Source organism: Panthera leo, chromosome D2 (genome assembly GCF_018350215.1).
Source record: "Panthera leo isolate Ple1 chromosome D2, P.leo_Ple1_pat1.1, whole genome shotgun sequence".
NCBI lineage: Eukaryota > Metazoa > Chordata > Mammalia > Carnivora > Felidae > Panthera > Panthera leo.
In genome coordinates, this window is record NC_056689.1 from 58,554,910 (window position 1) to 58,834,806 (window position 279,897).

At 47.1% G+C, this 279,897-nt stretch overlaps 4 protein-coding genes across 24 annotated transcripts; 2 read left to right on the forward strand and 2 right to left on the reverse strand.

Moving 5' to 3' along the window:
- The first annotated feature begins 25,123 nt into the window (after positions 1-25,123).
- Positions 25,124-48,440, forward strand: WNT8B (Wnt family member 8B). Its single transcript, XM_042907801.1, has 6 exons — positions 25,124-25,191; positions 44,581-44,614; positions 45,639-45,777; positions 46,630-46,755; positions 47,508-47,650; positions 47,895-48,440. The coding sequence occupies exons 1-6, from the start codon at positions 25,124-25,126 to the stop codon at positions 48,438-48,440; spliced, it is 1,056 nt and encodes a 351-aa protein (XP_042763735.1).
- Positions 48,441-52,354: 3,914 nt separating this feature from the next.
- SEC31B (SEC31 homolog B, COPII coat complex component) lies at positions 52,355-89,281 on the reverse strand. 18 transcript variants are annotated; one of them, XM_042908387.1, is made up of 27 exons: positions 89,211-89,281; positions 86,736-86,822; positions 86,255-86,378; positions 79,284-79,479; positions 78,974-79,069; positions 77,915-78,055; positions 77,455-77,597; positions 76,294-76,393; positions 76,028-76,189; positions 75,378-75,512; positions 67,207-67,437; positions 65,378-65,479; positions 65,201-65,275; positions 64,843-64,938; positions 64,384-64,483; positions 63,675-63,853; positions 63,285-63,411; positions 62,750-62,895; positions 61,872-62,045; positions 61,208-61,369; positions 56,216-56,384; positions 55,431-55,745; positions 55,115-55,173; positions 54,670-54,816; positions 54,261-54,380; positions 53,729-53,800; positions 52,355-53,505 (listed from the first exon to the last, which is right to left on the reverse strand). In XM_042908387.1, exons 2-27 carry the CDS (start codon positions 86,812-86,814, stop codon positions 53,326-53,328), a joined length of 3,630 nt encoding a protein of 1,209 aa, XP_042764321.1. In that variant the 5' UTR covers positions 86,815-86,822; positions 89,211-89,281; the 3' UTR covers positions 52,355-53,325. The 18 variants fall into 18 exon arrangements, with proteins under 18 accessions (XP_042764321.1, XP_042764322.1, XP_042764320.1 ...); XM_042908388.1 differs by having other exon boundaries at positions 75,378-75,467; positions 77,915-78,058; XM_042908386.1 differs by having other exon boundaries at positions 54,261-54,377; positions 77,915-78,058.
- A 3,103-nt stretch (positions 89,282-92,384) lies between these two features.
- On the reverse strand, positions 92,385-102,209 carry NDUFB8 (NADH:ubiquinone oxidoreductase subunit B8). Of its 2 annotated transcripts, XM_042909025.1 has the most exons (6): positions 102,068-102,155; positions 97,449-97,617; positions 97,065-97,191; positions 95,438-95,537; positions 94,848-95,003; positions 92,385-92,565 (listed from the first exon to the last, which is right to left on the reverse strand). In XM_042909025.1, exons 2-6 carry the CDS (start codon positions 97,531-97,533, stop codon positions 92,473-92,475), a joined length of 561 nt encoding a protein of 186 aa, XP_042764959.1. In that variant the 5' UTR covers positions 97,534-97,617; positions 102,068-102,155; the 3' UTR covers positions 92,385-92,472. The 2 variants fall into 2 exon arrangements, with proteins under 2 accessions (XP_042764959.1, XP_042764958.1); XM_042909024.1 differs by lacking the exon at positions 97,449-97,617 and having other exon boundaries at positions 102,068-102,209.
- A 45-nt stretch (positions 102,210-102,254) lies between these two features.
- HIF1AN (hypoxia inducible factor 1 subunit alpha inhibitor) lies at positions 102,255-178,504 on the forward strand. 3 transcript variants are annotated; one of them, XM_042909022.1, is made up of 8 exons: positions 102,255-102,447; positions 102,729-102,979; positions 106,444-106,592; positions 108,983-109,128; positions 109,960-110,066; positions 110,487-110,550; positions 110,784-110,894; positions 111,701-117,269. In XM_042909022.1, exons 1-8 carry the CDS (start codon positions 102,271-102,273, stop codon positions 111,743-111,745), a joined length of 1,050 nt encoding a protein of 349 aa, XP_042764956.1. In that variant the 5' UTR covers positions 102,255-102,270; the 3' UTR covers positions 111,746-117,269. The 3 variants fall into 3 exon arrangements, 2 of the variants coding, with proteins under 2 accessions (XP_042764956.1, XP_042764957.1); XR_006194756.1 differs by lacking the exons at positions 110,784-110,894; positions 111,701-117,269 and adding an exon at positions 110,180-110,357; XM_042909023.1 differs by lacking the exons at positions 110,487-110,550; positions 110,784-110,894; positions 111,701-117,269 and adding an exon at positions 178,141-178,504.
- Positions 178,505-279,897: the final 101,393 nt, after the last annotated feature.

A 279,897-nucleotide genomic window follows, 5' to 3' on the forward strand; every position in this document is an offset into this window, starting at 1 on the left:
CCCATGCCTTCTAGGGAGGGGATGTTTACTTCAGGTCAACCGACAGGTAAGGAAAAGAAACTTCATCACCTAAAAATATAAGAAAGTGGTGCCCTCTGCAGGACAAAGTGGAAACTGCAGCCCTGGTGATTTTTTTTTTTTTAGGAGGGTGATCTGCACTAGATTACCTCTCTCCACAATGTGGCGCTGCTGTTCTCAGTGTCATTTTTCAGCCAGCTTCCGAGGCAGGTACGAGGAGGGGACAAGGAGGAGAGAGAGGAGACAGTACAGGGTGGGGTTACAAGGGATTAGGAGGAAGGAGAGGTTAAGGAAGAAGGTAAGGAAGAAAGCCAGTTTTTCTGCCTGATAGAGCTTCCTTAGCACTTCAAGTCAGATCCACTGCAATAAGTAAAGTAATCCCCTAACCCAAGTAATTCATTTTGGATCATTTAATCCAATAGTTCTCAACCCGGCTGGCCAACAGAATCACCGGGGGGAGGACGTTTTTAAAGATACCAGTTCCTAACTGGAGGGTGTTATGCTAAGTGAGATAAGTCACACAGAGAAAGACAGATACCATATGTTTTCACTCTTATGTGGATCTTGAGAAACTTAACAGAAGACCATGGGGGAGGGGAAGGGGAAAAAAAGTTAGAGAGGGAGGCATGCAAACCATAAGAGACTCTTAAAAACTGAGAATAAACTGAGGGTTGATGGGGGGTGGGAGGGAGGGGAAAGTGGGTGATGGGTATTGAGGAGGGCACCTGTTGGGATGAGCACTGGGTGTTGTATGGAAACCAATTTGACAATAAATTTCATCTTAAAAAAAAAGTTACCAGTTCCTAGATTCTATTCAACCCCAAGAAAGTCTGATTTGTAAATTTGAGGAGGGGCCCAGTCATCTGTCTTCAAAAAGTTCTCCTGAAGATCATTGGTGGTTCGTTTACATAAGATTTGGAAGGGAAAAAATAGTTTAAGAGGAATCAGTTCTTGCAGGACTCTGCAAATAGAGCTTCCATTTCTCAAGTCAATAACAGCGAATGTAGTGAGAATCTTTTCTGTACCGGCGAGTTCTCTATGAAATAAGAGCACAATTTGTTGAGTAAATTCATTGATGTCTTTTAGGAGCTTACTAAGGAGACCTCTGTTCAGTGTTTTCTCCTGCCCATTTTTGGCAAAAACTCTGTGAAGTTTCCCTGGGGCCCCAAGTGCCGAGATCTGTCAAACTGCAGACAAATACCATCAATTATTTTGTGACGGATCTTCACACTATTTAAATATTTCTTTTTTTTTTTTTTTTTTTTTTTGACATTTATTTACTATTGAGACAGAGAGACACAGAGCGTGAGCAGGGGAGGGATAGAGAGAGGGGGGGACACAGAATCCAAAGCAGGCTCCGGGCTCTGAGCTGTCAGCACAGACCTGACGCGGGGCTCAAACTCACAAACTGAGAGATCATGACCGGAGCTGAAGTCTGTCGCTCAACCGACCAAGCCACCCACGTGCCCCTAAAAGTTTATTTTTCAAAGCAACCAAAGCAGTTTTATCCTTCTTGAGAGAGCTATCCACCTGGTAATGGTGATCAATAACAAAAACTATTAGATTATATTAGTCCTTACAGATGTCCCAAACGTATCATTAAGTGGAAAACCCAAATTGCAATAAAAATATAGATTGTAAAGCAGTGGGAATACACACACACACACACACACACACACACACACACACACACATATATTTCTTCTTATATATATATTTCTTCTTATATATATATATTTCTTCATATATATATATATGAGGAAAGTATTCCCTTTTTATTTTATATATCTCTAAATTTTTAAAAAAACAACTAGAATGTCTCATTTTTGTACATCTTTTCAAAAATCAAATACAAATACTAGATAAACAGCAGTGATGACAGCATAGTTATTTAATCTCTCTAAATCCCCACATAATAACCAAGAGCAACCCCCCCCCAAAAAAAACAACCCAGAAACCAAGAGAGCAACAGAGAGTAAGACCAAAATCTATGCCAAGCAGGAGAGAGCAATTCAACAACAGCCACAACATTTGCATAATTTCAGCATCTGTGCAAGAAAGCAGAGGAAGCAACAAGACATCTGACAGACCCCCAAACTGGAAAACCCTAAAATAACCAAGAGGAAAGGGAGGTGAGTCAATTTGAAAACATGAGATTAAACGGAGAGTTTGGCCTAATCCTATTAGTGGCTGAGAGCATGGGGCCCATGGTAAAACCTGAAGGGGTTAGAGCAATCTAACCCCTTAGAAACTCTTGAAACTGACCAACCAGGGCTCCATTCTGGGACATGGCCACACACTGAGAGAAACTTCTGGGTGTAGAATCAAAATTGAGTAGGATTGGGATAATAGAGTCAAGGAAAGACAAGGTCCAGATCAAGTGGGGGAAGGAACAATGTCAGGAAGCTGCAGTAATCAAGGCACCATACTTTTAAACTATACTCATATCTCCTAAAATTTTAGGAAAACCAACAGCACATTAAAGAACAACAACAACAGGGGGCGCCTGGGTGGCTCAGTTGGTTAAGCATCCGACTTCGGCTCAGGTCGTGATGTCATAGTCCATGAGTTCGAGCCCCGCGTCGGGCTCTGTGCTGACAGCTCAGAGCCTGGAGCCTGCTTTGGATTCTGTGTCTCCCTCTCTCTCTCTCTGCTCCTTCCCCTCTTGTGCTTGCTCTCTCTCTCTCAAAAATAAACATTAAAAAATTTAAAAAACAACAACAGAAAAGTATGAAGTTTAAATCTGATAAAACAAGATATTATACAGAAAAGGAAAAAAAGAAGCAGAACATTTGTACAGATAATGCCAGAAAGACTAAAACTATTATACTCTGCTTCCAAACAAACAGAAAACCAATTAAAAATAATACAAGACATAAAAGAAGAGTTGACATAAAAAATAGAAAAACTCATGAATTAAGTGATAAAACTCATGGAAGAATTAGAAATAAAAGAAAAAATTTCAGAAATAAAGATTAAATGACCAGCAACATCACAGTGAAAAATATAACAGATAATGCCTTTGGATAAGTAAACGGTAAAAAAGGAGGGAAGTTTAAAAACCAGAAAGAAGTAAAACATTAAAGAGAAAGCAACAAATACTGAAGATAAAAATAAGAACATCCAATGGAGAGATAATGATCTATACAATTATTGTTGTGAGAGACTCCAACTATATTGGGAACATAAATGTTTAGGAATTTTTAACTTTTTAGTTAAAATTTAAACTAAAAAAAAAAAAGATTAAAAGTTCACTTGATGCAATTGAAGCTGTTTCACTAATTAGAATCCCAATCTCTTTTCCTAGGGAAGCTATCCTCTAGCTAGTTACAAAAAAGATCACTCAGGTGAAGACAATAATATAGGTCAGGATCCCTTACATCTTGGACTGATCCAGATTTTATGGTTCCTGGAAGTTATACAATGTGGGGAGACTTCTTTAAGAAAAAGGACAAAAAAAAATGCCTTATTTTTGTAAATTTTACAAAAACATGGCAGTTCAAGGGGCCCTAATTTAGTCTTGGAGGTCCATCTCTGCCCATGCTTACTTCTAATACCAGAATAGGCTCTCCTCTAGCTTTTTTTACATGATTTTTTTCAAAAAGACTTTACTTTTCTAGAGGAGTTTGAGGTTCACAGCAAAATTATGAGCAAAGTGCAGAGATTTTCCATATACCCCTATCCCCACACATGCACAGTCTCCCCCATTATCCACATCACCCACCAGAGTGGTACCTTTCTAACTGAGAACATACACTGATACATCATAATTATCTAAAGTCCATAGTTGACATTAGGTTCTACTCTGGGGGCTGCACATTCTATGGATTTGTACAAATGTGCAATGGCATCTATCTGTTATTATGATATCATGCAGAGTAGTTTCACTGATGTAAAAATCCTTGGTCCTCCACCTATTCATCCCTCCCCACCAATACTTGGCAACCACTGATCTTCATCTCCATAGTTTTGCCTTTTACAGAATGTCCTTTGGCAGAGTGCCGTTGCAGACATGGATTAGCTTGCTTTTATTTTTTCCTTTATCTTATTTTCTATTTTTTCTATTGTGGTAAAAAATACATAACAGTATTCACCACCTTAAATACTTTTGAGGATACAGTTCAGTAGTGTTAGGTATATCCACACTTTCGTGAAATAGATCTATTCTCTTTCCTCTTGCCCCAAACGATCTCCTTTTTTGTACTCTACTTTCTCTCGACAGCATCCACGTCACTCAGATTCAAAATCTCAGAAACAACCAACAACCTCTGAGTACTTCTGTTCCACTTATTAACTCCATTCAGCTCCACCTGTAAGTTCTGGTGGTTGAGTCAGCCTCCAAGAAAGATGTTTCTCATGTCATCAGTCCCCCCTTTCCAAGGTAAGAATTGTAAGAGTTTTATAAGTGATTCTCTTATTTCCAGGATCTCTCCCCTGGAGCCATTTTTTAAAACCCAAATTAACATTTTTTATAAAAGTTTTTCATCATGTTATTCCTCTGTTCAGAAAACACTTCAGTGACTCCCCCTACAAAATAAAATATGGTGTCCTTAGCCTATCATACGAGGTTCTGCATAATGTGCCATAACTTATCTTTTTAGCCTCATATCCAACAAGCATGGTGTGATTTCAGGGTTATTAACAAGAAGAAAAGAGCCATTTTCAATGTACAAAGTAGAGAATGCATCTCCAATACCATCGCATAACAGTACTATGAGCCTGGTTTCATTAGTTTTTGCATCTCAAAGAATGCCTTTCCAACCCCAAACAACGTAAGAGTACACACCATTGTGAAATCACGGGCAATAGAAGTAAAATGTTCTTGCTTCTTGAATGTCTGCATTATTTTCTTTTGGAAGTAACAGAAGTATAACTCCTCTGGAAAATCGTGGAACCAAAGTACTGAAAAAATCTTCTGATCTGTCCACTTCTCTTTACATCCGTTGCTACCACCCTTGGCCAAAATCCACCATCTCTCACCTGGACTATCACAGTAGCCTCCTAAATTGTTCTCCCTGCTTCTATTCTACACCCCTTAATCCATTCTTCACACAGCAAACAGAATACATTCTCCTACAATATAAGCCATACATGATGCTTCCCTGCTTAAGCCCTCCTATGGCTTCCCATTGCCCTTAAAATAAAACCCAAGCACTTTGAAGGCTCTTTCTGATCTAGTTTGTTCTACCTCTTTGACTTTATCTCCCCTCTTTGCTTGCTATGCTTCAACCATACAGCTCTTCCTTTTACTCTGGACACCTGCCCAGCTTGTTCCTACCTTTAGGCCCATTGCATTTACTTTTTTCACTAGAATGCTCTTTTCTGGATTTATGCCAGATGGCTCCTTTTTATCTTTCAGATTTCACCTCATAAATTGCCTCCTCAGAAATGCTTTCTATGAGCATACAATTTAAATAGACCTTTAGTCATTTCCTATTAATTACCTTGTTTCATAATACGTATCATCTGAAATTATTTTGCCATTGGTTCATTTTATATCTCCCTCCCACCTCTGTAATAAAAGCCCCATGACAAGAGTTGGTCTGTTTTCTTCACAGCTGTATCCCTGTCCATGGAACAGTTTCTAGCACAATACAGGCACTCATTAAATGTGTTGAATGAATGAACTACCTTCAAGCAATCTGAAAGGAGAGAAGCCTGTTCTCTCCTTAAATATCTCCAGAGAAGATTCCGCCACTTTCTGAAAAATGAATTCCAGCATCCAATAACTTTTAGTTGTCAGAAAGGTCCTCCTAATATCCAACTTAAATCCTTCCTAAGGCAATTGCTGTCTCTTCTCATTTGATTCTCAATGGAATCATTAAATTGCCTTTTTATGTCAGTAATAAGTTTGTTATTGGCCCTCCTAACACTAGTGCTACTTCTCATGCTTTCTAACACTGTTCTCTTCTGTTCTTCTCAAAGTTCTCTGTCTCAAGCTTCGTTTGTGATCCCAACACTGAACACAAATATTACTGCTTGAAATAATGCCTATGTAAGAAAATCTCAACTTGAAAAGAGTAGTCCTGGGGCGCGTGGGTAGCTCAGTCAGTTAAGTACTTGACTCTTGATTTCAGCTCAGGGCATGATCTCACAGTTTGTGGATTTGAGCCCTACATCAGGCTCTACACTGACAGCACAGAGCCTGCATGGGATTCTCTCCCTCTCTCTCTGCCCCTCCCCTGCTCATGCACTCTTTCTCTGTCTCTGGGTCTCTCTCTCTCCCTCTCTAAATAAATAAATAAATAAATAAATAAATAAATAAATAAACACACACACACACACACACACACTAAAAAAAAAAAAAGAGTAGTCCTTACATCATCCCACCTCTTCCTTGACCTCCTTTTCTACAGGTTCTGCATATGAATTCATAAGTGTCTGTTGTGAAAGTGGTTGGACCTTCTCAAGAATCTGTAGGTGTAAATAAGAAGATGCAAAATAACTAGAGGACATAAATCATAGAAAACCTTCTCAACATGACTGGCCCACTTGTATTTTGGCCACTCCACACAAAGCAAGTCATAGGCACAAGGTCTGAAATTCCAACAATCCAGAAGAGAGTTGAATGAATAACTGTGAAGACATACTTTAGTGAGAAGATTAAAAATGGGCTTTGGGGGTAAATCTCAAAGTTGAGATGAGGAGAAAGTAAAAGTAAGGACCTCATCTTGGCTGAACTAAAGAGAGAAAGGATTTTTTCATACTTGAATCAGAATAGTTAGGGGGATTGGAGCACACTGATGTGCCCATGTGATATGATGGTGGCATCAGCCATCCATGCTGTATAGCCCTCTGGGACCATCTAAACTTGTGTATGGGGAAAAAGGAAACCAAAAGTATTCAGCACAATGAATACTGATAAGTCTCTGTGTGAATGTAGACAAATTATATATAGAAATATCAGTTAGAGAATATCATCTGAGATGAACAAAAGTCATAATGAGAAAAAATAAATAAATCATCACCTCTTGGAATGTGCTCACCAATTTTCTCACAGCCTATAGGAGAATGACAATCCTACTGGGAAATAAGAAGACAAAAAAGGTAAAGCCTAGCATATAAGACCAAGACAAAAGGTTGGGCATGTAGTCTACTGAGAAGTAATGGTACTTACCTAAAGATAGATCTTGAGTCTCAACGTATTTGCTTCTTGTAAGAAGCAAAGCTGACACTTGTAAAATCTCATAAAGTGATGGGGAGTGGGAAGAGAGAATAAATCCATAGCAGCATCAAGAAACAAGAAAGAGCATTGCTCTTCCGTGAGAAGTGTTAAGGTGATTTGCAAAGATAAAAAGCAGCCAAGATAGTCACACGGAGATGGATAAGGTGGCAAGGGAAATAAAAACACTCAAAGGTTATTATCTTGTTTGTGAGACACTGATTAACCTGAGATGTCAGTAAAAAAATATAAATTAAATATGTATTCTAAAATTTAAGGTCAATCGCTAAAGAATAGGATAAAGATATACAATTTCTAAATGGCTAGAGAAGAAATAGGGAACCAACTTATGAAAGGAGTAGTTATGATGGTGATGGTGATGGTGATGATGATGATGATGATGAGGAAGATGATGATGACAGTAGTCATGACACAAAAAGAATCCATTAAGTGGATAACATAAAATAAGAGGTGGATACAACCAAACATATCAGTAATCACAAAAAATACTGATTGAATTAAATTTCCACCTGAAAGGACAGGCTCTCTTTTTATTTGAAAATAAAAACTCTAAGGGGCGACTCGGTGGCTCAGTTGGTTAAGCGTTCAACTCTTGATCTCAGCTCAAGGCTTGTTGTCAGGATTGTGAGTTCAAGCCCCGTGGTGGGCTCCATACTGGGTGTAGAGCCTACTTTAAAAAAAAAACAACCACACTAATTCAGAGCCATGTGCTGTTTCCAAGGTACATGCCTAAAGCAAAATGAAACCAAAAAGGAGAACAGGGAAAAAGGAAAAAATACAGCAGGCATTATAGAGAGAAGCTTAAAATGTAATTTTATAGACAGAAAGGGATATTTATAGACAGAAAGGGATATTTCACATTAATGAAAGTTCAAAGCATTAAGAAGATATGACCATCTTAAAATTTTATGCACCTAACTCACAGCTTTAGAATTTATAAACAAAAATGAGAAACATAAAGGAGAAATTAAAAATTACAATATCAGTATGAGAAACTTAAATATACTTCTTCAAGAAATGTATAGACTATGTAAGTTGAAAACACACAGGAGCAGTATGAATTCATGTTTAGCTTAAGATAAAATACAGATGGATACATTTACAAATATTTATAGATATATATACACACACAGGTTAGGATACATGCATGTATTTCCTTGCTTTATAAGCTGAGAAGGCCTTGAGGTAATGATACCTTACTAGGAATGAGCACACCTAGTGCCAAGATCTTGGTTCTAATACCAGTCTCCAATAAAAACAACCAGGGTCCTTGGGAAAATGGCTGTTCTAAAACTGGGCCAGGAAATATACAAGATAAGCCTGAGATTCTTATAGTGCCAGAAAGTAGGAAAGGGCTCAAAAACAAAAGACAAACAACAACAACAAACTCACAATGACAGAGGTATGTCAAAGGGACACAAGAGCCAACTGAAAGAGCTCCCAATGGCCAAATGTGAAATAACTAGAGCAGGAAAATAAATAAAGCAATAATTAATTATAATTCAAGGTATAAAATAAATATTTAGGAGTCCTTACTAATATAAGTAAAAGATTGAATAAATGAATGAATGGATGAGTGAATAATAAATTAGATGCATCCCCCAGGTAGAAGAATTCCATGTAGGGCCTCAGTCAGTTAAGTGTCTGAATCTTGATTTTGGCTCAGGTCATGATGTCACAGTCATGAGATCGAGCACCGTGTTGGGCTCTGCACTGACAGTGTGGATGGAGCCTGCTTGGGATTCTCTCCCCACCCCACCCGCTCCATTCCCCCCCCCTTTTCAAAAATAAATAAATAAACATTAAAAAAATTAGAAGAATTCCATGTAACTTATGTATGTATTCCACTCTCAAGGAGGTGGATGAAAACTCCCTACTCCTTAAGTGTGGGCTGCACACAGTGACTTCTTTCCAAAGATTACAGTATGGAAATGGGGGAAAAAACCACTGAACACAAATACTACTAACAAACAGTATCTCAGCCACGTGATCAAGGTCAACATCAATAGTGATTGTCATGTTGATAGTATGTATTCTAGATACGTGATGAAAATGGCACTTTACCCTCTCTGGTCTTCCTCCCTCAAACCATAACTGTATCTAATCATCAGAAAAATATCAGACAAATTGCAGCAGAGGGGCATCTTACAAAATACTTGACCAGTTTTCTCAAAACTGTAAGGTCATCAAAAACCAGGAAAGCCTGAGCAACTATTACATGAAAAATTATAATATTCAGGGAAAACTGGGTGTTGTAATATTAAGGGAAAACTGTATTATCTTTGGACTTTTTCTGTAAACCTAAAACTGCTCTAAAATATAAAATCTGGGAGTGCCTGGGTGGGTCAGTCAGTTGAGCATCTGACTCTTGGTTTCGGCTCAGGTCATGATCTCACGGTTTGTGGGTTTGAGCCCGGCATGAGGCTCCATGCTATCAGCCTCATCAGCTATTGGCATGGAACCTACTTGGGATTCTCTCTCTCTCCCTCTCTCTCTGGCCCTCCCTGCTCAAGCTCTCTGTCAAAAATAAATAAATAAACTTAAAAAAATAAAAAATAAAATAAAAAAATATTTTTTTAGGGGCACCTAGGTGGCTCACTTGGTTGGGCATCTGACTTGGTTTCGGCTCAGGTCATGATCTCAGGGTTGGTGTGTTCAAGTCCCACATCAGGCTCTGCACTGTAAGTGCAAAGCCTGCTTGGGATTCTCTCTCTCCCTGTCTCTCTACCCCTTCCCTGCATGTGTGTTCTCCCTCTCTTTCCCTCCCTCTCTCTTAAAATAAATAAACTTGAAAATTTTTTTAATAAAAAATAAAATCTATTTTAAAATTAAAGGAATGATAGACACAAACAGATAGAAGGACAAAAAACTTGAATAATACAATTAAGAAGCTTGACCCAGAACTTCCAGTTCTGTTAGTATGGCAGACTGAACAACTCCACTGAAAGCATCTAAATATGCTAGATAAAATATTTTTAGAAATCTCCTTAATAAATGAATTCCATGAGCCAACAGATAGTAAGGACTTCTTCGGGACCAGTTGCTTGGATTGCTCTCACCTGAGCAAGGGACCAGGCATGAGTTCTAGGAGAGGCCCAGACTGCACAAAGAAGTTCCCATGTGCAACTTGCACCAGCAAGACCCAGTACTGCCAACTGACAGGTAAAGCCTGGTACAGTGGGGAGTAAGCCACAAGAACCAGGCTATGCCCCAGCCTAGGCTGCAGGGTCCTGTTCTATCTTACCTTGGCTGTCTCAATAACCCAGCCTGCACTGAGGTTGTGACCCCACAGCCCAAAGTTGGGATGCCAGCACATCTTTGACCTGGGACTTGGACCCCCTAAGGAGCAGGCAGCTGAAAGTTGGTCTCCCCCAGGAAGAACCTGTAGAACCAAGTTTGGGGTGCCTTCGCAAATGTATACCCCATTAGGTCTTTGTTAAAGAAAGAAAAAGAAAAGAAAGAAAGAAAGAAAGAAAGAAAGAAAGAAAGAAAGAAAGAAAGAAAGAAAGAAAGAAAAGAAAAGAAAAAGAAGAAGAAAAAGAACAAGTTAGTGCTTATGTTCTCTTCTTGGATTTTTATGGTTTCTCTTCTTGGATTTTTATGGTTTCAGTTCTCACATTTAGGTCTTTAATCCATTTTGAATTTATTTTTGTGTATGGTGTGTGAAAATGGTCCAGTATCATTCTTTTGCACGTTGCTGTCCAGTTTACCAACACCATTTGTTGATTAGACATTATTTTTTCCCATTGGATATTCTTTCCTGCTTTGTCAAAGATTAATTGACCATATAATTGTGGGTTCATTTCTGAGTTTTCTATTCTGTTCTATTGATCCATGTTTCTATTTTCGTGCCAGTATCATAATGTTTTGATTACTACAGTTTTGTAACATAACTTGAAGTCTGGAATTGTGATGCATCCAGCTTTGTTTTTCTTTTTCAAGGTTGCTTTGGGCTTTTGTGGTCCTATAAAAATTTTAGGATTATTTGTTCTAGCTCTGTGAAAGGGGCTGTTGGTATTTTGATAGGGATTGCATTAAATGTATAGATTGCTTTGGGTAGTATACAAATTCTTTCTAGACATGTCTCCTGAGACAAGAGAAACAAAGTAAAAAATAAAGTACTGGGACTACATCAAAATAAAAAGCTTTTATACAGCGAAGGAAACAATCCATAAAACTAAAAGGCAACCTATGGAATGGGAGTAGATATTTGCAAATGAAATATCTAATAAAGGGTCAGTATCCAAAATATATAAAGAACTTATAAAACTCAACACTCAAAAAAACAAATAACCCAATTAAAAATGGGCAGAAGACACGAATAGATATTTTTCCAAAAAAGACATACCGATGGCCAACAGACACATAAAAAGATGCTCAACATCACTATCATCAGGAAATACAAATCAAAACCAGGATGAGATACCACCTCACACCTGTCAGAATGGCTAAAATCAATAATACAAGAAACAACAAGTGTGGACCAGGATGAGGAAAAAAGGGAATCCTCTTGCACTGCTGGTGGGCATGCAAACTGGTATAGCCACTTTGGAAAACAGTATGGAGTTTCCTCAAAAAGTTAAAAATAGAACTACCCTACAACCCAGCAATCACACTACTAGGTATTTACCCAAAGAATACAAAAATACTACTTCAAAGGGATACATGCACCCCAATGTTTATAGCAACATTATCTACAATAGCCAAATTGTGCAAACAGCCCAAGTGCCCAACGATTGATAAATGGATAAAGAAGAGGTGGTGTATATATATACAGTGGATATATATTACTCAGCCATAAAAAGAATTAAATCTTGCCATTTGCAATGACATGGATGGAGCTAGAGTATTATGCTAAGCAAAGTAACTTAGAGAAAGACAAATATCATATGATTTCACTCACATGTGGAATTTAAGAAACAAAACAAATGAACTTAGTGGGGGAAAGAGAGACAAACCAAGAAACAGACTCTCAACTATAGAGAACAAACTGATGGTTAGCAGAGGGGAGGTGGGTAGGGGGATCGGTGATGGGGATTAAGGAATACACTTGTCATGATGAGCACCAGGCATTATATGTAAGTGTTGAATCACTATGTTGTACACCTGAAACTAATATGACACTGTATGTTAACTAACTGGAATTTAAATAAAACATTAACAAAAATAAAAGAAAAAGGAAAGCAACCAATATAATTCATGTATTTTCATATTAAGGAAAGCGTGTTTATTCACTAGATGGCTAAAATGTATAGGAGAAAATGCATAATCAAAAAAAAATTATAAAACTAGGAATAAATGGGAACTTCCTTTATTTGATAAAGCTTCTACAAAAACTCCCTATATCATTTATCCATCACTGCCTGACAAATTACCCCAAAGCTTAATGACTTAACCCAATAATAAACACTTATGTTCTCACACACTTTCTGCAGGTCGGAAATTTGGAGGAGCTTAGCTGGGTGGTTCTAGTTTAGGGTTTCATAAGAAACACTAAGAATATTGGCCAGTACTGCAGTCATCTGAAAGCAGGACAGGAGCTGGAGAAGCCTCTTCCAAAGGGGCTTACTCACAGAGTTGGCAAATTGGTGCTAGATGCTCGCAGGAGACCACTCTGCCACATTGACCCTCCCATAGCACTGCCTAAGAATGCTCCCAACACAGCATCTGGCTTCCAAAAACGAGCAAAGGAAAACAGCACTATCTATTATAACCTAGTCTCAGAAGTCAAACTGTCATTTCCTCAGTACCCTACGACACAGGCCAGCCCTATTCAGGGTTGAAGTGTGAATATCATTAGACAAAGACCATTTGGGGGCGATCTTGGGGACTGGTTATCACAACACCGTGCTGAATATCTTATTTCATGGTGAAACATTCAAATTATCCCCTATAAGTTCATGAACAAGAAAAAGGTTGCCATTACCATTGCTTCTATTCAACAGTGGACTAGAGGGCTTAGCTGACACAGAAAAACAAGAAAAAGGAACCAATGGAAGAAAAAGTCACTATTTGCAGATCATATAGATGGGTCAACATAGGAAAGGCAAATATATACCACAAAGCATGAGAAGTAGGTGAATAATGTTTCTCAATACAAAGCCAATGCATAAAAGTTAGCTTAATTGTTATATATCAACAACATCAGTTAGAAAATGAAACTTTAAAAAATGATTTCACTTACAACAGCATAAAAATATGAAGTACTTAGGAATAAACCTAACAAAATACATCTATGACCTTGATGGAAAATATTGTAAGACTTCACTGAAAACATTATAGAAGACCTGAATAAATGGAGGGCTTTATCATAGTCGTGGACTAGAAGCCTCAGCGTTGGGAAGATGCCAGTTCTCCCCAAATTGATGTACAGATCTGATAAATTCCAATCAAAATCCTGAAAGTGTTTTGGGAGGAGGGAAGGATTGACAAGGTGATTCTGAAGAACAAGACCGGGGGACTTGCCATACAAAATATAAGGAATTATTATAAATCCCTAGTAATTAAAAATGTATCATACTGATTTAGAGACAATGAAACTAATGGAATAAAATAACCCATGCATCAATGGAAACTTGGTGTATGATAGAGCTGATAATAAAGAGCAGTGGGGAAAGGATGATAGCTTTTCTGATAAATGGCACTTGGCTATCCAGAGGAAAAATAACTACCTTACCCCATACACACAAGTCAATTTTAAGTGAATCTAGAACCTAAAGTAAAGAGTAAACTACAATATTTTTAGGACACAATATCAAAGACCATCTTTACAACTGACCAGCAGGAAAGGATTCTTTTTTTTTTTTTTAACATTTTTTAAAATTCATATTTGAGAGACAGAGAGATACAGAGCACAAGCAGGGGAAGTGCAGCGAGAGAGGGAGACACAGAATCCAAAGGAGGCTCCAGGCTCTGAGCTGTCAGCACAGAGCCCAGTGTGGGGCTCAAACCCACAAACGGTGAGATCATGACCTGAGCCGAAGTCGGATGCTTAACTGACTGAGCCACCCAGGCACCCCTGGTAGGAAAGGATTCTTAAACAAAACATATGAGGCACAAGTTAATAACAATGGTAACAATAATAATAATAAATTGGATTCAATCTTGGATGTCAACAATTCTACAATGCACCATTATTTTAAGAAAGAAAAATTAAATTATAGGAATTTTTAATCTTATACTATTATAAACTTACTTTTTAATTTTTTTAGATTTTATATGCATGCATAAGAAAGAATGTTTGAGGGAAATAAACTAGTTAAAATATTCCTAGTATGTTTTCATATTCAGAACCTGAATGTTAGAAATAGCTGCTCTTTGACTCCACTCTTGACATCTGTTTTCCACACAGTAGCACCCTCTGCCATCAGGAGCTCTTGATGAACTGCTGCTGTGCCTGCTTCTTCTTCTTCTTCTTTGTTTTAATTGAAGAGTATTTTGCTATGAGATTGAATATTTATTTAGTAAGATCTATTTTTGACGTGGCCTCTTCTCTGCGATTAGCTGTGGAGAGTCTGTTCTGCTAGTCTTCGGGTCATTTTCTGGGTTATTTTACACTGATGCGGGTGTTATCTAAGTGCATTGGTAGGACAAAGTGAACGTAGGATGCTCCTACCCTGCCCCCCGCCCCAGGAAGTCTGAAGTGCTTCTTAAAGAGTGCTCCAAACTGTCTTCAGGATTTTCTCCCAAGCCACTGGCACCTATTTTGCAAATTTGGATATAACACTTCCTTGGTTAATGAGAAATTGTCAACAGAATATTTCAGACAGTAACCAGGATTTGTAGTCGTTTTCCAATAGTTTTCAAATAGTCTGTTGTTTGAAATGTCGAAGAATTGCTGTTGGCCAGGATGAGATCAGGAGTCACAACCAAGTCCTTGTCCGGGCAGGTAAGAACAAGTACATCATGACTTGTTGCCTGACTGGCAGGCATGTAAGATCCATCAATTGTAAGAGATGCTGTATTCATTTTCTACAACTCCTGCAACAAAGTACCACAGCTGTGGTGCTTAAAACAATACACATTTAGGGGCACCTGGGTGGCTTAGTTGGTTGAGCATTTGACTCTTGATTTCATCTCAGGTCATGATCCCAGGGTTGTGGGATCAAACCCCACACTGGGCTCCAGGCTGGGTGTGGAGACTGCTTAAGATTCTTTTCTCTCTCTCTCTCTCTCTCTCTCTCTCTCTCTCTCTCTCTCTCTCTGTGTCTCTCTCTCTGTCTCTCTCTGTCTCTCTGTCTCTGTCTCTCTCTCTCTCTCTCTCTCTCTCTCTCTCTCTCTTTCGGGGCACCTGGGTGGCTCAGTTAAGCAACCAACTCTTGATTTCAGCTTAGGTCATGATCTCATGGTTACGTGAGCTTGAGCCCCACATCTATCTCTGCATGCTGACCACTTGTGGTGCCTGCTTGGGATTCTCTCTCTCTCCCTCTCTCTCTGCCCCTCCCTGCTCACACTCTCTCTGTCTCTCTTTAAATAAACTTAAAAAAAATTCTTTCTTTTTCCCTCTGTCCCTCTCCCCCACTCGTGTGTGCTCTCTCTCTCTCAAAACAATGCAACACACACACACACTTACTCTGTTTCATTTCTGGAGGCCAGAAGTCTGTGATCAGTTTCATTAGGCCAAAACCAAGTGTGAGCAGGGCCACATTCACTCCAGAGGCTCTAGGGGAGAATCTATATCCTTGCCTTTTCCATTTTTTAGAGCTTCATTCCTTAGCTCATGGCCTCTTCCTCTGTCTTCAAAGCCACTAGCAAAGCATCTTCTAATGTCTCTGTATTTCTATTGTCATAACACACCTTCTTCCTTCTGTCAATCCCTTGCCTCTCTCTTATAAGGACACTGGAGATTACATTTTAGGGCCGTCCCAGATAATCCAGGGTAACCTCTCCATTTCAGAATCCTTAATTCAACCACACCTGCAAGGTAACTTTAGCCATATAAGGTAGCAGTCACAAGTTCCAGGGTTTTGGACCTGGATATCTTTGGAGGACACTATTCAGCCTACTACAGATGATAAATGTGAAAAATATGCATCTACAAATTGGTGATATATGATAATATCAATAATAACATATGGGCTTCACATAAAATTACTTATTTGTTAAGTTCAACACAATATAAGAGACTATCTTTACAACCTAGGGGTAAGGAAGGATTTCTTTTTTTTAATTATTATATTTTTGTGAGGGGTGGAGGGACAGAGGGAGACAGAGAGAGAGAATTCTAAGCAGGCTCCACACCTAGCGCAGAGCCCGACGCAGGGCTCAATCCCACCATTGCAAGACCACGAGCTGAGCTGAAATCAAAAACCTGAGGCCTAAGCCACTGAACCACCCAAGGGCCCAGGAAGGATTTCCTAAATGAGATACATAGGCATGAATCATAAATTATAATGATAATAATAGTAATATGAATAATTACTATCAGTAATAATACAAAATTATTACATTTTATTAATTATAACATTAAAATTAAGTTCTATTAATCAAAAGACACCATACAGAAAGTGAGAAAACATACCACAAACTGGGAGAAGACATTTGCTATGCACGCAGTTGACAAAAATTTAATGTCCAAGGTATATAAAGAATTTATATACATCATTAAAAGAGGAAAGACAAATAATCCAAGAGAAAAGGTAGGTAAAATCTTGCTCAGTAGTGGCCAGGCCTCAACACCCACCCAGTTCCCACCTAGGGCCACTTGGCCCCACATACTCTTCCAGGGATCCTCCCCCACCTCCCCACTATCAATAAAGTGTCACAAACAGAAAAAAAAAAAAAAGGGTAGGTAAAAGACTTGAATCTACACATCTTAAAGTGTTTAATGGGATATAAAATGCTATTTGGAGCGTATATTGTTGCAATTCCTCTGGAAAATAATTTAACATCATCTTTTAAAATAGAAGATGGGCTCACCCTATGAACACAAATTCCACTTGAGGTATATACACTAAAGAAGCTGTTGGGACATGTGTACCAAAACACATGTATAAGAACATTCATGGCACCAGGGGTGCCTGGGTGGCTCAGTTGGTCTTAAGTGTCCAATTCTTGGTTTCAGCTCAGATCATGATCTCGCGGTTCATGAAATCAAGCCCCGAGTCAGGCTCTGTGCTGACAGCATGAAGTCTGCTTGGGATTCTCTCTCTCTCTCTTTCTTTCTCTGCCTCTCTGTCTCTCTCTCTGTCTCTCAAAATAAACATTATAAAAAATAACTTCCCCTTTCCTTAAAAAAAAAAAGAATATTCATAGCACCACTGTTAAATACTGGTAAAAGGACTGACACAACCCTAATACTATCAACAGTAAAATAGATAATTCGTAAACTATACAATCGAATACTCCATATCACCCTGAAAATAAATCATCTATTTTAGAAAGCATTTTGCTACCCTATACTTCTTTTTCATACTGTCAGTATTTTCCTTTTGAAAAAACAATAAGTGAAATATTCAGGAGACACTGAGAAGCTCAACTTGGCAGAGATATTATTTCCTCTCTGTCCTTCTCCCTCTCATCCAAATTCTCAGGGAAGGAAACATGACTGGCTCAGCTGGGTGATACCAACTTGTAACTATTTGTGGTGGGGATGGTAGAAGGCTGCCATGTGGCACAAAATTATTCCCGAAGGTCCCCTGTTGGAGGTAGACAGCCCATAAAAGTAGTCATTATGAGCTGGGTAGACACTCCAAAACTGTTCTACTAAATTATAGCAGAATACTTATAATAATTTTATGTACCTTTATTTATAATAATTAGTTATAATTCAATAATTGTATTATTTATAATAATTGTATAATATTCAGTGAATATGCTTGTGTATATGTCCCCATAAACACTGTCTGATTGCCTTCTCAAGTAAAATCGTAAAGGTGCAATTATTGGATCAAATGTATTAATATGATTGAAAATTTAAATTCGTGTTATCAAATTGATCTCCTAAGCATTGGATTAATTCACACTCTTACCATCAGTGTACAAAATGACCACTTGAAAGAACACAATACTCTTGTCAATATTGCGTCTCATTTTTAAAAAACCTTTGCCAGTTTGATAAATTAAGGTGGTATCTCATTGTTTTTTTCTTTTTTCTTTTTTTTAACGTTTATTTATTTTTGAGACAGAGACAGAGCATGAACGGGGGAGGGGCAGAGAGAGAGGGAGACACAGAATCCGAAGCAGGCTCCAGGCTCTGAGCCATCAGCCCAGAGCCCCACGCGGGGCTCGACCTCACGGACCGTGAGATCGTGACCTGAGTTGAAGACGGACGCTTAACCGACTGAGCCACCCAGGCGCCCCTCTCATTGTTTTTTTTAATTAATTAATATTTTAATTTACATCCAAATTAGTTAGCATATAGTGCAACAATGGTTTCAGGAATAGATTCCTTAATGCCCCTTACCTATTTAGCCCATTCCCCCCTCCCACAATCCCTCCAGCAACCCTGTGTTTGTTTTCTATATTTAAGAGTGTCTTATGTTTTGTCCCCCCCCCCCGTTTTTGTATTATTTTTGCCCTTATGTTCATCTGTTTTATATATTAAATTCCTCAGATGAGTAAAGTCATATGATATTTGTCTTTCTCTGACTAATTTCACTTAGCATAATACCCTCTAGTTCCATCCACATAGTTGCAAATGGCAAGATTTCATTCTTTTTGATTTCCGAGTAATATTCCATTGTATATATATGCCACATCTTCCTTATCCAGTCATCCATCGATGGACATTTGGGGTCTATCCATACTTTGGCTATTGTCAATAGGGCTGCTATAAACATTGGGGTGCATGTGCCCCTTCGAAACAGCACACCTGTATCCCTTGGATAAATGCCTAGTAGTGCAATTGCTGGGTGATAGGTAGCTCTAGTTTTAACTTTTTGAGGAACCTCCATACTGTTTTCCAGAGTGGCTGCACCAGTTTGTATTCCCACCAGCAGTGAGAAAGAGATCCTCTTTCTCCGCATCCTCGCCAACATCTGTTGTTGCCTGAGTTGTTAATGTTAGCCATTCTGACAGGGGTGAGGTGGTATCTCGTTGTGGTTTTGATTTGTGTTTCCCTGATGATAAGTAATGTTGAGCAGTTTTTCATGTGTCTGTTAGCCATCTGGATGTCTTCCTTGGAGAAGTGTCTATTCATGTCTTTTGCCCATTTCTTCACTGGATTATTTGGTTTTTTTTTGGGTGTTGAGTTTGATAAGTTCTTTATAGATTTTGGATACTGCCCCTTTATCTGATATGTCCTTTGCAAATATCTTCTCCCATTCCATTGGTTGCCTTTTAGTTTTGCTGATTGTTTCCTTCGCTGTGCAGATTTTTATTTTGATGAGGTCCCAATAATTCATTTTTGCTTTTGTTTCCGTTGTCTCCAGAGACGTGTTGGGTAAGGAGTTGCTGTGGCTGAGGTCAAAGAGGTTTTTTACCTGCTTTCTCCTCTAGGATTTTCGTGGCTTCCTGTGTTACATTTAGGTCTTTCATCCATTTTGAGTTTATTTTTGTGTCTGGTGTAAGAAAGTGGTCCAGGTTCATTTTTCTGCTTGTTGCTGTCCAGTTTTCCCAGCACCATTTGCTAAAGAGACTGTCTGTATTCCATTGGATATTCTTTCCTGCTTTGTCAAAGATTAGATGGCCATACATTTGTGGGTCCATTTCTAGGTTCTCTATTCTGTTCCATTGACCTGAGTGTCTGTTGTTGTGCAGTATCATACTATCTTGATGATTACAGCTTTGTAATAGATCTTGAAGTCCTGGATTGTGATGCCTCCAGCTTTGGTTTTCTTTTTCAAGATTGCTTTGGCTATTCGGGGTCTTTTCTGGTTCCATACAAATTTTAGGGTTGTTTGTTCCAGCTCTGTGAAGAATGCTGGTGTTATTTTGATAGGGATTGCATTGAATATGTAGATTGCTTTGGGTAGTATTGACCTTTTAACAATATTTGTTCTTCCAATCTAGGAGCATGGAATATTTTTCCATATTTTTTTTGTGCCTTCTTCAATTTCTTTCAAAAACTTTCTATAGATTTAAGTGTATAGATTTTTCACCTCTTTGGTAAGGTTTATTCCTAGGTATTTAATGGGTTTTGGTGAATCATCTGCTTTTTTGATATTTTTATTTCTGAACTTTTGAAGAGCTTCCCCATATAAATGAATTATTTTTAAATAGAACTGTCATCCTAATGGTGGTAAAAGCAACATATATGTTCAAAATATTTCTATTACTCTTTTCATTTATTTAAATGTTTTATTTTTGAGAGTGAGAGTGTGAGCATGAGTGGGGGAGGGGCAGATGGGGGGCAAAGAGGATCCGAACGGGGCTCTGTGCTGACAGCAGAGAGCCTGACATGGGGCTTGAACTCACAAACAGTGAGATCATGACCTGAGCCAAAGTTGGACACTTAACTGACTGAGACACCCAGGTGCACCAGTGTTTTTATTTTGTTTATAGAAAGGTTATTTGTTTTTTTGTTTTTGTTTTTGTTTGATGCCTGCTTCAATCTAAAAGGATATTTTTGCCTACATGTTGCTTGTCCTCAGATAAACTTTAAGAATAGATTTTTTTAAAATGCTCTGGAGAAAAATAGATTAAAATATTAACAAATAAATATTGAATACCTAATGAATAAGAAGTGCCAAGCATGTATTTGATCATAGTAGCCTCTGTTATACTAAATAGCTAATTCCATCCTCTTTCATTTACTAACGTAGGTTGGTATTTTTCTCTTCTCACTTGGATTTCTGTAACTGGCCCTAAATTGTCTCTGCCTCTAGTCTCATCCAAGCCATCTTCCATCATCGCCAAAACATAATCCTTCTGGTGTCCACATTTTATGTCACACATCTGCTTATCACCCTTTGGTGGTTTCCACTTGCCTTCATGGTAAAATCCAAACTCCTTAGCACAAGGCCCTTCCCCACCTGCATCCTACCTAATTCTCTGGCCTGCCTTCTCTCTCTATGTCACACACACCACAGCCACAAAGAGCTAATTATAGTTCTCCAAATGTACCCTGTTGCTTCACAGATTTGTGTTTCCTTCTGTGTGGAACCCCCTTCCTCCTTGTCATTAATGACGAACTGTTACTTATTTTTTAGACACAGCCAAATCTTTGCATATGCTCAGACGCCTGTCTACCTCTCTTCTGTTTCTTTAGCTACACAGCTTCTATGCATGCATAACACCTCATGCATTTCTTTCCCTTAGCACTTCTGAGTGTCTACTGGTCTGTTTCTTCCAGACTATAAACTTGGTGACAGACTCTTCTGTCATTATAATTCAGGGTCTTAAACAGGGCTTGACACATCATTGACCATTAAGTTTTTGCCAATTAAATATATAGACGAATTAACATTTCTGTGTTTTCTCTGGAAAAAGTACAACAAAGCAAATGGGCCACTATCGAAGTTTTAAATAGGGATTAAACGATATAGGAGAGTGTAGGACATTAATAATCATTTGAAATACTCTTACCACTTAGAATATTTAGTATATTGCTTTTCTGCCCTGTGCCTTTATTTCCACATTTTTAGGTCTAAAAGGATATGAGCAAGTAAACATCTTATCTTCAGATAAACTAAGGTAGAAGAAGATTCAGAAATTTGACTATAAAATGCTTTGATATATCAGTTGTTGGTATAAAATTCCAGGAAACCTAAAAACATCTTATTTTCAAATATCTATAATATTAAAAGTTATTAAATAATGTGATATAGTTCATTTTTAGAGGAACTACGCAAATGTAATTTATTTTTACATAGAACCCTTGATTTAAGGACATCAAAAGGAAACTCCAAAGCTAGGATTTGGAGATGAGAGATTAAGAAAATTATATATACTTCAAAGTTGCTAAGAGACTAGATTTTAATTGTTTTCACCAAAAGAAGAAATGATAATTATGTGAAATGATAGAGGTGTTAGCTAACACTACAATGCTAATTATACTACAGTGTATCAGATCAACACATTATACACCTTAAACTCACGGGAGGTTATATGTCAATTATATCTCAATTTCAGAAAAGAAGGTTATTAAAAAAAACCATAACAAACAAATAAACCAGAAACAGACTCAAATACAGGGAACAAACTCGTGGTTGCCAGGGGGGAGGGGGCTGGGAGGATGGGGGAAATAGGTAAAGGGGATCAAGAGATATGAAAAGAAAAAAAGAAGGCTACAAAGTTGAACACAAACACAAAGTTTATGGAACTCATAACTTTATGTATAATCCATCGTATCTAAGACGCTGGGATAACTCTATTCTCCAGTATCAAGGTGATGAAAGTGGCAACACTTAAAGAAAAAGCAAATAAAATATAACCATGAAAAAAAACAAACACAGCAACACTTAAGTCCAAATTAGATTAAATTTAGAAGTTGGCAATTCTTTTGCTAAGCTGAAAACAACCCCCAAATATTCAGCAAAATAAGAATGCTGACAATTTATATATATGAAAATTTATATAATCCCGCTCCTTAAAAAGAAAGAGAGAGAGAGAGAGAGAGAGAGAGAGAGAGAGATATTTAGGCCCTAATATAGAAAGCAGCATAACATATTATTAAATGAGAAAAGCAACCTACAAAAAAATAATCTATATAATTTGGGTGAAAATTTTCACATACATATTTGTATTCAATTATGTGTATTTTAAAGCCTAAAAGACCATCTAAAACTTAACAGTGGTTACACTGAAGTGCAGAGTAGGAGGTGGGTCATCAGGATTTGCGCTCTTTAAACTTTTTTGTCATGTTTAAGTTTTTACAGTGAGAATGCATTAATTTCATACAAAAATAAGGATATTAAATTTTCCCTTTGTGGGAAAAAATTCTGAGGTAGTGGGGGAGTGCATCAAGAAACTCTTTATTCACATAAAAGTCGCCCAAGTCTGTTCTACCTCCTACAAGTTTTTCCATCCCCTGGGAATTAATTCCCTAGTCAAGTAAATGGAGAGAACCCCATCTCTATTGTCGTCAGCCAAGAAGTCAAGATTGAAATTCAGTAGTCATTACTCTTTACCTTCCTAGGACTTGACTCTAGGTCTTAAATAGGCTGCTACCTTTCTGAATGACAAAAGACAGAAAGACCTACGGAGAGTATGAACTTTCAGTCATAAGATGAATAAGCTCTGGGGATCTAATGTACACTATGGTGATGTTAATAATAATGCTGTATTGTGTGCTTGAAATTTACTAAGACAGGAGATCTTAATCATTCTCAACACACACACACACACACACACACACACACACACACACGATAACCATGTGAGGTGATGGATGTGTGAATTAACTTGATTGTGGCCATCATTTCACAATATATACATTTATCAAACCATCGCATTGTATACCTTAAACTTACACAATTTTTATCTGTCAATCATACCTCAATAAAGCTGAGGGGGAAAAGAAGAGGGAGTGAAGGACCTAAAATTTAGTGGGAATCAAAACCAACTAAGCTCATCTCACCGTTGGGAATCCCAAATAAAGGCCTGGTCCGGAAGATTCCAAGTGGACCATAAAATTACCCAGTCAAAATATTCAGATCGAGAGCCTTAAATCATCCAGCCTGAATAATCTGACAATGAATTAATCTGATAATTCTTTATTTTCCAGTTACATTTGCCAGTGTAGATCTGGCCAGAGAGAGTCCTGAAGTAAGAGCCACAGGGATAAAAAGGAAGAGAGCAAAGACAGACCATTGACTCTGGGAAGCTCTAGGGAAAGGTGATGTGAGTGTCAAAGCAGAAGATGTGGCGTGTGGAAGTAAGTTGGGGGCCTTCTGAGGACCCCTGAACAGTGACGGAGCTGATGCTTCCTCCCTAGTGAACAGAAGGGACAGCAACTCAGAGATGTGTGAGTAAGAAGCCTCGGTGTCCCACTGGCTTCACCACCAGAGCCTGAGTAGGTAGGGATTTGGCTGCCTATTGAAATCTCTACCCCTCTTTGAAGTTCAAATTCTATCTTCTTTAGAAAACCTTCCCAAATAAGCCTATGTGATTTATAGTCAGTCTGTAGCAACTTAATACCTTATGAAATTACATTCTTATATTACCACCTTACTGGACCGTAAATGTCTTTGGGGCAGAAATCGTGTTTTGGTTTTTTAAAATGTCCATGATGGCTAGCGTGGGGTTGAGAATGGAATAGGTTGTTCAACAAGTAAGTGTTCTATGGAAAAGTGGAAAGGAAGAAACCATCAGGTTCCCTAAAGTTCCCTAAGCTTCTTTCTAACTTACAGAGGTGGTTGGGTTGAATCCCCACATTCTCAGATCAGAGGGCTGAGGTTCACCCAGTAGTACATGGTATATTTTTCTCTGAGGAAAGCCACTCTGAATGCAGATTAAGTCTCAAAGCCCTACAAAGGACAACAGGGAAAGCACAGTCCCTTCTAAATCCCCTTGGGGACCAGGCCCTCCTCTCCGTGTGTCCGTGTCTGCGGGCGAGTGTGCATGGGTGGGGGAGGTTGTGGTGGGGCGGGAGGGCCTCGGCAAGAGGGAGGAGAGAAACTCCAAGCGCTGATTCTGTGGAGGGGATTTGCGATGTCTCTTTTCCTCCCCCCCCTCTTCTTTCTTTGTCCTCTTTCTCCGTGTTCCTCTCTTTGTCCCCTTTTCCTCGTCTCCTTCTTCTGCATTTGTCTGGGAGGATCCTGGAGTGTTCTTTTGATCGACTCAATCTTTCTCTGGCACTTGAGTTCTGATTGGCTGAAGGACTTAGAGGGGAAAAAAACACTTTAATTAAGTAGATAATCTCTTCTTTGGACGTTTGGCAGCTCCATTTCACGTCCCTTCAACTCTGTTTGGGATCGCTTACACACCACGGAAGTTGGGGCTTGAGGAGAATTCCATCCCACTACCACAAGGAGAATATTTCCCCATCTTCTCTGTCTCCCACGTTTTTAGAATTTTCTAATTCGGTTGCTCCAGAGGATTATGTTGCTTGTGAAGCCTCCTGTGTTCATCTTCCTTGTCACCTGTATCCTCCGAATCGGCCACACCTGGTAAGTAACCTGGACTCCCACCTGGGACTGGGACCAGGTAAATGTATGTCGTCTATGAGAGAGAGTTCTTCCTCATTTCCCGAAATGTAGGAATACTTGGGATCTCTCCTAGGAAAAACTGTTCTATGGAGTAGGGGCTCTTTCTAAATGTATGGCTGATTTCAGTAAATCTTTAGGACCCTGATCAATAAATGAATAGATTAAAAAATAGATTAATAAGTTGCTGTACCGCAAGTATTCTAAGTGGTTTTGGGGAAAATGGACAGTAGCTTTTTTTTTTTTTTTTTTTTTTTTTAAACCAAATCCTGATGTCAGCATTGTGGAAAAAGGAAGGTGGTTCAAAGCAAGTTCTACTGTGTTTGAATCTGATCTTTGAGGTGAAGGCTGGAGACAAAATGCGATGGGACCTTATTTTGCACTTTCTGACATAACTTTTTTTTTTTTTTCAGAATATTCTAAGTAACTGCTCATACCATCATGTCTTAGAGATAAAAATTCACTCGATCTGTTGAGTTGGTATTGGGTTAACAAACACGTTTGAAATGAAATATTTTAGAAAGCTAAACTTTCTACAGATTTATGTAACCTATACAATTTACAAATATTTCTAAATTGCTCAGAAAATGGGGCAGTGTTTATAAAAGTGTTTTGGAAACTATAAACAATTGCACAAATGATAGACGATTTTATTGTCAGTTTCATTTAGCTCTTGGAAACCACATAAAGTATCTATACATGGAAATGTTAACAAGTAACTACGCAATAACATATAGAAGAAAGACCTGGGAAGTGCATGTTGCTACATTGCTATGTGTTTGGAGTCTCTCCCCAATTGAGATACATAAGCTCAGTCTCTATCAGTTTGCATTTTGACCATCTGTTTAACCAAGGTATGAATCCAATCATTCCATAAACTGTTGAGGAAGCAAGGATAGGGATTTCTTTGTTGAAATCAGCTTCCTGTGCCAAGAATGTATTCTTATCATAAAGGAATATAGCCATCTTTATTAGAAAGTTACTAGGAAATATGTCAAATAAATATAATTATTTGCAAGTTAAGGCAATAATTTGTAACACTTCTGGTTACAAAATGAACTGCCAAATAATTGGTCAATTTTTAATTGGCATTTAAATTAAATATTTCATGTTCAAAAAAAAAAGTCTCTCTTTTTTCCCCCTCATGAGAACAAAAAGACAAAAGGGAGCAGAGACTATTTCAGAGCATTTCTACTGATGTTCATGGTATTCTTCAGCTGATTCAGTATCAGCAAAAGAGAAACACGAGATTCCTTTCCCCAGTCACCAGGGCAGTGTGAAGAATTGTTCTATAAAAAATACCTTTACTGTGTGTTCCTTCCCTGCTGGAGGGGGTCATGTTCATTTCATTCCGATACTGACACAGCCACACTGAAAGGTGGCTGGGTTGCTTGTCTGTCCAAATTCAAGTGTCCGGATTTAAAAAGAAAAAAAGAAAAAAGAGATGTGAAAGAAAGTTCTAATTTAAAAACAGGGTTTAAGAACCCCTTCTCGCCTTGCCTGACTTTGAGGAGAAAATGTACAAATCTCCTCTATAATGCAATTAGATTTTAATTGCTTTTTCTCCATAAGCCCCAATTTGAATTAAACATTTATACTTTGCCAAGAGTCTGGTTTTGGTAGCATTTGAAGAGTGATTTTTAAATTTAACGTTAAATCTTGATTCTTCTTATAATGGAACTATCAGGGTTCTGCATAAGGTCACCTTCCCCTTTGTGCCATGCAGAGAAATTTGACCAACCGCAGCCTTTCCGATGTTTCTCTTAATACTTCATTATCAGCCTTTTATGTAAGGACCTCAAAAGCATTTAACAAATAGAGAACCATAATTTCTGCTTGGCTGTTCAATTGTAGGCTTGCCTGAAATTACGGTCAAAAAAAGTCCATCAACAGAAACTCCTAGGCTTGAAAGGAGAAAATAAAGATGACATTCATTTACAACATGCAGTTTTGCTAGACTTTCAAAGTGAGATGATTGGAGGGGGGAAAAAAAGCATTCTCCACAGTTTCTTCTTGTTGGGACAATTCTGAGAATTATCCTTTGGTACCTTGAGAAAAAAAACCTTTTGTTTGAATTTGTTTTCCTGAATCCTAATGGCTCCCCGCAAAAGAGAGAATGGGAGTGCATGATACAGCCAAGCAGATGGTGATGGTTATAAGGGTGGCCAAAGATGAACCAATCTGACTTTTCATTTTCCAGTATACATACTCATCTGGAATGATCAGGCCTAGAACATGTTTGTTTGTTTTAACTGTGGTCTTCATTTTACTCCAAATGATGTCTCATAATGATCCTAGGTTTTGCCCTGTTCTGTCCATTTCTTCTCTCTCTCTCTCCCACCCCCTCAACTTGATGACCAAATCAGAAAGATAGACTCACTAGAACATGGAGGTTAACTATGGCTCTGCTCTCATTCTTTGCAAAAGTCACTGCCTCCACTTCTTTCCAAAGGATTTAAACAGGGTTCATTTCTTTTCTACAGTAGAGCAAGAATTCATCAAAAATCTTTGGGTTTTAAGGCACCTTTTGAAATACATCATCCCTTCGTTCTCTACATTTATGTATTTAGAGCAACCCTTCTATGGCTCTTGAAATTTCATCTGCTAATGACGTGCAGAGCCCCTGATCAGCAAGGGCTTCAGTTATTTTAGGGGGCTGTCTTGAATCCATATTCTCCCCCCAAGAATAGCTATCATCTATAGCTAAAATTATTGTTCCCCCCAAGAATAGCTATCATCTATAGCTAAAATTATTGTTCTCCACATACATGTGCTACTATTTTTCAAATGTATATTATGAACAATAAGATATACACTTAAAATTACTGAATGCATGATAACTGGTTGCCATGTTAAGTTTCTGTTAAGTTTTTCCCACCAACAGATACAAAAAGAATAAATGCAATCAAGTGAAGCTGCACTATAAACTTTGTTACATTAAAAAAGAATTCTCATCCTCACAGAGGCTGGGAATCTCTGAAGTTAGGGAAATAAAAGGTAAGTGAAAAATTGCTTTGGAATTTGGAAAATAATATGCCAATATCAAAGAATCACATCCTAATAGCTTTTCTGATCAGTAAAAAAAATTCATAATCCATGAAAAAGCTTGGGGTTTGTGGGGTAACCAGGGGGATGACGTTAGCAGCTGCACCGTTGAAAGTCCTTCTAAGGGCTTGAGACATGATCACAGAAGTTTAACTTCCAGTTCTGTCATTGATTTGTCAACAACTTTAGCCCTACAGTTTGGCTTTCAGAGTCTCTATATTTTCTCCATGAATAACAATTAGTTAGCTAAAAATAATTAGCTAATAATATTTATTAGTATCACCACCACCACCATCATCATCATCATCTACAAAGGCTAAGAAGTCCTGAGAAGAGACACTTCATTACAGCTTTTCCTATGAAACCAGTTTGTATAAGCAATAAGGCAGATGCTCCATAATGCATCTCTATTGTGCGCGCGCGTGTGTGTGTGTGTGCATGTGTGATAATATGACACAAAGAAGGATCTCTTTTTTGTGATATTATGTAAATGGGGATATTAAAAACGGATCAGAAGGAAAGGAGTTTTGATCCAAACCCTCTCTCTTCCGAGGAAAAAGTTTACTTCTTTGCTGGGACAATTGGTTTCATGCTATATATTGGGTAATGCTATTTTCTTTGGGGACTATTAATAAAAATCCCTTTTCCTGGGCTCCATTTACTCTTTGGTTTTTTTCTTTTTCAACTGATATGATCAAATTCTCTTAATCTGCTGGATGTTTATTATTATTATTATTATTATTATTATTTTAAAATCAGGACATTTAGAAACAATTTTATTTGCTCACATTTTGGGTGAAATGGTTTTTGGCTGAAAGATTCCAAAGATTCCACTAGAACCTTGCCATCTACCCATCTTTGAAGACTTAGTTTACGTATTCTCTCCTCCTGGAAGTCTTCCCAGGTTAAATTAGCTACCTCTCCTTCCCCCCGCCCCACCCCCATATATCCAGCATCAGGTTAAGCCATTAAGGCACTTAGTACATTTTATTGAAAATTTGCTTTTGAATCTGTCTTCTTCACTAGCCCAGAAACTCTTCTAGGATCAGACACCTTGCCTCATTTATCGTTGTGTCTCTTAGGTGGAAATTAACCACAGTTGTAACAATGAGTAACTTGCTCTGTAGGCAGGCACTGTTGTAAGTGCTTTACAAATCCTTACCCCGGTCCTCTGAAGTACATACTATGGTCATCTCCACTTTACAGATGAGGGAACTGAGGCCCAGAGATCTTAAAATAACTTGGCAAGATCACCTAACTAGTAATGAACCAGATGGAATTTGAACACAGAAAACATGGTTGTGGAGGCCCCATGCTGAACCACTACGCCCTATTAATGAGCGTGTTTTGAACTGACCAATGCATGCAAACTATTTTACATAAGGGAAGAACCATGACAGGAAACTTTAAACGTAATTTAAGCTTAAACTTTCCTAAGTAGGTATCAGTTCCCAGAAATAGAGCAATTTCATATTTGCTAATTTAAAGGTAGAAAGTTCCCTGGCTTACTGAAGTCCTTACTTTTGGATTGCTATAATCTTCTGAAAAAGGGTAACTCTGCCCCATATCCTGGAACAAAATCGATACTCAGGAATAATATAATGTGAACCAACATTTACTTCACACTCACTGCGTAACTCGCCAAAGACACAAAGTCTGTCAGTGATGAGACAGGAATTTGAATCTACACCACTCACTACCTTTCACCAGTAAGCCATCCTGCTTCAGATGGGACCTTGCTTTCTTTGACCTGCCCACATTTGTACCACAGTCCCCAGAGCACTGGATCGTGGTCCTTCATGTTGTGACCGCCCTTCCTTCTCTGTCTGGCACTCCAATTTTCTGTGAATTTTTAATGATGTTCACAGTAGTCTGATACACAGAAGTCTGGCGTTAAGAAACAAAAGCTTGTACCTGACTAGTATTTTTATTTTAAAAGATATTGGTTCTGAGAGCTTATTTAAATGATCTCTTACATTTGTTTATTGATAGAATTTATATTATTTCATTCCTCTCATCTCACTGAAAACTACCTGCAGGTTTGATTTGGATTAGACGCATCAAGTACTATCTTTTGCCAGAACCCCCAACTTACCTGTTCTTTTCAATACAGTGGGCTTGTGCTTCTTTGGAGATCATTCAAAAAGTATCTCCACCATCTGTAATATCAATACCATCTGTACTGCCTCTGATATTAAGATTTTATGTATAGTATAAGAGAGCTAGCTCTGGCTATATTTTCCTAAGGATAAAGACCCATTTTTGTAGCACGTCTTAGGATCTCCAGGAGTCCAAGAATTACTGTGGTGTCCGCCATTTTTCATCATTTTTCATTTCACAGCTTTTAAATAGATATTTAGAATCTTTAAAGTTCCTTTGCCTTTTGATCGCCCTTACATTCAAAGTAATGGCCAGTGGTAAAAACAAATTCCCTAAGATCCCCAATTCAAGCAAGTGATGGGGATATGTAGAAAATAAATGTGCAGTGTTGGTCTGGAAGGAAGGAAGGAAGGAAGGGAGGAAGGAAAGAAGGAAAGAAAGAAAGGCTCTTTTCTTTCTCTCCATCAGAAAGGCAGAGAATTCATAGGGCTTAGAGAGAGAAGTCAATATAATTTTTCTTAGGCTAAACCCTCACTTTTCAGAAAGCAGATTTTTTATCCTACGTAAAAGACTAGCCTGGGGGAAACTCTGAGCTTGGTTCACATAAATAACATTCCCCATTGCCTCCCATTGAAATATACCTACACTCCGAGGGCCTCTCAAAAGAAACTACCATCCACTTTGGACAGACTCTCTAGTCTCATTATAAGCCAAGCTTTTATGGGCTTGTTTTTCCCAGTCTTTATTGTAGGCCCTTGTTATTGATCATATCATTTCTCTGTACACTTCTTAGGTCAGAGTTTTCAGTGAGATGAAAGGAATGAGATAATAGAATGAAAAAATATAAATCCTATGGATAAATAAATGTAAGAGATAACTTAAATAAGCTACCAGAACCAATATCTTTTAAAATAAAAATGCTAGTCAGGTACAAGCTTTTGTTTCTTAATGCCAGACTTCTAAATGTATATCAGACCACTGTGAACATCATTAAAAATTCGCAGAGAATTGGAGTGCCAGACAGAGAAGGAAGGACGGTCACAACATGAGGGACCACGGTCCAGGCCAAGAGCAATCAGACTATAAGGGGATCACTTAAATTCACCATTATCTGACCAATCCAAATTCACTTTTCTTAATTGGTTGTTTTCCCAACTATACACCCTCTGGAACCAGCACAGTATGAGGCTATGTTCCAGTAGTCTCCATAAGGCCCTGTAAGTGGGCCAGTAGTTCAGTCTTTCTATACAAGTCCATAGATGAGATTCTTATGTTTCTCTAGGCCAAGCTTAAACCACTCTGCATAGTGAGAAATTTCTCCTTCATTCAAAATGAATTCTCTTTTGCTGCCATAAAGCTCAGTTCTTTTCTCTTACTCTGCCTCTTCAGGTTCACATATCTGACTTTAAAGATTCCATTCCATACTGATAGCCGAGATAATACATAATGAACCACACTATCCTGTCTGACATTTCTTCCCATTAATCCAAGGTGTCTGGAGGAGCCTAGCTTTCGGACATTATTGTTTCAGAAGGAGTTTATTGTTTAATTTTACATTATGGAAAATTTCCAGAGAGAACAGCATATACAATGGAATCCCCTATAACTCTGCTTCAACTGTCATCAACCACTAGCCAATCTTGCTTCATGTATACTTGAGTAACGTTTTCAACTGCGTATATTTCTTTGTGTCTAAATATTCCAAATACTAAATGGTTCAAACTTGGAAGAAGAGGAATAGGAAAAGAAATCTCCTATGTCATGTCTGAGAGATCTAGAGCCAGCGATTAGAGTGAATCTTGGAGAACATCATACAGATATGACTGGCCACCCTTAGGGAGAGAAATCGAGAATCATAACTTGTAAAAAGAGAAAATTCATTCAGATATATATTTAAATTTATTTCTGTTTGAGCTGTGGCTGATTAGCAAAGACAACAGAAATTGATAGTTGGCTTAGATTGAGGACAGAATATGTTTACCATCTATTAAGATTTAATTCCATTAAATAGTAAAATGGCACTAAAGTTCAAAAACCTGTCAATTTTCTCACCTTTAACTGTTCATCTAGTTTTTTGTAGGATAATTTGGAGAGTTATCATATATGCCTACCTTCTTCATCCTGAAATAAACTAGTATTATATACATCAGTGCAACTGAGAACACGAATATTCTCCAAAGTCTACACTACAGGGATCAAAGTAACAAGATCAACAAACAAAACAAAATTCTCTGCCTGCATAATGATCCTGGAAGAGGTTCCTGTGATCCCAGGCTTTCTGGGAGCAGTGGCTTGAGCTGTCCCTTAGCAGCTTTCACTTAGAGACCACAGAACAGAGAATGAGTACAGCGCATTCCCAGTTAGAGTCCTCATTTAAATGCTAAGTGTTGAAGCTCTTTTTTGTAGCTGAGTGTTTCTCAGCAGAGTTTGCCACAATACATAAAGAAGGAAGGAAATGAGGACAAGGAGAGACAGCCCGTCACTTTATAAAATATCCTGAAATACAAATGACATTTTAGTTTCAGAGGAAAAGATTATCCCTTGAAAACTGGTGATTTGCTCGGGAAAGACTGCCCGGGATTGTTTTGCAGAGACCTGTGATACACAGTTGTCCCGTCAGCTACTCTACGGTCTTTGCCAGCAATTATTTGGCAGGAGATGGATTTGAGATAATGTGGGATTTTACTGTAAATTTTAACATGACTACTACTAAAACTGATGCATCAGTTTAACTTTTTTTTTTTTTTTTTTTTTTAGCTAAGTGGGTTACAAGACTTTTTAAAAATATTTTTTAGGGCCCTGCATTATAATATGGAAAATTCATGTTTATAAAAAACAGTTTGAGCATTATTTACAGACCTGGATTCCCTTTGAAGAAAGAGATAGAGTTTGAATCAAGGACATAGATATGGGGATGTGACAAAAACTACACATTCCTTAATTTTTAAAAAATACTTATCCTGGAAAAAGCCTTCACTTGGCCCCAGTCTTCACTGCAGTCATGTCCTTCTTCCCTTTCAATGGCATACTCGCCTTCAGTGAGTCTACACTGGCTGCTTCTGTTTTCATTTCATAACCGTTCATTCGCTGTAATCTCGCTTCTGTTCCTTTGTTGTACCAAACAGATCTCAACACCATTGACACCTTTGCCCCCTCTTGCTAAATTTTTAAGGAAGAGGCAACTTGTCTTTGAAATTCTGGGTAATTCTCTTCCCCTCAAGACTTCAGGTATCTGTGCCTTCTACTTCCTAATCCCTTCCTCTAGCCAACTGGGAAAGAGCCTGATTTTGATTACCTGTACTTTACAGTGGATAAGAATTAGTCATGCTGTTCACTCTTTAAAAAAATTTTTTGCATCTCAAACTTCATTCTTTCTAATTGTACAGCGAATTGCTCCTGGCTTAAATATGCTTGTGTATTGTCAGAGGGGGCAGTGACCAACTTCGAACTGAGGGGATGTATTTCACAGTCATTAGTAAAGCCCGCCTTCTGTGTGACGGTGTGTGTGTGTAGATCTGTGTGTGTGTATGCTGCTGCATACGTGTTCTGTGGGTCAGATGCTGTAGAGGATGGAGAGAAGCACAAGGAAGCCTGCTGAGAAACGACTGTCTTTGGGCTCTCGCTGGCCCGAAGCATCTTGAGAGTTCTGTGAGGTGAAAAGCTGGCTGTCACGCACTTATTCTAGGAGAAGTTGCTTCACTGAAGCACCTTCTAGCTACAGCTCCAGGCAGCTCTCCTGCTCTGGATCCTCCTCTTGCCCTTTCTACCCTCTTCTCGTTCCCTCTCTGTGCCAGGCCACCAGATGGAGACCTGCATCTGCCCCTTTTCTCCTTGCCTGGGCTCTCAGCCCAAGCTGTAGTGATCAGATGGTCTCTCCTGAAGTAGGCCGGCTAGAGCTTCAGGACCCAGAGATTTTTTATGGACCTTGAAAGATGAGATTAAAGGGTAGGGAGAAGCCAACCCTATTATTCAAAGATCTATGGGGAAAGTGAAGGAGGCAGAACAAAGGAGGGGTCAGATGGCACTGAGATGAAAGTTTTGGACCCTGAGAAGAAAACACTAAATTCTGGAGGTTCATATTCGAAGCCTTTGCTTTTTAAACAATATGGTGGGGAAGGAAAAAAGGGAATCCTAACTTAAATCTAAGCTACTATGTTAACCACTGGGATTCAAATGCCTCGGGGCACACTTGGCAAACTAGTGAGGCTGGCCTGGAAGAAGCTTGCTGAGTGGGACTGAGTTCTTCACCGAGACAGGACTCTCATACTGAGGGGAGATGGAGTCCAGCACATGAACTTGACCTTGTAACAAGGTCCTGGTCATACAAAGGAAGAAGTAAGCCTGAAGATAGCATGGTGCTGGGTCCTGCTGGTCCTGTGCCCATCTGTGTCGCAGGCTCTACAGAATCAGGCATGTGCTCTCATCGCAGCTGCTAAATGGGAAACTATGGAATGTGATGTGCTACACGTGGCCTCGTGGGCTAGGCGGGTTCGGAAAATGCCCCCACATAGGGAGAAATTGTTGAAACTAATTGGATAGCGGTTTAAACTGCTCATCCACAATTAGGCATAACTACCAGAGAATGGGAACTTGCAATTTTCTGTGAACTTCCTAAGGTGGTAAAATAAATTTCTTCAAATGGTATCAAATGAAGGGGAGCTTGGAAAATTAGAGTGTATGGGTCTAAGGATCATAAATGTTAGGTAAGAAAACACAAACAAAACAAACTTGGAGACTTTCCAAGAGCTAAAAGAGAAGCTATGGCATTTGCCTTTGGGTTGATCGAAAGTCTCTCCCATTCTGTCTCAGCAACTTTGGAAAAAGTTTTGCTGGTGGTCAGGCTGACTGAGGGAGAGGCAATTCAGGAGGCAATATAGCCCCAAGGGAAACTGCATAATGCTGAATGCTGCGGCTGTTTGAGGAGCTCTAGTGCCTTACATCAAAGAATTTTAGTGATTAGATTGTGGCCGATTATGGCCACTGAATGGTTGCAAGGTTGGAAGGTCCATAGAGCAGAGGAGCAATGGGAAAATGATAATCCACAGGGTTCTGCTTTAGCGTTACCCATAGCTTCAAAACTACAAATGCATCTGTATCTGGATGGTTGTTTAACAAGAATTGAAAAAACATTTAGTAAATAAGAGACTAGCTAGGACTTAAACACACATTGAAACGAGGGGGAAAGAACTCATAAATGTTGACGTGAGGGGAGCTGGGCAGAAGGTAGTGAAAGCCTGACAGAAGGACATGACTCAGCTAACCAGCCTAGACTGGAACAAGTGACAGCAGAAGGGAGGTACTTACAGTGAAACATTATTATCAGAGCTGAGAAGGAATGATAGAGAGAGAGATGATTGCTCCCCCAAATTCCTACCTTTGGTACATTAACTTGGAAGAAGGATGAGATGGCATTAGACGTAGGAAAAAGCACAAACCAAAGACTGAATTATGGACTCGCTGATGACAATGGGTTGATGACAAGAACATGGAGGTGGTCTAAGAATATTAAATAATAGCTATGGTAGTGAAGACTTCCGTGAGTGGAGGCAGATAGCATGTTTCCTAGAGGACAGATGGCCCCTAGACAAACACTCAGAATCTTTTGGGCACTTTCCACTCCCAATATATTTTATTCCTGGTATGAAGAAGAGAAGCATAAACAGGTCGGTTATAATTGCTAGGGGGGGAAACTACAGTACCAAGAAAAACTACAGGGAAGGAAAGAGATCCCCATGATTTTAACACTCAGCACAGAGACCCAGCCCCTGAAGGCAGTGACCAGAGAGCTTTGAGAGCTGCCAGAACCGGAGGTACTCAATCCAGAAACAAAAGAAGAGAATGCCCCCCGATTTGTTACTGGTACAGTTATAGCAGCCATTTCCCAGAAAATTAAAACAATAATTTGAGCTTCCCAAGCCCTCAAATTATTACTCAGGTATTAGATGCTTTGGGGCACCTCCCTGTTCACCCTCTGGACCAGTGTTTCTCAAAGTGGACTCTGGGGACCATCTCAGGAATGTGTACATACAGATTCCTTCCATCCATTTCCCCCATCACCACTGCTCAACAAGAGTTTCTGGAGCTGGGGCTCAAGAATCTTCATGTTTAAGAAATTTCCCAGATGATTCTCATGGACTCTACCAGCTACCACATGTGGATTAATTTTCAAATGCTTATACTAAAGTCTATTCTCCAAATCTTTGGCACCTCAGGTCATGTAAGTATGTAACATTTTATTTGTGTGTGTATATATATATATATATAATATATATATATATATATATGTTTATATATATATTATATATTATATATATGTTATATATATATATTATATATATGTTATATATAATATATATGTTTATACTTTATATATTTAAATCATAAATGTATTTTTATATAAATAAAATTTTATAGATTTACAGAAATTTGCGAAGAAACGCACAGGGGAGTCCTATGTACCCTTTCCATAGCCTCCTCCAGTGTTAACATCTTATAACTCTACTACCACATCCATAAAGCTTATTCAGATTTCACAGTCTGACATATAACACAGTCTGACATATAACACCCCATCATCCTAGACTGATGGAACACTTAAAAAAAAGAAAAAAGCTAAAGCAAGACTGACACCAGGAGACAGGACGTAGGGAAAGAATCCAGTCCTATCTAGGCCAGGCACTATGGCCACCTGACTGTTATAGGGAATTGGTGGAGTATGGTTGTTGCTTCCACCCTTCACCACCGGGACTCACAGAAAGGCCAGGAGCAGATTTGGGTAGATGCTTTCACCACAGCCACCTTCTTCAGGCATCTGGGGACAAGGGCAGGGCTAGCTTCAGTCAGAATCTCATTGAAGAATGATCCCGCTTGTCTGGTCAGACTGCAGCCCCAGGTATTTGCTCTGGGGGCAATGGAAAATGCCAGCTCCCAAGGTAATAAAGAGCCTTTCCTAAAATCAGAAAGTGCACTGGTGCGTATTCTTCAGGGAGTCGTTATAGGGATGGAAGAGGTTCCATGCCTATGGAACAATAGTATGGGTGAAACAATAGTAGCCAGTGTGCTATAGGCCAAGGATATTGCTCCTGGGTGGATAAAGGTGTTTTTAGCATGAGGTCACAGAAAGCCGAGCCCAGGAAAGGTATCAACAAAACACTAGAGAAACTCTAGTTAATACTTTTTCTTAATTGCCCATTTCTTTGCAGGGATGGCACCCAACGAAAGGAGCACCCTTTGACGGGGCTCCAGGCTGGGCCCACCACTTGGATTCCCCATATATGGGCAGGTCAGGGGAACTGGTGAGGCTGCAGGCTCCAGATGTTTACCTAAAGGAGTGACTATGGAGTCTTCCCAGGATAGCATTCGCTCTAAGGGAAGGGAACAGAGAAGATCCAGCAATGACACTTCTCACTGGAGTTTGTTAGCAAGCTCCTCAGTTTTAGTCCAACTAAGAAGGCTGGAGGGGGTGATTAGGGGGGCATGTTACAGGCAAAACCTGAAAGTACTGCTTTGCTAAAACCCTATCAGAACTTGTACACAAATGGCATTTTGATACCTAAGTGGAAAGGCAAGACTCTAAAATGGGTTAAAAGACATTTGTCCCTGTATTTAAAAAAATAATAATAATAGTTGTTTTAAGAGAAGTTTTAGGTTCACAGAAAACCTGAACGGAAAGTAGAGTTCCCACACATATCCGCCGTCTGCACAGCTTCCCCCATTGTTAACATCCTGAATTAGTGTAGTATGCTCCCACTTTTTTTATGCATTGAACCCAGTCTAGGCAGCAACAGTTCTCCCCACCCCCAAAATGTGCCCAGGGGATGTGGCGATACCCAGATAAAGCAGAGCCTAGGCCTGGCAGATATGGGCAGATATCGTAGGCCTACAGGACATACAGAGGGAGGGCTAGAGCGATGGAAGACTGGAAAAGCAGCAGAGACAATGTGATAGCTAACTGAGTTTGTTCATGAGTGTGTGCAGAACATCACTAAGACCTCCAAGAAATACTTATCAAGAACTTTGCGGGGATCAGGAGTCCTGGATTAGCAAGTGGGAATAAGAGCGAGAGAAATACGGGGTGCAGGAGAGCGTAGCAGTGAAGGAATATATGCTTTAGAATCACACTGAGGGGGAGGGGAAGGAAAAAGAAAAAGAAAAAAAAGAAAAAGAAAAAGAAAAAAAAAGGAAAAAAAAAGAGGTTAGAGTGGGAGAGAGCCAAAGCATAAGAGACTCTTAAAAACTGAGAACAAACTGAGGGCTGATGGGGGTGGTGGGAGGGAGGGGAGGGTGGGTGATGGGTATTGAGGAGGGCACCTGTTGGGATGAGCACTGGGTGTTGTATGGAAACCAATCTGACAATCAATTTCGTATATTAAAAAAAAAAAAAAAAAAAAAGAATCACACTGACTAGGTTCCAGTCCTGGATTTGCCACTTACCTAGCTGTGTGACGTTAGCTTACCACTCTTTCAGTTTCTGTATCTGTAAAATGGAAGACATAACCCTTTCTAACTTATACAACTGTTGTGACAATTATATGAGCTTAAAACACATAAAGCATTTAAGGTAGTATTTTGTGTGCACAGAATAAACATTCAGTAAATAGCACAGTACCTCATGGGGTTGCCACGGAAATAGAAAATGATGGTACAGGTAAAGCACTCCTCTAGAAGAGACGTTCTCAATGAATGTCAGCTATTGCTGGGTGATGGAAATTAAATTTTACATGGTATCAGTATATATCCTGGAAGACTGTCAAAAGGAGAAGAAACAATTATAAAATTTTTATTTGGCAGTATAAAAACAAAACTGACTGCAATTATTTATGTAAATTGCTTCCCACTTATGTCTAATTACTATGAAGCACAATAACAATTATACATAACATTAAGTGAGTCGGATTGACTTTGCTAAAACTTTTGATTATAACACCAACCTCTGTGTACATATGCTGCGTGCTCACTGACTGTGGCTCTTCTGGTACATACATCTGCTAATGCGGCATGGTGGTCTGCTCACAATGTTGGAAAATTAGTGGGAGCACTGGCTCGCCAGACTGCTTTCCCCTACCCTCCCCCAGATCTTTTTCAGTCCTTATTATCCTACAATTTTCTGCTCATTCTGACGATGCATCCATCCTTTTTTTCAATCCATTTAATTCAATCAATGTTTAAAGAGTACTTACTGTGTTTGAGGCATTGGGTTAGGAGCTGGAGGGGATACAAGGATAATTAAGGCAACCCCTACTTGTAGTCGAGTATTAGGGAATAAAGGGAAACCTTAATGTGAGGTAGAAAGAAGTTGCCGTGAGTCTTCAGGAAATGCTGGTTGTGGCTTTTGTGCTAGATACTTAAGAGTAAGTATAAGAGTAAGAGTAAGTTTAAGAGTAAATATAAGATACTTAAGAGTAAGATTTTTATATACCAGGATAGCTTTACTGAGATATAATTCACATATTATAAAATTCACTCTTTGAAAGTGTACAAATCAATGGGTTTTGGTATATTCACAAATTTGTGCAACCATCACTACAGTCACTGTTAGAACATGTTCCTCACCCTAAAAAGAAACCCCACCCATATCCATTAGCTATCACTTCCCATTCTGCCTCCCTGCAGCCCCTGGCAACTGCTAATTTACTTTCAGTTTCTATGGAATTGCCTATTCTGGACATTTTGTATAAATAGAATTATACAATTTATGAAACAGAGAAAGAGGGTGGGGGAGTTGCAACTTGAAATTTTTTTTTAATGTTTATTTTTGACAGAGAAAGAAAGAGAGACAGAGAGACAGAGCATGAGTGGGGGAGGGGCAGAGAGAGAGGGAGACACAGAATCTGAAGCAGGTTCCAGGCTCCGAGCTGTCAGCACAGAGCCTGACACGGGGCTTGAACTCCAGACTGTGAGATCATGACCTGAGCCGAAGTCCGACACTCAACCGACTGAGCCACCCAGGCACCCTGGGGGAGTTGCAGTTTTAAATAGGATGATCAGGGAAAGCTTTAGGGTGAATAACACACTCGATTTTTTTTTCAAAATTTTATTTAAATTCTAGTTAGTTAACAGTGTATTGGTTTCAGGAGTAGAATTTAGTGATTCATCACTTAATGTACAACACCCAGTGCTCATCATAAGAAGTGCTCTCTGTAATACCCATCACCTATTTAGCCCATCCCCCACCCACCTCTCTCCATCAACCCTATTTGTTCTTTATCATTAAGAGTCTTATATGGGGGTGCCTGGGTGGCTCAGTCAGTTAAGTGTCCAACTCTCAGTTTCGGCTCAGGTCATGATCTCAGGTTTCATGAGTTCGAGTCCCACATTGGGCTCTGTGCTGACAGTGCAGAGCCTGCTTGGGATTCTCTCTCTTCTTCCTCTCTCTCTGCCCCTTCCTCGCTCACTCTGTCTCTGACTCTGTCTAAATAAATAAATAAACTTAAAAAAAAGTATCTCATATGGTTTATGTCTCTCTCTCTTCTCCCCCATACCATATGTTCATCTCATTTATTTCTTAAATTCCATATATGAGTGAAATCCTATGGTATTTGTCTTTCTCTGACTTATTTTGCTTAGCATAATACACTCTAGCTCCATCCATGTCATTGCAAAGGGCAAGATTTCATTCTTTTTGATGGCTAATATTCCATTGTGTATATATATGCCACATCTTCTTTATCCATTCATCAGCCAATGGACATCTGGGCTCGGACAGTCCCATAGTTTGACTATTGTTTTGATAGACACATTCGATTTAAAATCTGAATGCAGGTGAAGAAACAAACTCCGTGGCTATCTGAGTAAAAAGCATTCCAGGCAGAAAGAACAGCAAGTGCAATGGCCCAGAGGCTGGCAAGTGCTTGGTGTGTTGGAGCAACAACAAAGACATCAGTGTGGCTAGAGCAGAGCAAGTAAGGGGAAAGTAGTAAGAGATTAGGCATTAATGGGGGTCAGATTGCATAGGACCTTATAAACTATGACAAGAGTTTGGCTTCTGCTGTATGTGAAACAGGAAATCATTAGAGGATTTTGAGCAGAGAGTAGCAAAATTTGATTTATATTTTAAAGGAATTTATTTGTTTATTTACTTATTTATTTGGGGGGGGGGCAGAGACGAGGGAGAGGGAGAGAGAGAATCCCAAGCAGGCTCCACACCCAGCATGGAGCCTGATATGGGGCTTGATCTCACGACCATGAGATTATGACCTGAGCCAAAATCGAGAATCCGATGCTTAACCAACTGAGCCGCCGAGGTGCCCCTAAAGGGATTAATCTTTAAGTGGACCAATCATTTTGAGAATAAAATGTGGGAGAATAAGGGTGGAAGCAGGGAAATCAGTCAGTAGGCTTTTAACAATAGCCCAGGTGAGAGACAATGATAGCTTGGACCAGGTGATAGCAGTGAAGGTGTTGAGAACTGATTAGAGTCTGAATATATTTTGAGCTGGAGTCAGCAGGATTTGATGACAGAATGAATATGGGATGTGAGAGAAAGGAAGGAGTCAAAGATGACTCCAAGACTTTTCTCTGACAGCTAGAAGGAGGAACTTAAGTGGGGAAGACTACAGAAGGAGCCGGTTTGGGATGGTGGCGGCAAAGATCAGAAGTTAAGTTTTAGTATTAAGGTTGAGATGCCCAGTAAACACTGAAGTGGAGATGTCGAGAATATAGTTGGATATGCAAGTCTAGAGTTCAAGGTCTGAGATTGCTGAGAGGGTAAGGCACCAACCCTTTGAATGACACTCAATCTGGGTAGTATCTTAGCACTGTCCATATGGGGAATAGGAAGCTTGTACCTCTGTCTAGGAGCATGCTGATTGTACAATGTTCTGTAGAGCTGCCTCCACCCAGTGAACAAACGCTGTTATCTTCCACTGTTAGCATCTTTCCTCCAATCATATAACTGTCCCTAGGTAATAAATACCCATATAAACACTTAAATTCCGTCCTCTTTGGCTCTCTTTCCACTTTCTAACATGACATGGTCACCATACTTTCTGTAATACATGTTATATTTTACTCCCCAGTAGGAAATCTTGCGATTGTCTCATCAATTAAGAACAAGATCCTCGGAGAACCTGGGTGGCTTACTCGGTTAAGCATCCTACTCTTGCTCACATCATGATCTTGTGGTTCATGAGATCGAGCCCCGGATCTGGCTCTGCACTGACAGCAAGAAACCCACTTGGGATTCTCTTTCTCTCCATCTCTCTGCCCGTCCCCCACACCAGTTCACTCTCTCTCCCTCAAAATAAATTAAATTTAAATTTAATTAAATTAATTTAAAAAAAGAACAAGATCCTCTTCCTTTGGTGTTCTCCACAAGGACACAGTATTTTTATTGAGATATAGTCAGCATATATTAGTTTCAAGTATATACAACAAAATGATTCAATATATGTACATATTGTAAAATGATCATCACAATAAATCTAGTTAACATCTATTCCAAATCTTTTCTTCATACTGGATAGTTTGGATACGAGGAAGTAAGTCAGCCATAATGGTTCAAATATGTCTGCAAATAACCCAGGAGTTAACAGCATGTTAATTTATGGAAACGCTGTCCACATAATGCCTACAGTCTTGTCCCATGGCAGGTGTTCAGTTAAATCTGATTGATCATTTGGGCTCAACCATGTATCATATGAATCTTTACAAACTGTAGGATCTTGAGGAGAGAAGAATCCTCTACTATCTCCGCCCATCACTCCCTGTGATTCCAACTTAGTATCCTCTCACAGGGTGTCTCTTCACCCGGGCTCATGGCAAAGCTTTCTCTTTCACCTGCTGCTTGATTTTTGTTTTGTTGCTTTGTTTTCTTTCCTGACACTGTCTGCCCTCTGGCATGGGAACTAGCCTCTGACTGGCCTGGTAATGTCCAAAACTCTTTGCAAATTATGCCTAACATAGAGATTGCCCTCGTGAGCCAAGCAAGACTCTGGTGTTACCCCATCATAGCCACACTCATCCCCTAACCCCTTGCAACTACTAATCTATTCTCCAGCACTATGATCACATATTTCACGGTTGTTACATAAATAAAATCATGAAGTGTGTATCCTTTTGTGATTGGCTTTGACCACTCTGTATAATTTCCTTGAATTTCACCCAAGTTATTGAATGTATCAGTAGTCCATTCCTTTTTTTTTTTTTTTTTTTTTTTACCACTGAGTAATACTCCATGGCATGAGTGTACCACAGTTATTTTTATCCACTTACCCTTCGAAGGATATTTGAGCTGTTTCCAGTTTTGGGGTATCATAAATAAGTCATTATAAGCATCCATGCACAAGTTCCTGAATAAAGGTAAGTCTTCGTTTCTCTGAGATAAATGCCCAGAGTAGAACTGCTAAGTTGAATGGCAAGTCCGTTTTTCAGTTTTGAAAGGAACAAACGATTCCAGAGTCAAATTATTTATTTTTGGAATTTTAATTATGACTCAGCCCCTAGAAAGACATTCCCGTTTACCTCTTTTTGATTAGAGAACTATCTTTCTCAGAGTCTTGTCGAGTCAGATGAACCTGTATTCAATTCCGCTTCAATCACTTATTAGCTGGGTGAGCTTCAACAACTTATTTACCTTTTTTGAGTCTCAGATTCCCTATTTTAAAAATAGGGATAATGATGGTGGAGAAAGGAAGAATTTAACAAGATCAACATATAAAGTACTCAGAGCAGAGCCTGCTACACTGCAGCGAGTTATGCTCTCTTTTCACTCCATGGCAACATAATGATCAAATATTACTTCCAACTTTTTTGGTATATTTGAAATTTTAAAAACCAAAAGAAAGCATAATGTCAGCTCCTTTTGTACATATTTTTTAAATTCTTTTTTATTTATTTTGAGAGAGACAGAGAGAGCGCACACATGCAAGCAGGGGAGGGGCACAGAGGTGGAGAGAGAGAACCCCGAGCAGGCTCTGGGCACTGTCAGCACAGAGCCCGATGTGGGGCTTGAGCTCATGAACTGTGAGATCATGACCTGAGTTGAAATCAAGAGTTGGGTGCTTCACTGACTGAGCCACCCGGGCAACCCCATATTCTTTTTTATTAGATGAATTATCTTTAATAGATTCCTTATGCATAATTTTTCCTTGGCAAAACCATTTTCCCTTTCTTCCTATCAATTGTTTGCTGAAGTAATCCTTACAATGCTTGGCAACAGAAATGAGTTGGTGCATCTCCATTATGCTCTGTGGTTTTTCTCTCTTCCAGGTCAGTGAACAATTTCCTGATGACTGGTCCAAAGGTAAGAAAAAAAGTCCTTCGATTTATTTGGATTCACTAAATCTTAGCCTCTTGACTGAAGACTATACACGTCCATTTCTTTTCATTATGTCCATATTTTTTATTAGCTGTATATATTACAGACAGAAAAACTGTGACATAGAGAGGATTAGGGATCCACCCAAAAGAATACAGCAAACTAGTGTCAGGGCCAAGGCAAGAACTCAGGAGTATTGATTCTGAATGTATGGCCAGAATTTCCAGAGCCAGAAAAGCCAACAGCCTTTCATGCTGTCAGGTTGCAGTCACACATCCCTCTCAGTGCAGCGGTTGGATGCAGCTTGCCATCTTTAAACTGCTGGCATTGTACTACATGATCTCCAAGGCCATTTTCAGCCCCCAAATGTTCTTTTCCAAGATAGTAATGGAGTGAGAATAGCTGAAAACCCATGAATTATATAATTTGGGCTCATTTTGGAGAAGCAGGATAGTATAGTGAATAAAGGCTGGTGAGGTCTAGAGTCTGGTAACACTGAATTTCGTTCCTACTTTTACCTTCTGCTACCTGTGGGACCTTGAGCAAATTGCTTTACTTCACCTCTCTAAGCCTCAGGTTCCTAATCTATAAAAATGGTACCTATTTCACAAGGTTATTTGTGATGTTAAATGGGACAGCATATTTAAAGTGCTTACTCTGTCATTATTTTTTTTTAATTTTTTTTAACGTTTATTTATTTTTGAGACAGAGAGAGACAGAGCATGAACAGGGAAGGAGCAGAGAGAGAGGGAGACACAGAATCTGAAACAGGCTCCAGGCTCTGAGCTGTCAGCCCAGAGCCCGACGCAGGGCTCGAACTCACGGACCGTGAGATCATGACCTGAGCCGAAGTCGGACGCTTAACCGACCAAGCCACCCAGGCGCCCCTCTGTCATTATTTTAGAAGGCTGGGAGAGTGGGCAGGAAAAGAGGTGCTTGGCCACTACAGGGCAAATGTCTCCCGAGTTCAGCTGAGAGGCTGAATTTTGACCCTTGTGTTTCTACGCAGGCTTACCTGATATATTCCAGCAGTGTGGCAGCTGGTGCCCAGAGTGGTATTGAAGAATGCAAGTATCAGTTTGCCTGGGACCGGTGGAACTGCCCTGAGAGAGCCCTGCAGCTGTCCAGCCATAGTGGCCTTCGCAGTGGTAAGGAAAGCCTCGGCCACAGCTCCCTGGACCCCCTGGCCACAGGTTAGAGCCCCACTCTTCAGGGATGACCCCTTGCTACTTCTACTTCCTCGTTCCTCAACCTGGCCTCTGTCCTGTCTCTGGGATCTTCTCTGTCCCTTCTCCATCTTATAAAGCTTTATTTTCTTTCTTCCCAACACCCTCACTGCTCAATGAATGGACCCTGCCTCACCCCCAATCCAATAGCATCGTTGGCCTCCCAGTTGGCTGAATATAAATAGTGTCAGGAGGTAGGTAGGTGTCATAATTCTTCATGCCTCTTAGCCCCTTCCTTCAGCAGCTCAGCAGAGAGGTACAGGCCAAGCAAGGACTGACTTGGACTTGACCTCTCATGGAGAAGCTAAAGAGTGGCCATGTCAGTAAATGAAATAGCTGCCAATCAGAAGTTCACGACCAGCTAGCATGTGCCTGTTAGACTTCAGTATTCCAGGTAGAAATAGGCCTGTGCGCTTTACAACCTGGCTTTCAGATTCATCTCCTTCCCCATTTCTTCCTCTGGCTCTTCACCACCTAAATCCTTTACAACCATGTATGTAAACAGTAATCTAGCCACCTAGTCATAATGTGTGACCTGAAAAGATGGGAGGGAAGAAGCATAGTGCTGAGACCAAGGCTGGAGCAGACCATGGAAGTAAGGTACATTATAAAGGTGGGGAAATAGGATGGAGCTGGGGAAGGAGGGCATAATGATGGAAGGAAGGATATATCTATTTACCCTATATTTATTATAATAATAAAGGAAGACAGCATGACTGATACCTTGAGTTACAACCCCTCCCTCTAACTCACCCATTTTTGGTTCCTGCCCAGCTAATCGGGAGACAGCGTTTGTACATGCCATCAGCTCTGCTGGGGTCATGTACACTCTGACTAGAAACTGCAGCCTCGGGGATTTTGACAACTGTGGCTGTGATGACTCCCGCAATGGGCAGCTGGGTGAGTAGTGATACTGCGGTGGGTAGGGCAGGCCATAAAGTTCACTGTGAATGAAAAGTCTGGTGGGTAGTTTGGCGGGGGTGAAGAAGCATTGTATTCTTCTAAATCTGAGGAAAATCAGGGCCAACTGGTTTAAGCCCAAACCCTAGAGTGACAAACCAGGCTAAATGTAGCTTGGGGCCCTCTGTCCAACTGAATGGTTTCCTTAATTTAAACACAATAAAGTAACAACACTCCCTGAGGATTCAATCCTTCTGCTCCCTGAAAATAGGGGGGTGTCATTCTCTGTTGCCTGTCCCTGTTTCCTCCCCACTCTTTACCTCTGCTGTCCTCTCCCATCCTCTCTGCCCTCCAGCTCAACTTCCAACTTTGTTGTTCCATATTATTTTCATTGTGCCGCCTCCCCGGCTCCATGCTGGCACTTTTGCTCGCCTTTTTCCTGGGCCATTTTGTGGATGTCAATGGCTGGCCAGGCACGTGAACACTCTGCCCGAAGGCCAGAAGCACTGTGTGTAGAGGGAGAACCCAGCATCCTGCAGAGAATCCACTCGGCAACTATTTACGTCATGGAGTCCAGAGCAAGGGACTGGATGAGGCTGGAAGTGGAAGCCCAAAAGTGGCCTAAACAAATCTGGGCTGAAACTAATCTGGAGACAGGGCACCCGCCCAACCCCAAATCCAGTTAGAAACAGCAGCTAGGAGGCTCCGAGCCCGCCTGCTCAACGACCTTTCCTCCCCTTGCACTTTTCCAGGGGGCCAAGGCTGGCTGTGGGGAGGCTGCAGTGACAACGTGGGCTTCGGAGAGGCAATATCCAAGCAGTTCGTCGATGCCCTAGAGACAGGACAGGATGCCCGGGCCGCCATGAACCTGCACAACAATGAGGCCGGCCGCAAGGTGAGTCCTGCAGCCCTGGGGGTTAGGCAACTGGCTCCATCCACCATGAGCCCCAGGTGCGGACAGCTCTTCAGTTCATTTAACAGATTGGAAAAACGAGGCACCGAGCTGGCCAGCCACGTGGATTAATCAGCTGGATGCCTAGCAACCCTCCCTCACCACCACCCCCCCCCCCGCCCCCCGCCCCCAGCAGACTTCCCCCCAGCCTCATCCCCGATCAGCTCACTTCTAGCTCTCTCCCCAGGCGGTGAAGGGCACCATGAAACGCACGTGTAAGTGCCACGGCGTGTCCGGCAGCTGCACCACGCAGACCTGCTGGCTGCAGCTGCCTGAGTTCCGCGAGGTGGGCGCGCACCTGAAGGAGAAGTACCACGCGGCTCTCAAGGTGGACCTGCTGCAGGGTGCCGGCAACAGTGCGGCCGGCCGCGGCGCCATCGCCGACACCTTCCGCTCCATCTCCACGCGGGAGCTGGTGCACCTGGAGGACTCCCCGGACTACTGCCTGGAGAACAAAACGCTAGGACTGCTGGGCACCGAAGGCCGAGAGTGCCTGCGGCGGGGGCGGGCCCTGGGCCGCTGGGAGCGCCGCAGCTGCCGCCGGCTCTGCGGGGACTGCGGACTGGCGGTGGAGGAGCGCCGTGCCGAGACCGTGTCCAGCTGCAACTGCAAGTTCCACTGGTGCTGCGCCGTCCGCTGCGAGCAGTGCCGCCGGCGGGTTACCAAGTACTTCTGCAGCCGCGCCGAGCGGCCGCGGGGGGGCGCGGCGCACAAACCCGGGAGAAAGCCCTGAGGGTCTCCTTTCTCCCCTCCTTTCCCCATTTGTCCTTGGCTTCTTTTAGAGACCCCAGTAATAGAGGAACCTAGGGAACGCCCCCCCCCCCCCCACATTCCCCTGCGCAGGGATCCCAAGAGGGAGAGACGCTACAGTCTCTCCAGAGCTTGCCACTTTCCACCCCTTTCCTAGCTCTTTGCTCTCCTCCAGTCCATCATCACCCTGCATCATCTTCACGGTCCACTCTTAGGTCTGAGGGCTCCCAGTTCTGAGATTCTGAGCTGCTGATTCTCCTTGGACTAGGATGAGAATAGGCGTTCCTCCTCCCCTTCCTAGCTGCCCTAACGCCTGACCTAGCCTATACAGCCGTAGGGAACCGGAAGAACACTTCTCTGATATACAGGGTCAGGCTAAAGCCCTGCTTCTCTCTTTTGCCCATTTTCTTGCCCTACCGCCATTTCCCCATTTTCCTACTGCCAGGTCTCTACCATAGCCACATCTTTTTCTTTTTTTTTTTTCCTGCAGAGCTCCTTCCATGCTTTTGATTCCTTCCTAACTGTTGACAGGCACCCCAGTGATCTCTAATGCTTCCTCTCTCCTTTTCCCTTTCCCTTAAGAAAAATTGTGACAAAACTGACGCAGGAGAAAGCATGTCTTTCGGGGTCGTTTCCTAGAGGCAGGGCCTGAAGATGGAAGCAGTGGGAACCCCAGAGTGCCGATTTGCTGGAAACCAGGGTGCTCCTCATCCTTGTGATACACGTCTCCAGTGGACTTTGCCAGTCAGACCTTCATAGACAATCACCCCAGGTGCTCCAGGCAGACCCCCCGTGTCTAGGAACTATGTAAGGGCAGATTACGAGTCACTTGCTATCTTTTAACGTCAGCTTCTCCCTACTGTTTCCTCCTAGCCGCCACCGTTACCTCTTCTCCTTCCCCAAACAATCCTTGTTCCTTTGAGCCAAGACTGAGCTAAGTAATGTCAATTTCCCATTCAGATCCCAGCTTGCACCTCTAAAAGCAGATCATAAAGCAGGAGAAGCTGGGACCCTTTCTTTTCACAAACCTGGATCTCAAACAGGCAGGATTCAGGGCATTGGATACTTTCCTTCGATAGGTAAACTTCCTGCAGGGAAACTTTCCAATAGGAAGTTCAGCACCTCGAACTTTAATTTATTACAGTCACTGTGATATGTGCCTTCTTTTCTAGGTATTGAACTTATTCCTGGGGACACAGGTAAGGGTGAGTGGAAGATAGAACGTCTAGGCCCTCTCTTCCCTTCCACCTTGCCAGAACACTATCCTCCCTTAAGCCTCACTTCCCTGATGGCCTAAGTAGTTACATTGGTCTGTATGAGAAAATCTGCCAACAATTAGTGAATAATCCACATAAATCTTCCACCAATACATTCACTCAGTAGCTAAGAGCTCACTGCTTGTGGTGCTTGAGACAGAAGCAGTCCAGCAGGGACCTGCTTCTGAAAGAGGGCTCTGGGAAGAGAAGAGCCAAATCCCTGACAGACTGCAGCCCAAGGAGCTTCCCAGCCATCTCCCTTCTCCGAGGCTGGCCCTGGGTCTGGGCATGGGGCAGCTGTTTAGGAGAACTGGTCAGATGCCAGACCACCTCATCCTACCTCCCAGAGTAGGAGACAGCACAGAAATGTGGCTCTCAATAGGTAGCAGGGGCTGAGGCTTTAGGGACCAACCCGGGACAGTGGAAAGACTCCTCTTATATTCCAGACTGGGGCAGTGGCCAGGTCAGACCCCAAACCCCTAGTCTCTTCCCTACATATCCTCTGGTCGATGAACACTTACTGAGGAGAGAGGTTGCCTGTCCTTCCTCACAGGGACACACTGACCTTCAGGGTCTCCTATTGCTTCATTTCCAGTACAATCAGCAAAAGGCCTTTTGCTCAGTCCCTCAGCTTTGATCTGAGCCTGTTGAATCTCTCAACTTGATCTTTCCTAATCAAGCAGCAACATATACTAACCTGGCTGTCCCACTTGGCAGAATTACTTGACAGTGTGCAGTAAGAAAATCTGGCAAGGCAGCTAGAAGATATAAAAGTACAATATCGTACAGGAAAGCTGCATTCTCCAGGAGGTCTCTCAGCACAAAAGTAGGACTATTGTGCTTCGTATTTGATAATTCCAGGTCAGTACTTGAAACCTGTCATGCTGCCAGAAAGTTCTTTCATAGGGGGTTGTTTTGTATTCCCAAATGGCTATAATTGATACAGCTTCATCTGAGTTCTATAAAGAAAACATTACTGAGCTACCTTAGATCTGCATTGCTTTTTTTTCCTTTTTTGCATTATCCATTCATTCATTTGGTCATTCAACAAACGCTGGAGTGCAAGTCCAGTGGCGAACAACACAGTGACCTCCCTGCATTCATGGAGTTTAGGTTCTCTCTTATACTCAACCACCAGGGCTGTGTTCCCCTTTGCAAACATGGACAACTCCAGAACAGCTGCTTGGGAAGACACCTTGGAGGTCAGCTAGTCAAAGCTTTTGTTTTACAGATTAAAACTGATGCTGAAAAAGATGTCTGGCTTGTTCAACCAACTAGTAAGTTGCCATGGGGTGCACACTGGAACCCTGGTCTCTTCCCTTCTCTTGTGTACTCTTTAAGGCCCATCTGTCTCCAGCAGAGGAGAGAAGCAGAGGGGGATCCTGAGAAGTGACAAGGATATGGGTTTGTGCAGGGGGTGGGGGGTGGGGAGAGTGGTGCAAAACACTGTCTCCTTCCTGTCCCTGGCCTCTGAGCCTACACTCAGGCAGGGGTTTCTTTTCTTGAAAAGAATCCCAGCCTCAACTGGCCTTAGCAGCAGGTTAGGGTCGTGCTCAGTGCTGGTGGTGCTGGCGGTGGTGGGAGGGGAGGGCAGGCCAGGGCACCCGCCTATTGTGGGTCTGGATTGGATGCTTCCACTCATTCATTTCCTTTTAATTAACCCGCATTCCTGGAGGAGAAATATTTATGTTGGCTCCCATAGAGGCAATCCGCAGACTGGAAAGAAGGGGGAAGAAAGCCTGCCTTAGCAAAACAATATCTCTAAAGAGCTCAAGAAGAGAAAATAAGAGAACAAAATGCCATTAAAATAGCCTTCTACCCCCACTGGAGTCAATGAAAACTTCATTTCACATGCTAATCCCCCACTCCGCCCCTTCTCTTCTCACAACACCTTTCCTGAAAGTGTTTGGGAAAAGTCTTCGCAGTCAGTACACAGCTCCCTGCAGCTCAGACTTCTCCTTGTGTTAGTTCAGGGCCCCAAGTGGGGCCCTCGCTCCAGCAGCGGCTTTTTTCTCCCCCCCTTTAATTTAAACAAAGACTTCAGAGTTCATCAACCTCCCACTGAAATTCACAGCTGCTGAACAAACTAATCCCCTCTCCCGGCCTTTCTTCCCTTCAATGGGCTCTTGGCTTCAAAGACACTTTGGGAAAGGACTTTGCTGGGGCTCACACTGCTTCATCAATAGAAGTTAGTGCAGTATTATCTGAAGAGCAAGTGGCTTTACAAACAAATACTGCCTAACAATCCCTTCCTCCCAAACATACACATCTAGCCCACAGACATGATGGGATCTACAACAGGATTAGAGATAGTACCCCTGGCTTCACACCCAGCCCCTTTGTGCAGCTGAGCTCAGCCCTGAAGTGGTGTGGGGAAAACCCCGAGAGCTGCATGTCAGGCACGGATGGAGATACACACACACACACACACACACACACACACGGCCACAAATGCTGCGAGGAGAAAGCCTTGCAGCCTAATTCAGTGCCACCCTCCTTTCTTCAACTCTCTTGACTCCCCATCTGTCCCCAAGGCCCTTTCCTGTCTTTCTGGGATGCGGGAAGCAAGAACAAAGAGGCTAGGAAGAGAGGTAAGGGCAAAACAGGACCCAGAGGAGACAATCATTGGGAGATGACTGAGGAAACCAAATCAAAGCGACTTTATTGCCCATTGAGTACAACAGTGCTTCAAATGCAAAGTCCAACCATGAAGAGTGCAGCCAGAGGAGGCAGCCCTGAGACGTGTGGGGGCTGAGGAGGAGAAGGGCCTCCAGCCCTTGAGGAACAGTGCCAGAAAAGTCTTGTTAATGTGGCTCCTATTCAAGAAGTGGGCTCATAATCACACAATGGAAGGACCTTGGGCCAGGGCTCAGACAGGTCAAGTCAGGACCATTCCCTGCAGGCAGAGGTCCCTCTGCTCCTATTTCATAGCCTAAGACAGCTCCCAGCAAAAGGCAGTACACCCCTTCTCCTTTCCACCTGACCTAGCCCACCCTTATGATGCTGGCAGAAGAGCAGGTCCTTGTAAAAAGCATCTAATAAGTTCCTTCTCTGGGTTCTGCTCAGCACCCATGCCTCACATTCATGATTTGTTCAGAAGATGAACAATAGTCAACTCTACCCCAGCCTCTGGGGCTCAGAGGAAAATGGACCCGGATATAGGAACTCAGAGGCAAGGAGAAGGTAAGGCCAGGCTCTTAACTCACAGAAGGGGAGAAAGAAAAGCCCCACAAGATGGGTACAGCAGAGGTAGACTTGGAGGTAATGATCCTGTTCACCCCCTCAGAAGCCACTTAAACAGAGTATCTCTGGGGTTCTTAAAGAGGCCCTGCCCCAGGTCCTGTCAGAGTACAGAGTCAGGGAAGGTGAAGAACCAGCTATATGCTCTGCCTCAGACGCTGCGAGAGCCTTGGGTGGGTTCTACAAGGCCAGGCATAAAAGGGTGAAAAGCACCCTGCTAACTTTAGAGGCAAGCCCACAGCATCATATACCTGGCAGCAAGGGAAGAGGGTAGGGAAAAACAAACAGAATCTCTTCCGAAATTCCCCCTTTTCCACAGGGAGGAGGTAAGTAACAGCAGAAGTAGCCTCCTGGCAAGAGAGGCTGCCTGGTTTACGTGTGCAGCTTATGAGCAATGATGAGGACGGCCTTCAGGACAGGCATGAAGCTGGAGACCTCGCTGAAGCTGCTGTAGCCCACCACCTGGGCATGCACTGCAAGGCCCTGCTCAAAGCTTCCTGCGTCCACACATCGGGCAACCTCACGGAGCCCAGCCAGGACATGAGGCGAGAGCTGTGGAGGGATCGACCCTTAGGTCAGGGAGCCCAACCCAGCCCCTACCCTGGCAGGACGGAAGGGTAAGAGAGGATTAAGTTCTGGAGCCCAGTCCGGGCAAGATGTATGTATTGTGTGGGGGAACCCAGGTCGGTGAGACCTATGGGAGAGGACACTGGGCTCCCTTTGGCCATGGGTGATGGAGGGCAGGGGGCAGAGGTGCACCACGAAGTGTACTTACTGTCCCCTGGCAGAGCTTCTCATATAGACATTCTAGACGTTGGGCTGCCTCATCCAGCTTCCGTTTTGTCTTCTGCAGGGAGGGAAATGGATTCTGACTCCAGCCCCTAAGACTAACACTACCAGGACTATAAAGAATCACAGTATATTAGAGCTGGAATGGCTTAATGCTACTGCTTTCATTTCACAGGAGAGGAAATGAAGGCCCAAAGACGGTAAGTGACTTGCTCAAGCAGACACGGTCGGTGAATGAATGGCAGGTCTCCTACTCCTAGCTTTCACCTACCCTCCAGTGCCCCGGGCTGCCTTTCCAAGAATTAAGCCTCAATGCCTCTGGGCCCTGCTACCAAGAAGCTGGACTCAGACCGGACGAGCCCCACGTCCCCGCATGGATATCAAATAAGTACAAGACACAGATAGCGGGGCCCAGGGTCCATGAGAAAAGAGTCACACAAGGAACTGATGAACAGCTCAGAAATCCTGGGACTAGCTAGTGGTGTGAGGAGAACATCGTGGGGAAGACTCAGACTTACTAAGTCAGCGGCAGACAGGGAGCAGCGTCGTAGAAGCTTGTCAAAGCTAATCTTCAAGGACCGATGCTCTGGGGGCAGCTCCTTCCTTTCCACCTTCTCAGGTGGCCGCTGCTGAAGCTGCTGAGGAAGGAGCAGGGAGACAGGATAGATGGGCAAGATCTCCTTCTCACAGCTGCCCTACAGACTAGTCCTCAGTGACTCAGTGTCACACTTCTCCCGCTGGAGAACAGAGTCGGGGAGAAGGACACCCCCTCTTCTCTGCGGTAAGGACATTTGGTACCTGCCTGCGCCAGTTCCCCAGCGCAGAATCTGCCTCCCTCTTGAGGAAAGAGGCCCATCTTCCACGTTCCCTGCTTTTCTATACCCAAGAAGAGTTGGAAAGCAGAGGGGAACATGCTGCTCCTGTCACCTGCAGGCTGAGTTCTCCTGGTGCTCCTGGGGGAGCATGGCCCACACCAGGGACAGAAGGCTGGGAGGAAAGGACCCCTCGTGGCTCAGAGGTGAGGCTCATAACTGGAGTGGTAATCGGTGCTGGGGGCATAAATGTCTCTGGCAACTAGAGACAGAGAAAGAAAGGCATATGAGTCTAAGCTGAGAGACTTCCTAGGCCCTGGTTTGAGAGACTGGCTGGAGTTGTGAGTGAGCAAGGGAATAGAATAGTGAGTAGGGAACCAGGAAATAGGGAGACTGGTATCTGTACGCAAGAAGGAAAGAGGAGACAGGTGAGGGGAGAATAATGAGTGGGGAAAGAGACAGGACAGAGTGTGTGACGAAGAAGGGGACTGGGCTGAATTCAACAAGAACGTAGGTCATTGGTGAATGTATGAGGGGTAAGTGGCAAGAGATGCATTGACCTTTTTCCTCTGAAGGTTTGTCCTGGGCACTGGGGCATTTTTCAAGGAATCTTGAGGTCCTGCATAGCACAAAGATAGAGGTATTTAGGGGCATGGTCAGGAACTGTGTTAATTTTTGGCCTAAAGGCCAGCAAAATTATTTCAGTTGGAGACTACCACACATCCCTCTGCAGACCAGCCGTACTCTCAGTTGACATTCTCCAACCCAATGGCCCCTAGTTTACTGGCCTGAGGAAAGACTCCTAAGGTGGTAGTGGCGAGGGGAGGAGAAGGAGGCAATGATCCAGAAAAGGGAAGCCGTGGAAGGAAGACTGACCTGGGGGAACAGTCGAGAGGCCAGTGGTTGGGAGGGCATTAGAGCATGGAGCACCGGGCCCTCCTGGAGGGTGTGTCACAGGGAAGCTGACAGGAGGGGCTGGGGACTGGAAGCTCATAGGGCTGAGACCTGGGAGTCTCACAGGAAGCAGAGGGATCTGTTGAGCAGTCTCAGCCAGGGAGGCAGAGCCAGGCTGTATGGTGTCTGGGGGTGCCATGGGTGGAGGTGGACCAGGAGGAGGCCATGTTCCAGGGAACCCTGTGGGGTTAGGAACTTGTGCTTTTTGCTCTCTTAACAGTGGTGGCTCAAATAAAGCTGAAAAGGAACAGAAACAGGTCATTTGTCACCAAACTTCAATTTGGGAGAGATTCAGATCATATCAGGGAAGAATAAGGCAGCAATAAAATGAACAACCCTAATAATGATAATAATAAAACATTAGTATGTGTGTATGGAGAACTGTCATTTACAAAGTACTTTTAACTATTCCTCAATTGATCCTAAAAATAATTCTGTAGGGTTGAAATGACCAACATGACTACTACTATCATTTTTCAGAAGAAATAGAGTGGCTAAGTTGGTTGCCCATAGATACAAAGCCAATAAGCAATAGTACTGGGGATTCAGACTTCAAATTCCAAGCTCCTCTCACTACATATTAGGCATTATGCCCCCCAAATCCATGCTGGCCATGCCAACTGTCTTCCTTTGTGCTCTGCCCAGACAAACTCACTCACTCACTCACTCACTCACTCACTCACTCACTCACTCATTCACTTACTCACCAGGTCTTACCCCAGGGCCCAAGGGCAAAGGCTGGGCTGCCTGGGGCCCAGGTGACCTGTAGTCACTTATATTCTGCATTCTGGAGCTTTGATAAGGGCTAGAATGAGAAGGTGCCAAGGGTGTCACTAGAGGTGTGAAAATCCTTGGCCTTAGAGATGGAGTTGGAACCTGTGAAGAGAAAAAGGGTCATCACTTGGAAAGGAAAAAAAAGGTAAATAATTGAAAATAGAAAAACAATAGAGAATGTGAAACAAAAAGCTGGCTTTTAAAATGAAAATCAACAGAACTGGTAAGTCTACATAAAAAGTGACAAAGATGGGGGGGCGCCTGGTGGCTCAGTCGGTTAAGTGTCCGACTTTGGCTCAAGTCATGATCTCACAGTCCGTGAGTTTTAGCCCCACATCGGGCTCTGTGCTGGCAGCTCAGAGCTTGGAGCCTGCTTCAGATCCCGTGTCTCCCTCTCTCTCTGCCCCTCCCCTGCTCATGTTCTGTCTCTCTCTGTCTAAAAACTAAATAAAAACATTAAAAAAAGGTGACAAAGATGAAGAAATAAGACACTATTTCATCAAGATCAGGGATGACACAGGGAATAATACAACAGTCCCTACAGCTGCTAAAAAGATAATAGAGGAATACAAATAACAAAGTTACAAGTAACTTTATGTTAATAAATTTGACAACTTAGAAGAAATTAACCAATTCCTCAAGAACCATACTCAGCTAAAATTAAATAGATAACTTGAATAGTCCTAAAACAATTAAAGGAATTTAATTTGTCATTGAAAAGCCCTCCCCCAAATAAATCCTTAGGCCTCGATAATTTTACTGGAAAATTTTACCAAACATTCAAAGAATTAACACAAAGTTTATACAGTCTCTTCCAGAAAATAGAAGAAGGAACATTTCCTAACTCATTTTATGAGGTATTACCCTGAAACCAATGCCAGACAAAGACAGCACAAAATAAAACTATAGGCCAATATTTCTCATGAACTTAGGCACAAAAATCCTCAGCAAAATTTGTACAAATTGAATCTAACAATGAACTATTTTACTTTATTTTATTTTATTTTATTTTATTTTATTTTATTTTATTTTATTTTATTTTAAAGAAAGTAACAGCGTGCAAGCAGGGGAGAAGGGCAGAGGGAGGGAGGGAGGGAGAGGAAGAGAAAGAGAGAGAGAGAGAAAGAGAGAGAGAGAGAGAGAGAGAGAGAGAGAGAGAGAGAGATTGAGAGAATCCCAAGTAGGCTCCACACTCAGCAAAGAGCCCAATGCAAGGCTCAATCCCACAACCCTGGGACTATGACCCAAGCAGAAATTAATAGTTGGATGCTCAACCGAGCCGTCCAGGGACCCCAAACAATGAATATAAAAAACAGTAACATACCACAACCAAATGGAATTTATTCCAGATGATATAAGGCTGGTTCAGTATATTTAAATCCACCATAATCCACCATAACAACAGGTTAACAAAGGAAAATTGTTTAAAATGATAACAGGAAAATATCTGACAAAATTCAACAATCATTCATGACTCAGCACACTAGGAATAGAAGGAAACTTGCACAGACTCATAAAAAACATCTACAAAAAAACCTACAGCTAACATCATACTTAATGGTGAAAGACTGAATATTTTCCCTTTAAGGTTGGAAAAAAGCAAGGATGTTCACTCTCGCTTTTCTAAGTTTAGTACTACAATAAGGCAAGAGAAAGAAATTAAAGGCATACAGACTAGAAAAAAATCTATCTCTATCTGCAGACAACATGACTGTCTACGTAGAAAATCTCAAGGGATACACAAAAAACTCCTCGAACTAAGAAATGAGCTCGGGAAACTCACTTCTGAACATTGAAACGTCACAAGATACAAGATTAACACAAAAATATCAACTATATTTCTCTATACCAACAATGAACAAAGGGCAATCAAAATTAAAAATACAATTACCATTTGATTTCAAATTGCTCAAGAGAAATGAAATACTTAGGTTTGAAATGAACAAAACATGTCAGGATCTGTATGATGAAAATGATAAAATGCTGATGGAGATAGCATTAGAGAGATATACCACGTTCACGGGTGAGAAGATTCAACACAGTAAAGATACCAATTCTCCCTACCTTAATCTAGAATTCCTGTCAACATTTCAGCAAGTTTCTCTGTAGACATAGACAAGCTTATTCTAAAACTTAGGTGGAAAGGGTAAGGTCCTAGAATACCCAAAGTAATTTTGAAAAAGAAAAACAAAGTGGGAGGAATTACTCTTCCTCATGCCAAGACTTATACAGAGATAGTATTCAAGACAGAGGGGCACTGTCAGAGGGAAAGACACACAGATCAATAGAACAGAATTGAGATCTGAGAAGGAAATCCATATAAATATGCCCAGTTAATTATTTTTAAGTCTATTTATTTTGAGAGAGACAGAGACAGTGTAAGCAAGGGAGGGACAGAGAGAGGGAGAGAGAGAAAATCCCAAGTAGGCTTCACACTGCCAGCATGGAGCCCGATGTGGGGCTCAAACTCACGAAACCATGAGATCATGACCTGAGCTGAAACCAAGAGTTGGACGCTTAACCAACTGAGCCCACCCAGGCACTCGCCAGTTAATTTTTGGCAAAGGAGCAAAGTCAATTCAATGGAGTAGAGACAGCCTTCTCAATAAATGATTATGGCTATCCATTGGCAAAAAAAAAAAAAAAAAAAAAAAAGAAGTTTGACTATACTTCATGCCACATGCAAAAATTAATTCCAAATGGAACATGGACTTAAATGTAAAACATAAAACTAAAACTTTTAGAAAGAACACAGGAAAACTTTAGAGGACCTTGGACTGGCAAAGAGTTCTCAGACTTGACACAAAGGGCATGATCCATAGAAGGAAAACTATAAACTGGACCTTATAAAATTAAAAATTTTTGCTCTGTGAAGGACCCTGTTTAAAAAATGAAAAGACAAATTCTTACATAGTTACACACACACACACACACACACACACACACACACACACACGAGTACATATAAAATCGGTGAAATCTGAATCTATGGATTGTATTAATATAAGTTTCTTAGTTTTGATATTGTGCTATAGTCATGTGTGACTAGCATGACGTGGGGTGGGGATGTGCTACATGAAACTTCCCAGTACATTTCTTTGCAACTTCCTGTGAATCTACAATTATTTCAAAATAGAAAGGAGAGTGGAAGAGGGGGAGAGACAGAGAAAGAGAGAGTAGAGAAGGAAGAGGACAGAGGGGAAAGAAGGGGGAAGGAAGAAAGAAAATTAGGGTGAGAATTGAAGGTGGGACAGGATGAATCATCAGAGCTTCTGCCTAATACCTCTATTTGCAATCTTGCTGGATTTTGTTCCCCAGCCCTTCCAGTAGGCTCCTGGTATAAGTTAACAGCACCCAAACCATCTGGGCACAGTGGCCAGGAACCTGGGAGTTAGTTCCCCAACTTCACAGACTCCTTTAAACCATCACTAATTTCTGCCAATTCTACCTATTAAATATTTTATTTTATTTTTTTTAATTTTTTTTAATGTTTATTTATTTTTGAGACAGAGAGAGACAGAGCATGAATGGGGGAGGGTCAGAGAGAGAGGGAGACACAGAATCTGAAACAGGCTCCAGGCTCTGAGCTGTCAGCACAGAGCCCGACGCGGGGCTCGAACTCATGGACCATGAGATCACGACCTGAGCCGAAGTTGGACGCTCAACCGACTGAGCCACCCAGGCGCCCCCCTATTAAATATTTTAAAGCTAACCTCACTCTCCAGCTTTAGATCATTTCATGTCCTCATCATTTCTTGCTATTGCCTTCTAGATGCCTCCTTTCTAAACTCATGGCTAGTCATTGCCCTGCATAAGACCATTCAATGGCTCCTGACTGCTATCAATTTCAGGGTCAGGTCTAAGATCTTTAGCACAGAATTCCATGCCCTTCCTGATTTATCACCTACCTGTTACTCAAACTTCACCTAACCTTACTCCTCTGCCACAAACAACTATTTTGCAGTTTCATTAAAATATTAGTAATTCCTCAAGTGGGCTTTGCTTACTCTCCCTTCAATGCTTTCATACATGCTGTTCCCACTGCTTGAAATAGCCTTCACCAGGGCACCTGGGTGGCTCAGTAGGTTAAGCGTCTGACTCTTGATTTCATGTCAGGTCACGATCTCACCATTTGTGACACCAACCCCCAGGTCAAACTCTGTCCTGACAGCACAGCGCCTTCTTGGGATTCTCTCTCTCCCTCTGTCTCTGTCTCTCTCCTGCTTGTATGCTCGCTCTCGCTCGCTCTCTCTCTCTCAAAATGAAGAAAAAAAAAAACTTAAAAAAAAAGAAATAGTTTTCACCGACCCCTTCCTTTGCCTAAATAACTTAAAAAAATTTTTTTTTAAATCTTTATTTATTTTTGAGAGAGAGACAGAGTGTGAATGGGGGAGGAACAGAGAGACGGAGACACAGAATCCAAAGTGGGCTCCAGGCTCTGAGCTGTCAGCACAGAGCCCAACACAGGGCTTGAACTCACAAACTGTGAGATCATGACCTGAGCTGAAGTCAGACGCTTAACTGGCTGAGCCACCCAGGCGCCCCCCCCCTTGCCTAAATAACTTTTAATCTTCAAGACTCAGATCAAACATCATACTCATTCTGAAACATTCCCTAAACTTCCCCTGCTCCCCCCAAAAGTTGCTTTCTTCTGTGGGATCCCATGGCACCTTATCATACCGCAATTATGACATTTATGATTAGGAGCTAATTAGGGGCATGAATCATAGTTTGGCCACCTTTCTGTTCTAAGAACCTAATAGTTGTTCAATAAGCAGTTATTAGAAAAATAACTCGATCTATGCTCTAATTGGGAATCTTCATCATTTTTGTTCCCTAATATATTCTAACTGCCTAGAACCATGCCTGGTACTTGGTAGACATTTGATAAATATTTTTGAATGAATGAACAAACCAGGTCTTACCTGGTGAGAAAACTGGAATCCCAATCTGTAAGATGATGTCTCTTTAGAGTGGGGGGTAGCCCCCACAACAACCCGGGGGAAGGGAAAAGGAGGACACTGTTGGCCCATGACACCAGACCCCTGGGCATGAAAAAGCCGATCTCTCAGCTGCTGAATTGGTGGCTATAAAAGTTATGACAATGAAGAACTGTGTTAATTAAAATTAAAACAAGCAAATGTCCTCTCTTACAAGCCTGGCCCCATATAGCATTCAAACTTCAGTTTATTTCTACACTTCAGCCACCTTAGATAACTCAAAGGTTCCCAATCCCTGCCAAGCCTCCTTCCTTTCTGCTCCTTCTGCCTAGAATGCTCTACATCTGCTGGTAAGCTACTTCTCTTTGAAGGTCCAGCTCAACTGTTTTAACCACTGGAAAGCCTTCCTTGATTACTCTGGGCAAAACCAGCCCCTTTCCTGGAGTTCCATAGCACTTAGTATAAGCTTCTGTTGTGACACTGTAAGTTACTGACAACTGATTTCCCCCAAGGAACTGTGAGCTTCCTGAGGGACTAGGTATTATCTATCCTAGAACGTCCATGTTTTGCATAGTGCCCGGAACGTGGAAGTGCTCAGCCAGTGGTAGATGACTGAAATGGCTTGCTCTCTCTACATGGCCCCACTCACCTGAGTACAGTCCCTGGGTAGGTAGCTCATGGCAGTGGCCAGGCTGCCCTGGGCTGCCAGGAGGTTGGCATACTGAGTGACCCTGTAGGTTGTGGCAGGGCCTGAGCTCACCCCATCAGGACCCCGCAGTAGCTCCAAGCTCCTATTCAGGACCATCACCTTCTCCATCAGGTCCTATCGGAACAAAGACAAGACAGTCAGGCCTCTTCAAAGCACATCCTGCTCTCTAAGCCTAGGGACTTCCCATTAGGGGTATGAGGGTACTTGGCCATAGCCAGCTACAGATAGTAGGTGACGATACATCTAGTTAGAGAAAGGCCATTGGCCTCACCTCCCAGGCTGTTAGCACTAACTTCAACTGGGCCTATCTGGGTCTTAGACTCTTGTACATCTCTGCCTCTTTGTTTGTTCTCTTTACTCTTTACTCTGCTAGTACATCATCAATTTCAGGCTCTGGTATACTATTGTTTCATCTGTGACTTTGTCTTCCTATGAATCCGTGACTCCCACCTTCTCTGGTTACCTGCAAGGTGTCTGGTATAATTTAAATCCACAGAACTTTTCAGAGCAGCTAAGAGAAGGCCCAGGCTCACAATTACTCAGATAGAGAATAAACTCGTATTAACCAAACCTGAAGTGGGAAAAAATTAGGAAGGTTAATACCTAAGCAGCTATTTATTGCTCAGTCTCCCCTGACTGAGAAGGGGGGAGGGAGGTGCTGGCTCATCCCTGGGAGAAGGGCCCTTTTCTCCTCCCTAATATCCCTGATTCCAGCCTGGGGTACGCAGAAGACTCGCCTCTGATGTCCCTACACATCCCTACCACTAGGCTCTCCCAAGATCCTGGTATGGAGTGACCAGTGCCCTGTAGAGAAGTACCTGTAGAGCCAGGGGGGATGAAGCCTGGTGGCATTTTGCCCAACACTCCACCAGCTGCTCCACATTCCCTGAGCACACATAACAGAGTCTGGCTTCAGAGGTCAGTGCTCCGCCACCCTCCTGTTCCATGCGCGTACCCAGCATGTCTGCGGAGAGATGGACGTTTCTTTAATGGCACAGCTTCCCTGTGCTTCTCCTCATTCTCCTGTTTGGAAACAGGTGGAGGACCATGAGCTGTGGGACAAGTGACCACAGTGGCTTTGGACAATACTGAGGCCAACCTTGCTCTACAATAAAGGGCAGAACTCTTGCATCACGATGTGATGAGAAAAAGTAAAACAGAACAACTAATGATCCCTACTGCAAGTAGGAAGACGCACTGTAGTCCTTGCCTCCTGGCTGAACCAGACCTTGGCCCTGACAACATGGCCTAGCCTCCCAGAGCTCAGGCTGCTCCTCTGCCTTCTCCCTCAGTGTGTCCATTAACTCCACGTTGGAGTGACACCACTCCATCCTGAAGCCTAGGGCTACCTACCACAGAGCTCAGGGAATTTCTCTGGCCCTGAGTATGTCAGTAGCAAGGCCAGTGCCTCTCTCCAGTTCTGCAGGCTACAGGTACACACCATATCCTTCCAATTCTTCCGGACAACACAGGCTAGAAGCTGTAGTGGGCAGAGAGTGAAGGAGGCCATCAGCCATCCATCTAGCACAGGCAGCAGGAGTCACACACAGGGACATGCTAAGAAAAGCCACTCGCAAGCAGGTTTCCTCTTAGACCACTGACTAGGGGTTGGGGGTGAGGTAGGGGTGGTTGCAGTTGGAAGAGAGGGATCCCGGCAGATCTTCTGAACGCCAAGGTGTGGGCATCCGCCTGACAAAGTCCAAGTAACCCCCTCCCCTCCCCTCCTTCACAGTGGGCAGTTACCGAGGAGATTCTGCTTTTCTTCTTGGCCCAGTAGCACTCCTGTGTTTGCTTTAGCAGATCTGCACCCCCAGCCTGGGCCAGGATGATGGCATCAGCAAAGCGCTCTTCCTTTAGACACAGCTCCACAGCAGGGCCCAGTTCTCCAAGCAGGAGAGCCTGGCTCAGGAGTCCATCAGTGTCTGCAGGCAGAGGCATCCCCTCCATGTGAGTCTGCCCTCAGACCCTAGCTTCCTGTCCCCTGCAGGGCCCACAGCGCACCCCTTCCATCTCTGTATCACTCAGCCTCCCTTGCCCCAAACAAAACTCCCAAGTTTCATTCCTCAACAATAAAATGTAGTGGGCTGTCCTAGAGTGCCAGGTCTGGTGGTAGGTACCTCTCTAAGGATAGGGCTCAAGAGGAAGGAGGGCTTCATGTGGCCGCATCAGAGGTATAGTGTGCGCTCACTCGGCAAGGACAGGGTACAGTCTTTTAAGCAAGGAAACAGAAGGATAGAAAGAAATATCTTGCTAAAAGGCCTTCCAGAGGAAAGGTGCAGCCATAAAAGGCCAGAGAGAGCTCTAACCAGTAACAGAACTGCCCAGCTTTTGTGTGGTGGGAAGGAGGCAGGAGATAGGAGGCAGGGGACAAGAAGAAAATATTCTCAAGTCCCAGAACTCTGAGCCCACCTACTCCCACACAGAGGGTTTCTCTCCCTCAGGATCGGGGTACCTTCTGTGATGGGGATCTCCCATGGAGTCATACTCTGAGGGACCAGCTCATCAAAGAAGGTTGAGGAGGCAGAAGCTTCCTCTGTGATGTGTTTTGAGGCCTGTACAAGGAAGGACAGAGGTGGGTACTTAGGAAATGAATCCCAAAACAGACAGAGAGACGCCTTAGTGACTCTCTCTGGAAGCTCTACTATTTGGCCCTTAATGGGTAAAGCTAAAAGAATAATCAGGTAAGGTTTGGGAAGGGCTCTAATCCATGGTTAAAACATAGCTTCTCTCCCAGCGCAAAAGCTTATGCACTCTGTATCTCACTGCGGTTCTAAAAAAATGAGGAGTCTGAAGACTACCACAGAAGCTGAGCATTTCATGAGAGCAAAGCAAAGGGCCAGGAAGAGGCAGATGCTCTCCAGGCAAGTCTCCCGTGCTACCCTAGGTCTGGCTGCCTGGGCTCCTACCACACCTGGCTGCAGAAGACCTGCTGTCTGTTACTGTGATCATCTCCCTCGGACTGAGGGCTCTCACCCAGCCCCAAGTCACTCTTCAGCCACGTGGCCACCTGCAGGGAGAGACCTATGAGCGCCCTCTTCCCGGCACAAGATCAGACATGCATTATGCTTTCTTCCCACCTCCACACCCTGCTGCCTGGACTCTCTAAGATCCTGGGGCTTTTCACCTGGGGAAAAGCCGACCTCCAGGAGGTAATATTTTTGTATATGCATTAACGAAGCCCACAAAGAGGTCACTCAAGACAGTTTCCATTGACAGCATTTTCTTCTTCTCTGCCTCAAGTACATGCTTCTGATGTGTGAGCAGCTTACCTTCTTCTGAAGTTCATCTTTACTGTATCCTAATAGTTTTAGAAATTTCACTCTGGAGTCTTGTTCTAAGGTCACCTAAGGAACCACAGAATACACAAGTCTCCATTAAACCAATGTGAATGACCCTCTCCTGCCTAAGCCAGCGTACCCTCTAATACAGTTCTTCGTCCTACCTACCAGAGGTGCCCTACTAAGGCCGGCACCATCTCTCCTCTTTTTCTCCCCAGATTTGATCCCGCTGGGCTGGTGGCATGGTGTTAACAAAACCCTCTTCCATTTCTGCATGAGAATGAGACCTTCAGTTGACTTACTAGATCTGTTGGCCTGGTTACCTGATAAGAGTAAAACGTCAGCTATGTTTCTAGGCAACATTGCTTGTGACTGATAAATTGGACTGGAACTATAAACTATAAATAATCTCTGTGGACACCATGCTCTAGTCTGCCCTGATTGCAAGGGCTCTTGTAACTGAAGAGATCTCTTGCAGGGACTCTAGAAACCACACTTTTGGTGTGGGTACAAGAGACATTGGCTCTTGTGGGTGTTAGGCTTCTAAGGCAGAGCCACCTACACAACTGCCTAATTTTTTATCTAATCTCCTTACACCTGAGCTGTCTTCTGGGGAGGTGAAGAGGAGAGCTCTGAACTGCTGCATGGCCTGCCACAAGGGCTCCCGCAGAAGACAGCCACAACCTGCTGCCCGGCTGACAAGCTGTGGGTCCTGTCCCACAGCTCTCTGAGACTGATGCCAAGAGAACCTAAAGAGCCTTGTGCATGTCTAAACATCCAGTTGAAGACACAGTTCCTAGTGGAAGCTGCATAGACACAGTAAAAGCCAGATACTGAGGGCCAAGCCTTCCTGAAGCCCTACCCTAACCTGGGTTAGATGGCTGGGCCCTTCATTTCCCCTACACAGAACTGTGAATTCTGACTAATGTCTTCCTCACAGTGTCTCAGGGCTCCCTCTTTCTCACACGCTTGTCCTTTAGAAATGTCCAGCCACATTCGGCTTCAGGGCCATCATCACAGACAGCTCTTGGATAGCTTTTCAAGCAGACTCCCCTCTGTCCTTGGGCACCGCTGCCTCCTTTGTTTGGAAGAGTAAAGGTTCAACTACTGATGGTGCCTTCTATTCTCTTTCTCACTCCACCATTCATTCCTGGAGCTGTTGCCTGCATTCTGCTTACAACAAAAGCAGCATTTCTTACTCTTTTCTCCCCACATCTTTTTCTAGCTTCACTCTCTAGATGATCTTTCTCAAATCCTGTCTCCTTCCCAGATACCTGGTGTCTACCATCACAAAGTTCTTCTGTGTCTGAAGCACAGACCCCAAGCCCTGCTCAGAACCCCGGGCTGGGGTCTGTCCTGTTTTTTGCAATCTTTGCTACGGCCCCAAAGCTTTGAATAATCCTCTCGCTGCCTGCCCAGTCGGTTACTTCTTTTTCTTGCTTTACCTCTCTCCTCTCATCTGCTCACTTCCTTTCACAGGCAGAGCACTCCTGGTGTCATAGGCAGCTTGAAATTTCATTAGCACTGGAACTCGATCCATGCTCCAGAGTAAATTGGGACTTGATCCCTGAGTCTCACCACAACAACTTGCCTTGGGTTAACGGAAATAAACTCAAAGCCTTCTCATGATGCATTCCCCACTTCCAGCCAATCCTCTTCCCTTCCTTTTCCTTCTCTTCTTCTCTCTTCCCATCACCTTATCTGCCCTTTGGCATGGCATGAAAGCCTTCACCTTGGCCCTGGTAAAGTCTCCAGGACATCAGCAATAGTAGCAAAAAAGGCAAATGTTTTTGTACCCTTTGGCTTCCTTGGCTGCAAAGGATCTCTGAGCCACTGGCAAAAGGTGAAGATTTCGTGTCCAGAGGGTGGGTGTGGCGTTAGGAAAAAGGCTGAGAGGTCAGAGCCTTTGTAATCTAGGTCCCAGTGTGATTGTGCATCTCCTGGAATTTCCCACTTTAGGGAAACACTTTGGAGCAGCCAGCCTTTGGGCTTCCTACCTTCAGGAACTGCCAGAGCATCTTTTCACTTTGTAGTGACGTTAGTTCGATCTTGTTCTGACAATAATTCAGGAGATTTCCTGACCCCAGGGACTCCTGCAGCTCAGCTGACCGCCTCAGGACTTCAGATTCTGTGGTGACTTGATTGATGAAGACTAGGCGGAGGCAAGGCTGTGGCACCTGATGGGCAGGGGTGCTGGGGAGGCCAAAGGTAACCAGCTTTCCCCCAAACTGGTGAGGAAAAACAAGAATGGTAAAAATTAACACCAAGTCTACATCACAGAGAAGGCTATCTATTGGTCAACCCTAGGACAGAAAATCAGTAATAATGCAGGGAGCACCATTCTCCCAGTCACCTGCACTAAACACCTTGGCTTTATCACGGTCTTTATACCCACCACAGCCAAGCAACAGCAGTCTTACCTCTTGCTCAATGTCTCCCATACAGGTCCCCTCCATCCCACTCCCAGTGCTAGCACATCTAGATGACTGGAATTGGTTGCTAGCCTCTGGGTTTTTCCTCCTCAACCCAAGCCTTAGACTACTGGCCTGTACCTACTGCTACTTAGGGGCTTGTTACGGTTTCACAAGGCCTCAGACGAGGGCTTAAGTACCTCTGCCCATAGCATACAAAATCCTCCAAGATCAGGGCCAGACACTCTAGCCTCTCTCTCCCTCCTCATTTATGTGATCGCTCCACATCCCCAAAGGGCCCAGTTTATTCCCGCTTCTGAGCCTTCACCCACCAAAACACCCCCAACTGAGAATCCTTCTCACCAAATTAGGTACCCTACAAAGCACCTGTCACAAAGCAGAGCTCAGTGAAGTTCCTTTACTCCAGCGGTTCTCCACCTTGGCTGCATATTAAAACCACTTGAGGAGCTATCCAGAGTCATCATCAGGTTGTACTCCCAACAATAAAATCTGAATCCCGGGGGGTGGGACCAGGCATCAGTATATTTTCAAGCTCTTCAGGTTGCAGCCATGGTTGACAACTACTGCTTACTCCCCAACCCTTCACTATTTTCCTAAGACCCCTGCCTTAATGGACTTTCCCGGCCAAAATTCTTCACTTGACTCTCCTACAGCACAAACCTACACTATAGATTAGTGCTACGCAGAACAATTTTAACTTTTGACTTGTTAATACTTGATAGTTTTACAAAGTGCTTGTATATATGCTTATTTGAGGTTCATGTCAATTCACTAACATATAGCTGAGCAGGTATTACTATCCCTATTGTACAAATGAGAATACTGAAGTCTTGAGTTAAGTGACTTGCCCAAGGTTACCCAGCTAATAAGTGACCGAGCTATGATAAGAATGCAGGCCTCTCCAGAATCATGAGAGCAGCAAGAGGAAAAAAATCCCTAACCTACGAGGGAAGACAGAGCAGGTTTGCAGCAGACCGATCCACAGAAACTTGGCAGGCCAGAAAGGAGTGGCAGGATATATTCAATGTGCTGAATCAGAAAAATATGCAGCCAAGAATTCTTTTTTTTTTTTTTTTTTTCTTTCTTTTTTTTTTTTTCTTTTTTTTTTTTATTTTTTAATATATGAAATTTACTGTCAAATTGGTTTCCATACAACACCCAGTGCTCATCCCAAAAGGTGCCCTCCTCAATACCCATCACCCACCCTGCCCTCCCTCCCACCCCCCATCAACCCTCAGTTTGTTCTCAGTTTTTAACAGTCTCTAATGCTTTGGCTCTCTCCCACTCTAACCTCTTTTTTTTTTTTTTTTCCTTCCCCTCCCCCATGGGTTTCTGTTATGTTTCTCAGGATCCACATAAGAGTGAAACCATATGGTATCTGTCTTTCTCTGTATGGCTTATTTCACTTAGCATCACACTCTCCAGTTCCATCCATGTTGCTACAAAAGGCCATATTTCATTTTTTCTCATTGCCACGTAGTATTCCATTGTGTATATAAACCACAATTTCTTTATCCATTCATCAGTTGATGGACATTTAGGCTCTTTCCATAATTTCAGCCAAGAATTCTTTATCCAGCAAGGGTGTCATTCAAAATAGAAGGAGAGATAAAAAGTTTCCCAGACAAACAAAAATTAAAGGAATTTGTGACCACTAAACCAGCCCTGCAAGAAATTTTAAGGGGGACTCTGTGTGTGTATGTGTGTGTGTGTGTGTGTGTATACATAAACAAATACCAAAAACAACAAAGATTAAAAAGGACCAGAGAACACCACCAGAAACTCCAACTCTACAAGCAACATAATGGCAATAAATTAATATCTTTCAGTACTCACTCTAAACGTCAATGGACTCAATGCTCCAATCAAAAGACATAGGGTAACAAAATGGATAAGAAAACAAGATCCAATCTATATGCTGTTTACAAGAGACCCACTTTAGACCTAAAGACACCTTCAGATTGAAAATAAGGGGATGGAGAACCACCTATCATGCTAATGGTCAACAAAAGAAAGCCGGAGTAGCCATACTTATATCAGACAATTTAGACTTTAAAATAAAGATTGTATCAAGAGATGCAGAAGGGCATTATATCATACTCAAGCGGTCTATCCACCGAGAAGAGCTAACAATTGTAAACATTTATGCGCCAAATGTGGCAGCACCCAAATATATAAATCAATTAATCACAAACATAAAGAAACTCATTGATAGTAATACCATAATAGTAGGAGACTTCAACACCCCACTGACAGCAATGGACAGATCATCTAATCAAAAAATCAACAAGGAAACAATGGCTTTGAATGACACACTGGACCAGATGGACTTAACAGATACATTCAGAACATTTCATCCTAAAGCAGCAGAATATACATTCTTCTCCAGTGCACATGGAACGTTCTCCAGAACAGACTATATACTGGGACACATATCAGCCCTAAGTAAGTACAAAAAGATCGAGATCATACCGTGTATATTTTCAGACCACAACGCTATGAAACTCGAAATCAACCACAAGAAAAAATTTGGAAAGGTAACAAATACTTGGAGACTGAAGAACGTCCTACTAAAGAATGAATGGGCTAATCAAGAAGTTAAAGAGGAAATTAAAAAGTATATGGAAGCCAATGAAAATGATAACACCAACAACCCCAAACCTCTGGGACGCAGCAAAGGTGGTCATAAGAGGAAAGTATATAGCAATCCAGGCCTTCTTAAAGAGGGAAGAAAGATCTCAGATATACAACCTAACCTAACCTTACGCCTTAAGAAGCTGGAAAAAGAACAGCAAACGAAACCCAAAACCAGCAGAAGACAGGAAATAATAAAGATTAGAGCAGAAATTAATGCTATTGAAACCAAAAAAAAGTAGAACAGATTAATGAAACCAGAAGCTGGTTCTTTGAAAGCATTAACAAAATTGATAAACCACTAGCCAGTTTGATCAAAAAGAAAAAGGAAAGGAGCCAAATAAATAAAACCAAGAATGAAAGAAAAGAGTTCACAACCAACACAGCAGAAATAAAAACGATAAGAGAATATTATGAGCAATTATATGCCAATAAAATGGGCAATCTGGAAGAAATGGACAAATTCCTAGAAACATATACACTACCAAAACTGAAACAAGATGAAATAGAAAATTTGAACAGACCCATAACCAGTAAGGAAATCGAATTAGTAATCAAAAATCTCCCAAAAAACAAGCGTCCAGGGCCAGATGGCTTTCCAGGGGAATTCTATCAAATATTTAAGGAAGAGTTAACACCTATTCTCTTGAAGGTGTTCCAAAAAATAGAAATGGAAGGAACACTTCCAAACTCTTCCTACGAAGCCAGAATTACCTTGATTCCAAAACCAGACAAAGACCCCACTAAAAAGAGCTATAGACCAATTTCCCTGATGAACATGGATGCAAAAATCCTCAAAAAGATATTAGCCAACCGGATCTAACAATACATTAAAAAAAATTATTCACCACAACCAAGTGGGATTTATACCTGGGATACAGGGCTGGTTCAATATCCACAAAACAATCAACGTGATTCATCACATCAATAAAAGAAAGGACAAGAACCATATGATCCTCTCAATAGATGCAGAGAAAGCATTTGACAAAATACAGCATCCTTTCTTGATAAAAACCCTCAAGAAAGTAGGGATAGAGAAGCATACCTCGAGATCATAAAAGCCATATATGAATGACCCAACACTAATATCATCCTCAATGGGGAAAAACTGAGAGCTTTCCCCCTAAGGTCAGGAACAAGACAGAGATGTCCACTTTTGCCACTGTTATTCAACATAGTATTGGAAGTCTTAGCCTCTGCAATCAGACAACACAAAGAAATAAAAGGCATCCAAATCGGCCAGGAGGGGTCAAACTTTCACTCTTCGCAGATGACATGATACTCTATATGGAACACCCAAAAGATTCCACCAAAAAAACTGCTAGAATTGATTCATGAATTCAGCAAAGTTGCAGGATATAAAATCAATGCATAGAAGTCGGTTGTATTCCTATACACCAAAAATGAAGCGACAGAAAGAGAAATCAAGGGATCGATCCTATTTACAGTTGCACAAAAAAACATAAAATACCTAGGAATGAATCTAACCAAAGAGGTGAAAAATCTATACACTGAAAACTATAGAAAGCTTATGAAAGAAATTGAAGATGACACAAAGAAATGGAAAAAGATTCCATGCTCCTGGATAGGAAGAACAAATATTGTTAAAATGTCAATACTACCCAAAGCAATCTACATATTCAATGCAATCCTTATCAAAGTAACACCAGCATTCTTCACAGAGCTAGAACAAACAACCCTAAAATTTGTATGGAACCAGAAAAGACCCTGAATGGCCAAAGTGATCGTGAAAAAGAAAACGAAAGCAGGAGGCATCACAATCCCAGACTTCAAGCTATACTACAAAGCTGTAATCATCAAGACAGTATGGTACTGGCACAAGAACAGACACTCAGATCAATGGAACAGAATAGAGAACCTAGAAATGGACCCACAAACGTATGGCCAACTAATCTTTGACAAAGCAGGAAAGAATATCCAATGGAATAAAGACAGTCTCTTCAGCAAGTGGTGCTGGGAAAACTGGACAACATGAAGAAAAATGAACCTGGACCATTTTCTTACACCATACACAAAAATAAACTCAAAATGGATGAAAGACCTAAATGTAAGACAGGAAGCCATCAAAATCCTCGAGGAGAAAGCAGGCAAAAACCTCTTTGACCTTGGCCACAGCAACTTCTTACTTAACACGTCTCCAGAGGGAAGGGAAACAAAAGCAAAAATGAACTACTGGGACCTCATCAAAATAAAAAGCTTCTGCACAGCAAAGGAAAATAATCAGCAAAACTAAAAGGCAACTGACAGAATGGGAGAAGATATTTGCAAGTGACATATCAGATAAAGGGTTAGTATCCAAAATCTACAAAGAACTTATCAAACTCAACACCCAAAAAACAATCCAGTGAAGAAATGGGCAAAAGACACGAATAGACACTTCTCCAAAGAAGATATCCAGATAGCCATCTGACACATGAAAAAATGCTCCACATCACTCATCATCAGGGAAATACAAATCAAAACCACAGTGAGATACCACCTCACACCTGTCAGAATGGCTAACATTAACAACTCAGGCAACGACAGATGTTGGTGAGGATGCGGAGAAAGAGGATCTCTTTTGCATTGTTGGTGGGAATGCAAGCTGGGGCAGCCACTCTGGAAAACAGTATGGAGGTTCCTCAAAAAACTAAAAACAGAACTACCCTACGACCCAGCAATTGCACTATCCAAGGGATTTATCCAAGGGATACAGGTGTGCTGTTTCAAAGGGACACATGCACCCTCATGTTTACAGCAGCACTATCAACAATAGCCAAAGTATGGAAAGAGCCCAAATGTCCATTGATGGATGAATGGATAAAGAAGATGTGGTGCGTATACACACACACACACACACACACACACACACACACACACACACACACAATGGAGTATTACTTGGCAATCAAAAAGAATGAAATCTTGCCATTTGCAACTACGTAGATGGACCTGGAGGGTATTATGCTAACTGAAATTAGTCAGAGAAAGACAAAAATCATATGACTTCACTCATATCAGGACTTTAAGAGACAAAACAGATGAACACAAGGGAAGGGAAGCAAAAATAATATAAAAACAGGGAGGGGGACAAAACAGAAGAGACTCATAAATATGGAGAACAAACTGAGGGTTACTGGAGGGGTTGTGGGAGGGGGGATGGGATAAATGGGTAAGGGGCACTAAGGAATCTACTCCTGAAATCATTGTTGCACTATATGCTAACTAATTTGGGTGTAAATTTAAAAAAATAAAAAATAAAACAAGTTAAAAAAAAAAGAATGCAGGCCTCTCCAGACAGACCCAGAAATACAGAGAACAAGCCAGTGGCCGCCAAAGGGGAGGGTTAGGTGAGAGTCCAGGCAAATGGTTGAAGGGGAGTGGGAGGTACCTGTTTCTAGTTATGCAATGAATAAGTCATGGTACAGCATAGGAAATATAACCAATGGTACTACAATAGCACTGTATGGTGACCCATGGTAGCTACACTTGTGAACGTAGCGGAACGTATAAATCTGCTGAATCGCTATGTTGTACTCCTGAAACTAATGTAACATTGTGTGTCAGCTATACTTCAATTAAAAAAGGCAGAGGGGTGCCTGGGTGGCTCAGGTGGTTAAGAGTCCGACTCTTGATCTCAGCTCAGGTCATGATCTCACAGTTCATGAGTTCAAGCCCCGCATTAGGTTCTGAACTGATGGCACAGAGCCTGCTTGGGATTCTCTCTCTCTCCCCCATCTCTGTCCCTCCCCTACTCTCTCTCTCTCTCTGTCTCTCTCAAAATAAATAAATAAAAACTTTAAAAAAAAGGTATTAAATAAGTATTGGGGCTAATTCAGAGAAAATGAAACTCCTAGGCATTGTTGGAAATATTAAATGGTGCAGCTGCTGTGGAAAATGGTATGGTGAGTCCTCAACAATTAAACACAGAATTATCTCCTGAAATCAATACACAAAACAAACGAAGAAATGTAGGTCTTTCAACATAAGAATTCTTCACCTCCCTGCCTCTTGAGTGTGTTGGCCTTGCCTCCACAATAAAACTGGTGGCTCTCCACAGAAGAATCACTTCTTCGATACATCTGTTTTTAAATGACACCTAATATTTAAAGCATTAGGTTAACCTAGTGCTTTAGGGCCCTGCCTCTCCTCAGGCCAGCAGCAAGGGAATCACCTGGGAACTTACTGGAAATCAGAATCTTGGGTCCTACCCTAGACTAAAGGAACCAGAATCTGAATTTTAGTAAGATCTCCAGGTGATCTGTATGTGTATTAAAGTTTGAGAAGCCCTTGCTTTAGGGATAAAAATGAACAAAATGTGGTCCCTGTCCTCCAGGAGTCCATTACTTAGTAGGGTCTCCACCGAGTAGGTAAATAACCTTAGTCCAAGTAAAGTGTATCATTATAGGAGGATAAATCCTCAAAGTGAAGTCTGACAAGGGTTTAAAGATGGACATCATGGAGGGGGTGGTATTTAAGCAAAAGAACATGAAAAGGTACAGTAGGATTCAATGGCTCAGGAGAGAAGTTGAAGGGCAGGGTACAGGCAAAAGCAGCAAAGCTGAGGAGTTATTTGTGGAACAGAAAGGAGTCATATATAACTGGAGCACATGAAACACATAAGAATAAGGGGGAATAAAAACTGGAAAGGTAAGTGCGGCCCTGTGTACATTTGGCCTTGAGTCCATAAGACAATGGGGGCCAAAGGTTTTGAGCAGAGGAGGGACAGGATGGAATCTACATTTTTTTCTTTCCTGCTTTGTATTCTAACCCTTACATGTCTGGACTCACTACCAGTCCAAACACGTAAGAGTTAGAGAAAGATCAGGTGGAATCTCAAGCAGTTCTCCACAACCAAGCAGTCTAAAGCGCTCAATTCCCTTTAGACAGGACCAGCACAGTACGCTAGGCAAAGGGGTAGAAAGGAAAGCTACAGTAACTCTGCCTGAGCATGAAGGTGGGACCTGATCTGAGACACAGGCAGTAGGAATGAATCTCCTACAGAACACAGCTCCGTGCTGGGCGCGCAACAGGCTTCACAAACACATACACACATACAACCATGCACTACCCACCCCCCCACACACACACACTACACTTACAGCAAATGAAACACCTGCTGGCCTTCTCATCCATTTGGGGGGTTTTTGTAGAGGAGGTATCAGTGATGCTTGGGCCACTTGCTCTGGCACCTGCAATGGTGGGAGAGGCTGGCCTTTGCTGAAGGAAGAAGAGATCTGAGGGCAAAAGGACATCAACTTGAAGTGGTGCTGCGTCTACATGTTTGGGGGAAATCCTTGAAACATCCAATCTGGCCCACAAAGGCTAGACTCCCATTTTCTAGGGAACTGGTAGTGAGAGTAAAACTCGCATGCAGTAGGCTCTTGGAAAGCCTACTGTATCCAAGGTCTACAGTGGAGTGTAGACACAGAACAGATCTATAGGAGAAAGGGAGATAAGGCACTTCCAAAATAACGATTCCACCATAGAGGTCCAGTGTCCCTGAAATACCACAGAGAACATCCAAGAGCAAGCGTCAAGGTGAAGGCCTCTTTTGTATTGTGGCAGAAATTGACATCCTCCCAGGAAGATGGGCACTAGAGCAAAGGTGCAGCCCTCCCAACCCAGGCCCCTGGCTTCCCAGTCTCCAATAGTCCCCACTTCTTCCCATCTTCCCAGGCCATTCGTCCTTCTCTCTCCCCCAACATAGAGACAGCATTCCCTCCAGCATTCTCCACCAAGCCCTTCAAACCTTGTCAGCCTGTCTGATCTGCTGGACTTCCCAGCTCCCACCCATCACGGAGTACAAACTGATCCAGCCATCGAAGGAGGCAGCAGAGAACACTGGAGGGTCCCGAGGGCACCACTGCACATCAAAGCACCAGCTACTCTGTGTGGGTAGCTTATATACTACCTGTGAAGGAACCCAACCATTAGGGAAACCTTGACTTAGGTAAAACAATGCAGAACACACAGCTCATCTCCTCTCCCAGCATGCCCACAGAAAGGCCGGCCTACCTCACCACTCCCCAGGTTCCAGCACAAGATCTGGTTGTCCTTGGCACTACTGAGCAGCAGCTCAGGGTCAGCCTGGCTCCACGACACTGACAAGATCCCCCTAAAAAGGAAAGGAAAGAGGAACTAACATTTGTTGAATGCCCACTAGGAGTAGAGTGTCATACATATCTTGGATATATCTCATCCCTATAAAATGAGTGGCCTGATTTCATTTTACAAATGAGGAAAAGGAGGCTTTGAAGAATTAAGGAAACTTCAGCAGCCATACAGCCAGGACACGTCAAACCCCAGAGCCTGGGCACTATGCACTGTATCATCCTGCCTCTCACAGTCCCTGCAGGATGGCCCGCTTCTCCTCCCTGACTGTAGAGTAGGGACTGTGAATCAGCATGAGTCACTCAAGCACCCATCCCTATGTGTGCTTTTTAGCCCATGTGAGGAGTGAGGATCTAACTCTTAAAAGTCCCCAAGAAGGCATAAAAGCAACATAGACCTTTAGTAAGAAAGAACAGTGTGGGGTTGTTTTCTCTGCTAGGGGCCTAAGAGTTACAGCTTCAGGGGCAGGCCTGTTCGGAGGATAAACAGGAGCCAAGGTTTTCTTACTGAAAAGTCTTAGGGGTGCCTGGGTGGCTTAGTCAGTTAAGCGTCTGACTCTCGGTTTTGGCTCAGGTCATAATCTTGTGGTTTGTGAGATCAAGCCCCATGTCAGGCTCTGTGCTGACAGTGTGGAGCTTTCTTGGGATTCTCTGTCTCCCTCTCTCTCTACCCTTCTCTCTCTCAAAATAAAGAAACTAAAAAAAAAAAAAAAAAAAAAAAAAAAAAAAGGAGAAGTCTTGGAGGAGATAACCTCACCACCTAAAGAGATTAACATTATCCTGGACTCTCCCAGGAGGACTAAACATTGGCTCCAAATATTTGTCATGACCCCATCCACACTCCAATTTCTGGAAGTTAAATGGAATCTCAGGTTCTTCTCCATAACCTTACCATCTCAAGAAACTCCTCTTTGTTGGGGCTAGAGCTAGGATTGGGAAACTGTTCACTGGGAATGGCTTTGAAGGCAGGGAGGATGTTTGGTAACTAAAGTGAGGCATTCACTGCCTCCTACCCAGGTCAGTTATGCCATACCGTCTGCCAAAAAAGTAGAGTTTGAGATATTACCTGCTGTGGCTCTCCAGCACCTTCAGGGGAGAGGAGGCAAAGCGCAAATCCCACAGCTGAATCACTGGAAGACGATCATCTTCTGAGCAGAGCACCAATTGGGTGGCTATCTCTGGGTGCCAGGCCAGGCCTGAGCTGTGCATCTGTGAACAAAGCAGACCCCAAAGGGTGACATAACCCGACTCTTCTGATTATGAATGTTTTCCGCCCAGTTGGAATAGGGCAGGTTTTGTGTCTCTTCTGTGTGATGACCATGAGTAAGTAATGAATATTAGAAGCCTCCAGATCAGCTCTGTTTAGCTTCCCTAAGCATTCACTCTCAACAGGAAATCTGATAAGAGGCTAAGTCTGCAAGTGTAGCAGCTGAAAGCAGAACCCTGGCCTGGGGAAGAACAGCTCCAAAGCTCAGGCATGAGGAAGAAGCCAGAGCCCAACCCTGCATTCTGCCTCCAGAACTCACCCTGTTGCTATGATCGCTGACTTTGATGATAGGTTCATTCTTTCTGAGATCCCACACAACTGCCTTGCCGCTGGGGTGAGCAGAAGCTAGAATGTGTTGAACCTGCCGGTTCCAAGCGAGTGCTTTGATGTCTTCTGGAGGCTGCTGTGGCAGGATGGGGGGAGGGGGTGGAGGACAACTTGTCATCCCCTGGACCAAGAGACATTTGCTGTTCCACTGCTCCCAACCACCCACAGAAAGCCCAAGAGCAGACATGAGCTTCCCAAACCCAGATAGTATCAGGGAACCGAGGGTTAAATTTTCTAGAGAGGATCCTTTGGGGGTACTGGTGTAGAAATTGAGAGAAGGGCAGGCACACTTGGATTTTACTCCTATCCCAAGTTGCTCCTGAGAGAATAGAGTCAAGATTTAAAACAGGCCTCTTATCTATGACAGAGAGAGAGGGAGAGGAGGAAGAAAGGGAAACACAGACACATAAGACCCTCAGAGAAAATGAGGCAGAAAGAAAAGCCATTGCTATTTTTAGGGCACAGGGTGCTATCAAATTTATAATTAACTTACCTCACGATACTGTAAGTATAAGACAGAGAAGAGCCAGGAAGCAAAAAGACAGACCCAGTTATAGACTGACAGGTAGGTACACTCAGAGACAGATATACACAGGACCCCAACTGCATGGAGAACTAGATACAGAGGCAAAGCTGACTCACTCCACAAAAAGGACAAGAGTATATCTGGGTGTCCTACTCTTAGCCCCACTTCCTGAGCTTAGGGTCCTACTCTACCCTGCCTGAGCTCTACTATGATAAATCGTACTCACACTTCTTTTCTCAGTGCCTCCTACTGCCCTTCTTCATCTTCCTTCCAGAAACCCTAGGACAGTTAATGACCACAAACCACCCTCCCCTCCATTGCTGCTAATGGCTGGCTGGTAAAATGTGTTCGTTTGCGGAGCTTTATTGCCCTCCAGTGGTAAAATCCAAAACCTCCTGTGCTCTGGCTGCCTCCAGGATTCAAGACTCTCCCTGGGAAAATCAGCTGCCCTAGGAGCCTCCTTACCTGTGACTTGGATCCTGGGGTCATTGGCACATTTAGGTTATTCAAATCCCAAATGAAGATTTCAGAATCACTGGCTCCTGTGGCCAGGAGGTGGCCCTGTATGAAGAACAGGTCTTTGGAGAAACACCACCCCAGGAAGAAGTGAGAGCAGGAAAGGGGGAAAGAGACCCACATGTGGGGTTTCCAAAGCCGCTCCCCTAACAGTCTGGGAAGGGCTCAGAGTTACAGACTGGAGGCCACAAGTCAATGTTTCCATACAGAATTGTTACTCCATGGCTTGGCCATGGTCTGGCCAACTGAAATGCAGTACCTGGAAAGGATTAAAGTCAAGGGCTCGGACAGCCCCCGTGTGCTTCTGCCTCTGGGCAATCACAGGCTCCTTCCCCGAAGACAGGATGTGGGTCACGTTGTATAGAGTAAGCATGCCATTGTTCCCTCCGCCTGCAATAACCCCGGAGGCTTCCAGAAGCCCATTGCCAAAGCTCCCCCAGATCAGCTTGTAAAACCTACAAAGAGGAGAAACTGGCATCAGCACCAACTCAGAACCATGTTAATAGGCAGAGAGCAGGCATCTCTGTCAGCCTCTGCCATTATGCAGGCATCCCCACCCCAAGACAGGCCTGCCTTTCTCCCTCACTTACCAGACACACAACAGAGGTGTCCTCACTTTGGTCCTGCCCTTTCTCTGAAAAATATTCCATCTTTGTTACACTAGAAGTGAGGAGGTCAGGCTTTTTTTTTCCCCCTAAATTAACATTATTAGGGTTATATAGGGCCAGTGATACACATCTCAAATAAATTACTTCACTTAATCCTCACAACTCAAATAACAGTAACAACTAACACTTATTAAACAGTTCCTACGTATGAAGCATTGTTTTAAGTGCTTCACATGTATTCACTGATTTAATATTCAATAACTCTATAAGGTATTATTACTAACTCCATTTTCAATTGAGGAAACTGAGACACAGAAAATATATGAATTTCTGTATACACAGTTAGTAGTTTTATCCCTATTTGACACCTAGGAAGTGGTGGAATCAAGGTATAAAGTCTGGCCCATTTATTTTAGAGTCTGATCCCTTAACCATCATAAAAGACTGTATTCTGTTTAGAGGAAGATCCAAACTCTTCTGTACCTGACTAGAAGCAGGTTCCCTACACCAACAACTGTTGTCCTCTCTTCCCTCTCAAGCTGTAAGTGAGAAGGGACCCAAGGATCACTCCACCTTGTGTCTCTCCCATGTGACTAGCCCACTGGATCTGCTCTATGGCTGTAGCCGGCCAGCCCTAGAAACACAGAAGCAAAAAGAATAAACACATCTCGTGGGAAACACTTCTGGCTTTCTGGCCTGCATCTTACACAAAAGGAAAAGACGGATCCTGGGCCCCTGCAGAGTTAGGTCCTCTACAAAGCCCCTAGGGAAGCCATGTGAAATCCCCAAAGCCTTAAAGGTAGTCTTGTCCTCCATTTCACAGCTGCTAGCCAAGGGTATTTCCACAGCCCTTCGGGGAAGCCAGATTTCACACTGAATGATGTCATAAGATCCCTAACTGGAATGAAATGTTCCCACACCCTGGGAAACATCAGCTAAGAAACTGAGTGGGGTGACCAGGCAGGAACCTGTTTGACCAGTCACTAGGCAGCACCAACCTGTTAGAAGTGAAGAGTTGAACACCATTTGAGACCAGGTCAGCAACTGAGGTAAAGCAGCAGAGCTGACACAAACGGTGGCTCTACAGGTACCGTCCAAAAGGCCATGTGTTCTAACATTGCACTGATCTCAACAGGGCAGAAGAACGCGTGCCACATTAGTTCAAGAGGCTGCCAGGTCACCTGGGGCTAGAGGTCAATGTGGGCAGAGGGCGAGTCAACAAAATAACTAGAGAAGCCCACAATAGGTCTCACAGGAACCAGAGGAGAATATGGCCAGTGAAAAACTCACATGGGGGTGGTAGAAGATGTCACAGTAACGTCAGTATGATCACAGCACCTGGCATACAGACCAAAGACAAAGGCACCTGAGACCTCAAGGGGGAGTCACCAAAGAGTTCGAGAACAAGCCTAGTTAGTTTAGAGTGACCAAGATGCAGAACACAGAGTGTGACAAAATGATTTTCTTTCTGTAAGCACGTAGAAAGTACAGTCCTATGGTTAACCATTTCACTAGTGAGAGTGAGCCTAGAGCCCAAATAGGACATGAAAGAGAACATCTAGGAGAGTGAGAACGGCTAGGACAAGTTAAGCAAGGACCAGGACATGATCATTCAACGGACTCAAGGAATGCCAATCATCTCTGCTCTTCAAATGGTCAGGGAACAGCGTGTGTGTGTGTACGCACACATGTGCACGCAGAAAAAGAGTGCACGGCATGCAGGCAAATGCAACAAAATATTAACTACTGATAAATCTAGGGAAAAGTATGTAATTGTTCATTGTACTATTCTACAACTTTCTATGTTTGAATAGTTTAAAAGTTAAAAAACAAGATGGCCTTTGGCTTGAAAATAGGATTTCCAGAGATTAGAAATTTAAAGAGATGGTATAGGAAGAGTTTGTATGGAATGATGGGAACTTTCAAAACATGAGAATACAGGTGCAATTCTCTGCTGAAGAGGTTCCCATGGAGATGGTGATAATGGGCAGTATACAGCATCAAAGAAATACAGATTCTTGGGGCACCTGGGTGGTTCAGGGGGTTGACTGTCCGACTCTTGATTTTGGCTCAGGTCATGATCTGAAGGTCATGGGATCGAGCCCTGCATCCGGCTCCGCACTGAACAGGAAGCATGCTTAAGACTGTCTCCCCCTCTGCCCCTCTCCCTCATTTGCACTCTCTCTTCCTCTCTAAAATAAAAAAAGAAAAAGAAAAAACCAGATTCTTTACTTTCCTACTTAGACCTTGCAAAGCAGAATTTCCAGAGACAGGCCCTCAGAATCTACATTTTTAAAAACTTTTTTTAACATTTACTTATTATTGAGAGACAGAGACAGAGCATGAGCATGGGAGGGGCAGAGAGAGGGGAGACACAGAATCTGAAGCAGGCTCCAGGCTCTGAGCTGTCTGCACAGAGCCCAACATGGGGCTCAAACCCACAAACCACGAGATCATGACCTGAGCCGAAGTCAGACGCTTAACCTACTGAGCCACCCAGGTGCCCCCAGAATCTACATTTTTAACAAGAGCCCCCAGGTGATTGTAACAAGCAAACAGGGTTGAGAACCCCTGTGTTGGATACATCAGATTGATACCAGCCTAGACCAGTAGGGGAAGACACTGAAATTCATAAAGACAGAACCAGCCCTATGACCAGCTCATGGCTATGCTCCTGGCGGAGAGAAAAAGACAAGGTTAAAGAGAAAAAATTGAGGCCTGAGAGATCAAAAGGCCATCCTAGCTAAGCTCAGCTGAGGCCAAGCTTTAGCTAATTTATAACTAGGAATATGTGTTGTGTAAATTCTTTCTTCCATAATTTATGTACTTGTTTGGGATTTTGCTTTTATTTGCTTAGTAAGGTTCCTTTTTAAAAATAACCACCTCAGAGGGGGTCTGGGTGGCTCAGTCAGTTAAGCATCTGACTCCTGATTTTGGCTCAGGTCATGATCTCACAGTTTGTGAGTTTAAGCCCCACATTGGGCTCTGCCCTGACAGTGCAGAGCCTGCTTGGGATTCTCTCTCTGCCCCTCCTCTGATCGCTTGCTCTCTCTCAAAATAAATAAAATAAACATTAAAAAAATTCCAACCTCATGTTACTGAAGTGAAAACAAGCCAAACTAGCTGAGGGAATCCAAGTTTCCTAAAAAGTCAGAGCAGTGAAGGGACACCTAGGTGGCTCAGTGGTTAAGTGTCTGACTTCGGCTCCAGTTATGATCTCACAGTTGGTGAGTTTGAGCCCCACATCAGGCTCTGTGCTGACAGCTCAGAGCCTGGATCCTGCTTCGGATTCTGTGTCTCCCTCTCTCTCTGACCCTCCCCTGCTCATGCTCTGTCTTTCTCAACACACACACACACACACACACACACACACACACACATTAAAAAAAAAAGAGCAGTGAAGGCAGGGCTCAAGTTGGAGAATGAAGACAGCGAAGTGAAGCAGTGGCTGTCTGAGAGAACTTCTTTTCTGAAGCCTAATATGCACCAGCTAATACGTGCCCATGTATCCCAAATTTACAGCAGAGAAAAACAGGGCCAGAGAAGTTAAACAATGTGTCCAAGAGGATATTAGATGGCAGCATTGGGATCTGAACCCAGGCCTATCCAACAACAAAGCCCACGTTCTCTCCACTCTGTGATCTTGATGTAATCTCTAAGGAAGGCAAACCTTGGAAATGGGAAAACTAAGAAAAGTACACAAGGTGATCTTTTTCTGCTTGGTGTTGTTCCTTACACAGGCACCCAAAGAGAGGCCATAGGGTTCCCCAAGTAGCCAGAACTACTATAAAGGTGCTGAGAGATAGATCACCTACTGTCTTCACGTTACTAGAGAATAGGTCATACAGAGGTTACAGAGACCACAAAAAGATCTAGACCCTCAGTGCAGACAGAGGGTGGAGTACTGCACATCGCACACTGGTCTCTGACCTCATTCAGCCACAGCAGCTAAGTCCTCATTTCATTAAGACAATTCATAAATAATGTATTATTCTCCCAAAAACCTTTATTCTTGAGTGAGATTCATCTAACAAACCAAACATCACTTGCTTCAATGCACGTGCTAATCCATATTGATTCTGATGCACCCGGTGGCTTTAATCCATTCCCTTTCTTCAGTCTATTTACAGCTTGAGGTGGTCCCTTATCCACCCCCACACCAGTGTTTCAGAGGACTTCTCTTTCAGTCAGATATTTCTAAATACATAATATTTTCTGATGCCTCATGAATTGATATAAGGGGATCTTCAGGATTCAAATGTGGTTGAGGCATGCGTCTGGTGAAAAGGGCAGGCAAAGGATGGGGGAAGATTTTGAAAAGTATGTGTTAGGTAATAACGATGAGACCCAAGGAAGGTTTCTTTAAAAAAAAAAAAAAAAAAAAAAAAGGAAAAAGAAAAGAGATTATGATACAAAAAAGGAAGAGAAGGAAACACTGAACATAATACCTGAATTTAGAGCTCAGTAGGTTCTTAGTCTTCTTGTACAACCTCTTCTTTATATGTAAGTGAGGAAACCTAAGACCTCCATTTGCACAAAGTCACCTATCTCTAGCCAAGGATGCAACCCAATACAACTGTGCTTTCCACTAAACCACGCAAAAGATGGCACAGAAAAGAAAGAGGAAAGTATAAAGCAAAGAACAGGCAGCCCTCTCTCTACCTCGATCATCTTGGTCAATAGTTTGAGATGTGGGTTTCTGAGTAAGTGACTGAACCCAGGCTGGAACAGAAAGAAGTGGGTGCCTTAGGCCCTTGGGTGTCTAAGATGATTTCTTCAACAACACCCTATAGATCTATGTCAAAGATAGTTCCTTAGGTCTTTGGAAATGCAACTCAATCCTTGCACACAATTACAGAGGTAGAAAAGAAAATAGAGATGACACACTATCAATAGTGTTAGCTGCACTATTTATTTTGGGTATAGCTCCCAATCCCTGCAGGATCAAACAGGGTATGAAGTGAAGTTTACAATTCCTGATTTGAGTACCAACATTTCAAAAAGGGTCCCTTCAGCCTAGTTGGCTGCAAAACAAACCGATCGTCACCTTTGAAAAGCTCTCAGGGCACTAAGATTAACTGAAGAATAACTTTAACTAACTGAAATGGTGGATATGAGTGCTCAGTTTGGTAATCCAGACATTTCTAGCATCGCTCATTCATTTAACAGATAATCCTTAAGCATCAAATGCCAGGTGATGTTTTAGGAGTTAGAGATACAGCAGTGAATAAAACAGACAAAAATCTCTGCCCACAGGGATCTTAGGATTCAATTTCAAGGTTTCTTAAGCAACTATATTGTTTCTTTCTTAGGAACTATTAGCCCTAAGGAGCCACTACTGTGCTAAAGCTGTTGCTTGGCTGGCTGAGGATAGGAGCTCTTACCCATTGCCCCTCTTCTTAAGTCCAGGAGCATAAATGTTATTGAATTAGCTCCCCTCTTTCAGGAGCCCTTTCTGAAATGCTTGCTTGGAGGCTAAGAATATCTCATCATTATTGGTAAACCCTCTAGTGGCTGCTCTTCAAAGGGAAAGATACTGGAAATACAAAGATATAAAAAAACTGTAAAATAAAGGATACTGTCAGAAAGTGATATAGGGGCTCAAGAAAGGGAGAACGATAACTAACCTTTCATTATTAGGCTAACCCATGTAAAGAAAAAAGAGGGTACTTCTATCTAAATATCTTAATTTATCTCTCAGATGGACCAAAACATTCATAAGAGAATGCAAAGTTGCATTTTGACCAGTAATCTCTAAAGAGGGATGGACAAGATAATTCTCTGTAGGAAAAAGACTTATATTTTTAATCTATAAAATTATGGAAATGGCACTTTTTAATAGTAGAGTAATGCATGTGTATTATTTATATTGCCTCTATAACTTGAGTATAGTGAATATTCACATTTTCCCCAGTGGTATGAAAATTTGGAGACCACTGCTTCAGACTGTAAGCCACATCTTTACAAAACCTATAAAAGAGAAGTTGAATAATCGAAAGAAGGTAGATTTTGGAATGAGACCTATGTGTAAATCCTAGCTTCCCAGAGTTTCGGTTCCCTCCTATGCAAAATGGGAATAATGGTATTTATTGCTCAGGCTCATTTTGAGGAATGAATAAGATATACAGAGTCCCTAGCATAGTGCCTGACCTGTATACATGTGCTCTGTGAATGCCTGTACTCAGGCCTGTAAGCCTGCCAGAGCCATGAAATCCAGGAGCACCCAATCAGTGCCTAACCACAATGAGGAGAGGCTCATTCATTCTCCTCCCATTAGCACGAAAGGAGATATTGTGTCAGGTTATCTTCACAAGAGCCAAGGGAGGAAGAAGCCAACATCTCTGGGCTCAGAGAGAGAGCAGGCACGTATGGGTCCAGGCTTGGTTGAGGAGTCTCTAACACACGACTCTGCCTGATGCCGCTGTTGACCAAAAAAGTGAGAGTGGGTGTTTTTAAAATCCTTTGGTAAAATAAACCCAGAGTTAACTTCTCCCCAACTTGGTGAAGGTCCTTCACCTAATAGATATCCTTATGAGCCTTGAGAAGCACACCTTGCTCCCAGAATTCCTCAGTCTACATCAGGAGCTGCCCTGCACACACATCAACAATTCAGACATGGTACCTGCTTGAGGCAGAAAGGACTCCCTTGTGTTTCAAGTCCAAGGAGGGGTCCCTGAAATCAACCTCAAAGATTTCCAAGGTGCCATTTGTGCTAAAGGAGGCATCTAACTGCTGGGCAGATGTTCCTAGGCACAAGAAAAGTTAGGAAGAGGCAGTATATAAGCAAAAATACATGCATGGATTTGGGGTATAAATGGTTAGGGAGTGGAGAGGCAGCGGAACAGGAGAGGACTGGGTATATCCTTTTTCAAGTGGTAACTCCAAAGAAAGCAAGAAAACAGGAGGTGCTCAAGCTTGAACCATAATTCAAGGCTGCCCCTAGGTACCCCAAACACCTAACGTCCCCTTGCTTATCCTGCAAGCGAACCCCACCTTTTCATGACTCTAAAGCTTTCTCTGAAGCTCAGTAAAGAATTCTGAATATTAAGTTTCCCCTTGACCTATGTACTTCCAGTGGATCCTAGTCCACAGTATCATCATACCTGTGGCGAGATACACAGGGCACTGGCTGGCTGGGCTCCACACTTGGACAGCAGGCCGTTCAAGCTCCTTTAGCTTCATGGTCCGTCCTGTAGGTGGCAGAAAACTGACATAACCCTCAGCTTACTAAAAAATAGAAATCAGCAAGCTTAAGGGCCAGATCTAGGAAGCACCTGTGGACACAAGTTCTTGTTTCTCTCTCCCCACCATGGAATGGGGGCATTTCAGGGCAATACAGGGTGACACACGCATGACCATCTGTAGATCTGCAAGGACAGTTCACTTACCCAATTACTAAAATCTAATGCTTTAACCCCAAAAAGATATTTAAACACACTGGTTGCCACAGGCCCAATGGTGATGATAACCATCAAATTGGATAACCTCTCAGTGACCTCATCCATTCCCTTGGCTTTTCATCCGTATGCTGATGACCCCTAAATTCATACCACCAACACAAATTTCTCAACTCTGAGCGCCAAGTCCTTATATGTAACTGCTCATCAAACATTTCTATTGGGATATAGCAAAGATACCTAAGTCAGTCTGTCTAAAATGGAATTCTCCATTCTACCACCTCCTTCCCCTGAATCTGTTCCTTCTCCAGTTTTCTTCATCTCCGTATACAGTATCACTATCCACCCAACTGCTCAACCTGGGAACCTGAAAGTCACCCTCAATTCCTTCTTGTCCCTTATTCCCTTCTAATTCATCATTAAGGCTTCCTGATTTCGCCCCCAAAATGTCTCTTAACCTGTTTACTCTTCTCTAGCTGCACTACCACCATTCTATCTGAAGACACCGTCATCTCTCACCTGCATTACTGCGATAATCTTCCAAATGGTTATCTTTATTCTACCATCACCCAATTAACTCTCTACATAGCAGCAGACGTGAACTTTTAAAATAAAAAAAAATATAGAATTTTGGCATTCCATGCTTCAAGTCTTCCAATGACTTCTATTGCACTCAAAACAAAATTGCACTCAAACCCCTTATGACCCTGCTTAAAGGCTCATCCTTCCACTTCAACCTCGTCTCTTGCTACTTTCCCCCTTTATTCATTACGCTGCAGCCACATTTTTTTTTTCCTTTCTTTCATTTCCTGGCTTTTTAATACCTCAGAGCTTTTGTAAACTCTGTTTCTGATACTTCAAATGTTCTCCCTTTCATTCTCTGCGTGACTGGCTCCTTTTCACATCTTTCTGGGCTAAGTGTCTCACCCCCTCAGGGAGGTGAGCCACCCAACCAAAATCAGTCTCAATTTTTTTTTCTCCTTGGTAACTTATTGTTATGTGTTTATTTACATTTACATTGTTGGTCTCAACCACCAATAAGTAAACTCCAGGAGAGCTTGTACTGTGTCTGCTTTGTTCACCATGTTATAACTAACTAGTGCCAGAACAATGTCTGGCATAGAGTAAAGTGCTTGATACTATGTTTAATGAACGTAGACATCCATGTTAATTCTGTGGTTTCCAATACAATTCTAACCCATATTCAAAGTGCCATCCCAACAGGCTAGCAAAGTGGCAGAAAAGTTTTTGGTTTTGTTTTGTATTGTTTTTAATGTAACACTGAACTTGAGGGAAGAAACTTGGGACCCATTGTAAACTGCTTAAGGAAACCACCGTCAGGTTAGTCGCAACCTACTAAAATAGTAGGTAGTACTCCTCAATCTCTAATGTACTTTCCAGCCTGAAGAGAGTTTAAAGCTGCCAATTCAGCCAAGATTCTCAGCCAAGACCCTCTTTAGAGGGGGCCTCTAAACGCTTGAGGCAACACCAGGTTAACTTCGGACTCGCTGCACATCGTATTATACAGTCACCACTGCCACCTGCTGGTCAAAGCCGTTTTCCCGTTTGTGGGGAAAGCCCTTGACAGAAGTAGGAGCTGCGTTTAGCCCTGCGCATTTGACGGGCAAATCTCACTTCTCATAACGGTTCTGTGCAACAGGTACCATTATTATATACATTTCACCGGGAAGAAAACTGGCTGGGGCCGAGATATGAACCCCACTGAGCCTCCATAGCTCAGCGCTTTTAACCATGATATTAGTTCAAACTCAACTCCAGATGAGGTGTTAAATCCCCGACGGCCTAGAAACTGGGAAGACGGGCTGTTAATCTACATTCAACCAAGAGCCGAACAGACTCCCGCGGTGATGGAGGGCGCCAGCGACCCTCCGCAGCCGAGGCCCTGCGGGGGCGGTGAGCACAGCTTCCCTCCAGGCTAGGCTAAGCCGGGGTCCGGGGAGCACGGGAGAAGGTGCGAGGGCAGCGCTGAAGGGAGACAGACCCTCGTGGGGCCGCAGCACCCCGGCGGGGCCGGGAGAGCGGAGCCGGGTCCAATCCGAGAGCGAGCGCGGTGGCGCCCGAGAGGCGCGGGCCGGGGTCTCCGCGGGGGACGAGGTCCCTCCGGCGCTCTCCCTACGGTGGAGCGGCGCCCCGGGCCCCAGAGAGGCGGGGAAAACCCACCTGCGCGGAGAGCCCGGGTCACGGCAGCGCGGCGCAGCCACGGCAGGTCTCCTCCGAGGGCCTGTGGGCTCAGCTGGGCGCTGCGGACGGCGGCTGCCGAGGGCCAAAAGTAGCCCTGGAGGCCGAGCACCGCCGCCCGCACGCGCCGCGAAACGCCGACTCGGGGAGCCGGCGGAGCAGCGGAGAGGGTGGAATAGGATTCTGGCTCTGCCGGCTCCCTCACCTGTGCCGAGATTGCGCGGTTCTGCCGCAGAGGGTCAGATCCTGCGACCGCTAAGTTCTGGCCTATTCAGTTAGAGCCAGGCTCGGGGAACAGCCCCTGAAAAGGGAAAATACTAATTCGTTATTTGTTATGATGGTGAAGACCTGGTACTAACTAGTTCCAGAAGCTCTCAGTGGAATCCTAATTGAAAAGGTAAATAGCAATCGAGGCCATAAACAGCGGTGACGCACTACAGCCCACCAACAACTGATGCCGAAAAGCTGTTGGCTGAACGAATTAAGGGCTATAGGCATGCAGAGGCCTAGGTACTGTAGACCAGGGGCTTCTGGAGTATTTCAGGGACGCAAGACGGGTGTCATACCTTGCAGCGGCAAGATAGGTGGTGTCTCAGAAAGGAGGAAGGGCCCAACTGGCTAGTAGGCACCCTGACATTTCCCACACCATGAATGAAAGAGGCGGGAAACAGATTGGGAATACCAATTCAACTTTGCAGGTAATTGGGGGTTAGTTAAAATTATGGGTAGGGATGCAATAAGATGAATATTGCTTTTTTTTTTTTTTTTTTTTTTAATGTTTATTATGTGAGAAAGAGACAGCAAGCAGGGGAGGGGCAGAGACAGAGGGAGACACAGAATCCGAAGCAGGCTCCAGGCTCTGAGCTGCCAGCCCAGAGCCGACGCGGGGCTCAAATCCACAGACCGCGAGATCATGACCTGAGCTGAAGTCCCCGCCTAACGGACTGAGCCACCCAGGTGCCCCTGAAAATTGTATTTTAAGACAAGCAATATGGATCCCTTTAGAGAGAGACCAGAGCTGAAGGCAGGGACTCAAATTAGAAGACTAATAGAACAGTCCAGGTACCAGGTGATGAAAGCCTGGATTAATATAGTAGCAATGATTGTAAAGGAAAACTGGACAGGCTCTTGTGAGTGATGAAGTTAAAGAGCTGAAGAGGGAGGTGAAAAAATCAGATGGATTTTTTATGTTGACTGAGGGAATTATGGCATTTCCAAATAAAAATATTCTACCAGCAGTTGAAGATGTTAGACCTAAGTTATTGGATTCAAAACTTTGGCCTAATGCAGAAACTCCACTGTATTTTTGCCTCCAAAGATGGTGAGTCAGTTCCATTATTTTACAATGGAGCCTCAAGTCACTGTGATACAAGTCTAGATTTCCTTTTTGTGGGGATTAGAGGGTTTTGAAGTCCAGATGTTAAGACAATTTAGGGTATTGTCTGTGCCTGCCCACTCTTTGTGCGTACTAAGTATTTCTTGAACATGTTAGGCACCTCAACAGTGGATGAAACCCGAGGGCAAGTAAACAGGGCGGAAAACTGAACCTTAGACAACACCTCGAACTAGGGAATGAGGCAAAAGCGTCACTGATGGGGGCACTCCGAAAAATTTTAACCAAAAGCAGGTCACAGCTGCAAGCAGGTCAGAATTTAAAAAAAAAAAAAAAAAAAAAAAAAAAAAAGGTGCACTCTTTTCTCTCAACTTAGCTGTTAATTCTTTTCACTTTGTTTTGTAACTCCCAGTCTTAGCTTCTATACTTGAAGGCAACTATTTTTGTCCTGTTCAATTTTATAGCCCCAGGGCCTATCAATGTCTCATACATATATTAGACACACAGACATTTGTTACATATATTACCAAAGGCAACAGAGGACAGAGAATGAAGACAGATAAAAAGCCAGAAGTAGTGGCATTTTATTAGAAGTACCCATCCTCTGGTCTCATAAAAGTCTCTTTAGGGGTGCCTGGGTGGCTCCGTCAGTTAAGCATCCAACTTCGGCTCAGGTCATGATCTTGAAGTTTGGGAGTTCAAACCCCGTGTTGGGCTCTGCATGGACAGCTCAGAGCCTGGCACCTGCTTTGAATGTAGTCTCCCTCTCTCTGCTCCTCCCCTGCTTCTGCTCTCTCTCAAAAATAAACATTTAAAAAAAATCATTAAAAACAAATCCCTCTTTTACTTCCTGGACAACCACTAAAGGTCTGGTAACTTGGGTGGACTTGCTTTTATAGGTCATATTGAAAGTGTGCTTTTTTTTTTTTTCCTATGGGACAGGTTTTCAGGCAGTGTAATTTTAAGAAAACGTCTCCAAAGGGACAAAAAGAAAATGAGTTGTTTCACTTAACAGATGCATCGAGATAGACCCTCAAAAACCATAGCAAAAGCCATGCATAGGTTCAGAATAACTCACTGAACTACCCTCTAATTCATAAATGTAGGATTCACAAGTTGCTTTGGAACAAGGAATACTTGTGTGTACTCTTACAACAGAAATGACATTAGAGACAGTCACAGCCTCAGGTGAGTTCAAAAACACCTATTTATCCTATAACATACTTGAAACATGTTAAAGTGTACTTTTTAGGGGAGCCTGGGTGGCTCAGTCAGTTATGCGTCCGACTCTTGGTTTTGACTCAGGTCATGATCTCATGGCTTCGTGGGTTTGAGCTGCTAGCACAGAGCCTGCTTGGGATTCTCTCTCTCCCTCTCTAGCTGCCCTTCCCCCACTCATGCTGTCTCTGTCTCTCTCAAAATAAATAAATAGGCTTAAAAAAAATTTTTTTTAAGTGCACTTTTTCAAAAAAAAAAAAACCCAAAAACAAAAACCCTAACCGTTATAAAAAGGTTTCTTATGGAAAATATATCTTGTTCCAACTTGGGAAGTCAGGAACATATCTTCCTTTTTCTTCAACCCTGTAAATGGGAAAAGAAGCTACCCTTACCACCTACTGCACAACTGAAACCCTCAAATACCTTCACAGCCCCAGCAAAATTAACAAAGTACCATTTTCTTGTGCTTAACTCCCCCTACCCTCCCATCTTTCTAATCTCAGAGTGGGTAGGGGGTGAGAACAGATAGCAGGCAGAAAAAAAGGAAAGGAAAAGGATGAGGTCCTCACGGCAGTGGCTATTCCTGGGGAAATGAGGCACAGATACCACAGCACTACGTTTTATTAGGGATTTCATTAAGGTTAAATCTCTAGAAATGAGGAAGTCAGGGGACACAAAGCCGATGAAGCCGTCTCAGATCTCATAATGAACCACCGGCTCAGGCTCTTTGGTGGGATCGCCGCCTCTTTCCAGGTACAGATTGTTATAAGGATACTGCTTTGGCCCCTGAGGAAAAAACACAGGTCAGCAAGATAGCATACATCCAGCCAATACCTGGCTACACCCCACTCTGAGTTAACAATCACACATGGTAAATGGGTATGAGGTGGCCTCTGGTCGGACCCAGCTGGGCTAGAACAGCAGGAACACTGCTCCTCTTCCCTACTCAGCCCAAGGCAGACAGAAAGCCTAGATTGTAAAAGAGGTGGTGCCTACACTGTGTGTGTGTGTGTGTGTGTGTGTGTGTGTGAGAGAGAGAGAGAGAGAGAGAGAGAAAGAGAGAGTGAGAGTGTGTCGGGGGAGAGAGGGGGAGAGAGAGGGAGACAGAGAAAGAAAAGGAAGGAGGGAGGAAGGGAGAGCGCTTTCTAAATGAGACGATGCATCCATCCATCCCACTCTCTCCTGGGGTCGAGACAGACTCAATCTCCTTTAAGTCACTCAGCCTCTAATGGTTCCACCACTAAAGTGGCCTAGCAAATGAGGCGTGCAGGAGCAGCGGTGGGGGAAAGCACAGAGGAGACACGGCTGGGACGTGCTTTAGGGGCTGCTGGCTTTACCAACAAACAGCTGTCAGGGAACACAGCTCAAGGGGAGGAGGAAAGGGTGATGTGCTTACAGAACTGAAAAATGGAAGAGCCACACTGTGTTTCTTGCTCTCCTGAAGAGAAGTTAGTGCTCACACCAGCCCTACGTGCACTCTCCAGCCTGGAGCCCCTGGGGCTTGGTAGGAAGGCTCGTGTCAGTGCACACAGACACGCCAGCTACCATCAGGACATCGATGATCTCTGCAGAGGTAGCACCGAGCAGCCAACTGCAAACACGACAGTCTTCCTGCTTTCAGTTCCTTCCCGGACAATCTACCCTGTAGACTACTCCCAGATCAATCATCCTAAAGTCCTAGCCTTCATTAGATTATGTCATTTTTCTGTTCAAAAACCCAACACAGTTCGGTGCTGACTAGAGGAAGTCCAGGTCATCACTGGGTCCCCAACCCCTAGCCCAATCTGTACGTGGAACATAGTAGGGTCTTCATAAATATTTGTTGAATTAATGTCTTACTATGCCACTAGTCTTACTATTAATGCCATTGATGTCTTACTATGCTACGAAGCCCAAATCCCTAGCCATGCAATAAAAGCATCCCAACCTAACTGATCAGCTCACCTCACGATATTTTTTTAACATGGCAATTTCCATACCTAATTTCTGAAATCATCAGAATAACCTGGGAACTTGTTAAATATTGATTTTAGAACCCCACCATGGAGCTACTGAATTAGGCTCTCCAGGAATCTGAATTTTTAGCAGCTCTCTAGGTAACCAATACAGCTGGTTATTCTAGGAATATTTTATATGCCTATTCCATTCCAACTAACTCACTCTCCTCTTCATTCTATTTTGTCCTGCCCCAAATGTTCTCTCCAACTTCTCCCCACCATCCAAAGACTATACATATTTTTAGTATTTAGCACCATCCTTCTTTTTAACAGCATCTCACATGTCTTAACACACACATTCACTATTTACATATATACACTAAAACTGCCAAATTCCTGTATCTCTGTTCAAATGTTGCTCACCATTTGCTTATCCAAATTAAACTCCCATAAAGCTAGACAGCATATTTTCTGTGTCCTTTACACTCTCCAAAATAAAATGGTCCATGCTTGTAGTAAATATTTAATTGCTTCCAGTACCCTAAGGGAACTGCCCTTCATGCCTCCAGCAGAGGATAGGTTTCAGCTCTAGATGCCTTGACTCTACCTTGAAAGATCACTTGCTAAAACATAATTAGTGAGTACAGCCCCCAAATGGCAACTCTAGAAGACGAGTTGAGAGGCACCTGGGTGGCTCAGTCAATTGAGTGTCTGACTCTTGGTTTTGGCTCAGGTCATGATCTCATGGTTTGTGAGATTGAGCCCTGCGTCGGTCGGGCAGCACAGAGCCTGCTTGGGATTCCCTCCTTCCTCTCTCTCTATCCCTCCCTCAATATAAATAAGTAAATTTATTTGTTGCTCTCTCAAAATTAGCATTTATAGAAGACGAGTTGACTTCCACATTCTCATTCCTCGCCTAGTCCTAAACCGTTTCTTCTCTCTTAGGCTGATCCAAGATGTGTGCATGGAGCAGTGCTCTGACTCTGGTGCCAGGCCAATGCGTCAGGCCCTCCACAGGCCTTACCAGGAAGACAGGCTTGGTCTTGGCTGGATCCCTACTCTACAGACTTCACTCCCTCAGGAAACAGGGCTAAGCAAATGTGCCTACGGGGACACTTCTCAGATACTCACCACAGGCTGGTAGGTGGGGTAAGTCTCCCCAACCCAAAACATGAACAGCATGAAGGCCACGAAGCCGAAGAGGTGCTTACACATGAGATTCCAGGAAACAGGTGTAGGGGATGTGTCCACACGGTTCCTGATATACATGTCAAGGTCCCAGTGCATCTGAGGCAGAAAAGCAGATAAATACCACATACTGCTCTTCCTGCAAATGGCAGGCGGTCTGCAAAAGGGTGATCAGAGCCTGATATAAAGTTCAATAAAAGCATTCTATTGCCTCAGGACAATACTCTGAGAATCAAGTGTGAGCTACTCTAGCATATAGGACTAGGTGCTGGCTTAGCTCTAGGTTCTGCTGACTAAAGACAGCTCAATCATGGAAGTTCACAATTTTCAAAGTACATAGTTCTGATTATTTCCAGAAGTCCCATTCCATGTACCACACATGGAACCTCAGATCTCAGATCACTGGACCTTGCTTCCTTGGGCAGAAAGCCTTAATGTTATTTAGACAGCAAAGTGCCATTTAGATAAAGAAAGAATCCTCAGGAAGATTTAGGGAGAAGGAAGGAAGGTCAAATGGGATATGGATTTCTCACCGGCTCACCCCAGTTCAACCTCAGGTCTTGGTGGTCCCAGTCATACCATGGATCCCTCTCCTGCTGTGAGCGGTCAGGGAGCTTTGGGTAGTCCCCATATCTGGAGAGACAGAAAAACTTCTGGAAGGGGCTCTGAGCAGCCTCACTCAGAAAACTCAAAGTCCCCTCATGTTAGAGATAAGAACCCAAGTGACAGAAAAAATTGCTTCACCTAAGGACAGAGGAAACCACTTTCAAATCAGTATCTCAATTTATAGTCACTAAGCACAGAACTAACCACAAAAGTCCAAAGTGTAAGTAAAACTTCATGTCAAACTCTGGTTTTTATTTTACCTTTTTAAAGTTTATTTATTTGAGAGTGCACAAGTGAAGGAGAGGCAGAGAGAGAGAGAGAGAGAGAGAGAGGGAGAGAGAGAGAGAGAGAGAGAATATCCCAAGCCAAATTCCCCCTCCTCCCCCATCCCAGTGTGGGCTCGAACCCACAAACCATGAGATCATGATCTGAGCAGAAACCAAGAGTCAGACTCAACGACTGAGCCACCCAGACGCCCCTAGGTCAAATTCTGCAACATTATAACATATATGCTTGTCCCCCTCTTTCAAAAACAACAAAAAGTCATGCAATGTTATAATGTCAGAGCTGGAAGGGAATTTAGCAATTAATCACTCTGATTTCCTCATTAGACAGAAAATAAAACTGTAGTTTAGTCTGAACCCAAGGTCACCCAGCTAATTGGAATACAAACAAAAGGGGTTCAGATTAGAAAAGCTTTCTCTTCATGGCAACTGTGCTCCCAACCACCAAGTTAGCATGCATCTCCATGTCTCAAACACCTCAGGGGATTTCCTGCTAAGCTGGGTTTCCCCCCAACAAATCCAGTTTCAGCTTATACAGACTGCTACCAATGCTACTCTTGTCCACAACAAAATAAGAGGCATAGGAAATGATGACAACTAGTCATGTGTCACAGAAAATGATTGGAAAACAAGAAGAAGAATAGGAGCTGCTAAAACCACTATTGAAAGAGCGATGCTAGGAAAGAAAATGAGGGTGATGGTAATCGCTCCAGATAATTAACCATGGGGATGTTATTTAAAGGGGGGGGGGGGGTGGATTGGCGTAGGGGAGTTGGCTGCTTAATCCGCTTGACAGTGACTACAATTTCCACAGCCCTAATAGCAAAGGTATTTTTTTTACAAGAAAGATATACACACGAATATAGAGTACTCCATCTACAAATACGGCTCTCAAGACAGGAGTCCAGCTCCAGCCTGATCACGTGTCTGCATGACAGCACCTGAGCCCAGCAGATGCTCAATCTAAATGAAACCTTGCGCTCTGGATGAAGCCAAGGAAAGTTCCTGCTATTCAGGGGTCCTCGAGGGAGCTATTAAAATCCCGGCTTCCTCATTTGAGGAAACAGCCTGAGCCAAGGAGAAAATTGAAGTCCTCTAGGCTGCAGCTGCTCACCCATCACCTCCCACCTCCCTCCACCGAGAAAAGCACCCACACCACTGACTCTGAGGGATCACGAGAAGGTTCAGGGAAAATGGTCAGAGTGGAGCCACGCAATGGAGCTGGCCATCTCCCATCACTACCCGGCTGCCAGCAGACTCTGCATCTCACCCCATGCCATCATCAGGGTACGGTTGGTAGTCTTCTACTCGCATATTATACTTCTTGGCGGCGGCGGCCCGTTCTTCTGGGGTCTTGGGATAGGGCCCCGGGAGCATGTCCTTGGTAATGTGCGAAGCTGGAGAGCAGAAAGGGGCGGGTCAGAAAAGACCTGGTCCCTCCTGCCGCCCCGAAGGCTTCAAGGTGCGGAGGCTGTGGCAGCCCGGGCTTCAAAGGACCAGGTGAGACTTGACTCCTTTCTCTGTGGATATACCTCCGTCCCCTCGCCGGACACGGCCACTGCAGTATCCGCGATACCCACCCCCCCCCCACCCTCGACACACCAAACCTCAGGCATCCCCTTCCCACATTGAGGCCTCGCCCGTTTTGGCGAACCTGTCCGTGCTCCCAGCGGCACCACGGTCCGGGCTGCCCTTTGCAGCCATCGGACTCCCAGGACCCGCGCCCTGGCCGCCGCCATCTTCACCTTCCTCCAGTTTCACTCTGCACATGCGCAAAGGCTTTGTCACGGCGGCTGAGCCGGGTCAAACGCGACGAGGGAAGCCTGCAGTGAAGGAAAGTCTTAAGGGTTCAACAAGGGCGGGGCTTAAACTGTGTTGGGAAGCCACAGGGAAGATGACCGAATGGATAGAGACAGAAAGCTAGAAGGAGAGAAAATGAATTAAGTCACTACTTTGATATTTCATATTATTGTGTCCCTTTCTCCGTCAGGGGACTCAGACGCTTACAAGGATAATGGGGACTCAACCCGAGCATCTCATGTGAACAGCTAACCTACCCGCCCCGCCCCTCCAGGAGTAGTACCCGGGAGATGAGTCCGCCTTAACTTGTTCTCTGCTTGCCCTTTTCCTCTCCTTCACTGACACGTCCTCCTTTCATCCCCAAAAGTGATTATTCCTCAAATTCAGCCCTTGGTCTTCCTTGTTCTTGTTCTGTTCTGCAAGTTGTTCGATCTTCACGTACAGGCATGGTGCAACACACAAATCGGCCCCAAATTCGCTCCTCAGTTTTACTTCGTGTTTACACTTGAATGTCCCAGTCACCTCAATCCAACAAATGTAAAACGAATCCTAGCACCAGAAACAGCTCTTCCCAGACTGGCTAAAACCTCAGATCGGCTAGGACTTGTATTAAATAGATTTCAAGCAGGACGGACCACAGTTACAAACACTCGCTTAACAGAAGAATGGGGGATATTATCATGTTTGCATGTGAATATGTTTTCACTTTCACATAAGTGGGATTTGCATAATTTACGCAATATAAATGTGCACATATCTCCAGCAACTTCTGGTATGATCACTGTTTTGGAGCAGAATCCATTATTATAGACATTCTCAAATATATATTACAGCAATAAAAATTATATGAACTATTTGACATATAAAATTGGGGGAGGACTACTTCATAGCAACTTGCCCTCTTGTAAATGAGCATCTCTAGTTGATGTTCAAAATAATTGTACAATTCCTGCATTCATTCAAAGCAAGCCCTGATCTAATTGGGTCCAGAAACAGAGCTGTTCTGATTTATTTAATTATTTTTATCATGATATAATTCATATAACATAAAAGTCATCCCTTTGAAGTGTACAATAGGGGCGCCTGGCTGGCTCAGTCGGTTAAGCGTCTGACTTTGGCTCAGGTCATGATCTCATGACACCCTGCGTCGGGCTCTGTGCTGACAGCTCAGAGCCTGGAGCCTGCTTCGGATTCTGTGTCTCCCTCTCTCTCTGCCCCTCCCCTGCTCACACTCTGTCTCCCAATAATAAATGAATGTTAAAAAAATTGTTTTAAAGTGTAACAATAAAGTGATTTTTGGTATATTTACAAAGTTGAGCAATCATCAGCACTAATTCTAAATCATTTTCATTACCCCCAAGAGAAACCCTGTCCCTGATAGTGTATTCCCCCACCCTCTGGCAACACTAATCTGCTGTCTGTCTGGATGGATTTGCCTATTCTGTACATTTCATATAAATGGAATCATGTAATATGTAACCTTTTGTGTCTGACTTACTTCACATAGCATAATGTTTTCAAGGTTTGTCCATGTTGTAGCATGTGTCAGTTCTCCATTCCTTTTTATGCCAAATAACATATGGATACACAACCTTTTGTTTATACAGTGGTCAGTTGATAAACATTGGGGTTATTTTCACTTTGAGATTATTGTGAATTATGCTGCTGTGAACATTCCTGTACAAGTTTTTGTGTGGATGTATGTTTTCAATTCTCTTTGCTATATACCTAGCAGTAGAATGGCTGGATTAAAAAAAAGAAAAAGAATTTCTGGATCATAGGATAACTCTATGTTTAGCTTTCTGCAGAACTGCAAAACTCTTTTTCAAAGAAGCTGTACCACTTTACATTCCCACTAGCAGCATGTAAGGGTTTCAATTTTTCCACATTCTCACCAACATTTGTTACTGTCTTTTTTATTATAGCCATTCTAGTGGCCAGGAATGGTATTTCATTGTGGTTTTGATTTGCATTCCCCTGATGACTACAGATATTGAGCACCTTTTCATGTGCTTATTGGCCATAGTATATCTTTGGAGAAGTGTCTATTCAAGTCTTTCATCCATTTCTTAATTGGGTTGACTTTTTATTGCTAAGTTGTAAGAATTCTCTACGAATTCTAGAGACAAGTCACTTATCAGCTATATGATTTGTAAATATTTTCTCCCATTCTATGCATTGTCTTTCTACTTTCTTGATGGTGTCCTTTCAGACCTTTTTTTTTTTTTTTTTTATCCTGGAAGGTGTTGGAATTTGTCAAAAGCTTTCTCTGTCAATTGAGATGATCATGTGATTTTTTTTTTCTTCTATTAATACGGTTAATTTTCAGATGTTGAACCAACATTGCATCCCTGGAATAAATCCTACTTGGTCATGGTATTTAATCCTTTTTGATATAATGCTGGATTTGGCTTCCTAGTGTTTTGTTGGGGATTTTTGCATCTATATTCATAAGGGATATTGGTCTATAGTTCTTTCTTCTTGTGATATCTTTGCCTCATTTAGGTATCAGGATAATACTTTCCTCATAGTTGGGGAGTGTTCCCCTATTTTTTGGAAGAGTTTGTGAAAGAGTAGTGTTAATACTTTTTAAAATGTTTGGTAGGATTTATCAGTGAATCCATTTAGTCCTGGGCTTTTCTTTGTGGAATGTTTTTTTATTCCTATTTTAATCTCTTTACTTGTTGTAAGTCTATTCAGATTTTCTATTTCTTCTTAAATCAGTTATGATAGTATGTGCCTTTCTATGAATTTGTCTATTTCACGTAGGTTATCTAATTTTTTGGCATACAATTGTATATAGTATTCCCTTGCACTCCTTTTAATTCTTGTGAAGTCAGTAGTAATGACCCTTCTTTCATTCTTGATTTTAGTAATTTGAATCTTCTTATTCTAATTTATTTTTAATTCCCAAGTTTACATATTTAATATACTCTTGTAAAAATACAAATATGCAGATAAAACTAGGGTCTTGGTTGGCACCCACAACCCCAAACCCTCCACAGAGGTAACCCCATTATCAGTTTGGTGTAGCATAGTTACATGCAGCATAATTACATAGTTAAGCTAGTGTATTAGTTTTTTATTGCTGCATAACAAATTACCATAAATTTAGTAGCAGCCCTAAACAACACCAATTAATTATGTCACATTTTCTATGAGTCAGAAGTCCAGACACAGTTTAGCTGGGTCTCAGCTCAGGGTCTCAACAAGTTGAACTTAAGGTATTTGTGGGGGCTGTTGTCCTCATCTGAAGCTCTGTGTTTTTTTCCAAGCTCAGTGGTTGTTGGCAGGATTCAGTTCCTTACAGTTGCAGGACTAAGGTCCCTGCCGTCTTGCTGGCTGTCAACCAGGAGACTTTTTCAGCTTCTAGAGCCTACCTGCCATTCTCTGCCACAAGGAGTTTACTCCTTCAAATCCAACAGGAGAGAACTTCTTTGGCTTCAAATCTTTCCAGCTTCTGTCACTGCCCTCTAGACCCAGATTGGAAGAGTTCGAGTTATTGGGTCAGGCCCACCCAGGGTCAATCTCCCTTTTGATGAACTCGCAGTGAACTGATTAGGAACCTTAATTACATTTTTTGCTATATAACATAACCTCACTGAAGGAATGATACCCTACCATATTCATAAGATCTGCTCTTATAAAACTTATAGGGCACGTACACGATGGGATAGAAATCTTTGGATCCATCTTAGAATTTGGCCTCCCAGAACTGGCCGTAAAAACTGTCTAAATAAGCAATAGAAGTCATTGAGAAGGCCTTTTATAACCAATACAAATTGTTGGAAAATGTGAGACACTCATGGTTGGCCATTATTAGTAATAATCTTGGTTCCGTGGCAGAAACATCTTTCAATGGGGCACCTGGGTGGCTCAGCTAGTTAAGCATTCAACTCGATTTTAGCTCAGGTCATGATATCACTGTTGTGAGATTGAGCCCCACATCAGGCTCCACATTGTAAGTGCAGAACCTGCTTGGGATTCTCTCTCTACCTCTCTCTCTGCCTCTCCCCTGTTCTCTCTTTTTCTCTCTTAAAAATAAATAAATGGGCGCCTGGGTGGCTCAGTCAGTTAAGTGTCCAACTCTTGGTTTTGGCTCAGGTCATGATCTCATGGTTCATGAGTTCGAGCCCTGCATGAGGCTCTTTGCTGTCAGCACAGAGCCTGCTTCAGATCCTCTGTCCCCCTTCCTCTCTGCCCCTCCCCTGCTTGGGCTGTCTTTCAACTTGCCATATATCTTTTGTTTAGGCCTTCAGAGCAAACTTTGCCCAACATCTATCAATCTGCCTTTCCCTTCTGACTTCCTTAGGTCAAGGGTTGGCTTCTCTCCCCATCCATGACTGTAAAGTTGAAAGCCCCATTAAATTGGCCTCCTTCTCTGCTTCTTGTGTAGACTTGAGCACACTGAAGCAGAAATAATATTTTGTGGATTGAGTAACCAGGTGATCACCCCTATTCAGTAGGTCTAACCTCTGGGCCCCAAGTCTTCAGGGGCGGAGCTTAGTATGTAGAGCTGTAGGTCACCATTAGGAGGAGCTCTCCCCAGGCCCCGGTTCCGCTTCCTTTGTGTCTCCGGACCGCTCTCTCTCGAAGTCATCTCTATGGTTTCCGTTGTAGTTTATCCGGAATAGGCGGAGCTTCCGGTTCCGGTGGGGCAGTCTGTAGCGAAGGAGATGGCGGCGACAGCAGCGGAGGCCGTGGCCTCGGGCTCTGGAGAACCCCGGGAAGAAGCTGAAGCCCCCGGCCCAGCCTGGGATGAGTCCCAACTGCGCAATTATAGCTTCCCGACCCGGCCCATCCCGCGTCTGAGTCAGAGCGACCCCCGGGCGGAGGAACTTATCGAGAATGAGGTAGGGGGCGGGGCCCCGCCCGAAGGGGGAGGGGGAAGGGACCAGGTTGAGAAGAGAGGTCAAAGGTGAATGGTGAAGGATGTGGGGGACTGGCTGGGCTGTCGCCTAGGACCTAAGGGAAGATGGAGAGGGAGGCGAGGAGACATGGGCCTTAAGGGGTTCGCGCTTGTTCACAGTAGAAATTATTTTGAAGTGGGAAAGTTTTTGGAGTCCTGAGACAACAATGCACCAAATCCTTGGGATGACTTCATTTGTTTTTTTCACTTGGTTTTTCCACTTAGGAGCCTGTGGTGCTGACAGACACAAATCTTGTGTACCCTGCTCTGAAATGGGACCTTGAATATCTGCAGGAGAACATTGGCAACGGAGACTTCTCTGTGTACAGTGCCAGCACCCACAAGTTTTTGTACTACGATGAGAAGAAGATGGCTAATTTCCAGAACTTTAAGCCCAAGTCCAACAGGGAGGAAATGAAATTTCATGAGTTTGTTGAGAAACTGCAGGATATACAGCAGCAAGGAGGGGAAGAAAGGTAAGTTCCCAGATCATGATTTCCCACTGAATCTGGGGCATCCATTTTCCTTTCTTGTAGCTGCTTGAGCATATAGAGGAGTTGGATGAGTTCTCTAGCTTGAGAGATGAGAGAATTTATTAGATTTGAATTGGAACTCTGAAGTTCTTCGTCGTCTTTACAAAGTGGGAGAGTTGCCTGGAAGGGTCAGATAGGTGAACAAAGCGAGTGAAATTGTTTAGATGAAAACTACAGTGAAGTTGAATGCATATGCCCTGTTCATTACTTGACTCTTGTTTCTATTTGGGAGTGCAGTTTCAGGGTTTGCCAGATACTCTCATTTTTCAAGAAAAGCCAGAAATCAAGATTTTTACTTAAATGTTTGTGTTTTTTTTGTTTTTTGTTACTTTTAAATGTGGGCAACTAATTCGCATTTTTGTTTTTTGTATATGTTTTTATGTTAAATTTTTTTTATTAAGTTTATTTTTGGAGAGAAAGAGCGTGTGTGCACACATGCTGGGGATGGGCAGAGAGAGAGTGAGAGAATCCCAAGCAGGCTCCGTGCTGTCAGTGCAGAGCCCAGCTCGGGGCTCAAATGCAGGAACCGTGAGATCATGACCTGAGCCAAAACCAAGAGTCTGGTGCTTATAACTGACTGAGCCACCTAGGTGCCCCTAATTCAAATTATTAAAAATGCTGCAGGTCGGTGGGGGGGGGGGGGGGGGGGGGGGGGGTTGGGACAAGCAAAAACAACTCAATTGGATTTAGCCCTGAGATTGCCAGTTTGTATTCTGTGTCCTAAAATATTGGGCTGGCTGGGGACTGTTGAAACTGGAAAGTTTTATAGATTTTCATGATTCTGGGGTGAAGGATACCAGGATCCACTAGATTAGGGAAGATCAGATTCAATGGGGGAGGGGTTGATACAGATTTTCATATTGTACTAGAGATAGCAAACACAAGACACACACAGAAGTGACTCTTTCTCCTCTTATTCTAATATACGAAACGAAGACAGTCTCTGAGGTAGGTCCCAGACAGAATTCAATTCCATGCTATAACATTGTTTCTAGGAATTGTCACTGAGTATGTCATGGTGAATGATCATCTCTGTCGCACACTTGGTATCCAGCTCTGGGTTTCTCTTTAGTCTCCTGCCTCAATTCTTTTCCTGACTCTTTGTTAGCAGCATATGGCTGAGTGAATGGATTCAAAATGTCTTTTTTTTTTTTTTTTTTTTTTTTTTTTTTTTTGGCTTCCTGATACTTTGCAGTTATCTTAATGATAGAACTTTAACCAAAAAGAGTTTCCAAGATCTCAACCATGATTGATCTGTTCTTTATGTCTTACAAAGGCTGCTGTAGCTGAATCATCTTGTACATTAGTTTCTTCAGATTTAACATAGCGTGTACGTGTGTGTGCATACATCCACACATACCCCAGCGTTTGGAGAGAGGGCGTTTAAGTGGTGCTGGAGTGTAATTCCACTAAATGAACATTTGTACTGGAAGGAGCTTGAAATTAGACACATGTGCACACATGCTGGGGAGGGACAGAGAGAGAGTGAGAATCCCAAGCAGGCTCCGTGTTCTCAGTGCAGAGCCCAGCGCGGGGCTCATACGCAGGAACCGTGAGATCGTGACCTGAGCCGAAACCAAGAGTCAGGTGCTTATAACCGACTGAGCCACCTAGGTGCCCCTAATTCAAATTTTTAAAATTAGACACTTTAAGTTTCTTACTTCCCTTAGGGGGAGCAGTTTGCCTAAGTATAAGCTATGAGTGTAGTCTGTACTTTATGGGTGATTCAAGGAAAATTTCTTTCTTTGTGCAAGTTCTGCCACACCAGCTGACTGACTTTATCACCAGTCAACTCCATTGTGTAATTGTACGGGTCGTTAAGGTTCTAGGAATTCTGAGATTCCTCTTTGAGCTCTTTTGACCAATTACTGTTCAGCTATAATAGGAATTGCTTGGATTCACATTTGGTGAGTGTTCTGCCTCTTTCAAAGTTACTTGGCAAAATTTTTATATGAATATATATTTTATAATCTCTGGAGAGAGTCTGAAGGTTACATTCGAGTCTTGAGGGTTCCTTGTCCCCCAAAAGATCGCTAGTGTTTACAACTTGTCAAGATTTCTAGTTAATATTGTCTTAAACATTCTGGTTCTAGGCACTGAGAAACCTTTGAGCTTTTTTTTTTTTTTAAGTTCATTTATTTATTTTGAGAGACAGAGACGGGGTGGGGGGGGGGGGCAGTGAGAGAGGAGGAGTGAGAATCCTAAGCAGCACAGAGCCCGACATGTAGCTCATGTCCTGAGCCAAAACCGAGTTGGACGCTTAATCCACTGAGCCACCCAGGCAACCAATATGCCTTTTGAAGTAATGGTCTCAGGACTAGGATGGGGCTTTTGCATTTTGTCTTCATGTTTGCCCCTTTATTAATATTTCTTGTGGGGCTTGATCAAGTGTGTCTGGGTTTTCGTATCCCTTAAGTAACTTCTGATCTTCTACGGTGTATTAGGAGCCCTGGGTCTGCAGAAAACCTGATGAGGCCTTCAGCTGTAGAAGGCTACTACAGAGAGGTGGCTCAGTTAGTTAAGATAAACTAGGGTTCAAGCCAGAGTCAATGACTTGAAACAGCAAAGGTTTATTTAGCTTTATAACAACAATAGTCATGCTGCATTTCTATCCACACTTCATGTCGAGGTTCTGCTCTTACGTCTTTTTTTTCATTTTGGGACCCAGATTGCCCCAGCAGCTACTATCTGAAACCTTGTAGTTGTTTAGCAGAGAGAAAGGGATGTGGTGGTAGTGTATGCTCGTTCTTCACATTACAGTTTGGAAGCAACACAAGTCATTTTTGCGGACATTTAGTTGGTCAGAGTAAGTTAAATAAGCAAGCTTGGCTTCAAGAGGGGTACAGAAGAATTTAACTCTCCCACAGGGAGGGAACTAGCTCTTGGTGAACAGTAATACAATTTACCATAATGGCCATCGAGGGCCAAAGAGGATGTCTCAGGCCCAGAGAGTCTGTGGAACAAGGCTGATTAATCATTCTAGACTCTATGAGTAGGCTTTGAGGAATCTATGCAATTCTGCGTGTATGTGCATTTTTATGGAAACCTTCCTTAGATTCTTAGATTTATGCTGTGACCCACCAAGGGTTAAGAATCACTTCTTAAGGGCTCCTGGCTGGCTCAGTTGGTAGAGTACGCAACTGTTGTGAATTCAAGCCTCACATTGGGCATAGAGCTTATTTTAAAAAAAAGAATCACTTCTTTGAAATGTAAGTTTGGTGTTGAACAGAGCTCAGAGAAGGATAGGCAAGGATTCAGTTTTCAGAGAATCTGTCTTGGTTAAGATTTGCATGACTGCAGCTGTTCTGTGGGAGGTGCAGGTGTGGATTTGGATTTCCAGGTGTGGAGAGGCCATGCCAAGGGACTGTGTACGTGCACTAATGGGATCTTCTTCTCGGGGAACATAGGTTGTATCTGCAGCAAACGCTCAATGACACCGTGGGCAGGAAGATTGTCATGGACTTCTTGGGTTTTAACTGGAACTGGATTAATAAACAACAGGGAAAGCGTGGCTGGGGACAGCTGACATCCAACCTGCTGCTCATTGGCATGGAAGGTAAGAAATCTTTCAGAAAGCAGCATAGCTTAGAGTCATACAAACCTGATTTCAAGGCCTGTCTTCACCAGTCATTTGCTTTATGACTTTGAACGAGTCACTTAACTTTCTTAAACTTCAGCCTTCTTATCTGTAAAAGGAGCATGATAATATTTTATGAATAACTCTAAAGATTCAATGAGATGATGTATGTTAAGCAAGTAAGCTTGTTTCATGCACTGGAAAAAGAAAATGAGTTCTTTTCCCTTCCTCAGTTGCTTCATGCGTGTGTACATTCAGATATTAGGGATCTTCCTGAAAAGGTTGCTGTTCTCTATTTGATCTGTCTATATTCAGAAGATTTTTATCCCAGTAGAAGAGGCAAGCTTATTTTTTCAATATAAATTGAACCTTATCTTTTGAATGTTAATATATTTATGGAATTAAATTCAAAAGGCATAAACAGGTGTGTAATGATAAATTTCTATTCCACTCCTGTTTCTCAGCCTCTTGTGTCGCTCCCTGGAGACATCTGCATGTTATTAGTTGCTTGTGTATCCTGCTAGCGGATTTTATGCATACACAAGCAAATATGTGAATACGTTCTTTTATTTTCTTACTCATTTGAATAAAAGGAGAAGCCTTTGAACTCTAGTCAGAAGATGGAGAGCTGCTTACTGGCTGGGGTCGTTGTCTCATTCTTATTTTTATTTCTGGCACTAGCTGAAGGCCACGCCCATAGTAGGTATTTAGTAAATGGTGAATAATTTGTATTGAACAAGGAAGTAATTATTTGTTGTCCTTCACCACTGGGCTCTGAAGTCTCTTCTCCTCCTTTGATTGTCATTTCTTCAGTTTTGGATTCTTTGCTGCCAGTATTAATAAAGATTTCTAGCATTGCAGCTTATGGATTGTATCCTTAACCTGCCCCTTTGAAAGCAACTCTTGACTGACCTGGCAGGAGCCAGTTGTAGTTTACTTAACTAGGAGTTTTGCTGCTGCCTTCTTGTCCTTTGGTAGAGTGCACAGAAGCGGATCCCTCAGGTAGAGATGAGAGAGCAAATCTTTGACGATGCACATGAACTCTCAGCATGTCAGAGGGCGACTGTCTTGGCCCACCCAGGCTGACCTGGGGAGTGTTTTCTAACCTTCATGCTCTGCAGAGGGCCCCTCAGCTCCCAAGGATTGTGCAAAGAATAAACAACAGATGAGGTCCCAGTTACAAAAGAGTAGATGGAGCGTATATACACTAAGGCAGAAGTAATTCAAGGTGGCATTTTATTTTATTTTATTATTTTTTATTTTTATTTTTTGAGAGAGAGAGCGCGCACACGCACAAGTGAGGGAGGAACAGAGAGAGAGGGAGACACAGAATCTGAAACAGGCTCCAGGCCCTGAGCTGTCAGTGCAGACCCCGATGTGGGGCTCAAACCCAAAAAATGTGAGATAGTGACCTGAGCTGAAGTTGGACACTCAACCAACTGAGCCACCCAGTGCCAAAAGTTGGCATTTAAAATTATTAGCCTTAGGGGTGCCTGGGTGGCTCAGTCGGTTGAGCGTCCGACTTTGGCTCAGGTCATGATCTCACAGTTTGTGGGTTTGAACCCCGCAGCAGGCTCTGTGCTGACTGCTTGCTCAGAGCCTGGAGCCTGTTTCAGATTCTGTGTCTCCTCTCTGTGTCCCTCCCCTGCTCACACTTTGTCTCACTCTGTTTCTCCAAAGTAAGTATAAAAAAATAAATAAATAAAATAAAATAAAGTTATTAGCCTTATAAAAATTATACCACACTCTTCAGGAATCCGATATACTCTCCCGATTCCTTCATGAGAATTAACAGCCCCACTGTTGCTCTAAGAAGTGTTGCGTCCCGTAGATGTGTTGAAGTGGGAGCAAAGGTTGAGAATCTTTGAGCTCCAGAAGAGCTACTCCAGGCAAATACATACTCATACAACTTGGAATGACCGGTTAATCCCATCAAAGAAGTTATGTGTGTGTTGTTGATGCCAGTCATTTCGGTTGTTTCTAACTCTTAATTTCCTACTCTTGAATTCTTACCATAGTCAAGAAAGGTACTAGTATGCACAGTATACTACTTTGCCAGACTTGTGAGTATTATCTTGATACGCTGCTGCTTCTAGTAAGGACAGAAGCATCATTTATGAAAGTTTGCTTTGCTCCAATTTATGGTGAACTCTTAGCCAGTGATGGTTTCTAAACAACTTACTACCCACTGAAAGCGCAACACCGAATTTGCTGAGAGTTGTAATTGCAGTCTCCCTGATTCTGCTTGAAATTTTGATTGGGAACCCTTAGCTGAGAGGGCAGACTGGGTTTCTCCAGCATTGGGCCTTGTGTTTCAGCCTATGCAGTAGAGCCAATGCTCTGAATAAGACCTGTCTTTCCTCCCACAGGAAATGTGACACCTGCTCACTATGATGAGCAGCAGAACTTCTTTGCCCAGATAAAAGGCTACAAGCGATGCATTTTATTCCCTCCGGATCAGTTTGAATGCCTGTACCCATATCCTGTTCATCACCCGTGTGACAGACAGAGCCAGGTGAGCTTGTGTGGTCTGAGGAGGGTATAGGACTCCTTTGGGATACAAGGTTGGCATGTTTTTCCCCTTCCCCACGGATAAACTCAGGATAATTTTACAGTATAGTTCACATCATCCAGGCCCCTGTGGTGATCCCAAACGTATATAAGGATAAACAGTCCTGTTGCAATTCCGGAGGGCAAACTCCATCACTGATGCTGTGGACTCTGGTTACCCTGTTTGAATGTGTATGTCTCCACTGGGTTTAATAATTGTTTTCTGTTGTCGTGGATGCTTGTTCTTTTTGATAAGGAGAAGGGTGAATAGAATTGAGATATATCATTTACTGTCTTTCCTGCATCTAAAAGAAGTATATGGTTGATTTTATGGCCAACCAGAGAGGTCCTCTCCTTTCTTGAGAAAACTGCCTAGCCACTTAATGTAGGAGTTTTTGCTGGCTAGAACATGTGTGTGGGAGAAAGTTTCAGAAGGTCTGGTTGAAGGCTGCATCCTTAATTTCTCATATTGGCAGGCCATGAGTAGGTTTTCTGACTTGCAAGCTGTGATGATTGGCTTCTAATCCCAGGAGCACTGAGGCCCAGGATTCTTTATCACTTAATCTTTGAGCATGGCCTGTCATAACATTGTTTTTTGAGAGAGAGAGAGAGAGAGAATGTGTTTAATGTTTGTATGATATCTTCCGTCAGGTATGAATTCTAAACACATCTTTTTTTCTTAAAGCCATCTTTTTTTTTTTTTTTTTTTTTTTGACTACCTAACTAGTACATCATAGTTAATAATAAAAATTTGGTGATTGACTGATTTTTTTTTTCTTTCTCTTGAACCTCTCAGGTGGACTTTGACAATCCTGACTACGAGAGGTTCCCCAATTTCCAGAACGTGGTTGGTTATGAAACAGTGGTTGGCCCTGGTGATGTTCTTTACATCCCAATGTACTGGTGAGGAGGGGGCTAGGACTGGGGGCTTCTTGGGAGCTTTCTTTCCCATTCCCTGGAAAACTGTATCTTGTCCCTTCTGAGTTGTGGCAGGATTGGTCTTCTTTGATCTACAGGAAGGTTGGCATATCCAGATGTGAGCGTACTGAACATGGAGGAAATGACAACCCTCCCTGTCTCTAGGACAAGATGACAATTCCTCAGGTCAAAAGAGATCCCAGAGGCTTGAGGCTGGAGAAACTGTTCTTGGCTCTTTTGTATTTGGAGACTGAACACCACTGCCTCTGGTCCCGGGTGTGTTTCACAGAATAAGTGTAATGATAACGTCCTTGTTATTTGCCCTAGCTGGAATTTACCACTTTTTTCCATTCCTCTCTCTAAAGAATATTGGTGGCAAACAGGAGCATGTTTATTTTCTTGCAGGTGGCATCACATAGAGTCATTACTAAATGGGGGGATTACCATCACTGTGAACTTCTGGTATAAGGTGAATATGGGTTTTTTCCCCCTAGATGGGATTGGGGTGAGGTAGGTGTAATAAATGATTTGGGGGCAGGGTGGGGAGGTTCGCTATCTCTGCAAGTGACTCCCAGGTCTTTGGGGAGATGAAGAGGGATGGGATTGAACTGGGCTTCTTAAAAGGGAAGAAGCTTCTAGAACGGTGGGTTACACTGAAGCCTGCTGCTAAAGGCATTTCCTGAGCTGCTGCTTCCTTTGCAGGGGGCCCCCACCCCTAAGAGAATTGAATATCCTCTCAAAGCCCATCAGAAAGTGGCCATAATGAGAAACATTGAGAAGATGCTTGGAGAGGCCTTGGGGAACCCACAAGAGGTATGTGGCTGCCCCAAGGTGGCACTCCTGTGGCCCAGTGGGCAGTGACCAAGAAAAGTCAGGATTGGTGTCACGTTCTCCATAGCTCCTCTGTTTCAGTGTCTGGTGTCCTTTCTCTCCATAGAGGTTATGGGTGTGTTCAGAAAATCTTTGTTTTCTGGTGAGAGCTGGGCTTGACTGGTGGATCAATTATAATCTGTTCCATGCTAGTGGTAATGTTCCCCGTGGGGCTTGTGTGCCAGCTGGGGACCCCTGAGGGGATTCTTCTGGAACGGAAAGCGAGCAGTAAAGCATCTCCTCACATTCTCCCAGCTGTGCCAAGGCTGCTCTAGGTAATGTTGAGACCTGCTTCCCACACAGGTGTGCCAGTGGCCCATTGGGTACCCAGGGGAGGTATTTGTAATGCTCTTGCCTTCTTCCTGTGGATAGCCTCAGCATGCAGAGGACCTGTGGGATTGGGAGGTGGCACCAGCCCCAATTGCAGGTGACCGTTTCAGGATACAGAGGCATTTAACCTTCTTAAATCACATTTAAGAAACATGCAGGCACTCTTGGGTGGCTCCTCTGACCTGTCAGTTTGGTGCTGCTTATAAGGTATTGTGAGAGGGAAAGTATTACAAGATGGACCCAGAGGAGGGGACCATGTCCTGGAATATTTTCCAGGAAGAGAGTAGGTTAGAGGGTTTTAAAGATTGAAAGCCTTGTCCCTGCCCTTGGCTGGACATCGAATGCCTCCAGACACACCACGTCTGGTTCCAGGGCCAGGGGACAGGCAGTTCTGACTGGCTCCTCATGTCTCTTCACAGGTGGGGCCCTTGTTGAACACAATGATCAAGGGTCGATACAACTAGCCTGCCAGGAGTCGAGGCCTCCTGCCAGGTGACTGCTAGCCCGTCCACACCGCTTCATTGATGAGGACAGGAGACTCCAGGCGCTAGTATTGCACGCTGCACTTAATGGACTGGACTCTTGCCATGGCCCTGGAGGCAGGTGTTTGGGGCAAGGCAGGGTGGTTGGCACTCCACTCCCATTTGGAGGGACTTCTTGCCCTTGCCTCTGTGCCCCAGCATCTTCCCTCTCTGCCCCCTAAGGTCCTGCATTCAGTGTGTGGAGTCCCAGCTTCTGGTTGTCATCACATCTGTGTGTGTCAGTCTGTCACCCTCAGGATGTGTGTGCGTGTGTGTGCATGCACACGCATGTATGTATCTGTTTCTTGCTTTCTCCTGGGTCAGGATGGCGCTGCTGGCTCTCAGCCCTGTCTCCTGCAACCTCAGTGCCTCAGCCTGAGAGAGAGGAGATGGTCTTGGACGCCCACCACACCTGGGCTGCAGGGCCAGAGCTCTCCTGACCATCAGGTCAGTCTGCCTCCTTCCAGTTTTCGCAGAGTCAGGCTCTAGGCTGGGTGGGAATGGCCACCGGGACTCTTCGTGGGGAAAGTGAGAGGGAGGCTTGCCTCTATGAGCCTAGGTAGGCTTCCTGTGAGAGAATTAGACAAGGTTCTGACTCGGACCTTTAAGCTCAAGCCATACATAGAAAACAGCCTTGGGATACGAGAACCAAGGATTATGTATAAGTTCCAAATTGCAGACACATACAGCTTCTCTCTTTCAGCACCAGCTCTTGGCTCCCTGTGCTGAGTACCAAGGGAGTCCTCCTGTAGTGGCTTCTCTAGGTTCTAGGGGTATAAGCCTCTGTGGATGTGTGTGTGGTGTGTGTGTGCATGCGTGTGTGTGTCCACACTGGCCTGCCTCTCTGCTTACCAGGTTTCTCCACTGCTTAACCTTGTCCAGTGGGACAGACAGTGTGAGCCCCAGGGAAGTACCGCCTGACCTAGCCTAAAGCTTTTATACTTAGTTTTAGCCATTGGACACTCTTCGGGTCTCACTGCAAACTGCCTGAGGCTGACTGGCTAGAGCGTCCAGGCCCTGTGACCCTCACTCCCCAGGCCACGTCCTCTTCTGCAGTCCTTCCTGGCTGAGTAGATGAAATGGGGTCAAGCTTAGGCAGCTAACTTGCCACTGTCATCCACCTCAGGGCAAGGACAAAAATGTAGCCTTGCCTCTTAAAGCCAGCGCCTCTGCCAGACCCCACTGTAATGTTCCACAAACACTCTTGAAAGTCAGGGCAACCGATGGAGCACAGAAGTGGAATTTTTTTTTTTTTCCTGTTCATTGTTACTTGTGGGAACCCGTGTCAGGGCCGCAGCTTATAGCTGGGCACTGCACCACTTGAAGGGCCATCAGTCACGTGACTCAGTGGAACTGGGGCCCCTGGAATTGGGCAGTGTGGTGGCCCTGTGTCTTCTCACCTCCAGTCCCATCTCCATGCCCCTTCTTCCTGGAAGGAAAGAGGAGCTGGAGTTGGAAAACTGATTTTATCCCCCCCCCTTTTTTTTTTTTTTTTTGCCAAAGGTTTACTTTCAGTGTCTGAGCTGTGGCTCTAAGTCCCGAAGCTCAGTTTACAGTTACAGCGCACTGATGGACTGAGAGGGTGTGTGTATGTGTGTGTGCATCTGTGTGTGTATTTTGGGGAGGGGCGTCTATTTGTAGTGCCCCATTCCGGGGTTCTCTGATGCAGCGTGGGTGTGCAAACACGGTACCTTCTCAAGTGTAGTTCTTTCAAATATAGCCAATGCTGGAAAATATGATTGCAGTGATCTCCATCCCTCTATCTCTTTTGGGAAAGAGGAGCGCAGCAAAGAAAATAAGGCAGACAGATGATAAACTTGACCACAGTCAAACTTTGAAAGATAGATTATTTTCATTTTCCTTAGCAGGTCTGCTGCATTCCTGGCTCAGCCCTCAAAGATGAGGGTGACGTACGGCAGGAGGCATGTGCCACTCAGCTGGTCCTTGCTGGGTGCTGTGCTGACACAGGTCTGATCTAAGGCTACCAAGGGGGAGGATCCTTTATAGGATTGGTCCTGATCCATGGATAATATAATAGTGACCCTGATAGTTAGACACCTGCCTAGTGCTCTTATCTTGTTCCTCACTATCCTGCAAGGTGGGTATTCTCACTTCACAGCTAAAGAGATGGGTTTAGAGCAGTTTCAGTGATTAATGGCAGTAAGGATTTAAACCTAGTGCTATTTGGCTGCAAACCCCCTGCTCCCTTTCCACCAAATTGTTGGTTCTCCTACCTTTCCTCCTCCTCTGCACTACAAGCCATCCTCGGATCTCACCCCGCTGGGCAGTGCCCAAGAAGATGCATGAGATACAGCTCAGGGTAAAAGCTCTTCTGGGCTCCAGCTAAAGACCTCTTGGGAAAACTACTGGGAAGCCCTGTTCTGAGTGCAGAGTGCTGGGAGGAGCTGTGGGGAAATGGAGTTCTAGATCCTAGTGCATTTTTTGTGTGTCCTTGAATGGGCCCCATAATTTCTCCCAGCACACGTCTGCACCTATGAGATTGAAGGTTCAGTTCTAGATAATAACTAAGAACATTGATTCATGTTCTGCTGCTTCCCTTTCCCCCAAGGAAGAGATCTAGGCTCCTTCCCTCACTTACCTAGATTAGGGCTGTTCGGGCTCAAATTCTCCTTGCAGCTGAGGAAACTTACCTGCTCTGTTGCTTACTCCTGTGCTGGCCAGCAGTGTAGAGGCAGACACACCAAGGGAAGGTGGGCCTTTGGGCCTGAATGGAGGTCAGCCATATTGCAGGCTCCCATTTTTATACCAGCAGGTACACAGGAAACTACTGTTTTGTGAAGTCAAATATTTGTTGGGGGGTTGGAGTTCGGGGGAGGGAGGGGGGCTGTTCTGGGCATCAGTTGAGCAGATGCCCAGGATGCCTGGGGGAGACCAGCTTCCCGTACAAATCAGAGCTCTAAATTACAAGGTTTTTACCAACGCGAACAGTTGGGGGAAGTCGTCTGCTCTCATTTGCGTAATGGTTTCTGTCACTGGTGATTAGACACAGGATGAAGGAAAAGAAATTTGACAATTAGGAATGAGCGATCATTAATCTGAATCTGTTAGGAGACAGAGAGGGGAAGGATCCTTATCAGTGGGCCAGCCCAGTGTGGGGAGGCCCTCCCTCTGCCCCCACCAGAGACTCTTGGGCCACGTACCCTTTCGTTGTTCCCACGAGCCGACTGAGCTGATATTTCTTGACAGGCTAGGTGGGCCCAGTCCCCAGCCTGAGGTGGATACAGGAATGGACACGTATAGGCATGAGCCATCAAAGAGAGAGAGATGGGTGTCCATTGCAAGTGATAGGGCAAAGGATAACAACAGAATAGTTGTGACATGCTGTTTGTGGAAAAATTTTTTAATTCAACACCCCAGATACCCTTCTTGTGACAAGTATTCGTTATGTTCTAACGCTACAGGGTGTGGAGAAAACCTAGTTTTTATCCTGTAGGAGCTTCTACTTAGTTGGAGAGGAAACCACATGAAACAGCCAGCGGTTTTGAAGCCATGAATCGTGCGCCCTGTGAGGACAAGATGAGAGATTGTTGAGAGATGAGGAAGATCAGTAGAGAGCAAACCTCTGGGCTCCCCAGGGAGTAATGTTGATTCTTCCCAGTCAGTTCAGCCGTAGTAGTTGCGTGGAGGGCACTGAGGCCCCACCCAGATATGTGAACAGGTAATGAGATCACCTCCAGTGGGCTGAGTTGTAAGGTGTGGACAGTCCCAACCTGGATCTTCCCAGGTCTCTGTGGTACCTGTGTTCATTCTTCCTCTGTCTTCAAACTTCAGGGACTGTATTAATTTGCACTAGTTGGTATTTGTTCCTCAGTTTTGTGACTTGTATGTGGTGGGTTCCTTAGATTAGAAGCTCCCTCAAAGATTGGGGAAAAGGGTGGTTCCTTGTCTCCTGTCAGAATGTGAACTTCGCAGACAGGACTGTTTCTCTTCCTTGATAAGTTCCCTACCTCTGTGGCTTCTACCCTTCCAGATCGGATGCAGAGTTTAGTAGGGCTGCAGGGAATGGCCCTCAGTGACTAGTTTTACCCAAATAGGATGGATGCCGGGGTGCACTGAGAAGTGGCTCATGGGGTTCCAGGGGCCCTGGCCTTTCAACCCTGTTCTTGTCCTTCCCTGGGACCTTCGGTGCTCGTTCTCCAGTCCCTGCTGACTTCTCTGGTGTCCTCTCAAGCTTCCTGCATTGAAGAGATGTTCCAGTTTCCCTTTTCAGGGCTCCTCCAGTTTCTCCTACTCAGCCTCCCTCTGTCCAGTCTCCACCAAGGGCCTTTTTCCTGAACGGGTGTTGCCCTCTCTTCAAAAGCTACGTCCATGGCTGCAAGTGTTGGGATAGAGTTTCTCTAGGATCCCTCTCCCTGGGATCAGCCCTGAGCATGTTTGAGTCATCTTCTCTTCTGACCTGCGGTTAGTCTGTTTGTTCTGTGCCTACTCTGCCCACGTAGCATTCCTTTGTTCGTTCTGTGTAGCCTGTTTAGCTTTTCTAACTCTGGTGGCTCTTCTGCTAGTCTTCAGCCATCTGTTTAATCCTCACAGGTCTTGGGGTCCTTAGTGGAGACTGAGCACTTCTGGTGCGTTTTTAGGGGACGAGGCCTTAGACACTAGCAACCATGAGGCCTGAGGATCTATGGCCAGTGGCGCCTCCAAAGATGGGTGAGGGGAGGGTACCCAGAGTCTTGGATAACGGAGAATCATGAGGAGGGATTGGGTAGGAGAATCCCCAGGAGTGGGGCCAGGCCTGGCAAGCCAGGGTGGAAGAAGCAGAGTTTTGTGTTTCCATCCGAATGCATCTGTGTGCCTTACGGTCCAGCAAGCAGTTCAGGGATTGTGGTCATCTTGTGGATGTCTCCTGGTCTGTGATATCTTTGGCTATGCTCTGAGTCACCAAGTTTGGCTGGTCTCCGCATTTCAGCGCTTGCTGGGACGGAAACAGCATGTTGAGTAGTTTTGTGTCTGGAGCGAAGGTCTTAGATGAGACAAGCCACGGAAGCTGGGATAGCAGGTGAGGGACCAGTGGTCAGCTTACCCAGATTGTCTTTCCACTCCTCCCAAGTGTTTAGGCACAAAAACTGATTAAAGAAGTGAAAAAAACTAGGCCTTGCCTTCTTCCCCACCCGAAGTCTGGGTTTTAGGTAGTATTTTGGGAAGGGGCATGTGTCCTTACCTTCCAATAGAAGCAACCTAGCATAGTGTTTTAAAGCATGGATTTTGGAGTCGGATGTGTTTGGTTCCGGTTCAGATTTCTAGCTTTGCCACTTATCAGCCAGGTTTGACCTTGTTGATTGACTTTACCTCTCTGAGCCTCAGTTTCCTCAATTACAATGATATGTGTGGGGGGCGAGGGGGAGTGTTGAAAACATCTACCTCAGGGTTGTTGGATTAACTGAAACGATGTTTGTAAAGCTTTAGCACGTACCTGGCAAGCACTTAATAAATGGCTGTGGTGGTGGTGGTTACGTTTATTATGTGACTTATTCAGAAATTTTATTTCAGTGATTTGTGAGCAGATTTCCAGTGATTTTTTTTTTTTTTCTCTCAAGAAAACCATAGGAAAGAACAAGGAACATGCCCTGGAGACACCCACATCGAGTCGCAGGCAGACAGAAGGGCTTTGGTACCCAAACCTGTCCTAGAAGGAGGGAAACAGGGAAATGCCTGATGCCTTCTGTCTAGACAGCCAGACTTTACCACTCTCAACACCAGCCCAAGGCCAGGGTGAGAAGTCATCAGGTATGAGCTCTCCTTACGCTATGTGAGGAGTGAGGGCATCTGAAAGAGTTTCCATCACCCCTGTAGAAGCTCTTGCCAGTTTCCTACTGTGAGACACCAAGGCAGTCAAGTCCGACCTCCTTGGTTCAGTTTTATTCCATGCTCTTCGCTGTATTTAAATTATATGTGTATTAAGATAGCTCTGGGGTAGAGGGGCTTTTAGAAGAGAATCCAGAAAAATATCAGACTAGAGTCTTAACAGCTACCATTTGTGGAGTGCCCTGGAGCATTTCTGTTCCAGACCCGGTGCTAGTTTGTGCCTGTGTGCTCTCAGTTCAGTGGGGGCACCAACCAGGCAGTTAACATTACAGATGTGCAAAGGAGAAGCTAGGTGTTCACAGCAGGCTTCTTGCAGGAAATAACATAGGCTAAGCTGATATCTAGAAGTTAACCAGAGGTTGGGGAGTAGCGAAAGGCATACCTTTCTTCTCTGGCTTCTCTCCCAGTTCCCAAACAAACCCTCTGCTCCTCCATGTTTAAGGGTTCTGTTAATAACACCTAGAAAGGAGCCAGATGATGGACCCTAAAAGAAGAAAACCCTTTGGTTAGCCACAGAAATCTTTGGAAATCATTTTGGTGGCTGGCCCAAGTTTGTCTTGGAGTACAGATGGATTGGACTTGCTCCCTTGTAACCTTTCCACTGTCCTCTTTCTCAGAAATCTGTCTGCATTCTGGCCTCTGGAGCCACTCTGCCACCCTACTTGGAAGAGATGCTGGATACTCAGAAGTCAGCCCGAGGTATATTCTGGCTGCCTGGAATTCTCAGCTTCTTCCACACTGACATCCTCCTGATTTCTTAGGTTTTGTCTCCCACTTTGAGCCACTCCCTTCCTCCCCACTATGAGCTGAGCCTCTCTGTAGTGCCCCCTCTGTAGCCACACACAACCTCTTGCCTCTAACCTTGGTCCCCAGCCCCATGGGTGAAGAAGACCCCTCTCTAGCTTGTGCCAAGTCATTCCTGGACTATAGGCCATTCTGTAGTCGCTTTGCATTCACCTCTTCACTTCTAGATTTCTTTGGCTCCGGGCCCTGAAAGCCTTCTCTTTGGTCCTTAAGGGCAGCTCTACTCCTTAACCCAAAATGTAAGCTATATCTGGGCTAGGTTTTTATTACCTCTCCAATATAAAGTGTATAGTGCAACATAGGGTAGTGATTGAGAATGAGGGCTCTGCATACCTGACTTTGAATCCTAGATCTGTCATTCTGTATGACCTTGGGCAAAATGACAGACTGCTTGTAACTCCTTCATATATATGGGGATAACTACTACGTTGTCAAGGCTGTATGAAATACGGTTTGTAAAGAAAGGCTTAGCAGAGTGACTATTTGATAGCAAGCGTCAGCCCTTCTGTCTTTCAAAGGCTTCACCTCTTCCTCACCTAGCTTTCCAGCAGCAGGTCCTGCTTCCAGTCTCAGGGTAAGTCTAGTTGTCAACTCATGAGCAGAGCAGAGGTATGAACTTTCCTGCTTATGTTACGAGTCCCTGCCCCTTCTCGGTGACCTGATTCACAGAACCCTGTCACACCACCATCACTGGGAAATGGTCTTCCAGAATCTCTCTTCTATAATATTAAAACAATGGCAGTGACAGTAGAAAATGTCAGAACTGCTGCCAAGGGGTAAGAGGCACTGAAGGTGTGTGCAAGCTGGCGGCATCACAGGCAGGGACTTTGAGGCAAGGAGATTGGTGCAGAGGCCACCATACTAGTTGAAAGGCAGCAGGACCATGGACTTAAGAAGGTTCCCTCTAAGTTTTCAAATAGTGAGCTTTTGACAGTGGTGTTTGAGCAACATCCTACCCACTTTATAGTCAGTTTGTGGTCCTTGATCTCACAAGGGTTTGTGTGATGTCTTAATAGGAATAGAGGCATTAGATGTGCCTCCCGGGTTTGAAATCCCTATTTGCTGCTTCCCGCTTCCATCCTTAGGTGAGTTGAGGGTTCTTGGTCTTGGCTGCTTCACCTGTGAGGGCTGGGAAATAGCACATGGCTTGCAATATTGTTACACGAGTACGTGGGAATGTTGTAAAAATACCCAGTTCAGTGTGGGCACTTAGGAAGTGGTTTATTATGAAGACCCGAGTGTCTTTGAACGGTGTTCAGTTAGTATTTGGAGAGAAGGAAACTGCTGGCAGCAGGGCCTTTTGGATCCTACTGACTCAGGTTACCACACCTGAAGCAGAATCTCACAGGAGATGGCTTGGTGGAAGAGCAAAATGGAAAAGATCATAAGGCTTTGGAAGAGCCTGAATGTCTGTGGGAGGAAGGGCTGGGGACAAAGGTGGTTTTGCCAGGACGGGGTCTTGGGGAACAGAAGCAGAGACCTAAGCTCTAGTTTACCACCTAATTCCCAGAAGGAGAGAGGAAATGGGACAGGAGAGTGTCTGTGGAGGACACTGGCTGAGTGAAAAGAAAACAAGGTTCAAGGGCAGTGAACCTACATGTAGATGTACTTTTCACAGGCTGGTTGACTTTGGGGATGTTTGTGTCTATGCTTCAGTCTTCATATTTAAAATTGGCTAATACTGCTACTACCTTGCTTACAGTATAGATGGGACAGTATACATGAAAATGCCGTCTAAACAGAGTACTGTGTGTTTGTTGTTGGGTGGTTGTTGGGGTGAGGGTCTAGGAGAGCGTTTCCAGAATGGATGAGTTACAGAATTGCAACAGTTCACAGATTAGAGCCTCCCACGTTTTCAGGAGGAAGTAGTAAAGCAGCGTTTCCCACCAGCACACTGTTCTTTCATCCTGCCAATGTTTGACTAGGAAGGATTTTGATTAAAGAAGAAAAAGCAGTGTGGTGAGAAAGGGCAGTTTTGGAGTTGGCATGGACTCGGTTTGAATCTTGGTTTTACCATTCCCAGCATTGAGATGGTCAGATAACTTACCATCTCTGAGTTTTGGTTTCTTAACAGGCCTCTTCATGTGGCTGTTGGGAATGAATGAGCTGCCTCACCGCCTAGTGCCTATCTAGTAAGTGCCCAGTAAATGTTTGTTCCCTTTCTTTCACTTCTTTTCCCCTTAGACAAGAAAGCTTCAGTTTACCCAGCATAAAAGGGTCTCAGTTATCCATACCTTAATAGGAACAAGTAATACCAGATTTCTAGGGTGAAATCAGTTGCCCTTTAAGGCAAGAAAAAGGCAAAGGAAGAATTGTGGAGAAGGGGGCACAATCCCACAGTGTTGAGGGTGCAGTACGGGGACTCTCATTATTGAGTTGGTACAGGGGTGGATGAACAAAGGGTGACGTTGAGAGGTGAGAATTTCAAGAAAGAAGGTGGGTGCTGGGGCACTTGGTTGGCTCAGTCGGTTAAGTGTCTGACTTCGGCTCAGGTCATGATCTTGCAGTTTGTGAGTTCAATCCCCGCATCAGGCTCTGTGCTGATAGCTGGGAGCCTGAAGCCTTCTTCGGATTCTGTGTCTCCCTCTCTTTCTGCCCCTCCCTGCTCACACTCTGTCTCTCTCTCCCTCAAAATAAATATTAAAACATATTAAAAAAAAAAAAAAGGTGGGTGCTGACTGCTAGAGGGAAAGCCATTCGAGCAGAGGCTGTATGGAGTGGAGGACAGAGTGAACTAAGGGTGAGAAGACCAGAGTTCTGCCAGAAGAACCTTAGGAATAGTGACTAAAAGTCAAAGTTATGAAGATGTCTTGCCTTCAGCCAGCTATCATTTCAATACCTGTAAGAGTTGTGGTCCTCTCAGAAAGGAAGAATATAAAAAGAAAGCAGTTGTCCTCAAGATGGAAAGACATGTTGTTGTTTTTTAAGTAATCTTTATGACCAACGTGGAGCTTGAACTCACAACCCTGAGATCAAGAGTCACATGCTCTACTGAGTGAACCAGCCAGCTGCCTCAAGATGGAAAGACTTCTAGATGTTTTTAGAGCCAAGGATATGCATTACCCCAACCAGGGTATATGGTAGCCCAGTTGGGGTTCTGGTCTTCTGTGAGAAAATGCAGTTAGGTACTGAAGAGCATAGAACTCAGGGATGATTTGAGTGGCCACCTCTTTAAATAATGGAGGTCCTTTGGTAGGGCTTTCCAGAGGCTACAAGTAGGACTTTCTGGGTCCCATCTTACAATTCAGTCACTGGTCCAACCAGAGTTTCTGGTTTACACCTTCAGCCATCTGAGAAGGTGACCTCAAAACTATATGGGGCAGCATCAGTTGCCTCTTTGATAGGTAGGCACGCATCTTTTAGCACTGGAGGACTTAGAATGAAGGCTAGTAGTGTTTAATTAAGAACATCAAAGCCACAGCATTACTACATTTGCTTTTAAGGAATCTATACTTTTTTTTTTCATTTTTAAGTTTATTTATTTTGAGAGAGAGCAGGCCAGCAGGGGAGGGGCAAAGAGAGTGGGAGAGAAAGAATCACAAGCAGGCTCCGAGCATTTGGCACAGAGCCTGTTGCAGGGCTCCATCTCACAATCGCAAGATTGTGACCTGAGCCGAAATCCATAGACGCTAAACGACTGAGGTACAGAGGTGCCCCTGTGCCATTTGTATTAAAGAGCGTTGAGTAATTTATTTAGGCTTGAATCTTATGTTGAAATCTTGCTAAGTTTCTATATAGTTTTGGAACATTTTAAATGATTTAAGATTTGCTATATTTATAAACTTAATTTATTGGAGACATAATAAGTGCTTGGGAAGGTTTATTTCAGTCAGATAAATGAAGCACTTGAGGAAATCAAATACATTAACCTTCCATTCAACCAAACTCCTTTGTTTCATAAGCAAAACTAAGGTTTATGTAACTCTGAAAGTTGAATATACCTTTTAAAACTAATATCTTAAAACTAATATTCTCTACACAAAAGTCACCCATATGGATATCAGAAAACTCAGGGAATGTAGTATTATCACAAAGCCAAGTCTTTAGCCTCTCCAAGTACCAGGTAACTGGCAGCAGTTAATTTGGCCAACATGGGTCAAATCAGAAATACAGACATGTTTTCTTAAAGTTTTTTTAATTAGCATTTAAAATCAATTTCCATCTAAAAAGCCAGATTTTGGCCTGTCTGGAAAATCAAAAGATCTGACAATAAAATTTATAGGACAATTGGCTGGAGCCGAGTAGCTGCCACCCTTTTGGGGGTGTTTCTTCCAGTTTGCTATAGTCACTGTGTCTCTGGTTTGTCTGGTTTATCCCTGGTTTGTCTCATTTCTGTGACCTGTCTGGCCCCATAGATTTTTAAGCATGTGACCCCTGAACTAGAGGTTCTGAGGTTTCCAACATCTGGTTCATAGCCTTGGGTAAGGGCTCAGGAAAAGTGCAGGCCCCAACCTCCTCTCTGTTCTTGTCTGCACTCCAGCTAGGCTGTCTTCCCACCTGGATTGGTCCCAGGACGGGATTCAGCCCCTCTAGGAAATATGTGAGAAATTTCCAGGCTCAGACTTCCCTGTTGTGCTGCTCTTTTCTATGACCAGACCAGTTCCAGGCCTTTTCTTGCCCAGACATTTTGCCTAGGCACTTAAATCATGTCTCAGTTCTTGTGAATTTCCTGATCACCTTTATAATTTGACCACAGCCTCACTTTGGTTTGGTGTGTGAGGGTTCCTCCTCCCCCCCCCGCCCCGCCCCCGCCCGGGTTCTCTGCTTTAGATTATACCTGCTCTCTCTAGCCTGAGGTATGGAAGATTACTGACAGTTCAGGAGACATGAGAGGTGAGTTTTGGATTTTCAAGAGAAAGAGGCAGAGGCCAACCATAGTTTAGGGAGGCAACTAGTAGCTTTTTAGAGGAGGGAGGCTACTGCATATATGTGAAGGCAGAAGAGAAGACAGGAGAGAACTTAGGTGTGAGGATAGGGTCTCAGGAGGCACAGGGTGATAAGATAGGAAATGGCAATAGTTGCTTAAACTCAGGGAGATCCTGAAGCTCAGAAATATCTGCAGAGACAAGAGATACAGGAGGGAGCACCACTGGGGGCCTGTAATCTCCTAATGTTACAATTAAATAAATAGCACTATATACTTTGGAAAGAGGGCATAGTCATGATATTGGGGTCACAGCCTGGGGCAAGAGAAATTTCCACCAGTGCAGCTGATAGCCTCTCACAGTATCTGTAGACATAGCAGAAACATCTGAACCAAGTGGTCATGTTGCTTGGTGAAGAACCAGACCCAGTGAGGGCTGATTAATGGATCCATGTCCTCCTAGGCCAGAGGGAAGTCTCCAGCAGCATGCTGTAGGGATCAGTCTGGGCCTGTGTCCTGTCTGACATTTTTATTGACAACTGACCAAGGCAGCAGGTTCATCAAGTTTGCAGGTGATAGAGCTGGGAGGGGGCAGCTAATACTTTGCATGAGAGAGTCAGGATTCAAAATGATTTCAACAGGCTGGAACACTGGGCTGGAACCAACAAGATTAAATTTAACAGGGATAAATGTAGAGTCCTGCACTTAGGTTAAAACAAAATCAATGACATAAGTACTGGGCGGGGGGCGGGCCCAGCTTGACAGCAGTTCATGAAGAAAGACCTGGTGGGGGGGGGGGGGGTTAGTTGACTGCAAACTCAATAGGAGGCAACCATGTGATGTGACTGCTAAAACCTCTAATACAGTCACGAATTGCATTAACCAAAAAGCAGCCAGATCAAGGGAGGCCATCACTCCACTGCTTTCTCAGATTGTCAGGCCACCTCTGGAATACTGGGTCCTCTTTTCTAAAGGAGGTCAGTGACAAATGAGAATATTTTGACAAGCAGCCAGCATGGCAGTGGGCCTGACTACCGCCAGAAACTTTCTAGAAACTCGGGTGCTGAGCTTCTGGGATGAAGAGCAGGGGTGTATAATCAGAACCCAAACAAAGATACAAAGTGTATCTCGAGCACTTCTCTGGAGGTTGGGAAAAAATCTGGGAGTCTGCTTTCCTCCCATCTTGTGGGTACCCACAGACATTGGCCTGTGAGTCTCATCCCAGGCCTTTCTTAGTCGGAGGACTAAGGGTTACTTCCGATGGGGTCTAGAATGGGGATCAGCATGGGAGTAAGTAGGAAATGGGGTAGTGAAGTGGGAAGGAAGCTGCACATTTGCATCTCCAGCACCACCTTTCATCGTTCTCCCCCGGGATGTGCAGTCCCCATTTTGGTCACAACGTGGCGCCCTCGCTCCACATGGATCCTGAGCCAATGGCGAGAGCGGAGTGGGTGTCCTGGCTGCAACTGCACCTGCACTTTCCTCACTCCCCACTATGGGGAGCCCACGGGGGGCACTCAGCTTAGTCGTGTTTGACTTGGGACTTCTGTGTGGCCAAGAAGACGACTGAGGTGAGGAAAAGCTTGCCCGGGCACAAACGTGTGGGATCCAGATGTGGCTCCTATTACGGCCACATACTCCAACCTGAGCTACTCCGCACATGACTTCTTGTCTGCCCTGGCACGGAGCACAAGCTGCAGAGGGCTGCTTCTATGGCAGGAGGGTTCCTGGGACACCAAGGACTCCATCACAGTGGGATCCGGGGTGAACCCAAATCCCCCATAGTGACTGGCTGTGTTACTGTCACCAACTTACCTAAGCTTTATATGTCTTGGGTTCCTTAACTGAAGTAGAATAACAATGCCAAGTTCATGGAGTTGTTAAGATTGAATGAGGCATCTAGGGCAATGATTCTGAACCGGTGTAGGAATCATGAGACAAGATTGTAAATGTGATTTCTGACCCCACCACCAGTCATTTAGTAGTTCTGGATGGAGCCCAGGAACCTGTTTTTCTAGCCAGTTCCCCAGGTGATTCTGATGTTCATGGTTCTCTGACCACATTTTGAGAAATTGACCTAGGACATGGAAGGTGACCTAGTTAATATGCATTAGTTCTTGGAGCCTGTAGGAGGGACAGTGGGGATCGTCGGGCTGGGCTCGCAAGAGTACACAGGCTTGCTCTCCAGATAACTGTAGCCTTGATGGAGAAGGAAGATGGGTCTGGAGATGGGGATATGATATTAAAGCTCAAAATGGATGTTTGAGAACTGAGAAGATTGGGTATACTGAGGGCTATAGAGGAATTGGAGTGTTGGCACTAGGGCTGGGGGCCACTTGATGGGGTGTTGGTGTATTGGAGCACTGGGTGTAATGTGTTGAAGGGAATGGGGTTAGAGCGTACTGGGAGGGGAAGAAGCTGAGAGGTTGAGGTGGAGTACATTGACGTTTTCTTGGAGGACTGGAGATTGAGGTTTGTTCTGTCATGATGGGGCCAAGAAGACATAATGATGGAGACTGCGATGCTCAGTGAAGCCCCGTGGGGGCAGCCATGCTTTGTGATTTGTGATGAGGCATTGAGCTCAGCCTTCTAACTTTTTTTTTTTTTTTTTTTTTGAGTAAGAGGGAGGAGGATGCTCCTTAAGAGCTTCTGGGGGAACTTTCTTGCCCCCAGAGGGCATAAGGGTGTGTGTGTGTGTGTGTGTGTGTGTGTGTGTGTGTGTGTGCGTGTGCGCGCGCGCGCGTGCGTGTAGGAGAAGGTTAGCTTATGCAATGAGATTTTCAAAAGTTCCTTTCTGGATTTCATGACTGACTTGAAAGGAGTCAGTCCCCAGGACACACTCATCTCCTCTGCCTACACACACAATAACATTTGACCTGTGTAATTTCTCTTGGGGCTCAACTCCCCAAAAGGGGGCACTCTTGTCAGCAGCTCGCAAGCATGTGGATGTCTGCCAACTGAAAACACCTTCCGGAAACTCTGAAGACCTTCCCAGAGGAACATTCTAGAAAGAATCCTCAAATTCAAATCCTTGAACACTGGAGCTGGAAGAGAACTTAAATACCATCTGATGCAGTCTCCCTCAGCTTGGTCCTGAGGGATAGACACCTGTTGCGGACACTCTGCTTTCTAAGTTTCTGGGGACCCCAGAAGCTGATGTGGGAGACGAGACTCACAGTGAAAAGGGAGACTCAGTAGAGTAGGGTTGTGGGTTCTGCCAGTAAACACCTAGGTCAGAGGGGGATGAACACCTACAAAAGAAGGTTCCCTAGAGCGGGGTGGCTAGGCTGCACTTTAAAATGGGTAGGATTTATTTTTATTTTTCTTCTATAATTTTATGAAAAAAAAAATACTGGATTAGAGGGTGGGACATGTTCTGCCACAGAGGAGCAAAGCTACAGAGGCCTGGATCCATCTAAGGTTTGGGGGACAATAAAGAGGCCACTTGGTTAGAGGTTACTGATCACTGCTGGGCAGAGTGAGAGAAGGGCAGGAAGGTCTGGGTGCAGCAGGAGGTATGAGGCTGGAGGCCAGAGGAAAGGAACTGGATTGGGCTCATTGTAGGGACACTGAGGATCGAGTCTAAAGAAGCAAATGAGAGTGCCCAAGGAGATGGAGAGAAGAGGGCTACGGGGACAGGTGTGAACATGCCAAAGAAGCACTTCCCAGGGCATCAAAAATTTAACCAAGAGAGTAGAGGCAGACATGGGGTGATCACAGGCTTGAACTCTGAAGAGTTTGGAATAGGAGGTGGGGGTAAGGAAGGTCATTAGAGTCGGTGATTAAGAAGTCAGCAGAATGGTAGGGGCTAAAGTGAGTTGGTGGAGAAGAGATACGGGCAGCAAGGTAGACTATATAGGCTATCCTTTGAAAAATACATGCAGGACTGGAGGCAGTCCATTATTTTGAAAAGCTACAGTGAAGCTTTGTTAGAGGTAGAGAAACAGATTTGTGGACAGAGGAGAAGAAGCCATTGGAGAGGAAGAGACTGATGTCACTAGAAAGACGACACCGGGAAGAACCAGTTTTAGAAGGGAAAGGAAGGACATGGAAACAGCCTAAAAGGTCAAAGCCTCAGATGTGAAGAAAGGGGTGAGGTGAGGAACTCCAGTTGGACCCAGGCTTTGATCTAAAAATAGTCATGATTGAGGTCAGCTTATTCAAGTAAAGGTGCCTGGGGTGGGGCTGGGCTGGAGGAACATAGAAGAAGGCAATGGTGGAATCAAAGTAGTCTAATGTCTAACATATTGCCCAGTGGTGCCAGGACACAGTGAAGCTGGGCTGGGGTTGGTCTTGGGCAGGGTCTGAAGCTGTGCCTTTGGGAGCAGGATGGAGCAAGCCAGTCACAGTGTAACCATATTACAACTGTGTCAGGAGCCTAGAGGCCAGGACACCATGAGGGCAGTGAGGGACCTTGCTAGGGGAACAGAGGGACAGCTGTCAGATCCTGACCTACGGGGGCTTGATGGAACAGCGGCAGCCATACAATGTGGGGGTCAAGGGCCTGGATTCAAATGTGAGGAGTTACTGTTATTCCTTTTAAGTATCTGAGATGGATTCTGAGTGGAGAGAAAAATGTAGGGAGATGCATAAAGGGAGCATTGCTTTGTACTAAACACTGTTCTATATAAATGAATTTAATTCTCACAGGCACCCCCCTGCCCATGAATTAGGTGCTATTATTATTACCATTTCACAAATGAAGTTCAGAGAGGGAAAGTAGCTTGGCCAAGGTCACATAGCCGGTTGGTAGCAGAATTAGTATTTGAAAGATTTTTTTCTGACTCGAGTGTCTATTTTCTGCTATGACTTTTTATTAGCTGCTTACCAGGTAGGTGACCTTGGATAAGTTAACTTGATTTCTCTCCTCACTTTCCTCATAGAGAGTGCTACTTAAGGGGATGCCATTAATTGGTATTATTTTATTGTTGTCTTTGTCCCTTACTGCTTCTCAACAGAAACTGAAGACTTTGAGGAAAGTGAAGGAAGGCCCTGGGGCACAGGTCATTTAGAGAGGGTCAGGTAGTGGGGGAAAGGTAAAAGAATAGGATCCAGCCAGTGGTTCTCAACCAGGGACATTTTTGTTACCAGAGTGGCCTGGAGGAGCTATTGGGTTTTGGCGTTTTGGTAGGCAGGACCCAGGAGTGTTAACAGTGGGCAGTCACACCCCACTTGAGAACATTCAGGAGAAACCCATCTGGGAAGGATGCTTTGAGGCTTAACTCCGAAGAGTAGCAGTGCCAGAGATTGGAGCAGCTTGAGCAAGTGCTGGACGTTTGGAATGAACTTAGAGATATGTAGGGGCCTGGGAAGGATCAGACCCTGGTGGAAGCAAGGCTCCCTAGAGGGGAAGGTGGAGAGTCTGCAAAGGTAGGCTGGGGCCAACCCCCTTAAGGCCAGGCTAAGAGGTCTGGACACCAAGCCGGAGAGGTAGAGAGCTGTGGGGTTCTGGGTGAGGGGCAGGTTATATTTAGGAAGATACTCGTGCAGCCAGGGAAGAGGTTAGGGAGAGTCTGGAGACTCGATAGGGGATTGAGGCCAAACACTGGCAAGAAACAGCCATGAGCTGGACAGAGTTTGGGGTTGGAGTAAGTGGAAACACTAAAGAAACTCCCAGCATGAAGATGCATGAATGGAGAGTGGCTGGGGCTGGATCTGGCAGGCACTGATCTGGGAGGGAATTCTGGGAGAGGTGGGCTGGTTTGGGACCCACGTCTGGTGTTTGGGACATGGTGATTATGGTGGATTTAAGGTGATGATAGGGAGGAGAGAGATGTGAGGAGCCAGAGACACTGTTCGAAGTCAGGACTGAAGTACAGATTTGGGAGTCAGTAATCCACATCTATTGAGGGCCGTTCCTGTGGGGTTGCTGGTTGAATTTGAAGTCCTATTTGCGGATACATTGGTCATGGGAGAGGATGTGAAGTGCTACAATCTTCAGATAGCCTGGGCTTCTCTGCACATAAGGGAGGAAGAACTGCTGGGAGAGAGGCCAGGATACTAGGAGGCCAAGAGCTTCCTGGAGGCCTCACTAGTGCCAGGCTCCACAGAGAAAAGGCCCAGGGTCTGACTGCTTTCAGAGCAAGTGACTTCAAGACAGCAGCAGGGTGGAGGGCAGAGTCAGGCAGTGGAGCCACTGAGGAAAGGGGGTGGTAGGTGAAGGTGGCTGGTGAGTTGGAGGTTTTGGAGTTCAAGATGAGAGGGGCAGAACTGGGGTTCTGAAGGCAGGTTAAGAGGGTGTATTTGAGAGAGGCAGTGGTGAGGCTGATGGAGGGGGGAAACCAGAAAGGAGGTTCCTCTATGATCTAAGGGGTTCCCAAGTAACTATCCTTAACTTAGGTACAAAGTAATGGATTTTTCCAGACTCAATCCTCTGGCCTTTCTCTGCACACTCCCCAACCCCCCAGTTTAGGCTATTTCCTCTGTTCTTCCTCAAGAAACACAGAAAAGAACAGGGAGCCCATGTCCCGTAACTATTCTGATTCATCTGGCTTTCCTACCCAGCCCTCCAGGCTCAGTGATTTCCTGCGCCTTCAGTCTTCCCTTCCCCAGGATACAGTTTGCTCCCATTAGGTGACCTGACCATAGAGTTTTTTCCTATTTGGAAAAACCCAACGTGTGTGGGCTTTTCAGGAAGCTTGTAGACCACCCTGCACTCTGCTCCCCCTTCCTCCATAATCTTCTGCTACTCCCATTCAGGCCAGACTTGCTCTTTATTGACTGGTCAAGTTGATCACCTGTCCTTCTGGGAAGTGGTGCCCTGATCCCTCCCTCATCAGCTCTCTGGTGTCTGAGTCTGTCACCAGAGTTAGAAATCAGCACAAAATGTTGAAAACTCTCTTCTCTAGGACTCCTCCTCCGATTGGGCTCATTCAATTCTTATTGGTCTTTTCCTCTGTTGATTCTGCAGGTGGGGTTCCACTTAGGTAACTTTGCAGCATGTGCTCTGGTATCTTACTGTTTTGGAACCATTTTGCTTCTGTTGCATTGTGATATTCTAGAATGGAGCTAGAGATCACCTAGTACAGAAATTTTAAAGAATGTATTTTTTAAAGCTTATTTATTTATATTGACAGAGCAAGTGGGGGAGAGGCAGAGAGAGAGGGAGAGAGAATTCCAATCAGGCTTCACACTGTCAGTGCAGAGCCCAACACAGGGCTCGAACTCACGGACTGTGAGATCATGACCTGAGTCGAAACCAAGTCAGACACTCAACCGACTGAGCCACCCAGGCGCCCCTCAAAGAATATTTTAAACTTTAGATTCTTCAATTCTGAAAAAACATACACACAGCTAAAAGTAGAAGTGGCTTTTATCAGCAAACTTGCTCACCCTTGCCCCAGCCTTTGCCCACAGCAGCTTTGGATGCTCCTGAGAACCCCTAGAGTCCCACAGAACACATTTTGAAAGTCTGATGCCTTAATTTATAGGTGAAAAAACGGCCCAAAGAGATGAAGGGACTTGCCCAAGGTCACACAACAAGAACAAAAACTCAGGATTTTCTCAGATCCCTCCCAGTTCTAGCATTCTAGGACTTGTTAACTTCTAGCTGAGCTGTCTCTCTGGTGTTCTTTTATGTCCTGTGTTGATCATTCATTTACTTAGCAGATGTTTATTGAGCACCAACTATGCACTGAGTACACAGGCCCTCTGGACTATTAGGTACCAGTCCTGGTAGTGAATGGAAGCAAAAGCAGTTACTGTCTGCCCTCATAGGGCTTTCGGTCTAGTGCCAGAGGTAGAAAAACTACATCTGTGGCAAGTACCACGAAGAAGATCAACGGTGTGAAAACGAGGACTTGTAAGTGGTTATCAGTCCATTTGAGCTGCTCGAACAAATATACCATAGACTGGGTGGCTTATAAGCAATAGAAATTTATTTCTCTCGGTTCCAGAGGCTGGGAAATCTAAGATCAAGGTACTAGCAGACTTGATGTGTAGTGAGGACGCAATTCCTGGATCATGGGATGACCATTCTCACTGTGTCCTCACTTGGTGAAAGGAGAGAGGAGCTCTCGAGTCCCTTTTATAGGGACACTAATCCCATTCATGAGGGCTCTACCTTCATGACCTAATCACTTCTCAAAGGCCCCACCTCCAAATACTATGACATTGGGGATTAGGTTTCAACATATGAATTTGGGGGGGACACAGACATTCAGTCTGTAGTAGCATGTGAGATTTAACCTAGTTAGAAAGTAACCTGGAGGCCAGAGCTAAAAGTAAACTGGGAGAATAGAGAACCGAAGTGTTCCAGGTGGAGGGAGCAGCATATGCAAAGCCCTGTGGCCGGAGGGAGCGATGTTGGTGGGGGAACAAGCGAGGCTAGAGTGTAGTGTGGGAGGCGGGAATGTGGGCAGACAGGCGGCTGGCTCCTATACCAGATGAGGCTACGAGGGCTGTTAAAGAGTGCTGGGGCTTTATTCGAGGATTAGATTGGTTCGAAAAGATGTCTCCAGTTGTAAAAGGTAACTGAATGCCCTGTCCCCAACCCTGTCTCAACTGACTTCCTTTCATTCCACCTCCTGTCTGCTTTTCTGACTTCAGTCACATGCTGCTTGGGGTGTTCTCAGCAGGTCTAGTTTCCACTTTTTGTGGCATATGCATTTCAGCTGTAAGGTGTACATGTGCATTTGGTGTGTGAGTGTGTTGCTACTGTATCATTTATTCATTCAATAAATATTAAGTTATTAAGTGCTGCTATGAGGCAGGTACTGTTCACTTGTCACTATGGGCAACCAACATGATGAGTGATAGTGTGTCTTTGTGTGTGATGTTGGTGCATTGTGTTATTACGCATGAGGGCTGTGTGTAAATGTGTTGGCCGTATGCTCAAAATGACGGCCACCGTGGGTAACCATGTAAGGCCCCTCTAGGTGTCATTATGTGTGCCTATCATTTTGGGTGTTTTGTCTAACTTGATGTAATAACAGCAGGTGTGGCTGACGTTGTGGGTGGTTCTGTGTGTTGCTGTATGATGTGAATGTAGGACTGTGATGTGTCTGTGTGTCTGGGAGTGCAGCTTGGGAGACCTTGTCTCCTGCAGTAAATCTAGCGGAGAACAAGCTTCCTGAGACTGTTGGAGGCGCTCTCCACAGCCTCTGGGATGATTGGCGCAGGGAGTGGAGCCTCCCCCGCTGGCTGGAGCTGGAGGCAGAGGGGAGAGGAGGGCGCCTGGGCAGGCCTGGCTGGCCAGACAGGGCCAGATTAATAAAGCAGGACCTGGGAGAGGGCAGGCCAGGGCGGGTGGTTTTGGCAGGAGGCGGCTGAGATGAAAGTGGTCCGACTGGCGGGCAGGCAGGTGGCCTCTCCCCTGCCCTGTCAGCACTTTTTAATGTCCCCTCAGTTAGAACGTGTGGGAGGAGTGGGGTGAGGGAAGCTGGAGCTCACCTTTCCCAGGCCCTGGAGGAGGGGCTGGGGCAGCCAGGAGGTGGGGTGGGAGGAATGCGGTTCTAGGTGTAGCTGAGAGCAAGAGTCCCATGCCTCCTCTGTCCCCTCAGTGTGCCTGACCTCCAACTATCCAGGGAGGCAGGACTAGGAAGCAAATAGAGAAGCAGAAAACAGAGGGGGAATGAAAGGGGTGACTGAGACTGCGCCCGCACGTAGGTGACTGTACTGTCAGAGTAAGCATGCAAACCTGCCTAAACAGATGAGAGGAAGGCTGAGGTCATGAGAGTATGTGAGCAGGACTCTGTGTGTGTGTGTGTGTGTGTGTGTGTGTGTGTGTGTGTGTGTTCAGCGCTCTGCTTATGGGAATTGAAATCTTAAAACAGGAGGCTTGCTTCCTGGTGTGGCCTGTTGCTGGTGTGTGGCTTTGGATAGGTCATTTATCCTCCCCGAGCTTCGTCCCTTCATCTCTGAAGTAGGGATGAGGGTACCTGTTCCACAGGATGATTGTTGGGCTTAAATGGACTGAAATAAATGGTCAACTGTAAATCTCTTTATAAACGTGTGGTATCATTGTTAATAATTGCATGTGGGGCGTGTTGGGTGACTGTGTGTGATGGTGTGGGTGTGTCTAGGGGCCTGGATGTCTGTGTGTATCAGATATAGTGGGTGTCTGGGTGAGAGTAGTAAGCATGAACTCTGTTTATGATGAGTTTGTTGCAAGAGTGAATACACAGGTGTTAGATGCATGTTTGGTCCTTATAAGCAAAATATATGAAAATATCTGTATGGATCCAAGAGTGGTCAGTGTCTTTGTGTGACCATGAATGCATGTGTTTGTCTGTGGGCATCTGTGTCGTTGTGTGTGTCTGTTCACAATAGATGATTTTGTGTCTCGAGGTGTATCTGAGTTGCCCTGGCACCTGAGATAGATGTTTGTGTCTTGGAGAGTGTGCTGGCTATGTGGGGGGGATATGTGGGGTGGGTTTAGTGGGTCTGTGCACCCTGTGTGCGTCTCTGAGTGTGTGTCCCAGTGTGAATGTGGTTGAATGTGCCTTTGTCTTGGTCGTGTGAGTGTGATGGCGGTATGTGGTGCCTTGGTGTGTGTGTGTGTGTGTGTGCGTGCATGCGAGTGTGTGTTTGGTGAGCGGCTCTGCTGCCTTAAGCACCTTTCGAATACATTGGCCACAGCTCATTGAATCCTTTAACAATCTGACTCTGCTCTTCCTTCCCCGTTTTTTCTAATTCAGTTCCTCTTATTACAAAAATAAAAAATAAAGCGCTGCCCCTTTCCAGTGGCTGGCCCCGCGGAGCCCCCGCCTCGGGACCAGCCTCGTTTCACTCCATTTCGGAGAAAACGGGAAGTCGGTAATTTTAAAAAATATTTTCTACTTTATTTGGGATTTAATGTTCTTACAGAATCCTGCTGCCTCCCTCTGTCCCCCCTCCCCATCCACCCCCAGCCCCACATGCAAGAGGCGTAATGGCCCGTTCAGCATATTAGGGGAGCCAAGTGCGCGCCTGTGTGTGTATGTATGTGAGTGTGTACACACATACACACTTGGATAAAAACACACAGAGACCCACAGCAGACACACATAGGAATACACAGCAGTTCAAATGTATACTCAGACATGAACTTGAACACCCTAGTACACAAACATCACACAAAGACAGAGACCCATCCCCAGACACTGTCGCACTCTAAAGGGAAACACAAAAGCAGGAGCACTGTCAGGGTGACCCTCTGGAGACAGCCAGACAGACTGAAAGAGGGGGAAGGACAGAGACGTATTTCCAGTGAGAGACTGGAAGCAACTTTTATGCCACAGAGGAACGTGAGTAGAGCAGTTCAGAGAACGAGAGGGGTTTGGTCGTCTCTGGGCCAGGCATCGCCCCTTTTGTGCACGGAGACACCATATGGTCAAGAAGTGATGACTCAAGGTCATGCCGGGAGTCCAGACTAGGTGAGGGATTGGAAATAAGAACCTGTGCCACTTTCCTGTGCCCTGCTATTGGGGTCCCAAGGCGGTAAACTCTGTAAGTGTGTGTACGTGTGTGCCTTTGAAAGAAAGATGTACTTTTCAACAGTACCAATTTAAGTGCCATACATGTATTAGGCTCAACAAATGTTTACAGAGGCTGACAGCCGGAATGTGGCTGTGTATGTCTGTAAATGTATATTTGAGAACTGTGTGTACGCACACATGGGAGCATCTATTGTGGTATATAAGCCTATGTAAGTGAGGCTGTGTGGACATGTCTGTGCATAGACTGTAAGCCCAGTAGGGGCAGGAACTATGTATCCCCCTTGTATGCCCATCACCTAAGAAAGGGCTCGGCACGTAGTAAGTACCCAGTATATATTCATTCAAGAATGATGAATGAACAGAATCACTCTGGGAGCTCAGATAGCTTAGGGAGGGCCTGACTACCAGTGGTAGACGTCGTGAACAATCCAGCCTCTGGGAAGGACCTGGGAAGAGGGGATATTGTGCACCATGGGGTGGTAGAGTGAAAAACTCTGGTCCTGAGGTGTGTGCTTTGTTCAGAATGATGATTTCAAGAGTTTCAGACCATTCCATGGTGGAAAAAGGAAACGAGCTATCCGTTTGTTAAATATGGGACAGGTGAGGGATAGAACGGCAATAGTGGGCAGAAACTCAAGATGGATGGATGAACAGAGACAGATAGACATACTGACTGAACACACAAACTGATTAATAGATTTATTTATAGACAGACCAAAAGACAAATAGAGACACGGATAAATAGATGTACAGGTAGGCACACAGACTGACGTGAATAGTCAGGCAGGCAGACGATCTCTAGGAGTGACTGACAGACCAACAGACAGGCAGACCAATCGATAGACAGATAGATGGACAGCTGATTGCACAGAGAAGATGGATGTATAGCTCAGAATACAGAATGGGCCTGTAGCCATGCCCCATATCCCATCTTCCTTCCTTGCTAATAGAACCCATGCTTTTGTTTGGTGTTTAGAGACCAAGTGCTTTGCAGGGGAGGGGTTGAACCCCTCCCTTGTCCCAGAGGTGAATCTTAGTCCAGGAAAATCATGGTAATTCCTTTCAACTTGCTGGGGATTGATTTAGGAATGACATGTTATAATTCTGAAACACTGAAATGTGGGAAGAGGTCTCTTAAGGAGACTTTGGAGAAATTTTATCTCACTTATAAAAGGGTCCAGGGAAGAGAAACGCCCTCTTTTCTCCTATTGGATCTTGGAATTCACTGTATTAAAATGCAACGTGCTGAGCAGCTGCAGCCTTTTTTAAAACCTTGAGGTTCCTCCAGAATCAAGAGCTGACATAACAAGCGTGACAGAGATGTGAAAAGAATCTGGGTGTTCAATGATACCACTGAGTTACATTAATTTAGGAACCTCCCTGCGCCCAAACTTCTTGTTATGCGAGGTAATATTTTTCTTATCATTTAAGCTGCTTTTGGTAGGGCCATCTGTTACTTGCAGCCAAATGCATCTTAATTGCTACACAAATCAACTGACAAATCAGACAAATACTGGAGAATTGAAGAGATACCTAAGTGGAGAGACTAACCAATAGAAAGACATACAGCTAGATGACCAAGAGACCAACAGTTAGACAATAAACAGATTCTTCAAACTGACACAGAGATAGGCAAGATGGTTTGTAGGTGGGTATGAAGTAAATATACAAATGGACAGAGGTGAATTAGACAAATGAAATATGGACTGGAGCATGGTGGGATAAATGGGAGGACTGGCAGAGACATATGTAGACAAACAGACCACAGACACCTCCAGAAAGTCTTCCCTGACCCACTCTGATTGGGTGTTCCCATGGCCATGTGTATAGAATACCATATCAGCCCTCACCCACTGTATGGTGAAATTGGTTTCCTTATCACTCTTCATGGTAAGTTCCAGGTCACAAGTTCCTTGAGGATAGGAATCACATCTTAGCCACCTTTAATATCCCCAGACTAGCACAGAGCTAAGCATTCAGTAAGTGCTCAATAGCAATTTATTTATCAAATGAATGACTGAATGAACAGCTGTGGATGGGGGGCGGGGGGTGGATGGAAGGAAGGGAGGAGAGGGAGGGAGGGAGAAAGGAAGAAAAAAAAGAAGGGATAACTAGTCTGTCAGGGGACCAGGGGAGTGGTAGAGATGACTTCACACAGATGCAGGCAGTTGGTGGCCCTTGGGGTATTCCTCCTGACTGTTAGAGCCTCCCTCCTCATTGTTGCCCTTCATCTCCTGCTGCCTAGTTATTCTTTCGGAAGCATTACTCTGAGCAAATGCCCATTGTTGAAGATGACTCAGCATGGCATTCAGAGCTCTCCACTACAGGCCCCAATTTACCCCTTCCAACTCCGCTCCCACCCCTACAGGTCTTTCAAGACTGGTCACCTTCCTTGACAGGGCTGCAGTTTCCTGCTTCTCTACAAACCACATTCCACTTCTTTTTTTTTTTTTTTTAAGTTCATTTATTTATTTATTTTGAGAGAGAGAAGAGGGGAGGGGCAGAGAGAGAGGGGCTCTGTCAGCACAGAGCCCGATGTAGTGACATTATGACCCGAGCCTAAGTCAGACGCTTAACCAATTGGGCTACCCAGGTGTCCCCACATTCCACTACTTCTAAAGCTGTACTTAGATGTTATCTGTTCCAGGACACCTTCCCTGGTTTCCCCTTCCCCACTCAGACCCACATGCACCAAATATGCCCTTGTTTATGTACACACTGACCTCCAACTACAAATGTTGACACAAACACCAAGAAGTTCCACTGTCATATCTTGTGCTTTCTACCTGGGCTCTGGTCAGAGCCCAGGCTCCTCCAGGCTTATGAACAGCTCATCCCCAAGACCTTTCATATTCTCAGTTCCATTCTGTCCAAGCAGGACCTGGTATATCCTTTGGGTTACCTGTTTCCTCACCCTTCCTCATTACTTTGCCCAGTGATTCTTTCTTCCTCCCCCTTGCTGTCCTCCCTCCCTCCCTACTTCTTCCTTAACATCAACAAGCTTCCTTGAGGACTTACTGTGTGCTGAGTATGCTCCTCCCACCCCCAGGGCACAGATCTGGAGCCAGGCTACCTGGGTTCTAATTCTGGCTCCACCTCTTCCTAGCTGTATGATCTCAGGCAAATTACTTAACTTCTCTGTCTCATTTCCTCATCTGCAAAATGAGGTTAATAACGGTACCCACCTCACAGAATTGTTGAAAGAATTGAGTTGGTATAGTAGGGTGCTTAGAATAGTGCCTAGCATATAGTCAGTACTATAGATGTAATAGTTATTATTCTGTTATGCTTTGGCTCTGAGGATTCTGGATTATCAAGTTTAGAGGAAGAGAACTGTCGGGTACTGAGTGGCCCCTGTGTGCAGAGGGTCTTATATGTGGCATCTCAATTAAAACAAAACAAAACAAATCCTTATTAGAAGGGGTCATCACCGCATCTGTTCCACGGACAGGAAAATGAAGCTTTAGGTAGCTGATGTGACTTGCCCAAGGTCTCACCACCAACACAGAGAAGATTCAGGAGTTGAATTCAGATTTACTTGACTCCAAAGCTGTGCCTTTTCCAAAACACCATGCTGTTTCTTTGCTTTGAGGATCAGACTAGGAATTGAAGTTTGTACTCAAGGATGTGAGGTCTGAGACTGCTGGTTCTGTGAGGGTCTACATTATCTTGGCTGGGAGCAATTTAAGTACAAGTAATCCATTTTCATAGTGGTCACAGTATATGACAGAGTACTATACCCTTGTTGCCATATATCCCCGCTTTGTGCCTTCTGAAATCAATGCTCGGGCTTCACAGTATGGTTTGGGGGTTTCTGGGGGGCAGTGGTCAGGGGAGTGCTGGAGGACAGCAGGAGTCACCAAATTAATGACCCACCTGGGGCCAGGAAGTCCAGGGCTACCTGGAAATGAATTATCTGGTTAAGAAGCCATGACCAGGTGGATCAATGGAGACAGAGGGTTTGTCACTTACTGCCCCGCATTCAACAAGCTACACCACTGGGGCTGAGGTTCATGGGGACTGCTGCCTTTCTCCTGTAGTGCCCCAGCCTCAGATCACTGAATCCTCAGGGAGCTCGGAGCCTAGTTGAGTCATAAGCACTAAAAGCTTCTCCAAGAAGCAGATTCTGAAATCAAGATTAATGTGCAAGGTGCTGTCAGGAAGCTCTAGTGATCAAAACCCGTGGGAGAAGAGGAAGGAATCAGGATTAGACAGAGCCGACCTTTTGTGGCACTCAAACTGGAATGGCCCTTCAACTTTTTCCAAACTTGAGGCCAGAGGGCTCAGCTCTTATGCCCCCACATTGATAGTCAGAGGGTGGGTAGCCCTAAGAAGCAGGCATGACCTTGGGCTAGGCAGCTGTCTTCAGCTGAGGCCATTCTCCAGCAGGAGCTGACGGGACTGTCTGATAGCACTCCCAGCAACTAGGGAAAGTTCCTCATTGAAGGGGATCTGGATGGTACATGACAGTGTCCATCATGGGTGCCTACCCAACTGGGAAGGGTGAAGCACTCAAGAAAGCCTTCCTGTATGAGACAATACATGAGCCTTTAGGAGAATAAGTAGGGGGAAAAAACTAGGAAGGGGGTGTGTAGGGAAAAGGGGAGTTTCTGGTATAAAGAATAGTATTGCTAAAACCCAAAGGCAATGCTGAATGTAGAAGTAGGTAGAGCTCATATCTGAAGGTCTGCATTGCTATGCTAAAGAATTTGAGTTTTTGTATTAAGAGGATGGGGAGCCCTTAAGGATTTTAGGGCAATGTGTGAAGATTTGTTTGCATTTTAGAATAATCTTGGCACTGTCCTTTACTAGCTGTGTTACTAACAAGTGACTTAACTTCTCTGTGCCTCAAGTCCCTTGTCTGTAAGATGGGGATAATAATTGTGCCTGCTGGTTAGAGTTGTAAGGATGATGTGAGACGGTGGGGGTGAGGCTGGCATGTGGCAAGCCTCAGGGAAGATGAACTACAGGCCAGCCTGGGCTGGGTGGAGACCAGTAGAAGCTGCATTGTGACAGCTTCTGCAGGTATTCAAGAAACCTATGGTGAGGGCATAGCTAAGACAGATGCAGCAGAGGTGGGGAAGAAGAGGCCAGTTTAAAAGTTTTTAAGAGGCGGGGCGCCTGGGTAGCTCAGTTGATTGAACATCAGACTCTTGATTTTGGCTCCGGTCATGATCCCAGGATCATGGGATCAAGCCCCGTATTGGGCTCTGCACTGAGTGTGGAGCCTGCTTGCGATCCATTCTCTCTCTCTCTCACTCTCTCACTCTCTCACTCTCTCACTCTCTCACTGTCTCTTGCTCTCTCTCCCTCTCACTCCCTGTCTGCTCCTCTCCCCTGCTTGCATTCTCTCTCTTGCTAAAAAACAAAATTAAATTTAAAAATATAAATATATAAAAGCTTTTAAGAGGCCAAATTCCCAGGATTTAGTGATGGTGTGGATGAAAGAGGTGATGAAAAAGATGGCATTCACAGTGACTCCCAGGCTTCTGGTTTGGGTGACTACTTCAGGGAGCACACAAATGGATTTGGTATGGGGGAGGTGTTGAAATTAAGATTCTTGAAGAATCCAGCTGGAGGGGCTAGTCAGTTATTCAGAACTGAGCTCTGAGAAAGGCTGGATGGGAAAAAATGTGTGGGGATCGTTTGTGTAAAGGTCAGTGGACCCATGGGCCTGGATTAAGCCACCTAGTGAGTAAATAAAGGGAAGAGTTGGCTGCAGGTGGAACTGACAAGTGTGAGATGGAAGATAAAAGAGATCCCAGAGAAACAGGGTGGGGCGAGGACAAGGAGATGCTGCTGTCATGAAAGCCCAGGAGGAAGGAGACCCAAAAGGGCCTCAGCCAACACAGCTCAGTGTCACAGAGACAGCAACAAAGCTAAAAGTGGCAGAGTCTATTGAAGAGGACAAGGGGTTTCTGGTTGTTGAACTTGAGGACAGCATTTCATCAAAGTGGTGGGTGGAAGGCAAGTTGTGATGGCTTGAAGCATAAAGATGAAGCTGAGGGTTGTACAACTCTGAATGGACAAACATGTAGATAGATTGCCAGGGGTCAGGGCCGAGCCAGTCCAAATGCAATCTTTCCAGACCTTTGCTTGTGCCCCTTCTCTCATGTTTCTCATCACAGGCTGTCTATAGATATCGTAGTTCTCCCTATCCCTGCCTGCCTCCCCTACCAGATTGTAAGCTCCTTCGTGGTGGGATCCTCATCCATGTTTGGGTCCTTCCCGGAACCAGAGGTGGTGCCAATTGGATCTGCAGGTGATCAGCAAGTGCTCATGAATAAATGATCTGAGATGAGACCATGCAAGTTTCCTGGTTTGCAGACTGGTCAGTTAGCAAGGAAGTAGCGAAACTATGTTCTGGAAGAAGATATGTGGTGGGAGAAGGGATGGCTGAGAATTATGGGGTGTGAATCAAGGCACTTAGGGAAAAATAAACACAACTGACTTTTTAAAATTTAAGTGAACTCTACTCCCAGTGTGGGGCTTGAACTCATCACTCCCAGATCAAGAGTCACATGCACTACTGACTGAGTCAGCCAGGTGTCCCTAAATACAACTGACCTTTGAGCAGAAGTTCTTAACCATTTTTGATCCTGGACCCCATAGAGATGCCAATGTAAATAATGAACACTTGCTCCAGGAAAAACACATGTCAGGAACTCCTATCCAGTCTGCACATGATTTCGGCAGTTTCACAGGCTCCTGAGGCCCATCTACACGCCTAGCCAGTGGTCCGTGGGTTACAAGTCAAGAATGTGCTTCCAGAATGGAATATTTACCAGCCCTGTGACCTGGAGTACATCATGTAGCCACTCTGGACCTCAGTTTCTTTATCTGTAAGGTGAGGAGTTATGAGGTGAAGGTGAAAAGTGTAAAGAAACGCACAACTTTGTAAGTCAAAATACCACAAATATTCTACCTTCTTAGTGGGTAGAATTATCCCATTTTGAAAATAGGAAAATGGAAATTCAGTTCAAGAAATTTGACCAAATGTACACACGAGTAGGCAAAGGAGCTAGATTCTATCCAGGTTTGTCCAGGTCCAAATCCTGGGCTCTCTCCCGTAGACAGTGCTGCCTACCAGGTATAACATCATCAATGTCTCTCTGCCCAGCCCTGGCACGGTTAACACACTAACATGCATGAAAAGGATTTGGAAACTGGACACCATTTACGGAAATGCCACATTAGTATCAGCATTGTTGATCACCTCATATCTTAAAATGTCTTCCTTGGCATCTGTTATGTTCCTCCCCCGAACCTCAGATCCCTTTTTCCTTGCTTCTGTCACCTGCTCCTCTTTTTCCTCTGTCTCCTGGGGGTAGGTATTCTCTAGTCTCACCTCTTGCTTTCTGTTTCTTTCCTCTCTAAACCCCCTCATGTTATAACTTCAGCTCTGACCTCTAAGCAGGTCACTCTGAAATCTGTACTCCAGTCCAAAGCCTTATTTCAACCACATGCCGGGAGTTTGTCACCTAAATCAGTGGTCTCAGATTTTGTTGTGCATCGGAATCACCTGGAGTATTTGCTTAAAAATGGGTTGCTGGGCCCCACTTGCATAGTTTCAGATTCAGTAGGCTTGGGGTGGAGCCAAAGAATATTTTTTACAGCATTATACAGGGTATAATTGACATATAATAAACTGCACATATTTAAAGTGAATAATTTGATAAGTTTTGACATGAATACAATCATGAAACCACCGCAGTCAAGATAATGAACATATCCTACCCCCCAAAGTCTCCTTGTTTCTTTTATAATCCCTCTTTCCCTCCCCTCAACCTCCTCTCCCACCCCCAGGTAAACTTTAACTTGTTTGTGTCACTACAGATTAGTTTGCATTTCCTAGAATTTTATGTAAATGGAATCACAAAAATGTACTCTATTGTTTCTGGCTTGTTTCACTTAGCATAATTATTTTGAGATTCACCCATGTTGTTGCATGTATCAATAGCTCATTCCTTTTTATTACTGAGTAGTAGTCCATCATATAAATATACAATAGTTTGTTTCTCCATTCACTAGTTGATGGACATTTGAGTTTCCAGTTTGGGGCTATTACAAATAAAGATACCAAGAACATTTGCATAAAAATCTTTGTGCTCTTATTTCTCTTGAAAGTAGAATGGCTAGGTCATATGGTAAATGTATATTTAACTTTTTAAGGAACTGCCAGATTGTTTTTCAGATTGGTTGTACTATTATACACAGCCACCAGCAGTGTATGAGAATTCCAACTGCTCTATATCTTTGCCAGTATCTGGTATGATCAGTCTCCCCCCAGCCTTTTTAATCTTAGCCATTCCAGGGGCATCTGGGTGGCTCAGTCCATTAAGCATCCAACTTCAGCTCAGGTCATGATCTCCCGGTTCGTGAGTTCAAGCCCCACATTGTGCTCGGTGCTGACAGCTCAGAGCCTGGAGCCTGCTTCAGATTCTGTCTCCCTCTCTCTCTGCCCCTCCCCCACTCACACTCTGTCTCTCTCTCTCTCTCTCTCTCTCTCTCTCTCAAAAATAAATAAACATTTAAAAAATCTTATTTAAAAAAATCTTAGCCATTCCAGTGGGTATGTGGGTATGTCGAGGGTATGTAATGTAGTGGTTTTAATTTGTATTTCCTTAATAACATGATGTTGAGCAGCTTTTCAGGGTGCTTATTTGCTATCCAAATATCTTCTCGGGTTTAGTGTTTGTTCAAATCTTTTGCTTATTTTGAAGATAAGATGGTTGTCTTTTTACTATTGAGCTGTAAGTGTTCTTTATTTATTCCAGGACAGATGTGCTTTGTTGGATATTTGCTTTGCAAATAGTTTCTCCCAGTATATGACTTACTTTTTCATTTGTTAAACAGTATCTTTTGAAGAGCAAACATTTTTAACTTGATGAAGTCAAATTTGTTATTTTACTTATTTATTTATTTATTTACTTACTTACTTAAAGTAATCTCTACACTCAACGTGGGACTTGAACTTATGACCCTGAGATCAAGAGTCGCATACTCTTCAGACTCAGCCAGCCAGGCACCCCTTGATTTTTTTTTTTTTTTAATACTTTGCACTTTTATGGTCATATTTAGAAATCTTTGCCAAACCCAAGGTCTCCAAGATTTTCTCTGTGTTTTCTTATAGAAGTTTTATGGTTTTAGCTCTCGTATTAGGTCTATGATCCTTTTCAAGTTAATTTTTGTATATGGTGTGAGGTAAGAATTGAGGTTCTTTTTTTTTCTTCTTGCATATGGCTATTCAATTATTCCAGCATCATTCGTTGAAAAGATTCTCCTTTCCCCATTGAATTGCCATGGTACTTTTTTCAAAAATCAATTGATCATTTATACATGGGTTTATTTCTGGACTCTGTATTCTGCTCCACTGAACTGTTGTCTGTATTTATACCAGCACCATGCTTTATTGCTGCATCTTTATAAGTCTTAAAATCAGGTAGTGTAAGCCTTTCAACTTTGTTCTTTTTCAAAATTGTTTTGGCTATTCTATTGTATTTCCATATGCATTTTAGAATTCATTTGTCAGTGTCTAAAAATAAACAGCCTGCTGGGATTTTGAGATTGCATTTAATCTATAGATCAATTTGGGGAGTATTGACATCTTAACAATATTGCATTTTCCAATGCATGGGCATAATATTTCTTTGTTTACTTGGGTTTTCTTTAATTTCTCTCAGCAGTGTTGCTTAGTTTTCAGCGTATGAGTCTTGCATATCTTTAGTCAAATTAATCTCAACAAGTGTTTAATATTTTTTGATGTTGTTGTAAATGGCATCTTTTAAAATGTTATTTCCTATAGTTTATTGCTAGTATATAAAAATACCGTATGTGTTACTGTGCTAACAGGTAGTTAGGCCCCAACCCTACGGTTTGTGATTCCGTAGGTCTGGCATGTGGTCCCAGAATTTGCATTTCTAATAAGTTCCCAGGTGATGCCTATGCTGTTTGGGGCACACATTTTGAGAACCACTGGCATAAGTGTTCTGCCTAAATCTCTTGTTTCAAACTAAAATCATCACCTGGACCCAAATAAACTCTTCCTCAGATTTTTCCTCTTTCCAGAAATGGCCCCATCATCCAATTCCATGTCTATTGGTCAAGTGACTGAGTTTCCCATTGCAAAATCAATCCACAGAATCACATCCAATCAGCCGCCACTCTAATAATATACTCCTGAAATATGTCTCCCCTCTGTCCCCTTCACTTTCCATCTCATATCTTCATCCCTTTCCTGCTTGACCAGTGAAATCACCTACTTACTAATCTCTCTGCCTCTAGTTTCTTTCTACTACAATATAGTCTTCACAGTTCCAGGCTAATCTTTCTAGTCAGCAGCTTGGATTGTGCCAGTCTCCTGTTAAACAATCCCCCACGGGGCTCTCACTGCCAGATTAATTACATCTAAACTCTTTACTCTGATGTAAGGGTTTAGTAAGAGACTTCCAGTTGTCTACTTTGTATACTTTCATCTTTAGTAATAGAACTTATATCTTATCCAGGGGAGCAATCTGCCCAGAGGTTTCAGTTTATTTTTCTCAGCAGATAAATGGTATGTTTTTCTCTCACAGATAAAAGGCCATGTGACTAAGTTCAGGCCAATAAGATATTAATACAGGTTGTTGGGTGCCACTTCCTGAAGGTTCCATAAAGGTTCCATAAAGAAGGCAGATAGCTGGGTAGATTGCCTCTCTTCCCTTCCTTTCTCTCCATGTCTGGAATGCTGGAGCTCCAGCAGCAATCTTGGACCATGGTCCAATCTTGGACCAACTTGAAAGATGGAAGCACTTGCTAAGGATATAAGGAGCCTGGGTCTCTGATGACAGTAGAGCTGCCAAACCAACCCCAGATCACCAAACTCTGAAGTTATTTTACTTAGAGAAAAATAAAACTTTATGTGTTTAAGCTAATGTAATTTGGGTGCTTGCAGTCAACCCTAACCCTGACTGATACACCCGATATTCAAAGCTCTCCAAATAATTAGCCACCTCTGACTCTATCCACCACCCCCCCACACACAAATACATTATGTTCTAGCCAAACCATACTATTTTCTGTTTTCTAAGGACAACTTGTACCTTCTTTTCTCTTTTCCTATGCTCATCTCATGCACTTCCTCCATGTTTACCTATTGAAGTCAAGTTCAGATGCACTCTTCTTATGAATTCCTCCCTGTTCTTCTATCCAAATATGATTTCTCTGTCTTCCGAGCTCTCAGAGTATTCCGATCATATCTTTCTTGGCACATAGTCTGCCCCAAATGATCATTACTTAGATGCCTCTCCTGCTGGATTGTAAGTTCCTTCATGTTGCCAACCACAGGGTTATTGTTCAACAAAGATTTGCTAAAGGAATTCATGAATAAATAAGGGAATGAATGAGTGAAAACAAATAGTAAACATCTGCTCCCCCCTCATCATGTGCAACATCCATCTCAACACTTTCAAAGAGACCACATGAAGTTAAAAAGATTCCCACAGTTGATAAGAAGAGAGAGGCAGTGGGCACAGAGTAAGCCAAAAGACCTGCTCTGTCTGGAGAGGACTAAGGCTAAGGACTAGGCTATAATAACAAATTATTATACCTAGCCTAGCCTGCCTTGTAACAACAACAAGAGCAGCAGCAACAACAGCAACAACTAATATTTACCAAGCATTTGCTATGTGATGACATCCTGCAAAATGATATACATGCGCTATTTTATTTAATTTAATCCATCAACAGCCTATGATATTGGTGCTAATATTTCCCCTGTTTTTGATTTCTTTTTTCTTTCTTTCTTTTTTTTTTTTTTAAGTAGGCTCTGTGCCCAGCACGGAGCCTAATGTGGGGCTTGAACTCATAACACTGAGACCAAGACCTGAGTTGATATCAAGAGTTGGACGCTCAACTGACTGAGCCCCTCAGGCACCCCTTTCCCCTGTTTTACAAGTGAAAAGACAGTATCAGAGAGGTTAACTTACTTACCCAGGGTCACAGAGTTTGGATGTAGCAGAGCTGGAATTGGGACTCAGTCCTGATTCTAAGCCATGCTGTTAACAATGAGCCAGACTATATGAGACGTGGCTGTCTGTCTCACCAAATGGTGAGGTCCTGGCATACAGGAGCTATAATCTATATATTATGCTCCCCCTGAAGTGCCTACACAGTACCTGGGTCCTGAAGACCCAGCAAGTGGGTTGGTTTCAAAATCATCAAAGAAGTTCTATCCTAGAAAGATAGCATAGAATAGGTGGAATAGACATACTTTCCTTTATTCTTTCCAATAAGCACAACTAAAATTCTTGGATGTTACACATAAAGCAAACATAAGAGTCTGAAAGGTGGAGAGAAGAAGGCAGATCAGCTAGGGACCTTGGAATCCAAGGAACAACATATTAAGTTCTCTGAGTTTTCTTTTTGTCCCACCTCATCTATCTTAGACGTGGAGCTGAGGAAGCTGGCCACCCAGAAACACCAATAAGCACACACATACCAAAAAAATTGTAATGAAAGCTGCTCTCTCTAGTCAAACAAGCAGGAAAAGGGCAACTAAGTGAGACAGCTTTTAGACGATAACTGATCTACTTCAGCCAAATTCCACAGAAAAAAATCTGTGGCCCCACTCTCACCCATGCCAGCAAAGATGAGTGCTGAGCCTAGACTTCTAAGTAGGCTGTAATGAGGCATTCCAACCACTGGCAGGATGGTGTCAGAGAAGGCCAAGTAGAGAGTGTGAACCCTTGTACTTGCCAGAGGTAACAAGCTCCCCACCCCACCCCACGTGTCAGTGGAGATCACATGAGGATCCTGGACTTCAACTGCCACCCAGCAGTTATGAGGTGACCCTCCTTTACTTTGGAGTGGTGTTGGAGGAGGCCTAGTACAGTTTAAGGACTTTCATTCCTTCCATGGTGTCAATGAAAGCTATGTGGATAGCAGTAACAAAGCACTCCTAACCCCTCTCAGCCAGGGAGGTATCAGAGAAGGCCTAGTGGAGAGGTGGAGATTTTACCTCCACCCAGCAGTAATAAGGAGAAAGGCCAAGTGGGGAACCCGGATTTCTACCCAACCTTGCACTAACAATGAAATGTTCTCCCTATGCCTCTGCTAGAGGAGTGCCAGTGGAAGCCAGCTAAAACAGAGGTTTAAATAAAATCAAGAGTCTTATAATACCCCAAATTCCCAGTTTCAATAAAAAACTCACTTATCATACCAAGAACAAGGAAGATCTCAAACTGAATGAAAAAAAAAAGAAAGAAATAGATGCCAACACTGAGTTGTCAAAAATGTTAGAATTATCAGAACAAGATTTTGAAACAACATCACAAAAAATGCTTTAATGAACAATTATGAACACACCTGAAACAAATGAAAAAACAAAAAGTCTTAGCAAAGATAGAAAGTCTTAGCAGAAATAGAAAGTCTTAGCAAAGAAATAGAAATATAAAGAACCAAAAGAAATTTTGGAATTCTAAAATATCATAACAGAACTAAAGACCTCAATGAATGGGCTTGAAAGCAGAATAGAGAAGAACAGAGGAAGATAAAACAGTAGAAGTTACCCAATCTGAACAACAAAGAGAAAAAAAAAATACCAAAAATAAACTGTAGGACTATAACAAAAGATCTAACATTTTTGTCATTGGAGTCTCAGAAGGAGAATAGAGAGTAGGACTGAACAAGCATTCAAAGATGGCAGAAACTCTCCAGAATTTGGCAAAAGATGTAAACATACAGATTCAAGTAGTTGAGTGAATTCCAAACAGGATAAACCTAAAGAAGCTCACACCAAGACACATTATAGTCAAAATTCTAAACACTGAAGACAAAACTCTTGAAAGTAATGAGAGAGAAGTGACACCTTACCTGGAGGAGAACCCAATTCAAATGCAGTGGGTTTTTCATCAGAAACCATGAAGACAAGAAAGAAGTGGCACAACTTTTTCAAGTGCTAAAAGAAAAGAACTCTGAATCCAGAGTATCCAGTGGAAATATCCTTCAGAAATGAAAGGAAAAACAAGACATCAGCAGATAAAGGAAAACTAAGAGAATGTGTTACTAGCAGACTTACCCTAAAAGAATGGCTAAAGAAAATTCTCTAAACACAAAGGAATTGATAAAAGAAGAAACCTTGAAACACCAGAAAGGAATAAAAAATATGGTAAGCAAAAATATGCATAAACACAGTAGATTTTCCTTCTCTTCTTGAGTTTTGTAACTTATGTTTGACTGTTGAAACAAAAATTACATATGCATAGAACGGAAATGTTTTACATGATTATATTATAAATGGGCGAAGATAAAGGGATGTAAAATGAGATAAGAGGTGTACACTTCACTGAAACTAGTAAAATGATGACACTTGTAGACTGTGATAGTTTTGCATATTTAATGTAATACCTAAAGATGCCATTTAAAAAAAGAGTTACACTCAAAAACACTATAGAGAAATAAAAACAGAATTCCTTTCTTTTTAAAGCTCTACATTTAGTGTGGGACTTGAACTCATGACCCCAAGATCAAAAGTCTAAAAGCAGAATCCAAAGGGTGCATGGGTGGCTCAGTCAGTTGGGCATCTGACTTCGGCTCAGGTCATGATCTCACAGTTTGTGGGTTCAAGACCCGTGTCAGTCTCTGAGCTCTCAGATCCTGCTTTGGATTCTGTGTTTCCCTCTATCTCTGCCCCTTCCCCCACTTGTGTTTCTCTATCTCTCAAAAATAAATAAATAAACATTAAAACAAATTTAAAGCGGAATTCTAAAAAGTGTTCCAGTAACCACAAAAAGGCAGGGAAAAGAAAATGGAAATGAAAAACAGAACAAATAGAAAACAAAAAATAAGAGATCAGACTCTAATAGATCAATAATTACATTAACTATAAATGGTATAAATACACAAATTAGAAGACACATTGGCAGAATGATTAAAAATCATGACCTAAATACATATGTGTGTATATGTATATACATATGTATATATGTATATGTGTATACACACACACACACACACACACACACAAATATATAGAGAGAAACAGCAAGTGAGAGTGTGTGGAGGGGTGGAGAAAGCAAAAGATGGAAAAAGATATATCATGAAAACATTAAAACAAAGAAGAATTCCATGTGTGTATCAGTCCATATGCCATATTAGTAGCAGATAAAGCAGACTTCAGAGTAAATAAAATTACTAGAGACAGAGAGGGATATGATATAATGATTAAAAGATCAACTCATCAAGAAGATAGATATACAGTTCTACCTGTGTAGCACTGTAGCACCAAGCAACAGAACTGCAAAATATGTAAATCAAAACCTGATAGAACTGAAAGGAGAAACAGACAAATACACAATTATAGTTGAAGATTTCAACACCCCTCTCAAAAACTGATAGGATAACTAGATAGAACTAAATACCACTATCAACCAACAGGATCTGATTGACATGTACATAACACTCCAACAACAGCAGAATGCATATTATTTTCAAGTGTACATGGGACATACACCAAGATAGACCATATCCTGAGCCATAAGACAAACCTCAACAAATTTAAAAGAACTGAAATAATACATGGGACATTCATTGACTACAATTTTTTAAAAGAATTTGTAACATAAAAATAACAATAAACTCTTCAGGCACTCGGAAGCAAAACAACACACGTGTAAATAATCCCTGAGTCAAAGGGAGTCTCAAGGGAAATTTTTAAAAATAAATTGAACTGAATGAAAATACAACATATCAAAATTTGTGGGCCACAGTTAAAGCAGTGCTGACAGGCAAATGTATACACTAAAATCTTGCATCAGAAAATAGGAAAAGTCTTGACATTATAAACTCCTACATCAGGTATTTAGAAAAAGAAAAGCAAAATAAACACAAAGCATGCAGAAGAAGAAAATAATAAAGAGAAAAGAAGAAATCAATAATTTTTAAACAGAAAAATAGAGAAAATCCATGAAACAAAGATTTGGTTCTTTGAAAGTATCAATACAATTGATAAGCCTTTAGCAAGACCAACAAAAGAAAAAGAGAGAAGATACAAATTACCAATTTCAGGAGTGAAACAAGCAATATCACTACAGGCCCTGCAAACATCAACTGGATAAGTGAATAGTATGAACAACCTTAAACACACTGAAAAACACAAACTACCACAACTCACACAATATGAAATTGGTCATTTTAATAATTTTCTAACAAGGAAGTGGAATTAATCATTTTTAAATTCCTATAAAGGATATATCCAGGCCCAGACAGTTTTACTAGAGAATTCTACCAAATATTTAAAGAAAAAAGAACAGAGCTACACATTCTCTTCCAGAAAATGGGAAAGGAAGTAACACTTCCCAATTAACTTTATGAAGCTAATATTACTTGGATATCACTAGACAAAGACAGTACCAAAAAGAGAAAACTACACACCAATATTCCTCATGAATATAGATGCAAAAATCCTTAAGAAAATACTAGCAAACTAAATCCAGCAATATGTGAAAAGAATTATACACTATGACCAACTGGTGTTTATTCTAGTCATGAAAGTCTGGTTCAATTAATTAAAAACTAACCAATGCATTCTACTCTATGCACAGGCTAAAGGACAATCACATGAACATATTGGTTGATGCAGAAAAAATATTTGACAAAATTCAACACCCATTCATGATAAAAACTCTGAAAAATAGGAGGAGAGAGGGAGAGGAACCAAAAAAAAAAACAAAAAAAAACAAAAAACAAAAAACCCAAAACTCTGAAAAATAGGAATAGAGGGGAACTTTCTCAATTTGATAAAGAGAATTCTTAAAAATCCTAGAGGTAAAATTACAATAAGTGATGAAAGACTGAATGTTTTACCCTAAGACCAGGAACAAGACAAAGATGTTCACTCTCGCCACCAATTCAGTGTAGTGCGTGAAGTTCTAGCTACGGCAATAAGGCAAGAAAAGGAAATAAGAGCTATACATATCAGAAAGGAAGACATTGCTGTCTACTTAGGAAATCCCAAGAAATGTTAAAAAACAAAAAAAGCAAACGACCTCACACAAAAAAAACAAAAACCTTTTAGAACTAATGCATGAGTTTACCAAAGTTGAAGAATGCAAGATAAATTCTACAAAAATCAATTGTATTTCTATACTCTAGCAATGCATATATGGACACTGAAATTAAAAATAAAAATTTATTCATTTACTTATTTATTTACTTAGAGTGGGGGAGAGGGGCAGAGGGAGAGAGAGAATCTTTTTTTATTTAAAATAAAAAATTTTTAATGTTTTTTTATTTATTTTTGAGAGAAAGATCACAAGCAGGGGAGGGCCACAGAGAGAGCCACACACAGAAACTGAAACAGGCTCCAGCTCTGAGCTGTCAACACAGAGCCTGATGTGGAGCTCAAACTGCGAGATCATGACCTGAGCCAAAGTTAGACATTTAACTGACTGAGCCACCTAGGTGCTGAGAGAGAGAGAGAGAGAGAGAGAGAGAGGGCGGGGGGGTGGAGAGGGAGAGTGAGAGAGAGAACCTTCAGCAGGTCCCACGCTCAGCATGGAGCCCGATGGGAGCTTGATCCCATGATCCTAGGATCATGACCTAAGCCAAAATCAAGAGTCAGATGCTCAACTGACTGAGCCACCCAGGTGCCCCTAAAATACCATTTATAATTGCTCAAAAATAAAATGAAATACTCAGGTGTAAATCTAACAAAATGTGGGCAGGAATGGTATCCTGAAACTACAAAGTGCTGATGAAAGAAATTTAAAAATATTTTTTAATGGAGAGACAAACCATATTCACAAGTTGGAAGACTAAAGATGTCAGTTCTCAAATTGATATATAGGTTTAACACAATTCTTATGAAAATCCCGGCAAGATGGTGGTTTTTTGTTTTTGTTTTTGTAAATATAGGCAAGATTATTCTAAAGTTGTATGAAAAGGCAGAGGAGCTAAAATAGCTAAAACATTTTGAAAAAGAAGAATAAAGTGGGAGGAGAGCATCTGTGGAATTTCAAGTTTTATTATGTAGCTACAATAATCAAAACTATTAAGTTTGTCAACTTCCACATATGAGTGAAAACATGTGATATCTATCTGTCTCTGACTGACTTATTTTACTTAGCATAATACCCTCCAGTTCCATCCATCTTGTTGCAAATGGCAATATTTCATTCTTTCTCATTGCCAAGTAGTAGTCCATTGTATATATAAACCACATCTTCTTTATCCACTCATCAGTAGATGGACATTTTGGCTCTTTCCATAATTTGGCTATTGTTGATAGTGTTGCTATAAACATTGGTGTACATGTGCCCCTATAAATCAGCATCCTGTATCCTTTGGATAAATTCCTAGTAGTGCTATTGCTGGGTTGTAGGGTAATTCTATTTTTAATTTTTTGAGGAACCTCCACACTTAACAGAAGACCATGGAGGAAGGGAAAGGGAAAAATAGTTTCAAACAGAGAGGGAGGCAAACCATAAGAGACTCTTAAATACAGAGAACAAACTGAGGGTTACTGGGGGGGTTGGGGTAGGGGGTAGGGGAAAATGTGTGGTGGGCATTGAGGAGAGCACTTGGGATGAGCACTAGGTGTTGTATGTAAGCGATGAATCATGGGAATCTACTCCTTAAGCCGAGAGCACACGGTGTGTTAGCTAACTTGACAATAAATTATATTAAAAGAATAACCAAAACTATATGGTATTGATAGAGGTATGGACACATAGATCAATGGAACAGAATAAAGAATCCAGAAGTAGACCACACAAATATGCCCAACTTATGGTGCAAAAACAATTCAATGGAGGAAAGATATTCTTTCTAAAAAATGTTTATTTTGAGAGAGAGAAAGGGGGGGGGGGGCGTGCAGAGAGAGAGGGAGAGAGAGAATCCTAAGCAGGCCCCAGGCTCAGTGCAGAGCCTGACATGGGACTAGATCTCATAACCATGAGATCATGACCTGAGCTGAAATCAAGAGTCAGATGTTTAACTGACTGAACCACCCAGGCACACTGGAAAGATAGTCTTTTCAACAAATGATGCTAGAGCAAGTGGGTATCCATACGTTAAAAAAGAAAAACAAAAACAAAAAAAGAACCTTGAACTAAGTCTCACACCTTATACAAAGATTAATTAAAAATGAATTATAGACTCAAGTGTAAAATATAAAATTATAAAACATTTAGAAAAGAACATAGGAAATTGTCAGGATATAGGACTAAGCAAAGAGTTCTTAGACTTGACACCCAAAGTATGATCCATACAAGGAAAAATTGATAAATTGGACTCTATAAAAATTTAACACTTTAGCTCTGTGAAAGACTCTGTTAAGAAGATGAAAAGACAAACTACAAACTGGGGTAAAATATTTGCAAACCACATACCCAACAAATGATTAGTTTATAGAACATGTAAGGAACTCTTAAAACTCAACAGTAAAAACAAACAAGCAATTCAATTAGGCAATGGGGCTAAAAACATGAAGAGAGACATTTCACTGAAGAAGATATACATATGGCAAATAATCACATGAAAAGATATTCAAAGTAATGCAAAACCAGGGGCACCTGGGTGGCTCAGTTGGTGAAGTGTCCAACTCTTGATCTCAGCTCAGGTCTTGATCTCACAATCATGAGTTCAAGCCCTGCATTAGGCTCTGTGTTGGGCTGAATGCTGGGCATGACGCCTACTTGAAAAAAAAAAGTAATGCAAAAACAAAACCAAAATGAGAGATCATTATGTATGTCTCAAAATGGCTTTTAAAAAAAGCAATACCAAATGCTGGCAAAGTGCAGAGAAATGATACATAGCTGGTGGAAATGTAAAATGGTATAGTCACTCTAGAAAATAGTTTGCAGTTACTTAAAAAAACTAAATATACACTTTTCATATGACCTGCCGCAATTGTACATGTAGGCATATATCCCAGAGAAATGATAACTTATATCCACACAATAACTTATATCCACACAGTACACCATTGTTCATAGCAGCTCTATTCACAATAACCCCAAACTGGAAACAAACCCAGATGCCCTTCAATGGGAGAATGCTCTTCAATGGGGAAATAATTGTGGTACATTCACACTATAGAATAATACTTAGCAATAAAAAGGAGTGAGCTACTGATATACACCACAACCTGGATAACTCTCCAGAGAATTATGTTGAGTTAAAAAAAAAAAAAAAGCCAATCCCCAAATCCCCATATATACTCTATGATTCCATTTATATATTCTTGAAGTAATGAAATCATTTAATTGGAGAAAAGATTGGTGGTTGCCAGGGGTTAAGGAAGGAGTGAGGGGCTGGAGGGAAATGGGTATGGCCATAAAAGGGCAACATGAAAGATCCCTGTGGTGATAGAAATGTCTTGTAGCTTCCCTATATCAATGTCAATATCCTGGTTGTGATACTGTGCTATAGTTTTGTAAGATATTATCATTGGTCAGAACTGGGTAAAGAGTATTCTATTATTTCCTACAATTGCATGTGAATTATCTTAAAATAAAAACGTTACTTTTTTAAAAGAGTTTTGTACAAGCTCTTTACAGACCTCACCCTGGGAGATGGAGCATAGCTGAAAATATATACAGAACACAGAAGGTCTTAATAAATGCACGTATGACAAATCCCTAAGATCCTTGGGGTTCTTATTGTCAGGGAGGGTAGCCATGTCCCCTCTAACATTCTTTGTGATTCTGTCGATACTGGGACCTGAATAAGGGAGCCATCAGGCAAAGCTGGAGGGCAAGTCCCAGCTTTTTATGTTGCAGAACGATTTGAAAGGAGTTGAGGGACAGATGTGAGGAAGGACAGAGCAAGCTCAAGAGCCACCTCCTCCAGGTAGCCTCTGCACTGTTGTCCAAGTTAGGTATCCCCTCCCTCTGCTCCATTAACCTTCATTATAGTCTACTGTGATCAACAACTTACTTTTCTGTCTTCCCTCTCTATACTGTATATTTCTTGAGGGCTGAGATCACCTCTCAACTTGCCTCTCCATACCCTAAATGTTTTGTTTTTAGATTAAAACAAATAAAAGACTATCTACTCTAATTTTTAGTTGTAGGGCCAAGACCTTCTTTTGTGTGGGGGTGTACTGATTGGCATTTCACCAGCATCTCTCTTGCATGAGCACCCAGAATGCACTGATTGCCTTTTTCAGTTTTGATTTCTTTAACATGGGTTGGAAACCGGAAAGTATTTGAGAAGCTATCTGAATGCAGAATGCTAGATTTTTTAATGATTTTCCCCTTCTTTTTCAGTTGTCTCACTAATACATAATTTGATAAAATTTTTAAGCAACTCGCTGTTACAGAATCTTTCTAAACAGCAACATTAGTTTAGTACTCATATTTTATTGGTTTATGTAACATTTAGTTAAATTATATAATAAGAATAATATGCACAGCTGGCATAAACAGGCAGAGTTAAAAACAAATGACTCTTGGTAAGCATGCAATTCAACCAAATGGGGGAGCGCAAGTGCACTGCATCCTAGCCATGAAGGTTTGATGAGCCATGAGTATAAGTCAGTATGTTTTACAAAAGAATTGATGGTGTCACTTAAGCCAGTGAGCCAGGTAAGTACAGGTTGTTTAAAGTTCTATTTTAATAGTATCAGTAATAATAACTAACACTTACTGAGTGCGTAATAAGTGCCAGGCATCGCACTAAATGCTTCTATACATATCTCAATTAATCATTACCTGAAGAAAGTATTATCATCCCCATTTTATAGATAAGGAAACTGAAGCTCAATGAAGTTCTTCCAAGTTCTCATAGCAATTAGGTAGTAGAGCTGAGTTTCTGTCCAATTCCAAAATCCATGCCTTTATACACTGTACTATGCTATTTCTAGTATTTGTCTTGTGGATGAACAAAGGAATGCAGGCAAGTATGCAGGGGACAGGGAAAGGCTGAGAGTTGGGAGACATTTTCCTACAGTTGAGAAAGTGTCCCTTGAAAAGGAAATGAGAGAGGTTCCTAAGGAGAGGGTTGGATGTTCTTAGAGGGGTTGGTAGTGGGGAGGAGGCCCACAGAGAGTGATGGAGGAAACCTAGACCTGGTACTGGAACATGTAGGTCCTGTTTCCTGTATCTGTTCCAGACTTCTGAACACCATTAACATTGACCTCCCTTTAATTCAATCCTGGCTCCTTTTCTTTCAGTTGAATCTGGCTGGAATCTTTAAACTTAATTATAAAATGAAAGGAAAACAACAAAGCTACACTCTCAGTGCCTGAACTCATGACCCCAAACATACTAGCAGCTGAACCACAGACCAGCTTGGCTGCCAAGGCTCACGGGCCAAACACCTCCCCATTTCAATTTCTCACCTCAGTCCTGAGTGGAGCATGATGGACTCAGGCAGCACCATGGCTGGAGCTGGGGGGCCTTAGGTCTTCCCCAAACCTCCTTCTTAGCCACCCTCTCTGATCATCTGTCCTCTGACCAGCTGTACACCTCTGTGCCTCAGAGCTGCCTAACTGCAGGGGTCCTGGTCTCCTACTAAGGAAAACAGTCAAGGTCTGGCTCCTCCTATGTTGGATTTCAGTCCCTCCTCCCTCCTTGCTCCTATCCATCCCCAATTCTCCTGCTTCCTGAGTGACTCTTATCCTTAGAAGAAGAGGCCCTGCTCCCATTCTCGGCCCCATTTGCCCCTGCCCTGTTAAATCCTGTTACCTGAATCATACCTACTGGCTGAGATTTACGCTACTTTTCTTCCTCACTCAGGTTCCCGGCTGATATCTGCGTCTGGTCTCTCCTTTACCTCGTACCTTAGAGAAGGCACTATGCTCCCTGGTGCTTCACTGTCTCCTGCTGGGTCCCTTCCATAACCTGGAGCAGATTCTTCACCTCCAGCAACTTGTTCTCTCTGCTTGGAATGCTCTTCTATCCTTTCTTATGTGGCTACTTTTAAAATTATCCTCTGGATCATAGCTTAGATGTCATCTCCTCCAAGAAGCTCCTCCAATCCCACATCTGCTTTGGGAGCCTTCTCTCTGTGTTGGGTGCCTTTTTAGCTCTTAAAACACCATACTGGAATTGACTGTTTACTTGTATGTCTTCCACCCTGGGCTCTGAGCCCTGAGAACCTATATCTTGTTCACTGGTGTGTACTAGCACCTAACAGTATTTGGCATGTGGTATGTGCCCAATGAATGTTGTTTATTTAGCTTATTAATCAATCAATGATTAAATGCCTTCTGGTTTGAAAGCCTGACCTACTACCAATCAACTTTCATCTGCTGTATGATGATAGTTTTGTCTCCCTGGTCATGTGTGGGGCAGAATGACTCTAGTAAATGAGGTCACCTGGTCACCCACCTCCTCAGTGGACTATCTAGGTTCCCAGAAACCTTCTAGCCTCCTATCTATAGATTTTCCAATATCAAAAATACTATATATGCACAATGTATTCTTAGTCAAGGTAGACTAAGTTTGTGGCTGTAACAACCCCCATCCAGTGGTTTAAGGCAAGGAAGGTTTATTTCTCCTTCATACCGTGTGTGGATCATGGTTGGGCTGGGGGCTCTGCTTTGCACTGGCATCTCTCAAGGACCCAAGCATGGATCTAAGAAGTCTTATAGTTAGGAAAAAAAAAGTTAAAATCCTTTTAACCTGTTTAACCTGTTTCTCAAATTATTTGACCCTAAAATCCTTTCTGTTGTATAACACCTATTTCTATCCTATGGACAACCCCATGTTCAGAAATGCCAGTCTAAAGGAGTTGAAGCATAACAGATTTCTGTGGACATCTAATCGGTGATAAAATGAGTAAAGCAGTCTCTGCTCGCATTTACTGATATTTAAAATGTGTTCAAATATCTGTGGAGGCTTTACTTTGTGCCAAGTGAAGTGCTCTGCCAGGTGCTGGGGATACAGGACTTGTGAAATGTATATGGTCTTTGCTCTCATCAAGCTTCCCTTCCAATGGGAAAGACACATATTCAATCACTAATGGCCACCCTCACTATGCACATAAAGTAAATGTGTTCCAAAGTGCTGTGGAAAAAAGGCACAGGGTATGCAATGAGAGTGTGTAATAGAATGACCTTGCCTAGTCATGTAAGGCTGCCCCAAGGAAATTTATCTGCCATTTAACAGGATGAACAGTTAGTTAGGCAAAGTGGGGGTGGGGAGTAGGGGTTGTGGGTAGAGGTGAGAAATATATCAGGCAGAGAAAACAGCATGTTCAAAGGCCCTGAGATAGGAACAGAGAAGTCAGTAAATTTGGAACACTTGAGAAAGGGGGAGGAAACAAAGGGCTATATTGTACAGGCCTCACTGGTCAAGTAGGCATTTTGGGTTTTATTCTAAGAGCAATGGGAGCCAATGAAAGGGCTCCCAATCCAACAGGGAAAATGCAGACACATTCAGCTAATTAATTGTATGGCTTTTTAGAGTATTTCGTTGGCATAGCATATTATGCTTTACAAAATGCTTTCATGTCATTATTTTATGTCTTCCTTGTAGCAGCCTCCTGACGGAGATAGTCCGCGTATTAGCGTGGATGGAATCTGAGGCTCAGAGATGTAAGCAACTTGTCCAGGGAGCTAGCCAGGGAGAAGGCATCTACATCCTGGTCATTTTACTTCTTAGGCCAGTCATGCAGAGAAAGCACTGGCTCTGCATGAGTTGGCCTTAGAATCTATGTCCTTGTTGGCAGAGAGGCCTTTTACTGAAGGGCTGTAGAGTGGGAATAGTGGTCAAGAGCCTGCCAAACTGAAGTTCAAATTCCACCGCAGCAACCATTTACTAGCTAGGTGACCTCTAGCAAGTTACTTAACCTCTCTGACCCTAAAGTTATTTGGGTAACCTCATAGAGTTACTATAAAGATTAAATGAGATCATTCAAAAGGTGTAAATGTCTGACACTTAGTAGGAGCTCAATGGATATCAGTTTGATTTTTTAGAGATGACTCTTTCTTTTATTTTGGAACCTTGGGATATACTGAATGTGGAAGCTAAATGAGGCTAAAATCCCTTCATACCAGGGTTCATTGTAAATGAAATGGGTTGAATCCTTGTGTGATTTTCAGACATTCAGGATGGTACAGCGGAGGAAGAAGTGCTGGGGCCTTTCTCAATAACAATGCTGATGCTCAAAGTAAAGACTTTACAGCTGGCACTTCTACTTTCTATACTGTGTAGGGGACTTCCGCAGATGATAATTTCCCTGGGAGCTAAGTGCAGGGGAGTAATTGCCTAGGTGTTCTCCCAGGTGGCTATTTTATGGTGGCCTTGAGAGCCACATTCAAGCAGCTGTCTAGGGGTCAAGACCCTGGAGAAACAGCACTTAAGAGTCTCAAAGTCCTGCTAAACATCAGCTGAAAGGCCTTCCCAGAGAGTTGATATTAGGCTGAAGTACAGAGTCCTGGGGCACAGGGAATATCTGTGATTCACTGGGTATCCTTGACCATTTGTGGGGCTTCTAATTCAGGGCAGTATAGAAACTTGTGAGATCTGCCCTCCTCCCTAGGGTATGATGTTGTACTCTAAGAACTTTATATGGAGAAGATAGGCCTTGAGTTTTCCTAAGGCTTATCTTCTTGCAATTAATCTTTGCTCTTGAAGGTGGGCCTGCCAAAAGTGGGTAGTAGGTTGAGTAGGGTCTCAGAGAAAGGTCCAAATCAGTGACCTTCAAACATGTCTACCCTGAATCACGGGCTGAAATATATTTTGCATGATGACCCAGCATATACACATAAACACACCCCTCTGAAACAAAATTTCAGTAAGCAGTACCTATACTTACATATGTGATGTACCTTGGTATTTTATTTTCTATTTTATTTCATTAAATTGATTTCCTGACCCACTAATGGATTGCAACCTGCATTTTGAGCAACATAGGTCTTATAGATGATGACTTATCCTTGAAGGTGATTGAAGAATATGTTATCCACGAATAACAAAATTCAGATGAACAATGGCAAAAGCTGAACAGACTGGCTGTATACTTTAAATGCTCATAGCAGGGGTGCCTTGGTGCTTCAGTCAGTTAAGCCTCCAACTCTTGGTTTTGGCTTTGGTCATGATTTCATGGTCATTAGATTGAGCCCCACATAGGGCTCCATGCTCACAGCACAGAGCCTGCTTTGGATTCTCTCTCCTCCCTCTCTCTCTGCTCCTCCCCTGCTTGCACTCTCTCTCTCTCTCTCTCTCAAAATAAATAAACATTAAAAAATAATTTCTAGAAATAAAATATTGAAATAAAAACAACTCAATGGAGTGGTTAAGCAGTTGATAACACTGCTGAAGAAGGAATTAGTAAATTGGAAAGCGAATTGGAAAGTACCCAAAATGCCTCTCACAGAGTTACGGTCATGGAAAATATGAAGAAGTTAAGACATGAGAAATAAAATGAGAAGGTACAATAGAGATATTAGAAATTCCAGAAGAAGAGAACAGAGAGAAAAGAGAGAGAAGAAATATGAAGATTCAATGGTGGCAAATTGACTGGTATTGAATGCAAAAAAAAAAAAAAAAAAAAGTTCTCAGTAAGAAGGAACACAACTGGATTCCCAAGCAGAATAAGTAAAAAGAGATTTACACCTAAAACTGTTAGTGACTCTGCAGAACATCTAAGAGAAAAATCTTACAAGCTAGCAGCATAATGACAATCAGGCAACAGGCTTCTCATTAGGAGCAATGGAAACCAGAAGATAAATAATTATAGCCTCAAAATTCTGAAGGAAAATAACTGTCAACTTAGAACCCAGGGGCGCCTGGGTGGCTTAGTCAGTTAAGCATCTGACTCTTAACTTTGGCTCAGGTCATGATCTCGCAGTTCATGGGTTCAGTCCCCTCGTAGGGCTCTGCATAGACAGTGTAGAGCCTGCTTGCGCTGTCTCTGTCTCTGTCTCTGTCTCTGTCTCTGTCTCTCTCTCTCTCTCTCAATAAATAAACTTTAAAACATTATTTAAAAAATGTTTTAAAAAGAAAATTCACCATCTTATAACTACTAAAGGTATAATTAATTGATTCGAGCAAGATAATCAATGGATGCTAAAATCCCTGGATCAAAAATATTTAGAGGACAGGATATTCACAGTCTCAAATCCTGCCCCTACCTACATCATAATGTATTACTCAGAGAGGGCAAAGGACACCTTTACAATAGAGAATCTTGAGTGATGCTACCTTAAAAATGATCAAACGTATCATCACAAATAATGAGAGAAACTGATATCATATGCCTGTTGATATGATGCACTGAGAAGGAAACATCACCTACATGGTATTCCTGCCCAAAATGTTTAGCCTGAATTTAACCATGAGGAAACCATTAGATAAATCCAAATTGAGGGACAATCTGCTGCATGGACTTTTCAAAACTCATAAAAGACAAAAAACAAAAACAAAACCTTGGAGAACTATTCCAGAATAAAGGAGATTAAAAAGACAAAATAAATACAATGAAAGATCTTACATTGGGATGAGGGAGGGACAGTTATAAAGAACATTACTGGGAGAATAGAAGGGTTTTGAATATGAACTCATCTATCAGGCAAATGTTAAATTTCCTGAAAGTGATCATTACACTGTGCAGTACAGACGAATGTCCTTGTTCTTAAAAGATATCTGAAGTATTTAGGGATGAAGTGTCATTTATGTCAGCAACTAACACACAAGTGTTTTAGAACAAGAAAGGGAGAGTTAAACCAAATGTGGAAATAGTTACAAATTGTTCATCTGTATCAGAGTATATGAGCATTCATTGCAACAGTGAACTTTGCTGTACAGTTTTAAATTTGTCAAAATAAAAAGCTGGAAGAATAGAAGCAGTTTCAAAACAAATACAACAACACCTAATGAAAGAATGGATCGAGTCAATGATAGTAAATGGCTGTTAAAACCATTAAGTGAAAAGCTGATGGGAGGGAAAAAAGCTGAACGTGAACTTTATAATGGATAGATCCAGCTGACAGCAACTGAGCCCACTGATTAATCTTGATATTTAAAAAGAAAAACGACGAGGAATTATGTGGTCCTGACGTGATGCAATAGGAAGTTCACACCAACTGTAAAATATTCTAGCCAAAAAATCAAATCTGAAGCCAAGCAACTCTGGAATCTACCATTTTAAAGGGACAGAGAAACACATTAAATGATACCACAGGGGTGCTATCAGCAAAATCCAGAATGAAGGAAATTCCATAGGACAAATGGCCCACAGTTTCTTCAATAAATAAATTGCAAGAAGAGGAAAGAAAGTATAGCCTAGGAGTGCCTTCGTGGCTCAGATGGTTGAGTATCAAGCTCTTGATCTCTGCTTAGGTCATGATCTCACCCGTGACAGGCTCTGTGCTGATAGTGCAGAGGCTGCTTGGGATTCTGTCTGTCCTCTCTCTCTGCCCCTCCCCCACCTCTTTCAAAAACAAAATAAACATTAATAAATTTTTTTAAAGAAATTTTCAACAATTTAAAAAAGAAAGTGTAGCCTATAGAACTGAATAGATATTTGATGAGAGTAAGGAATTATAGTTAATTTTTATTTAAGTGAGATAATGCTATTGAGGTAATGCTAAAAGTGTCCTTAACTTTTAGAAATGCATGTTAAATTATCGACAGGTGAGGTGATTTGATGTCTGTGTCCAAATAGTCCTGGCAGATAGAAGAAATAAGATTGGCCCTATGTTGATAATTATTGAAACCAGTTGATAGGTAGAAAGATCTTTTAAGGGACGTCTGGGTGGCTCAACTGGTTGAGCATCTCACTCTTGATTTTGCCTCAGGTCATGATCTCATGGTTCCTGAGTTTGAACTCCACATCAGGCTCTGCGCTGATAGCAGAGGGATTCTCTCTCTCCCTCTCTCTCTCTCTCTCTCTCTGCCCCTCCCCCGCCCGTGCACCATGCTTTCTCTCTAAATAAATGAATAAATAAACATTTAAATCTACCTATCTATGTATCTATGTATATTTATATTTGAAACCCTTCAGAATAACTTTTAACAAATAAGTAAACCCAAGTCACTCCAATATTTTCCCAGTATATTCTCCCAAAGAAGGCTCTTCAGTGTTAGAATTGTTGTTCCCTCACAAGTAGTACACAGGTTGAGACCAGAGAAAGAATTCCAAGTGGAGGGTAAAACCCCAGGCCATCATGGGGGGCCAAACCCTCTTTCAAATGGAGTGCTATTTACTTAGGGGGTGAGGGGCTCTGTCTTGTGTGTCTTAAACCAGACTGTTCCCTGTTGGGTGGAAGCAACATATTACACCTGGACAGCTCCCTGCCCCAACCTAGGTTAAGAAATGGGATTTGTAAAGACTAGTAGGTTGGATCCAAGGCAGAGGGAGGAGGTAAAATTAGATGTCTCTTTTTGTGAGGCTTGGATGAGGTTGAGGTCTGAGATCAAAGGTCAAGGATGGGGCTGGAGGGATGGGCGTGTCACTAAGGTGAGTGTGCTGTGCCAAGACCTAAGAGGCTTCGGGAGCTGACCTTCCTGGCCTTCATGCCTTTCTCCTTGGTGCCAGTTCTCTGGGATGGAGACAGAGCTCCTACCCATCTCCCCCTCAACCCCCCTGCCCATCTCCCTCCCACACCATTCTCCTCTCTTCTCTGTCCAGTTCTCTGATCCATTTCCATTCTCTCCTTCCTCAAGCCCCTTCCTCATCTCCATTTGCCATTCCCTGTCCTCCGCCCTGCCAGACACCCCAGTTCAGGGTCCAGGAGAAGGACAGCTTTTATGTGGCTTGTAAAATTCTATTATATCTGTATTCAAAACCTAGCAGCTGAGAAACACTGGTAATAAGCGTGTTATTAAGCGTGTAAATACACTTCCACTCCAAGGCCTCTAAGGGGCAAGGGCTGGATTCTCAGGCTGGGCATCTCCCCTGCTTGTAAGTCCCTCCCCACCTGGCCTCCACCCCAGACTTGGACCTTGTGCCAAGGCCCAGGTCTCCTCCAGTCTCCAACCACCACCGTCCTGCAAAACCCAGACTCTTGGAGAAAGGGGGCGGGGGAAGGGGCCGAAGAAAAAAAACATGAGGAAAAAAACTCCCACCCAGAGAGCATTCTTTCTGCAGCACTCAGGAAAAAGGATGTCTCACAGGGGACGGGAAGGCGAAATTTTTTCACATCCAAATGGATTGCAATTTCCCTCCATTTAGCACCTGAAGGTAATTAGCTCGAAGAGACTGCCGAGTGCGAAACACGTTCACGGAACATTAACTCTCACACATTCTCCAGTTGCAGGGAATTAATAGGAAAGATTAAAGTTTAAAGAGAGCAAAATGCCATTACCTCGCCAGCCACCTCTCTCCGCGGCAGTCTCCAGCCCCCGAAAACCTTCGGCCAGTGCTTGGGCCGGGGCTCGGGTCTCAGCCTCCAGCCTGGCTGGCTGGGGCATCTGGGTGTGCCTCACCAAGAAGGCTAGCATGTGCTGATGTGCACGCACGTGTGCAAAACAGGGCAGCTCTGCAAGGCCAGTGCAGCCCCCCTCCCATCCCCGAGAAGTTTGGGGTGGACAGGGCAGGTGTGTTCTCATAGGCTGACTCCTGGCATTGGTGTGTATGGTGGCCCTGGGCGGGGGCGGATGGGGGAGACACTAGGAAGGGTTATTAGCTTGGGCGTGCCCTGTGATTTCGGTACAGAGGGTGAGATCTGGCAGCTTGGCCGGCAATAGAGAAATGGAGGGTGTCAGTCCCACCTTGGGTGTATAGAGAGGCACTGGGTGAAGTGATGGAGAGAGTTGCTTCCACTCTTGTGTGGCAGGCAGGAGCCACAAACATACGCGTGCATGCATACGCAGGCTCCCACGACCACACACAGACGGCCTTTGTCACTCTGCTTTTTTCAAAGTTTATGTAGGCTTCAAATTGGAAAGGTTTCTGTGTTGCTTCAGTATTTTAGGAAAAGATGAAAGACAGAGAGAGGGAGACAGAGAGTGGGGGAGAGAGAGAGTGAGGGAGAGAGAGAGGGGCAGAGGCAGGCAGGAGAGAGAGAGCGCGAGATGAAATTGAGACATGGAAGAATTTATTGCCCAGAAAATTCCATTCTGCTATCTGATTCAAAAAGTCCAGTCCCCCCAGCTTCGGAAAATCTATTTTCCACATTTTAATACCCTGCAGAACAGTCCTCATAACTCATCCGAGTGTGTTAAGCACAGTTTTATTAGATCTGAAACAAATTTTGGTGGGGAGATACTATAGGTCATTAACCATGGAGTAATTTTATCCTTGTTTCCCTAATGATGCCATAATGGCGAGCGAATTTCTTAACTAAAGACCAAAGAACATTTTGAAGGTCAGTTTCATCTGTGAGCTCCTTCAAGCGCTTCTCAGAGAAGATTGGAAAACTCGCCGATTTTTTGAAGAGTCATTAATAATGTGAAAGCTGAAAGCACCCTCCATTTGCGTTCCTGCTTTTTACCTTTTAATTTTATATCGTCCCCGCTCAGAGCCCCGCTCCCACTCCCTCACCCTCCTCTGGACCTCCCGCCTGCCTACCCACCCCACGCAGGGAACAAGGCTGCCCCATACCAGGTACCAGGCTAGCTGTGAGGGGCAGACAGGGGCTGCAGGAGGGGAGGCAGAAGAGCTAGAGAGGCCAGGGCCCCAAAGAGATGGGGGCCTTTGCTAAATTCCCAGAATGTGGTGTACTGTGTGAGGGTATTGTTATAGGCATGGTACACGTGTGCGTGTGTGCATGTGTGCAAATGTGCAGTGCAGGGGACTGGGGTCTCTGGACTGCAGGCTGGCTGTGCACACACATGCTAGGGACCAATGGGGACTTAGTAGTCTCTATAGGTGGGTGCCCTCTGTTGGACGCAGGTGGGGAAAGAGAACTGGAAACCAGCACTGGGTCCAGTGGCTTGGGCAGTGGGTCAGCTGGGGGACTTGAGGTATCTCCCAACAGAGATGGACAACACGTGCAAGGCATGAAACAATTGATAGCGCATTGTGAGCCCTGATTACAATGTGTGCACATGAGCGTATATGTCCTGGGGGTGGTGAGGTCATCAAGGCAAGAGCCCCAAGGGCCCTCTCTACTGGCAAATATTTAGACACTTGAAACAGTGACCATTGTCTGCCCATCCCTCACTCCTTGGACCACTCACTCCTTGCTCCCCAGGCCTGGAGCCCTTCATTTGCCCAGTTTACTCCCTCCTAATCTCCAGTCTCTGGCTCCTTGGACCCCCCCCCCCCACCTCCCAGTTCCACCCCTTCCCCTGAACACTCCTCCCTCCAGCTCCTCACCTATCTGATGGCTATCATTGCAGGGTGCCCAGCCAGGAGCTGGGGTGGGACAGCATCTCTGTGTGTGTGCAGGTTTGGGGAGGAGGGGGCTGTGTGGTGACACTCCATGCTCCCAGATGTGGTGGCAGCGATAATTCCAATTTTATGCCTTTGTTATGGCTTTAATCACTTTCTTTATGCGTTTTGTTCCAGCGATCAGGGAGAGACACCTGATAGGCAAAGAGGATACCAGGGGAACCATTTTTATTTGGAATGTGGTGAGAAGTCTAATTAGAATCTGAATTCTGCTGAGCCTTGAAATGGCCAGCACTTTATCCTGATCGCCTTAGATATTGTTTCGAGTCAATCATCTGTCATGGTGCGGCAGGAGAGCCTCTCCCTTCACACCGCACCCCTCCCGCCACGGGGCCAGCCCAGGCACACTGGGGGAGGGGAGGCTCAGGCTTCCGCCCTCGTAGGGGTCTGTGCCTCCTTCTGGGGAGGGGGTGCTGTTTGGTATAGCCAACCCTCCATTGGTGAGGGCTGTCTTTGCTGGGTGCTGAGTTTCAGCTCATGGGGGTGGAGAGAGGGGCTGCAGGAAGAGGGGCCTGAGAGGCCTGTATTAGAATTAAGAAATATTGAGGTGAGGCCAAGCTAGTCTGGGGCACCTCCTAAATCCTCTCAGTACACTGACCACCCCACCTCCTATCAATGGCTCACAGCGACTCTCCTCTCTTTACTGTCCCCTGGACATATTGTATCTCTGCCACCTGCTCACTGTCCCTCAAACTCACTGCTCCCATTGCCAACCCCTCCCTGACCAACACTTGCCACAAGTTCAGCTCCTGGTCTCCGACTTTCCTTCCTCCAGTCCTGCCGCTGGACCACCAATCCGCCTTGTTCTGCCATCTGTCGAGTCCCTGAACTGGTTCCACCTCCTCCAGAAAGCCTTCCCTGACTACCTGAACCCACACAGGTGAGCTCCTTGAGAGGTGGACAATTACAACACAGGCCCCCATCTGGCGATGGCCGCGCTGACTGCTGACACTCCTCCCACAAGACCCCGCTCCATTTATCTTTCTCCTGCCTTCAGATGATTTCCAGTTGTCCTCTCTCTTTTTCTAAACTGTTTTGATGTGTGTGTGTGTGTGTGTGTGTGTGTGTGTGTGTGTGTGTGTGTCCTAAATCTGCTCAAACCCTTTTTGAGCATAGCAAAATGTAAAGTAGAAATAAATATTACTCTGAATGATAATTTCACCTCCCCAGTCATATCTTGTGCTCCCAAAGTCTGACCATTTCTTCCCTGTATCCTGCCTTTTCCACTAACTATAAGCACACAGGACCAGGCACAGAGTGGGGAGCTGTGCATTGCCTCCAGAAGTCAGAGATTCACGGAAGCTTTCTGCTTCCTGCTTCCCCTCATACATAACCCCCAATACATACCTACTATGTGACAGATGTAGGCATAGTTGGGGGACTATTAGTAGCCAAAGGAAGTGCCATTTCTGGCAGGAAAGAGGAGCATGTGCTCTATGAATAATGTTTCCATGGGAGATGGCCAATGTGGGTCCTTTTTAGATGGTTGGGGCACTCAGTGGCCCTCTAGCCACTTAGTGTGCCCCATAAAGCAGAATGTCCTCATTGATGTCAGTATCACTGGGCCTCCTGGATGGTCACTGCCCTCTCGAGATTATCTATGTAGCCAGGGTACCTTATGTATGGTCCAAGGGGCAATGTGACCAGATGCTGCCATAGAAAAATACAGACTCAGAGGGTCCCCAGAATACCCTTCTCAATCTGCTCACTTCCCCATTCCTATCTGGACCCAAGCTTGAATGCAATCCTGACTCATTTTATTTGAGGATGGTCTCTTTCCCTCCTTGCACCTCAGTTCTTCCTGGTCCCTGAGCTGTGGGCAAGGAGTGGGGATGGCACTAACCATAGTCCAGCAAATCATGGGGCTTGTTGGGAGACGGTTCTCTGGAATGCATTGCCAGGACTCTATTCCTTTCTCCCTCCCAGCAGCCCCTATCCGGAGGCATGGCTGTACTGACACCACACTGATGGATGGAGAGTGAAGAGATACAGGGAGATGGAGAAGGAATCCATAGCCAGGGGTCCTCATTTATAGGGGAAGGCAGGACAGTGGCCGGAGGGACTTAGGAGCAAGCTTCCTAGTGGGAAATTGCAAGCTGCCATTAGCGTTTAGGTACAAGTTAATATATCTGAGGGAGTGTGTGTGTGTGTGTGTGTGTGCGCGCGCGTGCACGCACGTGCACACACACACACACCCGCATATGATGGAGGGTCAGTAGGTGAGGGGTTAAGGTCCCTGTAGGGAGGAAGCAGAACGCTGGCACACTTGGTCTGCCCATAGAGAAGGGTGGGAGTTCAAGGGTGGCTCATGCTCCAACTACTGTTTCTCCATCTATACAAATAGTGGGGAGATGGAGCTCCTGGCCCAGGGAGCACATGTGTTGGGTGAGGGTGGCGGGCGGGAGGACAGAGATGCCAAAGCTACTAAAGGCCTAGTCTCTTCCCATCTCAGACACCCTCAAGGCACTGTCCTCTCTCTACATCCAGAGCTCGGCTGCAGCGGGGGGAGATGAAAAGGAGGAGAAACTGTTGGATAAAAAGAAATTCAAAAAAAAAAAGTAAGTGAAATATTCAAACTGGAAAGTGATATTATAGAAACTGCAGCCCACGGCTCAGTGCATTCAAATTTATTCAAACTCGGCGCCTGACAGTGATGGATGCAGCAGCTTTTCCCACAATATGGAGAAGGCGCGGGGGCATTTAGGACTGCGGGTCCCCTCCGGGAGGGTGGGGGCCCACACCACCTCCCATGCTTTGCTCCTCCTAAATGGGAAATGAGGTTCTGGGTCCTGTCCCCTCTACTTCCTAAACCCCACGGTTCCGGGGATGCTGGGGGACCTGGGCATCGCTGGCCCAGGTGCTGGGGTATGGCCCAAGATAGAGGTAGCCAGCTGTGGAACAGAGTGCGCTCTAGTGCCAAGGAAGAGGGTGGTCAACCCTGTCCAGGGGATGACCCGACGAGGGTGTCACCTACATCAAAAAGAAGAGCATGGCTGTGTGGTTTGTAGCCAAGTAAACAGCATGAACCTTAGAAACCCCTGAGTATGCTGAGATCTAAGGGTCTCAGGAATCCCAAGTCAGGGGGCATTCGGTCCCAGTGGCTCCCACTTTCCTGCCCATTGACTCCCACCTTTGCTCCATCCAGGAGAGGGACAAGAGGGCCTCTGGTGAAACCTCAAATCTGGGGGCTTGGTGTGAGCAGTGGGCAGGTGATAGACTACCCTGCATGCTGTGCCCCGGAGTAGCCCTTGCTCCCAGGAGCACCCTCCAGCCTCACTTCTCCCCCGACAAGGTTGCTCCCGGCCTCCCGTCCAACCTCTTGACCACCAGGCCCCACTTCTGATTCTCAGGCCCCATCCCCTGGGAAGCCTTGGAATACCAGTCACTCGAGGAGAACTACTCATCTCCTGGCTGCCTTGTCCACTGCACTCTCCTCCGGCGTCTCTAACCCTCCTTCTCTGTCTCTTTCTTCCCCTACAGTCTCTCCCAAATGTAGCCACAGTGCAAAGCTCTCCACTGTTCTCTCCAGTCTCTCAGGAGATCTTAGTCACTTGGGAACTTGCAGCTGTCACCCCCGAGCAGGTAATGGGAGCACTGATCTCTAACCCCCAAGCTTCTCTTGAGATCCAAAACCACAACCCAGGCAGCGCAAGGCTCATACTCAAAAAGCAGCCTGCATGCCTCTCCTAAAGCCAGCAACAGCATGTGACTCCCCACTTTGTTGGTAGCCCTGTTGCCCACCCACTTACCCTCACAGAAGCCTTGGAGCCCCTAGTCCCCTGCCGTCCTCATCTCTACTTTCAGTTAGGGTACAAATTCAGAGATGCTTCCTTATTTCTTTGGTACCCATCTTTGCCTCGCCATCACCACTGTCTCCAGGAAGGCCCTTGTCACAGCTCTCCCAAGCCTCTTCACTTCAACCAACAAACCCTGTTGAGTGCAAGCCATGCACCAAGTCTCCAAGTGTGGCTTCTTTCTCCCAGCGGGGCTCTCTGCCTCTGAGTTCCATGTCTCCGATTGTTCTAGACACTGCTGCCAGATTCATTTTCCTAAAGCACAGCTCTGATCGTGCCACTCTCCTGCTCAAAAACCTTCAATGGTTCCCCACTGCATACTAAATAAAGTACAAACTCCTGACTCCTATATTCATGGCCCTTTGTGACCTGGCCCCTTCCTCCCCCTCTCTCCAAGATTTCCCATTACTCTCCTTCATGCTCATACTTGCCAGCCAAATTGGACTCTGAGTGGTTCCCTTGCACACTCCCCACCCAGCAACTTCCCACCTCTGTGGGCTGGTCCATTCTCCTCTTCTGCCTGCGATGCTGTCCTTCTGGGATGGTATCACTGCCCAACACCCAGCTTATCTCTGCCCATCAATATCCTAATTTTCTGCAAGACCTGATTCAAGTAAAGCCATCTTCTGAATACTCCCTATAAATTGCTTAGCAAGGTGCCTGCTGGTTTTGTTGTTGTTGTTGTTGTTGTTGTTCACCACCACCACCAGCAGTGGTTTCTCTTCCCTGTGAAATTTCTAGTCCTCTACAGCTTTCTTGGCTCTTATTTTCCCAATAGTCATTACTGGAATGTTTGCCCTACAGCTGTCCTGGACTATAAACCTCTTGAGAGCCAGGCCTAAGTAACGTTCATTTGAATCGTCCTCAGCCCCTGGCCCAGGAGGCTCAGTAAACGCCTGTTGAATAAATAAATGAATGAGTGAATGAAGGAATGAATGAACCAATACAGAAAGACTGGCTTGGACATGACTGTGTGACACAGACTTGGCTCTTCTGAGCCTCCATTTCTGGGCAGTGACCACCTAAAATTTCCCAGTCATTACTCCTGGCCCTCCTGACATGTGTCCAGGTGAGCTGGGACATGCGTGTGCAGGTTATATGACAGGTGTGTCACCGCTCTAAAGAGAGAGAGGAGTGTGGCAGAGTTCAGCCTTCCCAACTCATCAATCAAAGGGCACTTACTGACAGCTCTTGAGAGCTGGCTCCAGGCTCTGCTGGGGTTGGGGGCGGGACGAGTGGGGGATGAGGCCTGCCCTCTGGAAGTTCACAGTCTAGTTGCTCCTTCATTCCTCCTGGGACTTTCAGGCCACAGGAAGTCAAAGGGCTCCACCAGGGACTGCGGACAGGGATGTCATGCTGATGGGTGGGGTGAGCCCTTTCCTCCAAGCTGCCCTGAAATGCTACTTAATCCAGAAGTGGCTCTTTTACCCTCTTGGTGTAGATCTTAGTGCCCCATCCCAACTGGAGCTCCCCTGGGAGGTCTGTTGCCTTCTGCAGAATTCTCCACCACAGAGGCCAGAACCACACAGCTTGAAGCTGCTGAATGGATGGGTGGATGGGTGCTGTGAATAGTTGACAAAATAAATGAGTAAATGAGCAACTAGCTAAACACACGGATGAACAAAGTGCTGGGCAGATTGGCACAAATCACACAGTCGGCATTCACTGAGCATCTACTATGTACCAGGCACGGTGCTAAATCCTTCAGCTGCATTGATTCATTTCATCTTCCCTTCAGCCCTTGGGGTAGGAGCTATCAGGACCCTGCAAGGGAGAGGCAACTGCTGCTCAGGGGAGTGAAATAAAGTGTGAGAGGCCCTAGCTCTGCAGGGAGGAACCTTGGTCTCCTGCCCCAAACTCTTCCTGGCAGGGGGCGGGGGTCATCTGCTCCCTCCCCAGACCACAGACCACAGGCCCTCGGAGAAGGGGCGGGGGAAGTGAAGCTCCTGGGGAGGAGGCTCACAGGTGGTGGGGGGTATTGTGGGGTCTCCGTCCCGCGCGCGCTGGGGTTGGGGCGGGGTGGGGGGAGCTCTGGGCCCCACGTTTTCTCTCCGTCCCCCTGTGAGATTAGGCGGAGTTCAGAAGAGGCACAGCCGAGGAGCCTCTGTTTCCCAAAAGGCGGCTTCCCAGCCCCCCTTCACCCACCTCCATTGCAAGAGGGAGCGCCCTCTCCCGAGGGGTCCCCGGCGCTGGGGGGCGCCCCCTCCCGCCGGCCCCCCGCCCCGGCGGCCGGTCCCTCCCCTCGCGGCCTGATACAAACAAGCGCGCTAAACTCCGGGAGATTTACAGCGGGCGGCTGGGCGGCGCGGGCCCCCGGCCGCCGGTGAGATATCTCCAAACAGCGCACTAACCACTTTCCATTTTATACCTCACCAGCTTTATAGCATCTTAAGGATTTCTGTGCACGGCTGGCTTCCCGCCCAGGGAAAAAACCCAGCCTTGTAAATAAATACTAAATATATATGAACAGAGACGACAGCGAGAGCCGCGGAGGAGGGGGAGGGGCGGGGGTGCCGCAGGGTGGGGGTGCGGGTGGCGGCTCAGGGCCTGGCGACCGACGGGGAGGAGGGGGGCAGGACATATTGGGGTGTCCGAGACAAAGGCGACAGGGAAAAAGCACTTGACAGGCAAAGTGAGGGAAACTGAGACAGCGCCAGAGAGGGAGGCAGAGAGAAATGGAAAGATGGAGGCTGGCTGGAAGTGCTCCGGGGTGTGTGTGTGTGTGTGTGTGTGTGTGTATACACGGAGGACTCCCTTAAAGCCTAGGGAGAAAGAGAAGGCTCTTCCAACCCTGCCTCTCTCCTTCCCACAATTTCTGAGGGGTTGGGGCTCAGGGATGGTATTACCATCCGTGTGTGTGTGTGTGTGTGTGTGTGTGTGTGTGTGTGAGAGAGAGAGAGAGAGAGAGAGAGAGAGAGAGAGAGAGAGAGAGAGAGAGAGGTGTGTGTGTGTGTGTGTGTGTGTGTGTGTGACAGGAGTATGTCACGATGTGCTCCAAGGAAAGAGTTTATGTTTGTGTGTGTGAACCCATGTATGTGCAGATGTGTGTTTGGGGTGTTTGGTGTGGGTAGGACTGTGCCCAGTGGGCACTGGGCTTTTGGGGGGGAAGAATGCCTGTGGTGTGGTCAGGGTGCGAAGCGGGTTTAGGACATATTGGGGGTGGCGATGAGGCAGGCGAGTTCGGAGAACGTGTGCAGCTTTGACGTTGAGTTGAGGGCTGAGCAAGCATATGTGATCAAATGTGTTTGGGTGTCTTGAGGTGTGTGGGGATCTGGGGGGAGATGAGTCGTGAGCTCAAGTAAGCCAGGGTGGACCTTCAAAGGAGCATGTGTTGGGTCTGGAAGCAAGTACCCACTTGTGTGTTGGGGTCTGTCAGGGGTGAGATATGACATGCTACCAGGTGGTTACATCACCTCTTCCTCATCCTCCCTCTCTGGGTCTTTCTAGGGGCTCTGGGACTCTCTGCCATGGCCACCAAAGAGAGGGTCCCCAGTGCTGACTGAAGCCCCGTACTACCCCAGCCCCCAGCTCTGAGGTCTCTGGACAGGAGCCAGATTTGAACCGGGGAGCAGGAGGGAACATCCTCTTCCCCTCTCAGGGGACCCAGCGATCCCTTTTTGTTCCCCCCCCTTGTCTTCGATATTAAGTATTCAAACCTCATTTACATCCTTATTTTTCAATTTGCTGCCACAGTAGTTTAATTTATTCGATATAATTTCTTTTTCTGAGGGGACATTAATCATTGCCCTGTGCTTTTGGGCGCCTGTGGGATCTCTGCGTGTGTATGTGTGTGTGCGCATACGCATCTGTGGGGGGGGGGGGCTCTGTGTGCGAGTGTGCATCTGCGTCCGTGTGTATCTGTGCCTGCTCACACTTGTGTCTGTGTGTGAGTGAGGTGCAAGTTTGTCGTGTGGGTGTGAGAGAGTGTGTGGGTCTTTGTGAGAGGGTTTTGAGTGTGAGAGGGTCGGGGTGGGGAGGAGGTGTGGGAGGGTGGTGTGAGTGTGCTACATTGATCAGGTCCTCTTCCTCCTGGTCCTTCGTAGGATGTCAGCAAGAAGGGGAAGTGGGGCACACTCGAGGTGGGGTCCTCCCAGTACCCCCGGTCAGCTTTCCTTTCTTGAGAGTGTGCCCTGGACAGTTGTAGCTGGAAATGTTCTAGAATCCCTGGTCTCTGAAGAAAGAGAACTGAGAGAGGTGGAAACACACAGAGATAGGGAGAGACAGACAGATGAGAGAAAGGCCGGCCACGGCAAGGGAGGAAAGAAAGAGGGGGAAAGAAACATGGAGAATGATGGAGAGAGACGCAGGAGAGAGGGAGAAGTGAGCAAGCCGGCAGCGTCTCAGCCCATAAAGTCCCTGGAATGGGAGGAAGGGGCGCGAGACTCCCGCCTCAGCTCAGGCCCAGTCATGGCTCAGTGCAGTGATAGGGGGCGGGGGGGGTGGGTGGGGGTGGGAGGACTAGTTGCTCCCAGGAGCTGAGATGAGTGGAGTGGCTTGGGGGAGGCTTGTTTGGAGAGAAGAGGCAAGAGGAAGGGGTAAGGGAGAGGGGGGAAGAGAGAAAGCCCCCCTTGGTGATATAACTCAGGGGAATGAAGCCAAGGAAAAATTCCAGTGTTGTTGAAGGGATAAAAGGGAGGAAGCTCCCAGATGCTAGCTCCCCTCTCTACCCTCAGTATATCTGGGCAAATCCATGGCTTCCTACGACCCTCTTTTGGTTCCTAGCCCCTGAACCCCTCAGTTTTCCTTCTCTGGCATGTTTTTGGAACTGCCAGGAGCTAATGGTAAGGTCACCATGACATCTCACTTAATCTTTGTAACAACTTGAGGTAAGAGTCGGTCTCCCCACTTCAGAGAGGGGGAGAGGAGAGGTCAGAGCTTATCCAAAGTCCAGAGGAGGTCCAGAGCCAGGATTTATGGCATATCTGCCTAAGGGCACATGCTGAGATTTTTTCCCCTCCCTCAGCTGCCTCCTAGGGTCGTGTCCACCCCAAACCTTCCTTTCTCACCACTATACAGGTATGACACACACACAAAACAATATCTGGGACCCAAGGGTAAAGGAGGTGGCCTTTTGGGGGCAGGAGTCAGGAGGCTGGGGGGGTGACCTACTATAGCCTTAGCCCAGCTACCCCCAGCTGTGAGGACATTGAAGCCCAGGACCTGAGTGCCCCCAGGGCTCATATGGACCCTGTCTTTCCTCTCATCCAAGGGTCAGAGTCCCCTTAAAGATCCCTTCCAGGGGACGCCTGGGTGGCTCAGTTGGCTGACTTCGGCTCAGGTCATGATCTCACAGTTCGTGAGTTCAAGCCCCGCATCGGGCTCTGTGCTGACAGCTTGGAACCTGGAGCCTGCTTTGGATTCTGTGTCTCCCTCTTTCTCTGCCCCTCCCCCCACTTCTCAAAAAATAAACATTTTAAAAAAATAGAAGAAAGAAAGAAAAGACACCTTCCAGAAGGTGGAGGCCAAAACCCACTTAGGCTTGGACTGGCTGACTGCTCGGGGCCTGGTTTCTCCACCCAGGACCAGTTTCAAACAGCTATGACCTGCCCATTTTAGCCTTACCCAGATAGTGGCCCAAGGCTCAGGGTTTAGGGAGAGAAGCTTCTTTCTCTGCAATTATAAAAGTGAAATTTTGAAAAATGGTCTGAAATTGGACTTCATGGGACCTCAGCATTTGAGCCTCCAGATACCTGACTATCTTGAGGTCTATAGATTTAAATAGTCTAATACCAAATCCCTGTGATCTGAATGTCCCCAACAACCAAGCATTTGAGTGCATAGGTGGGACCTAGGGCTGATGATGAGCGTCTAGGTGGGAAATCCGAGATGGAAGAGTCTGCATCATTCCAGCCTCAGATCTTCAGCCCCACCCCCACCTTCCTTGTGCTGTCTCCCAACCCAGAGAGGCCGTTCTTTGATCCTTACCCTCCAGGAGTTGGGCTCAGGCCTCACACCCAGGCCCCAAGCACAGACATGTCACACGGAAACCCTCACCCACTAGGGTCAGTGATAACTGGGTGGCGGCGAGAGAGGGGGTCCCTGGGCATGTGGGGAGGGGGCAAGGGGACAGGCCTGGGGCCGAGGAGAAGGTAGCGCGTTCATTTGAATAATGGGCAAAATCAAATTAATTCTACATTAAATAGTTGTGAATAAAGGGTTGAAGTCAGCAGTTTCAAACTTGTTTTCCTTAATTACTTTCCGTGTTTAATGTCATTAAGAAGATTAAAAATTCATTAACAAGAGTACTAAAGTGGCAAATCAGGAAAGCGATCACTCCAGGTTAGAAACTCCGCTGAGGCCGCACAGTGAGCCTTCTGCAGGGGGCATGGGTGGGGGTAGGGGCCGAGAGGGTTGGGGACAGACAGGCGCTCACACACTTACACACTGATACACAACAGCTCCATAAACACACGTCCATAATATCGGTGGGCATCCACACATGGATACATGCACACTCAGATATTTTCACTCATCCATACCCAGGACTTCTGTGATTGTGGGGAGACAGTGTTTTGGGGTCTGTAGCTAATCGGGTCACAACTCCAAAAATCCCTCTCCTAAGAAGGAGAATTAAAGATCAAACTTTCCTGACAGACAGTGCAAGGTCATAAGAATCAGTGTCAGCTCAGTGGTGTCCGAGTTCACTTTCCTGTCTCCTGGTCTTGTCTGTCTGTCCCTGTCTCCCCTCCCTTCGCCATCCCTCCCGCACTAAAGGGCTCTCTCAGGGCAAACCTGATCAGTTTCCTGGGAGGAGCTGCTGACTTTGAAGCTTAATTATCCTGGAAAAGGATCCCCTTTGTCTCCTTAGCTTGTTGGGGAGGGGGGAAGAGTCACGTTACCTCTGGGAGAAGGAACAAGGAGACAAAGGGTAACATGGGTGGGGAGAGGAGAAGGCAGAAACAGCTGGGGAAGTGGCACCCAAGTGTCCTGGTCTTCAGAGTGGATCCTCACTCAGTCACCCATCGCTAACCTCACCCTTTCACCCTGCCTTTTTGCCCACCATGTTGGCTAAACCCCTTCCTCCCCAGTGCCATACTTTTCCCCCTTCACCATGAAAGGACCCTCCTTGAGTCAGGACAATGTTCCCTGTGGCTATCACAATCTCTCTGACTGCATTTCTGTTTTTTTCTCTAGGCCCCAAACTCAGGACCAAGTCCCTGAAGGGGTCTAGGCTGCCTTGGGTGCACCTGTGCCTTTGTGGCTATGTTATGTGTCTGATGGCCGTGTTGGTAATTGTGTGTGTGAGTGTGTGTGGGTCTGGTTACATGAGGAGAACCATAGTCTCAGCTGGAGAACTCCGTATTAATCATAAACAAGTACACCTGGACAGCCTTGCGATTCTAATGGAATGAATTCCTTCTCGTTTTATAGGTGGGAGAGCCAAACTCTGGGAAGATGAAGTCCTCCTCAAGAGAAATGAAAACGTGGGCCTACACAAAAACTTGTACAACGATGGTTGGAGCAGTATTTTTCATAATGGCCCCAAAGTGGAAAGAACCCAAATGTCCATCAACTGGTGAATACGTAAATAAAATGTAGTATATCCATACAATGGGATATTATTTGGTCATGAAAAGTAATGAAGTACTGATTCATGTTACAACATGGGTGAATATTGAAGACTCTATGTTAAGTAAAAGAAGCCAATCACCAAAAAACCCCAAACACCATGCATTCTTTTGGTTCCTTTACACAACGTGTCCAGAGTCAGCAAATATACAGAAAAAGAAAATAGATTAAGAGTTGCTTAGGGGCGCCTGGGTGGCTGGGTCGGTTAGGCGTCCGACTTCGGCTCAGGTCACGATCTCGCGGTCTGTGAGTTCGAGCCCCGCGTCGGGCTCTGTGCTGACAGCTCAGAGCCTGGAGCCTGTTTCGGATTCTGTGTCTCCCTCTCTCTCTGCCCCTCCCCTGTTCATGCTCTGTCTCTCTCTGTCTCAAAAATAAATAAACGTTAAAAAAAAAAAAAAAAGAGTTGCTTAGATCTGGGGGTGGGGAGTATTGGGGGAAGAGGAGAGACTGCCAATGGGTATGGGGTTGGGGGGAGATGGTTCAAATGTCCTAAAATGTCTCACAGTGAGGGGTGCTGGTTTGATTAAGCGTCTCACTTCGGCTCGGGTCACAATCTCATGGTTTTGTGGGTTTCAGCCCCACGTTGGGCTCTGCTGCTTCAGAGCCTGTCTCCCTCTCTCTTTGCCCCTCCACTCTCTCTCTCTGTCTCTGTCTCAAAAATAAAGAAACATTTTCCAAAAAATCTTAAATGGCTTACGGTGATGGTTGCACGACCCTATAGATCTACTAAAAACCATTGACTTGAACACTTTAGATAGATGAATTGCATGATATGCGAATTATATCTTGATAAAGCTGTTATTTTTAAAAAGTAACATGACTTGCTTAGGGTCTCTCAGCAACTGGGAGGTGGCACTGGTACTAGAATGTGGTCTCTTGACCCTAAGCTCGGTGCTCTTTCCACGAGCCCTACAGTGCCTCAAAAATCCTGCCATGGAGACTCGAAGGCCAAATCCTATATGTGCAGGGGTGTCCACATCACATCTCGGCTTTTCTGTGGGGTTGTCAAATTTCTGTCTCTGAGAGTACGACTTGTTATGCGTGTGCACATAAAGATTTGTGGTCTCACAACTGTGTGGGCCTCACCAAGCATGGCTCTGCACATCTGCGTGTAGGCCCGTGGGTCTCTCGATTGTGAGCGTTGTCTGTGCCCATGAACTTCTGCTCGCTGGCGCACCGTGTCTTGGGGTGTTTGCATTTGCAGGTATATATCAGGTTGCGCCCAAGTCTCTGAATGTCAGCGCATGCGTCTGGGCCCACGAAGCCAGGGGACTTCATGGGAGTCTGTGTTCATGTGTTCTTGCATGGCAGTGTTTCTACCTGTGTAATGTGTCTCAGTGGGCGCCCGTGGATTTCTAAATGCGTCAGCCTACGAGTCTGGGCTCGTATGCCTTCACCTCTGGGGCTCTGCCTGTGATATGTGTTAATCTGTCAGTGCATCTGTACACGTGTCCATCCACATGTTGGTATGCTGGCGTCCACACAGGTCCATCTGTGGGCGTTTGCACCTATGTGGCAGGGGCCCATGGGCCTGTCCATCTGAGTCTGTGTGTCTGAACCCCTCCCGCAGGCACCAGCCCCAGAAGGCGCCTGCCTCCCCACCCCCGCCTCTGACAGCCGTGGAGAGAGCTACACAGTAAATTCATGGCCGCCCGGCTGGGAAACAGGCGGCTGCAATGGAAAGGAAGCATGGATTTGCATATTGAATTAAAATTAAGAGCTAATTATGCAAATAAATTATGACATTTGGCAGGAGAATTTGCTTCAAGATCATTTATTACGTTCTTTTTATAACAGTGTGAGCATTTAACGGTCAAAGACAATATTTTAAGGGAAAATTAACGCAAGATTATTAACCTAAAAACAATTCCACATTAATGAGATGGTGAGCTGGTCCCCCCCACACACCTGGGCAGGTCTAACGCCTAGACTGGGAAGGCCTTTTTCTCCTCCTCTCCTTCCTTCTCCCAGTCCGCAGGGGTGCAGGTGGCAGGGGGCTGGGAAAGGGTGAGTGTGCCTGGGTTTGTATTTCTCGATGGGGAGGTCTTGCTGAGCTGAAACTCCCACCTAAGATCGGAGCTCTGGGCTGCATTTAGGAGGCGACACAGAGGATGAGTTAAACCCCACCCCCAAACATGCCTAGTCGTGAAAAACATGATCTTGGTCTTGGGAAGCCCCCATTCTAAGGAGAAAGACAGAGCCCCACCGTAGAAATGGCTCTGTAAATACCAGTTGGATGGGACCTGGAAAGTAGGGGTTAAACAGTGTGGTTGTGCCCCACCTTATCCAGCCCCCTCTCCCTCCTCCCAGATTCCCTGGTGTCCTCCAGTCACTCAGTGCTCCAGAGCTCTGAGCTCTACATCCCTCCAGGTCCCATTGTCTCGATTTTCCCTACAACCTTAATCTGTCAGCCTCGCTTTCATTTTTGCGAAGTGGCAAGGAAAGCGGGGCTCTAATCTGGGTTTCCCTGGGATGCCCTAACACATCCTACACCAGTGGGGAGTAAGCCCCAAAGGAAGTGGTGGGTGATGTCATACGTGGGCTCCAATTTTCTCTTTGCCAGTGTGTGTGTGTGTGTGTACACGTGCGTGTATGGCATCTACTCTACTGACCCCTGTGCAAGCTCTGTGGTGCGCAGACTCTTAGGGCAGACCTTTGCAGTGTGGTTCCGTGGAAGGGAGCCCAAGATCTTCCCATGGGCTTCCCTGCTAGGCGAAAGCCTTTGGTTTCCGGAAGGCCCCTGTTCCGATGCAAACAAGCTCCACGGGAGACAAGATGGTATATCACCTGCCATCACATGATGCCAGTATTTGGTTCTTCCTAGAGTGGCCACAGGAAGGGACAGCCATTCCTCATGCTTGGCTATACCTCCAGGCCCAGCATTTCCTTTGGGTTGTGCCAAACAACTTTGAGACAGGGGCCGGGTATCGCTGGGGCAGAGCAGGGTGGCGGAAAAGACTGTGGCTTTGGACTAAGAAGACCTGAGGTCATCTCCTCTGCCATTTACTGGCAAGTCCCCTCTCCGGCCTCCATGCTGGGTGTCCACCCTTCTCCACCCTGTTGTGGACTTGGGAGGCTGGCCTGCAATCCGCATCTGCAGGCTCCCTTGGGTTTGACCAAAAGGGGGCGCCAGCGAGAGATGAGAGGGAGTTGGAGTTTACTCCTTGAATCCCTTCTGTGCTGGCTGCTGCTGCTGCCTCTCCCTGCGGCCCTCCCTCCTGGTTCTGGTCACCCGGGTTGGGCATGGCTTCCCGCTGTTACCGGCCCTGTGACACTGCATCACTACTTCCACTTTTTCTAATCCTCGCCCCTACTTTTGTAAATAGTTGTTTTATTAAACTCTCCTCAGATGAACCAACAGAGTATACTTCTTATGTTTCCCGTTGAAACTCTGGTTGGGACATTCCCAGAGCCCCTCAACCTCCTCATCTGTAAAATAGGGATGGTAAGGTACAGCTGACAAATTACTAGTACACATCCAGGGAGATCATGTGTATCAAGGGGCTTTGCGATTTTTAGATCCCAAATCCGAACGCATGTCTCCAGGTGGAAAACGAGACCAAGAATTAGGCTGATGTCAAAACCACCTCTGCTGTGAAGATCTTGTGTGCCTTTGGATGACTCATTTTGCCTCTCGGGGTCCGATTTCTCACTGACAACATGCGAGGCCTGAACTCCTAACTTTAAGGTGCAGTTGTAGAAAGTGGTGATTCTATGTTCATTTTGCTGTTGAGAAAAAAGAGGTCGGGTGACATGCCCAAGGTCACACAGCAGGTTCATGGACATCTGCCTGAGAATCTACCTGGGGCGTAGGAGCCTGGGTGGGGTCCATTTTTGGACCTTGGAGGCCTGATGGAGCAGACAGTCCTGGCCAGAGGAGCCCAGGGCTGGGGGCCTGTCCCCACGTCTGAGTGGCTCACTCTGCCTCCGCAGGCAGGGTGGACCATCCCCTGGAGAGAAAGGGTGGGATTATTAATAACGGCGCTAATAAGAGAGAGAAAACAAAGCCAGCAGGGCCTGAGCATTTTTTAAATAAAGAAATTTCCCTCATCTCGTGGTTAATTTAAAAGGTTTATTTCTTGAAATGAACCCTCTTCATCAAACCCCCGATCCTTGAAGATCGGAGGCGACTGCGAGTGCCGGTAATGAATTGATTTGTAACGTGAGCGACACGGCGCCCTCCCGCCCGTGCCCACTGCGGGCCTTTAATCTGCGGTGTTTAAGGGGAAATGAGCTTCTCCATCTTTTGGCCTGAAACCCAGCACCAGGCACCGGAGCCAGCAGGCAAGGCCCAGGCACAGTAGATGCCCCCAACCGGACGGGTCCGGGTAGCAGGCCACCAGCTCCCGGCTCCTAGCACCTCTTTCCCTTCCTCTTAGGAGGGAATCAGAAGAGCCCCTCAAACCGATACAAACCAAACCACACGGACCCACAATCAGCTGAGCAGAGGTACCGCCATACCCACACGCATGGTTTCACTGAGCCATCATCAGACCACGGCTGCGCTTAACTGCACAATCCTCAACGTCACATAAATGGTCTTCCTTCAGGTAGAAGAAGCAGAAATAGAGTTACACAGACCCCCTCTACTTATTATCATAAGCATCTGTAGAACTGCCTCCAGGCCCGGACATCCAGCCACACGGGAGCACATACTCTGGACAGAAGACCTGCATTTCTACAGGCACGACAATGCATTTGGGAATATTTGGCAATGCAGAGGTAGTGGCATGGCGTGGTAGGGACTCCATGGGCTTTGAGCCATAGAGCAGGATTTGAATCGAAGTCCCGTTATTTCCAATCCGCTAGGCCTTTCTCAATCTTGATCTCCTCATCTGCGGAACTAGAGCAACATCTCCCTCATGGGGTTCTTGTGAGGGTGACATTATGTATCGCATGTAAAGTTGTCGATATACAATTTTATTATTACGTAAATTGGTAGCTTCCTGGGGGCACCTGGCTGGCTCAGTTGGAAAAGCACGAGACTCTTGATCTTGGGGTTGTGAGTTTGAGCCCCATGTTGGGTGTCGTGATTCCTTTAATACATTTTTTTTTTAAAAACTTCAAAAACGTTTAAATTGTGGGGCGCTTGTGTGGCTCAGTCGGTTAAGCGTCCAACTCTTGATTTTGGCTCAGGTCATGACCTCACAATTTGGTCTGTGAGATCGAGCCTTGCATCAGGCTCTGTGCTGACTACACGGAGACTGCTTAGGATTCTCTCTCTCCGCCCCGCCCCTCTCTGCCCCTCCTCTGCTCACGTGTACATATGCATGCACACACACCCTCTCCCTCAAAATAAATAAATAAATAAATAAATAAAATCAAGACAATTTTTTGAATTGTTAGCTTCATGAAGACAATAACATTTGCGAGTGAAGTAATATATGTCGAGTATTTAGAACTTTGGCATAGGGTAGGTGCTTGGTAAATGCTAGCTAATAGTATACTCGTCACCCTCTACGTGATCCTCAACACCTACTACAGTGCTTGGTATACATCTTAAAGTAGAGTTATGTTAAATTATCCCTCACACATCGTTGATATTAATGGAAAGGTAAGTATGAGAGAGAGGTGCAGTAACATGATCACTTAGTGAGTGAATTGAACCCTCTCAGCCAGCCTTTGAGATTATTCTAATATGTACACAGTTGCAAATGACGAAGCTGGGCCCCGAGAAGTTAAGTGGCTTGCCCAAGGTCACATAGCTGGTAAATGGAGAAGAAGGGATTTGAACCCAGGTAGCCAGACTCCAGAGTCTGCTTGCGTTATGAGTGATGTTGAAAAAAAAAAAATTTCAGGAACAGCCTTGCTCTTTGGGGGGACCCATGTATGCTTGGGGCAGAACCGGGTACGCCTGGAGACTGCCTCCTTGGAAGTCACCTTGAAGCTCCCACTAATCCGCTCCAAGCTGTAGGCCAGAGGCTTGGAGTCATCTCTGGTGGCGGGTCTGTGGCAGGTAAATGAGTGATGCTGGCTCTGGGTGGCTCTCAGACCTGTCGCCCGGCTAGAGTTTTTCTGTGCTTTCAGCTTCGCCACCTCCTCTGGCTCTAACTGATCTCTGGTGCCAGTCTGGACGGCTCAATTTTGAAATATGTGTAAAGTGGGTGAACCCAAACCCAAAATGGCCCTGGGCACATGCACGTGGCCAAATACTGCCTTCTACCTTCCACCTTCCTGCTTTGGCCACTGCCACATTTGCCACCACCACTTGGAGGCCAGGAGAACCACCACAGCTCTTATCCTTGTCCTCATGGTCCCCTTCTTGCCCAGGGAGTGAGACAGCTGAGACAGTGGTTTGGTCCCAGGCTGGATTCAGGTTGGAGAAGCCACAAATCTTCCACATGGCCTCAAGGCCAGTCTTTATCTGGGTCTGACTCTCCTGGGCTTCTGAAGGGCTTCTCTCTTCCTCCACGTTCCACGGCCCCTTCCCAATCTCAGTTCTGGAGACAGTGAAGGCTCACGGACCTTCCTGAATGGCCCTCTAGGCGTCAGTTCGACCAGAGTCTCAAGGTAGCCCCAAGAAGTGAGACACCATGTGCCCAACCCAGGAAGACTCTGGGGGCCTCTGCCCGTGCCCATGCTCCTCTATACATCCACGTCTCTCCTCATTCCGCACTATGGCGCTGAGTGGGCACAGGGCGGGGGCGAGGGGTACGTGCTCCCCTCCTACGACTTCCTAGAAGAAAATCATTTTTTGTAACCGTTGGAATCCTGATTGAGCTGTCAAAAGTACATGAAACCAGCCACATGAATGGTAAACTATCCATCAGTCACAGGCCTATTTGTTCTGAGACAGTATAAACATCACACATTTTTCTTCAAAATAGAAAATAATACTTACCCCATCACATCCAGGTAATGTGGTCCCCACCCCACCAAGAAAACTTATTGGTCACACTGGTCTATACCCTTCTCGTCTCCCAAATCTTTCTATTCTTTTGTCCACCAATCCCACTTTCCTGGAAGCATTACCTCAGTTCTGCCTTTCAGCTTTCTCTCTGTTTAAAACCAGATTTAGCACCCCCTCCCCCAACTTAGTAAATGTTAAGGAGAAACATGAAGCAAATCACCCTTGAAGAGACAACCTAGTTTGGACCCAATGCACAGATTCTGGTCCCTTGAATGAGCACTGACACAGACAGATGTACGGTCAGTCCCTATTTGCCTTCAGAGAGTGTGATGAGGGCCCCTCTGTGCCCGCCTAATGCCTGCCCACTGGCCTGGGGTGATGGCGATGAGAAAAGGGGTGCACCCACCCTTTTAGGTAAGACCTCTCCCCCTGCAAGCCTCGGCAGGGCTTTGTCCCTTAGAGGGACTCTAGAGTCAAGGGTACGCATGACAGGAACCTGGGTATTTTTTGAGCCAGCTGAAAGAGACCACAGCTCTCTCTCTTACCTCTCCTCCAGGGCCCCATACATTGGTTTCCAGAAAATTCCATCCTGGGCAATGACCCCAGGTGACAATAACAGATAAGTAGGGATGGATGGATGGATGGATGGATGGATTGGCAGCAGAAGAGGCAGACAAATGATGGACAGAAAGACACGTACATGCAAACACACCCTGACATACACATCCGCACACCAATCATAGAGACACATTCAGTGCAGCATAGGAGTTAAGAGTAAAGGCTCTGAAGGCGTCCATTTAAATCTACCTGCCCCGCTCGTCTTGAGGCGTGTGACCTTGGATAAGTTAGTTGACCTCACTCAGCATGCCTCAACAGAAGATGGGAGTACTAGTAGGGTCTACCGTGTGGGGCGGTAGGAACTCGGTGATAGCTTTGGTCAGCACAGTGCCCAGCAGAGAGGAGTATATGCGCAATAACTCATCACTGTCACTCTTATCATCACGTTGCACACACTTGGCGCACACACGTAACCACTCATGGGAAGCAGAACCTCTCGCAAAGTCAGATAACACACACGCAGGCAAAGGCACACACACTGACAGAAATAGAGGCCAACACACAGAGGTGGCACAGGGTGGGGGTGAGCAGTACACTCAGGAGCCACAGTTCGAACCCAAGCTCGGCCGTTTGCTGGCTGCGTGATTTGGAGCAAGTTACTCAACCTCGGTTTTCACATCTATAAGCTGAGAATCATCATCCTAATAATAAGTTCCTCCTTGATAGGATTATGGTGACGGACAAATGAGTTAATATTTATAAAGCACTTAAAACACTGTGTGACACATAGTAAACACTGCGGGTCTGATAAACACAATAAATCTCACAACCTCGCAAGCTAATACCTGTCTAGCTCCTAGAGTTTACAAAGCGCTTTCACAGGCATAATAATCTTATTAGATCCACCCAATAAACTCGCAGTCAGGATTATTATCATCCTTATTTACAGAGGAGGAAACTGAGGCTACAAGAGGTTTGTACAAAGCCTGGCAGCCTGCGAAAGGGCAGGTGGTGGGTAATCCAAGTCTCTCGGCTTTAAGTTCCGTGATCTTTGTACTAAGCAACACGCCGTGAGTGTGTGTGTGAGTGTGTTTACCGAAGAGGCTTTCTCTGCCTTTGTATCGGGCTTCTCAACCCTCTTCACCCTTCCCATCTCCCCCTGTAAGAGTCACATGCCTAGGGAATGATTCAAGTCAGCTGTTCTCCTGTACCTACAGCATCAGCATCATCCGGGAGCTTGTTGGCCATGCAAATTCTCAGACCCCCTTCGACAGCTGAATCACATGGGGGGGGTGGGGAGGCGGGTAAGGAGGTGAGGAGGGCTGGGGGAAGCTTCTGGAAGAAAAGAACCTCAACCTGGGCCTCAAATGATGGATAGAGGAGAAAACTCTGAAGAGGTCTGGACGAACACCATCTGGGGAGAGAAGGGGTGGAGTGTGGCTTGTTGGAGTGAGGGTTGAGGGTTGAGGGTGCTGGGGGCTGAGGCTGAAGCCATTGGATGTGTGTCTTTTGGTCTCTCCTAGACGCTACACCCAGTTATGTGATCTGTCTTGAATACTTAGAAAGAGGCTTTGTGAGAATTTATCCGCTATAGACAAACCCCAGTGACCCTTCTCCCACAGAGTCAGAGAATTGCTGAAGTATTCCCTCCCCTTACCTCACTCCCTAGATTTGCCCCCAGTGTGACAGCTCCAGACCTGAATGGCTGCCGGGGCTCCCAGCCTCACTCCCATTGGGCCAGGAATCATAAAGTGAGGGGGTGTTTTGCAAGGGAGATGGGGGGGCAGCTGTGGCCTTCTCCCCGCTTCTCTTCCGGGCCGAGCCAGGGCCGCCAGCAGAGTCACCAGCACATTAGGAGGCCTGGCGGCCTGGCGCTCCTTCCACGACCCCCATGTGCACACTCGAGGCTGAGACTCTGCGCTGGGAAGAGTCCAGGGTGAGCTGGCCAGGGGCTCCAAGGCTGGAGAAGAACAAGCCAAACCCAGCCCCCCTGCCAGCCCCCTGTGTCCTGCCCGGGGCTGCCACTAGGAGGCTAATGAAAAGGGAAGAGGCAGGCCAGGGCTTGGGCCAGCAGGCGACAGCAAGGGGACAATGTGAGGCAGGAGGGGGGCGGCCCTCAGGCAGGGACAGACAAAGTCCCCATATGGGAAGCAGACGGAGCCGCCCCGCCCCCCTCGGTCCTGGGGCCTCGGCAGCGGCAGGCAGCCTCTCAGCTAAATGTCGGGGCCTGGGTAGTTTGTGCCCGAGGAAGATGAGCCCACGGGGCTGCGGCAGGAAAAGGAGAAGGAAGGAAACTCTCGGTTCAGCAAGAGCCCCACGGAGGACTCTGCAGGAGGACGGAGAGCCAGGAGCGCACAGCACTCACGTGCACACACGCACACGGCAACCACGTTCCCGCTTTCCTAAATACTTGTGAAGTAAACCGTTAATCTGGGCCCAAAGTGGAAGAGTAAACAATACAGAAGTGTGCGGAGTAAAAGGTGAAACTCCCCTGTAGCCTGCAACCCCGCTGACTTCCTTCTTCAGAAGCAATTATTTGGAATACGTGCCTTCAGGCAAAGGCCACTTTCTGGTGTAAATCCGGGTGAGTCTGTGGCCGGTCACATTCTCGTCAAGCGGGGGCCCCCCTTGGAGCAGAGCCCCGTGGAGGGCGGCAGGGACAAGATGATGCGCACACAGGCCTGCCTGCCCGAGATCCCCGGCTGTAAATCATCTGGAGTTGTTCTGCTGCTACCCAACTTTACCGTCTCTCGAGAATTTTAAAAATCTTCTGTCTTTATGAACGCCAAGCTCCCTTCTTAGTTTTGTGTCTCCCTGTCTTTAAGTTTTCATTCGGCTTGTTTGTTTTTTGCTCATGAATTATTTGTGCTCATAATCAGGAGGTAGGAATGAAATTTTTAGAATTCCACACTCAGCTGAGGGCTGAAGCGTTTTCAGCATGGGGCCGCAGCCAGGCTGCCCCTTCATCTCCCAGATGTGAAAATCTGAAAATTGAACGAAGGTTCTGTTCCTTTCTGGGACACCCTCTCTGGGACTCGGAAGTACACTCGTCTCTTCCCTGGAGGAGGGAACTAGCAATGATTGTGTTCTTACTCTGTGTCAGACCCTTCATGTGCTGTGCCAGTCAGGACCTGCTGGGCTGCAGGTGATAGAAACCCAGTTTGAACCAGTGTAGGCGAAGAGGGGAATGTACGGGAAGTGATGTGGACACCCCAGGTAATAAAAGCAAGGTTCAAATAATCAAAGAGCCGGAAGGGCGGAGTTGGTACAGAACCTCAGGAACCCTCAGAAGGGGACCTGGATGGACACCAGGATGCTCTGTGTCTGAACTCTCACCTGCAGCTCCCACCACAAGGGGAGGATCAACTCTCCTCTCTTCCAGGGCGAAGGATCCCAAAGAGGGACCTGATTGGTCCCCACAGGTCAAGTGTATAGTCTAGGACCAGGTGACGCTGGCCGGGGATAGGATAGGGTCAGAAGACCCTGAGACTACACGTTGGTTTCCAGAAGAAGAGAACCACCATGCTCAGCGGAGCTTGGCCATTAGTACTGGACGTCTACTACAGTAGGTGGGTTCTTCTCATCTTCACAAGTCTGTGAGGTAAGAATTGTTATCATCCCATTTTTCAGGTGAGTAAATTGAGACTTGGGACACAGACTGGTTAGCCTAGAACCCAGATCCAAAGCCAAGTCTGTTTGACTCCAAAAACCCATGCCCTTGACAGGTATAATGCTGATTTTCTTGAAGAAAGGAAACAGCACACAGCACATCAATGTGAAATATAATTCTGGCAGGCCAGCTGTATGCCAGGCAGTGTGCTAAGCTGTGTGGGGCGGTCAGAGATGGGCCAGATGGCGTTACGTCCCAATAAGATCACATTCACATGTACAAGGGGTTAGGATTTATTTGGACACATTTTTTTCTTGGAGGGGAGGGACAGCGATCAACCCATAACAGACACAGTCAGAGCTGTGCTTTGGATAGACTGCTTTTATAGAGGTGACCAGCCCAAACTACATCCTAGACAGGTGGCGAGGAGACTGCTCGGGAAACAGGAAATAAGGCGATCTGCTTTGGGCCAGTGACAATGGGGGATGAAGATTTTCTAGGACCTGACATTGCTGGGGTGGGAGGGATGAGGAAGTGGAGAGAAAAGGCTCTACCAGTGGAAGGATGAAGGCATGAGCCGGGGGCGGGGGGTGGGTGGTCCAGTAAACTCTAAACTCTTGGAGGGCAGGAACCGTGTCCTCCACTTCATGTCCTCAGTGCCTGGCACAGAGTCTGGGCATACTCAGTGCTTGCCGAATATTTGTGAAAGAAATGGATGTGTTCAGTTTTGCACGTGGTGAATTCGACATACCAGTTTGACGCAGGCAGGTGGAAATTCAAGCTGGTCATTCGGTAGGTAGAATTTGGGGGTTAGAAACCTCAATTGGGCATCTATTTCCAGACCGATTACGGTCAAGTTGCAATTGATAGAGCCTATGAAAATGCAGAGAGGGGAGAGAAGGGGTGGGAGGGCTGAATCCATGGGGCCCTGTCACACTTAGGGGATGGGAGAAGGCAGAGGAGCTGGTAGGAGGCCAGCAAAGGAAGTTCAGGGATGGAGGAGGGGCAGTGGGAAGGTGCAATGTCATGGAAATCAAGAAAGGAGACTGTTTCAAGGAGGAGGGGTGGAACTTCTGCCAAACGCAGAGGTCGCAGAGAAGAAATACTGAGAGGAGCCTGTGGATTTGCTAATTAAGAGACTAGCAGCAGTGTCCCCACCTGGTTAGGGCAGGAGGTGAGGGGAGCCTACTCAGGGGCAAAGAACCTAAGAAGGGAAGGAGTCGGTGCACGTGTGTACGTGTGTGCGTGTGTGCGTGTGCGCATATGCTCTTGCACTCCTCACAGCTGTGTGGACCTGGTCGGGCTCCAAGAGACAGAATAAAAACAAAAACGGGGCGCCTGGCTGGCTCAGTAGGCGGAGCAGGCAACTTTTTAGCTCAGAGTTGTGAGTTCGAGCCCCACGTTGGGTGTAGAGATTACTTAAAAATAAAATCTTTAAACAAACAAAGAACAGCAACAATAACAACAACAAAGCCAAAAAGCTGGGGGAGAGGTTGGCACGTCAGGGTTCACAAGTGGGGAGATGACTTGATACGGGGTAGAAGAGAGATGGCCCCGGAAAAGGGAGAGTAATCCTTCTTGCCAGGAGAATCTTCTGTGATGGTTGAGGACAAGGACGGCCCAGGCAGGTGAGAAAACAACGCCCAGCCCAGCCCAGCCCAGCCCTCAGATCCCTGAGGCGGCTTGTTGGTTGAGGTTTCTGTGGAACCTGCCCTTCGGTGGGGGGTGGGGACCGGGGCCTTGTCCTCAGTCCCTTAGTCCATATGGAGTCCTACTACTCTCGGTCTCATTTATCACAGTATCGCTAAGGCCTGAATTCATGTCTGGCACATACACAGGGGCTCAGTAAATACTTATGGTTGGGAATAACAAGGACCGTGAACAAAGATCAGCGAAGCACCTACTGTGTGCCAGGCACTCTGCATGGCATTTACCTCATTTGATACTCATAGTACCTCACAGGTAGGTACTGTTATTATCCATTTCCACTAGGAAATGGTAGGAGCAGGATTTGAACCCAAATCTGTGTGACCCCGGGACTCTCACTCTTGACCATGATGATTATCACACTGCAGGAACGTATGAGTCTGTGATGGAGGTAACCTGTGTCTGTGTTCTGTGCTATTCTGCGTGTACTTGTGGTGTCCACAGGTGCATGCATTGGTAGGTCCTTGTGCATGCGTGTGTCCCTGTGTGAAGGGGGTGCCTGTATTCAGTTGTGTGTTCTCGTGGTTTTGTGAGTACATCCCACCCCCAGGTTTGAGCTTCCAGTTTCTTTCTGCTTGAGGCAGTAATGGTTGGATTTAGCTCTCGGGTGTGTTCAGAGCTCAGTCCTGGGCCTGGTTCCCCCTTCAGAGGGCCCATGGGGGGTCTCTGCCCCCCACGGTTCTGCCCATAATTCTCCTTTCTTGTTTAAAGGGGCCAGTGGGTTTAATGATTAGTTACTGCCTTGTCGATATTCTCACCCAGGGAGAGGATGAATGTTGAGGCTGCCCCCACCCCTCACACACACACACACGCGCACACACACACACACACACACACACCCATTCTGTGGCAGATTAAGGATGAGGGAAGGGACCCTTCAGCAAGGAGATCTGGGGGAGGACAGCTCCAGAGAAGCTCTGCAGGGATCTTGGAAGGACCTTTCCTTATGATTCTCCTTCTCTTCCTTATGATTCTCTTTCTCATGACTGGAAAGTAGGTATGGTGTAGGTATGTTCCCATGTCTTTGGGAGTTTCCACCTTCCTGTGCTTTGGTGACTGGTCATCTATGTAGCCAAACGTGTAACAGTGCATAAGCATATGTGGTTCCTGGTGTCCCTCCATGTTCATATGTGGCTGTATATGCCCATGACTATGTGCATGCCCACACCGGTACCCACAGGCAATACATCTGTGTCGTGTGGGTGTGGGTGTGGATGTGCACACACAGATGTGTGTGTGTGGATGGGAGCACCTGCATCCTGCCATGTGTACTTCTGTCTCTGCCCTTCAGTTGTCAGAGGAGGCCTTCTTCCCATCCTGTTCTGGGTCCTCAACCCCAGTCCCACTCAGATCGGAAGCTACCCCATACCCATGTAGTGACTGGCCCTATGACATAAATGTCTCTGGAGGCAAATTCCACACTTTGTAGCTTCTGATCCCTAACCACCCTAACCATTAAGCCCGCAACTTTGACCCTCTCCCCTGTGACTTTCAGCTTCTGCCCCCCAATCTAACTTCACTGGATCCTGCCCTGGAAGAAAGAGGAAGGAGAGAGGGACTCAGAGGCCAGTTCCCCTGTCAGGACGCAGAACCTGGGGAGGGGAGCCTGGGGGCCTGGGGCAGCTGAGGGGAGGGATAGGGAGGAGGAGGCAGGGCGGGGCTGAGCCCGGCAGGAAAGAAACGTTAGGACTCAGGTCCATCCTGCAATCCCCCTGCCCCGCCACACACACACTCACACACACACTCACACACACTCACCCTGTTGGAAGGTGACATTTGCTATTAACCTTATATTGGGCCATTTTGTAAATCAATGTCACTTACATTTAATAACAAGTGTAATCAAAGGAATTATGCAAATTTAATTTGATGCTTCTTGAATTATGCAAATCCTCGGTGCACATAATGTTCTCTGACATGTGCCCGTTGGAGAGAGAGAGAGAGAAGAGAGAAGAGAGAGAGAGCATGCAAGGGAGAAAGTGGGGAGGAGCTAAGAGAGGGAGGAGGATGGGGGTGGGCTGAGACTTGGGACTGGGGGAGAGGAAGGCAGCTGTGGCCCAGGTGCTCTCCGTCATGGATGGAAAGGGGTGGACAGCTCGAAAACCTCCACCTTCCCCCTGAGATCCCCTCTCCAGCTCTAGTATTCCCTCTCCCCTATCCACGCACAGCACGACCTTGCTGACCATTTGTCCTCAATGTCTCCTTCTGTGAAATGGGAGTGACCAAAAAGTGCTGGCCACTCATCGGACCAAGGCTCCTGATACAGCTTGATCCTCTCAGAGGTCAGTGTCTCAACCCCCAGCCCCCATGGCAAGGTGACCTGTTGTGGCACTAGGCAATATGATTGCCTTTTTTGTTCTTCATGGTCTTGAGGTCCTGGCGGAAAGAACTGCACCATCTACCACGTGATGATAAAAACCCGCCGATCTACTCCCAGGCACGTATCATGACAACCCTAACATGGTGACAATACACTTGTGTTGACACATGCATTTATATCCAAGATAACACAGCCACAAACACCCCATGCAAACAGTATGTGTAAACATACAAGACAATCAAGCTTGGACCCAGTTGCTCCCAGAAACCCACGTAAAGGCTACGAAGATACACAAACAGTCAGGTGAGCCCTTTAATACCTGGGCATTTAAAATGTCACCGGACACACCTGGGCCCAAGAGACATTGATTCCTAGTGGTATACCTACCCCAACACATGCTGATGCTCGTGGCCAACACATACTGATCCTGACATGTGAACGTACGAGGCACATTCCCTGATGATGGCACACCTTCACCGACTCCTAAAGCAAACCAAGTGGCCCAGGAAGCTCCTAGCTGCAACAGTGTCCCTCTTTACTGTGAGGCTCTGTCTGATGTTTATGTGGCCCTGCCTTCAATGTTGTCTGGAACAGGGCAAAGATCATGACACTAGCAGAAGTGATTCTGCAGTGAGATGGGCCAAAGTGAGAGGGAAAGACCACCCAAGCCACGAAACTGTTCCCCAAACTCTGAATGCTGGTTCAAGCTGCAAAGGGACACCTCAGGAGGTTCCGTCAAGGTCCGAGGTGTGGACCAGCTCCCCCCAGACCCTCACCTATTCCACAGCCCCCACTCACCACTAAGGTCATCACAGACTGGCCCAGGGCCCTGTCTGTGTGAGGGGGACAGAGCAATGGTGGGTCCCTCTTCCCTGGGCAGTGGAAGAAGAGAAGAGATCTGTTCCCTGAGACGTCAACATGAATCCTCAAGGGCTCTAGTGAAGAGCACAGGACACACACTCTATAGTCAAGAGTCACCATAATCAGTGTTCATGCTATTTTCCTTTCCCGTGTAAGTTCTGTCTTGGGTTTACAGATGATGTCTTAATTCTCTCTATTCCTGGGGCACCTGGGTGGCTCAGTCGGTTAAGCGGCCGACTTCAGCTCAGGTCACGATCTCACGGTCCGTGAGTTCGAGCCCCGCGTCGGGCTCTGGGCTGATGGCTCAGAGCCTGGAGCCTGCTTCTGATTCTGTGTCTCCCTCTCTCTCTGCCCCTCCCCCGTTCATGCTCTGTCTCTGTCTCAAAAATAAATAAAACGTTAAAAAAAAAATTCTCTCTATTCCTTTTTCAGCCCTACCCTCATGCTTAGAGTCTAGAGGCCTATTCCTACCGAGGCATCCTGCGTACTATTAATTGAATGGAGTGACCAGGGGTTTAGTGGGGTCAGAAGGACCAGGGGTCAGCGCATATCTAACAATAAGGGTGTGATGGTGGCAGTATACTTGTGCTTAAGTGTTTCTACTTATCTGTCATGTGTCATTGTGTCTTAAAGTGTTTTTCCCTGTCACTCATGTGTCATTGGCTTATTTGCACGTCCATGAATTAGAGTAGGTTCATGTTTACTGTTTCAGTTTTTCATTTCTGTATCGACTCACCAGAATATTTTGTTCCAACACACTGTCTTCATGTGTGACATATACCATGGATGTGTCTCACCCTGTCTGTGAGTCAGCGTGTTCAAATTGTCACCGAGTGTGTGTTCCTATGCTCTATTTCACACAACATGTGAGTAAATGCATACTTGATATGTTGGGATTTTTACAATGTCGAGTTGCCAAAATATGGATGTCATCACACTGTATCCGGGTGGTATGAGGGTGTCTGAGTTGATATAATGTGTGCCTAAATCTATCTCGCTGTGTCTGAATGGCCCCAGTGTGTGTTTCCATGCCTGAATTGTCATCATGTGTTCTTGTGAGCAAGCATGTTTCAGCGAGCAGAGTGTGAGTCATTATGTTTAAATCGTCCACGAGTATATCACTGTATTTGCATTGTTGCAAGGTAAGGCTCTATGTGTTGCCAGGTTTGAGTTATCAGGTCCTCACTGTGGCCCCTGCGTCACGGTGCATAATTGGTTTTGAGTTGATACACTATGTATCACATGTTACACAATCCGTGTAATTATTTCACCTTTCTTTTAATTGTCCCCCAATTGTGAGCATATCTCCAGGTTTGAATGATCCTTGTGTGTCTCTTTGTATGACTCAAACTTTGAATTGTCATGGGTTATCTTTGTGTGGCAATGTATTTGCATTTTAACAACAGGGTGTGTATCTCTCTGAGTTGGCACAATGCAGATGCCGTGACATTGGAGCATCGTGTCATCAAATGTTGACATTGTTACAACGTGTGTCTGTGTGAATCGTTGTGTTTCAATTGTCACAATGTATGCTTATATATCACCATGTATGTGTAACGCATCTGTATTTATGGTGCAGTGTTATACTATGTGTCTGGGACTGTCGTGATTAAGTTGTCACAACGTGTATTGCCATGTGGGAGGTGTTACAAAGCCTGTTTGTCACAACTGTTGAGTGCATTAACATGTTTGGGTTGTCGGAACGTGTCCACGTGTTGCCGTGTTGAGGCATCGCAGTGTTTTATCCTGTGGCTTTGCACACTTGTGTATCTGAACATGTTTGAGGTGTCACAATACCTGTGTGTTGCCATGTTTGAGGTGTCTCTTAAAATGCGTCTGACAACCTGCCTCACGGCATGGGTTCGAAAGTGAGAGACTGAAAAGGAGAGGGAAAGAAGGAGAGCTGGAGAAGGAAGGAGGCTGGGTCATAATCAAGACGGGATGAGATGGGGGCTGGTGGAGGTTAGGGACAGAGTGAGCTCTAATTGGCCCGCGGTGAATTATTCACATGTATAATCCTCGCAGAATTTCAGCGCGGGCAGTGCCAGTAAATGCTGTGCATGTTTAAAAGTCATTTCCATAAGTAAGTGCAATTTCTCTACTGTTTGCCCCTGTTTAATGAAGTGAAATCTTGTTTGCATTCCTCCCAATTTCCCAACGAAAGGCGCCCAACCGTTCGCACCAAAATTACACCGCCCAAATTAAAAGTCGGGCTCCAAGGGAGGTGAGGGGACGGCAGCACTGGGCCCTTCTGGGAGGGCCTGTGGAGGGGTGGGGGGCAGGCAGGAGCCGGGCCTGGGTTTTCAGCTCATTGCCTCCCTGCAGTTCTCGCAATTTCAAGTGCTCCCCCCGCCATGTTCCCCACCCCTACTTGCCCCTATCAGGTTCTTGCTCTCCTTTGCCTCCCCCTTCTTTAAATGAACCCCTAGGGTACAGGGACTGGGGCAAGAGGTTTGCTCATGTATATGTAAATGCACTCCTATAAGCATTTATATACATGGTCATCTATATACTTGTGAAGCTGTGATATACAGTATACACTGTGACCACCGAAACACAATGATTCACACAAACACACCAGGTATCAACAAAACACAAATGAGTACGTGTGTTTATGGATACAGCCCTGCCCGTGTATGTATGTGGATCTGTGTATGCATCTAGCTTTGTGTGTTTGGCGTGTTGTATCTGAGATGGATGGGTATACGAATGATGTAGCTAAAGGGAGAGAGGAGATGGTGGGTGTTTGTGTAGTGTCTCTGGGTGCCCAGAGGGAGGCTCAGCTTTGTCGCCTAGGGCCCACCGCTTTCTGAGAGGCACATGGTCAACTCCTCACCCGCCCCATAGTTGGCTGCACTGGGGCCCCGCAGGATCAGAGGAATCATTGCTTCCACTCCATATGTGACAGCGCTGTGTGGCCCTGTGGGGACCAGTGAGACGACTGACCTTCCGGCGCTAGCTCCCGTATGACGCTTGAACAAAGGTGCTGCTGGATGGGCTGGCAGGGGACCCCTCAGGGCTCTCAGAGCTCCACCCCTTCCTAGTGCCACATGGCCCCTGCAAGAGGGTCGCTTTGGCCTGGAGACTAAAACAGCGTTGCAGATTGCCCTTATTTGGATCAGCTACAAGAGAGTTGGGAAGGGGGTGAGGTGGAGTTGAGGAGAGGAAAAGGTGGTCCCATCCACCAGAGCCTCCCAGCGACCCGTGGAATCCCCACCAAGGGCTCTTGAGGCTTTAGAATTCCGAGAGCTCAAGCTCTGGAGGCAAAAGAATGGTATTGTGTCCCTGTGTGAGGTTGTGTTCTGGTCTCTGTGGATATAACCACCCTCACCAGTTCAATCATCTTCTGCTGCCTACCTTCTTCCAGTTTACCTTGCCAGCCAGTCTGAACAGGGCAGACAAATAAGTGACATGACGACAACGATACTATCACCTTCACATCCACAGACGTGAAGACCACCACCTTCTCCTCGACACATCGCTGTGGGCAACTGATGGCTGGAAGAGGTTCAGTTGTCCGCTGAAGGTCTGGTGATCATTCAGAGGTGAGATCCTAAGGGAAAGGAATTCAGGGAGGGGAAGAAAGGGGTCAGTTGGTTAAGAGTCAGGGGGCCCCCTTGGAGAGGGCTTCTCTCACACCTGCCTGTTGTCCTTAGGAGGTGGGACTTCCAGGCACAGGGGCAAATTGTCGTCCTGGTCACGACTTCCCCACCTTCTCTTTTCCCCTTTTGCATTCTGCTATCGATGTAATCAGCCCCAAGCACAGCTCTGACTTCTTCCACAGTTTAGAAACCATCCGTGGCTCCCCATTGCCCAAAGGATAAAGTCTATAATCCTTCAGGCAAAACAAGCCCCTCTCAAGAGGACATTCCTTTCCCCTCAAACTTCCTTTTCTAGCCTTGCGTGGCTCCCAATGATGCTCCCCCACCCCTCGGTAGGCCCCCTAAGGGCCACCCAAGCAAGTAGGGAAACTACTTCCCCAACCTCCTCCATGTTTCCCCACTGCCCCACTTTTGTCCACACTCTTCCTTCTGCTCACACGCCACCGCTAGCCTCACCCCCACCCCAGTTCCTGCCTGGTAGAGTCCTACGGATCATCAAAGACAGATTTGATGCCATTTTCTCCAAAATGTTCATGCCGGTCCCCACCGTGACTCCTACTACAGTAGCACCACTGATTCCTGAAGCATGATTTCTGTCTCTGCAATATGAAATTTTTGCCCTTTCTCCTTGCCTCCTGGGGACCGGGCTCTCTGAGCCCTAGGCTTTGAACATCCCTGAGTGAGGATCGGGAGCCACTCATAAAGGCTTTGTGAATGAGCTGATGGTTGACCGCAGAACATGTGTGGGGAGTTGGGATGGGTTTGCGTGCATGTGTCAGGGGATAGAGCTCCTAGTTGGAGCACCTCTCCCCATCCTAAGCCAACACAGTCAAACACCAGCCCCGGTTGTCCATGGCCCCCATCTTTATCTTGTTTTTCCCTCTGTGGCAGCAGAAACTGTTCGCTCCGATGCCCTTGGCAGAAGAGGCCAGGTAGGGGCTTTCTGCTAGCTGAGAGGTCCTCCTCCCCATGAGGGAAACTCTGGATGGAACCGACCCCATCCTGCCCCCAGGAAACCCTGTCAGTATTATCCAGGCTGCTACTTTCATTAGTAAGGTGCTTCCCTCTGAATAGGGGAAGACTTCCCTTAATGGGATGACAACCCCACTTCTCCTCTCCCCAGCCTGCCTTCCATATTAGCTTACCATTCTTCCCATCAGGGATGTCCCAGGCCTATCAGGAGACCCTCCACTATATCCCCTTAGCGGCAGAGCCCTCTCACTGATTTCATCCATTAGCCACTCCTGGTCCTTCTGTTACCCACCCCATCCCCTATTTAACCCACTCTCATTGAAGAGCCGCCACCAAATCCCCATTAGCCCTTCTTGCCCCCTCTCTTCCGCCCTTCTAGTTATCTCACAGAACTCCCTTCCCTCTGACCTCTTCCCCCAACCCCGCAGACATCCCCTGGCCAGTCCGGAGGCCTTTGCAGTCAAAATCCTCAGGAAGAGGGCTCCAGCTCCATTTCTAGGCACACCATCAGGCCCCACCACCTTCCCAAGCAGAGCTGGACAGCCTCTGCTAGGTGCCTGGGGCAGGGGGTTGGGGGGTCGGGGTGGGTTCCAGACAGGAAGGAGGCGTGGACTTCAATCTGGAAGGTCTCTGTGGGCCCTTCCCCCTCCCCTTAGCAAGTCTGGGAACTCGGCCCGAGCCTGGTCCTCGCTCCCCCGCCCTCGCCTCTCCGCGCTTTCATCAGAATTCAATTTCCGCCGGTAAGTGACTCCGCGGGCCCCTGATCCTTCCCTTGATGAATGAGCCGCCCGGCCCGGCCCCGTCCGTCACCGTCACCCTCGCCTCGGCCCGGGCCGCTGCCGCCCCCAGCCTCGGCCCCTCCACTGAAGCCGGCCCGACCCCCCACAGCTCACACCCAGACCCCCGCCGCCCGCGTCTCTTCGGGTCCCTCCCCCGCTTCCAGCAGGCCGCCCCACCCCCATGCCCGCGTGGCTTTCTCGGTCCGGATCTCTGTCTCTCTCTGTGTGACTCTATCTCTCCCCGTCTCTGCTCTCTCACTCTCTCTCTCTCTCTCTCTCTCTCTCTTCCCCTCCCTCCCTCCTTCCTCCTTCTCTCCCTCTCTCTCTCTCTAACACCTCTATTCATCTCTGGGAGCAACATCATTTATTTTGCACTTCCCAGATAATTTACTTTTTTTCCCTTCTACAGGAATTCTCCATTTCCCTATAAAATGAAAATTCATCTAGAATTACATCTTATGTCATCATTATGTTTATTAAGCGTGGATGATGTATATGAACAGGACGGGCTTGCTGCTGAGTGCTTAATGGTGCATAAGATTAAGCCGAGGCTCTCAGCTGCGCAGCGACTCCCCTCCGGTTCCCATGTTGTCGAGGCATGCTGGGAGTACAAGTTCCGAGCGCACGGCCAGGTGAACGCGCCGCCGCCGTCGCCGCGCGCCCCCTCCCCCTCCCGGGCCCCGCCGGGCCCGCCCCGCCCGCCTGGGGGCGCCAGCGCGGCCCGCGCCTCCTCCGTACCCCAGCGCGCTCCCGGGCGGAGGGCGGCCTGGCCCCGGGTCACCCTTGTCGCCGCCCCCCAACCCCCGCCCCGAGCTCCTCGCCTGGACGGCGCTCCCCCGGGACCCCGTCCTCCCCCTGGGTCTTCTCCCCCCGCCGCCCCCCCACCCCCGACGGCCCCCGGCCCGTCCAGCCCGGGGAGCTGCGAGCGCCCCTCCCGCCACTCCTTGCTTCCCGTCTCGCTGGGTTTCTGCCCCTGCTTCTCTCTCTCCGACCCGCCTCCCTTTCCCTCGGTCGTATTTCTTGGGGCTCTTGTCTTTCTGTCTGTCACTCTGCGTCTCAGTCGCCCTCGAGTCCTCCCCTGTCTCTCTCTCGCTGTCCCCTGCCTCGCTGTGTCTCTGCGTGTGTCCCTCTCTAACTCTCTGGCTCTCCCGGGCTGCGTCCGTCCGTCCGTCCGTCCGTCCGCCTCGCGCGGTCTCCCTGGCTCCCCCTCTCCCCCCTCTCTCCCCTCTCCCCTCTCCCGGCGCTGGCGGCCACCGCACTGCAGCGCGGCACCAGCAGTCTATGACAAAAACATTATCCTTCTGCTGCTAAACAATCCAATAAACCTCTCCACAGGGAGAAAGTTAACCTCTTGTCTCTTCGGCTGATGCCTTCCCGCCCACGTGACTGCTGCCACAGTAAATTCAAATCATTAGTCTCCTCACCCCATCAAAAAACTTCTATTAGTAATGGAGACCTCGCCGGAGACCTTCCGCGGAGAGCGCTGCCTTCCCAATTCCCAGTGGAAAAATTCTGCGCGAAAAACTAATTCTACTTTTAATAATCTGTCATCAGGACCAGAGGCAGTCATAAATTATATGGGAGCGCGTGCGAGAGCGCGCCACAAGAGGGAAATCAGGGCGAAAAATCAAAGCCCAAGTTTGACAAACTTTCCTGAAGATAAATAATAACTTACAAACAGGATTAGTTGTAAAGTCACGCTCCGGCGCGCAGCCACGGCGGCAATCACGTCTGCCGAGGGCCGCCACCGCGAGGCACCTGTCACCGGCCGCCACCGCCTCCGAGCCTTCCTCCCCGTCCTCCTCCGAGCCTTCCTCCCCTTGCCCTCCTCCCTTCCCCTCTTCCTCACCCTCCAACCTTCCTTTTGCCTCCCCTCCTCTCCCTCCTGCCCTTCTTCGCCCTACTCATCCTCGTTGTCCTCCCCCTCCTCCCCTCCTTCCTCCTCCTCTTCTTCCTCCTCCTCCCTCCTTCCTAGCCTGCTCTCCCCTCCTCCCCCGGCCTGCGGCAGGGCCACGGATCCTGATTCCCACCCTCCCCCATCCCACCACCGAGGGTTCCCAGCTGCCAGGACCAAGGTCAGAGGAGGGTGAGAGGATTCACGGGAGCATCACCCTTCGGGGCTAAGACCTCGAGGAGGGGCTCCGTCTGTGAAGAGGAGTGTGGGTGCGGCCCTGCGCCCTGGTGTCCGCGGCCTCCCCTGCCTCAGGGCCTATCCCAAATCTCCCCGTTCCCCGCCCCCACCAACCCCTATGTAGGGAGACTGGCGCGGGCAGTGTGTGGGTGGGGGCAGAGTCCAACCCCTAAGTTTATTTGTCTGTGTTAGTGTAGGGTGGTGGCGGGTCGCTCCGCCAGCCAAGAGGCCGCCCCCCCTCCCCCCCGCCTTCGCCGGCGCGACCCTCCCCCACCCACCCCGCCCTCGCCCCGCACAATCTCGGCGCTGACAGCCGAGCGGGTGATAAATGCCGGCGACGCGGGGAAGGAATTGCGCAAAATAAAGAAGCATGTTCCAACAAGTCCTGTCAGGATTGTATTGATTTAATCATCTGCAGAAATACACATTCTGGATTACTGTAGCGTGCCGGGGCCGGGGGAAGGGGCGGGCCGGCCTGCGAGGCCCGTGAAGGGAGGGGCGGAGCTGTGGAAGGAGGGGTGGGCAGAGCCCGGAATGGCTCCGCCCCTCACCCCAAGCCCCGCCCTTCGGCCTCTAGGCCGGGCCAGAAACTTCCGGGGGCTGGTGGGTCAGGTCTTCCCAGAGAGGTTCTGCCGAGGGGTCGTTTTGCACTACCGGGGACACCTCCTCCTGCACCAGCCCCGCAAGGCGGGCCCACCGACCTTCGACCCTCGGAAAGGCTGCGTCGGGCGGTCAAGGACTCTCCGGAGTGGACGCGCCTCAGGGCGGGGTTCGGGGTGATATAGGAGGGTGAGGAGAGGAGATGAAGAGAAGAAAGGAGAGGGAAGGCCGAGGACGGGGCCTCTCCAGCCTTGCGAGTGTTTTGTGGTGGTTCTCTTCCCCATCATCTCTTACCCAGGCAAGACCTCTGCTGCCAGGTTTAGGGGTACGTGGAGGGACGCGGGGCGCTCCAGTAACACCTCTCACAGGACTAACCTGTACCCGCTACTTTGGAGGCAGGGGTAAATGAGAGCCCCTTCAGACAGCCCTCAGGGGTCTGGGTTCAACTTGAACTTTATGGGTGCTCAGTAAAAGTGAAACCAGCAGACATAACTTCTGACTTCTGCCCCACAATCCAGGCTCTGAGCCCCAGGTCCTTACCTGGATTGGATTTTCTTTTAGTTGAAAACCTGGCCCTTTAAAAGAAACATACCCCAAAAGGCGGGGTTGGGGGGGTGGCAAAGAAATGGAGAGATTGAGTAGTGTCTAAGAGTGGGGGGACCCAAAGGTAAATGGGGTACAAAAGGGAAAAGAGAAAACTATTTATTTATTTAATGATTGATTTAACATGTTTTAGGGGCACCTGGCTGGCTCAGTAGGTAAGAGCATGCAACTTGATCTCAGGGTGGTGAGTTCAGGCCCCACCTTGGGCTCTTGAGCGTAGAGCTTACTTTGGAAGGAAGGAAGGAAGACAGAGAGAGAGGGAAAGGAAGGAAGGAAGGGAGAGAGAGAGAGGGAGAGAGAAAGAAAGAAAGAAAGAAAGAAAGAAAGAAAAAGAAAGAAAGAAGAAAGAAAAAATGTTTTATCTCCCAGGATCCAACAACTTAAGGAGGTTATTACTATTAATATCCCCCATTTTACAAATGATAAAATGGAGGTTCCAGAGTTTGTGTGATTAACTCAAGGTCACAGTATTGGTAGATTGGAAAGCCTAGGTTGGAGACCAGGTCTGTCATATTCCAACCTCTCCCATAGGCCTTTGGAGAGACCACTGTGGGTTTAAGAACCGAATAGTGGTGGTCGTGAGACTGTGAGAAGCACAGGGATAGGGCACCTGGCTGGCTCAGTCAGTAGAGCATGCTCCTCTTGATCTCGGGGCTGTAAGTTCGAGCCCCACACTGGGTGCAGAGATTACAGTGAAAATAAAAAACTTAAAAAAAAAAAAAAAAAGCACAGGGAAACAGACCTGGTGAGCAATGAACCTATCCATCCCAAAGGGAGTTTTGGGGGAGGGGTTCAGAAAACTACAGAGAGGGTTTGTCCAGTTTTTGTGTGGTGGGGGTTGGGGGGGTCACTGGGGAATAACATTAGGCAATGATTTCTATAGGTGCCATCAGTGCATTAATACTGGTTTGGCGGGGGTGGGGGGGGACATGCAGGATGTGGGGAGAAAAATGGGGATGAAGAATATAGACCAGTGGGGGAGGGGGAGCTTTATCTCAAATCAGAGACTAAGCATTAAGTTACCAATGGAGTGGGAGCAAGGCCCCTCATGGTGGGACAGACTTCATTAGAGTGGCTTCATTAGTGAGAGGCATAGCTCCTCCCTAAGTGACCCTTCACCCAATGGAAGGCCAAAAGGAATGACATAACTGGGAGCACAAGTATGACAGAAGATCCTGCAAGACAGACAGACCCTTGGGTCCCGATGGACCACAGGTGCATTTGGAGAACTGAACAGAACTGAGAATGGGAAATGCAAATGCACTTCTTTTCCGTGTATGGTGGGAGGAAGATCAGGAAAATGCGGTGATAGAGGGGATGAAGGGACAGAAGGGAGCAGGGGACATCCCTCTGAGAGGCTGAGGCATCTGCCCCAACGCTGTTGTGAGGATGGTAACTCACCCATTTCCCCCCATCTGCACCCATTCTGCCTCCACAGGAGCTTTCCCTTTCGCGCCTGTCCCCTACCCCCCATCAGCCCAGGAGAGATAAAAACACAAATTTACTTAATCAACAAACGTTCTTATAGAGCTTACTCTCTGCAAGGGACTGTTGGAAGCACTTTATGCATACTAACTCATTCCTGCATTACAAGGCTATGAAATGGATAATAGCATATCTCCATTTTACGGAACAGGACACTGGAGGCACACAGAGCTTTATTAACTTGCTCAAGGTCTCGCAGTCAGCACTGGTGACAGACTGAACCCAAGCACACTCCCTCTGTCTACACTCTGAGCCCTCAGTGTCAGCACTGGGAGTCAGGGCACCGGGACCTAGCTCCAGTCCTACCAGCCTCGTGTTGTATGATCTTGGCCAAGGCCCTTCCCCGTTCTGGACCTCAGTTTCCACATCTGTGAAAAATGAGAGGCTTGAGCCGACGCTCTCCTAAATCCCTTCCAGACCCAACGCGCTACAATACGTGATTCCTCCTCCACGGAGCCCTGCTCCCTGCCCCCTCCCACACCCCACCCGCTTCCAACCCTCAGCCCCAGCCCCGCGAGGAGCCTCGCACTCGCCTGCCCCGCCCGCTCCCCGCGGGCCCGCGCGTGACTTTAGCGCGCGCGGCTCGGCCCAGAAGGTCACCTCCTTCATCACGGATTCTATTTGCATCCGGAATCGCATGTACATGAAAAATGTGTCCGCGTGCGGCCCCGACTGCAGACGCAGATGAAATTCTGTGCCGAGCCTGATGCGCGGTAACCTTTGCAGATGGCGCCGCTATTGCTGAGAAATGGATTGCTTAATAAAGCGTATCATCCGGCATATTTGCTGCTTGGCTAGCCAAATAGAAGTTGTTTTTTGCACAAATTTCCTTGTCAAATTTGTCAATGTTCATGTCATTTTTGCTTTAGGTCACAGAGCAAGGTGCAAATTCCTGGCATCTTTACTAGCTGCAGCCAATTTCGGCGATTTCGGCGGTGACGGGGATTCTCCGAGGAGTCGCGTGCCCGCGCGCGCCGGCCTGTCGGCCCCAGCAGAGCGCGGCCCCGACACCTCCTCCGGGAAGCCCGCGGGCTGACTCCGGTTTGGGGAGGACCGGCGCCGGGCCAGAGGGCGGAGGGTATCTTCCTTTCAAAGCTTCCCAGACACTCCACCCCCCGCCCCCCAACCACCAAGGAAGTTGCGGGGTAGCAGTGGGAATAAGGGTATCCCTCCCTGCACCACCTCCTCTCCAAAGCAGCGGCTCTTTTCCCTTCTTTGGCCTCCTCTGACCTTACAGCGGAAACTGAGACATAAGTGGGAAAGGGAACCCTGTCCTCCTCCTTTCATAAGAAATTGGGCCTCCCAGGGCCCCAAGACTCTACCCACACCCATTCCAAAGTCAGACCCATCTCTTGCCACCCTACAAGAGATGTACTGAAAGCAGGAGAGTGGTTGGAGAACAGTGCCCCATTCCCTCCCGTACCCACTTTGAGAGATGTCAGGGCGCTCCACCACCCCCCCCCCGGGGGGGGGGGACAATGGATAAACAGGTGTATGTGGAACAGGTGAGAGCACACTTTCCAGAGGAGGTATGAAAAGCTGGTCACTCTGCCTAGATTCCCACCATTTGAGCTTCAACCATTGGGGTTAGACCAGACCCTCTCCAGGCTGGTATAAAAATAGTTTATCCTCAGGGGTCACTCAGGAGTTTGGGCAGCCCAGAGCTCAGTGTGTGTGTGTGGGGGGGGGGGGTGGTGGTGGTGGTGGTATCAGATTATTTCCGCACAGGAAGTCAACACGCAGCACCAGGAATTGCTTCCAGGTGCCCTTGGCCTGGATTATCTCATGAAATCATCATTTTAACAACTGCATCAGGCATTTACCAACACTACCCCCATTTTACAGATGCAAAAAGAGCTCTAGGAGATGTACCAATCTAGGGAGTTTGGATAGGGCTTGTGGGCTTGTGAGGGTAGACAGGTGGACTGATGAAGGGGGGAACAAAGGGGAAAGGGGAGGAGGGATAAGTGGCTGGGAGAGGGTACCAGTGAGGCAGTCATGAGTGTTACTGAAAGCGGTTGGTGGTGTGAGAGGAGAGGAACAGACGTGGGGGACAGGGGGGTGTAGGCAGGGGTCTTCACGGGAAGTGTGTATGAGAACGGGCAGGAGATTTGGGACACGTATGGGGGAATGGATGCTGGGGACAGGACTATGGAAAGGGGCACACCGTGTCTAGGAGTCTGAATAAGAAAAGGGACAGGGATGGGAAAAGGACACCAGGACAGGTGTAGGGGGCAGGCAAGTGGGGAAGGTGTAAGAGGGCTGACGTGTGGTATGAAGCATGGGTGTGGGTACGTGGGGACAGCTATGAGAGTCAGGAACATGAAAAGGGTGTGAGGGGGACAGGTGAATGGTGACACTAAGCTCCAAGAGGCTGGCTATGTCCGTGTTGGCTACTGTATTCTCAGGTCAAAGCCCAGTGCCTGGCACATGGTAGGAGCTCAGGATATATTTGCATAATGACTAAATGGGGAGAGAGCCTGGTGGGGGACAGGTGTTGTCCAAGGTATGTTGTCACGCTGGAGGAGGGGTGGGTAGATTTATCATGAGATATTCTAGGAGAGCTTGGGTTCTCCCTTCAGCCTCTGCGGCACTGGGGCAGGCTAGAGAATGGTCAGACCTGCTTCCCCCCAACAGACCAGCCCGGGATGGGAGCCCAGTGAGCCCAGTGGGGGCTGCAGAGCACTGGATGATGGCGGGTGGGGGAGGGGTGGGGGTGGGGGAGGACTGCCGTCAGATTATTAATGGCCATGCGTTGACTCAATTAAATCCAGCCTGCTTTTGTTGGCAGGCCTCCGCAATTATGCATCTCATTACGGGCGGCCGCCCAAATGCATCCTGGGAGGAGACCAGAACTCCAAATTAACTTTTCTTGGCGCTGCGGGGGCTGGTTGGCCGGTACTGCCTGCATGCCAGCCAATCAGTGCTGGCTCCAAGGGGGGCGGGGTCAAAGGAAGGGCGAAGGTGGCGGGGAGGGTAGGCTGGTCTGGGGAGGGACTAGGCAAGATAGGCTGAGTACCCGCACGTCCGTCCAGAATTTAAGTCCCAGGCCCATCCCAACCCCCTCTCACCAAGCAAACTGCCTGGGTGTTTGGGCTGTCCTGGAGGGAGTCTTAGCCTTACCCTTCCGCCGTCTGTGGGTGAGGTCACCTCAACACTGAGCACAGAGAACTAGGGGTCCCAGGTCCCGCTGGTTTCCCCACCTCCTCATCCATGCATGGCCTGCAGGACTGCACCAAACCTCCAAGAGCCCTGTAAAGAGCAGAGGTGCCGGGAGAGCATCTTCTGGTTGTGGGGAGAGAGCATCCTTCTGGTTGTGGGGAGGCCACACTGGCGGTTGGCCAGCCTTGCTCCTGTCCGGCTGGGTGTTGCCTGTGTGTCAGGATGTGTGTGTGTGTGTGTGTGTGTGTGTGCACGCGTGCGCGTGCCTGCTCACAGCCTGCCTCAGCAGTTACACCACCAGCATAAAGCGCTTCATTAACCTGTCAATCAAAGCCCTCTTCTCTCCAGCTCTTATGCTCTGCCCTCCAACAGCCCATATGCATGTGAGCTCCTGCACATTGTGCCATCCTGGGGCCACTTGGCATTGGCTGGCCTCTCCCCCACACAAATGTAGCTCCTGTTGCCTCCACTGGAAACCCTAAACCTCCAGGCCTTACCCAGAAGAGGCCGGGGCCCAGTGATATGTGTGTATGCAGAACATTCTCTTATTGTGTGAAGGGCCTTGCTCCAAGCCATGCATTCACAAGATGGCTGTTCTAAGAGCTAGAGCACCCCGGACTAGTTTGAGGAGATGTAGTTCTGGGCTGTGTTACATTGGACTTGTCACTTTCCCTCGGTGTTAGGTAACCTGGTTTGGACTAGATGATTTCTGATGTCCTTCCTCCTTTCAGCCTTCTGAGCTCGGGTGAGTGTGGCTGATTCTCGACCTTCCAAATTGTACCTGTGTGTACCTGGATGCACGTGTCCTTTGTCAGCTGTCTTCCCTCCCTGGGAGACAAGAGGTGCAGGGGCAAGAGGCTGGCCACCAAAGCCCAGAGGCTGCTCCCAACTGGGAAGGGTGTGCCTTTCTGAGCTGCCACACGCAACCACCTGCCAGAGTCCACTCCTGGAAACACACACACTCGCTTACTTTGGCCAAACTCCTAGCGGAGGTGCAGATGAGCAGGACTACGGGGGGCATCCATGTATATACCCAAGCAGACATGGGCCCAGGCAATGTCCACCTTTGTAGACGCATTCCCTCTACATTTGGGGTCACCTGAAGATTCCAAGCTTCCCAGGCATGGGGTCTTGGCCTTGCTCCCACCTGCCAAGGCCCATCCACGGAGGAAAGAGGGGATGTTTTTCACACCAAGGGAGGGCTCTGTTCACCCTACTTGTGGTTTCTTTATTGTGTGTTAATGAAGCCCTGTTTCTTCTGGGCGTTTAATTCTTTCCATCTATTATGTTTAGACAACTCATTAACAATCATTCGTTATAATTAGACTTCAATTTTAGGCTCCTTTCTCAAGGGAGGCAATGCAGAGCTTTTATACATATTTGCCTCATAAACTGCTTCCAGATCTCATGGTGCCCCCCTTGCCCTGTCCTACCGTAGCTCTTGTCCCTCCTTGTCTCTTCTTCCTTCCCTCCCCTCAGCCTCCCTGCCCCCGTTCCAATGCAGGAGTGAGGTGGAGAAAGGGGAGCCAAAATGTGCATAAAGGGCCCTCAAATCCCGCTGTTGCCCAGATCTCTCTGGCTCAGGCCTGGTCCTCACTGAATGGCGCCGCTGGGCCAATAGCACCAGTGGGCTTCCCTAGAAACAGATTCTTATCCACTCTCTCTGAAGGGTGGCACCAGGCTATGGTGCCCTCCAGCTCTCCCTGTGCCCCGCCCCCGCTGCCGCATCTTTGAGGGATCCCAGGCGGATTCATATACACACAGAAATGCCGCTCACAGGGCGCCTGGTTGGCTCAGTTGGTTAAGCATCGACTTCAGCCCAGGTCATGATCTTGTGGTTCATGGGTTCGAGCCCTGCATCGGGGTCTGTGCTGAGAGCTCAGAGCCTGGAGCCTGCTTTGGATTCTGTGTCTCCCTGGCTCTCTGCCCCTCCCCAACTCACACTCTGTCTCTGTCTCTCTCTCAAAAACAAATATTAAAAAATTAAAAAAGAAAAAAGAAAAAAGACATGCCTGCCCACACAGACTTGCTCACACAGGTGTATACACCAGGCACAAACAACCTCTCAGGGGATGGTGGAAGGAGTCTCCGGTGAGGATTTTTCTGTCTGTTTCTAAACAGAGACACTGGCCCCCATGACCACAGCTCCCCTCAGTTCCTTTCAGTTAAGGACTACTGTTACTTTTAGTCTTTACTTGCAAGATCATAGGATCTCTGGTGAATGAATGCCTGTTGAGAGAATGAACGAATGAGTTTTCGTGGAAATCGTGTAGGTGTTAAAGTCAGATGGAATTGATTCAAATCCCAGCGCTGTAACTGACTAGCCGGGTGACCTTGGCACCTGGCTTAACCCCTTTGAGCCCCAGTTTACGCATCTGTAAAGTGAGGATAATGTCTACCTTCCAGGGGGTTTGTGAGGAGATAGCTAAAAATGTAAAGTACCTGGCATTTTATAGGCACTTGACCTATGGTAGCTATAATAATTAATACTGGTGAATAAATGTATTAATAATTCACGAGTAACTATGATACTCATCCCAGGAAGGGCCTCCTGGGTCATTCTGTGCAACTTCCCTTCCCGTGGGGCAGCCTTTTCTACCGCACCCTCAGTGGCCCTGTTGAGTGTGCTAGTGGTGGGAGCACAGCACTGGCCTTCCCGTTATTGGGCGGATCTTATGATGAGAAAGGTTTTCCTTAGATCCAGTTACAATCAGCCTCCTTGCAACCCTGGATCCAGCCTCCTGAGCCTCTGGGAATCTTCCTCCTGCTCAGCAGTGGATACTCTGGGAAGCCCCCATCAAGTAGTAGACAAGAGAGCAGGACAGAGGGCAAATGCCTTGATGGGATAGGACCTTTGGGAGGAGGCTGGTGGGAGAGCCAGGGGATGGGGTATGGCTGGACTCCTCAGAGACTGTGGGAACCAGAGGGAGCCACAGGAGGGGAGACAGAGACAGAGAGGGGACACCGGGGGAGAAGGATTTTTCTATCAACAAAACAGCAGGATAGATTCTGGCTGGTCTCTGGAAACATCTTCATCCGGTGCCTGAGGCCAGCTCTGAGCTCCTTTTAGCTCATTACTGGCAATTAGTCCTCTGGGTCCAGCCTGGGGGAGGGGGGCACTATTAGCTCTCACTCCCCCGGACACCCCCACCCCCCCCACACACACACACCATGAATCAAGTTGACAACTTTGCCCAAGCCTGCCCTCCTTGCCCTGCGGTGTGTGTGGAGTGGCTTGCACGTGTCTACGTGGGTGAGGTGTGTGAATGCACGCGCACCCACGTGAAGATGTCACAGGGAGGATGCAGGTGCACGCACGCATCCCGTGTAAATGCGAGATTGTACAAATGAGAGTGTGTGTGCGCTTGTAAGGGATGTGCATATTTGCACACCCTGTGGGAGAATGTGTGAACATATAAATGAGGCTGTGAGGGTAGAAAGGATATGTGTACACATACTGGGGACAGGCACTAGAGAAGATGGACTGGATAAGGGAAACCATGACCCCTCATGTGCCTTCCTTTTCTTAGGTATCCGGGTCCAGATGACTGAGTTGAGGGAGTGGGTTTCAGGAGATGAAAAGGAAAAGGCAGATCCTGTAGTTCCTGCTCTAATTCCGTGTCAGAAGGGCCGTTCCTTAGGGGGCCCCTTCTTCTGGGACAAACAGGGACCCTACTGAGGATGAGGTGATTCCGGGGAGGGACACCCAGAATTTTCTCCCCCTCCCCAAACCCTTTCTTTCCCAGGTGCTTTAGCCCAGCACTGTCCAATAGAAATATAATGTGAACCACAAATGTAATTTAAATTTTCTAGTGGCTACATGTTTTAAACGTAAAAAGAAACAGGTGAAATCAGTGGACTTCATTTTTAATTTCGTTAAATTTTAAATTGATATTTAAACATTTAACATTTAAATAAGTATTTAATAGTATTATAGTATTTAATAGTATTATACAGCCATATAGCCAAAATATTGTCTTAACATGTAGCCAGTATTTTTGGAGTGTTAATGAGACATTAGACATTATTTTTCAATACTAAATCTCCAAAAATCGGTGGACATTGTTTGTCGACAGCACATCGCCATTGGGATTGGCCACATTTCAAGTGCTTAATGGCCATATGTGGCTAGTGGCTACCATACCGGGCAGGACAGATCTAGAGTTTGGCTTAGCTGGTTCCCCCCAAGCCAGTGAAGGAGAGGTGGGAGGAGCAGGGAGAAGTCAGGGCTGGAATCAGTGGTGCTCTTCATTCTCAGACTGTCTCAGACCCTGGCCTTGTAGGGTCTTTAGGCTCCTTTCTTTCCCCACTGACTATACCCAACCCTTGGTCCCAACAGTGCTGGTGGAGACCCTTGGATTCAGACTGAGTCTTACTCAAGAAAGTTCTTCCCTTTGTCTCACTTGTGTGCTTCCTACTGCGGGGGACTATGGCTCATTCCTTTCAGTTTTGCTTTTTTTGTTTGTTTGTTTTAAGTAAGCTCTACTTCCAGCTTGGGGCTTGAATTCACAACCCTGAGATCAAGAGTCGCATGCTCTACCGAGCCAGCCAGGTGTCCCCTCCCTTGAGTTTTGAATCCCTTGTGCAACAACCCCATTCTCTTGAGCACCCCCAGCCCCTGTCCCCATCCCACTTCATCTAAGAGACTTTGGGGCAAGGAGGGAAGCATGCAGAAACTGAGGCAGGAGTGAGAGATGGGAGAACAGAAAGCCTAGAAAAGCCCCAAATCCATAGGAGGAGTGGGGAAGGGATGGCGGGGGTGGATGGACCAGGAAGTGATCACAGAATAAATGCGGAATGTCTAGATGGCTTTTCAGCACCTTGGTCCCCTTTTCCCTTCCGATTTTCAATCTCCTGAGCCTCTCAGATTTCTCAACCACCCCCTATTTTCACCCCATCCCTTTATTTCCCTCGCCCCTTAGCCTCTTATCACCTCCACCTCTTGGCCTCTGTGTCTCTCTCCTGGCAGCTTCTCAGCCCTTCACCTCCTCAGCTCACCTCCTGCTCCCACTCATCATCTTCCATTCACCCCAGCCCAGTGTGCTGGAACCAGGGGAAAATTCGAGGAGTGGAGACCTGGAATGGGGTGTGAGGGCCTGAGCCGGCAGCATCTCTAGGAAAGAGAAGGAAGCAAGACCCTCCCAGTCCCTCCCATCCTCTTACCCCTCCTCCCAGCCCCCTCCCCCACGGGGCGGCAGTGATTCCACAGTCTCAGGGCTTGAGGGTCTCGGGGCCCCTCGCTAATGTAAGGTTATTGTAATTGATATGAAGGTAATTGATAATGTGTTACGGTGAATAATGTCTTCAATTTTCTGCTAAATCCCATTTTTGTAGCCATCTGGGCTCCTCCAACTGCCCCCCTGGGACGCTGGGTAATAGAGAGTAATTATTCTCAAGTCATTTACTTTTTCAAAGTGTTTAGTGCTTATCTGTTTTACAATTAAAATGGAAACGACCCTGATTCACTTCCTTTCTTTTTTATTTAAATAGCACTCACCCCCCCCACACCCCCCACCACACACTTTCAGTCACACACAACCACGCGGGCACACAACCCTCCAACAGACACACACACACACACACACACACACGCGCGCGCGCAGAGTCTCCTTGTATGCGGCAACATGTCCACATTCAAAGACACAAAAATACATGCACAATTTCTTTGTCACTCACACACACAAGCACACATACGCAACTTTATATTTGGACAAGGGACACAGCCTCAGTGACCTAGCCAGACAAAACCCTTTGCCTTTCTCTGTTGGAGTAATAAGATTGGAGGTGGACTTTGTCAGGGTCGAGGACAGGGGAAAGAAGTCTCTTTGGATGTGCGTCTGAGTGTGCAAGGTTATGTTTGAATATGGAAGGCGAGCATGTGTGTGTCCACATGAGTGTGCCCTGAATGTATATTTCAGGGTGTGGGTTCATATGAGGCCAGAAAGGTACAAATGGAAGCAGCGGTGTGAGAGCAGATTCATAGCCTTGCTTCTGTGTCTGCACGAGTTACTGGCGCAGGCAGATGATTGCGGAGCTGGTGTTCACACCCAGTTACACGCTAACGAAGGGCCCTGGTGTGCCGCCCCAGTCTGGACATGCGTCCTCAGGAGAGTGGTGAAACCAGAATCCAGAGGTACCTGGCCATGCTGAGTCAGCCCAGAACCGGGAGCCTTCACCTCACACCATGAAATGTGACCCATTTATTTTCACTGAAAATGTCACAGGCACACGTTCTGTGGAAGGCCGGAGATGCAAGGCTGGGGGGAATCAGGAGGTGAAAAGGGCTCACACTAGCCCCTCCCCCATTCCCACCTCCCCCACCCCCCCACCCCCCAGTCCCACTGACTCCTCCAACAGTCCTCCTTCCGGTCCAAGGACCGCTCAACCCGCCTGGATAAGGTGTGACCCCTACCGCCCTCACTAGCCCTCCTGGAGCCCTGGCTCCGGTTGGAGGCGGAGAGGCAAGAGTGGTTCTCAACGACCAGACAGCTTCCTGCCCCTCCCTTGGGCTGTTCCCCACAGGAGGTGCCCTGTGGACACGGATGTCTCCGACAGTGAGGCACTGACCTCGGGGGAGCCAAAAGACAAGACCACGCACACCCCAAATCCTTCCACATGACCAGGCACGACATCTCTCAAATGTCACACAGGCCCACAGCAGACAACTGAGCCATTACACTCATTAGCACACTTCAGCCTGGCACTCAGGTGACCTATGGAGTGGAGGTCTAGAAATCTGCTTCCCATTGTACGGGCAGGGAAACGGAGTCACCACATGGGCCCAGAAGGCCATGGGTCTCTGCGGGGAGTCAAACCAGCAGCAGGCCCTGAGACTTGTCTGCTTTGCTCAATGCCTGCTCTCCCCAGGGTCTCCAGCTGCAGGCCCTCCAAGGCTTCCAGCCGTTCCTCTGCTGGACCAGTGATGGAGGAAATGGAGGCCAGAGCCCTGCTCCTGGAGGCCAGGCCCAGGCAAGCTGCCTGAAAGTCAGAGGACACCAGGCTGCAGGGTAGGGCCCAAGAGAGTAAGTGCTGTTCCCAGAGCACCCCCTCTGCTCACCCTTGCACCCGCCCGGGGTTCTGCTTTTTAATTTTGCTTTTAGAGATAGAAGAATGGCAGCACTGGGGGCTCGTGGTGGGGGGGATGCTTCTTTTCTGTTTTTTCTCATTTCTCATTTTATGGGCATCCGTCTTGGCCCTCCTTCCTTCTCTCTTGGAGTCTGTATTTTTTTGGTCTCCACGTCTGTGTCGTGTCCTGCTCGGCGTCTTTCTCCCCCTCCCTGCAGCCTCCCTTCGGCGGGTCCCCCTCTGCCTGCTCTGAGTCTGTCTGTCTGCACTTTCGGTCGGTCGGTCCCGGCGTCTCTGGGCCGGCCTCCTCCCGGTGCTCGGTTGCACCGCTCGGCTCCTCCTCGGTCTCGGCCTCCGCGTTTGTGTCCCTGTCGCTGCCTCTCCCTCGGCCGCTCCCTGACTCCGGCCCCTCACACCTTCGCGGAAAAGTAAACATTTAATTTTTTTTGCTGTTAATAGATTTAATGTTCATTTGTTGGTAGCCCAGGGGCAGAAACGCGTGACATTTCAAATAATTGTTGTTTCAGGGGTATCCTCTGGAGGGAAATGCGGCAAAAGTGTGGAGAAGATTTAAGCAAATGACTGTGTCAGCTTCTATTTACTCCTGACAGGATCGCCGGGGGCGCGGCTGCGAGATAACCATTAGCGCGGCCGCTGCTAAAGCGGGGAGGCTGCATTTCTAAAGGCTCCGTGGCCATTACGGAAAGTTAGTGTGAAACATGTTAAATTATCCCCAAAGTGGAGGGAGCGGGGGAGGCGGCGGGGGAGCGGGCGCCCGGGAGAGCCGCCGAGCCTCCGCCGGGCCTGGGAGCGAGGACGCGCCGCGGCCGGGCCGGGCCCTCGGACCGCGCCGCGCCCGCCGCCCGCCGTCCAGCAGGGGGCGGCCGCCCGCCGCCCGAGCCTCAGTCTTGCGGCCGGGAGAGTGGGTGCAAGCCTCCATCCCTCTCTCCCTGCCCTCAGCCGTCCGCCCCGCGGCTGGCCGGACCGGCCCAGGCTTACTAGCCCCGCCTGAGGTCAGCCCCACGGGGTAATAAGAAAGAGACGAACTGCAGGGCTTGAGGCAGTCGGGTCTCCCTCCTTGGAGGGCCAAGGTGCATTCCTGAACAGCTCCCTCGGGTGTGCGCAGGCAGCACGCCTAACCGCGGGGGTGCCCTTGTACCGCTGAGGTTGGCGCAGTGCCCCAGTGCACCTCTCAGATCTGCTACCAAGTCACTGGGCGGCCCTCTGCAAGTCCTCTTGGCCTCAGTTTCCCCATTTGTAAAATGGGAATGATATCTGTCCCACACATCTCATTCCCTAAAGATTAGTTGCAGCAACGAGGCCATGTAAACGTGATCTAAGAAACCATTAAATGCAGTACAAGAAAGAAGCCCTGCTACTCTTGTGCATTAGTTATCCTTTACACACAGTTACATCCTGCTGTGTGTAAAGGAAATACCTGTGCACAAGGCCACTAGTGGATGCCCCAGTGCACGGGAAATCAGACCCCAAACGCAGTGACTTGAGGCACCTCTCTCCCAACACTCCTAATTTCACCGCTGTTAAGCCACACTTGGGTAAATAAACATCTCTGGGCTGGGCTGGATGTGGAAGTAGGGCTTCAGGCCAGGCCCTGCAAAAGCGTACTTGACTTAGAGAAGGCCTGGGCCGGAGCACTAGCAGTACTGAGCGCTGTCCTATGGAGGTGGGACTGTGTGGGGGCAGGAGGGAGGAGAAGGCTGAGAGGACCTCCTTTCCCCATTGTGATAATGGTATCTCCAGACCGTGTCTTCCCTCCTTTCTTAAAACAAACAAAACTGTAAACATATTGAGATCGAAGCATCCAGTGCATCGTATTTTAGGCCTTGGAACCCCATCTGTGGTGCAGAGCCTTGAGTAATCAGTAAGGCCACGTATTCACTCATTGCCAACACATTTTCAGGTTTCCAGGAGCTCTCCCCCAAATTCACCCAACATTTTTGACCCCTCTCACGCACGTGTCAGGCCTGCCGGAGGCAAAGGAAACCAAGACTATCTTTGCCTCCCTGGAGCTCATGGTCAGGCAGGGGACTGATATTTACAAATGATGACAGTGCCCTAGGAGTCCTGAAATAGAAACATGTACAAAGTGCTGCGTGTTCAAGGGGGAGGCAGTGAATCTACTTCTTCAGGGTGTTTGGGAAAGGTTTCTTTCCTCTAAGTAAGCTTCACACCCAACATGGGGCTTGAACTCATGATGCTGAGATCAAGAGTTGAGATGGAGGGTTGCATGCTCCAATGATTGAGCCAGCCAGGCACCCTGGGGAAGGTGTCTTGAAGGAGGTGACATTTGATCTGGAGCCTTTAAGGCAGAGTTTTCCAGGTGGGAGAAATGAGCCACTACATAATAATGATAATTACCCCTGTGACCACTACAAACAGCAAAAATAACAACGATAGTAATAGCACTCAATCTATGGCAGGCACCGTATCAGGCACTTCACACTAACTGCTACCTTTGATTTATCTTAACAACTCTGGGGGGCCAATACTGATACATATCCCCACTTCACAAATAAGGAAGCCAAGGCTCAAAGGGATTCAGTAACTTGCCTGAGGCCACACAATCATCCTAGCATTGAGACTAGATGAAGTAGAATGCCTTCCCCCTCTATCCCATCATTCATTCTCTTTGAAAAGAGCCTGAATTTGCCTTTGACAAAGGTCGTATACCACCCCCACCCCCCCACTTTTTAAACATTTCTTCATTCATTCAACTGTTTTCTACATATCTGCTAGGTATCAGCATTGGGGTGCTTGGGGTACAAAAAATAAGATATAGGCCCAGCCCTCAGTAACTCACAGTTCTAGTGAAGGAGGAAGGTCTATGAGTTGATCAACACAAAGCCATGTGCAGGATGCAAGTCTGAAAAGCCTAAGATGGTCTGGGCCAACGGGAAGGAGTCAAACTCAGATACAGGCTTGCTTCAGAAAGAATTGAGTCTGGGCCACCTCACACCAGTTAGAATGGCTAAAATTAACAGTTCAGGCAACAATAGATGTTGGTGAGGATGTGGAGAAAGAGGAAGCCTTTTGCCCTGCTGGTGGGAATGCAAACTGGCGCAGCCACTCTGGAAAACAGGATGGAGGTTCCTCAAAAAGTTAAAAATAGAACTACCCTACAAACAAGCAATTGCACTACTAGGTGTTTATCCAAGGAGTACAGGTGTGCTGTTTCAAAGGAGCATATGAACCCCAATGTTTATAGCAGCGCTATCAACAATAGCCAAAGCATGGAAAGAGCCCAACTGTCCATCGGTGGATGAATGGATAAAGAAGATGTGGTATATATACACAATGGAGTATTACTCGGCAATCAAAAAGAATGAAATCTCGCCATTTACAACTACGTGGATGGAACTGGACGGTATTTCGCTAAGCGAAATTAGTCAGAGAAAGACAAATATCATATGACTTCACTCATATGAGGACTTTAAGATACAAAACAGATGAACATAAGGGAAGGGAAGAAAAATCATATAAAAACAGGGAGGGGTACAAAACATAAGAGATTCTTAAATATAGAAAAGAGAGGGTTGCTGGAGGGGTCGTGGGTGGGAGGGATCGGCTTAATGGGTACGGGGCATTAAGGAAGACACTTATTTGGATGAGCACTGGGTGTTGTACATAGGGGCTGAATCACTGGAACTCCTGAAATCATTATTGCACTACATGCTAACTTTGATGTAAATTTAAAAATTAAGTAATTAGTTAATTACAAAAAGAAAAAAGAAAACAAAAAGAATTGAGTCTGGGCAAAAGGACGAGTTTAGGGAGGTAGGACATAGAATTCCAAGCAAAGAAGGCAGCAAGTACAGAAGAGCAGAGATGAGGGAGAACATGACCTTCTGGTGTATGGCCTTTGAGGAAGATGGGGGAGGTGGAGAAGGGAGGCCCAAGAGGTTTGCCAGGACCCAGGTTACACCATGTCTACTGGACATGCCAAGGAAGGGGCTTGAACTCAGTCCATGGTTGTTATTATTTTTGTGGAGTAAAATCAGGTCAAATAAGGTATTTCTCCTTTTATACAGGATTTCACATTTAAAGGGCTCTTTCAATATCTTCTAGAAATTAGGAAGGCTTTTTGTTTATGTTTTGTTTTGTTTTGTTTTGTTTTGTTTTGTTTTGTTTTAGTATGGGCCTCCAGCCCCATGGGTGACCAGCCCAATGGGTGACCAACTCAATGTCATCTTTCTTCATAAATTATTTCACTGGGATTTGACACCATTAACTTTTGCTGTTACACTGTCTACAGTACTGCTGGGATTTGCTTAGTTTTTTTTTTTTTCCCACAATGGGAATTTCTGAGCCCACATATTGGCATGGTGACAGCTGGGGGCACGATCATAGTGGCTGGGTTGGTTTCAACTTGTTTCTTTGCACTATCCTAGCTCACATCTCACTTGGACCCGAGGGCGCTCAGTGGACATTACTTGGTCTTTCACCACAATTCGTGAAGAATATCTCCTTTGCAGGGGCAAAGGACAGATACCTTCCAGGAGGCAGATTTGAGCTCTTTCCTTAAGAGGGAACTTTCTAATCATTAAAGCTGCAGGAAATGGAAGAACCTATCTCAAGAGGGAGAGAATCTCTTGCTCTGGAGGTCTTTAAGCAGAAGCTCCCGGAAATGGGACCATTGTAGGAAGTGGTGAAATCCTTGGCCTCTAGAATTATTTGCAGCTCCAAGGCTCAAGAAGTTCATCCCCAGAGTTTCATGATTTCAGACACTTTCAGGATTATTTTGACAAAGAAAGTAAAAAAAAAAAAAAAATCCAGGCTGGACATAAGGATCCCTTATTAAGGGGAGAACACCGAGGACAGAGGCTGCCCCAGGCTCTCTTTTCCAAAAGGTGTCTCCACAGTTATTCCAGCGTTGTCCAGTGATCTCCCTTCTTCTACTGCCAAGCCCACAGGCTCTCCAGGGAATCCACATCTTCTCATTGTGCTCCCCCAAAATGAACACAGATCAAGCAAGGAGCAGACATATGGAGGAAGATGACAGGGTTCATAGATGTAAGGTATGTATGGAGGTTTAATCCTAGCCAGTCCCTTAAGAGATCGGTGCCTCATTCATTGCTGTGTCCTCTGTACTAAGTACAGAGGCCGTACAGAGAAGGCATACAGAAAGCATTTTTCTTTCTTTCTTTCCTTCCTTCACTCCTTCCTTCTTTCCTTCCTTCCTTTCTGTCTTAAAAGAAGATACATGTCCACTGTAAAAAATTGCGAACTATACAGAAAATACAAAGAAGCAAGCCAAAAATAAAGCCCCCACATAGGCGAAACAACCCCTGATGTTATTTTAGTGACCATCCTACCAGACAATTCTTTCTGCCTCTAAATAAACATAGACACAGGTGTGTAATTTGATATAAACAGGAATCAACCCCTATATCCTATGCTGTAATCTGCCATTTTCATTTTTAAAAATCTCATAGATACTATCCTGTTTCAATTAATGTAGAGCTATTGTTGTAATAGTTGCATTATATTCCACTGTGTTATGTACTAAGCCAGTCTTCTATTGATAGGCATTTATATTGTTTCCAGTTTTGCACTATTTTAGACACCTTGAGATGAACATATTTGTGGACACATCTATTCACACTTACACACTTATCTCCTTAGGGTAAATTCTTAGAAATAGAAGTATTGGGTTAAAAAAATACACATTTTACATTGGGGCACACATTGTCAAACTGCCTTCTTAATGGGTCGTACCACTCTGTATTCCCATCTAAAAAAGGTATTATCAGTCCTTTACCCTTCGCTTAAATAAATGAGCTCTTTTTTTCAAAGATAGAACAAGAACAAAAACCCTGATTCTTTAGACCAGTTTCTAAACTGTGTGTGCGTAGGGGGGTGAGCGTGGGATTATGAAGTCTTGTATGTAAGCCTTGCATACAAGTGTGACTGTTTGTCTATGTGCATTCTCTACGTGCTTTCTACTTCATAAGCTGAAGCGTGAAAATTCTCGAGAAAGGATTATCCTCCTACCAAGTTCTCTCCTGCCACCCCAGTACAAGGATGAAGCGTGCTTCAACCTTCCTGCCACCAAGGATATTCACCCACTGTCAGTCTTGCCACCATCTCTAAAATCTCCTGGCCGGGCTTGTTAGGGAGACGGTTTGCCCATAGTGGGACTTCAAGTGTTAATCCAGTCTCTCCTCAGAAGGTGCTCCTGACATCAGAGCTGAGGAGAAAAGACCGTGTGTCTGCATCTCTGTGTGGTAGAAATAGTGAACAGATCATCCCAAATCAATAAGTCTGAGTTGGCCATAGATCACTCCAGAGGGCTCTAGAAGGGTAAGAAAGTGGGGAGGGTGACGAGGCTCAGCTCCTTCCTGCATGTGGCGCCTATTTTATGGATCCCTCTGCCACTCCTCTCTGCTTATCAGCCCACGGTCAGTCTCTCTCTCTTTCACGTATATCACTTCTGCATTCACACATTCACATATAATCCACAACCCATATAATTCCCTTACAATCACACTTACATTCTCACATAATTTGACTATAATAATTTTCATACCATTACACCCACATCCTTGCATACAATACATTCATAGAATTTGATGCTTACATGCACCCACTTACATAAACACACCCAGTCACCCAATAATCACTCCTACACAATCTCACACTGTCATACTTTGTCCTAAGGAAGTGTAGTCACAAGTCCCTCCCAGTCATTGTCATTTATGTTGTTGCAGCCCCAACTCCATACCCTACACCCCCACCAACACTTTCCTTTCATACACTCTAAGAGCCCCCCAGAATTCACAGTCATACTTTCACATCTTACTCAAGTCTCTTGAACACATACAGTTACCGAGAGAATCTTATAATGTCATAGTGCATCCAATTTACTTTCGTTATTTTACTAGGATAATTGAGACCCTGAGAGGAAAAATGTGACCTGACCAAGTTCACACAATTAGTTAATGGCAAATCTAAGGTGTCAACTCCAATCTCATGACTCCCACACTAGTGCTCTCTCTTCTATGCCAAAGTCCTTCCCTCTTAGTCTCCCTTCCAGTCTCCTATGCCAATCCCCTTTATTGACTCTCAGAAACCCTCAAATAAAACAGACAGCTCTTAAAGAGGCAGACAGCCAGAAGAATGGAACAGGTATGAATTTGGAATATAAAAGAGTCTGAGTTGCAATGTCAAGTACTTTGTAGGGTAGTGACAAGCTTCAGAGAGAATGTATGTAAAGCACCTGGTGCAAACTAACTGGGTGCTTACTACGGCAAGTACTTTCTATATTATCTCATTTAAATTTTACAATCTCTTTAACTATGATCATCTCCCTACCACAGAAGAAGGAAGTGAGGCCCAGAGAGGTTAAGTTTCTTACCTAAGATCACTCAGGTAGTGGATTTTGGAACCAAGATTATACCCTCCTCTGACTCCAACTCTGGGCTCCATGCACTATATTGTGCTTCTTTCCTTTTTAACAAAGGTCATTCTGTATTAAATCCTTACTCTGCCCCAGACACTGCACTATATATACATAGTTTTAATATATAGAATCTTTACAGACAAAGAGACTGGGACTTGGTAGATGCTCAATGGGTGGTTTATCATAAAGAGGAAGATTCTAATTTCAAAATAAATTTAAATCTATTTTGTCACCAGGTAAATTCTTCACATCCTGTAAATCTTCAGCAGACCTGATCATTCCCATTGATTAGTTCATTTCAAAATGACCTCCCTTCCTCCCTGATCTGTAATTCCCTGCATCTCCCACCCCAGGAAAGGAGCCCTGCTGTGGCTATATACATACTCATCAGATGAAGTTGCGTTCAGGCACAAGTCTTACACACACTAAAAAGGCCACTCTGGTTTAAGCAGTTGCCAAGAACATTGGGGAGTAGTTTCAAAATACTTGGGTTCCGGTTCTATCCCTTACTAACTGTAAGACCACAGGAAAATTATTTTCTCTGCCTTAGTTCCTGCATCTGAAATACTGGAATAACAATTACTCCCTCCCAGGATATTGTGAGTTTTAAATGCTGCAAGGTATCATTATAGAAAATCTGGTATAAAGTGGGCACTCAAAATTTGCCATTCACAATCTCACACATAGAGTTACAATATCATCACTCATATCAACCCAAGCACAGATAGACACACAAACTTGCAGGCAGGCCATATCAATACACCAAACTATAGACACGCTCAGATCTGCTAGGGATGGGCTATCAGAGTGGTTGAGAGAAGGGGCTTTCAAGTAACTTTGGGCAAGTCACTTAACAGCTCTTTTTAAGAAAAACAAGTTAAAGGCTTTTTGTATATTTTTAAAAATTTATTTCTGAGAGAGAGAGAGAGAGAGAAAGATTGTGAGCAGGGGAGGGGCAGAGAGGGAGACACAGAATCTGAAGCAGGCTCCAGGCTCTGAGCTGTCAGCACAGAGCCCCACAAGGGCTCGAACTCACAAACCGTGAGATCACGACCTGAGCTGAAGTCAGACGCTCAACTGACTGAGCTACCCAGGTGCCCCTAAAGACTTTAGAAATGTAATCATGGGGCACCTGGGTGGCTCAGTCAGTTGGGCGACCAACTTCAGCTCAGGCCATGATCTCACGGTTCGTGGGTTCGAGCCCTGCATCGGGGTGTGTGCTGACAGCTCAGAGCCTGGAGCCTGCTTCAAAATCTGTGTGTCCCTCTCTCTCTGCTCTCCCCCACTCGAGCTCTGTCTCTCTCTCAAAAATGATAAATAAACATTAAAAAAATTTTAAGAGAAATTTAATCACAATGTTACTATCACACCTAACAAAATTGGCAATAATTCCCTAATATCATCAAATATCCAGTCAATATTAAAATTTTCCACCTTTTTTTTTAACATTGGCTAATTCAAATAAAGAAACAAACAAGGCCCGCCCAACAATGTATTTGTTATTTCCTTCTCTCTTGCTTTTTAAAATGTATGAATCTGCCTTCTCTTTGAAAAACCTTGATCATTTGTCCTGAAGAATGTCCCATATCAAGAAAAAAAAATCACATTATTAAAAACTTAGTAATGCACAAGTAATACATGAATGTATTCTTGTATTTTTACAAGAAGGAAAAGTTTAAAAAAGAAGGAAAGTGAAGAAAACAGACATGACAGATAAAACAAAGGTCTCCCTTGACCTTAAAAGTCTCCTGGTAATGATTTTTAGTCATTGATATTATCCTGGCAAACGCAGAAGAGCCGCCCAGCCCTGTGCGCATTCAGCACCTTGGACAGAGGTGGCGGCCGCGCGCCCTCCCAGCCAAGCCTCCGCCGGCGCTCGCGGGAGGATCTGTAAATAAAACCGCCCGGCTTCCGGCGGGCCCAGCGCAGCCGGTGAAGGGGAAAGAAATCTGGGATTTTCCGAGCCGCCTGCTTCGGCAACGCGTCTGGCGGAGACAATTACCCGGATACGCTCGGGCTGGCCTCCCCCAGGCCCTGGGTCATTTCAGACCTGCGCCCCCGTCCTTGAGCAGGAAGCCGGGCCGGGTGGGGGCTAGAGAGGGTGCCTCAGTCTCCTGGGTTGCAGAATAACGAGGGGGGAGGACCACAGAAATCGCCACGGGAGGCCCCTAGGGAACCTCTGCCCCTGACACAGCCCCCAGCAGGCACCTACCCCAGCCCCCGCCGTTTTTGGTAGTAGCCGGGGGGGGGGGGGGGGGGGGGGGGGGGGGGGGGGGGGGGGGGGGGGGTTGCGGGGGACGGGGAGAGCGGCCTCCGGAAGCCGGCCCAGGGCACAATTAGCAGGGAACGGAGACGCCCGCGAAGGCTGATTTAATTAGGTGACACGGTGCCAGGCAGGGATGCGGGGGGAGGGGAGAGCAGGGTCAAAACATTTTGTAAAAATCTGTTTCGCAAACGCTGCCGCTCCCCTCGGGGCAGAGAGAGATTACGGAATCTTTGGTGTCGATCAAGGCTGGCAAGAGGCGCCAGGAGCGTGGGGCATTTCCTTCTCCTCAGCCTCTTTTGTCCAGTCCCCCAAAACAGTCCCAGGAGCCATCAGCTCTGCTGGGTTGCAGGGCGAGGAACGGGGGAGTGGGGAGGAAAGGGGACCATGACTTGAGAAGGGGGCCCCTGTAAAGGGGAACAAAGTGTTCCCAGTCTAATACGCCTCCATATTTAAGGAATAATATTATCAGTAGTTGCAGGAAGCACCTGCTTTCCAAATAAAACTATCATTTGCGAGCAGAAACGGCACCTTTACCAGCTGTCTGATCTTGGTTATTCATACTCTGCTTCAGTTTACTCATCTCTGAAACACCAAGGACCCTTACAGAGTTAATGTGAAGAGTAAAGAAAGTAAGTACTGAATAGTAAGCACTGAGTGGTTTATTATTATTATTATTATGACGATTACTTCTACTATTTTATTAGTATCATGTGCCAGGCCAGTTGCTTATCTTTTGTCCCTAATCCATAAAACAACTGTGTGCCATAGATATGATTATGCCCATTTTACAGATGTGGAAACTGAGACTCAGAGTTTAAGTAGCTCATTCTGATCAGGGGAAGATCTAGGAATTGAACTCAGGACAGTTCAGTAGTAAAGCCTGTGCCTTTTTACTCTCCTGCTGCTGAGCCGCTTTAGATTCCCGCCTGTGACCTCAACTCAGGTGACCTCACTGGACCCACCAACAGAACTGCATACCTTGCCCCACCCTGTCTGGCACAACCACGCCCACCGCAGGCACTTACTGTGTTTGCATGGCACTAAGAAAAAGGAAGCGCCATGAGCACGCACACACACACACACACACACACACACACACACATCACCAGAGACAGCCATACATGTGCATACAGCCTGCACACAGGTGCCTACCAGCCATTGGTCACATCCAGAGCACCTCGTCACGAGGGAAAGGGGATAAGCACGTACGGTTACATATACATAATCAGAAACAGTTATGCCTAAATTCACAGGAGAGATATATTAATGTACAAATACACATAGTATGTGTATTTCACATACAAAGAAACCAAGGTAATAAGACATGAACAATTACACCACTGTCACATAGATAGGAGGATAGTTTTTTTGCAAGACACCATTTACACAAATATTCATAGAGATACATAGTTACAACACACCCTCTACCACACACGATCACACACCATCTCATAGAGAAGTACAGAAGTATAGCTACACATTCAAAGTAACATATAGAATACACCCACACTTGAGAGATATAGCCAGAAAAACAAATCTGTCTCAAAACCCAATGCATATACTCACACTCCCTAGACACACATACACAGATCAATGGAGACAAGGAGCCATAATCTCGCAGGCATACACACACATACACACACACACACACACACACGTGAGCGCGCGCTCACAAACATATACACACTAAATCTCTTCTTAAACCCACTGGGAAGCTGGCTCCAACCCAAGAGTTTCCTGCCTCCTGAAGTGTTCAGGGCATGGGGTCAATTGACGCCCTTCCCCCCTCTTCTCCCAGCTGAGCCCGGAGCAGCAGGGACACAGTTCCCCAGCAGACATGGGGAGGGGACCCTTGACGGCCAGTCTTGAGGACACCTTATCTAACACCATGTCCAGTCCAAGCTGGGGCCAGCCACTGGGACTTAAGGGCTGTTCTCCCATCTCCCATATTCACTCCCAGTACCAGCCCAGCCTCTTACCCCAGCATTAGCTTTTGGAAAAGGCAAATGGATTCATCAGCAACCTCCTATCCTGGGGAGCAAGGGCTCTCTCCTCCAACCTCTCCCCCACCTGTTGTCACCTACCTGTGCAGGTGCACTGTCTCAGCAGCTCAGAGCTCCAGCCTGGGCAAGGTCCCGAAGGCAAGTGGGTGGAGCCTGGTTCCACCTTCTGCACCCCCCAGTTCTAGCTCCCTCGGCAGCTGCCCCCTCCAGCTCCAGGCCCCCTGGGCAGTCCCCTCCCTCCCCGCCGCCTGCTCACCCAGTGCTGTGTCTCTTCTCTGAAAATCAGACTAGGGACTAGGGGGAGGGGGGGAGATCCCAGGAGAGGAAGTGGCATCTGACGGCCCCAGCACCAAACCTGGGGGGCTGCAGGGGGGGAGGGAGGAGCAGGGAAGCTTCTCATTGTGTGAGGGAAATTTTATTTTTAACAGATGCTAAGGCAGATGGCGCAGAATTAACAGAAAATGGGAGAGGAAAGAGAGGAAGAACATTACTGACTCCGGAGAGAGTGGACATTAAAAAAATAAAGAATAAGGGAATGAAAACAAGTTTAAGTGCTCTCTCCGGGGGGGTGGGGGGAGGGGAGGGGAGCTGAGAGGCAGAGAGGGACGGAGCAGCGTGGTGATAACCAGAGGCGTGAAATTACAAAAGTAAAATTTGTGGGACTCGGGAGGGGCTGCGAAGGCCCCAGTTTCATTGCAAAACTCACTCAGAAATTACTGATGTGATGTTTGAGCTTTTATCATTAATAATAATCGAGAGGGGAGGGGAAGACAAAAGGACTCCTGGGCTTGGGGGGTTTGAGGCACCAGGAGAAAAGGTGCTTGAGCCGTGGGGGAGGGAGTGAGAGAAGAGTCCTTTCTGTGACAGAAAAAGGAAGGGAAGAGAGAAAAACTCAGGGAGATACAGCAGAAATGGACAAATGAAGAGACAGAAGCAGAATAAAAGAAAAGGCAGGAAAGGAAGCAAGGGGGGGGGCAGGGAGAAAGAAGGGAAGCTCTACAAGGGATAAAACAGGAGGGGCTGGGGGTGGGGAATGAAAGGAAACCAAAGACAGGAGATTGGGAGACAGAGCGGGTGAGACAAAGAGACAGAAGAGAACAGAGAAGGAGCTGGGGTGGGGGGGAGAGAGCCCCCCCCCAAAAAAAAAAAACCCAGCACCAGAAACACCTACACCCTAGTGGGCAAGGAGAGTAACTCCGAAGATGAGTGAGTAAGGGTCTAAGTGACTTAAAGCAGGGGACCAAAACACACAGGAGAGAGGGACGGAGACAAAAGAGCAGAGGCCCAAACAGAGTAAGAAATGCATGAAGGAAAAGAAAGACCGGAAGAGTGAGAGACAGAAGGAACTAGAGGCAGAGAAAAAAAACTAAGACAGACTTTGAAAGAGACACAAAAAGCGTTGGAGAGACAGACACTTCGAAAGACAGACACAAACCCACACAATCCGGGTGAGAGAGGTGAAGTGGAGAGAGGGAGAAAGAAAAACTGAGCCGGAGGCAGAGAGACAGAGAGGCTGTGGGGGAGACGGGAGAGAGGGCAGGAAGGGAGGAAGGGATGGGAGACAAAGAGGAATGGCCGTTTATCTCTCCTCCCAAATTAATTGAGGCTACATCAGCCTGAGCCACTAAAACGGAGCGATTATGAATGGGTTAGTCACAGGTGGAGTTAAAGGCCTTCAGAGGGATATTAGCCAAAATTGAGTGGCTTTTAATTTCTTTCTAACGAGAGACTGTGGCTGGGGAACCAGGCACCGCCTCCGCTCAGCTCCACTGCTAAACACGGCGTGGGGGCAGCCCGGGCCACTCGCCACCTGACCTGTGTGGCACAGGCAGCCAAGTGGAAATGGCCATGCCCGAAACATGCCTGAACATGCCTGCAACATGCCTGTGACATGGGATACAACGGTGGGTGGCCCGATGGAGGGCCAGGGGTGCGGGAGGGGGGAGGAGGGATCACAGTCCAGAAAGTGGTCAGGCCAGGGAGCCGGGGGCAGGAACCGAGCAATTTGGGATGTGGGGGAGGGCAGAAGGGGCAAGAAGATGCTGGCATTGAGAAGTCCTGCCATTGGGGCGCCTGGGTGGCTCAGCCGGTGGAGCATCCAACTCTTGAGTTCAGCTCAGGTCACAATCTCACGGTTTGTGGGTTCAAGCCCTGCATCGGGCTCTGTGCTGACAGCGTGGAGCCTGCTTGGGATTCTCCCTCTCTCTCTCTCTCCCTGCCCCTCACCGACTTGCTCTCTCTCTCTCTCAAAAACAAATCAATAAACATCAAAAAAAAAAAAAAAAGCCCTACCATTGCCACAGGGTTCTCCAGTCATCTCTGATCCCATCCTGAGGAAGGCACCATGGTCTAGGCCAGCCTTTCTACACTATAGAGAAACCAAGGCCCTGAGAATAAAGAACTTGCCAATTTACACCTGAGTAACAGTGATGATCTGAACCCTACAGGCAGAATGGTGACGTAGAAAGAGCACTGACACATGAGCCCAGAGACTCATGTGAGTCTGGATGTGTGTCTCAACTCTCTTCTGAACTCATGGCAGAACATTGGGCATCATCACCCCTCTGGCTGCGCCTCAGTTTCCCCATCAATAAAATGAGAGAGTTGAAGTCTCTGGTGTCTTCCAGCTCCGATATGCCATAATTTCTGCAGGTAGACTTGCCGTCTGAGGTTTTATCCAGGGGTCTTGGCTGCTCTCCTCAGGACATATGGGATAGGATGTGTGAACCAGGACAGCATTTATGGACTAAGGTAGGTGAAGTGAATTTTGGGTCCCTGGCCGGGCAGGGCGCATGTCAAAGCAAGTGCAATGAGTTTCAAGCAGGGCGTGAGCAGGTGGTAAATGCCCAGTGGACCATCCTGGATGGTGAGGCTAAAGGAGGCCAGAGAAGAGGGGAGATCAGTGTGGCCCGGGGGGAGCCCAGCAAGGGAACGGCTTGAGGTGGGTCATGAACAGTGCATAGAGCTGGGAGAGTAGAGGATTTCCCCAGCGGGGACACCAAGAACAAATGGTGCAGAGGCGTCATCCTGGCTGGAGCCGCCCCTATGTGGGTAGACGGTGGGCAAGGGGGAGGGAGGACAGAAGGAAGGGAAATAGTAGTCCATGGTCATGCAGGGCTAGGAGGCTTGCAGGAGAAGGTGGAACTCAATCCTGTAGGCACAGGGTGGAGGACACAGTGGGTTTCTGAGCAAGGGCAGGAGCAGGTTTGGGGATTGGGGGTCTTGGGGGAAGGTCACTATGGGACACAAAAACAAATAGACCTGGTGAACCCAAGTGAAGAGGAGGGGAGGGGACAGGTACAAGGGAAGAGATAGAAGACTTGGTAAGTGACCCGGGTATGGGGCTGAGGAGAGGACAGGAGTAAATGACCTTGGGGTTCAAGGCCCACGCTTTGGGGAACACTGGTGCCAGTAACAAAGTGGACAATGCCAGGCGGGCGCTCGAGACACAGAGATGTCGGCTTCCATCCAACAAAGCAGAAAGAGGCTGCGGTGGCGCGGTTCAGCAGGAAGTGTGTTCATGGGACGTCTGTGATCTCCAAGGTTTTGTTCTGTCTCAGCCGTAATGAGCTTGGACAAGACACTCCCCGTGTCGGGGCCTCAGTTTGTCCATCTCTAAAATGTGTGAGTCGATCCAAGCTCCTTGTAAGTTTCCCTCTCTCTGGGCGCATGGTTCTGAGACAAAGTCAGGGCGGAGGCCGGCCTGGGAACAGAGACAGGGCTGGCCGCAGTTCTCACTGCCCTCGGTCCCCGGAGCCAACAGCTGCGCCCCTCCCCGTCGCAACTCCATTAACACTCAATTAGAAGGCCTGATGGGCGCCGGCCCCGGAGAGCCCCCCTCCCTGCCTCGCGCGCGCACAGTCCCCATTCGAGGGTCCCTCTGATGGGCCCACGGGGAGAAGGCTCAAATTTATAACTGCCCCGCCGGCCTCGCCTGCCTCCTCTCTCCTCTTCCTCCCAGGGTGCAGCCCAGAGGGTCGGCTGAGGACGGGTGGGGGGCGCAGAGCCCTCGCGGGAGCCGGAGATGAAAAGGGAGCAGGCCCTGGGGCAGAGGAAGTGGGAGGGGAGACGAGAGGAAGAGCGCGTGAGAGTGTGTGAGAGAGAAAAATGACAGGCCCTGAATATTGGGCGCCCTCACTTTAAATCAAGATAAAAGACTGAAGTGGAAAATGAGAGTCCAGAGAAGCCCCGGACGGCTCGGGGCGCTAATGGAAACACATGGCTGCCGGCTGCGGGCCTGTCAGCTTCCCCCGGCGCTGCCATTCCCGCCTGATAATCCGGCCTGCCATAAAATTAGACTAGCAAATACCTCCTGACAAAGATGCATGTTTCTCTCTATTGTGCCATCATAAAAAAAACTCCGCTGGTGACTCGGGGAGCCGCAAACTTCAATTTAAATTTACAGTGCTGCGGAAGGAAAGTGATATGCACTCAAAAATTTTAATAACCTATTAAGTTACGACTTCAATTTCATTTTATGAATATTTTCCTTGGGGAGCACGGCTATCACAGAGAAAGATAGAAATTTAAAAAAGATAAATAGTGCCATTAATCTCCAACATTTCTCTTCCATTATCCTTGAAAATTAGGAGTTATTTTTGTTCAGATCTTCATGTAATTAGCTCCCTCCACTTGATTCACTAGCCAGAAAATGACCATGTTCAGAAAATTAAAAATTTGTCATTAAGTGGAATTTAACATAATATCATTTATCTTTATCTATTCCCCAGCTGACAGCAGGAAGCCTTGGCTGCCTTACCGGCTGGTGTGTCAGAGCGGGGAGGGACTGCTCAGGGAGAGACACTGGGAGAGACAGAGACAGAGACTGAGGGAGGGAGAGAAGGCCAGCGGGTAGGTGGCCAGAGCGACAGTGAGGAGGGAAGGGGAGGCCTGGGAGCTGAGGTGTCAGCCATGGAGGGGAGGCGGAGGAGGCTGCGGGTGTCAGCAGGGACTTGGGCGTGGCCCTGAGAGCAGGGCCAACGAGAGGAGGAGTCCCGGATACAAGGGGAAAAGCCAGAGGGGGACATCAGAAGATGGTGGCTGGAAAGTGGGGCTGGGCTGAAGAAGTGACTCAAGAGAACAGAAACCCAGTAGATTTAAAGGAATTTCCAGAAAAGGGGGGACTGCAGGGGGATGGAACACTTGGGGATCGTTGCCCTCCTCACCCAGGGGGAACTAGATGCCAGCACCCTGACTGCAGTCTGGCTTCCAGGGGAAACAGAGAGACAAAACAAGACAGTCAGAGAGCCTGAGAGCTGAGAGGACGTGAGAAAGTGATGAGAGCCAAGAGGCAGAGGTGGAGTGAGGCAGCCGGCCACTGAGAGTCAGAGAGACAGAGATCCAGGAGATGAGCAGTGGACAGACAGACTGACAGCCGGGGTTCCTTAGTGAACTCGGGCCCAAGGAGGCCCCGTGTTAGAAGCCTCCAGACAAGCCTCTGGACTTCTCTCAAGGGCTGCACGGCTCCCTTTCCTCCCCCCCTCCTCTAAACAGCCCCCGCCCGAGTCCCCCCAAGTCAGAAATCATCCAATAAGCCATTCAGACCTAGTCCTGGGTGGAGAGCGCTCTGGCTGAGCCTGAGAGACCGAGAGTGGATGAAGGGATTAAAAAGCGGCACATTAGTGAGAGATTTAGAGTGTAATAAACCCATTTCATAATAATATGTGCGTTGGGGCCAGTGATCCATCATCACAGGAGCCTGTCCACAGCGGGGGGAGCACTGACCTACAGGGAGGGGACCCAGACAGATGGCTAAGGTTTTTTTTCTCAGGGTCTTAGGATATGGGCAAGGGGTACAGACTAGCCCTTGGGGCCAGGACGGAGGCACCAGGATTCTGAGGGCAGCTTTGGCTCAAATAGTCATCAACCAAGGCAGAGGGTGGTACTGTAAGGGAGTCTGGGAAGAGGCCTGGGAGCCTGAGAGACTCCCCTGTCCTCCCGGCCTAGGACCTTGGCAGTGAGGGTAGAAGGTTTCTCTGGGGGGATGTCTCCAAGCCGCAGAGCTTACAGCTCACAGACAGGAGTCAGCCAGCTCAAGGACAGCCCTTGTTTTCCCCATCCTGGTTTTATCACTTACTGGCAATCTGATCTTGGCCAGTGTGACTCCACCTCTCTGAGCCTCAGTTTCCCACATGTCAAATGTAGGTAACATTTGGCCTACGTCACAGGATTGTTATGAGGGTCACCTGAGATAATGAGTTTGCAACTGTTCTATAAAGAGAAAATCCTGGGGAAACATTGTTATTGCTGTGATTTCCTCCTTCATGTGACCCCCCCCCCCCCCACAGGCCACCTTGTGATGTCGTTCAGCTTTGCTTATTATCAGGGAGAATTTCATCTCCCAGATGGGACTCTGAGCTTACTCAAGGGCCAATAAAAGAAATGACATGTTGGTTATATGATTGAATATTTAATCTGTCCTGTTAATAGGGCAAAGGAAAACATTCTCCTGCTGTTTATCTCCATTGAGGAGACCAGCCTCGGGGATTAAAAAGCAAACTATTCCCTGAAAAAGGGATTGAGACCTAGGAATGGGCCAGTTAGATCTCAGCTGTCAGTCTTAAAATGTGGGGGGTGGGGGTGGGCAGTGGGAAGACCTGGAGATGCCTTCCCAGTAGGAGAGAGACCTAGGGGGTTGGGGCTGCAGGGGGTGACAATCTGGGTGGCCCAGGAGAATGTGGCAGGAGAGAGAGGAGGAGTGGGGAAATCAGATGCCATTTCTCCAAGATCCAACCACACCGCCATCTTTCTCTTGGTCCATTGCCTCCAGGTATATCACCCCTATCCGTGTCCCAGAGAGGACAAGTGGGCACAGCCTTCAGCTCTAGCTAAGAGGCAAAAGGTACTCCTATGGGGAGGTAAGGCAACTCTATCTCCAGCACCATCCTGTCTCCACTCTTGCGGTATTGTGGTTTACAAGAAATATATAGTTGATCATTTGAGTGGGTCTTTGTCCAGCGTTTCTGGCTTACAGTTTCCCAAGCCCTTGGAGTTTCCTAAATGTTAAGAGAGATGAAAGTGTCTTTGGTTAGGTTGATGAAGGTGAATTTTGGACCCCCACCCAAGGACTAGGGTGGGAGTCAGTTGCCAGGAGAGCCAACCATGTGATCAGAGGGTTGGAACTCTCACTACCAAACCACCCAACCTCAGGGGAGGGGAGAGGGGCTGGAGATTGAGTCAGCCAATGGCCAATGATTTGATCAACCATAGCTATGTAAAGAAGTCTCCAACCGCACCCCCCCCCCCCAACCCGCCTCTGAAAAGGCCAGGGTTCTGAGAGCTTCCAGGTTGATGAACACATGGAGATCTAAGGGAGAGGAGTATACCCAGAGAGGGCATGGAAGCTCTGTGCCCTTTCCCCATACCTTATACTGTGTATCTTTTCATCTGGCTATTGATTCATATCCTTTGTCATATTTTTTAATAAACTGGTAAATATAAGCAAGTGTTTTTCTGAGTTCTGTAGCAAATCAAAGCAACTTAAGGAGGAGGTCATTGGAGCCTCAGATCTGTAGCCAGTGGGTCAGAAGCACAGATTGCAGCCTTGGGCTTGTGATTGGTATCTGAAGTGGGGGCTGGAGGACAGTCTTGTAGGACTGAGCCCTTATCAGTGGGATTTGATGCTATCTCCCAATAGATAGTGTCAGAATTAGTTAAATTCTCAGGACACCCTGCCGGTGTCTGAGAATTGCTTGGTCTTGTGTGTATATTGGGAATATCACCCTCCCAACACACACACACACACACACACACACACACACACACACACATACCGGAATTGGGTCCAGGAACTCTAATAGAGTTAGTATCTGTGAAAATCTGCTCTCAGCTTTGACTCAATTCAGTATCAAACTCTGTCTCTTAATTTCTAGGGACAAAGACTCCTCAATGGCATCCCAACCCCAATTAATTGAGGGTCTTCCTGAACCCTCAATCCAACCAAAGTCATCACTGATCTCTCCTGACTAAAGTCTCATTTATACCAATCTCCCCCTCCCCCAAAGAACCAATCAAAATCATCTTTGGTAGGCTTGCCCCCACCAAAAGTCAACTAAATGTCATGGCTAATTTCCCCAGCTTCTGCCGGAGGACTTCCAGATGCCCCAAAAGAACAAGGGACATAAAACTGGTTCTGTGCTTTCTCCCAAAGCTCAAGTTCACACTTTGCTTTGTTCGTCCTTTGCTTCTTTCTGTACATACTTATGACATGCCTACTAAAGCCAAACACAAATATCTGTACTACAAAACAGTGAGTGAACTTATAAGTTCCCTGTGAGTAATACAGATACTATGGTGTACCAGCAAGGAACAGATCTCCACAAGCTGGCTGGGTCAGGGAGAGAAGTGTCACTGGAGTTGGGCAGGTGTTGATGGAGCTTCAACAGGCCGAGCCTGGGGGAACAGCTTGGCCAGAGGAGAAAGGTGCCGGAACAGAGATGCAGAGAAGGAAAAAAAACAGTATTTAAGGAGCACCTGGTCTGTGCCAAGCATATGCTGAAAGCTTCCTCCATAGTATCTCATTAACTTCTCCCATTATTTTTAGAGAGAGTGGGGTGTTTTTTGTTTTTAATTTGAGAGAGAGAGAGAGAGAGTGCACAAGTTCACAAGCAGGGGAGAGACACAGAGGGAGAATCTCCATGCTGAGCATAGAGCTCAATGTGGGGCTTAATCCCTCCGACTCTGGGATCATGACCTAAGCTGAAATCAAGACTTGGATGTTCAACCTACTGAGCTGAAGTCAGATGCTTAACCAACTGAGCCACCCAGGCACCCCCAGATCCCGTACTTTTTAAAACATATTGAGCACTGGGGCGCTGGGGTGGCTCAGTTGGTCAAGCATCCAACTTTGGCTCTGGTCATGATCTCACGGTTCATGAGATCAAGCCCTGCATCAGGCTTCACGCTGGCAGTGCAGAGCCTGCTTGGGATTCTCAGTCTCTCCCCTCTCTCTGCCTCTCCCCTGCTCATGCTTTCTCTCTCTCTCTCTCTCTCTCAAAATAAACTTTTAAAAAACTTGTTAAGGTGGTAGATCTCATATTAAGTCTTCTTACCTCAATAAAATAATTTTTAAAAAAGCATACTGAAGACTTACTAGGTACCAGACACTGTCATAAGTCTGTCTACATGTTTTGATTCATGGAATCCATGCATAAGATTTGTGGGATGTGATTTTGCAAAAAAGATGGACTCTACTCCCACCTCTTTGAATCTGGGCTGGCTATGTGATTGTTTGAGCGACAAAGTTTGACAGAAGTGGCACTTCATGACTTCCGGGCTTAGACCTAAGAAGGCTTGCAACTGTCACAATCATCTCTTTGGAAGTCAGCTACTGTGTAAAGAAGTCTGAACTATCCCGCTGGGGAGGCCAATGGAGGGAGAGAGACCCTGCAAAATGAAAGGCCGCCTGGAGGAGAACTAAGTAAGGCTTTCCTGACAGAAGCCAACATCAACCGTCAGCCATGTTGGTGAGGCCAACTTGGGTGTTCTGATCCCAGCTGTTTGCAGAAGAAAGAGCTGCAAGGGGGAATGTAGCCAGCACCACCCAGGGAAATAAAAATCATGAAAATCCTTTTTAAGTTTATTTATTTATTTTGAGGGGGAGAGAGAGAGCGCGCGCGAGCATATGGGCACATGTGTGCACATGCGTAAGGGGGGAGGGAGGGAAAGAGGGAAGGGGAAAGAATCCCAGGCAGGCTCTGTGCTGTCAGTAGAGACCCACTCAGGGCTTGATCTCATGAATCGTGAGATCATGCCCTGAGCTGAAATCAAGAGTTGGATGTTTAACGGACTGAGTTGGATGTTTAATGCCCTGGAAAAAAAACTTTTTAAGTTGTTTTTTGCCACTAAGATCTGGGGAAGTTTGTCATATAGCAATAGATAACTGAAACAAATAAGGTGTGCATTACTATTTCCTTAATTCTCCCAATGAGAAAATTGAGGCACAGAGGGGTTAAATAAATCATCCAGGATTAAGGCACTAATGAGTGACAAAGGCAAGGCTTAAACTGAGACATTCTGGCTCCTGAGACCACATGAATAACCACTAGGGTGTGGTAAACTGAAAAAGGGCCCCTCAAAGCAGTCCCCATCCTAATCCCCGGAACTTGTGAATTTGTTACCTTAAGTGGTAAAAGGGACTTTGCAGATGTGATTATGTTAATGATCTTGAGATCTGGAGATTATCCTGGATTATCTGAGTAGGCCCAATGTAATCACAATGGCCCTCCCAAGAGGGAAGCAACAGGGTCAAAATCAGAGAAAAAGGCCATGTGACCAGAGCCATGAACCAAGGAATGAGGCCAGATTCTAGAAGCTGGAAATGGCAAGGGACCAGGCTCTTCCCCAGACCCCCGCTGGAAGGAACCAGCTCTGCCAACACCTTGACGTTAGCGCAGTGAGACTGATTTTGGACCTCTGACCTCCAAAGTGTAAGATAATAAATTTTGTTGTTTTAAGCCACCAAGTTGTGGTGATTTGTCACAGCAACAATAGGAAACTAATACAGAGGGCCTCTCCTAGTTAAGGCGAGCTGAATCCGTGCCATGGGCTCAAGCCAAGCCAGTCTCCTTGTGGTCTCCTGCCATGTTTCATGCTCCTCTGGTCCTGAAAAATCTTTCTCCCCACCTATTGAATTCATTTCTACCCACCTCTTCCAGGAAGTCTGCTCTACTCATCCTAGATCACGCTGCTCTGTCCTGTCTCTACAGCACTTGATGCTTTATACCTTCTTACTCAGCACTAATATCAGTGCTAATGTGTTGGCAGGCAGCCCAGTGACATTTTTATGAGCGTGACTCATCAGATCTGAGGACATCGGGCTGGAGAGGCCCTTAGAGAGTCTACCCCTTCATTTTATGGATGATGAAACTGAGTCCCAGGGAAAGAAAGTCATCTACCCAAGGTCACATAGCCAAGGCTTTAAAGACAGGCCTGACTTCAAATTCGTGACCTCACTCAATCCGCAAATATGAACCAAGTCCTCACTGTAGGCCCAGCGCTGAGCTAGGTGCTGGGGAATCACTGATAATCATAAACAGATAAGGTCTCTGCTCTCACAGGGGTCTCTGATTGGTGAGAGAGAGAAACGTTTATACAATGATCACACATATGTAATTACTCACCGTGATAAGTGTTAAGAAAGAAAGTTCCACAAAGCAAGCTGTGGGAGTGTGAAGCACAGATGGGAACTGTTTTAATCTGGAAATTCAGTTCTCTGAAGACTCAGCCATGGGGCGGAGCCATAAATAATGGTAAGTACACTTAACTAGGTCTTTCTAGGGAGAGAGGGAAGGAGGGAAGAAATGATATGTGCAAAGGCCCTGGGGCAGGAGGGAGGAGAGCAAGGGAAAAAAGAAAGCTACGATGCTTGAAAAGCAGAAGTCCACAGAGGTCAGACCACCGGGGCCAGGGAGGCTGTGGCAGGGTTTCGATCTCAATCCCAATGACAATGGGAAGCCAGAGGAAGGTTTTAAGCAGGGCAATGACATGATCATATTTGAGTTTTATGGTGTTTTTCCCCGCCAGGGCCTTCTCTTATCTCTATAGACATGTTAGAGATCATTATTACAGGGAGTTTTATGCCACTCTGTATTTCACTCGGTGCCTAGCCTTGTACGAAGCAGGTGCTCCATAAATATGTGTTAATTAACCTCTCAGCAGCATGTGATGCTGTTGATCATTCCCTCCTCCAGCAGCCCTGGTTCTCGGGCTCCTGCGCTGCAGCAAGCCCCGGCTTCTCTCCACCTTCTGACCCCTCCAGCCTCCCACCACCCCCCACTCTGAGCTCTTCTCGTCCGTTCAGCTTCATTCTTTCTTCTTTGTCCACGCTCCTCACCACCCCCCCCCCGCCCCCGCCCCACCACATTGGTCATCCCGCTGCCTCCAACAGTCCCGAGCCATTCCTTCTGGGCAGCGCTTAAGTTCCACGAGAGCTGGGACTTTGTCTTGTCGTTATGGTGTCCCCGGAGCCTGGCACAGGGCCTGGCATACAGCAGGCACCCAATAAATTACTCCACGGGAGTATACTCTGTATGATTCTGTCCACGTGGAGCTCCAGAATAGGCAAAATGGTGATTGATGTAAGAAGAGTGGTTATCTTGGGGAGATGGTGACTGGGAAGGAGCACCAGGGAACTCGGGGAGAGGGGCAGCTGGAAATCTCCATCCGAGTGGTACCAGCCAGCTGACTGCAGACATAAAAGTTCACTGAGCTGTAAGTGTGGGGTTAATGTTCTTTATGTACGGCATAGCTCAATAAAAAAGTTAAAAATCTGCAATGTCCCTACTCTCCGGAGAGAGAATCCCCAATTTCTAACTGCTCTGTGTGCCCATCTCAATGTCCACCTCGTGATCTTGCCCAGCCTCTCAAATCAGCTCTCTTGCTGCAATCCCATTCCTAAGATGTCACCATCATGCTCCCGATAATTTAGTTTCCAAACCTCAGAACCATCTTGTTCCCGCCCCCACCCCCCCACCGCCACCTCTTCTTCTAGCCCACCTCACCCAGCTTTCCAAGACACATACACCCAAGGGATCCTGCGGTTATGCAGAAATTCAAGATGGCCCCATGACTTTCACCCCCTGCTCTTACTCCCATGCTTCTGTTACTTGGCAAAAGGGAGATTATCAGGGTGGGGGGTAATCTAATCACAGCGCTGGTTCAAAATGGTTTTCTTGGCTGCTGGCAGAGGAACAGGAACCTAAGTCCTACGGCTGCAAGGAAATGAGTTCTGCCAACAACAATGAGCGGGGAAGCGGATTCTTCCCCAGAGCCTCCAGATAAGAAGTCAGGCCAGCTGATACCTTGATTTCAGCCTTGTGAGACTGACCCAGCCCACGCAGACTTCTGACTGATAGAACTATGGGATTTTAAAAAATGGGTGTTGTTTTAAACCACTAAATTCGCAGTAAATTGTTATAGCAGCAAGAGGGGACTAATACCTATCTTCAATCCTGCCTATTCACAGAGGCGTTTGTTTCCATCCATTGCCTCCCATGATTTTGGTTCCACCACGGCTCAGACCCTCTGATCTCATTTCCGCCCAACTGAAATACTAGTTTCCGGGACTTTCTCCCCAAACCCATCCATCCAGCTCACTGCCACTGGACTAATTTTCCAAAATCACCCACACTGATCCCATCTCTCTTTCTGCTCAAAAAGCTCCCACGACAGTATAGCTTGGTGGTTACACCCTGGATCCAGAATGCTGGGTATAAAGCCCAGCTCTGCCTCCTAAGTAGTGGGTGACCCACATCAAGTTGCCTAACCTCATTCATACATTGGAAGTGAGAGAACCAGCCTCAGAGGGTAGTTGCAAGGGTTAGATGAGATATGTATGCAAACATTAGGTATGCATGACCCAGCATAGGTAGGCACTCCAGGCTGTGAATGGTGGTTGCCGGTGTATCACTATCAATGGCTCCAGGTTGCTGGCTGATCAAACTCTTCAGCCTGGTCTTACGTTCACAGGCCGCAGGCTGCACATGCATGCGGGCACAAGCATGCACGCACACACACCTACACCTCTCCGGCCTTTGCTCCCACTCCTCTTCTGTTAGTCCCAACCTTCCCTCCATCTTCCTCACCATTATCCGTCCTATTCCCAGTGGTCTCCTCACTGATCCACACACCTCCATTCTCTGCACCCAGCGGGGACTGCTGAGAACACAAGTGATAATGAAAGTCACTTGTGGGTTTAATTCCTTCCATAGCTCCCCACGGCTCTCAACATGAAGTTCAAAACCCTTCCCACAACTGGCGAGGCCCTGGACGGCCTGGCTTGCCAACACCTCCAGCCCCCTTCCCTTGCTTTCTGCACTTGTCCCTCATACTCATCGGCCTCCCCACCACCCGCCACTAGGCCACCCCTCTTGCTGTTCCCTCTTCCCCACTCTTCTCTTCCCTCTTTGCCTACTTAACACCTGTTTGTCTTTCTGATCCTTAATTTAGTGGGGACTTCCTCTGGGAGGTCTTCCCTGGCCTCTCTGATGAGGCCAAATTTCCCTAGTTAGAAGCTATTAGACTGCTCCTTTGTAGACTGTCTCACAGGAGTAGCTTATACCTTTTCATGTGCTTATTCAATTGCCATTAGGTCCACAAGGTCTGGGGCTGTCTCTGTTTCAGATCACCATCATGTCTGCAGGGCAGAGCACAGTGCCTGGCCCAGAATCTGTGCTCAGCAAATTATGTTAAAGGAATGAATGAGGAAATAAAAAATAAAAGAAAAGAACGAATGAATGAAACCAGTACAAGGACTCTGCCTCAGCTCAACTGGATTGCTTTTCCCATGGGCGCTTTCTTGTCTCCACGCCTTCCTCACCCACGTCCCTCTACCTGATATGCTTTCTTGCCAAGTCTGTTCTTCTGTAAATCCAACCCACCCCTGGCAGCCTCCGCCAAGTAATCGTGCTCAATATTTGAGCCTCCAGTGGCTTTTACCTCCATTCCCTCCCTCCCTGCCCCACCAAAAGCGTCTACAGTTTGTATTATTTCTTTCCGATTGTGAAAGCAATACACGTACATCGCAGGAATTTTAGATAACACGGATAGTGCAAAAAAATATGAAAGAAAACAGAACATTTCTAATACAACTACCCACTGATAACTGCTGCTTCTGTTGTAGAGTGTGTCCACCCATTTTCCCATTCATAGTCACGGAAAAATCTGTAACCTCACGACTAATCAATGAGGTTCATATCGGTCTCATTAAAAAAAAAAAGAGAGAGAGAGAGGTGCCTGGGTGGCTCAGTCAGTTGGGCGTCCGACTTCGGCTCGGGTCATGTTCTCACGGTTCGTGGGTTCGTGCCCCACGTAGGGCTCTGTGCTGACAGCTCAGAGCCTGGAGCCTGCTTCGGATTCTGTGTCTCCCTCTCTCTCTGCCCCTCCCCCACTCATGCTCTGTCTCACTCTCTCTCTCAAAAATAAACATTAAAATAAATAAATAAATAAAATTTTTTTAAAGAGAGGGTAGAAGGTTCAGATATGTTTACTAACTTGTTCAAGATCACACAGAACTATTGCACAACAAGGCTGGGATTGGGAGATGGGCCTCTAGCCTCGCTGACTCCGAGCCCCCTGCTCTTACCATCTCTCTGGCCCTTCTCCCTGTCCCTCTCCTCCATCTTGTCTCACATCGCCTGCTTTCTCCCTTCAGACTCAAAGCCAAACTCTGACACATCCCCTTTAACCCAGTGATTCTACTTCCAGGAGAGCCACTTTGGCATTTTCTGCAGCAGCAGAAGACCCGTAACAACCAAAATGTACGTTCACACTGGTTTAACTAGTAACGATACATCCTCACAATGGAATACTAGGCGGTTGTTCTCAGGCACAAGGAAGATCTTTATGTATTCCTCCGGAATGACCCCTCAAATAATTTGTAAATCAAAAAAACCCCAAGATGTGGAATGATGCGGATGGTTTGCCATCATTTATGAACGTAGGGAGTATTTCTCCAATGTATGTGTACAATATTTCTACACACAAAAATGACACCAGTTGTGGCTTCTGGGAAGGAGAATGGCGACTGAAAGTTGAGGGTGAAAATGCACCTATATATAATGTTCGAATTTTCACCATGCCCATGCCCTTAACACATACAAGAGCAAAAGCAAAAACAAAGACAAAAATTGCCAAGCTTTATCTGATCACCCCACTGAGCCCGTCTTACCTCCATGTATGTGAAAATGCGTGCCCTGGTCCCCCTTTTGATGGGGACCTCCCAAATTAGTGTCAAATATGGACTATTTTCAGAGACTGAAGAAGTAGTCTCTTCCATCAGACTATAGGATTCTGCAGTCACCAAGGCCAAGGACTTCTGTTCCAGCCCTAGCTCTGCCATTTGCTAGCTGTGTAACACTGGACAAATCATTTGACCTCTCTGAGGGTAAATTCATTCTGTCTTCTCCATCAGTCAGGTGAGGAGTTCTCCACTGGCCCCTTAACTTCCAGATCTTCAAACAATGTGTCCCCTCTAGCTAAAAGTAGCCCTCTTCTCCCTTCCCTGTCTCAGTAGCTCCTACCCATCCTTCAAGACTCAGCTTTCAAGTCACCCCTGCAGGAAGACATCTCTGATCTCTTGGTCAAGGTCCTGTTCTCTTGCTGTGGGCTTCCCTGTCACAAGCCCCATCACACTTGGTCAGCACGACTTGTCTAGTGTTGCCGTCCCAATTAGATTACAAGCTCCATGAGGACAGGAGCCATGCTGCGTTGATCACACCTAGCACAGTGCCTGGCACATGCTTGGGCTCAGCAAATATTTGTTCTGAGAGTAAAGGGCCACATTGCCTTTGCCCAGCCCCTTCCTCAGATACCATGTCCTTATAGACTTTAGCAGCCTCCTCTTGGCTACTCATGAAAGAAGGGATGAGGCCTCTCCATTCCTGTTCTTTCTCCAAAGTCTCTCAGCCCCCTGGGGCATCAGAGCCTGAGATCTTCCCCACCATCACACCCACAGTCTCCAAAGCAGGCTTCTGGAGGCTTCTGTCCAGTCTAAGTCTCTCCTTTCAGGGAAAGGCCCACCCAGGCCAAAGTCAGGCCTCAAACCCATTCCACCTCCAACCCAGCCTGAGAACACGGTGACCCAGCCCAGCCTGGCGGGCCTGGCCCATCAATCGTGCTCCCAGGGGTACAAACCAATTTCTCTTGCCTTCCCGAGCCCGTCTCCCTGGCGGAGCCTGGAGGAGCCTTCAGTCGCATTAATCCCAGCCTGGCGGCGGTGACGAAGACGGATTTCTCCGCCAAACGATCCATTTGTATCTCTCGTGCACTCACTTGGTTTTTTTCTGCGCGGATGTTCAAAATATCATGAAAAAGGCGTTAGCCGGGTAGCTGTGGCGCAGCGAAATAATAGAGTGATCCGGCAATGCGCTCCTGACCTTGCAGGACAGCTAATCCATCCGCACATCTATCTTAATTATTCCCGGTTACAAAAGAGAAACTCCACCATCCATTCATTCCAGGCTGGCAATTCCATCTTCCACCCCCACTCACGCCCCATCCTTTCTCCACCATTCCCCTAGCCAGAGAGGCCCATTCACCAGGGCGAGAACAGACGCTCCCCACGGCAGCTCAGTCTAGCCGGGCCTGGGCCCATCCCATGACAACCTAACCCCTAGCTCGCTGCTCCTCGAGATCAGAAGAGGCACTTCCCTTCCCCAGTTGACCGACCAATGTCCACTGGAGGAAGACTGGCTACCAACAGGATTAAGGTACAGCAGGGACACCCACGGACACACACATGGAGACACGCACGCACACACACACACACACACACACACACGAGACCCTCACAAAGGCAGCCGTGGACTCAGTCTCATCCAGACTTTGACATTCAGGCCACCTCTCACACAGACACCAACAGACAGGCCCACCCCCCTGCCCGCCCCAAAGCAGATCATTGGAACTCTCCTGCTGCCCTAGCTCAGATACTGGGACAGATACCGAGGAGGGGCATTTTGACTAAGGGGAGGCTCTCTGGGGAATGTCTTGGTCTGTCTCCCTCCCCCAAAGCCAACCCCCCACCCCCCAAAACACACACGCTGTGTCCTCTCAGGCCCACCCATTAATACAACCTGGGCAGCTGGAGGGGCAAGGTGGGGCAGGGCAGACGAAGAAAGCCAAAGAGGTGGAGAGAGGAGAAAGAGTTTGAGCAGAGGTCAGGCAAATGGGAGAAAAAGGAAGAAGGAAAGGGAGGTGGGTGTGGTATGGCGAGTAGGTCATTGGGATGGTTTGTGGAAGTGTCTGTGTAACACAATTTGAGCTAATTGTACCAGATTCACTTCGGGGATGCCTGGGCCAGTCTCTAAAGCCCTTTCTAATTCTACTCCTTCACGTACAATTTTCAGATCCCTCATTCTAATGATTTTAATGCAATCAGCAAAACTAAGCATGTAATTGTCTTGGCTCTGTGCTTGGCCATGGGGGCTCCTGGGACCCCCGGCTCCCAGCTCCCGCGCCCTCCTCCCCCAATCCTCCCCTCCCTCCTCTTTCACCCCTCTCTGCAGCCTCAGTCAACAAGTACCCACTGAGGCTTCTTTGGCTCTGGGGGCCGTGAGAGAAGTAGAAGGAGGAGTTTCAGTCCCTTGCCCCATGAAGCCCAGGTCTAAGGAAAGGACAGTGATGTCTAGGCTAGAACTGGGCAGCAGGGACTGTTTGCTGACCCAGCCTGCCTACATTATTGGGGATGGAGAGGGAGGAGGGCTTCCCGGAAGAGCGCGGTGGGCACTCCCTCCCCTTCCCAGAAGCAGCAGGCAGCCTGGGCTGGGCCTGTGGGGCGGCGTGCAGGGGAAGGGCCATTTGTCCCGAGACAATGGCAGAGAAGGGGTCTCGGAGCGGCTGTTGAGAGCCAATTTGTAGTGGTGACGGCCGAGGTTGCTCCAAAGGCTGGGAACAGCTGGAGCTCCGGGTGACTGATGGGTGGGCCCAGGAGAGGGGCCATTGGTCTGGGCAGACACAAAGGCCCCGATGGTGCGCGGATGGAGCCCGTCAAAATCATTAAGTGCCGAAGATGGGAGCCGCGGATCTCAGATGGGACCAGTGGTTGGGGGGGGGGAGAGGTCAGGAGCCTGTCCCTCCCTCCCTGGAGCCCCTCCCCGCCCCCCATTCCGGCTTCGGAAAGTCGGCCACCCACACCTTCATTATCATCTTCCTGGCATAGACACCCCACCCCCAGCCTTCCAGGTCCCTGGCCTCACTCCATTGAGAGTCCGGCCTCCGGTCCTATTTCAGCAGCTCTGGCTCTGGGGCCAGCCCCGCGCCTCTCAGGGGGCCCTGTCCACCCTCAGACATCGCAGTCTCTGGCCAGCGGCCTCATCCACTTCTCAGGGAACAGAACATGTCAACTCGGGACCTGGAAAGAGCTCCCCTCCGTTGCAAAGGAAAGAAACTGAGGCCCAGGGTGGTGATGTCTCTCGCTCTCCCCCTCCGAGGGAGATGCTGGTCCCACCCGACCTTCTCCGAGGCAGGGGGGATGGCGGCGAGCCCGGGAGCCCCCCGCCCCTCCCCCTCTCGGCGGCGCTCCCGGCAGGAGGGAAGCAGTGACCCGGCCAGGTGGTGATGATGCGGCCGGCCGCGCTGGTCACTCTTGGCCGCTCCCCGCGCGCAGCCCGACCCCCCTCGCATGGGTCACGGCGCCGGCAAAACTCCCTGACACAGAAACGCCGCGGGGCCTGCGCGTGTCGGGAACAATCCTCCGCCTGATGGGAAGCGACAGCCCCGCTCCGCCTCCCTCCGCTCCCATCCGTCCCGCGGCTCCTCCCCCGAGCCTCGCTCGCCGCCCCGCCGCGGGCCCAGCCCGGCTGGGGGACCCCAGCAGGTGCCCCGGGCCCCCAGTCCGGCCCGACAAGTCGCCACCAAGCCCTCCTGGGGGTCCTAGGGTGGGGACGGGGAGGAGAAGGAGCCTCTCTCTCTGCCGCGAGCCCTCCGGGCTGGGGTGAGGGGGAGTGGGGACAACAGGGACACCCGGACAGGTACGCGGCAGCCCTCCACGGTGGCAGGGGAAAGCAGGCAGCGGAACCGCTTGTATTGTGCGCCCCTGCTTCTGGTTTCACCGTGTTCCCGTAGAAAAAAAAGACTGGAAAGAAACACATCAACTTTAGAGGGGGCTTTCCCGGGGTGTGAAATGACAGGTGGGGTTTCCTTTCTTCTTTTTTGCTTATCTGTAACTCCTGGATTCTCCACCCCGCCTCCCCCCTCCCCGTGTGTGTGTGTATGTGTGTGTGTGCAATAAACGTAAATAAACATATATAAAAGCCATGCCAGGGCAGAGGTGCCGTTGGAGAGACGCTCCCACCCAGACCCCAGGCCCTGGTACTAATTTAGTCACAGGGAGGGAGGCTAGTGCACTCTGGAAGGGCCCTGGGTGTCAGACCAGGCTGGGGAATGACCTCTCGCTGGGGGACCCTGCCCCTGCTCCCCCTGCACCTGCAGAGGCTAAAGGTATGCGAGGAAGGACACTGGCTATAGAAGGGCCCAGATGTACAAAAGTAGCCTCTCGGCATTTCCTCACACATGGACACGCAGGAGCACACTGCTGTACCGGCACACAGCCACACACACTCACGTGTGTACTCACACACCTGTCACACACCCTTGCACTCATGGCCACACGCCCAAGAACACATTCGTAGGCATGTGCTCCTGTACGCACACGCTCAGGCTGTCCCTCACAGCCCCAGACAAATACTACCCATCCTTGTCCAGCTGTTTTCCTGCTTACCTCAACCCAACCTCCCTCCGTCCTCTCCCTCTCCCCTAAGCTCCTACTCCACTTGGCCTTGAGATATGAGGGAAGATTTGCCTGCCCTAGCACCTGGCCTCACCCCAGATTTGGTATGGAAGGATTGCCTGAGGGAGAAAGTGAAGGAATTCCGCCCCCCCCCCCCAAACAGGCCTCCTGAACCCAGGGCCCTCCTGCCTTCTACCTGTGAACCCCTGACCTGCCCAGCTCCACCACAGAGCCTCCCTCTTCCTCCCCCTCCTACCTTACTCCTACCCATCTTATATGGCCTCACCTGGGGCCTAGGCTCTCTGGAAAGCCACCCCTCCTGGAGCCAGCAGCCAAAGGCCTGGCTGCTACCTGGGACTCCTATCCCCTGACATTACCCCTCACTCGGGTGACATTCTTTCTGTGCCTTCACCTGGGATTCTCTCTTCAGGGTTATGAGTCCTGTGAGCTCCTACAAAACAGGGGCTTCATCACGCATTCCCCCCAGCCCCCACAATCAGTCCCTAGCTGTCCCTCGGCTGACTTCCAGATGAATGAATGAATGAGCTGAAGGCTGTTTGTGAATATGGCTTGTCTGTGCCATTGAGTGTGACCGCGTGTGAATGAAGAAGAAGTGGGGATAGAGGCAGGCACATGGGGGAAGCGCCGCCACCTGTTTCCTCTGCGAAAGTACTACCAACAGTGTGCTCTAAGTGGGAGGTGTTGATTTTATAAGGAAACAGAGGCTCAGAGAGGTTACGTTATTTCCGCAAGGCCACAGGGCTGGGCATGGCAGAGCTAGTCAGATTGGCAGAGTCACAGGCCCAGGATACTAGCTGCGTCTGCCTCCCTCCTCAAGGCTCAGGATGGTGCAGGGGTGGGGAGGAACCGCTCTCCCATAACCCTCCTGGCCCACCCAACCTCTCCAGGAGCAAGGGGCCTCTTATCCCCTCTCCATCTTGGGTCCTAAGTCTCTCTCCCTCCTCCCAAACCTTTTCTTCGGTCTAATCTCCCCTTCCACCCTGTCTATAACATCATCTCTGCTCAAGACCACCATCTCCACGGTGTAACCTTGGCCTTGAACACATTTCCAGGAGCAAGAAGATAGAGACTACGGTCTTTGCTCCATCATTGCTTAGCTGGCGGCCTCGAGCAAATCATTCATCACAAATCTTCTCTGGCTTGGGTTCCCCCAAGTGTGTGGAGTGGGATGGGGCTGGAGTAGGTGCTGTCTGAGGTTCCCTCCAGTGTCAACAATCTGCGTTCCAATCTCTGCTGAGAGCAGGGCAAAAAGCCATCCAGCACCTCACCCAACCCCATCCACCCCCAGGCCTCCCAGAGGGGTTCGGGCTCAAAGAGGGCTGGGAAATGCTGTGAATTAATTACCATCAGACCTCCGGCCGCTGTTCATCTCTGTAAACAAACATTTTAATATGCAGTAATTAATTACATCTGCCACACCGACCCTCCTCTCGTTCATCCTTCTTCAGCTTTTCTTCTGCTCACCCTGAACCAACCTCCTCCTCCCATTTGGGGCCTGAGAACCCCGTCAGGGCCTCCCCTCCTCCATCCCCAGCTTTCTCCCCCCCCCCCCCCCAACCAGATGCAGGTGCTCACATCTGCCATGCTACTCTGCAGCTTTTTGTTCCTTTTTCTGTTTCTCTAATACCTGTCTGTCTTTTTGACAGTCCTTTGTCTCTAGTTCTCTCTGCCCGGATTTCCTTCTCCAGCAAAGTTTGATGCCGGGGACACATTCTGGTGGAGACTGGAAAATGAGGAAGCGGGTGGATCTGCCTCAGGCGCCTGAGCACATGAGCACACGTTTGGACGCCTCCGTGGTACAGGACCAGGCTGATTTACAGGGATTCTCCAAAAGCCAGAACAGACCCTGTTCCAGGAGTAACCCTCCCGGCCCTGAGAGCTCCTAAGAGTCCTCTTAGCCTCCATCCTTTCTCCAATCCCTCTCCCTGCCTCCGCAGCAGGTCAGTGGGAATCACAGAGCGACGCATCCGCCCGGCCACGTCACAGTTACTTTTCACCCTCTCCAAGGGCCAGGAGTACCACCATTGGATTCACCTTCTACGCCCCAGGCCGCCCCAGCCCTCACGGCCCACCGTACTAGCCAGGGTTAGGCAGCTTAGCATGGTGGACTTGTGGGCTGCGCCCCCAGCCGGTGGAATGGAGTGAACCCCTTTTCTGGGGAGGTTTATCGTGTCCTGTCTGGAGTCTGGATGGGAGCAGGGGTGACCAACACTGGATCAGAGGCGAGAACCCCAGATGAGAACGAGACGAGGGGGGCCAGGTGCCTAAGGCTCGGAGCGACAGGACGGGTGGGAAGAGGGCGGGTGGCCCGAGAGGTCCAGCTCAGCCTGACCGCGCAGGGGGAGCCGGGAGCGGGGTGGGCGGGGTAGGGCGGGCGCCACCAGGCGTGGCGCAGGGAACCGAGCAGAATGAAATGCAGATGCAAAACGTGCTCGTAAGAGTTTCCTCTCTCTCCCCATCTGCCAAAGCCGAGATTTTAATCTTTAATCCATGAGCAATCAGCGAGCAGCGGCGAATGGCACATTACAGATGTTTTACTGTCGCGGGCGCTCGCAGCTTCCGCGCTCCGCACAGGCGCGCCCGGCGCCCCCGCCCCGCCTCGCCCCGCCCGCCCCCACCCTCCCCCTGTGGTCCGTCTTCTTCTCCCCATCCCTGGTGGTCGTTTAACAACTTCCCCTTCACCTGCACGCTCCTGGCCTGCCGCGGAGATGGGAGTGGGGCGCAGGGCCATTAACCTTTCCTAACGGACCTGGGGCTCCGCTGGTGCGGGCACACGCAGGGGCACTGGCGGGGCAGGGGCGGCACTCTATTGTGTCGAGGCGGATTCCCGGCCCGTCCAGATTGGGGAACGCTGGAACAGGGCTACCTAGTGCCACACTAGCTGAGCTGCCCCACCCCCACCCCTTTCCCCGACCCTACCGACGGGGCCGCTCGCGGCTCCTGTGATTAGCGTTCCAGATGTTCAGTTGCTCTGGGGTTCCAACTTCCAGATGTTGGGCACCTCTGTTCTCACGCGTGGGACCACGATCCCCTCTGCATCATGATAGGGGAGATTACTTTCGTGGTCAGATCTGGAAGGCCCTAAGGAATTCTGGCAGGATGGGGGTCTCACTTCAGTTGTGGAGTTGTGCCCTCTGTAAAGTTGGGGCAGAAATTCCTCCTGCTACTTGGAGCTTGAGCACGAGGAGGAAAATGGAGCCCTTATTAGGCTCTGAGTCCAACTTGCTCTCCGTAATCCTCATAGGATCCCTGAAAGCCACAGGGATGTACTCTTTTCCCAGCTCAGAAATCCTTAACAGTGATCCCAGTTTTCTAAGAGATTATTCTTGTGATGGTTTGATTACTATGTGTCACTTCCACTAGTCCATAAGTTCCATGAGGTCAAAGACTGTTTTCACTCATTGTTGTGTTCCCTGGGTCTTAATACAGGGCCTGGCACAAAGTAGACACTCAATAAATATGTGTTGACAGAATAGAGAACTTGTACAGTCTGCTATAGTCTTGGATCATATTTTCTTGTGCCATTATCAGTGAAGATAGACCCTGCACCCCCATACACCTAAAGCATGCACACACATCCCCCTCCAAAGACTTCCCAAACTGTAGCTCTCATCACTCCGGTTAATAGCCCATTTCCCCCCCTACCTCCACGATGGGTCTCTTTCATTCAATACAAGGGGACGCCAGGGCAAGAGTGTGTCCGGCACTAAGCCAGGGCTCCTTTGGCAAGCTACCTTCTCTCCCCAGACCCCAGGAGCTAGGTCCCTCTGACTCAGGGTTCACCCACAACTCTTGGACATCCTCTCCATTTCCCCAGCTAACTCCTTCTGTTTGCATGGCCAGGCACCATGACTTCTCTGACACTTCCCTTCCTAGTGGGGGATATGCCCCCAGTCCAAGCCCAGTCCCGACCTAATCCAAAGCCCTATTTCACTAAGCAGGGTCCATTCCATCACTGGGACCCCTAGTCTCCCCTCGGCTTCTGGTCTTCTTCTTCTTCAAAGTTTTTAAAATATTTATTCATTTTTTTGAGGGAGAGAGAGACAGACAGAGTGTGAGCAGGGAAGGGGCAGAGAGAGAGGGAGACACAGAATCCAAAGCAGGCTCCAGGCTCTGAACTGTCAGCGCAGAGCCCGATGCGGGGCTTGAACCCACAAACGGAGGAGAGATCATGACCTGAGCCCAAGTCTGACGCTTAACCGACCGAGCCACCCAGGCACCTCCAGCTCTGGGCTTCTGAGAAGAAAAAGTAAGGGAAGGAGGTGGAGACTCTGAAATGTAGTGTTTAAAGAGGTGGACAAGAAAAGCCGGAGAAGAAACCTAGACAGGTGGAAGAGACCCACAGCACAGGCAGGGGCAGAAAGGCGCACACGGAGGGGAAAGAAGGGCGCCTGAGAGACGCAGGACAGAGGCGGATGCAAAGGCAAGAGGGAGGGACAGAGATTGGCAGCGGCCACGGGAGAGGCCCAGGCGGACGCTGGTGGAAAGAGGGATAGAAAGGAGGGAGGGTGCTGGCGGGGGAGGGGGGAGGCCCGGGAAGGCTGAAGAGTCGGGGCAAGAGCAAAGACTCGGGTTCTGGAAGCCGAGCGTCGGGGCGGGAGATGCTCAAGGACGAGGGTCCGAGAAGCGTGGAAGCCGCGCGGAGTCTGGGCCTGGCCGAGCCGCGGTGCCGGCTGGCTGTCGGAAGCCGCCCGGAGCCTAGGCCGCAGGGCCCACAGGCGGCCCTGAGAGGCGGCGGCGAGGGAAGCCGGAGTGAGAGGCGGCGGAGCCGCGTGTGTGTTTTTATTATTATTATTTCTGATTAAAGAGGAATTCATCTCGTATCTGCCTCCTGCCAGGGGCCGAGGCGCCGCCATTGGGGTTAACGGTGCGGAAGAATACAAAAAAATTTCATTGAGGAGGATTATAAAAGTTACTAGCTGGAACATTAACAGAAGAGTAACTTGTAAAAAATGCAATATTACAATATTCACAAGGACGGCAGAGCGTGGTAAAGCTATAAAATTCAACATTAAAATCTTCCACAGCCTAGATAACCTAGTTAACAAACATGGTATTGGAACTACTTTTCTGTTGGGGCTGAGGGATACGAGCCGGGGGCTGATCACACCTCGGCGGCGGCGGGAGGGGCGGGGCGGCCCTGGGCTAGCCCCGCCCCTCCCCAGCCTCAGCATCCTCCCCAAGGAAATGGGGATGACCCCGTCCAGCGCTGGGATTGAAGCACTTCACAACCTCGGGCAGGGCTGGGCGCTTGCGAGGCTATTTTTTGTGTGAAGTGCTAATTAAGGCAGACAATTCACCCATGGATTTGGTCCTGCTGAATGGGATATCCATTTCTGTAACTGCAGAATGTGCATATAAAATGTATGAAGAAAGGATTGTGTGTGTGTATGAGTATATGTATTCGGGGTGAGATATGTGTGCATGTGCAGGGTGGGTGTCCCCAGGGTCTCTGTATGTATGTGCACAGTTCTTGAGAACATAACGCGGGGCACGTAAACGTGTATGCAGGACACAGAGCTTTGGGGTGCAGAGTGTGCACGTTCATAAAATGTATGTATGTCAAGTGAGTATGTAGGGTTTATGTGTAGGTAAGTACATATGTGTCTGCATAGCATAGGTATTTGCTCTGGTACATGGATGTGCATGGTGTATTCACCTATAGGTCATGGTGTCATTGCAGGCATAGTATGTATCTTTGCAAGGTGTATTTATTAAAAGAACATAGGTTTGCTTGGTTCTGTGTGCACGCATGCGCAAGGCATATCACGACAGGGTATTATGTGCTTGTGAACACAGAATGTCTGTGTGTGCATAACAGCATAGAAAGTATAATGTGTTTGCTACATGTGCAGAATATGAACTTCTGCATAAGCTCTGAATGGGATAGCGTGAACAAATGTGTCTATGTGTGTTCAGGGCAGCATGAGTGTATGTGAACAGAGGGGCTGTTTGTGAATGTGTGTGTCCAGGTATTTTGTGTATATTCAAGTATTTGTAGTGCATATGTATGTGAGCAGAATACATATATGTGAAAGGCATGTGTATGTATATGTTACATGTTTATGAAAAGTATATAAACACCATGTGAGATGTCTGAGTGCATGGAGTGTCTATGGATGTCACAGAGCGTCTGTTTCTGTCAGGCTCCCAAGGACTTGTAGTGTGGTCATTAAAAGCATAGATTTGGAGACAGGCAGATTGGGACTGAATTATAGCTTTGTCATGCACTAAGTATATGACCTTAGTCAAACTTAACCTTTGGTTGTTTTAGCTCCCCCAGCTGCAAAAATGGATATAGTAATAGCACCACTTCACAGAGTTCTTGTTGGAATTGAGTTAATACTTGCTGTGGTAGGAAGAATAATGGCTGGCCGCCCAAAGATGTTCAATTCCTAATCTCCCAAATCTATGATTATGTTACCTTACCTGACAAAAGGGATTTTGAAGATGTGATTATGTTAAGGATTTTGAGATGAGAAGATGGTCCTGCATTATCTGAGAAGGCTCAGTGTCATCACAAGGGCCTTTATAAGAGAGAAGCAGAGGGGCGCCTGGGTGGCTCAGTCGGTTTAAGCGGCCGACTTCGGCTCAGGTCATGATCTCGCGATCCGTGAGTTCAAGCCCCGCGTCGGGCTCTGTGCTGACAGCTCAGAGCCCGGAGCCTGTTTCAGATTCTGTGTCTCCCTCTCTCTGACCCTCCCCTGTTCATGCTGTCTCTCTCTGTCTCAAAAATAAATAAACGTTAAAAAAAATTAAAAAAAGAAAGAGAGAAGCAGGAATATGAGTCAAAGAAGATGTGAGGACAGAGGCAGAGATCACAGTGATGTAGCCGTGAGCCAAGGAATGTGGTCGCTTCTAGAAACCGAAAAAGACCAGGGAACTTTCTCCTCTAGAGCCTTCAGAGGGAACACAGCCCTGCTAACCTATTTTAGACTTCTCACGCAAGAACCGTAAAACAATAACTGTGTTTTGTTTTAAGCCACTAAGTTTATGGTACTTTGTTACAGTAGCAATAGGAAACTAGCACCCTTGTAAGGTGCTTGCAATCGTGTCAAGTACACAGCAAGTACTTTATAAGTATTTGTTAAATAAATGTCTTGGCCGTGACACTTGAGGCTCCAGGGGAAGCCTAGTTTGTTAGTCAGTTGCCAGATTTGCTTTCCCCATCTAAGACTGTCTTTGGCTACCCGGAACCCTTCAAGATTCTGGATCCTGCCAGAGGCTGTGTTTTGCCAACACAAGCATGGACACATGGTGGCAGCGGGGGGGGGGGGGGGGGTGCGGGGGGTGGGAGTTCCCTCAATATCTGCCTGTTTATTCTTCTTTAATCATGCGCTGGAGTTCAGGCTAGTACTGGGAATCTAGGCCTGTGGCTGAGGGAGTTGGGGGGCAGGTTGAGAATCTTTGGACTTTTCAGCGTTCTTGCTCTTTGGCTCATGCTTGGCAGGAGAACGAAGTTGTCGTGGGGGAAGAGAAACTTGTGTGGGAAGTTGGGCCTCGAGTTCCAGTGGAGTATACACTTGTCCTTGCACACAGAGAGTTACACTAGGTCACACTCAGCCACAATTTTAGCCACAGAACTTGAGCCATCAATAGGCCTTGGCTCTCCCCCTTACCTCTCTGCTTCTTCTGCTGTCTCCCTCCATCTCCAGCTTGGCGCCCCTGGGTAATGCCTTCCCCCCCACCATAGTTTCCAGATGGGGACAGGGATTTTGGACACATTGCCATGAGATAATGAAACAAGTGGATTAATTTGCACCACAATATATTTTTAATTCATGCAAGTAGGTGTCATGTATGAGCATCCGTTTCCTCATCCACAAAAAGGGAATAGTAATAGTAATCCTTTCCTGCCTTCCTCACTGGGCATTGAGAGATTCAAAAGAGGGGCACCTGGGTGGCACAGTTGGTTAAGCGTCTGACTCTGACCTTGGCTCAGGTCATGATCTCACAGTTCGTGAGTTCGAGCCCCGCATCGGGCTCTGTGCTGACAGTGTGGAGCTTGCTTCGGATTCTGTCTCTCCTTCTCTCTGCCCCGCCCCCTCTTGTGCATGCTCGCTCTCTCTCTTTCTCTCTCTCTCTCTCTCAAATAAATAAATAAATTTTAAAAAAGAGAGACTCAAAAGAGAACATGCTCTACAATCTCTTGGTACCGTCGACGCCTGGGGCCCTGGAGCCAGACTCACATCTACTTGAAGAAAAGAAACAACTCTAGTTGTTCTTGGGCAAGGACACAAGTAGGGAAGGTGAATCACAAGGTTCTGAAGGACCATTGCTGGCAGTTGGATGTCCATTCCTTTTCACCACGGAAGAGGACACAGGAGGTCTTTGCAGATGTGTCTGGACTATAGGCGCCACTTGAGCAGGCCCCAGGGAGGTGTGAGAGAGCATTCTTGGCATGAGTCCACCACGGGTGCAAACATAGGATTCAGAGTTCTCTGTGTGCATTGCGATGTTTAAGTCCTGCACTCTGGAGTTAGAATACCCAGGTAAAGATCCCGGCTCTATCACTTCCTGGCCAATGTAACTCTGGGCAGCTTAATTAACCTCTCTGTCTCAGCTTCCTCATCTGTATAATGGGGTAGTAACGACCTCCAAGGGACACACCGTGAGGATCAGAATTAATAAACATGTGGCCCAAAAGCCATAGCTGGCCTTCAGCTCGGTTTGCTCTGCCTGTCCTGTAAATAGGTAATTGACGCAGTTACTGCAAAAGCCAAAATATACTGAACAGCATCTAGGGAAAAAGTCTTCCTATCATCCCTGCCCGATTCCTTGAGGCAACTACTATTTCCAATTTTTTGTATATCTTTTTAGGACTTGTCCGTACAGGTACAGACGTGTGCGTACGTGTATGTGTGTGTCCCTTCTTCTCTCAATAAATGGTCCCTTATGCATTGTTCCATGCCTAACTTTTTCACTCAATTCCCCTTGGAGATCTTTCAATATCTTTATATATAAAGATTCACTTCATTCTTGGTCAAGGCTGTCTAATATTCCATTGAATAGATGTGTCGTCAGTCATTTAACCAGGCTTCTAATAGTGAACATTTAGGTAACTTCTAATCTGCAAACAAACCTGCAATGACTGACTATCTTTACACATTGGTCATTTGCCTTATACACCATCTGCCTGCTTAAGTTTTGTGAGTTTGCTTTGTTTTTTCAATTTTTGATAGTTTTCATAGGCGCCTGGGTGGCTCAGTCAGTTAAGCATCCAACTTCAGCTCAGGTCCTGATCTTGCGGTCTGTGAGTTCGACCCCTGCGTCGGGCTCTGTGCCGACAGCTCGGAGCCTGGAGCCTGCTTCGGATTCTGTGTCTCCCTCTCCCTGCTCCTCCCCTGCTCGCGCTCTGTCTCTCTCTCAAAAATAAATAAACATTAAATTTTAAATTTTTGATAGTTTTCAATGAATTTCAAATAAAACTAAGACTCATGGGTATTCTTAAAAAATCAGACCATTGGCATCACCGGCCCCCACTTCTGCATGACAGTCACATCCATTAGAGAGGCCTTGCCCTCTCCAGCTGCCCCAGAACCCCCACCCCTGTTGGTCTTTCCAACCATTTCTGCCCTCACCGGCATTTGTGTTTAAGAACCCCAAGTAAGACTTAGGAGAGATTGGATGTAAATAGTGTCTTGTCTACTAGCCAAGGAGTGCTAGTGTTACTCTTTCATAACGAGGGGGATCACTCATCTACAGTCTTTGGAATGGGCCTGTTTTAGGGGCACAGGTTCTTATAAAATGTAGTGGTCCTGGCGGTCCACACAGGAAGAGGAGCTATGCTCAGAGACCCCCCCGCTGACACTTACAGGCTTCCCACAGCTCTGGAAGGAGGAAGGGATTCCTTCCCACACATCCTGCCCCATTTAATGAGATGAAGACTAACCCACCAAGAGACCCATGCTGGTCAATACAGTAGCCCTCCGCTGCAAGTAAGCGGAATAATTAAATCAAATTTGATTAAATTTAACTTTAAATAAATAAAAGAAAAAATCAGTTCCGATGTCACATCTGCCACTCTCTGAGTGCTCAATTGCCACATGTGGCTAGTGGTCACCAGATTGAACAGCGCAGATATAAAACCTTTGCACGATCACAGATAGTTCTATGGGATAGCACTGCTCTAGACTGAACCTACATGCAGGCAGGACTGGGTATCTCTCGTCCGCCACTGGAATCCCCATGCCAAGCTTGGAGCTGACACAGAGGAGGCACGCAGCTGTGGTTGTTGACTTAGTGACTGAGGAATGAATGAATCAACCAACCCAACCGCCCACGGGACACACAACCACAGGCTCCCCCACAGTGACCAACTGAGGCAGGCTTTTGATGGGAGACTGAGGATGGGCTAGGTCAGAGGGAACTCAATATAACGCTGGAGGCTGCCTGCCTCCAGGAAGCCCAGCAGGGTCCCCCCAGGGCGGAGGCCTAGAAACAAAACAGTCACCCACAGACGGTTGTTGGAGTCAGAAACCTGTGTTCTGAACATTGCTGCTGTCACTTGTTGTGAGGTCTCCCTCCTTAGAATCCGAATAAAGGCCTCTTTTAAAATATCCCAGTGTCTGTGAATCAGAACTAGGGAAACCTCACTAACCCCTGGGGGTCAGGGCAGAGCAAGTGGGGCTCTTCCAGTAGCTAGATGGAGCGCGTGAGATCTTGCTGGTGACAGGGGAACTCCTCTACCAAGGCAGAAGTTGTCCCAGGGGCTGTGGTGACCTGTTCCTGCCTCAAGTGTGTGTACATGCTGAGAGAGAGAGGAGAGAGATGAGGGGGCTGAGAATCTGGGTAAGAGGGCATGAAAGGGCGCTGCATATCTGCACACCTGTGTGTTTGAAAGATGTGTGCCCCTGAGACTTCTGTGCATCTGTAGGCATTGGGGTGTATGTGTATGTATTGGGGGTATGTATTGGGGGGGTATGTGTATGCATTGGGGGACTGTGTGCAGTATGAGGGGAAATATGTGTATGGAGAGATTGGATGAGTGTGGTTGGGGTCAGTGTCGGGGAGTGTATTGAGGGTTGTGTGTGTTGGGGGCTGTGTGTGGTACACGCGGTGTAGGGCTGTGAGTGTGTGTGTGTGTGTGTGTGTGTGTGTAGTGTGTAGCAGACTAGTGTGTGGCCCTGCTTCATTTCCTTAGACTTCCTGGATATGGGCCAGAGTTGGCCCCTGAATCGATCTGGGGAAGCCCTCCTCGGCCAGGGAGGGGAGGCTCAAGCTGTTCTGTTAGGAACTGCCCGTCTTGCTTCTGGGATGGGGATGCTGGCTGAGGAGAAAGCAAAGGCCCAAAGAGACAGACAGAGAGAAAGAGATGAAAAGAGGAGAGACCTGATGGGGCAGTGGAGACCAGGTGAGGGGTTGGGGGTGAAGAGGGAAAGTGAGAGCCAGTGGGAGCAAGCTAGTAGGGAGGGAAAGAGACCCAGTGGATCAGAGGCCAGAGGGAGAGCTGAGAAGAGGGAAGAGAGTGGGAGAGACAGGAGAGAAAGAGAGATTAATGGGGAGGGGGGAGAAAAGAGAGAGCGGTGGGAGCAAGTGGAGGCAGCGGATCAAAGGCCAGAGTCGGGGACCACGTCCCGGGCCGGGGGTGGAGGGGGTGGGGAGGGCGGTTGGGGAAGGAGAGGCGAGGGGAGGGGGCCGGCGGGGGGAATTGCCAGGCGGGCGCTCGGGCGCTCCGAGCCGCGCGGCTCCCCGGGGAGACGGCAGACACTTTGCGGAGATGTTACTCCGGAGTTGGAGACGATGATAAATATGATAATTTGTATAAAATCTGAATGGGTCTTGTTTTCAGGGAGAATGCCTCGGATGATGAATGGGCCCGGCTCTCAGATAGATGGCTGATAAAAAGTGTATTGGATTGTTGAGAGCGATTTTAATTCTCATTCTGTACCTGCAGATGCCGCGGCCGCCGCGCCCGGCCTCCTCCTCCCTCCTGCCCACGGCGCAGGGCGGCCGGCGGCCCGGCCGGCCTCGGCGGCTCAGGAGGCTTCTGAAATGACTCTAATTACAGAGTTATTAATTTTAAGAGGAGGGTGAGCGGGGGGTTTATGATTATTAATCGAGCGCCGGCGCGCGGCGGGCGGGGCCGGGCGGGCGAGCGCTCGGAGCGCGGAGGACGCACCAGGCCCCGGGGCAGCTCTAAGCCCCCCCGGCTCCTCGGCCACCGCCGCCCGGGGGGCTTCGGACACGGGCCGGGAGAGGCCGAGTCCTCCCGTGCGCGCTCCGCACCCCTCACCCCTAGCCTTGATCCGACCGGGCGGTCCAACCTCTCGGCCTGGCCGGCTCCCCTCTGCGCACCCGAGGGTCTGGCTCTGCGCCACGGAGACCGGTGGGTCCGCAGCCCCCGGCCCGAGAGGCGCGGCTCTGCCCGAGAAGGCTCACCTCCCAGCTCTCAGCGTCCACAGGTGCTGAGCAGTCGCCATGAACCCCGAACCTGTGACCCAGGCAGTTCGGGTTCCTTCAAAGACATATGATAATGACATTGAAGGGTGGACCCTGTGTGTGCCAGAAGCCGCGCCAGCGCTCCAATGCGTGCAGAAGGGATGAGCCTTCCCACTTCTCAGATGAGGAAACTAAAACTTGGAGAGTAACTTGTCCTTGGGAAAGGATGTATTTACTTCAGGGATGCTGAGGGCAGAGCCCCCCCCCCCCCTCCTCTCAGCCCCCACCCCCAGCCCCCATGCCACCAAGTACACAACAACTTCACCTGAAGACCTGGGGTAGGGGACAGGAAGGGAGCAGCGGGAGAGAATCCTCTCTCATTTACATCCATCCAGTCACCCTCGCTAAGTGCTGGTTCTGAGCGATTGGACTCTTGCCTAACACCCTGTGGGTCTTGGAGGAAGGTTCTCAAGAGACAAGGCTGCAAACTGGGAAGCAGACACCTATAAGTCCATAAAGGGTTTTGTTCTGTGGGCCTGGCACTTTGGGACTAATATCTTCCTGGCTACAGTGACCATTTTTAAAGAACTCACAGGTAAGGAATTGGTTAAATTCCCGTAAAAAAAAAAAAAAAAGAACCTCTCCAATGTAGGCCCAGACCTCTCCTCTCATACTCTCATACTCGCACACACACTCATTTCTGCCTCACTCTTCCTGGATGGGTTAAGAGTGTAAATAGTTTCCACAGGCTTGGAAAATTCCAGAACTTCAACTTGTATCTTTTGGCGGACATAACTCCTGCTCAGAGCAGGGAAAAGAACGACCTCTGTGGGCCTAGAGGCGGGAGGGACTGAAGGTAGTTGCAGCACATAGCGGGAAAGGCAGCTCTCTGGCCACAGGCAAGTCAGTTCTGAGGACAGCCACAGTGCCTGGTATGTGAACCCAGAGGAGCCAGTGGAGAGGATGGGCCCCTGAGTGGGGTCCTCTGTGCTTCCCTGCAGTTCCCAGGGGCACCGTGGTCCAACTCCTGGGGATCTGTGTGGGACAACCCAGGTTAGGCCTAGGAGGGGCAGGCATGGAGATCAATCCAGGCAACTCTTGGCTGTGGCTGCTGTTGAGGCTCAGGATCCACCCAGGTCTGATCAAGGCCTGAGTCCAGCCAGAGAGGAGCTGCAGGCCTGGAAGCTGGAAAAGCCTGAGGGCTCTTAGAGAGGGACAAGGCCAGGCTAGAGAAGTCAGAGTCTCCCAATACACAGGACAGCTCTTAGGGTAGGGCTCCCAGCTCCCTGAAGGGCTGAGCTGAGCGAGGGCTTGGTGGCCCTGCAGTTTCACAGACTTGTCTGGCCTGGTCCCAGGAGCCAGCTCCGAGTGTTGGATTCGGAGGCGCTAGGCAGAGATGAGAAAAGAGCATGGAGGTGGTGAAAGGGGACTGGTGTGAGAATCTGCAAGAAAGAGGGAAGAAGGACTCCTGAGTCCCACCAAATGGATGCCCTGAAGAAATCCTCTCAGACCCATTCAAGCCCTGAGCCACAGCCAGTGTCCCTCCTCCCCCTGACTTCTCTCTGGGCATTAAGAATATCTACTACAGCACGTGCTTAAGAACGTAGGTCATGGAAGCAACATCTGGGTACAGATCCTACTTTTGCTACCTCCTCGCTCTGTGATTGTGGACACATTACTAATATGCTCTGTGCCTCTGTTTCCACATCGTTAAAGTGGGGTTCATAATAATGGATGTGGATGAATGGAATTAATATGTGTAAAGCACTTAAAATGATGCCTGACATACAGTAAGCCTTCAGGCATGTTAGCTGCTTTTACTGTCATTATTAACTTTGCTCTAGTGGGGCACCTGGCCTTCCCTCTGGATTGACATCTTCTCCGGAGTGTCTCTATCTCACTGCTCTTTGTACCCCCTGACACTTCGTGCCTGTGCAGGAGAAAATGCACAATCAGTGCCTGCAGAGGTCTAGGTCTGGGATGGGCATGGGGAATGACCTAATGTGGTCAGACATTATTGTTAGGGCTTAATATACACCCCTTATTTAATACCACCCAACAATTCCACAAGGCAAATACCCTCACTCCCCTTTTACAGATGTGGACACAGGCACAATGAGTTCAAGGTCACATAACTGGCCTGTTTTAGACCTGAGAAAGATGAGATCTACCTCAGGACTGCCTGGCCCCGTTTTTCACTCTTGGATGCCACCCTCTCTGTCTTGGGGTTAGTGAGAAGTTACCTTCTTCTGTAGTGCACCTTGTTCTATGAGGCTGCCTGGTAAGGTCATGAGATGAGGAGACAAGTGTTGCCTCCAGACAAGATGCCTGGATTTTGGCTTCTGTAACAATTACGGGGGGGGGGGGGGGGGGAGGCTTTATGAGAAGAAGGGGATGGTGAGTGAGGGGAGGGATCAGAGTTGAGACTGAAGTTATCCAGAGACTTAGACAGATCTTAATTTATCATCTCACCCCACAACACACACACACACACACACACACACACACGCACACAATCTGTGCCCAAGTACTCACCACTCTGCTTCCATTTCTCACCTCTCTTCTCTGTCTCCCTCAGACTATTTTGTTTTGAGGCCTTCCATCTTCTTTTGCCGAGAAGACTGTTTGTCCAGTCTCTGCCGCTCCCTGTCTACCTCCCGCCCACACCTGCACAGTGGTCTTTCCTCCCAAATCAGATCTTTTTCCTTCCCTGCTTAAAATCCTTCAATGGCATCCCATGGTCTAAAGGAGAAAAAAAAAAAAAAACCAAAAAAACTCCTTAGCAAAAGTGTTCCTTGATCTAGACCCCCTCTACCTCCCAGTCTTATTTCCCTTGCCTTACCTTTGACCCCAGTATTGGCCTCCCAGAACCCTTCGCCAGGCCCCAACTAGGTGGGTTTTTGCCCTCTCTCTGTGCCTTTGCCCTGATCTCTTTCTGCTTGGGAATATTCCAACCAGCTATGACCTACATCTAGTAGACACCTAATCATCTTGCAAGACCCCATCCCCTTTATGAGGCATTCTCTGACATCCTCTGTGTCTTAGTCACCCTTCTGTCCCTCATCTCGACACTTTCTGGAGTTTCTTGGCAAAGCTCTGTCTTTGCCACCAGATAATGTCCTCCTTGAAAATGGGGGCTGTGTCCGATTTACCTCTGTAGTCCTGGCGTCCATCACTGAGCAGACCAAAGTGGACTGACCAACTGACTGATGCCCTCTGAGCTGGTTTTGCTTGGTCACTGCCTCCCGACTTCCCTAGCCCAAAGGATTCTGATCTAGGTTTTGTCCTGTCTCCATACAAAAGTAGGAATGGACTGAACTGTCAATCTTCTTCCTGAAGGTCTTTTCATCCAACTCCTCTCTAGTCCAGCTCTATAGCTGCACCGGGCCTGCCAGAGAAGGCAGGAGAAAGGGACAGGAGCGGGGAGGAGGAGTGGACTGGACTGGACCACATCGACCCGGAAATCCCAGGGGTTGGAAAATTTCCGGGCGCTAGTCACTCCAGGGGCGAAGCCTTCCTCGCCTCACCCTGGGGCCCACAGGCACAGAGGCCACCAGCGGCCCTGTCGGGGTCTCAGTCTCTAGCCCGACGTCCCGGGGGAGCCATAGCACAGGTCTCACTCGCAATGAGAGAGACCCGGGAGGGAGCGCCTTTTGTCCGTGCAGTGACCTCGTCAGACCGGAGGGGAGACGCCCCCTAACCTCCTTGCTCCTTCCTTTCCCTCCGGTCCACATTTCCACTTTTCATCCCTCGCTGCTTCTCTTCTGCACCTCTCCCCACCCTTCCCCACTTCTTCCTCCTCTTCTTTCCTCTCCCCCTCCCCACTCTCTGCCCCGGGAGGATCAGTGCGGGGCCTGGCCCCTAGAGCGAGAGGAATCTGCGCGGCGCCTCTCGGTCGCCGCGGGGAGGCGGTTCGGGAAATGCGCCCTCCGCTGGCGCCGGGGCGCGGTTCTCGCCACGTTACTTTTTTTCTCCAAGCAGAGCAGGGTGCGCGGGCCTGGGAGCGAGGGCTCTGCGAGAGGGGGCGGGGGTGGCGAGTTCTCCGAGGCTCTGCCCAAGAACGGGCCCCGGGGGTCCTAGCTGCGGGGACGCCCAGGGGTCTGAGCTAAGCGACCGAAGCCAGCCCGCCCCGCGTCCCCGTCTCCTTTCGCACCAGGGCAGGAAGTCCTAGGCGCCCCGCGCGCGCCCAAGAGAGCCTTGTGCCTTTTCATCTCCCCATCCCCTCCTCCGCCACGGATCTGGGGTGACGTTCTCACACACAAACACCATGCCTTCCGGGAGCAGATGCTCCTGCGTGCCCAGAGCCCTGGAACTTCAACTTGGAGTCCGATTCTGCACGAGACCCAGTCTAGAGCCCCGAGTGCGAAGGCTGCGCTGCCCACCGGGGCCTCTGGGGTCTGCGGCCCTGGCGCGAAATTCCTGGCCGCCGCGGGGCGCGTTCTCACTGCCGAGCCTCTCGCAGGGGAGTTTTTGTAGATAAAAGCGTTTGCTCTTTTGGGTTTCTTTTATTTTATTCTTTTGTCCCCATCTTCTTAATCTCCCCCCCCCCCACCCCCGCCCTCCTTTCTTCTTTAACTTCTCTTTCCCCTCGTTTCCCCATTCTTTTCGTTCGCCTTTATTTCTGCCTCTCTCTGTCCGTCTTTCTCTGTATCTCCCTTGTTTATTTTGGCCCCTTCTCTGCCTCTGGGTCCCTGACTTTCTTTGGGTCTCCCTTCCCGGACCCTTCTGTGTCCCTACGCTAGGGTCGCGCCATCTCTGTGACTCTTTTTTTCTTTTTCTTTTCTTTTTTTTCCCCCTGACTCCGCTCCTCTTTCTCACTTTTTCGTTCTCCCGGCGGCCCCAGTCTGGTGAGCTCGGGTCCGGCTCCCCCGCCGCCGCCGCCGCCGCCACCGCCGCCTCCGCAGTGATTTATTCGCCTCACCCGGCGGAATCAGGTGCTGAACCGAGCCCCGGAAAGAGGGAACAGATTTCTCCCAGGAAGGGTTTTGTGAACTAAACGATGCTAATTACGGGGTGGGGGACGCGCTGCCGGAGGTGGGGAGGCGCGCCAGGCCGAGCGCGCTGGGCGGAGGGGAGAGGCCACGGCCGGGACCAGGCCCTCCCAGGCCGCCTCCCCGGCCTCCTCCCCTGCGGCTCTCGCCCTGGCTTTCGCCTTTCCCTGGGAACTTTCCTGTCTGAGTTAACTATTAACTGTTGGCGAGAGGCAATTTTCTTCGGAATTCAGCGATTTCCTTTCCGCGGTGGAGGCAGATTAACATGCAAATGGGAGATGCTCGGCTTGAGTCTGCGCGCGGGCGAGGATGCCTCTGTCCCTCCAAACGGTGTCCTTCGCGACCGCGGAAAACTACAGCCCGCCCCCCGCCCCGTGCCGACGCACGAAGCCGTGACCAAGCCGGCGCCCGGCCGGTGCCCGGAGCGAAGGTGGAAAAAGCCGAACGCTCGTGCTTGGGGGCGGGGTTGAGAGGGCAGCTTTACCTGGGCAAGCCCGGGGCACCTCCGAGGAGCCCGCGACCGACACAGCCTGCTCCCTACTCGGAGCCCCGGAATGCGGGGACGCTCCTGGAGGCGTTGGCAAACTTTCCCTCCTCCAGAACCCTAGCACTGTGCCTCACTTCCTCCCCCTTCGCCACTGCCGAGCACCCCAACACACACGCACACACACCCTGCTCGGGCTCGTGACCGCCGCAAACTTTGCCAAACTTGAGCCACCGGGCAAAAACTCCTCGCCTTTTCCTCCTTTCCTCTTTTGCCCCGGGCCGCTCTTCCTGGTGCAGGCCGGGAGGGGTTCCCGGCTTCCAGACGGGGGGGGGGGGGGGGGGGGGGAGGGAGGGATGGCCGTGCTGTGAGGGTGGTGGCCTGGCCTCGCCGGCTTGTTAGCCCCTGCCACCCTCCAGGCCGCCGGACCCCCAACGCGTTCCACCGCGGAAGGCGCTGTTGGGTGCCGCGGGGAGGCTAGGCAGGGCCCTGGCCGCCAGCCCCGCCGCCTTCGGGCCGGGCCTTCCCGGGGCGCCCGGCCGGCCCCCCACTACCGCATCGGGCGGCGCTGGGGCGCGAAGCCCCGGTTCAGGGCGGCCAGGCCCTCGCCGGCCGTCCCCCCTGCGTTCCCAGTCTCCGCAGGTCGTTTCCCCACAGCCCACGCCCGGGGTTAGCTCTCTCCCGCCCGACTCGCCAGCTCCGTCTCAGGCGGGGCTGCCTCTGTCTCTCTGTCTCTCCCTGTCTCTCTGTCTCTGTCTCTCTTGTTTGTTTCAACGCGCGGACACTGATTGCGCCTTATGAAGTTCTAACTGGTTTTGTGTCAGGAAGATCTTTCTCGCTGCTACCCAGCCTGGCGTGACGGATTAAACATCAACTAGTTAAATAAAAATTAATATCAACTGCCTCCTAACTTCTAATGTCATGTTGTTTATAACTAATGAACTGATTAGGGGATAAACACATCACGAAGACATTCGGCTCTCCTGCCTGGGCTCCGCCGCCGCCCGGTGCCCACTCCCCGGTGCAGCCTGCAGGTTACCAGGCCAGAAGGAGGGCGGGGGCCGGAGGGGCTGCGAGTTCCCTGGGGGCTCGCTCCTCTGACTGCCTTGGTCTTCTTTCCCGCTCTTTCTCTGTGTCTTTCTCTTTCCCTTCCTCTGTACGGTTCCTTTTCTCAGTCTCTCCTCTTTTCCTTTTCTTGCCTTCTTTCTTCTGTCTTCCTCCCTTTCATTCTTCTCTGTCTTCTGCTTCTGAACTGCAAAGACCAGTGCATCAGACTGCCCCGGTTGTGTCTGTCTGTCTGTCTCTGGCTGTCTGGGCCCCCAACCCCCCTTTCTCTGTGGGAATCTCTACCTCTCTCTTCCTCCGGCTCCCCCTTCATTTGGATTCATTTCTCTCCCAGCACAGAGTGTAATGATTAAAAGCGTCCTTGTGACCGCCCTGCTACAAAGCTGGAGGCTTCAAGCTCTCCTTTAGCGCCTGGTGAGACACTGACACCCCCTCCTCAGCTATTTAGGGGAAAGAGGAGGAAGCCAGAATAGGTGGGGTCTGTTTTGTTTTGTTTTGTTTTGTTTTTTTTTTTTTTTTTTTTTTTGTATTTCTCCTCTATTTAATCTGTAATGGGAAGGAGAAAAAGAAATGTGATTTTTAAAACTTTTACCTTTCTTCTTGTCCCAGAAGCAATTGCTACAGGTTCGAGTGCTAAATTTAATTTTCAAGGAAAGAAACACTGCTCTGGTCTTCTTCCAAGGCCTTCAGAGCCCTCTCCACGCACACCCATCTCACCAGCCAGACCCAGCCTGATCTGAACAGCTTCCTGCAGGGCCCTTTCCCTAAAGCTACTTAAACCAGATCACAATTGTCATCATGACAACAATAAGTCAGGAGAGCAAGTAATCACAGACCTGGCCTCAGTGGTTTTTTTTTTTTTTTTTTTCCTAAGAAGCCACAACGTTTAAACTTGGTTTGCCCTGGACCGCGGGGTCTGACAAGACAATAACAACAGAAAAAGCTTTTAAAACCAATTTAGCACACGTGAAAATGTAATTCTAATGAAGAATCAATAGACTGGTGGTTCATTTTTCCTGGGACTCCTTGGAGGACCTGAGAGAGACTTTCAATCAATGGGGCGGGCAATGAGCAAAAGGGCCCAAGAGACGGTGTGGGACAGGGGTGAGGGCTGGAAGACAAAGGGAAGCAGAGCCTGAGGGAGGAGGCTGGAAGGAGGCTGAGGTACAAAAGCTGGGCCCTTTGACTGGCATCACTTTGCAGGCCTCCGGAGTCTCCAAGGCTCCCAGAGTATCAGAGCCAAGAGCTAAGAAAGCTCTTTCCTCCTCTTGGCCCTCTGGTCTGCGACAGGCTACTTAGCACAATGGCCTCTGCTGCCTTCCCCTGGGCTTAGGCCCCAGCCCTGGCACTGTCCCAACCCCGGGCCCTGTGTTCAGGTAACTGTGACGAGCTGGCTCCAGAGCAGGCAGGGACACCGATCCAAGTGTGTGTTCTCCCCAGTTCAAAACACCTGGTTCCCCAGTGGGTGCCTCCCTGCTATGTGTGTATCTAGAACGTTGGGCTCTGTAGTCCTGTCTCTGATAATGCAGAAGCAAGAGAAACAAATGTGTGTGTGGTCGCGCCTACATTTTATAAATCACTTCCACCCAAGTTATCTCTTGAGAGCCCTGGGAGAAGTGCAAGGGTTATTAGCACTGTTTTAAAGAGGCAACAAAGGCACAAAGAACTATGCAGGGAAGGTGTGACTCAGCCGGCCGTGGCCCTTGTGTATGACTGGGTGCGGCTCTGAGTAGGTGACTGGGTAAGAGGCTGTGTGTGTGACTATCTCATGTGTGTGTAAAAGAGTGACCACATGAGTGTGATTTGTGTATGTGTGACACTAGGGTTTCATTTATGCATATTGCTCTCCCATCCTTGCTCTTGGTAATGTTCTGTGTATAACAACAAAAACAAAAAGCAAAACAAAAAAAAAGTGGGTTTTTTTGCATCCAGTTTTTGTGCTCTCAGCTAATCACTGTTTTAATCTTTTAAAAAGAAGACAGAGAAGACACACCGGCAAAGTCTGATGTTTAAAATCACAAACGTTGGCCAGGATAATTTGGCCATGACTTTCCTAACAAGGGTAGACATTCTTGTTCCTGTAGGAAGATTTTTAAAAGTGGAGGAGCCATGATACAGGTTTGCCTCTGCCCCACCCCCCAGCTTCCTGTCCCTGGTTGCACAATCTGTCTGGAGAAACTTTTGTTGAAGTGCAAGGGACTCACAGAGAAGAATTCCAGTTCCTAACCTAAGCGGGCTAGTGGGCCCTATGGACCTGAGCCCTGCCCTTTGCCTTGGTGCCCTGCTGCCCCGGGGCCTGGAGGTGTGTGTACAGGAGATGAGGCCAGCTGGAGACCCCTGCCTGCACACAGGGGCTTACCCAGCACTTTCCCTGTCAGCCTCTCGGCGTTACTCAGCACATAGGAGCAAGGCTGAGTGAGAGTGGGAGGCCCAAGGTGGGCAAGTTTCTGGGCACATAAAACAGGGTAAATAAGAAAGGGGTACATGGGGGTAGAAAGAGGAACAGACTGCTTGAGAGGTGTGCAATCGTGTAAGAAGTATAAGAGAGTGCATATGTGAAAAGTGGTGGAGGAGGGGTCTGAATGAGACTTTGTGACAAGGTGTGAGGTGTAACCTCCAGATGTGGGAGGGTATGATGTGGACAAAGCTAAAGCGAGCCTTTGATCATGGCTGAAAGCATGGGTGCTTAGAGATGGTGTCAACCTGAGGGTCCAAGAGACTTGGGGTAAGAGGACCAGAATATTTTGGAATGGTGTGGCTCAAGTCGGTGGCTATTTGAGTGTGGCAGGAGCTTGGGAGGGCTCTGGTCATTCTCCCTTCCTCCCTTTCCTGAGACCCTGATCACCTCCTTAAGGGCACGGAAGCCAAGACGTTTTCCTTTTATTCTAAGTTAAAGGAAGGAGGAGGAGGAGGAAGAAGGGGAAAAGAGGAAGGAAGAGGAGGGGGAGGAGAGGGAAGAAGAGGAGGAGGGGGGAGGAAGGGAAAGGGATGGAGAGAGAGAGGAAGGGGAGGACTAAGAGGAGGAGAGGGAGGAAGAGGAGAGGGAAGAAGAGGAGAACTAGGAGGAGGAAGAAGAGGAGGAAGAGGAGGGGGAGGAAAAGGACAAGGAGGAGGAGGAGGAGGGGAATTAGGAGGAGGAGGAAAATGAAGAGGAAGAGGAAGGAGAAGGAGGAGGAGGAGAAGGAGGGAGGAGGAAGAGGAGGAAAATGAAGAGGAAGAGGAAGGAGTAGGAGGAGGAGGAGGAACAGGAGAGCTTGTGAGGAATTTAGTGAGCAGTTCCATAATATACGGATGACAGGGACCTTCAGGGAGCAACTATGTGTTCCGACAAAGTTGGGATGCCTTCGTAGGGATCTTGGAAACCGAGGCTGAGACAGGGGTTGGGGGTGGGCGGTGGAGCCCAGTGGTCGGGGAAGCAGGATGGGGCGAGGCTGAGAGTTGAGGGGAGGGAGCCGCACGAAGTTGGGGAGTGCACGAGTGAGGACGCCCCCGCGTGCGAGGCCGCGCGGCTGCCGGGGAGAGTGTGACAGTGAAGAAGAGGGGGTGGGGTGAGAGGGTGTGCCGGCGGCTAGGCTGGTGGGGATTCGGTCTCCGGGCGCCCGCGGCGGCGCGGGCGGCGGCTTGCGGACGGCTGGCTCCGGGCCTGGGCGCGTGTGCGCGCGTGTGCGCGGGGCGGAGAGCCGGGGGCTCCTCCGCGCGGGGCTGTGCCTCGGCGCGGCCGGCTGTGTGAACGCGGGCGCCGGCGGACTCACCGCCCAGGCGGCGGGCAGCCTGGGTTATCTGAGCCGCTCGGTCTTGGGTGGCTGCGCCCAGATCTCGGGGAGGCGGCGGCACGGGCGAGACGCGCTGTCGGGGCCGCGGCGCCGCGGAGGAGCGAGACCCGGGCCCGGACGGCAGCGGCGGCGCGCAGAGAATGGACCAGCGCACGGGCCGGGCAGGTAAGAGCGAGGAGGAGCGGCCCGTCTGCGCCACAGGCGAGGGGCGGGGGTGGGGGCGGCGGCGTGAGAAAGATGGGGCGGCCGAGCCCAGCCGAGGACGAACCCCACTCTTATTTTCTGTGCTTGAGGGCGGGGGGGGGGCACCGTAATCGCTGGGGACTGGGGCTCTGCGGCCTCTTCCCACCCGTGGGACCTCCTGGGTACCTCCCTCCGGGTGTCCTCTAAATCTGCTAAAAACTTTCCATCCAGAAAACGTGAGTTTTACAACTTCTCTTGGTCTCTTTACAGAACCGGGCTTTTCCATTCTGTTGTGCCCTTATGACTTTATCTTTCCACTTTCCAGTGTATAAATATTTTGCATAACTTCCTCCAAGTTGGGTGCACAAGGAAGGTCTTAGTTTCTAGTGGGAATGGAGCCTGGGTGTGTGTACATATGTGTTAGTGGATGGGGACATGCTGTGTGCACATGTCTCTGTGCACGTGTGTGAGGGTCCTGTGTCTTTGAATATAAACCAAAGTGTAAGCTCTGGTGTAGACGTGCCTAACATTTGGAAAGAAGACTCTGCACCCCCCCCCAAATAAACAACTCAAGGGAGGCCTGGGGCAAGGGGAGGAATGGCAGCCCCCCCCCCCCCCCCACACAGGTGGGGATTAAAATCTGACCCAAAGGCCTAAGGGAGTGGAGAGCTGTTCCTTTTTTTTTTTTTTCCTTCACCCCCCCCCCCCAGGTCTGCCAGCTCAGTTCTGTCTGCCCACCAGGGGCCCTAGAATAGTGTGGGTGTGGAAGCCAGGGACCCAGATTTAGTCTTGGATTGGTGGGGAGGGAGAAGGTTGGATTAGTTTCCAAGAGTTTTCCAAATAATTCCACAGAGGTCAAGGACCAACCAACTCCAGCCCCTCTTCCCTCCCCTCACTCCTTAACTTTCCCAAATCTCTCCCCCTTGAACCAGCCCCCACCAGCTCAGGTTCTAGCTTTTTCAGCTGATAATCCAGTTTCCTCCCTCAGCACTGGTCCTCATCTAAGCTTCTTGGCCCAGTCCCTGGACTGCCTCCATTCCCCCTTAGGAGCCTGGTACCCACTGGGGGACCTGGGCCCCCAGGAGGGTCAACTGTGGTCTCCTGGGCTTTGAGGGCCCTGGGCCACCCCTCCGCACCAGAGGTTTAAGTAGGGAGATCAATAGCAAACAGTTGTAATGATCTAATTAATTATGGCAAAATTAAAAGCGAGTACAAAATCAATCTCTGATGGTGTTGAAGATGGAATTCAATTGAGAGCCCATCTGTGCACCCCCTCGACCGTATAAATATGCAGCCCAAGGACAGACCTAATGGCTGGGCCTTCCTGGAAACCTCTCTCCCCCTTTCTTCCTCCCCAGTACAGGGCTTCTCCCTCACCCACTGCCTCTATTTTGCCTCCTACCACCTCCTGCCCCGACCCCTCCTTCTTTCCCGGTCTTTGCTCAGGCTACCGACACTCCCACTTTTCCATTTTCCTGCTCCAAAGGAGGCTCTCCCTGCCTTGCAGGCGGGAGGTGCGTGGATCTGGTTCCTAGCCCCAGCAAGTCTTCCCCCGGGTGCAGACAGGCCCTCTCCACGGCGCCTCGGAAAAGAAAAGGCAGAGCGGTGGTGTGTGGGGGGGGGGGCATCTTTGAGCACCTGGCCAGGCCATCACCCCAAGTTTCTGGGCGCTTGGGACACTCCAGAACGGACCAGGGCGCTTACCCCGGGGCGCCTGTGCCTACCTGCGCCAGGCCTGGTAGCTGCTCTCCTGGCACGGGTGGCAGAGGGGCCGGGCAGACCAGCTGTGCACCGCACCCCCTTTCCCTTCCCTCCTTTTCCCCCCGCTTTGGCCAGTGCGGGGGTCGCACTGCCGCCAGCCAAGGCTTGGGGAAGGGTGGGGAGGAGCTGCGGAGCTGGGCAGGAGGTAGGGCTGTATTTGAGAGAAGGAAACCCCCTTTCCCCTTGAGGTGGCCCCACGGAGCCTCGGAGTCTTCCGCCCACGGAGCCGCTTTCTCTCTCTCTCTCTCTCTTTCTTTCTCTTTTCACCGCCCCCTCCCGTTCCTCTGCCTTAATTTCTTCCTTAGGCACGCCTGGCCGACACGGCTCCCCGGGGGCTCCGCGTCCCCCAGACGGCCCCGGCGCCCTCTTTGGCCTCATCCGGCTAGTTCAAAATGACAATGACACAGGCGCGCACGAGCGAGCGTGCCTGGTTGCCGCCCTGGCGCAACCGCCGCAGCCGGGTGTGCGAAGGACGCGGGTTTTATTTAGTCTCGCTGAGCCAGATCCCCAACAGCAAAAACCACCAGGAAAAGGCGAGGTATGGGGGAAGGAGAGATAATCAGTAACAAGGTTAATTGTGGTCTTTGGCCATCGTCGCCTATACCCCTAGAATCATAAAAATAAGACGTTTATTTGATGTCCGCTGGCCTGTCCTAGCTGGTCCTCTGCCTCTCCCTCCTGGGGCTCTGAGCCCGCTCCCTGGCCCACACTGAGTTCCCAGGTTTCTTTCTGCCCTCCGGGACCCCTTCCGCTCCCTGGTCCTGCCGCCGGGGCCTCAGAGCCTGGGGGAGACACAGCCCGATGCCTCCCCGCCCTCTTTTGCCAGGCCTCCTCACCCCGTTATTAATTGCTGTGTTGACCTGCAGGATTGATTGGCGGCCCCGCAGGAAGAGGCTGAGAAGGCCTTGGCCTCCGAGCAGCCTCGGCTGAGGGCAGAGAGAGGAGGGGGAGGTGTTGGATATGGGTCCTGAGCTCCTATCTCGGCCCGGCCTGGGACACAGCTGTTTTCCCAGACACCCTTCTCCACCCCCTCACACACACACACCTTCCACGCACCCTCACAACACACACGCTCACACGATCCCCTCGCCAAGAGATGCTTAGCCCCCAAGGAGACCCATCAGAAATTCTCCTTAATTGATTTAGAAATGGAAAGAGGCTCCCTCCCTCCATTAGTCAGTTTCTTCAATATGTTCGTTAGCCGCGGGTCTAGACCTCACGACCGGTCCAGACATGGCGGAGCGGACTACTGGGACCCGGGCTTTTTTCTGTCCAAGATTTACTTTGCATCTTTTTTTTTTTTTTCCTTCCCTAGGAACAGTTACAGAAAGTTAAATAATCCTGGATGCCGTGACCCTTAGTGTCTCAAACCAAAGCACTTTTTCCAGAAAGAGCCCTTGTCCTGGCTCCTGAGGGATTCTGTGCAGCCCTTTTGTTTCAAGTTCGGGGAGTGGACGGCTCTGGACCTCGGAGGGTGGAGGGCGCAGGCTTGCAGCCGCCTGGGGTGGGGGGGGTCTAACCCTGCAGCAGCGGAGACCCTCCCTCCCCACCCCCACCCCACCCCACCCCACCCCACCCCTGCCTGCCTAAACCTCTGTACGCGCGCGCACACACACACGGGCGCACGCGCACACACATACACACACACACACACACACACACACACACACACACACACACACACACACTCTTCCACGCCCCCCCCCCATCCACAGCAACACCCCTCGCCCCGAACCCAGGCCACAGGCCCGCGGGCCAGGCACCCAAGCGGGAGTGAGCCCCCGGACGTCCCGGCTCTGGGCTGGGGTGGGCGGAGGCGGCAGGAGTAGACAAACCTCAGCCCGTCCCCAGAGATACCCCTGTGTCTGGGTTCTCTCCCTGTCTCAGCCAGTCCCTCTCTCCCCGGTTTTCCCCTCTCCCCTCCGCTCCGATCCTTTGTCTCCAGCCACTCCGCGGCGCCAAGCAGCTTGTCCCCCGCCTTGGCGGCCCTGCCCTTCGCTTCCTTGTTTCGTTGGCGGGTCTCCCCCTGCCTTACCCGCTCCCGGCTCTGGCGCGTTCTCCGCCTGCTCCTCACATCCACACCGCTTGCTGGGAGAGGAGGAAGGGAGGGCGGGCGCGCCGCGGATGGATCCGGCAGAGTAGATTTGGTGCTTGCTCGCAACTCCGGGAAAACTCAGCCCGCCGGGGTGCTCCCGCCCCTCTCCAACTATTCCTCAACGCTGCGGAGCCGTGCGCCCTCGCCTGCGTTTGGCCCCTTCCTTTCCTCGTGCATTGGCTGTGGCTCTTTCGCTCCCCCTGGACTGCCCAGCATCTGCAGTTGCGCTCCCCCACCCTGCCCTGCACTGCGCTCCCTTTCGGCTGCCCCCGGCTACCGCCTGCCCCCTCTCTCCGCAGCCCTCTACGTCGCGGTGGCGGTGGCGGTGGCGGGTAGCGCCGGAGCGGTCCGCGGGCCCGCAGGCACTGTCTCCCTCCACCCCAGCCAGGTCAAGCTGCAGGCTCAGGGCCTGGCTCAGAAGAGGGTTAATCATTACTTCGCTACCGATACAGCCTTCACTCGCACTCTCTCACCCGGGCTTGGGGAGGAAGGGAAGAGATAGTTGGCCGGATGGGGACCTCGGCTTCGCCCAAACCAGCCTCTTCGGGCCTTCCAGAGACAGGTGTCTTCTCTGTGCCCTCAGCACCCCTTTCATGTCCATTTCCTTCCCCTCCTCTCTCCCCGCCTTCCACGCCTCCCCTTCATCAGGCCTCTCCCCCACCGTCTCATCTCCGCTCTGGCTTTGGCAGGTTGAATGAAGGTCCAGAGAGGACCAACTTTCTTTGTTTGGAACCGGACTGGACGGGATTTCCTTTCCCAGGTCTCTGAGAACGGGCCAGCCTCCTCCCAACCATTTTGGCAGACTGGCCCGAAGGGGACTGCGCCTGAGGCCACAATTAACCTGGCTGTTGGGGGAGGGGGTAAGAATTTAATGGACCCTCTAGCATCTGCGCTGACGCAGGGGGGTGGCGAGGGTGCAGGAAGAAGTAGGAATGGAGTAGCAGGAAAGAGAGCAGAGTGATAAACATGGACAGGGTGTGGTATAGTCAATGGAAGGGAAAAAAATCCTGAATGGAAGGAACACAGGAAGCGAGGCAGCAAGGAATCCTCTTGTTACCTTTATAGGATAGAAGTTGGGTGGAAAGCACCACCCCTTGCCCTGCCTAAGCAGCCCAGCTCCCCCCCCTTCCCTCTTTGTGGAGGGGTAAGTGTTCCGGGAAGCTGGGCACTTATTCCTTAATCTACCACAGCAATGTTGGGTTTTCAAAGTGCTTTTCTATTGGCTAGCTCCAGGTAGTAGGCAAGACGGGTAATCGTCCCTATTTTACAGGTGAGAAAACTGAGGAGGCTCAAGAGGCAAAGGGACTGTGAATGTGGTGGCTGCTGCTCCTTCTCATGGGCTGTGCGGTCACCAGCCCCTTTAGCTGTGCAGAGGTCTGTGAGTGTCTGGGGACAGGCTCTGTGCAGGTCTGAGCCGCGAGTACCCCGGCCTCTGTGGGGCCTCTTGCCCCCCACCCTCCAGCTTGTTTTCTGTTACCCAGGGCCCTCTGCTCCTACCCTGCAGACCTACTGGCCCAGTTTGTCCTGTTTGACTATTTTTTTTTCAGCTCCCCGGTCGGGTGGGCCACCGGCGGCAGCCACCTGGCAGGCCCGTGCCGCTAAGAGGCCGCTTTGGTGGCCAAGTGGCTTGCATTGTCGTTTTCCCTCAAAGGGCCGGGCAGGTCGCTGGGACCTCTGGCGAGGAGCAGCCGGGTTAAAGGGGGAGGGGCCGGCGAGGATAAAGGCGCAGCACGTGCGCCCGGCCTCCACAGGACCAACAGACCGAGCGGGCGGGGCCGGCCGGGAGGCTGCCCCCCCGGGCTTCACGCGGGGAGCCCAAATATTGGGAACAAAAGCGGGAAAAGAAGAGTGAGAGCAGGAGGGAGGGAGGGAGCCAGGGAGGGAGCGAGGAAGCAGAAATTAGGGGGTCTTAGATGAAAAAAAAAAAAAAAAAGAAAGTAGCTTTAGGGGGAATGTGCTGTGGAGTGTGAAATTGCAGCCCATGGTGCTCCATATTGTACCAGAAGCTCTTCCAAAAAAAAAAAAAAAAAAAAAGCCATCCTCCAACGTGACCAGAGGGCTAGGAAGGGGGAGGGGCGGGGAGAGAATGGGGAGGAGGAAGGGAGAGGGCCGAGCCGGAGCCGGGCCGTCCAAGCTGGAGAGGGGGCCGGGTGCGTGCGCCGGCGGCCAGGGATCTGGTCGTGGAGAGCTGGCGCCCCAGGGTGCGCCGGGACCCAGAGGGCGAGTGGGCCGCGGCGGTCCCGCACTTGGATTGTCAGCGAACTTTTTTCCTCTTTGCTTTTTTCTTTTTTGGTGGTGGTGGTGGTGGGACTTCCCAAACTGGGACTAATTCAGGAAAGGAGCTCGGCTGCGAAGCTACCTTCCTTTCTTCCCTCCTACGTTTCTGCTCTTCCCTTCAGACTAGTTTCCCCCCTTGGTTCTAAACAGCTTTTTCCCCCCTGAACTTTAATGCGTTTAATTTGGTCCGCGCTGTGGGGAGCATTTCCTAGGGAGATACATTTAATTTCGGAATTTCTAATCCCCTCCCTCAGAGGCCCGGCCCTGGCTCCCTTTGCCGCTCCCCAGGAGGTGAAAGGAGTCGTTGGAGGAAGAGAAGCCCAGGCCAAGGGGGAGGAGCGTGGCTGGGAAGCTCCTTCGAAGCCCCCAGGCCCCCACGGCCCAGCAGCCTTTCCAAACTGCCTGAGGTCGGGGGCCTGGGCTCTGGGTCAGGGCCCTGCCTGCAGAGAGGCAGCCACGCCTCTGCCTACCCGCACCCGGACAGAAAGCGCAGAGCCAGGGACCGGGAAACCGGAAAAGGAGGCGAAGGGTGGAGAAGAGAGGGGGTGCAAGTGGGAGCAGCAGACAGGGTGTATATGAGCACTTCACTCCGTGCACAATCTACCCAGAAACGCATTTCGTAGCTCGAAGTGCTAGTCGTGCTTAGCTTGGCTTGGGATGCCTGTGCAGGTGTACACTTGGGGTGTGGGGTGGGGGTGGAGGAAGAACTCAACGTATCCCACACGTATCCTAGTATCCCACACCTACCCCGTACCCCCCCCTCCCCCGCCCTGCTCTGCCCCGGACAGTGGGAGAGTCAGGCCAGCTGCAGCTCAGCAGTCGGGAAGGAGGCAAGGGCTGGGGCACCCCGAGAGCCAGGCCGGGAAGGGAGCAGAGAAGGAGAAGGAACGGAGATCCACAAGGAAGATTTATTGGGCAGATCAGATGCACAGAGGCGGCTAATGAAGCAAATCCCGAGATGGGTATCAGAGCAACTCCCCAAAAGTTTATTTGCCTTTAAATTTCCGCAGGGAGGCGGGCGCCTTGTTTGAAGTGTAAATGCCCCTAGGTTGGGGGGTGGAAAGGCCGCTTTGAAAACACCAGAGAGAAAAGGTTCATTTAGAGGCAGACGGGAAAAGCAACCAACCCTGACAGGTCGGAGCCCGGGTTGTGTTTGGGGTTGGGTTGTTTTCTTTTTTTCTCTTTCTTTTCCTCTTTCCTCTACTTTCTTCTTCCCTTTTTCCCTTTCTTGCTTTTTTCTCCTCTACTAGACTCTATAGAAGAAAGGGAAGAACAGGAAAGGGAGCATCAGAGGGAGAGGCGAGTGCCTGGAGAGAAATCTGTAGTCCAGCCCCGGAGCAATAGAAGAAGGCAGAGTCTTGGCTAAAAGGGTTTCTAACCATCAGGGATCATTGCTCTTTAACTTTCTAGACCCAGGAATGGGCTGGAGCTGAGGAAGAAGCTGCCAGGGGCTGGCTTGGTGGGAGGGTGAGTGTCGAGCTGGTGTAGTGCTGTGGAAAGGGTCCCAGGAATTGGGGGTGGGGTGGGGTGGGAGCGATTCTGGAGCCTCAGAGGTTGCCTGGGAATTGGACTATCATGGAAGGGTCTTTACTCCTCAGGGGGCATTTGGGAAAGATAGATGTGTGACTACAGCTTCCTGCACACTTTGTGCATTAAGTCCTTGTAAGTCTCCTTTCACAAAATGTAAAATCCCTCTTGACCAATACGTGAAAATGCCTGTTGTCTGCATCCACACTTCTTCATAGTGTGTGTAACATAGGGATATGTCTAGCTGGTTCTAGAAAAATCTGTGTGTCTTTGTGCCTAGTGTGGGGGGGGGGGAGGCGGGGTTCTGCCCACAGTTTTATTCCTGCAATAGTTTAGACTCCCCGGGACTTAACTTCCTGAACCAACGTAAGGAGACCTGGGGCAAAAGGTTCCCTTAGTTGTCAACTCCCCTCAGCAAGGATCCTTCCTCTGTGCCTCTCCCTACACCCCAATTCTTGGTTAATTACCTTCCTGCAGGAAGCCCAAGGCTGTACCAGGTAATACCACCTGAGAGCCCCTTTCTTCCAGGCCTGGGAGCCCTTTCCTTTAGGCTGCCCGAACTCTGTTTTCCTTTTTTCGCTCCCCACACGAAGTTAGCGCGTGTACGTGGGGTTGTGAGGCCAAAGCAAACCCGGGAGCGCCATCTGCAGGTCTCGAGAGGAAGAGACTGACCTTCGGGGCTGGACTCTGCGCCTTCAACCTCCAGCGGAAGGGAACCAGCCCCGCCGACCAAGGGGAGAGGGAGTGAGGGCTGGGAGGGAGAGGGTTGGCGGGGAGGATTTTTTTTTCCTCCCAGGAGTTACTCCGCAGGTGGATTAAGCGGATCAGGCTCAGGAGGATCCAGGAAGGGAGGCAAATGTCAGAATTCCAAAGACAGCCTCTTAAGGAGTGGGAGGTTCCGAATCCTGTGGGACTGAGCCTGGCTAGATCCCGGTCCGAGGATTAGGGGCCCTGGAAAACCCGGGTGTAAGAGGCCCAGGAGGAGTCTCCTCCTGGCTCAGTGGGGCAGGTGCGGCACCCAGCCTAGCTGCCGCCTGGGCTCCAGCCAGCGGGACAGCGGCGCGAGTCTGCGGCTCTTTCGCCGGCGCCAGGGTCTGCAGTCAGGGGCCAGAGGCACCTCAAGACCGGGCAGCGGGAGCGGAGCGCGGGCTTCCCCGAGCCGCCCTTTCGCAGACCCAGGGAAGCGGGGGGAGGGAGCGAAGGAGGGAGAGAGAGTTAAAACATCAGCTGAAGTGCCAAGATGATTTATGAGACGAGGGAAAATATTTCATAAAGATCTCCCGGATATTCTGTACTTAACCAGTTAGGAGACAAAGGGCTTCTCCTGCCTGGTGCGTACGAGCGGACCGAGCGGGTGCGGACGAAGGCTGCGGAGGCCGGGCCAGAGGCTCTGGCAGGAGCGGGCCCGGGCCGAGCGCTAGCTCGGGAGCCGCCAAGCTGGCGGCGGGCGGCGCTCAGCCTCGTTCGCAGCCTCTTCTCCCCAGCCGGGGAGAGCAAGCCTCGTCTCCCGCGTCCTCTGCCGACAGCGACCAGTCGCTCTGCACTGTCTCCCTCCCCAAGCCCTTCTCCCAGGCCACCCGAGGGTCCAGAAGCCAAGTCCCGGGGCTGTCCCACCGTCCGCTGGGTCCCACTGAGGCAGGTGGGTCCTCGCCGGAGGTCTCCAGCTCCATCGGAAACCGAGCGTTCTGGGCTGCCCAGACCCCGATGGGCAAGGGGACGAGGGAGCCCTCCGCGCAGCCGCGCGTGGGATGCAAGAGGACAAACTGCCGGGCACTTTGCCCCGGAATGAGATTGGGGGGTGCGTGGGTGGGGAGGTACCTCAGGAGGGAAAGGCGAGAGGGAAGGACCAGAGAGAGGAAGGAAGAATCAGGAAGGAACGGAAGGGAACTCAGAGCTGAGAGGAGGGGGGTTAAGACTAGGGATGCGGACCGGGCTCGGGGCCGCGTGGCCCACGCGGGCACTGGCCGGTGGATGGCAGGGCTGGGTGAGTTGGGACTGTGAGCCCGGCTGCCGAGAGCGGCGCGCTCCGCGGCACTCTGTCGTTGCCTGAATATTCATTAGACCGGCGGCTCTTTCTCCTTATCTAACGTTTATCTTATCGGCGAGTTTCGTTGCTCAGTGTAGTTTTAATCCCGGGCTCCCCTTTCCCCTCCCCCTGGCCCGCTCGCCTCCCTCTCCCTTCCTTCGCCTGCTGCTCCCTCCCTCCCTGCCGTTTCCCCCTCCCCTCCCCTCCCCTCGCCGGCACCGGAGTGACAGGCGCGGGGCCCTCCTCGCCGAAGCTCGGGGCTCCGGCGCTGGCGAATCACAGAGTGGTGGAATCTATTGCCTTTGTCTGACAAGTCATCCATCTCCCAGCGCGGGGAGGGGGAGGGGGTCTGGAGGGGGCTTTGCAGCTTTTAGAGAGACACACACTGGGAGCCGAGGCTCCAGTCTCCGGCCGAGCCTTCTCGCAGCCGCAGCCCACCTGGGGCCAGCCCGGTGCGGCCGGCGCTGCTCAGCTCCCTCCCTCCTTCCCGGCCCTTCGGCCGCGGCGGCGCGCGCCTGCCTTTTCTGGGGGCGGGGGCCCGGCTCGCGCTCTCCCCTCTCCGAGGCGCCCGCTCGGACATCCCGAGGATTGCTACTTCTCTGCCAACTTCGCCAACTCACCCGCACTTGGAGCGGCCCGGCTCCCCGCCCGGCGCCCTCGGGCCGCCCCCCCCTCGGCTCCTCGCCCTCTCCGACCGCCGCCTCTTGGATGACCGGGTTCCAGGGGAGCTGAGCGAGCCGCCTCCCCCGCCCAGCCT

Bases quoted from the DNA above. Each gene is read 5' to 3' on its own strand.
- WNT8B (XM_042907801.1), top strand. From the start codon at position 25,124: ATGTTGCTTGTGAAGCCTCCTGTGTTCATCTTCCTTGTCACCTGTATC. The intron at 44,615-45,638 runs GTAAGAAAAAAA...GTTTCTACGCAG, and splicing joins TCCTGATGACTGGTCCAAAG to GCTTACCTGATATATTCCAG. The intron at 46,756-47,507 runs GTGAGTAGTGAT...GCACTTTTCCAG, and splicing joins CTCCCGCAATGGGCAGCTGG to GGGGCCAAGGCTGGCTGTGG.
- SEC31B (XM_042908382.1), bottom strand. From the start codon at position 86,814: ATGAAGCTAAAGGAGCTTGAACGGCCTGCTGTCCAAGTGTGGAGCCCA. The intron at 76,190-76,293 runs GTAGGCCGGCCT...GTTCCTTCACAG, and splicing joins GGAACCTGGGGAGTGGTGAG to GTAGTATATAAGCTACCCAC. The intron at 54,817-55,114 runs GTCAATGCATCT...CTCTGTCTCTAG, and splicing joins CAAACCTTCAGAGGAAAAAG to TTGCCAGAGACATTTATGCC.
- NDUFB8 (XM_042909024.1), bottom strand. From the start codon at position 102,194: ATGACTTCGAGAGAGAGCGGTCCGGAGACACAAAGGAAGCGGAACCGG. The intron at 95,004-95,437 runs GTGAGAAATCCA...TTTCTGCCTCAG, and splicing joins GGTTGAACTGGGGTGAGCCG to ATGCACTGGGACCTTGACAT. The intron at 92,566-94,847 runs GTGAGTATCTGA...TTTTTTCCTCAG, and splicing joins ACCCCACCTACCAGCCTGTG to GGGCCAAAGCAGTATCCTTA.
- HIF1AN (XM_042909022.1), top strand. From the start codon at position 102,271: ATGGCGGCGACAGCAGCGGAGGCCGTGGCCTCGGGCTCTGGAGAACCC. The intron at 102,448-102,728 runs GTAGGGGGCGGG...TTTTCCACTTAG, and splicing joins AGGAACTTATCGAGAATGAG to GAGCCTGTGGTGCTGACAGA. The intron at 109,129-109,959 runs GTGAGCTTGTGT...TGAACCTCTCAG, and splicing joins CGTGTGACAGACAGAGCCAG to GTGGACTTTGACAATCCTGA.